We start from the raw sequence: 288,358 nt of genomic DNA, 5'->3' as shown, positions 1-288,358 counted from the left end.
TCCCTGCCCCTAAAGTCCGCCCCTTCCTGTCTTGAAGATTTTAAACAAAATCAAGAAGTGATGAAATTTTAGAGCCAAATACTCTTCTTGGCTGGACATCTCCGTGGGGCTGGTGCACACATACAAAAATTATAAGCTCTTTAGGGCAGGGACTATTTTTGTTAGGTTTGTACAGCATCTGCTATAATGGGACCCTGGTTCACTAATAGAAATAATAGCAAAATGTGGCTTTTTTCTGTATATGGGGTCACAGCTGACTCTCTTTGTGATACTGAGACACTCATCTTTGCTTTTTGATTCTCATACTTAGACAACTCATGAAATTGCTTCTGCCTGCTAAAATGCCTCTATTTAGAGCTAAGCCAGTCTTCTGAATTGCACTGTACACACTTTAATGCAAAATTAGGATATTTTGACCAATGCTGAACTATTTCATACACAATGTAAAAATCAAGCAAGGGGAATTTAATCTGAATTCATACTGTTAAAAATCTGGGCAGCATTAAAGACCAGCTGATAGCTTTTCAGCTACAGCTGGCCCCAGGAAGGACTCCTGCTGCTGATTTAGTAAGAATTCCTCCTGAGGGAGCACACCACCCTTCAGTGATTTTATTTACTATTGGAAATGGTCCCATGTGCGCTCCCTACCATACCAGGCAAACTCAGCCAGGTGCTATGGCAGAAGAATGAGATCATGGCCAAACTGCTGCTCCACTTCTCTTTGCTCTTTCCTGAAAGGTTAACTTAGTACCTCCAACAGGCCCAGTCAAGAGCAGAGCCGGCATTCCCCAGGGGGATGGTTTCTAGCCACTGCCCATAGTGGGAGAAGGGCAGAAGTACACCTTGTGTCCTGTCAACCACCCAAGGAAGGCCAAACACAAACTACCCCTAAGCTAAGAACCTTGACTTGTCTTGGGGAGCATTTCTTATCCCTTTTGGAGCTCTTTTATCCCTTTTCCTGTATATCCTCTACTTCACTGTACTTTCAACTACTGAACTGCCCTCCTAGTATATGTTTGATCCATCCTTGTGTTTCAGGCTGTAAATGAAGCTCAGGCACCCTGGAGTTGAAGTAAGTACGTACTGTCTGCAAAGGTCCACCAACCAAAACTTCTTTACATCCACAAACTTGGGCTACATAAAAATTCAAACCCTGCGTTTTCTCTGAGGCATCTACTCAAGGTCATCGAGAAGCAACCGGGAGGGGGGAGGTGTAAGGGGGTGTTAAGGAGCTTTCTTATGTAATTTACCCATCCATTCCTCTTCTGCAACTAGTGGTTCCCTCTTAGTCCACAGAGGGAGAAAAAGGTCATTTTTCACTACCAATGAACTTTTTTAGATTCTGTTGCATGCTGTCTGTTCTAGAGAGCTGGATTTCTTAATTGTTTACAGACAAAAATCCAAAGTGGCATTCACTGATTTATTGTCAACTCAAAGGACTCCATTTCAGCCAGCCAAGTTTTTGCCTAGTAAAAGTAGTAATTTTAGAAAGGGACATCTGTTTAAAAAGAATTTTTATACTAATGACAAAAGCTGAAGAGCAACACTATGTATTACACCCATGAAGCTTTATTGCATGGCCCTATGCACACAATGCTGTTTCCTCTTATGAAAACAGTACCCATTTAAATATCAAGAGGACAAAAAAATCTCCAAAAGGAAAGCTCAGAGAGGGTTAATTTTATCCCTCTTTTTTCTGCTCTTTCTTTGAATAATGAAATTAGTTGTTCCATAGTCTCTTGAAGGGCCAAGCTTGGTCTTCTTACAGAACAATACATGCTGTGCTCTGTATGTGAATGCACTTATGGTGAACTTTGAACTACACATCTGCTACAGAGAAGTAACTCTTATTCCCAATTGGCCATTACTAGCAGAAGATGCAGGGTTCATCCATGCTTTAGCATATTTTTATTAGATAGACTTCAGCCTTACAGGCAAAATAGATTGGTCGTTACTATTTATACACCTCATTATAATGCACCCTCAAGTTTTATTATTTCTATTGGTTGAATGAGAGCAGCCGCTCCATTTTACAAAGGTGAACATTGGACTAATATATAGCATATTAACAACCTAATCCTCTTTTTGTTTTGTTTTTAAAACATTACACTTCTGTGGCTGTGAGATAGTAGTTAAATGAGACTGGACTAGGAATTTCCTCAGGCCACTTTTCTGTATGAATTAACATGAAGGATCTGATGAACTGATTGCTGAAAATTATTGATAACAATCCATCTTCAGGGAATAACTTTTCCCTTCTGCACTCTGATTTGTCTGGCTTCTTTCCAATGTTCTCCCTTGAAATTTGATGAAATGAAATGATGGAGAGGGAGAAAAGAGGGTTAAGTAGCAAGAGTTTAAATGAGATAGTGCCGCTTATCTGCAGCAGCGCTTCTCTCTCTCTCAAGCTGATTTACACATCCTCTGAGCTGATTATAAGTGATTTATAGAAAAACCGATTCCATGGCCTCTGCTCAAAAGATCAAAGGTTAAATTCATATTTGATGTGTTCTGTAAAACTCTGTAACTGGCAGCAAAAAGACCTCAGCTCATTATGTTGTCTTTGTAAACAAGATATTTGCCTTAGTGGACTAGCTGGCAAAATATTTTAGATAAATATTACTCCCTGCTTTTATCATATTGACCTTTGTCTCCTGGTACCATGAGTTACAATCCCAGGTGTAGATTTAACCTCATGATAAAGTTTAGGGTCGTTGCAATATTCCTCATTGGCTCTCCTGAGTCCCCACATTCCTGAAGCTGGTGTTGAATGGGATGGGAATGTGAGTATTCAGAATCTGGCCATCTACCAACTATACCATCATCCCACTGCTGAATGAAATTAACAAATAGTACCCACAACAAAACACTCTGTAGGTCTAAGAATACCTAGAGGAGTTGGTAAGCGTCACAGAGTAGACATTCCAGGTCTGATCCTTGCAACCCTTATTCCCATGAGTAGTTCTTAAGTATGCAAGCAGTCCCAGGAATTCAATGGCACTAATTTTGCCAGTAAGGGTTGCAATGAGTATACATCTAGTTGAAATGAGGTGTACTAGATAAATTAGGGTTTTTTTCAGTTTTTTCCCCTAATGCAAAATATTTGATATTTTCAGAAACATTTGGACAGGTTTATCAAAGCATAAAATCAGGAACTAATATTGTTACTTAAAACCTTTTGATGGCTCAGATAATTGAAAAGGTTATGCAATTAAATTAGCACAGTATTGCTATACAATGGTCCTAATACAATGGTTCTTTACACAACAAAAGTGTGGGCTATTGTGTCATATCCATCAATGTAAACTGCAAAGGCGCTACACCGCTGAATAATGTATGTTACTTAGACTAAAACCAGCATCTGCTATGACAATGGAGGCACAACACCTAGCACTGCAAGTAGATGAAGGATTTCTGAGAGATCCAAGAGATCGCCTTATCAGATACAGAAAATGTATCTGGGGACATGGAGGGAGAGGCTCCTTCTCTTTTTTTTTTTTAAACAGCTTTTAATACAGCAATTTATACTCTTCCCACCTCAAGTAACAGTATGATGACAGATAGTTATACAGACAGCTGTAACAAAAATCATGTGAGCAGTGTTATTATGCTGATGGTCACCTTTTAGACACTACTGAGACTTGTGGTCAAGGGATCTGTGCAGCTTCTTTCATTAAGAGCCTGATCCAAAGCCCCATAAAGTCAATGGAAAGTCTCCCATGTGGTTTGATGGTCTCTGATCAGGCCCTTACCAGCTGGTAGTTGATGTGTGCTGTGTGGGAATGACATTTTACCTTTTCCTCAGATGTCCTCTGTGTACTTGTTCACTCATATGATTGCCATGGACAGAAAGGATCAGCAGCTTGCTTGTATCTCACAACATTATATCTCTGACCCTTGGACTGACTTTCAAAGGCATCTGTGAGTAGCAGTGTTTGTGTGTCGTGAACTAGCTAAATTCTGTTAGAATTATGTGAGCATCTGCAAGAGAAACTGGGAAGTCACAGAGTCATTGCACACACCTCTGTAGCTGTGCAGCTGTTAACTTCAGAGCTGGGTGAAATTCAAAGTTGGTGGTTCACAGAATTTAACTCAGACTTTTTACCATTCCATCTGACATGATTTGTTCCTCCAACTCCCAACCCTACTCCCCAAATTTTCCTTTTTGTGAAATATTGGTAAAATGGCAGGTTTTGTATTTAAAAACATGCAACAAGAGCACATTTCTACATGTATTTTACAGTCACTTGTGCTGTGATGATCTCCTTTTCACCTTAACATGGGCCATTTTTTTTTTTTTTAAACCCACATGCCTCAGCCAATTTTCTTTTGTGAAAAGATGGTGAAGTGTTTTCATTTCATTATGAATATTTTTCACACCCCGAGTTAACCGGTTTGCAAGACTTTGAAGCTGGCTCCTTTCAGTTAATAATTGCAAACACCTCTGCTGGAAGCCAGACATTTCTGCTTCTGAATATCATGTGGCTTCATTTGGCCAAGGTAATTTTTGTCTAAGTGTACCAGGCAGAAACGAAAAAGGCTGAAGTGATTGAAGGACTGGTCTTCCTTAATCTCCTGGATGATGCATCACTATTGCCCACCATCCATTCACTTTTGTTACTCTAATCTGTAATAGAGGTTTGGCACCAGAGGCTAGATGAATATGGATGCATAGGCTCTAGGTTTGCAATTACAGCTCTATTGCTAGTTAGAAGGGGTGGGATCCACAAAGGGACTTTGGGAGGTGCAACACTGGAATCCAATCTTGAACTGAAAACATCAGGAGATGGAGAATCTACCACTGTCTTTGGTAGTTTGTTCCAATGGTTAATCACCCTCACTGTTACAAACTTACACCTTCTTTCTAAATGGAATTTGTCTGGCTTCCACTTCCAGCCATTGGTTTCTATTATGGCTTTCCCTGTTAGATGAAGCACCTCTGGGAAGGGACTTTTACACTGTACTTGAATCACCCCTCAGTCTTCTTTTTGACAAGATGAACAGATTGACAGTCCAATTCTGTTTTTCTGGGAAGACTTGAGAGACGGAAGCCAGACTCTTCTTTGCAAGAACAGAATTTTGCATTGAGATTTTTATATTCTTCTGCTTTGTACATTAGGGGCTATCTTCTGCTCTCAGTTACACTCGTGTCTATCTTCAGTGTCTCCATTAAAGTCAATGGAGGTTTTGCAGATTCACACCAGTGTAACAGAGCAGACGTTGTCCCTAAGCATCTCTGGCACCGTTCAGTTCTGCTTCTAGAGGATAAACATCAGGAACTGTTTAAAAACTTTATGGGATTAACTCAGCCCACTACACATTATAGGATCAGTACTTTGGTTCCCTGGTGCAAGGAGCCTGCCAAACCTAGAAGGGCAACAATTCCACCTGGGAAACAGATGAAACTGTTTTAGTACCTTATCCTTAGCTAGGAACAGTGAAGTTAGATATAGTGTATTTGGAAGAAGAGTAGTTTGGGCTCATTACAATGGCATTTGACTACTCTGTGGATAATCTAATGATGTCCTGTAACATATAAGGCATAGATGAGAACATCATTTTCAAGACTTACATTAGTGACTGAGAACAACAACAACATAAAGCAAGTGAAAAGAGTATAAGCCACTTATTCTCATCCTACCATATAAAAGCCACCGAGGCTTGCTACATTGGCAGAGTTTAGTCTTTGATAGCAAAAGTAGTTTGAAGCTGAGAGAAATGCAATATCATTACATACACAGATGCTTCTTTCACTCTTTATTAATATTGGGGGTTGAGGGATTGTTTTGCTTTTTGGGATTATGTTCAAACCTATCTCTAGTCTAAGAACCATACACAGCACTGATTCCCTGCTCTTCTTTATGCTGTTCTAACAGCATATTTCTCTTATACACACACATGGGGGAACTAGGTATCTGAAGGACACGCTGATAATTTTTAAATTGTTTCCACCTGCGGTAAGTCATATTTCTCTGATATGTAAAACGCATAAAGACAAGTTTACGGTAAAACGAAAGGGACGTGCTTCTAAAAATCAGGAATTCATGCTATTTGTTGGAGTCAACACCAAGACAGATCTTCATGCCACCTAAAGCCAATGCTAAACTGGGGCTCTCACTGGGAAACAAATAGAATATTGCAATTGTTCTATTAGTAGGTGTGTGTTTACAGCTGTGCCAGCCTGTGGGGGAGTGACAGAATAGCCAGCCAGTTTGCAAATACTGAAAGGTCAAAGTGGTATGGCCAGCTGCCATAATTCTGAGAATATATCAGGCATTAAAAGTTCGAATGACTTGGCCCAATGATTACTTACGTATAGTTTAGATTAGAACATTGAACTGGGATGATGCTACATCTCATTAATAGTGATTATAATAAAGTGAAAATAGCACTTCTTACTTCTCTTTGACCCCAAGGTAATTCATTATAGTTATTTGTATTGAGTAGTTGTAAAACAGTAAGATTATATCAGTCAGTTATGAATAAAGGGGCCTGTTTTTTTCACTGACTTCCACAATATGTAGTTATTTACCCCTCTGTGAGCTGAAAATGCTACCTGATGAGAATTCCTCACTTGCTTTTGCACCCACTTTGTACAAGTCTAAACCACACATGGTGCAAAGCAGTGGAGAACCAAGCACAACATTTTTTCAGGGGGGGGGGAGGTGGGAGGAGTTAGGGTTAATAGGCTTTTGGAAGAGCTGTGTTTTAAGGAGGGGCTTGAAAGAGGGCTGCATGGAAGAAATCCCACAGAAGAAAGTAATAAAATCCTTGGCAATATGAAAACAGGTTGAGATAAAATTGAAAACAATGTAAGCCTTTTCCCAAAACTCTAGTCAAACCCCAAACCTGGATTACTTAACTGTTTTTGCCTTGGCACTGTTTTTTCCATCCCTTCCTGGTGCCCCTGGAGAGGGACTGTACTTGTTGGTTTTGGTCCAGATGAAACCAGGAAGGGATGGAAATCTCACGTGAGGGCCCAGATTTCCAGACAATTGAATTTCAGATAAGGCTGGACAAGCATCCAAACTTTGTACTCATAGGAGCCAAAGGGTAATTTATTGAAAAGATTTTTCCTGCAGAATTGTAGCTGTACAGTCATAAAGGCAAGTATCTAATGTATATGTCAGACTCACCTTGAACATCAGCTATGGCTTCCACATACTCTGCCACCGTGTTTCACATGGACACTCTGTGGCTTCCAGATGCATTTAAGATGGCCATTCTAAGTATATCTGAAAATCAGAAGAGAAAGTCATGTGAACATAAAAGATAGGACCGGTCTATTAAAATCACAGCAATGTTATGAACTAAGGGCCAGATCAGGGTTCTGACTTCTCTGCACATAGTGCAACTTGGGGTGTATTTGACAGGTAGTGTAATGCTCATCTATGCACTTCCCAGTTCTTGTTGCACTGTGTTACAGCAGTTTGAGATAAACAGGCAGGGACTGATTATGGGGAGAGGTATCCTGGGTACACCCCAGCAGCCGGTGATAAACTTGAGAGCCTCTGCCACCTCAGCAACCCCGGTAGATCATCCCAGTGGAAGGATTATCTGCCCTGGGCCAGTTATGCCAGCCTGTTTACATTGGTGGTGCTCAATCTGTGTGTTTGGTAGAGACACTCAGTTATGCTCATTAGTTATAGATAAGTTCCTGGTGGATATGTCCATCAGTGGTCAGAAAACAGGATACTGGGCTAGATGGACCATTGGTCTGACCCAGTATGGCCATTCTTATGTTCTTATATTCTTATCCAAATTTAAAAATACCCCGATAATTATATTGTAGGTCTCCAAGCATGGAAGATTCCTCCCTCCTAAATGGCTCTGTAGCCCACCAAAGGACCAGTGGATCCTGGCTGTCCTTCCCTCTGCAGCAATAAAGTAGTCACTTCTCCTATTGCCTGGAACCAGTCCCCTGTAGCCAAGTCTCTCCCCCCAAATGCTGTACCTGTCCATGTTCTCTGTACATGACTAGGCAGTCCCAGCCACATGCAAGCTATCCTGGGCCTGCAGTGGGTTGCCATTCTATGTTAACCAGGTTCCTAACCTAGTAACTATTTCTCCACCCAGGCCTGGCCCCCACAGGCTCACAGCCCACAAGTTAGGCAGACATTGGTTTTCATGAGGGTTCTTCTCCTTCCGGGAGCCTCCTAATGGGCTCCCTGATAAATGCTCCCAAACAAACATGTTCCTTGGTCATTTTTTCCCAACTGCTGCCTCCAAGTTGATGCGAGTGGGAGTTGGTTCCCTTAGCAAGGGGAGGGTTGGAAAGAGCTCCCGCAAAATCTGCTGGTTTAAATTCACTCAAGTTTCTGCAACCCTTCCCTGCATATTCCATTTTCACTCATAAGGAAGTTCACTGTAAATCTGGGTATGCCCTAAACCTGGAGCATAGAAATCACCTACAGGAAATCCAATTACATGATGGTTTCATTAGGAAAACAAGTTTTGCTGCTGTCTCCTTTTAACCAGCCTCTCTCTTCAAAATGCAACCAAACAAAAAACAGGCCAGCTCCCCACTAATCTTCAGTTGTCTTCTGAAAGACATTGCATTTGTTTTCATTCTACACCTTCCATCCTCTGAAGTCTTTAAGAGTAGGTTCCTGACTCCCAAATTCCTCTACCTCTCCACCAGCTCTTCACAAAGTAGGCATTTGACTCACTTCCCTCAGCCTTTTTCCTTACATGGAGAAAGTAGGCTGCCTCTCTCCCTAAATCCTCCTGGGGAGACAGCCATGGAAACTTTTTCAGTCCTGCTACTGCCTGCTACACTGCTACCTATAACACAGTGCGACAGCAAAGCTGTCAGTAGGTTACTGGAGAAACCACACTCAGGGATTCTGGGTTTTATCATCTGCCTAGGTATTTCTACTATATGCATCACTGTGCTACCTAAAGGCCAGGGTTTTAAAGGTATTTAGCACCAAAACATGTGGATAGGCCCCTTATGGAATTTTCAGAAGTACTTATCTACCTCATTCCCAGAACCGGGTGCTTTTGAAAAAGCCACTTGGCGCTTATCTGCATTGTTTGGCACCTAAATACTTTCAAAGATCTGGCCTTAAGAGCCTTCCAGAGATTGCATACATAAACCTGCAGATCCTTGAAGCTTTTGTACAGCTCTACAGTTAATGAGACATAGTAAATACTTTAACATGATCATGCTGGTACAAAAAAGCAAAATAGAAAATAGAACTTAAAGGGTTAGGAAACAATCCTAAACCCCTACATTACTAATCACAGCACACATCCAAGGGTCTTCCAGCCTCTCTCTTTTCCATAGCAGGTTCACATCAAGAGGCACGATAAAGCAACACAAGGGTTTTACATGCAGATGATGTGCCTTTTCAAGATATCAGAATATGTCCCTGGGATAGGAAAAACCTCTTCAGCAGAATGCAAAGTCAAATGGATTAAATAAATCACGGTTTGTCTTTAGTGAGTGTGGTCTGGGTTTCAGCTGAGCCCAAAAGAATCAAACAAATCTCAAAAGTAACATGAACTTTATTTGCTCTCTGCTCAGACAGAGCTATGCCTAGCATTGGTACACCAGACTGGGCAGTTGTTCCATTATTCAATAACTAATTTAAAGGTGACCTGGAACACCTAAGTAAAAACTCAAAGTCAAAAATTTGATTGATTTAAAACACTGTCTTCCAACCAAAAAGTTCTCAAGCCAGAAAGTTTGTAACCAGATCTAACTTCCTAAAAGTTTGGAGATGTCCAAATCTGGGGAGTTTGGACTCATTCCTAACATCCTGGAATCCCTAAACCTGATTAAGAAAGTCTTTTGGGTCCCAATGACCTCTCAAAAAATATGTCTACACACTGAATCCACACTAGCTTAACTACTGATCTCTCATTTAATACCCGAGAAGATGCATCATTCTCTGAACATGCAAATCACACAGGCTCTGGCTCTGAGAAGATTGTGACTTTTCATCAATCACTGAAAGAGATCATTCTGACCATTGTCAGATCTGGAAAGCTTTCCTTGATCTATACGTACATGTATATATATTTTTCTATTATGGATTGTGTATGTTTTCTTTTAAATTAAAAATATTGTACAAAATATATTTTTTCTTGCTGTTTCTTGCGCAATTCAGATTAGGTGCAGGATATTAATATACTGAAACCAAACTTTGCTACAGTTGTTGAGACATTAAGTATATTAAACCTGGTTCAGATTGGCCCAGTATGTCTCTAAAACCGCTGTCTTCTTTACCAGAATCTGAACATACTTTTTTTTAAATTTAAGTGTCTAGAAAAAAAGCCTCCAGTTTAACAAATGAAGCAACTGCCTGAGTCTGTAACAATAAATCAGAGGTGTAAACTTCCCTATATATGCAGCTCAGTGCAGAGTTAACTTAGATGCCTCCTGTTGATAATTTAAATGTCAACATTGTTAACTATTTCATTCTTCATGTATGAAAGCAGCAGGAGGTTGTCATTTTCAGTGAGTCACGTCTCATTTTGCTGTCACTAGTCTGTGGCATTTGGTAGATAATAGAGCTGGTTGGAAATTTTTTAGACAGAAACATTTTTAACTGGAAGATGCTTATTTGTCAAAACTGAAATTGTTCACAAGAAAGTAAGTTTCCACAAAATATTTGGTTAAAAATGTTTGGAAATTATTTAAAATTGTTAAAATGTCCTGTTTTGACATTTTCTACATGTCAAATTCTGTTTTTGTGATTTGGAAATGACTGCTTTGAAATTCAGGCAAATGATAGTAAACAATAATAAGGTCAAAATCAAAAAGTGTTTCAAAACATTGAAACAACATTTTGTTTGGTCTGAACTGAAATACCTTTTTAGCCTGTCGGTTCATGAATATTTTCACTTTTTGACCCAACTCAGAATGGGAACATTTTTCAAAACCTCAAAAATGTTCCTGGAATGGGAAAACTGTTTCTTGCTACCTCTAGAAGATACTGATATTTATTTTGCTTCTATGGTCAAGAAGGACTGGCTCCCACACAGCCTAGCAGAGGCCCTGGGCATATTTGAGCCCCACCAAAGAATGCCAAGCTCCAGGAAGCAGCATTTCACTTTGGCAACTCATATGGACAGAGCTTATTTTAGGGATGGAACTTGAAAGAACATCACCTTTTTTATTCCAATTCAACCCTGTTTTGGAAGTGTGCTTTACCCTGCTTCATGATACTCCCTCTTATTTCTCTTGCTGGCTGATATCAACTGTGCAGTTTGTGAGCACTGCAGCAGCAAGCTGTACAAACCCTTCATTAAAAACACCTAGAACATGAATGTGGTTTCAGTGGGTATACATCTATTCTGTACTGTTCTACTCAGTTTCTAGACTGGACCCATTAGCGTGGTATTAGCTGAATGCCTTGTACCAGTGGGTAAAACATGAGTAATGTGTATCAGGATAAAATTTGGTCCTTATTGTCCAAACCATGATCCACGTTTAGGCTGGTTTTAGGGCTCAGTTCACCACAGATCAAGGTTTCCATGGGTAATATTGGCAGATAATCACATTCCTTCTAAAGCTCCGCTCCCACACAGCCTACTCCTGATTTCAAAGGCAGAATTGCCCATTTACTATATCATGTCTACCAAATATCATCTCTAGGCTATCGCTTCTCTTCCTTTACCACTCAGGTTGATCCTCTGCTTCCTCCAGCCCCAATAATCTCAGGAGAATAAAGCTGTGCAAACAAATGCCAATCACATAAAACTGATTGGTGGGTGGGAGGGAAGAAAGGAAAAAAAGGCACCCTTTTGCCACTTTCACTAAAGCAAAAATCCTGTCCCCAACTTCCACAAGTAACTCCACTGAATGTCAGGAAATTCTGCACCCTCCTTACAGGTGCTGGAATGGCAGCAGGCCACTCAGTGGCCATTACTCCAACCTAAGGTTAAAGTAGCTTTGAGTGCGGGAGAGACCTCTTCAGAAAAGGAGCTCCTCCTTCCCTGCCTCTCCCCAAGTCTGTCCCACCATGGGTGGCCAAACAAGAAGCTGTTGCGAGACAGGACTCCATGCACGGGAGTGCATCTCCTGCACTCATCTACCAAATCTTTATGATAATTCCTGCACTGGTTCCTTTGTATCTCAGATCTCTGCATCCGGGGAGCAGGATTTGCACACATCTATACCAAACATATTACAGTTGCACTCCCAGCTTGGATCTTATTTCACAAAAAACATTGGCTTTCAACTCCACTATACCAGAGATTCATAGACAGACAAGGTAGAATCCATAAAAAGGCTTTTCCAACTTAGTTCAGGCCTAGGTGCACAAAACCAATCAAGCCTCATCTCAGTGTAGCTTTTCCTTTTCTAGCTGATAAAAGGAATGGAGTTATGGACGGAATGACATTTTTCTCATGCAATTTTAATTATTTGTATTACCGTTGTGCCTGAGAGCCCCCGTTATGGAGCAGAACACCATTGTGCTAGACGCTGTACAAACAGAACAAAAAGTTGGTCCCCGCTTCTGAAACAATGGAAAATAGTTTCCCGACCATGTGTGAAAGTTGGTGAAAATTGCACTTTACACACTGGTGACAAATTGTGAAATGAAAAAATTAGGACTTCCACCAAACGCTGTAGCAGAGCACTTCAAAGTCTCAGCAGGATCAGGGGTACAGCTGCATCAGCATATTTTACACCCAAAGACAAAGCTTCAGAGAGTTCAACCTTCAGGGGTAAAACAAACCAGCAGAGTGTTGGTCAGGCAGAAAGTTAAAACAACACCGACTGTTACAAAAGCAAATGGCAGCCAAGTGGCATTAGAACAGAGGAAAGGAACCCCATACTTGGACAAGGCCAAGGATTTTGTTTGTTTGTAAGAAGTGTTTTGCAGTCATCTAGCCAAGGACATATGTTCAGCTGAGAGTCTTTGGTTCAGCTTCCAAAATTTCATTATGATGGAACGTAGACCCATTTCTTCTCCCCCACCTCCTGCTCATTAATTCTCCGACCCACTCATGGCTTTCCACAAATGGCACTTGCAGAAAGTGAAAGTGGTCCTAAAACTTAGAGACTAACTGGCGGCTGCTCAGCATGATGGGGAGCAGAAGCCAGGACCACAATCTTCTGTGGGTTTACGCAATGCACTAGGCAAAAGACTTTTGTGGTTAACAGAACTCAGAACTGTTATAAAATAATTGCAGTTATGAATACAGTGTTAATGACCAGATCTGTGGCTGCCTTTAATTTATGTCTACAATAAGCACTTTCTTACCTTTTAATCTCTTTGCTGTAAAACTTTCAACTACAATTTTTTCTTTTTACTTTTGGACTGAAATTATTTTTCTTTTTAAGAGTTCCACTGGAATTTTTCAACTTTGTCTATTGAAGTCATTCAGAAAATGGGTCATATTTGAGAAACATTAATAGTTTAACCTAATTCAATTCCAGTTCTCTGGAATACAAGTACAGTGGGATTCAATTTTAGTGATCATCCTTTTCCATTTCTCTATATGAACCAAATATTAGGTCCAATTTTGCATTGTGAATCACCTGATCAGATCACTGTAGCTCTATCCAGGGTTGAAATCTGACTTCCTTAAAGTCATTTGCCTTTTGGTTCTGAGCTATTTGCCCACTCGTTCACAGTGAGGATTTGGGCCTCCTCTTGCAAAGACTTACATGCAGACATAACTTTAAGCACATGAGAAATCCCATCTAATTCAACAGGACTACTCACATTCTTAAAGTACGACACATACATAAGTCTTTGCAGAACTGGGATCTTGGTTTTTCATTAGAATCATATTTGGTTTGAAAAATAAATTATATGGATGGATGCTAGTTACTGCCTATTATAATTTGACTTATTGGCCATGGCACTACAATTTCTGGATGATCTCACCTTGTCCTGGCAAGATAGACATTTTGATCCCTTTCTTAAGAAGTTTATAGCATCATAGAAATATATGACTGGAAGGGACTTCAAGAGGTCATCTAGTCCAGCTGAGGCAGGACCAAGTAAACTAACCTGTCCCTGACAGGTGTTTGTCCAACCTGTTCTTAAAAACCTCCAGTGATGGAAATTCCATAACCTTCTGTGACAGCTTCTTCCAGTGCTTAATTACCCTTATAATTAGAAAGGGTTTCATTGTTGTGTAGCTCTGCATAGAATCATCATGTGGCTAGAATGATCAAAATGGGGGTACACACTGACCAGCATATCCTGCTCTTTCCACCCTGGGGCTGGAGGGGAGAAGGTGGTTCTGCCAGAACACACAAGGGAAAATCTCTGTTGACTACTGTCAGAAGCTTTAAGGCCACCCTAAGCTACTTCGGTGATACAGAGCGGCCTTAGTGGATAGGAGAATACAGTCTTATGTATTGACATTGGCAACAATAAAAATAAAGTTAAAACTTTAAAGTACAGTGCAGAGGCTATTTGTGCTTTGTCTGTGTTGTGTATTAGACATGTGTGAACATGTTTGGATAAAATAAGATCTAGCACAAAGCTTGAACCAAACCTTAACTTTTGAGGTTTGAAAAGGTTTTTAGCTTTCATTTTCAAACATTCATAGGTCCCTGCACACTCTGGGTTCAGCCGGGACAAGCTGCAGCCATACTTAAATATCATGCAAGAGACAATCACAACTATTTCTAAAACAAATCTGTTCAGATGTTGCCTCTGACCTAGAGCTCGAACAGGCTATTTTCAGTAAGCAATTTATTCAAAAACAGAATCTTTTTCTATTGGAGAATTATCTGCCGATAGGTCATGACTTATGTATTTGTTCATTATTCAGAATTTAACACATTTTTATATGAGCAACTTTCAGCTGGTAGGTAGCTATTGTTTCAGCTGTTTGCTATTTGCACTGCTACCTCAGGTATTTCTGCTCAGTGATTGGGAAAAATATTTGTGAACATGTTATTTATTCAAGCCCTTCTCCTGTTCACAAGAGTTTCAATTACCCAGTTTTCAACTTGTCCCATGCTGAACTTCCAGTTTCATCAATGGTATTATGCTTTAAACTCTGTTTCAATAAGTAGGACTTCTATATGAGCTACAGAAGCCTAGTTTCACCATTGAACATCTTTTCTTTTTCCCCTCCATACCAACGTTTGGCTCTCTCTTTTTGAAAGTTACCTGAAAACACAGAAGCTGAAGAAGCATGTTCTTCCACTTTAGAGAGCAAAATCCTACCCTCATTGAAATCAGTGGGAGTTTTGCCATTGACTTTAAGCAGTCCAAGATTTCCCATTGGGTGTTTATTAATGGTCATGTGTTAAAATGAGTGTTTACCAGAGCCATTTGTTTGGCTACTGAACTTGAAGGAGTTAAACTATTACATAAAATAATTAGAACTTAAAATTGTAAGTTTTTGGGGAGCAGGGATTTATTTCTATTATTTCTTTGGAGAATACTTTGCAGAATGGAGCCCTGGCCTTTGTTAGCTTCTAAGTACTACCACATTACTTTAAATTTTTTTTTTTTTTTTTTGGCAAGGGAGTAGGAGGAAGAAATGGTATAAACATCTCCATAAGGAAGTATAAACATTGCAAAAGCCATATGAACCTGTATCTTTGTTCTGATTTTTGACATCCCACTGCCTGGCCTTCAACTCTTCCCCCATCTCCTGTACCTCCTACTCTTAATATTATAATCATTATCTAGTGCTTGCTCAGGGAGAGGGTACATTGACATAACAGCATGCACCCAACCCCTTGGCCAGTCCCAATAATGCACCTCTGTGATTCATTTACTAGAGTCCCAATAGAAGAGTCTTTCAGAGCAGTCAAGTTTGGGGCACAGGTGTCATTTGAAAACCTAAATGGGAGCCAGGTGCTGAGTTCTTGAGTAACTGGCCCCTGGTCCACACCACTCCCACTAGTGAATTTTCTGTCAGGCTGGAACCCCTGTGCACAGGCAGGCAGAATTGGACCCATTTCCTACACCTTATAAAGAAATAGAGCTTATGAATCAATGAGTGGTGAGTTAGGTTTTTTATTTGTAAAATCTAAGTCTTTATATGGTCTCTGGCCTATTGTCACCATCTTGGCACACACCTCATGGCATAGTGACTGTGCCATGCAGCCCCCATTCACTTTCCCTTCCTCAGGGCTCCTCAAGAATATTTCTCCAACACTGTTATGGGCTAATAAATCCATATCCCAGAGATACTTAATAGACCACTTCAAATCAGGAGAGTTCCATACTGTAACTCAGAAGGTTCTAGCTCTACTACCTTCTAGATGTGCACTCCTTCAGCAGTGTCAATCTTCCTTCAAATTGGAGGGCTCTCAAACATACCTCCACAGTCCCTGACTAGAGTTCAAAACTCAGAAGAAGCAACAACAAACAATGACCACCCACCTTAGGCTTAATGAAAATGTCTCAATTTCCTCCTTGGCTCCTTCCCACTTACTCAGGACTGTATCATAAGAGTGCTCCAGGGGTACCCCCACCTCCAGAGTTTCTACATCCTGTTAGTCAGGTTTCCCATGTACTAACCTATTACCCCCATGCTAACAAGGCACTACAAAACTGTCTACTCTACCCCCATTTTCCTCTAACCTCCCAGGGCTCTTCCTTTTAAGCCACTCCCTGGAAGCCTGCCTTCTGCTCCAGGTGTCTCAGTTTGGGCTGAGTAGCCCCTTCCTGCTTCCCAAGCTTCATTGTCTCCTGAGCCCAGGTGCAACCAATCCTTAAACAGAGTTCACCTGTTCAGTCACAGGAGCTCTGAAACCTTCTTCCTTAAAGGGGGTCAGTCAGACTGTGACAGTTCCATCAGCCTAATATCTGAGCATCTCACCAACAGCAATTAAGTTATCCTGCGAGCAGCCCCTACAGTGGGAAATATCAGTATTACCAAGCCCAATAATTCAAAAATCCTGAGTCAGGCCTCCAAAAAAAAAAAAAAAGAGATTAAAAAATCCCAATAAATTGGTGATTTTTGTGTGTGTTTGTCTTCTGGTTTCTGAGCTTGCAGGCTTGTGTTTGCTTCTCTACAACTGTGAGGGTTAGAAATTCACTTTAACCTCCCCCCCTGAGATTCTCACACACTCACTGGAGTCTAGGATCTGGGTTTTAGGGTCAAAACATCAAGAATTGTGAGACTTGTGATACACTCAGAGCTGGCTTTATAGTATAGATGAGGAATCTGCTGTCTGTCTGCCCTAATGGATCTTGCAGAGGTTTTGACCAGAATGTAATGAGCCTGGTTTAAGCCTCCAGTCACAAAAAAGTGCCTGAGTTTTGTGCTGAAGCTAGAACATTTACATCACACAATATTTGATCTATGAGTTCTCTTATTTCCTAAAGCCAGTGAAGTTAGTAGGACCGGGCACGGCCACCAGGTTCCACTCTAGAAGATCTGATGCAGGCTCGCAGCCCTATTTACTAACATGCCATACCTAAAGCATTCAGCTTGCTACCTTGGCTGCAATATTGGAAGTCAAAACAGGGCGGATGTTTTTTAAAGAATATCACATGAATTAAAAGAAGCCCTTTCTAGTTTTATTTCACCATAAAGGTTGAAACTAAGGGGCCAGGATTTTACCTTAAGTCTTTAAAGAAGGGGAACAAATTAAAACCTAAATAAGGTTCATAGTGCCCCCATTTAGTACAATAACTACGTATATTACACTCATCAACCAGTTTAGACAGCCTCCCAAAAAGGACTGATGAGACTAAAAAATTGAGGAAACATCAATTCAAAGAGCTCAGGCTCACGTTTTACAGCTTATGTTGCAATGTAGATGTGTTTTATAATCAATTATTGGACACTGCACTATTTAGTATCTATTACATTGGTTTAACAGCTTTGTTATCGTGCTTTTTGGACTTCACCTGGGAGTATACTGTAGTGCTGCAAACAGAAACTAGGTAATCATAGGGCTTTTTAATTTATTAGCAGCTCTTTATTTTCTGTCATTTTCCACTGGCAAATGTTTAATTGCAGTTGGGAAACAGTAAAGTCTTGTGTTGCATTTCAGGAAGAGTAGATTTATTGTGATCAGAATATATTTCCACCACTTCATGCTTAATCAAGGACAATTTAATTTAATTTTCCAGTGGTCCTCTTTAATTCACAGGCAAAGAAAGTCCCTTTGAAAAAAATAGGACAAGCTGTCCATTTTTTAGTAAGGGCAAAATTTATGAGATCCCAGCTTTCTCTGGTATCATGAATGGTTTGAACAAAGACCCACCTAAAATGATGAGATTTAAAAATAATCACAAAAGCCAGCATCTCTGTTGCAAGATTTATAGGTAACATGGCTTCATGGATGAGGAAAACCACAGTTCTAATCCTGGCCCTGTTATTAATTTGCTGTTTGGCTTTGTCTCTGCCTCAGTTTCCCCATCCATAAAATGTAGAAATTGAGCCCAATTCTGCCCTCAGTAACACCTATGCAGCACTTCAGTGGGGCTCTTCGGGTGTAACTGAGGGCATAATTTTGCCCAACAGTTTATACTTACTTATCTCAAAGGGCTGTTGTGAGGATTAGTTATTTAGTGTTTGGACAGCACTTCAAAATGTAAAACCACATAAGTGCCAAGAATATTCCTCCTTTACCATCAGTTGCTCTGCAGAAGATATTGTTTCTTTTTCATTTAAGACCATACCAACTGTGTTAATATTTTGGCATAAGTTAAGAAATGTTTTAAGGTTCTGTCACCCCTCACTAAAGCCAGATTTAAGGATCATTTCACACTATTCATTATCTATTCACACTGCCATAGATGAGAAAGAGCCTTGTGCATAAGCTTAGTCATAAGCTTAGCATCTCATTTGGGAAAACCAAAGCCTGAGTCTCTTAAAACCTAGCCCTCCTGGAACACTAGAACATGAAGCCAATAGCCCTTCTCTCACAAATCTCCCTGGGTGCAGAATTAGCTATTCCTTGCTATTGTTAACAGGCCAGTCCAGTACAGGGGGCTGGATGGCAGCCTTCTCACAAAGCACCTGGAATGAAATGGGCGCTGGCAGTAGCCTCCAAGCAAGGTAGGAGATTGCTGTCGAGAGAGAGATCTCTGGATGTCCTATGAAGATACAGGCCTCAATTTTCAAAAGTATCTATTAATTCTGGGGGCCTCTGTTCCTTGGTATTTTATTTAAATTGGCTAAATCCCAGAGTCCATTAGTGGAAAACACTTTATAACTAAAGGCCCAGATCCACAAAGGTATTTAGGCTCCTAACTTCCAATTGATATCAATGAATGGAATCCACCAAGGGATGTAGGTGTTGCAATACTGAGCACCCTGGCGCCTAACTTTTCGGCACCTAGAAAATCACAGGCACAAGACAGTGATCCACAAAATCTGAGTTAGGCACCTAGGATCCCTGTATCATGAATGGTGGGAGATAGGGTACATCCGCACAGCACACACACACACACACACAAAACCCCTGCAGCAGTGAGTCTCAGAGCCTGGGTCAATGACTGGGCTCAAGCTATGGGATGAAAATAGTGTGGAAGTTCCTGCACAGGTGGGAGCTTGATCTTGAAACCCAGCAAGGCTGGGGAGGGTGTACAGAAATTAAAATTGTCCCCTGCAGTAAGAAAAAGAAAATGCTCCACTCCCAAACCCAAGCTCTTGTCTCAACTGCCAAGAACAGAGGCACCGTTCTTCAGAAGAGAAGGCAGATTGGATGATGGAGACAGACCAGTAATGAGAAAAATCCAATGGGATCAATTAAAGTGCAATTACCTCATTAGCATGATCTGGATATAAATAAGGAAAGTACTAAATATACCTATTCTTTTTAAAAGTCTGAGATATTTGATTCTGTCTTTGAGGTACTATGTTTAAGATTTTCTGTAAGTCAGGGACAAATTTGTTTAAAACCAGCACTCTTTTTGGATTAGGAGCCTGCTATGTAATAATATAAGATAAATAGAACTGTTTGCATGCTGAGAAAAATAAAGAAACATATGACATTGCATGGCCATTGTATGTTCCATGGAGTTGCCCAGTTTGACTTTGTCTGAGGTAGCCAACTCTTAGATACAAAATAGCTAGCCTTGCAGCAGCTCTGAGAGGAAGAACTCCATTCTTTACAGCCCTGGATGAGTCAATGAGCAATAAACAACCCTTAACTGAGCAACACCAAGCTTGTAATGGTATTTTAACCCTTACACCAGCATTTCCCAAATTGTGGGTTGTGAACCCTAGGGTGTCATGAAAGGGTAGCGGAGTTGGGCCTGAGAAAAAGTGAGCAGAAAAACGGTCTGGTAGGAGGTAAGCCATGGTGATCCTGAGTGAGATTTGGGGCCTGGATTCACCATCCAAGCCACAGGCTGTGGTGACTGTACAGCGCTCTAACTGCCCCACAGCCCCCCTCTAAAAGGTACCTAGAGAGTGTGTCAGCAGGTTTACATAGGGCAGTTAGAGCACCCATGGCTTGGTCAGTGAATTCAGCCTCCCACACCCAGCTGTGACTGGTGCAGATGTCTTGGACCAGCAGGGGCTCCAGAAGCCAGGCAGAGTCAGAGGAGCCGCTCTTCACTGCCCACGCCTCTCCTTCAGGAGGCCTGTGGGCACAAGTAAGTACAGCATCCCCGAGACAGAACAGCTCTGTCCTGCCTGGGAGCTTCTCCTCTCTGGAGCTCCTGCAGCATAGTGGGAAATCCCTGTTGCTGGCAGGAATCTGAACCAGTCCAACCTACTTGGGCTGTCCTGACTTGACCCAGTTCCAGGTGGAGAATGAGGGGAAACCCCTTTACCCCTTGACCATCGGCAGGGAGAGATCGTGTCCAGTTATCCTCTCTCTGGTGGGAAGGGAGGGGAGGTGAGAGGTTGTAGCAAAGTGAAGGGGGGGGTGGAACCCCATATGCTTGCCTCAAAGTTCATCAGCCGCCACTGGACTTTATAATTTTTAATATAAATTTAAGCTCGTTTGGTGTAGCAGGGTGGTTTTAAAATGTTTTTTTTTTTATTATTATTATTTTAATTTTCAAACCCCCATAGTTCACATTAACAGTATGAAAAGGTTTGGGAAGCACTGCCTTACACAATTTACACATGTTGTTTGCATGATGTTTTCAGATGCAAAGCAGGGCATGGATTCACTTGTAATATATACAAGATGCTGATAATAATTATGCAGAAGTTCATTTATTAAAATAGCATGCACCAACTGGGACACAAAAGCCCTAAATGAAAGCTGTTTTGTTTATACCCCTCTACCAGAGCAAGCCTATCAAATCAAAACTTCTTCAAATCTACATCCCACTCCACAAAAGTATTTAGGAACCTAACCACTGAACTATAGGGCATTGTAATGTGGGGGCTTCCTCAATCTCTACAGCTGAAGCTGTTCCACTTTGGATAAATAACAAAAACATAATGGGAGCAGAGAAACTAGCTTCTAGGTCTCCTGCATCCCAGGTAGGCACCCTAATTACAAGACTACAAATACAGAGTCATTCTCACTCTTTTTCTCTCTGGCCCAAGGACTATTAAAGTATTTATCCACAGCAGCTCAGTCCTGGGGCCAGAGACAGAGAGAGAACAAATGAATGAATTGCTCTGTAGCCTGATGTATAGGTCCCCTGGCTCTAATCACACTTTCATTATTTATCCACAGTGGGACAGCTTCAATAAGAGCGAGAGGAAACCTGTCCCCCCCATCCCCACTCCCGACCTGCTCAGACTATCCCTTAGCTCAGTGGTTAGCGCGCACTACTATGAAATAGGATTTGAACGGGGGTCCTCTTTCTCCCCCTCAGGCAGAGACAGGGGAAGTTGGACATGGATCTTCCACCTGCCTAGTGAGTGTTCTAATCTGTGGGCTAAAAGTTATAGGGAGGGCACTGCCTCCTCTGGACATGTTGTGTGCCATGAGGCAGAAACCGAATTCAGTCCTGCAAAAAAAAAAAACTTAGGTGCCTAAGCTGCCTGATGTTAGGAGGCGGGTTCCCATTTGTGGATCACTAAGCAGAGAGAGAGGTACCTCCTTACAGCCCAGACTTCAGCATCTATGCCTGAGATGATACATCCCTCTCAGTTTAGGCAGCTCCCTACCTAGCATGCTGACTTTTGTGGATCACATTCTAAGGCGCCTGCCTCTTTCCATTCATTGTGCCTAGCCCAAGCATTGTGGATTACAGCCTTGATCCTATGATTTTCTAGCACCTAAAAGTTCAGTGCTGAGCACTGCAATGCCTAAGTCCATTTGTGGATCTAGGCCCTGGTGCTCCTCTGCCAACTAACTCCACCTGCAGCTTGGATCCAGCCCAGCAGTGACATCTGTTGCCAGCCCTTCCAAAGCTTGCCCTCCCCACAGCCAGGGCTATTTTAGCTACTGTAATTTCTATTCCCTCCTTTAACGCAAATCACGTGGGACTAGAGTCACAAAGGGAATGAGGCTCAGCCTTGCGATGCCTAACTTTAGGCACCTTGATGTCCTGTCAGATCCTCAGACCTTAGTTAAGCACCCAGGCTCCTTATACAATGCATGGTGAGAGATCAATGTCTAACAATGGGATCCCAGGTGAGCACACTAACCCCTAGACTAGAGTACCACTCACTCTCTCTTGCTGGCCCGCTGAATATTTAAGTACACAAAATTCTGAGGGGTCCCCACCTCAGAACATCACAGAGACCAGTGTTAATGGCACTTCTCTGGGAAATGGGAGACCTAGGTTGAAGAGACTGCTTTAATCAGGCAGCATAGGCACTGGAACCTTCATCTCCTGTATCCCGGGTCAGTGCGCTAACCACTACACTAAAAGAAGGCATCTCTACCCATTTTGTGCAAGGCCTGATCCAGTACACATGCTCTTAGGCAGCCTCTGAGAACACCTACTGCATCCAGCAAGACAGGAAGGGAAATGCCTAATTTGAGGGTCCTACAGGAGTTTAGATGCTGAGCAGCTTGGTGGTATCAGACTGAAGGCAGCTTTAGGCATGCACACTGGCAGAAATTTAGCTACCTTGTGAATCCTGGCAGCTGCAGGATTAGATAGTAGCTGAGTGGGGCATTTTGAGGAGCTAAATTGTTAATGTCACTTTGCCACTTTTAATGTTCTATGTCACTTTTAGAGGTAAAACACCAGAGAATATAACTAAGTTAATTCTACACATGCTATAAGTGAAATTGATTTGTATCCTTCTGTGAGACAGTTCACAGCACAGCATGCTATCATTTATCTCCACCTATGCCTAGCTAGCAGGTTCACCTGACAGATTAGCAACATGAGGAATTTGCCCAGCTGGATCTTGAAATGAACCTTCTGGAATCTGCTCTAGCAATGAGCTGCCATTTCCTTGCTCTTCAAGGAAGAGAATGAGGGAGATTTGGACCTTCCTCTCCTCAAAGCTATCTGGTAAGATCTTTGGTGTCACAATTATTTTCATTGTATTTTTGTCAGTAATAAGTGGGCTACCCCCATGGAAGCTGTGTGATGAATAATGTGTAAATACTGCTGGTGTAAAGTATTGTTCAGAGAGTCAGTATTGCTTCCCCACATGTACAAGCACCCTCCCCCCCCAAAAAACCTATAAAATTGGCAAAAAAATCATGCGATTTTTAAAACATAAGATCTTTTTATTTGGTTTCTGCATCTTGAGCTGTTAGGGGGTCAACTTTTCAAGCTTCTCTGCACAATCATGAGGGCTAAAAACTTAGTTTCATTTAAAAGTAAACAGATTCTCAAGTATTCAGATGACTCCAGTAGTTGGGACTTTTACAAAAACACCAGATATTGTGAGAGTTGGGGGCACTTGTGAGATGCTGCAAGAAGATGGTTTTATGCTTTATTCCTTTTACTACTATTTTCAGAGAACTTATCAATATACAGGAAAATATGTTACTTCTGAGATTTCCAAGGGAGGAAAGTACAAAGAGGAGTTTATTGGTCTGTCTCCTACATCTCCCTAATCTCCCACTTGCTCTTGCTAGTTGCAGTGCTGCTGCTGTGATGGGGGAAAAACAACCTGTTCCATCCTTGCTAAAGGTTTCTCACAACCTACCTGAGGCAGTACTTCTTCCATTTCAGGCCCTTGAGTCATATTCACTTATAACACCACCCAGCTCCTATATAGCTCTTTTTATTAGTCATTCACTAGCTTTAATGTATTCACTAACACAACGCTCCTGTGAAGTAGGGAAGTATTATTATCTCCATTTTACCAATGGGGAACTGAGGCATAGAGACTTATTTGAGTGAAAGCTGGCTTTAATAACTATTAAAATTGATGTATAGGAAGAATGGGTGGTAAGATAAATATTTGCAATGTGAGGGTGAAAATGCAAAATCGTTTACTAGATTTCTTACCAAGGTGACAGTTTGAGGTCACCCCTAAAAATAGAAGCTCTGGAGGACATGATTAAATCATGCAATCTTGGGATATTAGGCCTGCCAGAAAATGTTGATGGCCCGGATTTGTTTTGGGCCTGGTTCTGCTGCCCTAGCTCATATTCAGCAGTCACCCTATGAGGTCTGCCATTAAAGGGATTAGTCACTAAGGCCCCCAGGTCTGCAGAAAGCCATGGGGCTGGACCCCTGTAGCTGTGCAGAGCCCTAATGACTTTGGTGTGAGTCTGTACCGGCACAAAGGCCAGCTCTTGTGGAGACACTTAAAGGACGGGGACTATAGTGCAATGCTAATCAATTTGAGTAAGAGTGGTAGAAACTGGCCCTTTAATAATTTTTAGGAAATAACAGGTCAGAAATTTGAACCACCTTAACATATTCTATAATAGTTCAGCATTTTTTTTTCAGTTTTTTCCTCAGGCCCTTCATTTTGCCTCTTGACAGTTTCACACAACTCTTATCAGCTCTGTACAACCTTTATCATTACCTTTGCATCTCTGCTTGATAAAGATGTCATGAGAGTAACCTAGAGCTGGAATATTTATATTTTGTGATTAAAAATGCAGGTTTTCCCAGTGCTGCAAAATTTCCTTAAACAAGACCAATTATTTCCAGTTAAACTTTCAGATGATGCTGTTTTTAGTTACCCAATTGGTACCAAAAAAATAAAAATAAAAACCAAACCCCTGAATGGAGACATTGTAGAGGCTTCTTTCATATTCACATGCATCACTTTCATATTCTCTTTCTGTTTCATTAGGGTTTTTGGATATTATTTGTGGTGGTATTTAAGGTGTCAATGTTATACTTTGCAGACTGAATGAAGATAATATATATGTTTTGGATGATTCATCCTCAGATTCTATTTTTGGTCAAGTATCTTTGGATATTATGTTTGATAATGTCTTTGTTGTTCTTCTCCAAGATAATATGTACATTTCCTTGCTTTTCATATTATTGCATACCAAGATTGAATTCTTTACTCATTGTCTCAAGTCATTTGTGAGAGCCCCAACCCAGCAAGCATCTGTGACAGTTGCTTAACATTTTGTTTAAGTGCTTTACTGGATTAGGGCCTGTGTCAATAAGTTTCTTCTGAAGTAAACATTTTTGAACACATAAATTAGTCTTATACTGAAAACTCTCAGTCTTAGTTGGTGCATTTGCGCTCTCCTTATATTCCATTCCTGTGTAAACACTGTAACAAATACAAAGGATCCCATAACATATGGCATGCAGCAATGCATTTTATTAAGGTACAATGCTTGCAGATTCACCTGCATGAAGTGTTGTGGTTATCAGGTACATACTTTGTTATTTGAAATACATATAATAAAGCCAGACAACCACCTACGATGCTTTAGGTAACGATGCTTTAGGTGTTTAGGTAACACTCTGATCATTCCCTTTCTGAAATGTCTCCTCTGGCAAGTATATTATTGTGTCAATCAGAGAATATCCTTCTTTGTTAACACTTACTTGTCTTTCCATTTAGCTGCTATACCTGCAAACACTCTGGATCTAGAAAGTGTAGAGGGTAATGTACAGGGGTGCTTGGGGCTTTATCCTACTCATCTGAAAATGCATAGTCCTAAACCTGTTGCCCCGGAACTTGTTAGGGGATTAGAAGGGTATTTTACTCACTAATCTGCCTGTGAAAAAGGAAAGAGTTAGCACACTTCTTCTAAACTTTTACCTTGGGTTTACCCAGACCTCAAAGATCCTTCCACTGTTCTCCCCCCTTGTTCTAGGGAAAATGAAACTTTAACACTCATCGAAATAGTGAACAAATTTCAAAAATGTACTATTATCTGTAGGGTCCAACAAACTGCCCTATATACTTAGGAGCTCCTGTCTAAGCCCAGCTGTGCATGAGTGCAGGGGAGTAAGGCTCCCATGTGGACTACATGCATTACCAGACCCTGTGTGGTGGGGAACTCATTCGTTGGCTACTAGTCCCCATCCTGCACCAGTGGGAAGAAGGAGCAAGCAGCAGGCTCTGCCCCATCTCCCTTCTTCAGTGCCCTAGCCATTACAGCTGAGCCAGCATAGAGGAGAGAAGTGAGCTTTGCAAGGAAGAAGGATGATGCACCGCTCACATGGAGCAAGGAGGAAGTAGGGACTGAATTGTGGCTCAGAGTTACAATATAATTCCTGCCTTGATGCTGAGGCAGCACTGCCACATGCTGCCCCACACTTCGACAGAATTGCAAGGTGCCAACCCAGTGCCATGTGAGTAAAGACAGCAGCATTAACCCCTTGAGGCCATACATATGTTGCCCTGAGTCTGCATTTAGATCAAGCCTAGCTTATAGCTCACAATTCTGTATTCTGCTATTTATTTCCTGAGGAAAGTACGTGAGTATTGTAAAAAAGGGAAAATATGGAACTTTTTAGAGGATTTTGTATCTCTGGGGGAGATTTGTGAAAGAGAGACCAGATTTATTATCCATTTCGTTTTAACTGATAAAAAACAACTTTTCTAATGGAAAAGCACTTTACAACAGACAGGCTAATTTTTTCTTGTTAAATACAAATTTTGTCACTGACTTCAGAAGATCTCAAAGCACTTTGCTGCCATTTGTTTTGATTTTCACAATAAATGAAATTGCTATTTCTTGTTTAGCTACTTCAGAACTCAAAATTGTTCTAGTGTTCTAGAATTACTATATTTTGATCATATATCACTTATTAAATTTTGGAATTCTGACTTTGGTTGTGATGGCATAATTAATATTTGTAGCAATGTATGTCATTAAGATATGACCTCATTTCTAATTTATTAGAATTAACATTGGTGAGGGTGTCACACTTAGCAGATTTGAAAAGAGAATCTCAGTTATTGTAGTACAGAGAAATGTTTTGAAAGATACAGTATGAGGGCTGAATTTTATAATCAAAGGAAAAGAACGAAATTTACTGAAGATCAAACTGATTTTGGGGAAGAAAAGGTGATAAGTGATTGACACTTACCTAAGATTAAATAAGAAATCTTTCTCTAGCTTCCATGCTGCAACTTCCAAATCTTCAGGACCAAACTGAAATTTAAAAAAACCTACAGAGTTACATAAAAGACGTAGCAAAGACTTCAGAGAGTAACAGAAGCGGCAGTAGAAAATGCAATCTTCTGCTTTCAGTTACTGCACAGTACAATTATGCCCAAAGTGTAAAACAGGCTCCATGCTACAGCTGACATGTCTATAGGAGGGAATCATATAACCAGGACCAAATCCAGCCTTCCAGTGCAACACATTAAAGTGCTTAGCATGGTATTCATATACATTATTGAGGAACTAGCAGAAACTTCTTTTCTTAACTTACAACCTATCTTCCAAAAAGTGTGACCCACCTCCTCCCATCCCCAAAACTTCATCTCCTTGTAAGATGACACACCTCATTTCTTGTATCAGTGTTACTTTTGGGCAGTAGCGTACCGTGGGTCTCCAGCGCCTGGGGGCCATACTTACATTGGTGCTCCCTGCCCGTCAGCAGCACCCCACAAGCCCATGTCCCACTCTTCCCGTCAGCAGCAGCAGCGACAGCAGTGTCCCGCCAGGGAGGGGGGGTCTGCAGGCTTGTGTCTCTCTCCCCCCCCTGCTGTGGGGGCGGTGAGGGCTACCCAGCAGGGGGAGGTGTGACAAGCTCTGGTTCCCGCGGCTCCCTCTTGGCGCCAGTGCAGGAGTGGAGGGGCCAAGAGGATGCCCTAGCTGCCTGCTAGAGGGGGCGGCTCCTCCAAGGAGAGCCTGGCTGGTGCCCCTCTCCAGACCGGCGCATGGGGACATGCCCCCCCCTTGGTACTCCACTGCTTTTGGGCTGATAGATGCACTGCATGTAGACATACACCAACATTTTAAAGTGTCCACTGATTTTGAGTGCTTCTGTGCAACTCAAACACTTCAGACACTTCTGGCCTTATTTCAGAAGTGCTGAGCATCCACAACTCTAGTGGATTTCAGCAGGAGCAGCAAGAGATGAAAACATCTGAAATCCATCCCTAAGTCTCTCTCTGACAGGACTGCAGGTGTGAGGAACCAAACGAATCTCCCAAAGATTCTCATTTTATATGAGAAGTTTAACATTTTCCAGGATCTACCTTTGAGATAATAAGCCCTTGTCCTATGGTGAGCTGACATGGAAGCAGGGCAAAGATGCATGGTAGTTCTTTCTCACCACGCATGGCCTGAAGAAGGTTCCTGCCAGAGATCTGGAGAGATTTGTCATGGGTGCTCAGAGATTTGCAGGCCTGGCAATAGAATGCACCCCACATGCCTAGAGTATATGCACTGCCCCTGATCAGAAGAGGAGCAAAAAATGCTGCATAACATAGCGCTGATCTACTCTGCAGAATCTTTCCCTTCAGTGGCAGGATTCCTAGGTCATAACTTTAAACTACCTTCCTTTCTTAGCCAAAACTTAGTGTTGTCTTCTATTTGCACATGTGCGTATTGTATATACATGCATGCAGTACATATTAAATAGGGCACAACCGGGGCAAGCACAAGGGGGAAAAAGCAGGGGCCCCCACAATCAGCGGGGGCACAGAACTCCTGCAGGCCAGGGTGGGAGATGACAGCTCCTCTGGCCCTGGGTCTATGGGGAGGAGAGTGAGCTCCACCAGCCCCGGGTGGGGGAGGGGGGAAGAGGGAAAGAGAGCCAGCTCCACCAGCCTCAAGGTCACTGGGGTGGGGTATGGAGGAGGGAATAGCCAGCTCCTTCATCCATGGGGGCACAGAAAGTGTCCCTCCAAAAGTAGCCAAATTTTTATTTCTGTGCATGCTCCTGGGCACATTAACAGTTACACAAATGACAACAGTTGTACTCTTCCACTTCTGTAAAGCTTACTTTCAGGAGCTGTTTAGCAGATTCTGTACAAACATTTAATTCCAGTACACTAAGGAGTGCTTCATGCTAGTAACATAAACTGGTCTGAAATGCGTATCTTCTTATCACACCCTTGGCCTATCTAATTTCTTAAACCCATCAGACATTTCAGTTCCTTCAGTGTGTCAGTTCTATTTTTTTTCCCAACTACTATAGCTGGTATCTTCCTTGAGGACAGGTTTTATACAGTAAATACTTTTAAAGTATGAATGGTGTGTGCTTTAAAAGAGTTTTAATCAAATTTCACTGAGGTACAATGCCACCACCTCATTTTGAGGCCCAGGAAAAGTTCTTGTTTATTTAAATATGATGGCCTAGGGCTTGTAGCCACTACCATAATACTGCTAATAAATAATAATAAGTTTTCAACTCCACAGATGTTCACGTCTGCCCTCATCAAATAATAGACCAGAGAACCACTTAGCCATGACAAATCTGAGCCAATGAAGCAAGGAAGTATATAAAATATTCTGGCCCAGATGCTCACCTGCTGTAAATTGGTATAGGTCTTCAATGGAACTATGCTGATTTACCCCAGCTGATGATCTGGCCCTCCCCCTGCTTTAAAAACTCTCAGTCAATATTATGAGAATAGTAAATATGAAAAAGGCATTTCAACTCCAGTGCTTTTCAGTGTCACTAGTTGCTGTCACCCACCCATTTCATTGGGGCAGGGACAAAAAGGGTTATTTCAGAATTGCACATCTTTAATTCCATTGTTAGATTCTTCTGCCATTATGTTTTCACATTTCATCAGCTGACTTTCTTCGAAGACTTTGCAGTTAGTTTCTCATCTCCTGTGTTCTGTGTGTGATTTGCATTATGGCAATGTTAAAGATAGAGAATTGAGCAATACCTTCCAGGAGTTTTATGAGCTGTTTCCTAGAAATGCTAACCACCTCTCTGTGAGAAAATGTTTTGCTGATAAAACTGATTAACAAGGACAGGGTCTTAAAATAGCAGATATATTCTGCGAATAATTTTGTGTATTATGTAAGAGTAAGAGCAAGAGCAGGGATCCCCCAAAGAGGGACTTTACTTCCAGGGCAGTAGGTTGCAGAGGAATACCAAGTGTGCCATGAGAAATCATGCAAAAAAAGTTACATTTAGGCATGATAAATTTACAATAAATTGAAATGATAAATGAAAACACAACATAAGCCTAGTCATGGTATGTCACTTTTGTTAACCTATATGCCCTTGCTAGTGGTTGATGAGGACGATGATGTACTTTCCATTCCATTAGTAATAAAAGAGGAGGGTAAACGACATCTATTACAAATAAACATCCTTTAATCAGCAGGCTGATAAGATGATAATGTACATCAAAGGATGTATCTACACTGCAAAAAAAACTCAAACAAACATGGCAACAAGTCTCAGAGCCCAAAGCAACTGATTCAGGCTTGTAGGGCTCAAGCTAGGGAGCTTAAAATAGCAGTATAGATGTTCCCGCCTGCCCAGGCTCTGAAACCCAGGGACAGGGGAGAGTCTCAGCACTCAAATTCCAGCCAGAGATGATACATCTACACTGCTATTTTAAGCCCCAGATCATGAACCTGAGTCCGTTGAGACTCGCTCTGAGATGTGCTGCCTGCCACTGGATGTTTAAAAAAAAGCGTAGACATACCCTAAGAATCCAAAAAGAGCTGGCTGAGTAGATAGCAGATGTTACCATTTAATAAATCATGGAATGCCAAGGAAATATCCAGGAGACTGGAAAAGTGTTACTATTGTGCCAATATGCAAACAGAAAAAGCAGAATGACCCAGTTAATTATAGTCCAGAACACTAACATAATTCCTGGGCAAAACAATGGAAAACCATCCATTATTCAATCAATAAAGCATTCAAGGATGGGAATATAATTAAATGCCAGTCAACCTAGTTTTGTGGAAAATAGGTCCTTTTTAAAAAACAAAAATACTATTTTTGATGAGATTACCAATTTGACTGATAAAGGTAACCGCCTAGATGTAGTATACTTACAGCTCCGCTACCACGGATAGGAGCAAGCGGGTGGGCCTCAGGGGAAGAGGTAGAGAGGAGCAAGCGGCAGGCAGTGGGTGGCCTCAAGGGAGGAGGCAGAGAGGAGCGGGTAAGGGGCTCAAGGGAGGGTCAGAACAGGAAGAGGAAGAGGCGGAGTAAGGGTGTGGCCTCGGGGAAGAGGTGAAGTGAGGGTGCCCCCCCCCCCCACTTCTAGAAAGCTTCCAGCTCTCACGTGTAAGCGTCCCCAAATGGAAGACTCACACACCGCCTATGTTCATGGGGAGGAAATCCCAGCTACCAAAAGGTAGTTCAATCTAGCAGAGAAAGGCATAGCAAGAACCAAGGGCTAGGATTTAAAACCAGAAAAATTCAAATGAGAAATACGGCACAAATTTTTAACAATGAGGGTGATTCTCCATCTCGATGTCTTCAGGTCAAGACTGGATGCCATTCTAGAAGGTATGCTTCAGTCAAACAAATTATTGGGCTCAATGCAGGTGTAATTGGGTGAGATCCTATTGCCTTTGTTACACAAGAGGTCAGAGCAGATGATCTAATGGGACCTTGTCTTTAAAATCTATGAATCCATGAATGTAGACTAGGGAAGGGTGTGTGTGCAGCAAGTATTCTACTAGAATCTCTGCAAATAAAACAGCATTAACACACACACATCTGGATTTATCTGGTTTTATATTTAACAGTAGAAGCTCAATTAAAATACATTATTATGTACAACAGAGACCATGACAAAATAAAGTGTCATGGACCTGGGACCTTGTTATGTTGGCTGTAACTGTAAAAGCCTAATGGCACTGTGATGCGTCATATGACTATAAACATTGTTCAGTCTTTGTAGTTCAGTTCTGGTCAGGGGCGACTGGAAAGACTTCATGAAAAGGATAGCGACAAGTTGTTACGACAGCTCATAAAGGAAAAAAAGTAATGGTGGAAATAGCATGACAAATGACAGAAGGTTTTACCTTGATATGAAACCCCAATGTGGTCTGAAGTGCCAACAGTTGAGAATACTGACTCTTCAAAGTTGTTACAACATTTGGAAACCAAATATCATTTCACTGGAAAACAAACCTAAGGATTTTTTTTATTCTTTGGCAAAAACTTGAAGCTTTGAAATATTCATAAGGCTTGATTATGCAAGCTCCCCGTGTCAACATAAATGCTCGTCAACATCTTATTTGAAATCTTTACCAATCACATATGGGAATGAGGTGCATACCCTGACAGAAAACCTCCCTTTTCCCTACACAGTAAACATCATTTGAAAAGCTAGCGGGGCCAGATGCAGCTTCCAAAATGAAGACAGTGACTGTCAACTAAATGTCTCATTGCTATAATAGTGACATGGCAGAAGTTGTCTCAGAGCAACTCCACTTTCAGGGAAGCGCTAAATAAATTTTTTTTAAATCAAGAAAACTTGCCCTTGGCCTAATTTAATCAAACACAAATATACCTGAATGTGATTTACACCTTTTTCCTAATTTAAATGAAGCCAAATGTCACTGCAGTCTGACTTTGCCCTGTTATGTAGTGTTCTTTATAATGAGATAGATCAGCCAATCCATCTGAAGAGTGCTTATTGCAAAACTCAATTGTGGGGTACAGGTGGCTTTAATCCACCTTTGTGATCCTTTGATCCTGAGGCCAATGTGTGCAAGCCTAGACTCCAACACACATTAAAGTAGCTGAGGGCTGCTGTAACTTGTAACACCTGCCCCATGGGGCAATTCCAGCCAGATTCCTGGCTTCAGTTCAGCTCTTTTGCACTGCTCCATCAGTACAAAGCATCTCTAAAGCTGGTTTAACCAGCTCCTTAAGGATTCCCACTGTCTTGTAGAATCCTTGGTTGGCTTAGCTATACCCCAGTCATATCCCTTTTGTTAGAGACTAGGAAGGGAAAGCATAGGAGCTGCTAGGTGGCTCTATGCCAGCTGAGGATTCGTCAACCAAGTGGGAATCCTCAAAGCATGGGAGCAGTGCAAAGCAGCTGAAGTGATGCCAGAAACCTAGCCCAATCCTCTTTTGGATTAGCTTTGTCTCGACACTGAATTATACAGGCCGAAAAAGTTAATGTTTCTGCAGTAAAATACCATCAAAGCTTTTCTATTTACAAATCATTATAAACAGAGCCATCAGCTGCATAAATGGAACAGAGCTAATAGGACTCCTGTATGGAGGCTCTCACTTGGACAGTTTACTCTAAGTTCTAACTGTGTGTTTTCACTAAGAATACACTGTATACAAAAAATGTCTTGAGTTTATTTCAGCCAGTCCGATTCATAAAAATCATTGGATTTATTTCCATGTGATTCTTCCGTACTTTGCTGAAGGAAATGTGTTTTTCCTCAGCAATTACTCTTGTTTAATGGTCATGAAATGTCAGAGTCTCTTTTATATGTGGCGTACTCATGGACATAGAAGAGGCTTGTGGTTAGAACATCCAGAAGATACCATTTAATTCTAGAGGGGTCCTGAGTTCAGTCTATAAAAGGCAATTTCTTAATTCATCTGACATCCCTGTTGGACACATCCTGGATTGAAACTATATTTATTTTTATGGAAAACAAGATAAGATGCAGTTTCCTGAATGTCAGAACAAGTAGCGTGACAAGAAGCTTAAAGAATATCTTGGGAAAAAGCCAACAAGACCAGTCGAATGAGTGAGAAAAGTTGGTAGTCTTTGCAAGTAAAGAAAGGAGAACATTGACGTGGGAGCCCAATGAATGCATGTGCCAACAGTGAAAATAGGAGACCTTTAAACTCATGGGGCTTTGGGATGCTTTCTGACAGAGACAAACTGTTCACATTGACACTATCAGAACTTGTAAGGCATTTTTTAATCTAGGCAATACAGAAGTGCTATGATGGACAAAGGCAAAAACTGCAGGGGAAACATGTATAGATCTGCAGGACTGGAGGAAGTTGGGAATGAAAAAAAAAAGTCCTCTCAGGAAGATGTATGGTTAGGTTTGGAGTAGACAGGATGTGTTAGCTCATCAGTGCTCACTGATCTTAATTCCTGATCAACTATTGAGGAGTTGGAAACAGTGAGCTAGTCTACTCATGATAGACTTTACCCAGTGATACATACTATATTGGTCACTACTGGTCTGGCCCATGGAGAACAACTTTATATTCTAAAAGGAAGATAATCCAACCAAAATAAAAATCCATCTGTGTGCTGAACCACTGAGTGGCCTTTTTTTAATTGGTATGCACAAGAGTCAAAGGACATTTTGAAAGATGGCCAGCCTTCATAAGGCACTGTTGGGATGTCAAAGGCATTCTAGGTGAGGTCTCACCACCTTCCACTTCTGCAATGATGCAGATCTATTAAACAGCTGCCACTGAAAAAAATCCCCAGATTAGCACCAGATTCTGTAAAGACGTACCTACAAATAGTGCTGCCAGTGTGGGAGTGCGAGATTGAGCCCAAATCTCATGTTTAGAGCCTCCACAAGGAAGCGCATTATGCTGCCACTATTTGGTTTATAGAATTCTTTAAGCTCACCTTTGTTCCTCAGACAAAGCAAAGAGCATAACCTCCCTTTTAATAATTGGTAGGATCTTAGTGCTTATTTCTAATCATATGGCTGTGTATCAATGGAGCCTCTAAAGCTAATAAAAAGCTCCTATATCTCACCAAAAGCATTCTGTTTTATGAGCTATATATCTTTCTTCTACATGCAGCTGAATAGAGATGGACATCCACTGTGTTTCAGAAGACGGGGAATTCATCTTCTCTGTCGATTAACTGATGTTAATAGTATCTTTATCCACATTTTAGGCCCCAGTTTTGCAGTCCCTATGATTTCACTGGGACTTATGCCTGCAATGAGCGTCTTAAATGCATGACGCTTACAGAACTCTTCAGTCTTCATTTATACTGGAATCGCGCTGGGTGTGGGAAGGGTGATTTAACATGCACAAACTACGTCTAGCTAATATCCTGATACTTAGAATGTTTTCAGGCTGTCTCACCATTTTGTCACCAAAATTATACACTGTATCTTTCACTACGATGCCTAGAGCTAGTGCAAAAATGTCTGGTATTATGTGCACATCTTGGCATTTGCATAAGTACCTTGGCATACCCCCCTGGTGCAGTGATGTTGATAGAATTGATGCCATGTTTCAGTTGCCAGCCTCAATCTTTATTCTTCTGTCAGTTTCTGTGAGAATTGCACTAGTCCGAGTGGCAAATAGTGCCTTTTAATAATAAGTGAACTTCAGTGTTTTGCTCCTATGGAATGATGAGATTGCCTCATATGGTCAAGAAAAAGAGAATCCACATGCCCATGCTTAAATACTGCTTATAATTTCTGCTTGCTGTAACTCTGTCCAGATGCTGGTACTCTATGTGCCCATGGCAATTAGACAGTTTTCTTTCTTTTCAGTCTCTCCAAGAATCTCTGCGCTCTGACTCACACAGAAAAAAGAATGGAAGGAATGTGAGGCAACTGCATACAGTACATAGTATTTTATTATTGAAGGATCTATTGAAAGGGGAATCAGAGCCTTGACAAACAGTAAGATATTTAAGGTTGCTGAAATTTTATTGCTCAGTTAACAAAATTTAGGCTCAGCTGGCCCTCCCTTTAAGACAAATTCTGGTTCAGGCTTTATGTCTTCTGATATAGAAAACATATTGGTTAGTTTTCTCAAACTTGCTGCTATGACTTTTTGCCAAGGGGAAATTATTTTAACATCAAAGGTAACACCTCTCTACAGAGCCTACAGCAGACTCCACTTTATCTCTATACAAGGACCTGATCCTGTACTCTTTCAAAAGCCACAGGCTAGAAAAATCCTATGAAGAGTCATAAACCCTGACCTACGCTGCATGCTAACATTAAAGCCATATTCACGGATGTATATTTGCTTGATGTGGAGAGGGATGGTTCCTCATAAAAAGGGCATGAGCACTCCTGTAAGGTGGTAATGTTCAATGTACCTCTTGCAAGGCCAGATTGGGTACGATTAAGCACAGACACAGGATGATATCTAAATTGTGGTGTTGTCTGGGTTAAATTGTGTTCTCTTTCTCAAGCATTTGGTTACCAAAAAAAAAAAAAAATCCCAAATGCTGGAAAGTACACCTGTAACATTCAGCAGCTAAATCCCCAAAGCCATCGAATGTATTCAAACCTCTGTCCTGGAGGCTGCCTGAGACGAGCTGCCAAATTTGCAGCTGTAATGAATACATGAAGGCCCTGTTTTCTGTGTGCTCGCAGAGGCCACTGGCTTTAATCTAAAACTTGGATACTTTGTCAAATATCATTAGTTGAGAAGAGTAATCTTCTTGTGTGGGAGAGATCACAGATCCAAACAGGGATCATTTTGCCAAATAAAAGTAAAAATAAGGTGGGAACAGAAAACTTCTTTAAACCGCAAGCTTCCATAGATTCAGGTGAGTGACAATTGCCAGGACTGCAAACCACATGTAACATGCCGACATATTCTGAGCAGAACAGATGGGTGAATGGCCTGCTGAGATCAATAGTGGCCAGAAGAAATATACTTCAGGCAACAATGACTTTTTGTAGGCCATCCCACCTCAAGCTCCATATTCCAAGTTTATTGCTCCCCACAGGTGCACTGAAGGAGCAATAAGCAGACTAACACGCGGAGAAAGGTGCTCTCAAACATTTAGCACTCATTGAAGAAAACTCTTCACATTAAGTTCAGCCTATTGCTCAGAACTAGTTAAGAAATTTGAGAACCGACTCCCTACCTGCTGTACAAAGCTCTTAGTTCTTGTGCTTGCATGGATAATCCAGAGCTCCATTTACAGGATCTTCCTCAGAACTCAAGAATGGATTCTGAGGGCTATGAAATTAGAAATAGAGGACATACTATGTGAAGGTGAGAAAAGGTGTATTTTTTCTGAACTTCAGTCCAGTCATGAAAAAAAACAAAGGAATTTCTATCCAGGAAAGCAGGGGGTTGGATGAAGGCATGGAGGTGTTTTTATTACTCCTCACCCAATTATGGGTCTTTTACATGTGGATTTTTTTTTTTTTTTTTGGGGGGGGGGGGGAGGGAGGGTCATTAATTCAATTTATCAGATATTTTGCAGGTTAAGGTAGAAGAATAAAGCTGATAAAACCAGGGAGGAAGTTGAAGATCCAGCGCAGAGCTCAGACTAAATTGCTTCAGCTGTGCCTTGATAACTGAGCAATATTAGTGATATATTTAAATAATGGTCATCTTTCTTCATTTGAATTTATGATGATGCTTTCCTTTCTTTCATAACATAGTTTGAAAATGCTTCCAACATCTCGTGGTTTAGCAACCCATGACCATCTGCAATTGCTCTGGGATCTTTTTCTCCCCGACCCATTCTTGTCTGATAATTCACCTACTACTCTTCTGAAGAAAGCTGAGCTAATAAAGGCTCAGTTGAATCAGATAGTTAGATCACCGCTATAAATTCAAAGTCAGGAGGCTTAAACCTGATTGAATCATTGGGGGCAGGAACTTTATCAAGGCCTTTAAATACCCAAAGGCCAATAATATGAAAGAGTAAGAAGTACTAGTCACAGTATTCACTAGCCTGAAAACAAGGAGTAATAGTCTACACCTGAGGGCAAAACAAACCTCTAACATGGATATTTGATCCAAAAGCTTCCCCCAGTAAAGGTAAATCAAAATAATAGAGCTACTGTCTTATGGAGCTTGTTACAGTACAAATACAAGGCAAAATTAGATAGAATGGTTCCAAGTCTAGCATGGATTCCTTCCTATGTAAGATAGAGAATGCAGTAGATGATTGAGGAATAGTGTTATGCAGTGATTGATAAAAATGTTTACTTCATTTTTCTCCTGAGTTTTGGGTTCAAATAATCCAATAATTCAAAACAAAAGTAAATTGAAACTGTAACGTTTCACATCATAACACATTGTTGAAACTGAGAATTTGTATTTAATACAAAATCAAACAAACCCAGGTTTGTTAATCTTTATGAGCTGTTGAGGAACTACAAGTTTTCATGCTTCAATGCAAGTATTTCCTATGGTTCCATCCAATGTTATGATGATTTGCCCTTAATGGAGTAGATTTGTATCTTTTTGTTTCCAAAATGTATAGGGCTATTCATTGCACTGAAATGAGAGTTCCCAATTCAAGAAAATTGAAGCAAAGCAAAGATGGGCCTGATCCAGCCTGTGAAGATCCCATAACTTTAGCAAAATTCAAATCCAATCCTAGATCCAAACATTGTATTGGTGCCTATTCTGTAATGGGCCAAACCAAAACCAAAGATCTGAATCCCCTGAAACTGTGAAAGTTTGGATCTGAACTTCGTGGCACTGGTCCACCTCTAACCCAAATAATAGAAAGTATGGGCCTGAGCCAAACTCATTAGAGTCAATAGAAAGATTTTCAGTGACTCCAAGGGGCTTTGGATCAGACCCTATTAGAGCTGTGAGATAGCAATGGCAAGTGCAGCCGTGATTTTAAACTCCATTGACCACAACCAGCATTTAATGCTATGTTGTTTATACTACAGTGCACAGCGAACACATTAAAGGAAATTCTGATAGCCAGAATTAAGAAGGGAAGTGACAAATAGAGTCTGACAGAAATGGCTACAAGATACAGTGTCCCATACCTCTAGGTCACTGCTTTTAATCCAACCCAGGGAAGCAGTAACAAAGGCCATTACCATCCAATGGTTGATGCCTTGAATCCAGTGAACCGAATGTTGCTGAACATTTTCTAGAGAACAGGTAACCACATCACAAAACCCGTCATCATCACACTGGACTATAACTAGCAGAGAAATCAAGGCGCAAATGAACATGGAGACTGAGCTATCTTCTCCCTCTGAGAGATCATCTGTCCACAACAGCTGCAAGAGAGATCGGTGAAACAGTGCGGGGAGCCTGGGCATTCTCTGTCCTGTTGATGGGGACAGAAGGTGCATCTTCCAGGATGCACTCAGCACCATTCAGGAGAAGGAAACATGCCATTTAAAACAAATTAAAATAAAGCATACAACAATTCTTTTCAAGAAAATGATGAAATCAAAGACATTCTTTAATGAGACGTTCAATATTTGGGGGGGGGGGGGGGGGTTCTCAAACTTTTATTTCTGTGAACCCCTTTGAAAATATTTCAGGCTGTGATGACCCACCCATGCCATGCCACCCACCCCCACATCATGCCACCCCTACTTCTGCTGCTGTGGGTCTTCAGAGCACCCAGCCAAAAGCCACTGCCCTCTGGCTACCCATATCTGAAGGGCTCTGGCTGTCAGACATTCACAGGACTGACAGCCGCAACCACAGCATGTGTGGGGGCTGACAGCTCGCAACCCCACCCACCATAATAATCTCATGACTTGAGAGGTCCCGACCCCCAGTTTGAGAACTGTTTAGCATCAATGAACAGTTCAATGCAGTGAACTAGGCATTTGTTGATAAAAGTGCTGTGAATGTGAGTATCTTTTTGCTAGATATGTCCCATACTGATAACTGCCAAACAAAAATGCTCTAGGCAGGCAGCAGAAAGATTACAGAAGCAAGCAGAGTAGAAAAGATGTGCTTTTACTAAGCTCCTTTTGGACTGAGAGAAGAGGAGGGCTTTGTTTTTCTCTTAGTGCTATATTTCACATCTGCATTCTGATACAGTAATAATCTGAGTGTCTACTGTATTGCTCAGAGGCCAATGGGGGGGAGGGGGAACTAAACAGGATAGTCATGATTTATTCATGGTAAATGGAGCCCCCAGTGAAGTCTTTGGCTACTGCCTTCATATCACAGCAGGCTGACAGGCAAGTTATTATCTCTGCCCTATCTAGGACCATAGTCAAAGTGAATATTTATTAATAGAGGAATTTCACTTTTAAAAAATATCTGGCAGTGGTAACCAGTTTTGGGTTCCATATTTGATAAACCCTTAGTTATAACTATTGAAAGTCAAGCCATGTGCATCAGAAAGGAACAAACAGAGTTCCAAGAGAAATCAGCTGCCCAACAAGAAAATAAGGATCTCTCCTATTGTCTGAAGAGGCTGGGGAATAGGACAGTTGGGTTTCTGGGCAGAGATGACCTTTGCACCTTTTGAAGAGGTGCACCTTCGAGTTGTGGTTGCCAACTGTGTTGACAGAGAGAAAATGTGCATGCACTCACTGGCCAAAATCTGCTTTCAATGGCATACATGCTGCCTGTTTATGGGGAAGCACGTGGGGAGTTTATAAACTTGATGAAGAATTATAAACTTTTATCTAAAAGCAGAAAATGGCCCTACTGAAAGTGTTGTAAAACCCCACTTGTGCTAAAATGGCGTTATAGATCTGGGTTAAACCCAGCGTAGACAAGTGATCCATACTCCTGGCTGAAGCTCAGCACTCCACTCAGCTCAGTATAGATAGATACAACTGATATAGCTCTTTGTCACCTCAAAAATTAGCAGACCTACGCACTCCTAAAGTAACCACAATGACGTCAGTGGAATTACACCAAGTATCAGTTTGGCCAAATGGGTCTTTACTCCAGCAAAAAGTCAGTGGGAGGTTTTTTTTGCCTGACTGGGCTCCATGACAACTTTTATATCAAGGGTAAAAAGAGGGAGTTAGAAACAGAGTTTCATTGGTAATTTTGGTAAGTTTGTCCCCCAGGACCTTTGGAATGGTATTTAGTATTTTCTGTGCTATTACTGCTATTAACAATGGGCTCTTTGCTGGATACTTGGACATTTCCAAAGCCTTTGTTCCAATGTGGTGTTTCATTGTATGATTAGAACTATGTAAAACTTTTTGTGAACTTTCCTGCAGGCACTGACAAGTTGAAAGCCACAATTGAATTTTGTTTGTTTTACAATTATACATTTCAAAGCAAAGTAGGAGACGTGTCCTTGCTTTTTGCAAAACAGTACTATTAAATCATAAATTTGTTTTCACAGTCTTTTCCAATACCAAAACGTTTCTTCCTTTCCTTCATCCATATCCAATGTCCACTTGCATTTTCTTTTCAGTCTTCTATGCATTTGCTCTCATTTTCAGGTGTGCTTTTGTAACTATAAAAGCATAAAGAAAATGCACTTATTAGAAGTGACTTTTAAGGGTATATTATATGTGGTTGTCTAAAGAATTAGATATTCAAATCCTATAATAAATAAAAGCTGTATATCTAGGTCTTATCCACACCAAGAAAATTTGCCCTAGTGTAACTACAGTGATGTAGTTATACCCATGCAAATCTTTAATGTAAATTAAAGATGCCACATGCTGCCCCAGTGCCAAGCAGGGTGTATACTGTGCAGCTTACTTCGGTATGTAACCAGATTAACAGGTCAGTGTAATTACACAATGTTCTGCCAATTTTCTTAATGTAGACAGGACCCAAATTCTCCATAGAAAAGGCTGAAATGTACTCCAAAATTACACAGCATATTGAAGCGGTAAAGAAATGTTACAATATGATTTCATGCTGTAGTTTTTGCAGAGTTCCTGTAATGTGATCTCTTTTCTGTGGTTCTGACTAGCATGGATGTTAAGCAATTACTAACTTCTGCATGGAAGCAGAAGTGCTGAATGAAATCTAAAAGGAACTACAAAGTGCAACACATTTTGAGACAAGACAGCTGAGACTTGGGGCTACCGCCCAAGAAATGAAGCACTAACTCGGATATGACTGTAAAAATTAAAAACAAACTATACTTACCTTCTCTTTTCTAACACCGTGAATGAAATACAGTGTAATGTACAATACCAAGACTTGGATTTCTACATTGTCAGTGATTATGGCTACTGAATTCTTTACATCTGCATTAATTTGTCAAGGTCTGGCTGCTAAAAGAAACATCTGGCTTCCAACCTTCAGCCCTAATGTTCAGTTCATAAACATCCCAATATTTGATAAGATAAATTTAAAAATGCAGGATTTATGGGGTTTTTTTCTTCTTGTTTGTTTAACAATAATTTACTGGACAAATAGGCTACATGTATCCTTGAGCATCCCAGTGAATTGGGTCATGCAAGATAGCGATTGAATTACACACATTTCCCATCCAACAATGAGCTCACCATGGCTGGACCCCTAGACCCCTGTGAAACACCACTGATATAAATAGGGTATAAATACAGGGCTCTGCCAGCGAATAGCAGCTAGCAGTATTGGGGCCTATGTCTCCTAAAACAAACTTCCACAGCAGCAGTGTCTGTCCAGAGATGCTGCAACGATAGATACAAAGTGAAATCCTGGCCCCATTGAAGTCAGTGGGAGTTTTGCTATTAACTTCAATCGAGCCAGAATTTAATCCCAAAGTCTTTCCAATACTGTACTTTTCCTGCTTATTTTAAAATGCTTGGTAACGCTCTTAGTCAGATCAGAATCCCCAGTCTGGGTCAAATCACTAAGAATCAGCCTACCCTTTTTGAGATGGCACGTTTTTACTCATTCTCTGCTTCCGACTGGTCTGACATGCATGTAATGTTGTGTAGGACAGGGGCTTGTTTTACTAGCAAATCTATCATTTTCTAAAGTCAAATTAAGTGGTTCTTTTTACAGAAAAGCTTTGGAGGATTAGGATGCATTAGTAGTTTACAATTGGTTTGTGTGACTAATGGCAAAAATCAATGGTGTCCCATAAAAAAAAAAGCTCTCTTGGGTCTGGACAGAAGCTGAACAACACACTAGCTTGTGTAGCCACAGAAAAACATTTAGCAGTGTGTGTGTAAAATTAAAAAATATTTTACAACCAAAGATACATGCAATAAAGTCAACAATACTACAGAATGTACATGTGAAAACATGCCCTGGACAAAGTCTGCAAGTATATACATAGGCATAAATCCAGATGTATGCCAGAGAACATAATTTGACCCAGTAACTTTACTGTGGAAGATCCTGTTGCAATGATAGGTTAGTGCTAGGCTGGGGGTCGGGTAATATAAAAACTACTGACCCTCATGTATGAAAACTTCATCAGGACTTTAGCAACAACACAGCAGAAATCCAGATCTATAGGCTTGAAGCTGACATTGAACATATGGATACCAGCTTTACAAAGCTGCCATAACCAGCATGCACATAGTTCTTGTACTTTGACTCTACGCAGTCTCCTTTGGGATACAAAGTACTGGCCATTCATGGCAATGATGCACAAAGAATCTGCTAGACAACTTTGCCCACGAATTGAGTGAGGAGGAAAAGCAGAGTGCTCTACATCAGTGGTTGCCCTTAATATTACATTTAAATACCAGCAAATCACAAGAGGACAGCGCATCGGCCTTTTAACAAAGCTTGTAACCACCGGCCCACCTGTCTCTCCAGACATATTGCTCGAGGCAGAAATACTGTTCTCATTGTTCTGTAGCACTGTAGGTGCAGAATGTGGGTTTTCCACAAAGAACTTAATCAGAACAAGCCAATGCACGTACAGGATATGTCTACACAGCAATTAATAACCCATACTGGCCTGTGCCAGCTGATTCAGGCTCAGGCTAAGGCGCTGTTTAATTGCAGTGTAGACTTTTGGGCTGAGGCTGGAGCCAGGACTCTGGGACCCTGAGATGTGGCACAGGCCAGCCACAGGTGTCTGATTGCAGTGTAAACATATCCAAAGGTAGCAAAGGCCACTCCAGGACTTAATGCAAACACAAGTGAATGGTTTAAGTTTAGATGATTTTCACACTGTTCGGCTATTCACAACTGCCTTGAAAGGAGACCAGAAACAAAACATTCTCAGCCACAGTGATTGATTCTCACTTAAGGGGGAATGCTTACGGAGCCAGGTGTGGACCCCTGATCCTGTGGCAAATTCTATGCCAGCCCCAACCACATCCCTGATATACTTAGAGCAAAGTATAGGATAACACACACACACACACACACACACACACACACACTTTTGCCAGTTGGGAGTTTCCAGACAACAGCACACTCCAGCAGTGCCCCAACCCCAAATTGGGGAGGCTCACAACTCAGGATCTGGCGCACAGTTAAGCACTAAAGCAGACAGTGGGAGTGGAGTGCTAGACAAATCCTATTCTGTATGATCAGATTGAGATTTCAAACCAAATGGGCATTATTATCCATCGGATTATTTATTAGATTTGTATCTGAGTTTGAGGTAAATTATTATATAGTCTGAGTTCTGACTCACATTCTCAGCCGGAAAGTGGCCAGGGCATTTTACATCATTGTCCCAAACCTTTTGGCATAGTGTGAGGGTCAGGAGCTTGCCAGGGAGGGATGGGGCTTAGCAAGAGTGTACTGTGCTTAAACATTTAAGGTCCTGAAGCTACTCTAAATTACATTTGTCACCAAACTGACCCCAAGAACTGGGGGGAACACAATACAGCTCAAAGTCCCCTTTGTTCCCCTCTTAGCTATGCTGAGCAGAACTCTGCTGTAATTTAGGATCTGGCTCATTTTCTGAATAGTGCAGGTGTTGGGGTTAATGGCTATTTTAGACGGATGCCCAACTCCCATTGACAGTAGTGGGAGCTGGTGCATATCTCCCTGAGGCCCCTAGGAAAATCCCACCCCTAACTCTTTTCCTTTTAATTCTGTCCTGGAATTGCACTGCCTGTCTGCTTCTGGATAGTCTCCCTCAGTCACTAGGGCTCTCCAGACTGTGGCAGAGCAACACAAACAATAAATTCTAGTCTCATAAACAGCCCTCATTATTTGTAGCATCTCGGTGACTTCCACTAGTGCATTAAGTGACACGACTAACATCTGCCATGTGGGATTTGTACTTACATGGCAAAAGTGCTTTGTTAGGTTGGGCAAACACACACACACACACACACGTGACTGGGGCCTTTCCAAGTAAAACCAGAATGTTTAGTAATTTTGACCTACAGTACAGCTAAAATGTACCAGAGGTCAACATCACAGTGATCAATAATTAAAACAACTTAATACAGGAGCCTGAGTAAGCAGGAATTTATATGTAACTAGCAGCTCAATTAGGGAAGGATCAATTGTTCTGCAGCTGACATGGGAACATAGGACGTCTGGTGTTGCTCACTACGTGGTGTAAGAGTATTTTTTCATGCAGTTAATGAATCAGGAGGCTATTTTATACCTACAATAGGTGAGTTAGAATCTTCTTATAAGAAGTATATATAATACTAGCAAATACTTGGGGCCTGATCTTCCTCTCACTTACTAGTGCCAGTCAGGAGTAACTCCACTGCAGTGTAAGACTGGTGTGAGCAGAACCATACCCCTTCCTTCCTCTTTCTTTCTCCAACAGCCCAATTATAGCTGCCTGGATTTTATAATCCAGTCTCACTCTCATTACTAAATGTGGTGGTTTTTCTATCTTCCAATGCTGACAAGTAACAGAATTAAAAATATCTGCTGGAAGTCAAATAAATGTGTATATTGCCCTGTAACTATGGGACCTGTTCTGATTTATACTAGTGTAAATAAGTATATATATTAGAAGCAAACACTGCAGCAGCATAGCGCTGGTGACTTCAACCTAGCTATATCAATTTACAGCAGCTGAGGATCTAGCCCACAGTTTCTCAATGATCAGCAAATTAAATAAGCTAAAAGTCACATGAAATAAACAAAGAAAAGATATTCACCCAAGGATGGTTGAGGAAGAGTCCGAATGAATGATAGCAAGAGAGGATAATACTTCTTCAATAGAGATGGGAACAATACATTGTTGCTGGACCCACAATGTAACCTTTTATAAATGAATGTTTCCATTAAGGGCAAAATTTAGCTTCAACATGCACCTTGTGGATAGTTTGTTTCATCTCATTCCTCATCTGGAATTCTTGTTGATGCCAACAGAGGGTTGGCATGAGAAGTAAGTAGAGAGTATTAACAGAAAACTGCACCAATAAGAAATGCACAATGAATATCCAAGAGCAAAATTTTGCTCCGGAAAAGAGAAGGTAAAATGACAAAAGCAGCACAGTGCTCTTCTTATATTGCTTAAGGGAAAGAACGTAATAAAAAACCTGATCCTGAAAGGGTCTGAGCACTGTAACTTATCCAGAAGTGAGTGGCACCTCTCTGAAGCAGGGCTATCTAATGTGTATGAATATAAAGCAGGGGGAGATGAGTGTGTTACATGAGCTTGTGGATCCCAGTCACCTCATACATAAGCGGTGCAAGAAGATCAAAGATACCATACTGTACTAGTGCCTACAGCATCAAGCAAGATGAAAAAATGAGCATGACCATCACAGAAGAAGAAACAAATCATTTCTGTTTCTGTTTATTAAAGATTTCAAAGGAAAGATGATGGAGAAACAGCCTCCAAATTTCAGAAGTTTATCCAAACAGCAGATGAGATTTTCTATTTGTTTAATGCTGGTTTACTGGAGTGGCGTCTGCTGCACACATAGTTTGAGTCCATAAGCAGTAATAATCATAAAGAGTGTACTCAGAAAAGCCTATGAATACAGTCCAAGTATGATTTATTCCAAACTCCTTATATATGACTTGTAACCCTTCAGTATGCAATACTGCAAAAAAAAAAAAAAAAAAAAAAAAAAAAAAAAAAAAAAAGGGTGTGTGCATTTTTCTGAACCAAAAATTGAAAGAATGATAATATTTTTTTCCAAAAAATAAACTTATATGTTGCCCCTACCAATTGGCTATATGCTAGGAGATAATGCAGCTGTCTTCTGCTCTTATTTGCATTATATTATTATAGGTTCTTTTCTTTCTTGGCTGATGTACTTATTTCACTGTAGCACTTTTCATGTCAGCATAAATGTTATTCTACAGACTGCATGTAGGTTGAAATTCTAACACTGTTTTCAGTCACTCATAACTTTCTGAAATATTCACCTTTCAGACTGAAATTTCTACACCCTGGTTTCTACTCAAATGTTTGGCATTCATTTATTTAAGATTAATCAAAAAAGGGTCAGCTATTTTGGAGTATAATAAGGAAAGTGAAAAAAATATCCCCGCTTTAAAAGAGTTGGAACTTTTTTTTTTTTTTTTTTTTTTTTTTTTGGGGGGGGGGGGGAGTTCTATACTCCAATTTAAGTACTGAACGTTAAAATTTGGCATGGAAACATCCCTTTTTGATGAGAAGTGCCTTGGAGTGTTCTGGTGAAGTTTGGTGTTGACTGAAATGAGTTATAAGCCTTTGGAAATTACATACCAAACACCCGGAGTCGATTTTGTACAAGAGTTTTGATAGGGAATCATAAAGCAATCTGCGAGGAAAGGCTGCAGTGCACATCTGGCCAACTTAGCTGCATTCTAAGAAGTCTAGGGTAACTATGGGCTGTGGCATGGGCTCCAGGGGCTTTTTGTAAACATATGTGCAAGGAATACTGTTCACATTGAGGTTATTGGACAGGGAAAATGTTGTAAATATGGAGTCACATTCAAACAAGTATTTGCAACAGAAGTGCTCGCATAGACATCCTGAAACCTCCTTGTGGGTTTGAGGGACATACAATCAGGGAACAGAAATATCATGTGAACTAGCAACAGTTATGGCAAAGAGTTTCTAGGCAACACAGAGGTTTGCCTAAATACTTTCTGACAGTGAACACATTTATTTTTAAAATGTCTGTTTACAGTTACTTCATGAATGAAAATAGGGCAAAATTCATCAAATCATTTGTTCAGTGAATATAGTTCATCCAGCTCTATTCAGAACCCAGCCCATCTGTGAGATTCGTTTTTCAATTAATTCATAAACTGGGTTATTTATGACATCATAATCTCTTTCTATAGGCCACAAAGTCAGCAATCTGATTTCACTCCAGTTTCAAGCAGTGAAAAAGATTGTTTGGGAGAAAGCCATTATTTCATCAATAAATTCCATTGGTCACTGATAAAATAGGACAGCCAGACTAGGAAAAGAACATAAAACGTGAATATTTAAATTATCGTAGATGCCACCACTATGAAATGGGGGGAAAAAATTCCCCTACTTACTAAAGAAACAAAACTTGTCTGACATTAAATTTTGCTTTTGCATAATGTAAGAGGAGAGTTATTGTCTATCAAAAGGAATACATAGTTCTACCAAAAGATACAGCTTGTTCTAGATCCTCAGCTGCAGCTGAGAGGGGAGGGGGCAAAGGTAACTTTTGTGGCACTTTTGCAGCTCCCTCAACCTATAAGGCAGCCTCTACATTGTGTTCAACTGCCTATGATCCCAAGGGGCCATTCCAGCAGCTGAGATCACTAAGGTGCAGCAACGCTCTGGCCACTGCCCCTTTCCCTGGCTACACTAAGGAGGTGACAAAACTTCTGTGGAGGCTTTATGCCACCTGGGGATTCCATCTCGGGTGGGTCAGAAGTTTCTGGCTGTTTTGTGCAAAAATTGTATGGAACATTTTTAACTCAATTTCAGTTTTAAAAAGTGAACTTCATTCAAAATCCTAGTCTTTTGCTACCTGCTACTTTGAATATAAGAGAACCAGAGAAAACAGATTATCAAAAGATTAATGTTGGTATAATGAATGAATATATTTAACCTCAAAGAGCCATGACGGCTGACCTTGCTGAAACAAATACCACTGAGTTCAGTAGGGGCTGTCAGGCAAGTAAGGGCTATAGCATCAAGCCTAGAATTTGAAATAATGTTGCCAAGGTGATCTTTAGTGCAGTTTGTTGGGCCTCCATATGGTAGATTATGGAAGATGAGTAAAAACTGGAGCTAGGGACAAAATTCACATCATCCTTGACTGGCTTGCAACATGTAAATAATAGGAACTTGATTATTCAAAACAGATTGTACATTATCATCATCATTCTGTATTCAAGTTGCTTTATGGGTCCTTCATTAGTTGGAACATATTTTTAATCCTAATCTCAAAACCTGTCAGAATTAGTTTTGTTCAAGATAACAGAATGATACAGGTCAGATCAACTATTATGAAAAATGTAATTAAGACAGACCCATGTGACGTGCTATAAAAAGAATACAGCTGCACATATGGCTACAAAGAAGTGAAAGCACTTAACTGCATGAACATCCATGACATCATATTGTCCTTTAGTCCTTCATCTCTTTGCATATGGGCTACAATGAAGGGAGGAAAAATCTGACTCCACTTGTCCTCTTCAGAAAACTATAATAATTTTTCACACACTTTTCCTGAGTACACTAATTATCCCCTGACATAAAAAGCTTTCCTGGAGGGCTTAGAATTACTTTAGGAAGCTGTAACACTCTCATTGATATGCTTAGTGCTCAAACACATTCTTTTTTTTTTAAATCCAGAGAACATTTCCACTAGTTAAATCATATTTTCCAACACAGGATGCTGCAAACAAATTTTCCGCAATTTCAGCAACTTTCGTATCTCAGCAAATAGTCTTATTTTATTTGTTCATCCTACCTTTGAAAATACTAAAATTTAAAACAAGAGAAATGTATAAAGAGACAATTTTGCAATAATGAGTTATGTTCACAAACATCTTCATTAAAGGTCACAACTGGAATAAAAAAAATAATTTTAAGAATCAAGCCTTTTATAGACTTTATCATTAGATTTTCTGCTATCTTTTTTAAGATGAAAGCTCCAGCCCTGCAAATTCTTATGCATTTGCTTAACTCTCCCCACATGAGTAGTGCCAAATAGGAGTGAAGAAGTGATTTGGCGAGGTGCCATGAGACTACACACATAAATAAAGTCAAACACACACAAGTGTTTGCAGCATCAGGAACTTTAAGGGTCTTTTCAATCAGCAAGAGGGAGCAAGCCTGAGGTACTCCTACAAACATGTCTGAGCCTGCTCCTCTCTGCAAACTTCTGCCAGCCTCAGTAGCAGCTACATTGAGGCAATGCCTTCTAACCGCACATCTCCTGTCTGAGACTTGCAGAGGAATCTTATGGAGTGCAGAACTTGTACTGGGCTCCTTTTGGGTCACAGCTCTATAGGGGGATCTGAGGAGGAATCCTAAGCTTCTGTTGCTTCCTGGCTTGATGCAAGGGTGTGGGGAGCAAAGAAGGGAGCTCCCCTGGCTCACAGCCTTGCTCTGCGGGGCAAAGAAGTGGTCTGGTAGAGCAATAAACAACTCTCTCAGCTCCTGTTGCTCTCCAATTTCATGCAGAGGCAACACAAACTAAGATACTTTCTGTTCCCAAGCTCAGAAAAAGCAGCACCACTGCTGCCAGTGTTAATGGTAAAAACACACATGCCAGGCCTAAAGGAGAGCATTGGTGAGACAGGAAGTGCAATTGACAATCAACAAAACAGCAAAACCAAGGAGACATAAAATGCGTCAAAGTCACCAAGGAAACAAACTGAAAAAAGACAGAGAAAATGCTTTTTTCCCCCCACTCACTCCTTTCTGTCATGATGATTTTGGTGCAAATCATAACAAAAGGTCAGATATTTTCAGATATAACTGCCATTTACATGTTAAAGTGTCCCTTTGCCACTACTAGAAAACAGGAAGGAAACCATCGGTAGTGTAGCATGAAATATTCCAAGCAGCTCATATTAATTGAGCTAGGCAACTAGTGGAGTCCAAATATTAAGATACCTGTCTAATTTATTGTGCTTACTGGCATAGCATCTTTCAAACCTATACTTAATGCCAAAAGTATGAATCCAGTGACCACTAGGTAAATATGTGTCGAAGGGTGCATTTAAATTCTTTTAGTAGAAATATATTCTAACACTCAGAAATACCTATGCCCTATACACATGGACAATGTCAGTTTCAGAGTGGTCCCCTTTTTAACTAATTTTTTTAAGTTGGCACAAGGAGGTGCATAAGGAGGCCAAATGATTTCTCCAGAGTGAGAGCTAGTCAAAAAATGCTTCTCTCTTTCTAAATTTTCTGATAAAAAGGAAACTTTTTTTGTTACAAAAATCCCTCCCCCCAAAAAAAATTTCCTAATTTTTAACCCAGTCCACTTTAGAGAATGATTCAGCTGGAATTTAAAGTAAAATACTTATGGGTCCTAGTGCTTTCATGTACTTGCTACCTCCCATCTTCAGTATTTGCAATAAAATGGAATTGTCTTTAGGAGTTTGAAAATCATAAACCTATTTCTTATACCAATCTTCAGGGTATAAAAAAAGTAGGATCTCCCACTACCACAATTTTTTCTTAAGCTAAAAGTTTGTTAAAACGAGTAGGCACCGTTTCAGCAAGCTACTACAGATTTTTCAAGGCCTTTCCTACCATGATACCAAATGACTTCAATAAGACTATTCAAGTGCTTATAATTACACACATGCTTAAGAGTTTGGCTAGATCAGAGCACAGGACCAAGATCCTGTTACCAGCATTTTGAAAGACATGGGCATATCTACACTATGGTATCTATAGTGGCACAGCTGCAGCACTGAAGCTATACCACTGTAGCATCATAGAGTAGATGCTTCCTACATTGACAGAAGGGGTTTTTCCATTAACATAGGTAATCCACCTCCCTGGGTTGATGGAAGAATTCCTCTGTCGACTTAAGCCATCCTAATCCCCAGTGTAGATGTGGCTAATTACGGCAGTCAAGGGTGTGAGTTTTTTTACACCTCTGAGCAATGTTGCTAGCTCGATCTAAATTTTAAACATAGACCAGCATTAAGCATTCATCAGGTTGCTTTTCCTGATTTCTCCCCACATTTTGAATGATGGGCCCAGACAAGCAATTGTTACATCTCCTGCCACAGTAACTGAAACCTCTGCCAGGGCTTCTTGTAGTATTATGATGCCAGGAAGTAGGCCTCCATAAGGGCCAACTTAGAACAATTCAACAAGATGTTACTTGACAGACATTACCGTCAGCTGATTTCCAGGTGCAGAGGGAAGGGTAGCCAGACAATGCAAGTTCTGATCTCTAGCTATCAGCACTAGGGATTTTTTGGCTTGGTCTTAAGTGGAGCTGAATATCCACAGGTCCCACAGAAATCAATAGTCTAAAGACAGAAGTCCATACTCAAACTCTTCTCTTCTCTCTTCCTTTGGTGGAACTGCTTGTCCTACCTTCTTTAAAAAAAAGAAAAAAGAAGCCACTTTGTTCATAAAAGACTGGCCACTGCAGAGCTGACAAGAAAGATGTTTCCAATGTCCAAAGGGAAGAGTGTATAAAAGAATAAACTGGAGGCACTCCAACAAAAAGATGGAGTATGCTCACTAGTCCTCTAAACATAACCCGCCCCCCTCTCAAACTTTGGGGTTCATATTAAAGAACATTGATATAGTCCTGTCACATACCTCAGTTAGTAGAACAGAAGACACTAAGCTGTACCTCTAAACACTCTTATTTTTCTTTCAATACTTTTTTTCAAACTTTGCATGACCTGCAGTGGCATTTAAAACCAAAACAGACCTTCCTTTGGCTGAATTATACAACCAAATTTATTTGGCTGACCTGGGCAGCAGAATGGGTCAGCATGTTGAGTTCTCCTCCTATCTCACCCAAGTTTGATAGGCCTATGAGCAAATGCAAAGGGAATATTGCTCAAGCTCTGCTTCTCTTTACCTGCCTCAAAGGAACCCAGCAAGAAGAAATACTCACCTCGTGTGGATCTTGGCGCTGAATTGTATCATTTTAGGGCCATGAACTCAGACTGTCTCTCTCTGTCTTAGATACGAAGGAGACAGGCTTTTCTGAAAAACCTAAGTGCTAAGAACACAAGCAAATCGTACGTAGCACACCAAAAAGGGTCTGTTTGTGAAATGTTGCACTAACACCTCAGGGTAGGTCAGCCAATGAGAGTTTTCTAGATGACCCTAAACTGTCTGATTCCTTGACTGAGTACTTGCTTACATTACATTTTACTAAAAATTTGAGACAGGGCCACTGTTGCCTGCTGTAAAAGATACCAAGGTTATGCCATGAAACAATTACGTCAAATTAAGAGGTCAAGGTTTCCTCACTCGGGACAGAGTTCTAAGGATAAAATACCTGAGTAATTTACCAGTGGGCCCTTTTTTAAATGCAAGATTGATACTAGATCTTTATTGCTACATTTGGATACTATCAATTAATTATTCTAGTCTAGTATATGTAATCGTTGAAGGGAAAACATGAGCAGTATTCAGCCTGCATCACTGCAAGTGATCAACTCAAGGGCAAATAGACTACAGTTGTCTACTTTGTACAAGTGCTGATATGAAGGGCACCAACCTTTCAGTCTTGGCTGACATTGCTCCTATGGTGATTAGGTCTGAAGACAGGGCCCTGGCTGCATTATTGCATGCAGCCAGCTATCAAGATGAAATTGTGAAGTAAGTTATCTCAAAGCCACATCAGAAATTCTGGGTAAAGTCAAGATGCCCTTTTCTGAAATAGTTGTGTCTCAGAGAGTCTCTCACACACAACCTTTCCAATGCAAGAGGTGGTGCAGGACTGTATTTGTATTGATGGTGCATTTCTTGGAAGATAGACAGCTCAGATTTGCATCCCTTCATCTCTCAGGATCAGCTCTTGCGTCTCCCTCAGAACACCCGTATCAATCAAAAGATCCTTCTTTATTGCAGCAGGATACATTGTGGTCATAGATGTACATTTTACTACCCTTACTCTTGGGAGTTCTTGAGCTCCCTGTCCTGCCACTATGAGCTCAAGAACAAACAGTGTGCCAGCTGTTCATGGACTTTCCTCTCTATCATCTTGAAGGTAGAGGGATGTACTTGGCGTCTCCAGTGATGCTGCCATGACAGAGTGTCTACATCACTTACCCACTGTCTAATTGATTGTTCGCTATCGAAGCCATACACCAGAAGACTGCAGGTGTCTTGAGCCAAATGTATCCCTGCTCTGTAATTCCACAGGAGTGAGGTGTTAATTTCTCCCTTTGTTTGCAGCATTTTCATAAATATATTTGTACACATTGCTCAAGGAAAATCATGGAGCACATTTTCTCAACAAAAGGAAAGCGGTTTGAAAGTGCTTCATTAAGTTCCTTTGTCCCATGAATTAATCATCTCAGACATGGATGTAACTGTGAGCTACCTCAACTGCCCAGCTTGCTGAAGATATTCGTCATCTTTGTGCATAAAATAGTCATTCTGAGAGAAAGAAAACAGTTCCTATCACGTCAGAACTGAGAAAGCCACAACCTACATGCACAAGTTGGCCAAGTACTTATATTGCTAATAAACAGTTTCCTTCCCAAGTAACTCTCAGACAGCACATAAGGTGCTTCTAAAACACAGGGACAACCAGAAATGCACACTAGTACGCAATGGGACATACAACACGTTATAATTAGACTGGTGTCTGAACCAAAACTCTGCAGTCCCAAACTTTGGGTAAGCTTGGAGCTTGACATCATGGGTAGCTCCTTTCAATGTTAAGGGCCAAACAGAAATACTGGATACAAACATCTGAATTTCAGGAACATCTGGATCCAGACTTTGTGGGTGAGGCTCATCTTTATTCATAAGTGAGAATGGCATTGTTTTCTCAAGTGACTACTCTTGGAGGAAAAGAAGAAAGTGGGATTTTCTCCCAGCTGTGCTCCCTGCATTTAAAAGAATTTAACTCATTTTTACATGAAGGTAAATGGGTGACCCTGTGGCCAATATTCTGTTTAGTAGTTTTCTGTCAAACCCTTTGAGGCTGTTTTGAGTCCAGAATGGAAAGAGGCATGAAAAAAGCCCATACCTATCAGAAAAGTGTCAAAATGGAAGGAAACCATTCAGGATAATGCCAGGTGTGATACCTAGAAGAAGTTACATAACACTGTATAAGAGAGAATTCAGACTCTGCATTGATAAGAATGGTTCAAACAAGGAATAATTTTCCAGGGAGGTGCCACCATAAATAATTTGTGGAGTTCCATTGCTGGAAATATTTAAAAGACAAGCTGAACAAAGCATATGTGACTACTTGATAAGTACAATCCACTCATTGCAGGGAGTGTATTAAATGCCTTATTCACTTCCTATATTGTTCTACTACTTTATTTAACAAAAATAAGTCAGAAATTGCATAAATCTCATAAAACTGACTGTATCTCAGATATCAGTCCTCCTTTTGGTAGATACAAGGCATGACTCAGTGTCTATACTCTCTCTTTCTTACCTACTTAGGCCCAAATCAGTAAGGTAATTAAGCACATGTATATGGTTAGATTGTAATTCAGCACCTTGCTGAATCAGGATTTTAGTCCCTGCTATATCTTCATATACGTCTATTATTTTTAATAACATGTTTAACCCATACACTTTTCAAGCTCATCAGTGAAATAAATCCTTCCAAATAACTAAGCATGTGTGTAAATTTAATGCTATAGGGACAACATTTGTTCTTGCGCTATAATAAAATTGAGGACAGTTCAATATTACTTAAGTTTGTAGTGGAATGTTTTTCCTGCTATCTAAACTTCCACAGCTAAGAGAAGTACAGGATTCACTATAAAATATTATATAATGTAACCCTTCTGCCAGATGTTGTCAGTAGCAAAAAAAGGTCAGGTTCAAATGGTTGTGCTATTCAAACTAAAATACCACCAGCTGGAACCCAACTCCAGAATTTCTGGAATCATTAAATGCCTTCTCCCTAGGTAACTTTAATAGAAATATTTTTCCACATTCATACATAGGCTCAGTGCTCGCAACAAGGATAACTTTGTAAGGGGGAGAAGGAACGCAAAATCAACTTGGGAATATGTAGCAACAATATAGATGAGTGAGTGATAAACGCTCCCCCATGGTAACTTTGGCAGTAGTCCATTCATTTGGTTCTCTGCAACCCCACTGGTCAACATCCAATAGGCAAATGTCCTTTTACCACATCATTGCTCACTTCCCCACCAGCTAAACCCCACTCACAGGTTGGCATCAGCAAATAGCATAGTCCCAGAGTTCTGAGGTGCACTCTGGTAAGCTGTCCATTTCTGTACGAAGCACTATCTGATCCTGTCTTGAGGTTCCTCCACCTAACCCAAATTCGGTGATTTCAGCTTTTGTGTCTGGGTCGGAGAGGCCTCACCAGGGTTCACTCAGGTCTGCTGCTAGATGGCATCAAAAAAGTGTCTTATCTGCATTGCACCTCATCCAGGAGCTGCCTCTGCATCATCTGTTGTTGTGAAGTTCTCTACAACAGTTCTTACCATGAAATCTTCAGTCTGTGTTTTCTCTTACCATAGAGTCCTCTCAACAGCAAAGGATCCCCAGGGGGCGTGAACCAGTAGTTGATAGGACTCATAAGTGCAGTCTTTACCATAAGGTGGGAACCCTTTTCCCCCATGATTTTCTCTCAGTTCCACTACCAACCAATTCAGACTTTGTGCACCATTATGGTGGCTCCCAAAGTGTCACTGGAGGAATTCTGTGTAGAAAGTTTATGCAAATGAAGATCTTGCTGTAGCCATAGTTCTTCCTGTTCAGTAATATAGGGTGGAGAGGGAGGGCAGAGAGCGCCTTCCCTTCTGGAACTTCTGTACACCTGGAATTCTGAATAAATAGCTTATGCAGATGAAGCAGCTCTGTGATCATTCTTCCCCCTATTCATCAACAGAAGAGAGCAAAGAGCTTCCCTACCCTCTATAGCTTCAGACCACAGGAATTACAATAATATAAATATATTAGGTTCTCTCATTTAATAGAATTATGGAAATGTAGGGCTGGAAGGAACCCCAAAGGTCATCTAGTCCAGCTCCCTGTACAGAGGCAGGCCCAAATATACCTAGACCATCCCTGACAGGTCTTTGTCAAACTTGTTCTTAAAAACCTCCAATGAGGGGATCTCCCTTGGAAGCCTATTCCAGAGCTTAACTACACTTATAGTTAGGAAATTTTTCCTAATATCTAATCTAAATCTCCCTTGCTGCATCTTAAAAGGATTGCTTCCCATCCTACCTTAAGTCGATATAGAGAACAACTGATCACAATCTATTTTATAACTGCCCTTAACATATTTGAAGACTTATTTTATATGCAATTGAAATCAGTCTTCTGTCTTAAGATGATATGTACTCAGATAAGACTTTTGATGTGCTGTGATCTCTGTATGGGTAATACTGAGATACATTTCTCTTCCTATAAAGTACATAATATTCATGACAATTCTGTAACAAGAAGCAGTGCATCAATGACCTAGCAGTAATTATCTTAAAATCTCAATAACCTGATGTGAGGAAAATAGCCTTCATATGAAAACTTTTCTACCCACAAATAAAAGTTCCAACCAGCATAAAATCAGTGGATTATTTACATGTCTTTCAGAGTGACCCATACAATTCAGTTTGAGCTTTATAATATTAGTATTCTACACATTTACAATATTCTCCTGACACTAACATTATGGAGTCTGACCTGAAAATCTTCACTGTGTGGAGTTATAGGAGCTCTGCACACTGTGGACTTGCAGAATTAGGTCCTATCTCCCCTTAAATTACTACAACAACAGTTCTGTTTAGATGTTAATGTAGAAATGAAAAATCAGTAGCACGTATTACAAGGCATTCATTAAAACCTGAAAAGGAGAAATGGTATCAAGCTTTTACAGCATGTTATTTGTACTCTTTTGCATTCTGTTAGCTACTCCCACAACACCAGAAATCTTTCTGAACAGATATTTATTGGAGCAATGAACAGAGACTGCCTGATTGTTAGCCTAAATTGAAATAACCTGGATTGACTTAACTTTTTTTCTATTTTCAATTGTTAAACTGAAGCAGTAAATGAAGCCCCAGGCAAATTGCTGCCCAGAACTATTTTTCTATTAAGTGTTTATAGAATGCCAATCACCACTAAACAAGTACTAAAGGCACTAAACAAAGCAAGAGGACAGAAGAATCAAACAAAAGTGGACTCTGCTCTCACCTGGCTAGAATATGGTTTCTAGTCATTGTTTGGGAGGGCAAGGGGCAGTTAGTTCCCCCCCCCCACCCCTTTTTTTCTTGCTATATGCCCAGTTCAGCACAGTGTACCGTCAATTTCCATGCTGTACAGGCAATTTTTCAAGCCTTCTATGACCTATCACAGAAAAAGTGTTTTTGCTCCCTTTGTCCTGCAATTATTAGATTCCTATAACTAGAAACCTGCATACATACATTCCATTATTATACTGGAGATAATGAAATACATATTTACAAACAGCATAATGGAACCTAATGGAACCACTTAACATACACAGTTTCATAACTGCAACTTTTGTAATTTGCATTTTGTGTGTGAGAAAGAGAGAGGAGAGAGAGAGAGAGAGAGAGAAAGAGAAGCCAGCACTGCCAATTTAGTCTTTGGGAGCAAGTGCATTTGAAACTGTCTATATAAGACCAGTCATCCAGATCTCTGAACCCGTCACTGTCATCTCATTTGGTAACTTTTCCCACATGCTTACAGTGGCCCTATAACCCATAAGGTAGGAGTGCTCACTTTGCGATCCTGCAGTTTGGTGGCCATAGGAGCGGAAGAGAGAGAGACTTAGATGTTTAAAGAGGGTTTCCTCTGATCATTTTAAATGTGGAGCCTGTTATTTTATGTCCCCTTTTGCTCTTGCACTGAAAAAAACTGATTTTCAAACATATTTTCCCCCAGTGTAGAGATGGCCACTGAATTTTTGCTCCATCCTAAGCCAATTCCCAGCAGCTGCCTATTTTTATTTGTTGCATTTGTAATGTTTTCCCCAATCTTTCTTTAAAGCATATTTAAATGTAATTAATTTTATGACTTCAGCCAGCCCATTCAATTCAGCCCATGAATTCCAGCCCATTCAAGAATACCACCATAAAACACCACCTCTCAGAAGTGATGAGACTGGATACATTCATTTCACCCATGCCATTACTTGTTCCCTAAGCTGGCAGTATATAGCATGAAACAGAATAGAATGCTATAGCAATGCATTTCTAAAGTCTGCTGACACAGGACAGCAGTTGTGAGGGTTGCTTTGCATCTGTGGGCTATGGTGAAGAAAGTTCTGCCCTTCATTTTCATTCCCCATGTCCGCTCTAATTTCAGACCAAGACATTGAGACCACTAAACAGATAGAAAATTACATGCCAGAATTTGACAAGAGTAGCATTTGGTTGGCCCCTTCCCTGGCCACCAGTTCGGCTTCACAGCTGGCCATCATGGTAGCTGTAGCACTACCGATGGGGCAGCAGGATGATCCAGACACTGGATTTAATTGTCCTCTTTATTTACATTCAACATGTTATTTACATGTCAATTTTGTGGAGCATTTTTCTCTTTCCTTTCAAAATAGACTCACTTGCCAACATGACTATAATCTTAGTTTGAAAGTAGGAACAAATTGCTGATTTGAATACATTTGAACCAAAGTTCCCACCAGCAAATGTTCTGTGTTTCATTTGCAAATAGTGAAGCTGAATGCAGGTTAAGCTGAACAAATGGAACTTTATTAAACCCTGAGAACAGCTCAGTCCACGTGGCTGGATTGCTTTCAACCTAGCTCCAGGCATCCCCCACTTTTCTGTTGTCCCGTCAATAATAGACCCTCTAGGGAACATGGGCCCTCTGACTCCACTGATTTGATAGTCTAGAAGACTTGCAAATGTTGTGTGACATTGGGCTAACAGGTTAGATGAACACTATCACTTAAACAGAATGTTTCTTTTGTCATGGGACAGGGGCCAGTAGCTCACAGTACTGGGAGAATTCATAAACATTAAAAGCACAACAGATGTCTCCATAGCAATGCAGAAATGTGGGAAGCACAGGTATCCAGTATCTACTCTAGAGTACTAAAGACTTGTTGCAAAAAGCAGGTGAGGAAGATCCTCACCCTTTGAATGTTTGACTAACTGTAGAGAATGGCTTTTTGCCAATCCGCACACTTCAGAGACTAGGCGAGATAGTGTGATCTAGCAGACTGGGCAAGGAATGAGGAGCTCCCGAATTCTAACCCCCGTTTTATCTCCTAACTCACCATGTGGCCTTAGGCAAGTCATTTAAAGTTACTGCATCCTATCCTGTACAAAAAATAGGGAGGGGTAATACCTCCTTACCTAACTACACAGTGTTTTACAAATTAGGTAATAATTGCACAGTGCTGTGGGAATGTAAAGTACTTCAGAAATCTCAGCCCAAAACCAGAAAGTGAAAAAACACAAATAATTAGTGTCACAATTTCAGGGTAGCTGCACCTGTATTCCCTCTCTGTTATCCCTTTAGGGTGTCTGCTATAAGCATCCAGCTCCAAGCCGTCACCTCTCTTGGGTGAAGACCCACATGACTGCCTAACGAGGCCAGTACCTGTGCTTTGCTTTCTCTCCAAGGACTATGACCAGTGTATTGCCAGCAGTTACATATTACCACACAGCTCTTTCTAAGCAAGCACATTTATTCTTATGGTAAAAGCATTACTGAGAAAACAATAAAAACAACAAACAGATTTAAACACACACTAAATGTACTAAGTCACCCATCAGTCTTATAGAGCCCTACTAAGCCAAAGGTTTTTCAACACTCCCCCAAGGGTTGTGGAATATTGGACAGAAGGTCTGTCCATTGGCTGGATTAGAAAGAAGGCCCTGAGTCAATTCATGCTCATCTTTTTATACCAAATGCACTTTCTTTCTCTCCTAAGTCTTTGGAAAACCGATCTTAAACCAGTACACGCAAACTACTCCAGGGGGTGGTACCTCCCTAGCATGGATTAGTCTCAGGGAGTTGCCTTCATCACTCCCTCCACCTTCCCCGCTCCCCCCATTTTTAGTGCTTCTAGGAGCTGCAGTAACCCTCCCACATGGAGATGCATACAAGTCCTCCCCCACACTGGCCTGGAATATTTAATAAACTTAATAGAATCCCCAAATATATTGCATATGGTTACAATAGCTGTCACAAAGTTATTACTTTAAACCTCAAAAAAAAAAAAGGTTTGAGGTAAATTTGTGTTTTGGGCTAAAGTTCAAGCAATGTGGCTATACCCCAACCCTCATTCTAACTAACGGCACCGTTCAAAATGGGCATATGGTTCTCCGTCTTGTGAAGTGTGGAAATCACTTTTTGCAGCCTTGTGGACGGTAGCTGTTCTGATGTTCAGAGACAGGCCTCATTTCATAACGTTTTAATTTAATCTGAACCAGTTAAATCCATCCCACTTCATGACTATTTACCTAAATTAGAAGAAGGGCTTGTTCTTCCCCTTCCTCACACCTTGTGGCATTTACTCAACTCTGAACTGGTAGCATTTCACACACACAGGTCCCCACTGTAAATAGCCAATGCTGCCAGCCTACAGAAAATCAGGCCCTATTTTTTTTTTTTTTTGTTTCCACTCTTCTCTTCTTGATAGAGGGTTAGCCGATGTTAAACTCTCTCTTTCGCTGAGGTGCCAGTTTGGCGGTTGTGCACAGATGCAGGTTGTGCATCACATGAGCTGTTTTATTCACTGTTTGCTCACTAAGAAAAGTGCAGTGCGGGTAACCGATGTAGCTTGTCCAGAGTACCATGGGAAGGGGAGAAAGATGAACATTCGAGGGACCTTTGCAAGAGGCTTCAGCAATAAAGCTGGCACTTGGGGGCTTCTACTAAACTATGGAAAGGGGAAGAATCTCTTAAATCCCAACTACGGGGGGAACTGGTAGCAGAACTGAAACTGAACGAGTAAGCTCATTCTAGTACACAGCAGCCTTAGTTAATTGCTCCATTGTGCCTGTTTATTTTGGGGCTGTAATGTTAAACTGTGTTTGATTCACAATATGTAAAGAACAAAGGTAGGTAGTCTGGAAGTTTGTCCAATGTTTTCTTCCCAACTTTTTTTTTTTTTTTTTAATTTCACCTGGAAGCAAGAAATGAGGTTCTACATTTTTAGGTTTCTCAACTGCTCTATAGCACATTGGGCTATTTCTGGGAAAGTCTGCAGGAGCAGGGTTTTATTTTATTAATTCTTACAGTGCCCCAAGACATGGCACAGATACCCCAGATGGGAAAGTCAAACACATTGGATATAATTCACACCCTGCTACTTCTGCATACAAGTAACAATAGAATGACTTAGAGGGACACAGAACTGAGTTTTTGCTGAAAATACATAACAAAAATCTTACATCAGAAGTATATTTCAATTCTCTAACACCAACATTGGAATGGAATGGATTTTAATAGCCACCCCTGGAGAGTAGGTAATAATTTCAGAAATTGTAAGACAGATATGATTTTCCATGTCAGCAGCAATAAAGGATGTTTCCTAAGGAATTTATAACGTAATACAGAATACAGAGACAAACCGCTTCAGCCAATCAGCACCTTGCTATAAGAACTGGTCATTTCAATTACCTTCCTATTATTTTCACACACCTAGCACAGTGTTAATAGCTGAAAGAACCAGGGTCACATCTGCAACAGTCTGGTCTGTAATAGGATAATTTGATTCTTTTAAGAAAAGTATATGAAGAATGCTTGTAATTTTTCATTCCCCTAAATAAACCATCTGTTCTCTCTGGGAATGGTACCTGTAGAGAGTGGGCTAGAGAGATGCTGTGTTGCCTTATAAAAGGTCAGCAGTGCCAAAGGATAAAAATTCTATTACTGCATCTTCCAACCTGATAGGGCTTACCTACCTGTTTGCAAAATTCAATTAACGCCATAAACTATGATGATGCTAGGACAGTGTTAAGTTGTGTATCATTTGCAGTATTAAAAAGAACTTCTTTCCATTACTTTCTATGAGCTAATTATGAGTTCCTCAAAAGACATTATTCATTGTGCAAAAGCCCCATAAAGGCAACAATAACTGCCAAGTGACTCATTTTGGTTCTATATAACTGTTTAAGTTTAGTAAGAAAGAAGAGTAAAAATGTAAAAGGCATGTGTCACTCAAGGCATAATTAGTACTGGATTTATAATAAAGAGGCTTAAATCTTACATTCATGTGGTTGGATAGCCTCACAAGTGTTTTATGTGAACTTCAGACATGACTAAAACAATTGGTGAAATGATTTTCACCAGAGAAACAAGGTCATTATATGACTACACATGCGCACACGATAGAAATTCCAAGATGACCAGTAGACTACAATCCAATGGCATTCAGTGAACTTACAGATATGGGAAGGAAATTGCTGTTAATCAATTGCCGTAAGCTCGCAGGCTCGAAGCCAGTAAAAGGAAAATCGCTTTAATGGGCAAAGCAGATGTTGCTAAACTCATTGCAAAAGTGAGATGGGCTGATGGCCAAGGTGTGCGTGAGTGATGTTGATCTGGCCTCCTGAATGGAGAAAACAGAGAAGCTGATAAAATGGAATTGTATGTAATAAGTACTGGTACTGAAGCTGGATTTCGTTAGAATGACTGGAAAAATATAATGCTCACTCTCTCCAATGCTCATGTCGTCCATCTCATTAAAGTACTTATTTCTAAGGACAAACATCTAGTGCATTAGCTAAACAAAGGTAGTCAGACTGCTCTGTCTCCCAAAAATTATACATGCACTTCCCCGGTAGCATCTCTCCAGTAGTATTTATGGGAAAATTCTACAAACCTGATCTGCTGCTGCCCCAACTTATATGGGGCCATGCTGATTTACACTAGCTGAGGTTCTGTCCCAAAGTCTTCATGAATTACGGACCTTCCAGTATTGGATATTTTTCTAACACAAACGTGCAATATTGAAGCAAATAAGAAGCAAAAGCCAGAGGACTGATACAGTATATTGTTAAGTGCAACATTTGCCTAGAAGTTAAGAAAGCCCAAATACTTCCACAACATTTCCCCCATTCCATAGTTAAGCTACAGTCATGACTTCCTATCCAAAAGCATTCAGCTGCATACAAAATGGAACTGTCTTTTGACAATCTGGCCTCAGCTGACTGCCAACTTGAATATTTATCATATAACAAAGCTGAAGGTTTGGAAAATGGTGTATAGCTTACAAGTGTATAAGAAATACTTAGCACTACTTTAAGTTCAATATGTGGAACACTGAAAAGAAGAAAAATGTTTGCCTGCAGTAGGCTTATTCTTGATCTTGAAAGAAGCAGTGTAAATCTAATAAATCAGTAACATTTTTATATAATTATGGCCAAAATCTTCACCTGGCTGCCTCAAATTAGGCTCTCTAGTCAATATTTAGGCACCTATTAACTTACACTGAATATAATCATACAGAGACTATGTTAGGACACTATTTAGGCTGATAATGTTTTAAACTCAAGTTAGAAAATTCAGAGTTAAGATTCCCAAAGCAACATATATCTAGTACTACAAAACACTACTTATAAGCAGCCACGGTTCTAGGAAAAGGTGCAGTCCCTTTCCATTATGTTCTGACAAAAACTGTCACATTGCCCAGTATTGTGCAACTAGAATGAAAGGCTTTATTGTAATGCACAAGGATAGACTTTTTGTGCAACTGAAATCTCAACCTTAATGTTGTGTTCACATGGGTTCATTTAATTAAAACAGTACACAAGTAAGAGTAGGCAAGCAGAACAACAAGAAAAGGTTCCATAGGAAGTTGGCTGCAATATTTTGCACCAAAATATCAGTCTCCCACTGAAATACTGATCAGGATTAACCTTGCAAGATGCCCGTGGTTGAAGAAGAGTGAAGTTGCATTAACAAAGCAGAGCTTCACACCTGCACAGTTTGATTATATATTTATTTAAAACAGTACATTATTCAATAAAAACAAAAATATAAAATTAGCTTGGTTTTCTCAAAATCTGTTTAACAGCATTAATCAGGCAAAAATAAAAGTGGATAAAAGTTTTGGTAATCAAATGAGAGAGATTTATCTGAGCTTGCCACTTGGTTGGAAAGATGTACTTCTTTCCATGGTACAGAGAATTTCTATAGTACTGGATTGTGTTAAAAAATCTTCACACAGATGGACTTACTGTGATTATCAGGAACCTGAGCAACAACTGAAAGCAATGTAAGTCTGAAGTTTTAATTTTTAATATATATTCTCCAAGTGGAAAAAATATGAATAATTTTCTAACTGAAGAACTAAAAACTAAAATTAAAGGTACAATTAAAAGCTATCTGGCTTTCATTCACTTTTTTTCAAGAAAGTGACACTTCTGTGCTGTCACCAAACATGGTAGTTTTAGCCCACAAAGTATTTGAAAGTCAGTGACTGAAAATAGGACTTCAGAATGGAGCTAACTATAGCATTGCAACTGCAATGCTAAATGTTAAAAGGTTTCATTCAGGCACAGGATACACTAGTCAATGTCGTATTCACATTTGGCAACCTTCCTTTTTAAAAGTTCCTGTTAAGTTTGAAAACAAGCTAGTTTGAATTCTTTTTAAAGTTAAAACAAACTGCTGTTGCTCCAACCTGCATAGACATTTCAGTGTGAATAACGCAGACTTTCACAAGCATGTCCCAAACCACATTAGTTCTTATTGTTTAAACTGGCTCTTAAGCAGCTGTTAAAACATGCTGTAAGATATCAAAGCCTCTTTAATTAACTTCCTGCTTTACTAATACTTCAAAGTATTTCTGAAAGATTTTAAACAGGATTTTTGTAGTAAATTTGAAAAAAATAGTTGCAGAGTTGTTTATCCAAAACTTTTAATATAGTTATATGTATTTAGAATCCTTAAATTAGCATTTTTATTTAAAAACAAGGTAAATAGTATTTTCCTAATGAATTTCTTGGCTCTTTGGCACTGTCTATATTAGAAAAGTGCACCAGTAAAAACTAGGATTAAAGAACGATCTATTTAAACTGGTGCAAACCATAATGTAGACAAACTTAAGCCACCTTAAATCCTGGCTTACATTGATTTAGTTCATGTCTAAGTTATCAGCAACCAGTTTGAGTGAGTCTACGTTTAGAAAGAAGGCACCAGTTCAACGGGATCAATGTTTTTTAAATTGATTGAGTTAAAGTGGTGGAGTTTGCTAGAAAAAACGACCTTATTGGGTATGACTACACTGCAAAGAAGAACCCTCATCACCAAGTATCAGAGCCCAGAGCAATTGACTCAGGGCTGTGGGATTAAAAATAGCAGCATAGAACAGGCTGGAGCCTGGGCTCTGAAACCTGACTTAAGGAAACGGTCTCAGAGTCCAAGACCTGCACTGCTACTTTTAGCCCAAGTCAATTGCCCCAGGCTCTGGGACTCAACACTGTGGATTTTTTTTTCCAGTGTAGACATACCTTTTGACAGCATACAAGCCTTCACTATTCAGTTGTGGGTAAGAGAGACCAAACAGCAAGGCCATTGCCTTGTAGGAGGCAATTTTTATTCCCACTTTTTGATTAAAAAAAGAAATAAAATTAGTGGAATGATCCTGGTGGCCTTTCTGCAGCCAGCCAGAGTCTGAGTCTTGACTCCAAATTTTGATCTTTATCTGCTCATGCTGCTAGGGCTATGAATATTGCAATGCTGGACACTCATGGTGTAATCTGCTCCTATCAAACCCAATGGGAGTTTTCCCATTGACTTCAACAGAGCCAGAATTTCACCCTCAGCTTCTAGGATTTAGAAGGTGTAATCCTAATTCCACTGAAGTCAACGGAAGCTTTGACATTGACTTAAGTGGAGCTAGGATTTGACCTACAGAGCCTCATAACTGTGATTATGAACAGCTGTAATAGCTCTGAGGAGCAGCACTGAAGGGATATGAATGTCCCACACTCCCAACCCAGTCCCTGTCTATTTCATTGTTGACTGGGACGGTGGTCTCCTGATGGGAGACAGGGAAGAATTAAAGTGAGTTTAGGCACAGGAGGGAGGAGCAGATAAGTGTTCCCAACACTTCACTGTCTAGTGAAATTATCAACTTGGAGCCGTTTTAAGGACCAGAAATCCACCACCACCAGCAGCCCCCAAAAAATCATTAGCTTAAGGGAAGGGTAGTTGTTCCAGTTTTCCTAACCATAGTTTTAACTCTTCCTTCTTGGTGTCCAATTTAATGTCAAGACAATCTCTTTACAGGTAAATATTACAGACCAGTCTCCAAGACTACATGTCAAGGTCTAGCAATGTGTCTCCAAGGAAGATATACATTTAGTAGAATATCTGAGCAAAACTGTAGTGAAAGGTCACTGAGTTAATTGTACCCTTAGCTGTTGTCCTAATTTTCCATGTTGCAGCAAAAGGCAGATATGGTATTTATTTAAGCAGTGTATATTATACACTGTCTCCTAAAAACAAATCATTTCCATGGTGAAGTTGTTTTGGCCCTTATTCTGGGAGTTCGTTAAAAAATGAGTTTAGTCGGACACAACTGAAGATTACCACATTGCACTACAAACACCAAGAGCCAGATTCCAGGCTGAAAACTGGGTAGTTAACAGATACTTTGCCAGCTTGAAATCACTCCCACAGCTTGTCTTTTTGTTGGTTCGTTACTTCTTTGCTCACTAGGGGCTTCCTTGTTTTCCTGAATGATGCTCTCTTTTGATCTATAGCACATTTTTTGGGTCGTGAGACATATACTGATGCATTTATTCATTTGTTTTAACTTTTTCTGGTCAAAAAGGAATTTTCCCACACCCCCAAATCTGCTGCCACTATAAACTTTCATGCCAGTGTCCCCTTGATCATCCCACTTGATTAATGCATTTATTTTCTCAGCCTTAACTCTGAAGTAGAACTTTAATAACTCATGTATGTTTGAACCGGTTACATTTGTTAGGCCTTTCTCAATCCCCCAAATACACTATTAAAGTCCACACACACGAACTCTTGCCACACTCATTTTTTTCCAAAAAACGGTAAGGCCAAAAATAGAACATTTTCCATTCTGAGAAACAAGCAACATCCATGGGAATTCAAGCAATGATGTTGGCCTGTCCAGAAAATTTCTGACAAACACTCCTACAAAAGCCTACAAAATCATGTTCGCTCTCGTGTCATTGCAGTGGTGAATGTCCCTATTTTAATTTGCAGCCAAACAAAATTATAAGAGAGACTAATCGCTGCGTGGAATTGATAGGAACAATATTACGTGCCACTCCCATGTCCTTCTCGACACTGGGGAAAGTGCTATTTGCTCACCAGAGGGATAACGGTAAAGACATTTCCTCTAAAAATCAGAGGCTGCGAACAGTGTAGATCACAAGCCTTGTATTCTGCTGTCACTGTATGTAATAATGAGCACTGATATCTTCTATGGCTATATAAAAATGCAGGCCTCACTGAGCATCCTGCCACCAACCAGGGAAATTCTTCACATTGCAATATATAGTATTGTGGTGATAATGGATTCTCAGATGAGACAGAGGAAAGGTTCCTTTTGTGCACGGTGGGGTTTTGTGTGTGTGTGTGTGTGTGTGTGTGTGTGTTTTTGTTCTTGTTTTGTTTTAAGTTACCTAAACAATTTTAGATATCCCCATAATTGCTAGAGTACTTAATAATGTAGTCTGCAGTAATTTGCCAGGTTAAGCAGAATCAATATGACTGGTGTAAGCCAGTTAAGAAATACCCACTAAGGGCAGCAGCTCAATTAAAATCAGCTTAAAACAGATTTTAGTTAAATCTGTGCAAGTTGTGTGCATAGAAAATTTTACTCCTTTTCTGACATACCAAAAAGTTATTTTGAAGTCTGATTTACATTTTCAAAGGTGACAGACACCAAGAAGTTTAAGTACCACTGACTTTCAGTGATATTTAGACTATTAATTGCATAAATTACTCTAGAAAATGAGACTTCGGTGCTTTTGAAAATTTTAATGAAGGCCTCAAATTACTAAACACACAAGTGAATGCAATCCATGAAAGAAATGGACTATATGTAACAGATTCTAATCTTTGGACAAGCCAAGCTGGTGGCAAATATTCAACTTCCTCATATCACGCTCTCAGCAGCACAGACAACATAGAAGTATGTGCTGATTTTTACAAAGATTTGTATTTGGAGCAAGGGACTCAGAGGGACTGAGGAAGGGGGAAAAAAATTTTAAACAAAAGTTAATGAAAAAGAATTATGGAGAACATGGCTGTGCAAACCTTCTAGCTTAAAAAAACTCAAGGGGCTAAAGTAGTTCGCAGACAAACACTAACAGCTGGTAGATAGAAAAATGAATTTTATAGGGAAGGAAACATTGGATATGGGTGTAGCTCTTATTTAAGTATCATGCCAGCACTGGCCCACTATTTTCTTGCTCAGGAGTTATTCAAAGTTTGCTTGCCAGCTGCACAGACACATGGACAAAGCTGCTCTCCATAGTAAATAAACATGGCATATTCAAGAACTCACCCAGGTGTCCAGCCATTAGACCCTCTAGAGAACAAAATGAAAGCTAATGCAGGGCAAAGAGGTCAGAAGAACTAGCACACCATATTTACATCATTTAAGCCCCAAAGGGAGCAAAGTCAAGCAGCTGCTTAACTTTGAATACATGCGTAAGTCCCATTGTGTCCACTGACTTCAATCCATGGCAGCTGCCTCCTGGATTCCAGGCTCGTGTTAACTCCAGTAGCTAGGGCCCCAGAAGTGCTTTTACCCGCACTATCCACCAGCAGCAAGTTTGGGCAATAGCAATCTAAGTTTACACTCTCCCGCCCTTCCCCTTTTTATATTTCAATACTATTCCTTCCCCAAAATGTTATTCTTCCTTTTTATCCTAATCAGCCAGGCCACCAGGATGGTCTTGAGGAAGGTGAAAATATCCAGCAGACTTCCTGCCAATCTTGCCTGGAGAGAAAGATCCCTTCTCCTTACCCCATAAAAGGTGATCTTGGCCAAATTCTACACAAAGCCTGGAAACAGCACTAGTGACGACAATAATCTAAAGAGCCGTGGGGGTGAGGCATCGAATATGGAAGCTGCAAGCTCAGGAGGGCATTGAGCAGGGCAGTACAGGCAGAAGAAGCCAACCTTCCACCAACATCCAACGAGTGGCCAAAGGAAACTGAGGTGCATCATGTCTGACCCATCCCAAGCCCCCATAAGCCCACAAGGTGAAAGGCACAGAATGTTAGCAGAGGACTCCACCTTCCTTCCCCACAAAGACAGATCCCCAAAGGAAGGCCATCCTCCTGCCAGTCTGATCATTTTCCCTGCACAGCTTGGGGGAAAGGCTTTTCAATTACACTTAGGAAGCAGAGAAACTGAGGTACCTTTGCATTTACTTTTAAACGGTCTGCAGGCCCCATTATAAAGATAGGCAAAACAAATATCAAGCACAGAAAATCTGTGAATAAAAACATTATAGAATTCCAGCACAGATCTGTTGGTTCTTGCATACTCGCTCTCCACCTGCTCTTGCGGTGAACATCTGGAAACACTGGCAAAAGTACTTGGCCGCCGGATGAAATTCCAGGTTCAGTACAGGCCCTTTAGACTTGGTCTCTTGCATGAGTTGTTTCCCCCAGAGATTGCATGGCTGTGTTCTCTTACAAGTGTCAGATTTAGCCAAACATCTATACAATCTGGTGCATCTCCTTTCCATTTATATTATGAACTTCCATATTATAAGTAACTACTGCATAAAAATTTGACAATGTAGCCCAAGATAAAGAACATGTGTCGTATTAATAAAACAATACTAAACCAAATGTATTAGGTGGGAATCTGGGAACTCACTGAGAATGGGGCAATAGTGAGAAAGCAAGGACTGAAAATGTATATAGCATAAATTTCGGCTTTGTAACAGGAATATAGCTGAAAAAAAGATTCATGTAGGGGGAAAATCAACATTAAAGTAACAAAACATCAGGGATGTACACCGTGCAGATTGGCTACAGCTCCCAGTCACTGTGGAGTCAATGTCTCTTGATAACTTATTTTTAGTTTTATTTATAAGGGGCTTTTTGCAGTGCCTCCCTCTGCTTCTGCATTTAAATTTAAGACAGCTTACTCTTGAACATCAAAAAGAGTCCTTTGAGACATTCAGAGTGTTTACATTTTACATTATAGGGCCAATGTGCAACCACTATATTCATGGCACTGCACTACGAAGTGAGAAGTTGAGGCCTGCACTACTTTACCGCAGCACACAACCATGGAAGTTTTAGAATAGACTTTGCTGTAATTATGCTATGTTGAAAAAGTGTCAGTGAACTTCAGACTGCCACTTCCCCCAGTATGACATTATGGATGGGTTGGTCCAATGTTAGCATACATAAGGTTGCAATTGCTTTAAAAGATTTGCTGGAGCTAAACCACAGGTAATGAACCTGATCGAGGACTCTCAATGAAATTTTATGGCCATGCAGGTCAGACTAGATGATTGCAATGTTCTCTTCTGGACTTAAAAATGTAAGGAGCTATTTGGCAATATAAACATGGAAAAAAAGAAGATTACAATTAAAAAAAAGAAAAAAGCTTTTTGCAATGCTTGAGTAAACTTGTCTATTTCTGCGCTCATAAGAAAAGTTAATATGCTGCATTTATACACAACTTTTCATCACAAAGAAGCCCAAAAGATTTTACAATTTAAGCTGTAGTATAAGCAGGGATCATTTCATCTAGTGGTGAAATGCAGCAGTCAGTGGGTATATAAAAAACAGTTACCTACCTTTTGTAACTGTTCTTTGGATGCATTGGTCATGTCCATTCCAAGTAGGCGGGCATGTACCATGTGCACAGTTGTTCGAAGGTTTTCCTCCCAGTGGTATTCATCGGGTCGGTGCAGATGACCCCTGGAGTGGCGCCCTCATGGCATTGTAAATAGGACCCTGCTGACCCACCGCCTCCTCAGTTCCTTCTTGCCACTCAGCTCCAACAAGAGGGGTAGGCAGGTGGGTCTTGGAATGGACATGAGCAACACATCTCGAAGAACATCGAGGCAGGGGTTTACCACAAGGTTTTTGTTGTGGTCTGAATCATCTTGATCAGAAGCAAGGCTACCCTTCAGGGTCCTTCAGGCGTCAGGATATCCACCATTGGATATCTGCTTGCAACCCCAAGTTCTGGGCCACTCATCTCAGGAGCTCTTGGTGAGCTTTATTGTCCATAGGGGTGTGGGTAGCTGTTGATCCTGCAACCATTTCATCTGGGGAGGAAGAGTACAAGGCCCTTGGTATGATGTCAGCCTCCTGAATGTCCTCGTCAGGTGGCCCCTGGTCTGCTTCAGGCACTCTCTGGAGCCAGGGTCTTCCTTCGTACCATGCCTCACACTGGCCCCTGGTGGCAACTCTGTCCATCTGTGATCCCTGACCTCAGTGCTGCATTGAGGAGCTCTGTTCTCCGGGTGCAGGTCATCTGGGTCTCCGAGACGACTGAGTAGGAGCCTTTAAGCTGCGACCCTTTGGCCTGATGGTATGCCCATGGGGTCCAGAAGCACCATTGCTTGGGCATCTGCCACTGCATAGGCCATGACCCCTGCCCCTCCTCCTCTGCAGGGTGGCGCCTTCCTGACCTGCGCCTATTTCGCTTGGAGGAGTATGATTCTGCCTCAGAGTCCGATGACCGAGATTCCGCTCATGGAGACCACGGGGGAGCTGTAGAACGGTGCTGAGACACAGGTGATCAGTGATCGGGAGACTGGTGCCGATGTGCAGGGCGAAGCTGAACGGTGCCGGTGCACGACTGAACAGCACCCAGGCGAAGAAGATTGGCGCTGAGGTGCAGGTGACCAGTGCCACATCATTGTTGGCTTGCCTCTAGACGGTACCACAATGGGCGGTGCCAGAGGTATTAGTTCAGGCACCTTTTCTACTGACTGGGGGACTGTTGGGCCATCACAGCAATCAAGTCCTTTGACACCTCCATATCCGGTGCGAAAGGAAGGTCCAGCTCTTCCACCTCACTTTCCTTTGCCGGAGAGTCCATGTGTGCAGGACTCACAGGTGTCCTCTGCAGGGCTGACATGGACAGCCCTGAAGGTTCCTGCACCTCTGCGACTTGGGATGCGAGATGATAGCATCCTTTCCTGAAGTTCACACCATAGGCAAGCGGCTTATATCAGCCCTCTGCTTCTTTCAGGGCACTGGTGAATGGGAATGGTGCCGCGCTAGTCTTTGGGCTGGCGAGTGGTGCCAAGATTCCCTTGGAGCAGAGCTCTTCAGTGCCAGGACTCAAATGGACGCTGGAGCATTGGCACCGACGTGCCAGATCTGGAGGTTGTGGCTCCGTGAGGATCTGCTTGAGATGAGCACTTTTTTTTTTCTGCTCCTGGGGTGGAAACTCTTGAAGATCCTGCAGTGATCAGTTTGGTGCAACTCCCTTAAGTACTTCAAAAAGGAGTCGTGCGGCTCGCCTTTGGGCATAGGCTTGCAGCAGGATCTGCAGGGCTTAAAGCCTTGGGACTGAAGGCATGCCCCGGCACGGGGAGTACAACTAATGGGGAAGAACCCACTTTTATTAGGTTTTTTGTTTGTTTGGTTGGGTTTTTTTTTAGTAAAAGTTAACTAACTATTACAGTAACCGCTAGTCAATACAGGGAGAATGCTTGCAGATGCAAGGCAAAGAAGCTCCAACGACCATCACGAGCGGTAAGAAGGAACTGAGGAGGCGGCGGATCGGCAGGGCCCTATATACAATGCCATGAGGGCGCCACTCCAGGGGGTACTTGCACCAACCTGATGTGTACCACTGAGGGAAAAACCTTCTGACAATTGTGCATGTGGTGCATGCACACCTCCTTGGAATCGACATGAGCAAGTCCTCGAAGAAGAACAGTGTATAGCAACAGAAGAGGATCCAAACATACTTTAAGCAGTTGAAACTACAAGGGGATTTAGGTCATCTGAAAGTTGTAATTTGGCTATATTGCCAAGTTTAATTCTCCCTATACTTGCAAAAACATTGTGAAACCTTTCAATTACCTCCAGCAATTACCTGTTTTTGAAACATGGCCTTGTTCTTTAGAAGGGGGCACTCTCACGCCATACTTGGGGCTTAGACTGAGTAGACTGAGTGATTCAAACCTAACTGAAAGCATCACTGATGTGTGATTAAGAGTGATTTATTGACGTGCTCCCTCCAAATGCAGCTTTAGCAGAACTGCTTAGCTTGCCAGAATAGATGGCATCGCAGCTTGAAGGTGGTGTGGCAAGACAAGCTTCTGAACCTTCGACTGACCCACTAGTTAGTGTAAGTGTAATACAGGTATATACGCAACACAAGAAGTGACAAAAATGACATTGATAACTGCTCTGAAATAACTCCTTCAGCACAAATGCATTAGTTACATAAAGAGTCTGAAATAAGGCAAGTATCTAAACTAAATGAGAGAAATACAAGTTAAGAATAAGGGTCACCAACACCACATATATATTAATACAAAGTACATATCTAAAAGCAAGTTCTTACGTAAACTGCATAATAGGCTGGTGAATGCTAGTAACAAGAAAAATTAAGATACGCAGGGGTAGAAAATGATTATGTTCTCGCATTTTTAAATTCAGTACTATAAGTGCAAATTTCAAACGCATCTCATTAATAAAATGCCAAAGATTCTGCTGGATGACAAGCAGACAATTTCTCAATCTATAGAATGGCGGAGATGCAGACACTCACTCACATGCTTAGGTTCTGCCATAACAGCCCCATGTGGACAGACATCTGTTAAACTATGTCTGTTCTGCCATGATGAGGGTAACCATAGAATTTTATCTGTAGAGAAGGTCTTCATAGCTCTTACCATAAACAAAAGTTTTACTGAGACTACGGAAACTTCCGCATCCTCCCCCCTCAATCTTAGTGTGCAAATCATACCCAGCCCCTATTTTCGTAGCAGGGGAAAACACAACTTTAGGAGCCAGCCTGGACTTTTTCTCTCTCCTATCCCACCTCCCCCCCCCGCCCCCCACCCAGTGTCTTCCAGGACTGGAAGACATTTCCATGCAGAAGAGACCCTTATATCATCAGGTGGCACTGTAGATCCATGTCATTCCTCATCTAGCACCTTCCACACTTAGGCTCCCCTCTCTCCTGTATCCCTTCATTACACCATCTTCAGTTTATTTCACATCAATCCATAAATAGTAAATTGACTATTGCCTGCTTGAACTCTAATATAATTCCCTGTAAACAATATTTACTTGATCTTTTCACCCCTATTGACAAACTTTGGATCAAACTGAAACTTTTCCACCTGTTTGGTCCTATCAAGGGACATTTCTTTGATTAGATGTTGTCCTATCTGCTCTCTATACATTTGTATCTGAAGTGCTTACCCTCACCCGTTCCCCCCAAAAGAGAGAGAAACTTTTAGCCATTTGTATTTTAAAGATCTAGATTAAGACCATAATCAAACAATGGGGGATGAAGGAAAAGAAAGAAGAGGAAGGCAAATACACTCTAAGACTCAGCATTTTTCAAACCACAGACATGCCAACTTCCTGCAATTTACTGATTTTTTTCCTGACTGCTATCAGAGGGTCAGATGAATCAGGACAATCCTAGTGCAACGCGTTTAAAAGAAGATGCAGAGTTTTGCTTCTGCAAACACATTTGACCATCTTCTCCAGCTGCAAATAGGATACCAGGAAAAAGTATGTTTTAGTACAAAAGATGAGCTGAAAACTTTTAGAAGACTAGACCTGCGAAGAATACCCAGACAATGATGGTGCAAGCAGAGCAGTATCAAGTCTTAGTTTTGTGCGGATCAATTCAATATACCAGGATGATGATTTTCTGTCAATGCAGTCTTCCATAATGGATTACAAAAAGCCCCTCCTGTTGAAAGCAAACAGCATTTGAGGTCATTCGCCAGTATCAGTTGTAGAAAGCTTCCCCCCCACCCCCATTGCTTCTTTCCACAAGTGCTGAGACAGACTGGACTTGCATTCAGCCAAGATCTGAAGTAGTCTGTTCCTTCCAAATAAAATCTCCATCTATCTTGGACAAGCCATCTGTCCAAAGGATCAGCTACAGTGACGATCCCTGCAAATTCTCTCACTTTGGTATTGCACTTGTGGATAATTTGCTAATATTTTCCATTATAAAATAGGTCCTTCCCCTTTAGAGCTTGTACAAGAATCTGTGATAAGAAGTTGGTGTGCTCTCAGCTCATTCACAGAAATGGAACATGTGTTTTGGTTTACCTGGTTTTCGTATTTTAAGCTTTCATTCAACACTTCTAAAGAATATTTGGTGATAGCTGCTTCCTTTTCAACCTCATCTGTAGCTACCCCCATCTCATTTTCCCCACACACCACTTTTGTTTCCATTCCACCATCCCCTCTCCTCAGCCAAAAGAAGTTAATTTTGCCAGGAGTGCTTCAAATTTTTCTACAAAGAGGTCACAAGTAGTTTATTAAATTTGTTATGGATAAGTATTTCCATCACTATGTTATATCTCATCCAGAAGGGCTTTTAAGTCCTCTACATAATAATAATTTGCATGGAGAAGACATGGGAGAAGACAGATGGTAGCTTGGAAGCTTCGCTGTGGCCAAGGGTGCATGATTTAAAGCAATCATTGCAGTTTGATTATATATATGCAAACAAAACGTAAACAGGCACACATCCCCAACACAATGTGCTGTTGGGCAACTCAAGAGCCACATGGCCATCCATTAGGTTCTGCCCTCACCTTCTCCCCCATGGGTCACTTTTACTAGCAAGTGTCACAGATTGGGAAATTGTTGAAAGTTGCAGATATAAGGGGGAGTCATGAAGAACTACATTCATAAATGTGTGTTGTGCAAGATAAAAAGTACAAATGTATTAGTTGATTTCCAACTATCTCCCCCTCTGCAATTGCGTAACACCTGACGAGCATGTTTAAGTGTTATGGGAAGCAGATCAAATTATTAGGCTACCTAACCAGTGTTTTAGTAACAAACACAAAAGTGAAACACTGGAATTCCCATCTCAAGTGCTTTCCTATATAACCAACCTGCTTAGATCATTTTTATACAGTTCAATTTATAATATACAAAATCAAATGATTTGGGCAGGTTATCACTAAAATCTGAGTCAAACTAATCTTCGTTTGTAATTTTCAAATGGTAGCAAGTAGTTTATATTTTTCAACAGTAATATTTGTATAAAATAGTTAAATCAGTTCATTACAATATATTGGTTTTCTAAAAACATCAGAAAATAGGTAATTTTAAAAAGTTGATAAATTATATTTATTCTGGAAGCCGCCGAGACTGAAAATTAATAACTCCATTTCATAAATGTAATCCTTTATTAGGAAAACTAGCTCAAACTTCTGAGGTATTTCTTCTAACAGCCCTGTTAAAGAAATCAAAGCTTCTAGAAATATTACAAATATGAACTAGATCTCCACAAGCATTTAGCTCCCAAGGTGCAAATGTAAATATGCAAAGTTAACAAAAGCATTGCTGCAGCTTATTTATAGTTTATATATCCTGTATTATTTTCAAACACTTAAGTTCTATTGAGCATTGGAAAACACAATTTATTGAATAACTTAATATAGGGAGTAACAAGTTCGGCACTACCCCCATGATTTTGCTTCAGACATCACTATTTGAAGTGAGACATATATTATCTTGTAATACTTCATAACAATTTGTATAATTTTCTCTTGGCTCCTGTGACTCTACTTGGCTGGTTCTCCCCTCTTACTAACCACTTCAGCATTTCATTTAATGGCTCCTCATCCTCCCTCTCTGGCATCTCTCCAGGTTCTGTCCTCAGTCCCCTTGTCTCCTATTACAACTTTTCTAACATCTACTCCCCTCGTTTCAACCACCACCCTTATGCGAATAATTCCCAAGTTTATCCCTGTAGCCATCACTACGTTCCCTTCGTCTGCTTCTCTCCAGCTGCCTCCCAAACAACTCTACTTGGATGTTTTCCACCATCTCAACCAGTCAGTCTCGCCAAAACTGAACTTCTAAACCCTCTGTGACAGTGGTCCACCATCTTTCATGCATCAAGACTCAATTGTCATTACCCCAACATAGTTTCATACTACATCCGTAGCTTCATGCTGTCATCAAACCCATCCTTTCCCCACTTCCCGCATTGCAAAAAATGCTTTTCTACACTTTGATCATATTGTTTCCATCTTTCCGCCCTGACCTACTTTTCTCTCAAAATCATCCCCCTTCTCCTATCTTATCTAATCTACAATGGGTATGGAAGCAACAGCCTTTTTGACACTGATCAAGTTTGTTTTCTTGAATCTCTTCATTGACGTTCCTTACTTGTGCACCTTCCAAGCTTTCATGAGCTTGATTTCAGCTAGTTTAAGCAAAATCCCTGACTGCAGCTCAAATCACTTCGCGAGGCACTAAATAGACCACTTGAGCAAAGCCTGCATTAACTTACTAGATATTTTTTTTTTTTTTTTTTAAAGGATCAAATTTTGGCCTGTAACGTGCCAGAAGCTGGGACTGGATGATAGGAGTTGGATCAGTCAGTAAACTGCCCTGTTCTGCTGATCCCATCTGAAGCATCTGGCACTGGCTGCTTTCAAAGACAGGATACAGAACTAGAGGGACCATTGTTCTGACCCAGTATAGCTGTTCTTATGATTGGCTTCCACTGGATTTAATGAGAATCACATGCAACATGACCAAGTGCAGATTTTGGTTTATAGGAGGACTTTCACAGAAAGAGGAGAAGGGAAGCCACTGCATTTTCACCTGTGGAAGTTTGCGCCAGGGTTGTCAGGAACAAAGAATCAGTCAGAAATAGAAAAATCTTTCCTTTGTGCCATAACACTAGCTTAATCCACAAAGAAAAAGTGTGCTGAAAAACATGATATAGGTTAAGTGATAGTGTGTGTGTTAAGAACAAACATTCAAGTTAGTGTTCAGCTCACTGTAAACAAATTCAGAGCACATGTACACTATTTACTATTACATTGTCTGCACACTAGCTTGTTTATAGTCCACCAGAAATTAACTCAGGCATGTATAACTTACAGCTTGGATTTGTTTAACCCTACACAATCCTGACATTCTCCTCAAGTCATTCCTTAAGGGAAAAGCTGCCAGAATGTGAAGGAGCAGAAAGGTTTTTTTTCTTAAGGTATTATCTACAAAATAGATCACTTAAAATCCAAAATAGAAAGTTACTACTTTTTTAATAACTGCAAAGGGTAAGTGACCAACTTTTTTTTGGCGGGGGCTGGGGGAGAGAAGTATTAGAACAAGTAGAATAAAGAATGCCCCCAAAAGCAGAACATCTACAGAGGGAAAGATTCCAAAAAGTTGAAGGGAACATTGACCATCATTCCAATAGATTTTCAGATTTATAATAAGTGATTTGCTACTTTTGCTTGACATTTTCAATTACAGTAAATAAGGGTTCTAGATGAAGGACAGCGCAGGAAGAATGGGGTATGTCTGAGAGGAAAATGAAGGGGAATAACGGCAAGACAGTTTTAAGAAAATTAAAACCAAATTTTCAAGAATCTCACATTATTTCTAATTTTGCAGATACTCAAGTACAAAATTAAAAGCCAGTGTTGACCATTTGACTTCCACTATATTTATATCAATTAACATACTCCTGAGCTATTTTTAAACACTTGTTGCATTATTTTTGTAAATGAAGACTTTTGTCATTCATTGTAAAGCTTTATAATACAATGCTATCTTCAAAATTTAAATCCATGCAGATCAGGACATCACTCCAATGTTATCTTGGCATGCTCTCTGGTCTTCCTCACTCTTTCTTCAATGCACATATCTATGCATTATACATGCATGATTGTAGGAAAAACGGCAAGGAAATAGTTTTGGGAAAAGGCTTATTTTACATAAGGCTTGTTCAAAATAGAGGTATAGTAATTAGCTACAATTTGTGTGTAATATAAATAGGAAGTTCCCCTGGACTGGAAACTTCTCTCCTCTTTTTGGCTGTGAAGTACCTAGAACACTTAGGTGACATGAACAATTTCTCACCCGATCTTTAGGTTTGTGTGTGTGTTATTCCAGTCCAGACAGTGGTAATTTATCCAGGTGTTTCAAGTTCTCTCTCAGCAGTTCTACAAATTTTATTTCAGTACCGATTTGGCAGTCTGGGCTGGCGTAGACCAATGATATTTTACTTGGTAATTAGATTTATACATTCTTCTATGAAAGCACAGAATTCCCTTCCTTAAAAATTGGTTCAACTGTTGCATTTTTCCCCCTACTTTCCAGTAGGGTGATTAAGACTTATGAGATATTTCAGGTAGGATTCTTTTAGTAATGCAAGTCTGACAGTTCAGCAATCTTTTTATATAGAGGCATTTAAAACACTGAAAGTTTTTTTCTGTCTGCTGCTAAAAATGAAGGATACATTTATCCACTGTCTTGGCTGGCACAAAAGGTTGAGAGAAAAATAGATTATATAGGTGAATGGATGAGAGGTCCCCAAGCAGGTTGTCCTAGCATAATGCACATACAATAATGAGACAATGAGGGAATTAGGCCAACGGTGAAGAACAAAAGCAAAAATACATTCTTCCACCTGACTGTGATTCAATCCCAGCTTTATTCCCCAGGCTTTTGGACTTTTTTTTTTAATTTTGCTTGTTCTTCTCTACAAATGCCTTCCTTACAAAGATCCTTTCATATCTCTGTTGGCTCCCACTGGAACCCTGACCAAATCTCTTCTCTACTGTTGGCTCCCACACAATACGAAACACTATCACGAGATCTAACATGCAACTCTCTCAGCACGCTTTTTTAAACAGTTTATTGTCATCAAGACTATTTTCACAACTCTTATTTTAAAACGGCCTGTTCCACCATTTGAGCAAGACATATTGTATATTAGCAAGTCAGTTTTATGGCCACACTTTTTAAAAATGCTTTTTTTAAAACTGCCACTTTATGGCTTGAAGTGGCCTACATAAATTGAGTTGGTATTCAGGAAAAAGTTTTGCATGGAAAAAGTGTTCACATACAACCACCAAGATAAAAATTTCACAGGACAGCAGCCAAGTAGAGACCCCAGGCAGAATGGACATGGAGACGCAGAATTAAAGTATACTGAGCAGAAAGTTTGCATTGTTGTTGCCCATACTCCACCATGCACAAACATATGATGAATTATAAACAAGGTGATCAGATGAGACCAGGACTGAACAAGTAGAAAAATCTAACTGCTGCATGTCCGACTGAAGAAACGGGTATTTTAGTAAGCATTGGTGTACACCTGAAAAAAAAATGAAAGTCATGAAAAGCAGCAAAGCATTTGGCTTCAGTATGCAAAAGCTTGAAGAAAAGATTGGAGATTAAAAGACCGTAAGCAGAGAAATGGCAATTCATTCAAAAAATTTCATCTAAGAAAAAGTAATGGCAGAAATTACAAAGAAATGGATATAAAGTAAAGCAGTATTAGAGGAATACTCTAAATAATACTCAAAAGCAAGCAGCATACAAATTTGAAGACAGATGAAACCCAGGAAGGATTCCAAATATCTAACAGAAGGCCTCAAAGTACAAGTTGGAAACATTACACTGTAGCTCTATTGGAAATAAAAAATAAGCAACTGAAACAGCCCATTATTAGACTACCACAACTGCAGAGGGAATCACAAGGATTCTACTCTGTACTTCAGTAACCTACACACCACTAGTTCCTACAACAAATACGAAAACATAATTGCAACTGTCATAACACCAGAACCTCTTCATGTAGATTCTTTTCCAATATTCTTTTAAAAGCCACTCATTGAACTGAGTGCTGAATGGATTTTTTCTAAGTTTCTATAGTCTACACTTACCAAGCGATTCAGCGGCAGTCATCAGGAATTACACAAGCTACACAGAGTAGCTTGCATAACTCCCGTCGACTGCTGTGCTTCCCTTCTGCGCAGTGTATTCACTGCACTGTGCCACTTGAGGGGGTGTGGTTTTACTGCATCAGCTTCTGGATCGACTGAGTGGTCTTCACTGACCACTTAGTCGATCCAGATAGGTCGATCTGATGGTGGCGACTGCCACCGTCAGTGTAGACATACTCCTCTTATTCTCATATGCTTCACACCAAACAGGCCTCCTCCCTCCCCAAGACAATTATGCTTTTTTAAAACTTTTGCTTTCAGAATGTAAAGAACTATTACCATAAAAATAAAGAATACGTGTAGAAAGATGTTCAGGATTAACTCTTAACAGGCAATATTTGTCTGTTTACTGAAATGCAACAGTTATTAAATTCAGTTTGGCTGTGTCAAACATCAACCAGGAGGAAGATTCCATGCAAGTTAGAGAAATCATGCAATATTAAAGCAGCAAAATGTTTTTCATTTTCATTACACTATGAAAATGGTGATGGCTATAGCACTGAGTATACATATTGTGAATTGATTCTCAAAGCAATATGGGGCATCAGTTTTGAAGACATTTTTCTCAGCCAAACAATCTAATATGTTAAGCCATTTTTAAACGAAAAAGGTGAAGGAGGCAGGAATAGCGCATACAGAAATGAAGTTGTCTAATGTGTAATTTTCATAATTCAAAATCCTGGTAAATCATCGTCACATGCAAAATAGCAAAACATTCTCTTTCCATCTTTACAGAGCCACTGGATCTTGAACTTAGAATCTACTTGATTTGTGCTTTTCTTCCTTAAGGCTCAAATGCTAAGAAAAGCTGAAAAAAGTAACAGAAGATACAGTATTTCTACAAGACGACATGTACAAAACCTATTTTGAAATCAATTTGAGAAAACAGTAGGCATGAAAAAAATTCAAACCTATTTTATCATGTATACATATATTATACTTTGGAAAGCATTGGAAAAAGCATCCTGCTGACAACTTTAGACTATTGGCAGTTTAAGATTAGAAAAATTCAATTGTATCTCAGTGACCTGTATTATATTTTCCTGAAAAGAATGAGCTTCCCATACAAACAAGTTAATGTTATTTCAAAGAAAAAAGTGTATTGTGGTAATAAAACGTGCTGACTTGAAAGCCAGTAAATTGGGCTAGTTCAAGAAACCAGAGTGTTGTATTATATTTCATAGGTTGAAGATTGTGAAACTGAAAAGCCCACCTACTTTTATTTCTTCTATGATTTTTGAAAAGCAGTGCAAGCAAAACTCACGTTTCTCATTCCAACCCTGATTTGTTAATATTCAAACTCAAAGGATTTTAACATGCAGTTTTCCTGAAATTTGTTTTGATACACAAGGACCTGCTTTTAAAGGAATGTTCCTTATTCCCACAATCATACTTGATTCTTCATTACATAATAGCAAAATATAATCTGAGCAGTTTAAAGCCAAAATACTTTAATAAAACACCCACACAGTGACAAGAATGAGACTTTAATCAGTTTTAAGTGGAGTTTTAACACTAAGAGATAAAGGGTTGTAAAACACAATAACAAACGGACATCTGATTTGTAGGAGGCATTATCCTGTACATGTCTTTTTTTTGTTTTTGTGTATCCTCAGTGCATAGCATTACACACAGAGCCACTGTTGCACAGCACAATAGTATCTGAAGAGGCTGAATCAGAGTAAGGCTGCTTGACAGACTTTTTTTTTATAATATATATATATACTCTATATGAAAAACAGACTGAAAATTTGAACTGGCAGAGTAAAAGGCAGCTCTGCCAAATTGCAGTTAAAGCCCCCTTTTAGCACACAGTTCCACCCCTTCCATCTGCATGCATGATACATTTTTAACAGTATTTAAAGGTAAACGAGGCACTTTGTGGCAACCACAGGCATCGTTAACATATTGCACAAATTTGCTATAACTAAACATGGAACTTGCACACTGGCACCCTATTTTTATATTTTAAAGCTGAAACGTTTGATGCTGTATGTAAACTCCACTTTAGTTTACAATTTGTGCCACAGCAAAGAATCTTGATGCTATTTATACAACTGCCCTTTAATAACTGTGGCAAAACATTTCAAGTGGGGCTACAGATGACTAGGGATGGTACAGGGTCTAACAGCAAGCTCTTATGAAAGTGATGCCTTCAAGTAATTTCAGACATGTAAGCTGCTGCACATCCAAGAGTTTAAGCATACAGTCCAGAAACTCAAAGAGAGATTACCTACTGAATGCATTTCAAGCTAATTATGAATACTGTCATAAATAAAGTTTTAATAAGGACTCAAAAACCTTTCAGTCATAGTAATTCTTGTCAAGTTCTATGGGGATGGTAACTGAAATAAAGTATAGGAGAGTATGTATAATATATATTTATATATATATAATATATATATATAATGCCATTTTTCCATTTCCAATGACTACACCATAAAATGTAAGCAAGGCTTCTCAAAAACATTGAAACATTCATAATCAAAACCCTCATTCAGATCTTCACATTCCAAAGGAAAAACAACAGTGCAAAAGCCCATTATAATGTCATTATTTCCATTCTGGCCATCAGTGTTACATACTGGAACCACACAAATTAAATTTTGATATCATGAACCCAAGTGTGGGACATAGAACAGTGTCAATATCCAAATATTTTAAAGAATTAATATTTTTACTAGCCAACATGACTTTCAAGTGCTAAAAGCAGACATAAGGTGAAAAGTATCAAAGGATAAAAGTTCAGTGTCTGGTTTTAAGGTAGCCATCTACTTCTGGTCAATTTAATCAAAGGGAATTATGAGTGCAGGACCAGCATTTTTGATCTGTTAAGACCTTAAAATCTAATTAAACTTATAAACCAGAAGATCCTGTTAGCTTTGTTAGAAGTTTAGATCATGAATTTGATGAGCAAAATTGACCAATAAATATTGGAAAAGCATCTTGCACCTTTGTTTACCAATATTTAGGTGAAGTCTTACCTTGTCTTTTTATAATTCATATTCTTGGTTAATGCTGTTGTACTGGGCCCCTTGGATTCCAGATTCAGTTGTTAACTAGATAAGACCACAGCTCATAAACAATGTTGACACCAGGAAGTCAATTAAAATGGGACTTTACACCATAAAGTGTACATTTTGGGGGCGCTATTCCAAAAATTTGAAGGTCATGGTGTATTTTATAATGAACAGAATTTTTTTTTTTTTTAAACTTCTTCATATCTGTATACAACAGTAGTTGTATTCTGTTTAATTAGCTGCAGTCTGGGCACATCAATCGTAATATTCAAAAGTGAAGCTCAATCCCTTGCTCTGGCTATATCCCTATACACGAATGATACAACACTGCCAGTGTGGATATCTAATTCTTTTAATAACAATCAACAGATAGAATATTTGGGACAAGTTCTACTTTCAAAAAGGACACATCTTTATATCTGTGCAGTGTTGAGAATTTATTGCAAGACTGGTTTCCTTTATACCATGTGTAATGTCTCTTTTTAAACATTGTAGGTACTAAGTATTCAAGTAAAATTCCCTAACAGTTAATGACATTTTTTAAAAAGTGTGCAAAACTGCAAAACTCATTGTGATAGAATGTGTAAGGTCAAAGGGGTGGAACATCTGACAGCTGTTTGATTGAATAAATGCATCATAAATCTTCAAAATAAACACTAAACTGTTGAATCGCAAATTGAAGTTTCCTGTGCACCATCATAAAATATTTTATATTTAATGAGGAAAAAAGCTTGCAATGCAGCACATGAAGCATTCACAGCAGGTACGTGATGGACAAACTAATAAAATAAGTGTAAGATGTTGACTGATGTATGTACTAATAGCATCTGACTTTCAACACTGGCCTTGATTACACAGGAGATGGAGCAGCCATTACAACTGAGAAAAACATTTAATAAATCATTGTCTTTTTTTGTAACAATTGTTTCAAGCCCATTTTAGGTTGATAGCCTCCACATTTGTATGGTTAAGTCATTGTTGCTGTGTTTCTTATCTGTGACCCCATTATTTTCAAATCCCTTCATTTGTGGGTCTTTAAGATGTTGTGGAAGGTTCACTCCTGTACCCCTATACAGAATCACTCCCTCTAGCTGCCTTTTCTAGCACCATTATGCTTAAAAAAATAAAAAGCACAAACAACAAGCAGTGACAGCAGCCAATTCCTCAAATGTCCAGGATTAATTACTGCAGCATGCTAAAGAAAGGTGCATGTAAGTAGCCGGATACGGTACATAGTCCAGGGTCCAGCATAGTATATTCCTTTCAGAGCATCTCTTTCCATTCCCCTATCCAGAATACATGCATTAGAATGTAGTAAAACCCTTTTGAAACGTCTCTTAGCCAACTGCAGACTATCTGTTGCCACTTAAGTGCAAAGAAAGGGGCAGGATGTGAACCTGTATATCAGAAAGCTTTCCCCCCACCCTCCCAACTGCGGTTGGTGACAGAACACAAAAGGAAAAATTCCTACGCATACACATCAGATCTGTCTCCACTTTTATAAAACTGGAATAAAATGGGAAAGTGCCATCTTTATATTTTCCTAATTGAAATTTTAATGTCCTTTTGACACAAAAAGGTATATACATAACAGCTACGTAACCTTTTTCAATTGGACAACAAGTGTCAAACCCTGTGGATTTATAGGGCAAAATAAGATTGGTCAGGAAAGAATTGTTCCTATAATTGGTAATCTGACACAATGTCCTATTGCCATTTGAAAAGGTCCTTTTTCAGTTTATTCAAGTTTGTATCTTTGTGGTTTTTTTTCCCAGATTAAAAAAATATTCAGACTTTTGTAATCTGCGTATGCTGATCTTCATCAAAAGGTTCGTTCTCTGGATCAGAGTCAGTGGTGTCAGAATATCTATAATGATCAGGTTCATTGTCACTAACGTCCGGTGTTACTGAAGCAGAACTGCTAGCCTCTGGATTTGATGGCTCTTCTACTGTTTTTGTGAAAAATAGCTTCACCTAGGAAAGGAAGAAAACAAGAAGTTAATTAAATAGATTCTAAACTTCTCTCTCAAAGAAATGGAAACAGCATAGGCCAAGCCTACATTCGCAAGGCTTTGCTTGTACAGCTCTACTAGTAAAGTGTTCCTAGTATGGACGCAAGCTTACCACCAGAGAAACTGCATTAATTGCTTATTCCAGCCCAGCCCAGTGAAATAAGCTAAACCAGCAAAAGCACAGCACTGCTGGTAAAACTGCATCTACATAGGGGTTTTTTGCCAGCACAGCCATGTCAGTCAAAACACACACCCTAATCAACCTTGATATAATGGCCAAGGTTTGTAGCGTAAACTTGACGACAGGATTGGCTTTAGAGATAGAATGATTGTAAAAGCATCTGTGTGATTTGGCTACCACGTACACATTTTTAAAACCCTATTAATTACATATAACCTTCAACATCAAACTTTTGGCATACAAAATTCCAAGTCCCAAATCTAAAACACCTACACATTTTTCAATAGCATAAATGGCAAGAGTCACGAACAAATAAACAAGTGCCTTAGAAATGGACCATCAGGCGCTCCCACTATCATCATAAGCATTAAGAAACCCCAATTGCAATCTCTATTGTGTCCTTAGTGGCATTATTAGTTACTCACTACCAATTATCCTTTTTCCCTTTACCCATCTTTATACAATTCATGTATCAGTGGGTATTAAATACTGGTTAAAACAGATGGATGTTGTAGTGACGCTTCCAAACAGCAGCCAGCATCCTCGGCTTAAAGTAGTGTTACAGTTAGAAAGATAGTATATAGAAATGGCACCTTCTTGTTCAACAAATAAACTCCCCGCGTGGATTCAGTCATGTCTTTTCACTTAAAATAAAGTGGTTTTTAGTGTTTTGGTGAAGACTCTGAAGTAATCAGTTTTTATTAATAAAACTATTTATTTTTACACTTGGGAATGAAAATCAACTAATTTACTAGACTTGGCTTAAGCACAAGTGGTTCTGTACATGCATTAACCATTTGTATTCTGAATCACTTCAGTCAACCATATCACCACCACTCTTCAGCATTCCTCTAAAATTTTCCCATTGGAATACCTCTTGGGTTTCAAACAGATCTCAGAACAGTAGATTCCATAAGACTTTGTGAAAAGCAAGTTAATCCAATATTTGGTACACATTATTCTGTGACCCCCATTATTTTCACATTCCTTCACTTGTGGGTCATTTGCAGAATGTGTGTAGGAGAACAAAAGGTGTTTTATAAGCAAGATTAGAGTACCAAAAGGTTCTTTGAACCATAACTTTCTCTAGGGGAGACAAGGACTCAAACACAAGCTTCAGAGTTTATATCCCACTGACATTAACAGAATCAGATTATGGAACAAATGCTGACACAGGACTGGAGAATCCCATTCACAGTGTTAGGCAATCCTGCACACCAAGGAATTCAACTTATCAGGTATTTGGAGTAGAGCTGGTGGACCACTTGTCAGCCCCATGAAGGGGGGATAGAGGGAACACAGATTATTATATCACTAAGGTTTCCTACTTATTACTAGAGAGGATCTGTCAAGTTTGAGTGTTTTAATTTTTCAGGCCACAACCACATTTATTATTTATACTGTACAAGTTTATCAAAAAAACAACTCTTCAGAATTAAAGACAAAAGTTACAATTAAAAAAATGATGTTTTATCTCCTGCAAATCTACCATTTCTTTTATAATAATTCAAGTATCAGTTACTGAGTTCTTAAAAGCAGATAAACTTAAGCAACAACATATCCAGATATAAGTTACTCAGGGCTCAACCTAGAAAGTTATTAACAAATGGTGTCTAGATAAACATGTTTTGATAATGCAGTATATATTAATTAAATAACTACATGCATCTCTTCAAGTTCTGTTTATTCTATGTTCTTTAAAATATACTGACCTTGAAGTTTGGAGAGAAATATCTGTTGGCTTTGTCTTTATTTGCTTTGTCTAGATCATTTTTTGTTAACGTAAGGATTAAATATTCCTTGTCATTATCAGAGCGTTCTGTGCTGAAAATACCATCAAGTTCCTGATCTCCAACTAGACTTCCATTTTCTACTTTGTCTGAATTTTCATCCAGTCCTATGAAGAATGTGTTTACCCAAAAGTGAAACATTTTTTCCTGTGGGGGAAAAGCAAGCTTGCTTTAATACTTACAGATGGTATGTTCTCTTATTTAAATATAAACATCTGGTTTTAAAAAAATTGATAAATTTAACAATATCAAACCAACCAAAGCATAAAAGTCTAGACAATATTATATCATCAAATGTCAGGAAGTATGTTTTCACTGGTGTTCCTATATAAATACACAGATCTATGTTAATCACCGCATGGCTTTTCCTCAGGTAATAAAATAATTTTTTTAAAAGGTCTTTTTTTAAACCAAAAAGGCTTTAATAAATTAAGTGAACAAATCTACAAAGCAGGAGATTAAAAAATTAGTACAAGTAGCAGAAAGTGCCAAGAAAATAGTTACCAGGCATATAAAACAAACTTATATTACACACACATTCATATAGTAGCTGCTTCTTGACAGCCAATTTTTATGCACCAGACTTCCTGGATCAATAGCACCGATAGGAAGTAAAGGATATCTATTAATATTTGTAATTTAATTAGTTTTCCATTCAACAGAATGTTTTGTTTTTCTTTATTTTTATATGAAAAAAGCTGTGGTAAGAAAGAACACTCTTCAATACTGACAGTAGGTGAAACAAAGATTAATTTTATTCCCTCATGCAGACTACCTCAACAGCAAGTGATTGCTAAAATGGGAGAGGAGGGGAAGAGAACAGGAAGTCAGCCCCTGGAAAAAGTATTTGCAGACCTTCTGAAAAGAAGGTAATAATATAAATGTTTATTGAGATGCTAAGTTATATTTGCTGGCATTTCTAATGACCAAATCAAGGTTGAAACATTCCAAATGTCCCACCTTTGACAGTAAGCAGGAAATAGTTATTACCTGAAAAAAAAGTATAAACCAGCTTATCTGGTGCTGCAGTGTTCCAGTGTGCAAACAGATGTAAAAATAAAAACCAAGTCTCAGATAGATTTATACGGTTACTGATGTAACATACAAGTGCCAATAATTTACACTCTTGATTTTAACAAGAGTTGTCTTGGGATACTATTGCAAAATGCTTCACATGCACTCCTGGGCAAGCAGCAATAAAGGTGTTTTGTCCTTTACTGGGTTAAATCTCAGATGAAAATTAAGATACGATTAAACTTAACCTTTATAACCCCTCAATACATATAGGTTTCATATCTGGTTTTTCCCTCCCTACTAGCCAACCAACACCAAATCTTCCAAGAACTTAACTGCCATTAATAGCTGGGCCCTGACTATCTCTGAGACTGCGTCTCTCCCTGAAACCCTCCATGACTAATTTATTTTCTCTTTAAATCTCCTTCTGACATAAAACTTAAAATTACAACCTTCAAAGCAAAATATAGAGCAATTTTTAACATCGCTACTGCTTTTTAACATTGCTATAGCCCTTCCTACAGTAGTTACCCTGAAGAATGACTTGGCAACACCGATTAGGGGAGAGAAAGAAGAGAAATCCTACAAAAAAGCAATGGTCCTTTAACAAACAAACACGTACACACAAAAAACCACACCAAACATTCAAGGGTGTTATACATGAGTAGAATGGGAATTGAACTCCTTCTGAACAAATGTAACCATGTATTTTTATTAGTGCCCATATAACATGATGGAATTACATATATTTCTAGCCAAAAAAATATGCCTAACCGTTTCAGACCACACCATCTTGCTGATGATTTGGAAGGGTTGGGGCTGGCACAGAAGCTGCAGTGGCTCTACACCCACTCAGCATTCCCTCTGCTGGAGGAATCTTTCACTAGCTGGCAATGTTGCCTTTGGGGTAGCTTTGTGCCAGTGAAGCAACACAAAATTGCCTCAGTGCACTGGACAAAAATAAAAAAAAAAAAATCTATCTTCTATTCCTGTTTTGCTGGTAAAAATGTAGTTTACTATATTACAGTTTATGTTACAGACCATAATAAAACAGACTCTTGCTTAAACCTTAGCTTCTCCATTCCCTGGATTTATATTTCATGTCTGCAACTGTTTCATTACTATTTTACATATACGTACACTCAAATACTACCTCCTCTGCATGTGCATATATTTCTATCATTATGGAGAGGAAATACCCTGCCACCTTCAAGGAAATTTGAGAACAAGGGTGGACTTTCAGATCCCTAACTAGGAGACAGGTAGCACTGATGGTCCAAATTGTCTTTATGTACAATTAGCTAGAGAATAGCCATATGTACCTCACTGACATCATCCATGCCTTGGTGGCTCCCCCAACTGGATTATTGGAATGCACTGTAAATGGAGTTAGCAGAATGGAGATCCCCACTCAGTATACAATATCAAACAAGTATACATCACTTGTTATCCAAAGACTGCATTAATTTTCTATAGCTTCAGGCGAAATTACACATGGAAATCCACAACTTGAAAGTCATGTGTTGTCTGGGTCCTGGACACTGGCAAGAAACTTCTACATGGTCAACATTTTAGATCAGCTGAGATGCTTGTTAACTGTCAGTATGTGAAGATGTTTCAACAGGAGGCACACCACTCTTGGAACTTGAGAACTAGGTCCACTCCCCTGATTGTCACTCTGAGCTCAAATCTGTTGGATCAGGCTTTGTGTTATGCCCTGATGGCCAACTCCAATTGATCCCACCTTAATCCTTTGCCTGTGTGGGTAGTAGAGCTATTCAAGGAAGGTGTCCATTTGACTTGTTAATTTTCAGTGATTTTAAAGCATGTACTTGGAGCTTTTAAGATAGGCACGCATTAAAAAAATACAGAGAAAAATGAATGGTCTTCTTTCCAGAATTGCATATGTGAAAACATTTTAATTTTGACATTCAGTGTCTGCACGGTACTCTCACTATTTGGTACATTCCCACCACTTTCAAAACTTAGGTCACTTAGCAATCCCTATTTTTTTAAGGGTCTATTTAACAGTCAACTTAACTTGATAGGAAAACGTACAAAGTATCATTTCATATTAAAATATTGTTGTCATTGATGTAGACAATATTCAGCAGTTCTGGAGCTAAACTATTTACATCGTTTTGTTTTTGAGTGTAGTTATGTAACAAAAATCTACATTTTTAAGTTGCACTTTCATGATAAAGAGATTGCACTACAGTATTTGTATAGGATGAATTGAAAAATACTATTTGTCTCTTTTACAGTGCAAATATCTGTAATAAAATATAACAAACTGAGCACTGTACACACACACTTTGTATTGTGTTGTAACTGAAATCAATATTTGAAAATGTAGACAAACATCCAAGATATTTATAATAAATTTAAATTGGTATTCTAACAGTGTGATTAATCGCAATTAATTTTTTTACTCAAGTTAACACAAAACAAATGAATCACTTGAGCCCTCTGATTAATTGACAGCCCTATTAGCTTTACAGGGTCTTGTGTTTACATATGCATAAGTGTGTTCATAAATATTAAATGTGGGCGCAAAGAAACTGAGGAAAGCCTAAAATGACCAATGTTGCATTTCTCTCAAAGCTGTCAGTTTTATAGCCATTGTTACCACTTCTGGGAGTTCCATAGTCTAAGTGCAAGCTCCTATTAAAGGTCAGTTTCCTGCGCTCACCAACTGAATGATAGTTTCATGGGAGATCATGGCCATGAAGAGAGGTAATCTGTAAAGTAGTAAGGTTCAAACTCCATGTATATTAGCAACAGAGGATTTGAACTGCATTTTGTTTTTTAATGGAAAACCAGTCCCAAGAGCAGAGTGCCAATGAAGAGTTAACAGCAACCTGCACTGAACAGATAGGCTGCTGACTTTTGTACCTTTTGGAGTCTTTTCAGGTGTTTTCTTTTATTTCTATATAATAATTATTTGCAACAATCAAGACTGGAGGTCACAGATGTGTTCATTACTGTGGCCAGCTCTGGTTCAAATAGCATGGACAACAATGAAGGATGAAAGTGGGCATTTACATCATGCTATTTAGGCATCCAGTAGCACAGAAGAGATAAAAAGCTGTGCACTGATTTAATATTCAGAGCGGATATTCTTGATAATGGAGAATAGGAGAGAGGCTACAACTCATTCAAAGCCTTTCCCTCCTACCATCTCCTTTACCTTGCCCGAAGGTAAAGTTGCTGAATTTGGCTAAGTACTGAGAAAACTTGGAGTTTGCCGTTTACATCCGACATACAAGTGCACTCCTGGGTGTCTGCATACTGCTGGCACTTCAGCTTGTGTTGTTTCACCAGCTCTCAGTGGACTACTGAGATCTGAATAATAAGTGGAAGACTACTGAGTCATATGGGACTCAGTGTCATGGAGAGTTACAGAACTCTGGAGATGAAGGAAGTGTTGCCATGACAGAGTTTGGTTTGTTAGGAAGGATATGAGCCATTTCAGGGGTCTCTTTCTCATACAGCAGCTTCTTGGAGCTGGGACAAGAATATTTGGTAATCAGTAGTATAAAATGCCAGAAAGATCCAGAAGGAGCACAGGCATACTTCCCTTGGCCATGAAAAGGGGGTTGTCAAAAGCCAAAGCAACAAATGCTATCTCAATACCCTTCCCTGGCCTGAAGCCTCAGAGGGGATCCAGGATACTAGCAGTTAACAAAGGGTGTTAAGTGTGTTAACTTCTTGATTGGCAAATTCAGGAAAGAGATTAAAAAACTGAGTAGTTTAGGTTAGTGAAAAGGAGATTCTGACAGTCTTATTAGGAATCTCAGGTGTTCTCTAATCTCTTTCTAATACCTAAGGAGGGCAGGTGTCAAGAGATGGCAGCCCCAATTCCCCTTAATGGTTCCATGACTACTTGTGTGAATAAGGCAGAATCTTGAAGGAAAGTGTTTATTTTTAAGTTCTGCTCTTGGTTTATTTCAATTTAGAGAATTCACCTATGACATCATCCTGAATACAAGTAAATTTTCTCTAAAGGGAGAGAAATCCTTTAAGTGGGTGGTGCTATAGTCTGAGGCTGAGTAAATACAGTCTGGATACAAAGCAATTCAAAGTCTAGAAAAGATCTACAGCGCCTCACTTTGCTGCCTCCATGGCAGAGAAGAAAACTCTCCGTCTCCTTCACAGCAGTGGAATACAACTGCAGAAATTGCAACCAAGACTATCTGTATGTTTTTTTGCCACTAACATTCAGGTTTTCTTTTCCCCTTACTGTTGCAAGTGTGCAAAAAAGAAGCACAGCAGTCTATGGGTGGTGGTGTGGGAGAAGAAGGTACTGTGGTATTAATATCTATGGCAATCGTCTGGGAGAAGTTGTAGTACTTCACTCGTTCTTCTGCTCCTTGACCTCTTAGATGGGTAGGCTATAAGCAAGTTGGTAATTTGGCTGGGTTTAAGGTCCTGAGTCTGTACTGCTCTACACCTTGGTGTCATTTACACCAGTGCCACACGGGTGTAAAGTGCTACCAAAAATAAGAATGGTAGTGTTTCACATCCACTTTGCACTGGTGTCAATGGCTACTCAAGGTGTAGAGCAATCAAGAAGCAGGCCCAAGTGTTTCTCGGAGCAGACCATGGTGGTGGTTTCTCTTTGCAGTGCAATGGGGAGAAGTTTTCCACCTGATGCAGGAAGCAGTCTGATCAGGGAGGTGAGTCTTATTTCTTGGCACAGAGTTTTGTCCTCGCTGGTTCTCTTGGACTTTAAGGTCAGGGGGGACCATCGTGATCATCTAGACCAGTGGTTCTTAACCTTTCCAAACTACTGTACCCCTGAAGCCTGAGTCCCACCCCCACGGGGCTGAGGCATGTAACTTAGTTTCATGGCGCCCCTGTGGCTCCAGGCAATTGCCTTTCTTGCCACCCCCAATACCAGATCTGCACTTGCGACCCCTCTAAACCCCCAGGTTAAGAAACACTGATCTAGACTGACCTTCTACACTTTGCAGGCCATGGAACTTCACCCACCCACTCCTGTAATAGTTACTGAAGTTACTAAACCACGATTTAAATATTTCAAGTTACAGAATTCACCATCTACATTAGTTTAAACCTACAAGTGACCAGTGCCCCGTGCTGCAGAGAAAGACAAAAAAGGTTCTGAGTCTGTGATGAAGAGTACTGAGAAAACAAACACCTAAGCACTGATAAGTGTGTCACAGAACTTACAAATGTAGTACTATAGTTGAATGTGCAGGAAGGAAGCACAAAAAATTATCAAGAATCACCAGGATCCTGAAGCAATACAAACATTCACATCAGTTATACCAGGGATGAGCTGGCATGAAATTACTAGGGGAGCCTGGTTTACAATTGAACCTGCACCTATTGCTCTCAAAAGAAAAGAACAAGGAAGAGTTCCAAGGTTATGCAAAAGAGCTAACATTCAGGCATGAGAACTGTGTACATATAATACTTAAATGTTTTTTTTTTTAAGTTTACATTTAAAATACACTTTCTTATACTTTAAGACTAAGAGGAAATCCCTGACATTTTTATGTCCAGAAAAGCAATTTAAAAAAAAAATTCTAGAAATGTTGATAGCTCTGAATCCTGTATAGTGGTTCTCCTGACTTAAGGTATCTGGGGTTAACAGGTAAGGAATAAGAAATAGTCTCAATTAAATAAAGAAGTTTAAAAGTCACAAATACTATTTGTAAAACAGTAACAGTGAACACAGGATGAATGGTGAAGTAGTACACAGGTTAACAACGTTTGTTTGGAATGACCTGCATACTTTACTGACCATTGTCAAAACTATGAACAATCTAGTCATCCACAAATTTAGCCAATAAAACCTATACATCCCTCCTCAATGTATTGCACACACTTTATACATAGAAATCAGATTTATGCATTTGGGTATAAAATGATGGCATTGCCTCGTTTTATAATCTCTCGTCTTCCTCTCTCCTAAACCACTCCAGTATCTTCTTGCCTTATGTTTTGTCTCAACTCAGAACCTAAGTTCCTCTGGGCATGGAAACCTGCCTGTGTGTTGTGACATTTTAATAATGGCTGTCAATTAAATATAGAATTGGTTATAAAAGTGGAAAGCACGTGTTCCAAGATGATCTAAACATTACCTTTTGCACTCAACTTCTCGCTCCCCTCTACAGGTCAAAAAACCTTATTTTACCTCTGACTCTTAAGAGCATAAATTAAGCTCTCAGGTGCCTGCTTTAAATGCTTCTCTTTTTGTGGCAGGAGTCAGGATTTTGAAAACAAGATATCAGAGGCTTCAATTCTGCAGCTACCCTAAGCACTGAAAATAATTCCTAAAGATCCAAAACCCTACAAAAGAAGCATCTAGTTCCCACTTGCATTGCATCTGGTTTACAATATTTCCCTTAAGGGAAAGAACAAACCTTTTTCAACATCTTGTTCTGTTTGTGAAAGAACTCCACTTTGATATCACCGCACACTGGCAATGGTTGAGGGAATTCAAAGTACATATATTTGTCTTCTCGTCTTGGGGGTCCTGAAGGGGAGGTGAATATCTTTACCTTTAGTTGGTACACCACAAAATGAGGATCTGCATGGCAGAAAATAAAAGTATTTCTTGTGAAATGATACTGTTCTGTCAAAACCTGGGTTAACAGACTCATTTACAATATGTACAACAGATTTTAAAAGTAAGTATTTGGGTAGTTCTCATGTGATAAACCACCACTTTTCCGAAAGATCTTTCAAAGATTAAAGCATAGAAACATTGCCTAGTAGAATTCTGTAACTCTCATAATAAATCAAGATTTTCAACCTATGATACTATAGTAAGATGCTTATAAATTTAATCCACATTCTAATTTATAATACAGTTATGGTAAAGCGTGATTATGTAAAAATGGCAACAGTGTCATCCCTTTGTATGTTCAAAATACATATATTCATATCTGCTTATTTTAATGAGCAAAGTAAGTTTTCTACTTTTTATTCCTGTTTGCACTGCAGGGTCAAGACAGTTATGTCAAAAAAAACAAAACTGGATTCTCTTCTGACTTGCATGTAAAACAGACTTGTTAATTAAATTCCAATTACTGTGCCAAATTTTAACCTTAACGAATGTACCAGCACATTGACAATGACAACAGGGCTATACAGAGGCAGTTGATGAACCTGAATGAATCCAGCCCACAGAAATTTTACTGACAGCAATGATTCATAAGCCATCAGCAATTCAACTTTCAGCTCAAAGTAAGTCTGCAGAGATAGGAGTTGGAAAAATGTTTTTTACTTGCAAACTAAGCATATTTGATCCAGAAATTATTGAAAGAAAGCATGAAATCCAGCAACTTTCACAATCACTTTTGAGACTAGAAACACACTTTAGGTCAAATCTTATCCCAGTTAATATTTAATCCAGGCTGTTTAGTGGGCATCTAAGGAACCGGGGAACTAATCTTGCCCCTGACTGTAGAGCCACTTTGAATCTATTATTGCAACCTCAGAATTGTAGCATCTACAGCCACAGCACTATCTGAATAGCACTACACTTACACTGCATCTCCTCCCTCAAGCCCTCCTATACAGTGTCTTCAAATCCTGCCACCACCACTCTTTCTGCAGAACAGTCACATTGCTCCTGCTGAGTTAGGGGCCTCCAAACTCATGGGAGGGGTGATAAGATTTAGCCCTGTATGCCTGTTGAAGTTAATGCCATCACAACAGGTAAAAATTCAACATAGAGATTCAAGAAGTAGTCAACTACAGGTTTTACTACCTGAAATGGCATTTAAAATCTCATAGAAACCACACTTTTGTGAGGAAAAACATTGTGGTATTTTAATTTATCTGTCTAATAATTCATTAACTCATCATGAGCAGAAGTAATACAGAAACTTATCAAAAAGTGTAGGTTTAAATTAATATGTAGATTGCTAATGTAGAAAACCATGCTAAGGATAATTTAAAAACTTAGCATGAACTTTTTATATCATGAGGCCTGAATTTTGCTGAACAGATTATCTGCAAATGTATCTGTGCAATCTTCAACGTTACCATTTTGGTGGTTTTTCTTTTTTGTTTGCAGAGTCTCCGCCTTTCCTGTTCCTGCAAACCAAGCTAGTTTTTATGTATCTGTATAAAAACCTGCACATGACTACTTTTTAAGTCTATGTATGTTCAGGTTGTGTGTTGCAACGACATGAGTTTCAGTATCTCCTGTGGCCGTACTGAAGCTTAAAATTTCGCTGCATATCGCCCATTACAGTAATCCTAATACTGAAACGATGGAAAGCAATCTTTTTTGCATATGAATAGAAAATGAATGCATGCTACTATGCAGTTATTGCTTTGAAATGCAGTCTCACAAAGACAAAGGTAAAACAGGTTTTCATTAAAGAACTTAAGTTAGCTGACTATTTCCTTGCCAATACATAACATACTCCCAAACCAAACAGAATTACTTCTGGTTAGATATGTTACTTTATGAGCTTCTTTGAAATAAGCCCTTCCATCAGAAAGAGGCAAATAGACATGACATATCCAGTAGAATCACGCATTTTTAGAGTCCACAGAAGAAAAATGCCATGAGTTTGTTCAACAGTCATGGGGATTGTTGCATTTGAAAGTCAACGTACAGAATCAAAACTTCATTTTTCAGCAGTATTATTTCAGAAATGTTGCTGTGTTTAACTGACTTTGAAAAAACTAAAAAAAATTTCAGTATTTAAAGATTATGTAGGGTGGCATATTTTGTCTCAATGCACTTTTAACTTCTCAACCACTTTAAATGTTTCCCAATTTAAAGTTTAATGAAACAGTACCTGTTTGTAAGGTTGTGTAAGAGAAATCCCACACAGACTTCATGGAATTCATGTAAGGATGAAAGAATGAATAGCCCTGGCCAGGATTTGAACCCAACAGATTCCAAAAATCTAAACATGGTTCTTTACACCACTAAGACATCCTATTGCTTAAAAAGATAAGGTGGCCCTGCTCTGTAATGGCATTAGTATGTTGCCTCAACCGCAAGGAGCTACATAAGTAACATACACAAATTCAAATACCTATACATTTTAGCAGATAAGATCCATGGAATAAAGGGTACTTACTGCAAGTTCCGCCGCTGAACATTGGAATTGTTTCAAACATCATCTTGTGAAACAGCAGTGCCACTGGTCTATAATCCAGGTGATTCTTTAACAAGTAACTATAGTAATATACATAGCGTCTCTGACTGGGAATAGTTACTCCCTAAATAAAGAGAAACCAAACTTCAAAAACAATTCCAACCATTAATTAGTAGTTTCCCATTAATTGGCTCCTTGTCTGTTAATAACTAAGTCAAGCTACTGAAGTCAATTCTAATAATAAAGTCATAGTGGACACAGATCAAATAGCTCGGCATTTATGCATTTTAGTGGTAATACCATCTTCACTGCTGGCAATCAGGGGCTGGAAAAAGTTACCCCAACCTGTTAGTCCAGAGACTAAGCCCCATAGCTAAGCTGAAAAACTGCCTCCAAACCACTTTCCTGGTGTGGGGGGAGGAGAGGTGAAGCAGTTCTCTAAACAATTTTTCTCTTTCCATACACAACCCCACACCTTCTTTACCTCTCCTGCATAAATTTTAAATGCAGGCAGACCACATGGGATTAGAGACAGTGAAATGGTATAATAGCACAGGGTCCACCTTATCTACACTCACTCAAATTTGCTCTTGCATTGTGGTAGAGGGTTTCTCAAGTCCTGCTTACTAAACTCATCTACATATTTCCCAAAATAAGACCTACAGGTGGCATGAGCATTACGGAATGCTACCCTCAGTTTTATATTAATTTAGTATATAAAGACTCAAAAGGCTTTAAGGGCCACATAGCAGCCTACAGCATGAAGTTACTTTTTAGAAAAAAAAATTCAGTTTGTTGCAGCATATATTTAGTGGGAAGGCCATATGAACCACCTGTATTTTTAACGTTCCAAAGGATTTATGGCTCCACCGACAAGAAATCTTGTATGTTCTAGCTATGCTTGCTACCACCACCTATAAAATTATAGTGCCACTACTATTTCATTATGAAATCCCATTTGAGAGAGGTTTCACATAAATTAGAAGTTGAAAGATCCATTAGATTAGGTCAGCTAGCCCAAATCCCTGTCTGTGTAGGACTGTGCAATTACACTACATTTTAAAACTCTGCATTAAATGTTTGTTTGGAGAAACTATAGTTGAGGTTGAACTGGTTTCTAAACTGATTTTGAGCTATTTTAAAATTTGAATGCAGCAATAAGCTAGTCAAAAATCCTGTCATTCATTTTTGGTATTTTCAGAACAAAATTAGTGACAAACATGGACAGTCAATATTTTCACTAGAGAATGATACTGTTCAAAACAATCTACAATATAGTGCGTAACTTACAGCATACAGATTCAGACAACTAGTACACATTCACATGACAATAAGAGAAAACTAGCTTTAACTGTTTTCTGAGAAACATCTTGTGTGTGTGGCTATGTGTCCACAAACATTTTGGTTTCAGTAACTGGTACAAAGCTAAATGTGTTAATTTAGCAAACATCTTAACTCTGAAGAAGCATGGAGCATGTGCCAGTAAGTATTCTTTTCATTAATAAAAATGCTGCAAAAACAAGGCCTTTTACGACTCCAAATGTTTCTATATTATATACAATAGTTTTTTTTCCTATGGTACCTGTACAATGAATTTCTGAAAGTATCTGTCAGTCAAGTCAGTCTGATGACAAGGTTTTGACTTCAGGCATCACCTCAACAGCTGCTCTATGAGATCCATTTCTTAAAGATGCTTTCAAACATTTTCCTAGTTCAAGTCTGGACTTCGTTTAAATTCAGAAACATAACCCTGACCCTAAAAATGACCAGCATGCAGCTTGGCAGCACTTCAAAGCTACATAGAAAAAACAGATACACATAGGAAAAAGTCTTCTCTTCTGCTTATATCATCTTGACCCTGGAACAAATGCTATGTACAGAAATCTCTCCAATCCTTACCAAACAGCTAATGTTGAGACCAGAACAAGGAGAAAATAGTTATATGGTGACAACGGATACTCAATGCTGTATCAATTTAGGCACAAATATCTTTGTTGAATTAGATGGTGAACCACCAATCTTGCCAAGTGGCGGCATGGCACATCTCAGAAACAAAAAACAATTTTCTTTGAGCCCAGATAGCAACTATACCTCAAATCAAATAGTGTCTTTTGGGAATAAGAGCCTGTCTTTATGCCACATCTCCTAACACACCTATCAGTACACTAAGGCCTGGTCTACACTGCTGCCCCACCACAGCATCTTCACTGTGCTGTATCAACCGGAGATGCCCTCCGGTCAATTCAGCCTTACTCCTTTCAGGGAGGTGAATTAATCGTGTCGACTAGACAGCACTTCCAGGATTGATTGAGCATGTCTCCACAACCCACTCAATTGATCCCGCTGCATCAATCCCCAAGTCGCCGGCAGTGTAGCCATACCCTAAGCTAAAGGGGGACTATCAAGATTTTTTTGCCTTTCTGAGGACTTTAAAGCAAAAGGAATAAAAACCACAGATTTGCTTAAGTGGTATTGTTTTATGAAAGTAATACTTGACAGTTGTAACCAATTCCACAGTATGTCTGTTTATCTTTAATCAAGAAAGAGTTAGGACAAAAATGAAAAGAAATATATTTGGGTGGATTGATTTTAATTAGTAAACAAGGAAACCTTGATTTAAATCTATTTGAATTTTGTTTTGCATTTGTATTTGAAAGAAAGACTGATAACTATTACAACATGTTGATTTGCAACCAAAGAGCCTTTACACTAAATACTTCTGTTTGCTAACCATGAGGACATACTATATCATGCATATTTAAGCAATTATATAGATTAACTCCCATTTATTCAGATTCTTAATTTTTACTTTATTTTGTTAGAAAATGATAAATGAAGCATTTCTTATTTACTAGATTTTTTTTATTTGTGTTTTGTGCCAAGCTCTATTTGGTTATAAATTAAAATACAATTCAAAGTGGACAAAAAAGTGTGTTTTAATTTTATTAGTTAAATTAAATTCTGACATGCTGGATACACAAGAAAAAATGTTTATCAAAAATGTTTTTTGCATTTAAAACTAACAATTTATTAAACAAAAAGAGGTGAATCAAACTGATTGTTTCTGGTCACTGTGCCGTTCTAACATTTTAGAACTAGTAGATCTTATTCTCTCAGACCTAGTTTTTATTCAGAGACTGGAAGAGAAAAACAAGCTTTCCTGCCTTTTCAACTCCCAAACGGTTTCTTAACTTTGAATGAATTAGTGAGCTGAACTAGTTGAACAAACAAAATAAAGAAAATTTTCTCTGCACCTGCAGACGAGGCTACTAATACCAGAAAGCTGGTTTAGCACTCCAACAATACCTGCTACCAGGTGCTTAGTGACTTCCACCAGTGCTGTGGTTTGACTTTCTTTAAAAGGTTGGCAGCAGTAAATATGTACTAAATTTTTTTTAATTAATTAATTCAAATGATTAACAGATTATAGTAAATTCAGGCCTTAACATAGGTTGTCTTTATTACAAATATAATAGATTAGTTTTAAAAAATTGACATTTGAATGTGAAGACCCAACACTGCAAAACATTGATATGGAGATCTCTGCCTGGATCTCTGCCTGAGATGACTCCAAGTGCACTGATGCTTTTTACCCCTTTACTTTTACACCCCAACATGGACAGTACATCATGAAAAGCAGAACCTGAAAGTTTTTCTCAACACTGTCCCTCTTAGCAGATTCTCCACTGGGTTATCACTACCAAAAATCAGAAGCTGGGACTACTGCCAGATTCAGGACACTAGATTTAATATAGGACATCATCCAAAGATTGAGTACAGTATGTTAAAATCAGCCTCTTGGGTCAGACAATCAGTTAGATATGACACATTGGACATGGTTTGAACCAAGTCAGATATCCAATTATAGCCATTCTGAAACACCATTCAGAATGTAATTCATACCCATTGATCTATTCAGACAGAACTATGTTTAACATAATCTCAATGCCAACTCTGCAGCCGAAAAGAGCTGTTCTTCCAAAGACCGTAACATCAAGATGTGGATGGATGATAAAAAGGGCCCTTGAATGAAACATCACAAACTAAAAAGTCATTAGGCATGTTTGCTTTCACCAAGCCTGCACCTACTAGTAGTAGTGCCATAGCTTAAACAGCAAATATTTGCCTTTTTTAGGCCAAACTACCATTAGAATCACCTTTGAAAAAAGCACTGGTTTGGATGCCAGTGCCTCTTTTTATGGGAGCATCCAGGAAAGTTGTCTGGCTACACTGTCACAATGATGGTTTAATGTCCAGCTTAAAATTGCTGTGTGCAATAAAACCAGCCATTCCAGATCAACCACTGATTGAAGTATTCCAGATCTCTTCAGAACTGCAAAAAGGAGGAAGTAGATCTCCTCAAATAATTACTGACTCTGAAAAGTATTGTTTGTATGAATACATTTTTATTTTGAAATTCAAAGCATTTTATTCTTCTTCCCTAGGTCCAAGAATAGAAGATACATGATAAGCCCCCTCTCCAGGGAAACAGAAATAATGTGGTACCTTCTATCCACTACTTTGAACACCCACTTTTAATCTCGTCTGTCCATATTTTTCTGGGACGTCAAACTGACTTCAAGGTGGAAAGGGCTGAGGGCCTGTGCTTCTGGCATCAGGTTTTCTTCAGTGGGCTTAGACACATTCTGCTGTCTCTGGAGCCAAATTATCTAATAAATCAAAGTTCTGCTCCAGATAACTGACAATCTGGAATGGCTCCTACCAGAGAGGGTACCTGTCTTGTTTTCCATTATTGTGGTCAGGAGTAGAACAGGTAAGGTGACAAATAAGGTTCCTTTGTCTAGGAAATTGAAGAGTAGCCTTGGCTTCTCTTATTTGTCTGGTTTTTGCAAAGGCCTTTGAGAAACTTCTTCCATACAGATACAATGGAAAAGTAAACCATAGAAATACTGGCGATTGTATTCTTTAATTTGTCGTACTTCCTCTGGCAATTTGACTCATACTTCCTGTCTACATTGTCTTTTAAGTGCCGTAAGACCTTCAGAGAATTAATTTGCCTTGCTTGTTAACTGCAAAAAACTCTCCCTAGTTACTGTCCTCTGGGATTTGTACTACTCTAAGCAGGCTATATGCACCCTGTGGGTTGCTTTGGGGAGAAAATTTAGCATTAAATTAAAGCCAATTTTCATTTATTTATTTCTTGGTCTTTGCCCCAACAGAAAAAGGGAGTTGGTTGTCATGGTTCAGAGGTTGTTCTTTCAAGCCCTATTCTACTTCCAACTCAACAAGTCAATTAAGATTTTAATTTATCAGTAACTATAAATCTCCAAAAAGCAGCACTTGAAACACAGCATTAAGATAAAATATACAATGGGTATACAGAGAAGAGTAAAACCTCCCAGAAACATTTTTAAATACCTGTCTATAAACAGTATTCCTAAAATGAATTACCTATTGCATGTTATCCTTCTGTCAAATAATCAGGTCCAAGTGGAGGCAGAGACAGCAAATCTTACAGAACAGAGACAGTCTATCATCATCACCATGGTTCTCAGGTATTTACAATGTACTTTAAATAGGGCTCTCACCATTTGTTTAAAGATCTCATAGGATTTTCAAAAGAAAACCTAAGTACATATGGCTCAAATCACGTTTCTGCACACTTCACTAACTGTATTCATCCTACAAACCACCTCTGAGATGAATAAATATTACCTTTGTACAAGGGAAGGGAGGGGACTGAGACACAGGGATCTTAAAGAATGACTGAAGATCACACAGGCAGTCTAATAAGAATATTTAGTTAACAGATCAGAACAAAATACCATCGTCTTCAGTACATATTATCTAGCAAGTGTCTTCCTCCCCCCCCCCCAACTAGAACCTCCATAAGGATTTCATCATTACTCTACTTCAAAACAAAACACTCAACATTAGCTTGTTCCCAGAATATGTAGATATAACCTTACTACTGCACAGTGTTTAATCATACATACTGTTAAATGACAGCTTCAACATGCACCATCTACCCATTTGACTAGTAATGAAGATAAATTAAATCTACTAAAGAATCACATTTTTTCACATTGTTTGCAGATGTTCTCTTTGTCAGAGATCTTTTATTCTACAGATATTTATTCCAGAGTTACCTTTGCCAGTTTTTGCTGCAACAGTTAGTACACTGTTTGGATATCTGATCTCATTCAATTGTGATCATTACAAAGCATCATTTCAGAATATAAACCATTCCTATCTTCCCATTCATAAGGACCTATATTATATCTATTAATTCTTCTCTCCAAATGACTATGGTTAAATTATTGTTTGCCTGTTTGCTAAGTCAGGCTAGTGTGTGTGGGGGAAGGCGGGAATCAGTTATTCATTGATTTGTTAAAATCTTCATTACAGTTGTGAATGGAAGTCTAAGATGGAGTCACAGTAACTGATGTTGAGGTTTGCTGAAAAAGGACTAGATTTGTTCATAGTCATTATAACATTGTCCACAAAGAGAACGGAATAAAGTTTTAAAGGCATCTAAAAGTTCAAGAATTGCTCTGTTCTTGGGTACTCTAGAGAAACACAACTATCTTGTTCAAGAATCAAGTGCATCCTCATCTCAGTTCATTTCATAATTTTTTTCCTTATAAAAAAGTATTTTTTTCCAAGATGGGTTTTTAGCTCAGAACACTGATGTAATTATAGTAATTGACAGTTTTCTTTCTGTACAGTACTACATCAGCATGGAGACAGATGGACTAATGGTCTTGTATCTCTTATGATTGGTTGAGACAGTTTATCTGCATGAGACAGTTTAATTTGTTCCCTCTAGGAATCAGCAGGCAACCTCTTCAGTTGCTCAGCTGATGTTTCCACAACCAAGAGCCTTTGAACACATGAACCTGCTTAGAAATCCATATGCTAAGAAATGTATAAATACCTAAATGCAGTCCAACACACTCATATTATATACATAACTGTTGTGCAATGTTACAGCAATTTAGAGAGACCTACTCTGGAATGGACTGGAGCTGTCATAGGTACACGCGTCAACTCCAATCGTTTTCAGGGTAGGTGTCAGAATTGCTGCAACACTGCAGACAAAATTGGGGAGGAGAGGCGGGGAGGAAAGGAAGGAGACTGCTCATCTGAATTTGAAAGAGAAACCTCAATGTAGCTGAAAAATATTTTGACTAGGATGCAGAAGTGAAAAAAAATATTCTGAGGCCCTGAACCACTAGAGAGATTGCCATCAATAAACTGCAGCCACAGCACTTGAAGAAAAACCTGCCTGTGACAGACAGCCTTATGCAGGGCCACTAAGTCTACTAGCAAGGTGTTAGAAGCCATAAGAGCCTTCTGCCATTGTCACTCCCTGAACTGAAAAAAATCCTCTCATCGAAAGGCTGGTATAGAACTGAAATAGTGATTTTCTCCATGAGGCAGGCTATGAAGGAATGCTGACAGCAACTTCTGCCTACTGCCTGGAATATTTCATCCCTACAGGACAGCCAGGTAAAGCAGAAACAGAAATTTCCGCTGAAGAGTTAAGGCAAACCAGATACCTTACAGTGGCTCGTCGTATTTCTGTCATAACAAGCACCTGCAGTAAATGAGTAGCAGAATGCCTCAAAGATACAGAAGAATTAAAGAAACAGAGGAGCTGGACAGCTCATCCACTAAAGGGAGCAAACTAGAATAGACCTATCTTCCAGTTGGTTGAAGCTGCTGGCTGTATGATGTAATATGATGCAGAACATTCTATGAAAAGGTGGTCTGATATTCCTATGACTAGCAAACATTCAGAATCTTCTTGGACAGAAGAGAAACAAGGAAGAAACAACTTCAGCATTTTGGTTTCAATAGCATCTTATCAAGAACACTGATGGTGTTATTTCTTTATACCAAAAGTTAAACTAGTAAGTCAAACACAATCAAACTTTCTATTGGAAGACTAGCCCATCTGAATTTAAATTAATTAGAAAAAGCACCAAGGAATGGGTGTTAGTGTGGAAAGTGGCAGAGTACAGTAACTCACCTTCTTGTCTCTGGTCCTTACTTCCCCATAGAAATCTAGGGCTTCTTGAGCCTTTAGAAACTTGCCTCGATGTAACAAATATGCACAAATCATTACACCAGTTCGTCCCTTTCCAGCTTTACAGTGGATTGCTGCAACATGATTGTCATCTTCACTTAGCCATTGGTCAAGATCTTCACAAAAAGGTTTGATAAGCTCTAGCTGTGGTGGGTTATGGTCTTCAAAAGGATACTGTGCAACTGTAATAGGAAGATAAGATTTAAAATGAAGTCTTTACAATGAAGTCTTAAATTTAAATTTATTTTAACTAGTTTAACCAGACTTTACAAAACACATATCATGCAATTAACAGTCTAAAGAGGTAACCAAATAAGTTAAGTGGTCTGACAAGTACTGTAATGATTGATTCCAGAAAGGGGGTGGGCAAGATATGGAGCACTTGCCAATAGCTTGGCCCATCGAATTCTAGCAAATTCCCAATTATATAGCCACTCTTACTATCTTACTCAATAGGGCAATTTTACTCGTATCTGACAATTTGTCTCATAACAATCCATCATTCCAGAAATGGTCTTATACCAGAACCTATCTGTTCAAAAAATAGAGGGGTAAAGCCATGCCCACTGATTATATGAGGCAATTCTGCTCATGAGTTCTAAGATTATGGTTTGCTCTATTCCAGGGACTGAACCAGTCATGTCTGCATAATTAGTTCCAAAAAGCTCAAATACTTGTGTAACAGTAAGTAACCGTAACTGCTAATTGTATAAAAAAACCTAAAAAGCCACATAAGCCAATGCGACACCTTTGAAATGTCTGGGTTTTACTGTTTTTAAAAACCCCACCACTTTCCTCATACACAAGAATCCATCAAACAAGAAGTGGCAACTACCTGGAATTAGGAAGCAGGAAAAAAATGAGAATCAGAACAGAGAAATAAGTGATAAAAAGTAAGTGATGATAAGGAGACTGCAGCACCCAAAAAACAATCTCACACCTATCTTGCAGTGGAAACAAAATTAGATAATACCCATATTACTACTCTGTATATTTAGTCATACAAAGCCGCATTTTCTCTGTCCAACAGGCTCCCCCCTCTGACTTTGTGGACATACAGGCTCTCACACAGATCGTCACTCAGATCTAGTCAGAAGCTGTCACCTTGGAACTTCTCTCTCTATTTTTGAGCAACAAAGAATGAATAAAGAATCCAATTTTGGGGAAGTCTTTGTATTAGTTTCATAAATAAATAGTATTTTACTAGCTTGTCATACATTCAGGTTAGGTAAATTCCTTTGGAGGAGACAGTTTCCTAAGAGCAGAAGAGAGATGATGATGATTATGATCAAGCCATGAGATTATTTTAGCAGAAAATTCTGGTACGGTGCAGAGTACCATTTTCTCTGGAAAAAAACCTAAAATGACAGCTTATACACTGACAGCACAGGCTATCCACTTGGTCTTCTGGAAGAGCAAAGAAACCAAATAAAACTGACAAAAATGAACACATTTTGACATGGGTTTAAAAGGAGAGTCCACAACACTTCAGAACTCGATTCAGATTCCATCAAGGCTTCAGAAATAAGTGCTAGTTTTGCAAACCACTCCAATGTAAAAATGCACCACTATGCTGTCTTTCATGAGTATTCCTAAACTAACTACCTCCATGTGAAGATAACAGACTTAGGTCCTTTAGACAACTGTATAAAAGGAAACTGAAGCAGTCCCTTCAGACACTACCAACACAGCATTGATAAAGGAGACAATATTCTGAGATATATCTCAGAATATCACCAAAATTTGGAGGTAGATTCCATTTTAGATTAGAACTAGCCAAGGTTCCCTCCAGAGAGGGAGCCACAGAGGAAGTCCTGGAAGAAAGTTCCAAGAGGAGAGCAGCTTGTTGTGGAAGCTCTCAGGGACTAGATCTGAGTCAAGGCTGGCATAGTTCCTTGCAGAGAAGGATCTATGGGCCTAGGAAGGGCTCAGCTGAAGATTCCAGAGAAGGCCTAAGTGGAGTCAGGCAAACGTATGAAGTGGCTCTGGGAAAAGTGAAGCAAGACAGTCTGAAGTTTGGGGTGGACAGGTGATTCCAAGTTCAGGGACCCAGGGCAAGGGCAATATCCTGAAGTAGCAGGGAGGCCCCCAGGCTTCCTTATACCACCCACCTAAAGATTGTGGGAAAACCCTTCACACAGGAACAAACTGAGGGAAGCTGAGGTATAAGACGGGAGGACAGCTTGATCCCTGACATAAGGAGAGAAACTCTTGAGAGGAAAGGACTTAAAGGTTACCCAAATCCTAAGCAATGGGCTATGGTCCACAGAGGGTGAAGGTCTCATTCTGGACAGCTTTTCGTTTTGGACTTTGTTTGCCCACAAGGAAGATACTTGATTTGATTGACAACCCACCCTCTGAATATCAGACCCTCTCAAGATGCTTCACGATGGGCATCCAAAATCACTACTCATTTCTGAGTATCTTAATTATTAAAGCTTCCTCTTCTCCTAAGGGTAGGCAAGGTGCATGGAAGAAGAGGAGTCTAAGAGTCACTAACCCTGTTATCAAAAGGTGGATTATTGTTTTTGTGATGAAAGGTAAAAGACAAAAGTACAAAAAAATAACAGACCTCTGTAACTGAGCAACCTCAGCTAAGGCACAGTAGAGCAACTGGGATGAGGCATAAACATTTAACTGTGTTAAGGACTCTTTGTAATACTTTAAAGTAAAAGGATTTCAGTAAATCTGTTTTCCGAAAGGTAAGTTCCCACTTCATAACGCAAACTAAAAGTGAAAGCAATCATGGCATGTGGTCATGTGTTGTTAAAGGCCCACCCATCTTCATTTATGTACATCTCCTTCCCACTCTTGGAAGTCCTGGAATCGATCGTAATAGGATGCTTCCTCTCCTTACTTAACTATTTCACTGGTTGTCAAAGCATGTAAGAATGATGACACAAAGTATCATAGCTGACATCTGAGTTAGCACCCATTGAAATGAATGGGGCAGTTTAAACTTCTACTATTGTTTTCTGCCTCTCTGTAAACCCAGACAGACATTGCCGAGTCAGTTAAACTCTGATTAGGTTTTGAAGGTTTCCTTTGCAAACGTAACAGCTAGAGCAATAGCTTGTATTAAAAAATTTTAAAGATACTCAGGAAAATGATGAGAGTTCTGTCCACACTTCCCAGTCCCCAGCTAATCCTTCATGCCCTCCCCCCAGAGGTACACACTCCCCACTTTGGAAAATATTGGAACAAACACAGAAGGAGATTACTACACCACTGACTAGATAAGGAAAAGGATACTGGAGATCCTAGTGAGTCTACCCCGTAGTCCTAAGGCTTACAGTTGCAGTAGCCTGTTTCAACTAAAATCTACTCTTATCTAACAAGCTGGTGGTGCTTCCCTTTAGGGCTCCATCTGAAGCAAAGTAAACTGCTAAGTTCATCTCCCTCAAAAACTCTTAGGCCATCCATACTGAAGAACCTCTATTTATCTATCCACCATTCTGAAGCATGGAAAATAAACTACTAATGTTCGGTGTCCGGAGAGATTCCTCTGCCAGTGCTACCATGCAGGAATCCAGAGCCACCATTGAAGAAAAGTTCTGACATGAAGCATCAATATTAGTTCACTTTCACCAGGTGTCCTGCCAAAAGACTTTGCTTAACCTAAGGTCAAGAAGAGAGAAGAGAGATACGGATTCACAGTAGAACCCAAAATGTCCCCTCAATAGCTGGAAAAGCTCCAAGTCTGTCAGAGTAATACTGAACTGCCTCATTTAAATAGAGGCAGAATACCGAAGCTGCAATGTAGTTTCAATTCCTTATATTGGGGAAGCCTTGCTTCCAGAACTTTCTGGCAGAGCTGCCTTTGGGTTCATCTACACTGCAATAATAGACTGATGGTATGGCTGTAGATGGCCCAGGTCAGCTGACTCAGGCTCATGGGGTTTGGATTTCAAGGCTAAGAACTGCAGCATAGATGTTCGGGTTCAGGCTGGAGACCAGACTAAAATCCCATAAGCAAGGAGGGTCTCAAAACTCAGAGTCCAGTCCAAGCAGGGACATCTATGCTGAGTCTGAGTCAGCTGACCTGGGCTCTGAGACTTGGTGCCACAGATTTTTTACTGCAGTGTAGAGGTACCCTCTGATCAATAAGCATGGCTTAACCTAGTATTCTCCATTTTCATTTTATGGATTCTTGTCTATAAGAAAGGACCTTTGTCCCAATTTCAGCAAAAATCCCCATTTTTTTTATAAACTAGATGTTCAAATTAAAATCAATTTTAAATCATAACCCCCGACTACACATTGAAATTTTGATTTGTCCAGGAGTAGTCCAGGATAGTTAATTGCTAAGAATATACTTTCCACAAAGTGTCAAGCACCACAGTAAACTTCTCATGAAGGAATCTTAAGTTATGTCGATACCATTCCCCTCCCTCCCCAAACCATTACATTAATATTTGACAATTTTACTTGATTCCTTAATTCAGAAAAATAAAAAGGAGAAATTGGAAGGGGAAAAAAGCTAATAGCCTAGACCCTAGACAGCACATCCAACATACCTCTGCAGTTAAATTTAGCGGTGTCATAATGTCTTTCAGCACATCTAAAAAGAAAAGATTAAAGTTCAACATAAGTACTTTAGGTATGTCTTTTTATGTAAGGATCAGCATACGAAAGCCAAGGAAAAACCTTTAGTTCACATCACCTTTATAGCTCAACACCACAGCTAGATTAGGTCCATGAAATTCAAAATATTTTGTTTTAAAACATATTGGTTAAATTGCTATGGCAAACTTCACAGATTTTGCTGAAAAATAACTGTTACCCTACAGTAACTGTGGTTCTCCGAGATGTTGTAGTCAGTATGAATCTCCCTGTTAAGCGTTCATATGCTTCATGAGCAAGATCAGATTTTTTGGCATAGTTGTGTCCACCAGGGTTGTGCATGCACCCTATGCTCTCTTGTGCTCCCGTACAAGGTCATAAAGGGCTGTGATTCTCCCTCAGTTTCCTCACAATTTGAAACTTGTGTTAGCTGAAGAAACTGAAAACAGGGAAGGAGGATGGATTATAGGATCCACACTGAAATCATCATCTTTAAGAACCACAGTTACTGCAGGGTAAGTAAAACTGTTCTTTCAAATATGTCAGTGTGGATCCCACTGCAGGTGATTGGCAAGCAGTGCCCCTTCTGGAGGGTGGGATAAGGAGTACCAGCTGCATCAGTCAAAAAGTGATTGTAGTATTGCTGTCTTGAACTTGGCACCTGCCCTTGAGGCGAAGTCCAATGCACACATGTTTGGCAAAGATCAGTGGTTACTTCATGTCACTGCCTTGCACATTTCAGAAACTGGCATACTTCTGAAGCAGGTGGAAGATGTCACTTGAGCTTTGGTGGACTGAGCCTTGACACCATGTGAGATATACCAGCCAACTTGAAACAATGTAAGATACACTGCGTTATCCACATAAATATTCTCTGAGCGGAGATGGCCTGACCTTTGGAACAGCCAATTATTGCCAGAAATAAGTGGGTAGATAGTCTGAACTGTTTGGTTCAATTGATGTAGTAAAGCAACGCTCTGGAAACATCCAGTGCATAACAACTTCTCTTTCCAAAGCTCAACTCTACACTGGGAAAGAAGTTAACTGTGTATCATCTGAATCAGAGACCACCATGGGGATGAACTTTGGGTAAGGTTTCAACACCATCTTGTCTCTATGAAAGGTTGTGTAAGAAGGATCAGCCATAAGCGCTCAGAGATCACTTTCCTACCCAAAGGAATAGCAACTAGGAATGTGGTCTTCAGAGTGAGATGAAGGAAAGAGCATTATGACAGACATTCAAAGAAAGGGCCCATGACTCAAGAGGATGATGATCTCATTTCAGGCAGGGGCAGACTCTCTGACTGGAGAATAAGTATGTAATAGGCCCTTGAGGTGCTTCAATATTGCCAGGGGAGAGAAGACCAAGAAAGACTGTACCAGTGGATGGGAAGCAGAAATCGCTGCAAGAGGGACCTTAACAGAACTGAACAAAAACCCAGAGCATTTTAAAAGTCGTCAAGGATCTTTGATGGTATAGCCTCCAGAATGCAAGCTATGTTGGGCTACACATAAAGAACCAATTCCATTAACACAAATAAGTGTTTCTGGTAGATGTCATCCTGCTTTATATCAGAAGCACCTTGGAGGACCAGGAGAATCAAAGGAAAGGCACATCTCAATTCCATTGCAGAATGAAGGTGTCTGGTAAAAGACCCCTGAGCTCATTGCCCCTCTAGACCAAAAGTTCTGACACTTGGTATTGTCGTTGGTGGCAAAACAGGTCTCTTCCCCAATGATGGAATATCTGCTCTATGATGGACCTCTTCAGTGTCAACTTATGATTGTTACCTGACTGTCTGTTAATGAAGTTCACCAGACTGCTGTGGGCACCTTGGATGCGGAGAGCCATCAGGTGATCCTGTACTGATGCCTCCATATACAGAGTTTGATGGCATACAGACAAAGTGGTGATGAGTTGGAAATTTGTGGCTTGTTTACACAGTGTGTCAAGTTCTCCAACTTATCTGATTGCATCCTCCTTTTGTGTCTGTAGTCATTTACGCTCCTCCCTGCCCCGCCACACAAGTATATATACCATATAACATCGCCCAGCTCCAAAGGCAGACTGGAGAGTGGCTAGGCACCCAGCTCTGACGGCACCACCACCACCAGCAGCAACGCAGAAGTGGCACGGTATGGCACTGCCACCCTCTGTTGCTGCTAGCAGCAGTGCTGGCTTCAGAGCTGTGTGTCTGGCCAGCAGCTCCCACTCACAAACCCTCAGAAACATTCCATGCCCTCCTGCCCCCACATATGAGGACCTCTGATACAGTGCATTGCCGAGGCATGCTCCATCAGAAGCTGCACTGGAATTTGGAGGATAGTAGGAATGCCATACAAGCTAGCCTGATGGCTGAGTTCCAGGACGTCTGAGCGAAGTCTCAGGTCTTCTGGGGACCAACTCCACTGCATCTGCAGGTGCTCCAGGTGAGCTCTGCAATCTGTCCCTGAAATACCCATGATTAGAGTCCTTATAAGGGAAGGAGCTGGAGAACAGTACTATGCTCTACATGTTCTTGGGTTCTAACCCACATCCCAGTTCCGCAAGAACATGGAGGTGGTACTTAGAGCTTCTAGTGTCTTGCCGGAGAAGAAACTGACCTGAGTCAGAATTATAGGTGCCACAGGTGAAGCAGTGTCATGTACGTGCATGCCAATATGTGGTCTAATACCTGAAGGCAAGCCTGTACATCAGTCTGGTTTGATTTTATCTCAAGTAGCAGCCCTCACAACAAAACAGGTACCTGTGTCTTTGTACAGATATGCTCTCTCTGACTTGGAACGGATCATAGCTCCCAAAAACTATTGCCTGTGATGGGATGAGAAACTTTTTCACAACTCACCAGGAGACCTAGCCAGTCAAAAAGAGAGAGAAAGAACATGTGCATGCATGGATAATCTAGGCTTGTTGCTGTCTCCTGCTGGGATCTGCCTCTGATCAGCCAAGTGTAAGGATAAATATGGATCCCGTCTTCTGAGGTGAGCTGCCACCACCACTAGGCATTTTGTGGAGATTCTCAATACTGTGCAGAGTCTGAATGGTCATACCTTGTACGGTAGTGATTTGGCCCCAATGTGAACCTCAAATACTTCCTATGGGCCAGATGGGCAGCTATGTGGAAGTACATGTCTGATAAGATGATAGTCAGATCCAGTCTTGATCCTGAAAAGATGAGATGATGGAAGCAAGAGTTACCATCCTGAATCTGAGGCAGTATAAATCTGTTCAGTCTCCTCAGGTCTAGGATAGGAACCCTTTCCTCTTCAGGATATGAAAGTATCAGGAGCGAGTCCCTTCCTTTGTACTTCTGAGGTAACTCCCTCCTTTGCTATTAGAAGAAAAAGAGTTGGCCTTACTGCTAACAGGCTCTCATGCAAAGGGTCTCAGAGGGACAAGGCAGGGAACAGGTAGGGAGTAAGAGGAAATTAACAGAGTAGCTCTGGGTGATTAACACCTGTTGTGATATTGGAACTAAACCTAATGACTATACTGGGCAGCTCCTCTCGTATAATGGTCTTTTCCTTGGAAGATACTTAGGTTGTCTGCTCTGGGAGCAGGAAGGTGCCTCTTGCTGAGCTTGCTATTTGGATTGTCTCCGATAGACGCTACCTACGGATCATAATAGGGCCCATAAGTCCTTCAGTAAATGGGAGCGCTTGGGCTGTTCTGTGAACTAAAGAACTCCATCCATTCAAAGGGCAGGTCCCTCTCTGGTGGCTTCCACCTGTTTTGGGAAGTCTAAATGCTAGCAGTCATTTTGGGATGACTGATACTAGCAGTCATAAGGCACTCTTCATGGTGATAACCACTGCCACTCACCTCATAACCATATTTGGATGCATCCATGGTCATTTGCAATGCTGCTGTGGCGACCACTTTGATCATAAAAAGTCTGTTTCAGTTTCTCCCCCTTCTCCTGTAGAATTTCAGACAGAAGAAACTTACTCTTTCCCAGGTGAGGAATTTATATTTTGCGAATAGGGCCTGGTAGTTCACAATGCAGATCTACAATGAAGTGGAAGAATGTGTGGTCCAGGTTTGTTCATTTGTTTTTGGGGTTTTTTGTTTAAGTCCTTTCCCTTTGACGTGCATTCTGTGGGCCTAGACTTCTCTTGTACTAATGAGACCAGCAGAGTTGAGTGTGTTTAGAAGTGTTCAAAGCCCTCTGAAGTCACCTGGTACCTCCTTTCCACTCATATACAGGTGAAGGGCAACGATGCCAGGGTCTGCCATAGTCTTTCGATGGCTCGAATATACCCTCATTGACCAGGAGGGTGATCCTGGCCATGGTTGTAGAGCTTAGTATTCTGAAGAGCTCATGTGACTTTTACTGGATTACTGTGATTTCAGTATCCAGAGGCTCTGTAATCCAGGACAGGAGGCACTGGAAAGCCTTGAAGTCATCATCTCCCTGTACCATTGGCCCAACCGGTGGTGATGAGGAATCCTTAGGTGGGGATTAAGGTGGCTGCTGTACCTCCACTGTCATGTGCTCCTGGAGATCAAGTCTGACACTGGAGTGAGTGGCCTGGTTAATAATACCACTGTATAGTGAAATCTTCTCTTCGTGAATGTATGGGAGGGGAATCTGCTCTAGTACACGTGCAATGATGGTCTTCAACATGTTCAGGGCAGCACTCTATAAGGGTACTAGCCAAGTTGAAGTTGGCCAACTTAGTGCCAACCGCATCTCACCCGAGGGGGATATACAGAGGAATTGCCAAAGTGGTAATATTTTGTGGTGGGGTGGTGGTTTTTTTTGTTTTGTTTTTTTTAAAAAGGAAACATCCAATTCGAAGACATGGAAATGACAAAGTTCTTCAAAACTTGTGTTTTTAATAATAAATTGTGAAGGTCTCAAAAGAGTGGTGGGTTGGACAGTCACTGGATTCCATCTCGCTGTCATATTTGACAAGATGAAAGGGGGAAGGGCGCTGCAGCTGCTCCATCTTTTATGCCCTTGAACGGGAGCATAAAAAGGGACAAGGCACATGTGCAGCCCCAACAGACACGGCTTTTCAAGACTTCAATCTCACATTAGGCACACTGACACTGAAAGTAGTAAAACTTACCTATTCATTTAGATTTTTACAGGTTTCTATTTAAAAGTTCAATTAGAACTGTAATAAAATGTAAGACAGTAATTGAGCCGCTGAGACTTCAGATTTTTTTATTTCATACAAGCTACAGCTGTGTTTTTGTAACCAACCCCGTCAGGAATCCCTAGCAGCTTCAGTGGCTTCAAAATTTTAAAAGCCACTTAAGCTTTAAAAATGGCCGTAATTTAACCTGCAACCAATTTGGCACCTTCCTGGCTGTCATATGAGCATGAGATATTATCCATCAACTTGGCTGATGGTCTCAAGGCCAAAGAGAAAGCAGCAACCTGTATTCACATGTGGCTTCATGCCAGAGGCAACTAATCCCCCTGTGAGGAACTTTCACAGAAGTTAAGAGGACACAAAGGAATAGAGGCACAACTAATTACTCAAAGGAGAGGGCTGGAAGAAGTTGTGTACAAGCACAAAAGAGGTATAATAAAGAAGATGAGGAACAAAGGAGAGATTGGGAATAAAAGGGGTAATTACAATTTTTGGGTGTATGAAAATAGATGATGAAACCTAAAGAACATGGAGTAAATAAGAATACTGAAAACAAATGGTTTAAGATGTACAATGGAAGAAAGTAAGAGTGAAGAACAGGAAAGAAAATAAAAATAAGGGAAACAGATATATTTACAAATATTTTCTAGGAAGTAAAATGCCAAATTGTTACAATAGGCTTTATCTGCACAGTTTGAACACCAATGTAACTAAAATGCTTTAAGAAACCACAAGTTAAATTGATGCAACTGTGTGGTGTAGATACTATTTGAAATTTCATACAACAAACTACATTAAAACAACTTCTCAGTACTTGACTTTGCAACCTCCAAGTTCAGATGTATTATGCCAGTATTATGATAAACAAATTACATGATCAAATGTTTTCCCCAAGACTCCAGCTCATTTTTTCAATACTCATGTAAGAAAATTAGTACTGTCAACAACTGTGCTTATTTTTAAATTAAAAAGTTAGTAACTACAAAGGAGGAGAGGAATGTCTTGGGGACTGATATCATTACATAGATGCCATATCTAATGTGGCCCTTAATGGAGCCCGAAAGCTAGCATTTGATCCCTTTCCTATCTTGAGACCAAATGCTGTACTGATTTACCCCCTGTATAATCTCACTTAAATTTATGTTTACCCAGGGTAAGAGTCTGGACAGATTTTGTCTATGTAATAAGAATTAAGAAATGTCCTGGATTCTTTACACAAATGAGTGGCATTTACAAACTATGTTTGCCATCGCTATAGAGTCATTCTATTCTGAATCTGTTCTCAATCAATCCCCTTCTTGAACAAAAAAATCTCTTTAGGCACATTTGTCATATGAAAGCCTCATCCAAAGGGTACATTTGGTGATTCTGGTAAATTATTAAGTCACCTGCACTAGCCTTGAGTTAACCAAGAGGGGAAAAAAATTAACTATATGTCTTGTAAGGACAGAAAACCACGATTTTTTTTGTACTTATATAACTGAAAAAGATTTACATTTAAACGTCAAAAGCTTGCCATGAAGTTAGGACATGAAGAGAAAAGTCTCTGACATTTTAAAACTTGGTTAAAAATACAGTAAACATTAGAAAATCTGAAATGGGTTACTGGCAACATCCATATATCAGAGACTCTTGTGTTCTTAATAGAGAGAGAAAACAATGGCTCTTATTATACCCTTCTCATTTTAAATTCCAAACTTGTTAAAGAGTACTCAAGTTTCCTCCTCTTTACCAAACTACTAGTTCTCTGTCCCCAACTTTATTTTAAACTACCTACATATTTTTAAAAAGTTTTCCCCATCTCTTCCTTACAAATTCTTATATGCTGATCTGATTTAGAAGTTAACACAGTGTTTTTACCTGTCACTATTTGTGTCAGTTTCAAATGACAGTTTCAAATGACAGTACTGAGCAGTTCAACACTCCCTGATCTTGTGAATGATATCAGAACCACACTTCACTGAAACGGGCAGCCCTAAGAAGCAGGAGAAAGTGAAGTTATAGTTACCCTATTTCAATATTTTCCAGAAATCAAACTGGCTCCTACAAATAGGGTTTTTGAGGAGGAAGGGGAGAGGCTGGAAGGATAAAAAAAATCCTTGACTCAATCTTGAAGATTCTGGGGTTCAAGACCTTTTCAACAAATAAGAATTTAAAAATAAATGAACTAAAAAAGCTTGAAATTCAACCTGACGACTATGACAAGCCCTCCACATGATCATTACTACATTTTAAAAATATCAGAATGCACACTACAAGCCTCTATCTTCGCGTGACCAGGTTGAACTGCAAAAGGAGTGTAATGATGACAGATACCCAATAAATACCTATTGAGCTCTTTAAAGAGGGAAAAGTATATTCAAATGAATTATCAATTGCTTTTAGAAATACTGTCACTTATCTGTGAATAGTGTTGGCACATCTTTCAGTGGGAGGTTATATTCCAATTAGGCTGCTTTCTGGACAATTTATAGGCACAAGAAAAGAATCTCATCACTGGAACGTATGAGAAATCGCTTTCAACACTGTCAAAATTGTATTATTTTAATATATATTTTGGTTAACTGCAATAATTTCCCTCTAATCTTTTTTGGACAACCTTATAGCTATTTTTTTAAAAGCATGCCATTTCTCATTGTTATGTAGTTCTATGTATCTTGACAGATGCCTGTTGGATTGTTATTTATTATATCTAAGGCACATTTATACTACAGTAGAACCTCAGGAATGGAGGTTGCTCGTAACTCCGAAATGTTCGTAACTCTGAACAAAATGCTGTGGCTGTTCTTTCAAAAGTTCACAACTGAACATTAACTTAATACAGCTTTGAAACGCTACTATGCAAAAGAAAAATGCTGCTCCCCCCCCCCTTTTTTTTTAAGAAGTTAAATATAAACACGGTATTATACTGTATTTGCTTTTCTCTCTCTCTGCAGCTGCCTGATTGTGTACTTCTGGTTCCAAATGAGGTGTGTGGTTGACTGGTCAGTTCGTATCTCTGAGGATCTACTGTATTGTTTTTAATGAATTACCATTTACAGTATGATGTAGTTATTGGACTGATTTTTCTATTAACAAAAATAAAAAATATATAGGATTAAGCAAAATAAAGCTTTGAGAAGTTCAAAACAGATCAATCACCAGGGTAACTATTAAATTTTACTTTTTCCTACACCTCGTTTTTGAAATATATATGTATTTTTTTTTATTCTCCAACTTCAGCTGAAGTCACCATAATACTACTATATGTTTTACAATGCAGAAAGAAGATCAGAATCAGATTTACAACAAAAAGAAAATGAAGACAAAAAGGAGGTAAGCATCAAAATCCTATCAAATGTTTTGATATAATAGATACACTTACACAACTAAGGCAAGCTCAACTCCACTAACTGTTGCAATAACTTATTCAAAATTGAACAAGGGGACAGTGAAGAGTTCAAGCAGATGCAAAATAGAACTATTTAAAGTTTATAGTACTGATACAGTGCTATATAAATAGAGATGCAAAACAGAAAATATTTTGCAGTTATTCACTGAAGAATGCATTAAACAGAAACCTGATGTAAATTACTTTTGAATTTACACATGGTTACAAGCTCTAAAATGGACTGTATCCCATGCAATTTAAAGTAGATCAAGTAAAAAGAGACTATACCAGCATTCCATTTAACTTCATCATTACACTTTACTAAATTAAACAGTGCTTTCAGTCTTCTTGAAATAACTGTTTTAAGAAATCTGCAACGCATTCAGCTCTGCTTCAGTATGAAAAACAACTACTTTCACTTATGAAGTATGTTGATAAAAGTATTTTTGAAAAGTATAGATATAAAAGCATACTTACAGATTGTATATCTTATAATGGTTTTTATGCTTTGAATCCAAAAACCTGAAAAGAGAAAAGGAAATTTATGTACATGTATTCTGGCTATTACTGTTTCAAAGATATTTTAATACATGTACCATACAACAAAATGCTTTCATATGAATTTCAAACTAAGCAGTTTTGAGTCTGAAATTTAGGCTATCCCCCCACATCAGGGGTAGACAATTATTTTTTATCAAGGCCCAAATTTCTTGATCAAGGTATAGTCAAGGTCCAGGCTCCAGAGAAAAATCAAAAAACCAACAATAAGTAAATAAAAAATGTTTGCGGTCCGTTCAAATGTATCTGATGGTCCGGATTAGGCCTGCGGTCTGCCTATTGACTATCTCTACCCACAGTATCTCTTGACAGACAGTCATGGGGAACAATCCTGCACATCTTGCTCATATATGTGGCCTCACTAGCATCAACAGCACTACTGCATAAGTGAAGGCAGCAGGTTTAGGTCTACGTAGTTAACTACAGTTTGTATTTTAATATTCATGCTCCATTTGTCATCAGTATAGAAATTTTTAAACTCGTAAAACTAAAACACAGTAATACATTTTTACCAAAAAGATGTCTGGTTAATTCAATAAAAATAATGGCTAGAATAGTTACTTCCAATGGAATCATATACACAGAATATTTTGGGTATGGAGAGAAGGCAGGTAGTTATTTTTTAATTACTTGAACCAGCATCACTTAACAGCCATCTATCTCTCAAACTAGATTAATCGTTTTTCCAGTATTAAAACTCTAGTGACCATTTTGCAATATAATTCTCTGCAATGTTACAAGTTCCAGACAGCAACATAAGAATACTTTGGACTAAATTTGATACTTACACTGATTTAAATGAGTGACAATCTTAGACCTTCATGTTTTTATAATGTGGTACAATCAAAATTCCCAAAGCCCTTCAAATCTGTTTCATCACATCCCTTTTAGATGGAGAGTACACTCATTTTAAAGATAAATGAGACACAGAAGTTAGAGGTGCACTGTCAGGACAAGAATAGGGTTGTATTTGTTTATTTTGGAGGAGGAGGTTAAAGTGCTCTTACCTCTTTTACAGATACCACCATAAATTAATGAAACAAAATTTTAAAAGTTCTACTTTTCATAAGCCACAGTTTAGGCAGACTAGTCAATTTCACTTTATTTTCCATTTCATTTTGTTCTTCTCCTGCACTAGCACAAGTTTGGAATGCTTGAGTTGCAAAACCGAAAGGGAAATTTTGATCTGTTTTTAAACTGTTTCAATTGATATTTTTTCCTATTCATCTTAGATTTTGTAAAAAAGTTTATTTAAACAAAAATGTCTAAATTTGAGGTCAAATTTAATCCGATAGTTTCCCTAAAGCGTCCCTCCCTTACCCCAGATACAAAGTCAGTCCACGGCAAAACCAGGAACAGAAGCCACAAAATTGTAAGTAATAAATTTATGAACTAATAGGAAAAAGGTCAAATTTTCCCTGCTTTGTTCAGGTCAGCTAAAGTATTGTCCAAACATCATTCCCCACTTAACGGTGGCAAAGAGGAAAGGGTCTCTTTTCTACAGTGACATATCACACTTCATGCAGAAGCTCTAAGAGTTGAACTATAACCATGATAGACCAAGAATGCCATGATTATATATGATGTGTCACCTGGCAATGTTCAATAAGAAACAACATACAAGTGTTTACACTTATCAACAAAGTGTGTTTGCACATCAGCCAGAAGGAATTAAATTAGCCATGGCAGAACATGCTGTTCAAATTGAAAAGAAACATGAGCTGCTAAAATCCTGGAAAGCTCAAGCAAAAACAAGCTCTAGTTATCAGTCATAATACTCCAGAAGAACCTCTGTGGTTAAACTGATGTGTTAAAATAAGAACAGATGTGAGTACTCATCGTATAGCACTGAATCCTAGACTGCAATTTCATCTACAGAAAAATATTTTATAACACAGCTACAACTGGCACCCTTGTGCAGTTTCAGAGAGGTCAAAGGACTTAATGAACATTCATCCCTAGAGATGGCCCCATGAGGTAAGAGTTGGAATACTTGGGAGGAGAGGGGAGCAGGGAAAGAGAAGCTGGCACTGTTTCTGCTAGTAGTTTACTGGCTTTGTAGCTGAGTTTCAGTTTCCAGGGTTATCAAATAAGGCATTTTTCCACGCACTAAATTCACAAAATGTTAAAAAGCCTTAATGCAGCACTACAACATAACTTAAAAGTAACTGCCTGCATTTTTGAAGATGAACAGTAATGATATATTGCAAATATTCTGTTTTTAGAAAGCTACCAATGTCATCATTAATTTTTCATCACTTTGACACTGACTATTCAGGGGGGATAAAGGTCCTTAGAACCAGATACTAGTATCTCCTGGACATGGATTGTGAGGAAAGTACATGGATTGTGAGGAAAGCACTGGTGAACTCAAATTTTTTCATAAAATGAAAAAATTATTAAATGTTATGAAAAAATGTTTCATGTCACTGAAATATTGCATGCTCATACTTTTGTATAGTCATGCCTCACATTTGAAACCAAGGAACTCAAAAGAATATAATCCAGGTTACATCCAGTTCCGCTGGAGCCATTTAATTTGCTTTTTTTATATATATAAAAAAAAATCAATCATTGATTATGCTTCTATGATACTGTTTGCACCTAACTTTAATGGAAATACTATTTTCCTCATTTAACTTTATCTGCAAATCAAACTTTTATCTAATGTACAATATTTATTCTCAGAAACAAATACATCTTTTCTACATTCTAAAGCAATTAGAACTAATATTTGGAACTGTGGAGGGCAGATGGCCAAAGCTACACTAGCAGTATTAATTTGGGTTGCACTACCACGTTGGCCAACATTTCCCATCCTTTAGGGCATTTAATATGTAGAACCTATACTCAAAGGATGTAAGTGGGACTTAGGGAAAACACAGGTAGGCTGACTGGCTTCACTGGAAGCCACAAATCACTTAGGATAGTAATTTGGGGGTGCGGGCAAAACACCAGAACAGTCCTATGGAGCACAATGTAAAATGGGTCAGCCAGTAGCATTTGTAGCTCAATCACCGTAAGCTGATGCAATAGAAATGAAGAAAGTAAACTAAGGAGAGATGTACAAAAACCCTGAACACCACATTGATAACTCAAGATGAAAGTGACTCAAAGGAAACTCATCTGGAACAATCATTTTAGTAATAATGAAGAGTTAGGGTGAGAAAACCATTTAGCACTAGGGAGTTGAAATCAAACTATGGCAAGGTGAACTCACTGAGCAGAGGAAAGACTTTGCCACTTGAAATACAAAAGAAAGACTATAGTGAAAAGGATGGATTTAAAGAGATCACATGTTTTGTTGTGGACATACAGAAAACTGCTTCATAGCAAAATATTTTCTGCTTTCAACCGGAATCTCTGTTTTGCTAGCCAACAGTCAGGCTGTCAAATACAGAGACTTAGGATGGAGACTCCAGCTTCAATTCCATGACATCAGGTCTGGAATTCTTGGCAGTGGGACTCAGATCCAGGACAAATCCAGGTATGATCATCAAAGTGCTCTGTCCTGGCTGATGTTACTTAACTCTGTGACCCTCTGCCTGAACTTATCAGTCTGAGTATTAAAGGGATTGGAAGAAATACGTAAGGTGTTCACAAGATGGACAACTGTCAGTCATGATTTTGTGGACCTCCCAAGTGACACCAGTTCTCAACTTTCAGACCAGAGAACAATATGCCTCCTACTGCTGCAGTGCTGCAGGCTGCAACTCTGCTGCTCCTTGCAGTCCTCCTGGAGAACAGACGCAGCGGGGAGATGGGCCACCTGTTCATTTCTCTTTTCAGCTTAACAGAAAATACATAAAGAGATTGTCTCCTGCTACCAGGAAGGCAAGAGATGTGGTGAAGCCTTTCACTGTGTAAATCTCAGCAATGAGGCCTCTCACTCACTTCCAGCAATGTTGACTGCTCGAAATTAGAGAAAGGATACATGGGAGCTCAGCAGGGTGGCTTCCTCATTCCACCAGAAGTCCCACGACCCTTTTAAAGTTTCTTGAATATAGTGGTCAAAGATCTCAAGGTGCTTGAGTCCTTTAGGGCATGGAAGGAGGAAGTCATCCATAATGAAACAAAACCGGTCCCTCAAAAAGAAGATCCTCAATTATATTCACCTGAGGAGTCCTGAAGGCTGAAGTTAAGACACCCTTAAGCACAAAATGGGATAAGGGAGCCCAGGAAATAGAAGGCAACAAGGAAGCCGCTGAAAAAGGATGAATATGGGAATCCTGGAACCAAGGGACCCCAAAATGAACCTTTAACCCTAGTAGCAGGTTGACTGGCATTCCCTAGAACCAAGTAACTGCTGCACATGCTTGAGGAAAGAGAATGTGGTAAGAGATGTTGTTTCTCTGCTCAGCAACAATGAAAAACACTCAATCTTAAGAGGAAGCAGTCTCCCTGGTGAAGAACTGTACTAATGCTATTGCAGATGGCACCATTCCAAGCTGGGTTGCAGCTACCTACGATACTGACTGACCCAGAACCATGATCTCAGCACAGACTTCATGGAACCTTTAATTCCTCAGGCTTGGTCTACACTGCTGGCGAAGTTTGGCGGCAGTCAACAGTAGATACATAAGTAGAGTAGCTTGTGTATCTCCTGTCGACTTCCTAACTTCTACCTACCACGGCGTCCCCACTACACTGCACTGAAGGGAAATGCCCTCCCGTTGACACAGAATTACTCTTTTTGCGGGGGTGGATTAACGGCGTCGACTTCTGGATCAATTGAGCAGGTCTCCACTGCCGCTCAATCAATCCCGCAGAACTCAATATAGACATACCCTCAGATTCAGATTTTAAGGCCATTTGAAACTATTAGATCACTCAGTCTGATCTCCTATATACCACAGAATTTCATCCAGTTATTTCTGCACTGAGCCCAATGACTTGTTTAAATAAAGCATGTCTTCCAGAAACACATCCAGTCTTGGTTTGAAGACTTAGATTAAGACTCTGCCAGTTCTCTTGGTGGTTTGAAGTTCAAGGTAGTTACTGCTCTGTACCAAGGAAAGGGTCTTGTCCCCAGTGTCATCAGTGGTCTCTAGATGGCCTATTTTGAAGACTCAATACCACAGTTGTGGTGCTACTGAAGAAATAAGCCAACTCCTTACCAATGGCAGTCCCAAATTTCAGTGGGTACTGGTTTCCAAATAGTGTTTTGGGAGCATCTCCTGGAACATGTGCCAATGAAACAGGAATGTGGAACTGGAATTCCTGATCACCAAGGGAATTTCAGGCATAAAGTCTGAAAAGTCCTTCCAGTAACAGAGATTCAAGAAAATTACACTAGAATCTTGAGACAAGCTTTTGGTAGCTTGGTCTTTGAGAGGGATGTCTCTGCTAGCTAATTCTAATGAGTGTCACCCAACTATCCAGGCTCAATGCTCACACTGAACATGAAGTATTTCCAATGTTAAATCAAAAGCAGACTATTTCTGCATGAGAGTAAGTGTTTAGTTGTCCAGTAATAAAATGGTTACTAAAATGGGAGTTCTAAAAAGAAATGATGGTCCGGTTAAGGCACAGGACTGGGCATCAGAAAATATGCCTTCTATTCTCAACTCTGCAACAGACCTGTGGTATGACCTTGGACAACTTACCACCTCAACACCTCAGATTTCCTCACCTATAAAAATACAGACCTACATTACAAGAGTATGGAATGAAATCTTGGTCCTACTGAAGTGAATGGGAGTTTTTCACCTATGGAGTCTAAATTCATGAATGTTTCTAAAAACACTTTAAGACCCTCAAATGGAAGACAGCATAAGGATACAAGATTCATTTCCTATTATGATGTTTATTAAATATAAGTGACCATGCCTGAAATTTACACTACTCTATGACAATTCAATATACTACTCCTTTAATGCCATACCATTAACATACCATCAGTTACCCCTGGGTTGTTTATGTATATTATGGTTTGATCATCTGAGGTACTGGGCACCCTGAGAATTGTGAATAAAATCTCTCCTGAGGTGCAGAGCGTAAGTACAATACTTTGTTTTAAAACAGTAAACAAAAGCTGTTTGGTAAAAAAAAAAAAAAAATTATGACAAAGAGCAGTTGAGGACCACGTGGGAGTTCCCAGATTTGCCAACTGAGACTGTATTAACAGGCCACAAGATGGGGAGGGAGGCGGAGTGGAAGCTGGTAGGATTGCTTTGGGAAGACTTACATCTGCGGTTCCCTCATCCATGCTGGAATTGCGCAGATATGTGATGAACTGGTTCGTAAGAGTTATTACCTGTAAGACCAATTTCCCAAAAGTTTTGGAAAAATAAACCAATACTGCACCTCTCCCACTCATCCCTTACTGTGTGTTGTTAAAGGCCTCCCAAACAAAATTTCCACACACACACCCACCCCACCAGACAGTCCTTCACACACCATTTACCCATCCCCAAGGAGGCTGTGGCCCTGCACTTTGAGAATTGTTACTCTAAGAAGTGCATTCAGATATGTTAGCGTTGCTCATGTAATATGTGGAGCACTAATGCATGCGGACACAAAGGCCTACTTGCAATACAAAATTAAGCCATTATGCGCACAGTTGTAATAATTTGGTTTAGCTAACTTGATATGGAACATGGTTAAGCTTCAAGTGTAGACAGAGATGAGGTCTAGTTTAGCATTATCTCAGCTAATTGTGCAGGGTTTAACCATGATTGTTTCAGTTAATTCTTTAACTACACAGGGTTGGTTATCTAAATATTGTTAAACATAATTTGTCCCCATTTACTTTTGAAGCTCAATCACACTCAGAACAAGTTCAGTCGTCCCCATGTTGTTGTGCATAACTCTTTGGCCATGTCTGCAAGTATTGAGTACAATGCTTTTTACGGAGAAGTGCCTTAATAGTCTTAAACAGTACTGCAAAATCCCCTTTTATTTAAAAATCAATGAGGATCTTTTTAAATTTGATTTGTGACTTGTGGCATATGTCTGATGGACAATGTCAGCCTGAAAGTGTGTCTCCTCCGCACCCCCCATGCCTCCTCTCCATGATACTTGGGCTTTTAGGTTGTTTTCTTTAATGCCTTTTACATCTTGGAAATAACAGGAATATTAAATCTGGTCTTCCATGGTTTTGTTGAAATTTTCCCACCTCAGACAAAGAGGAAAGGATATTGAAACTTTAATGAAGACATTTTTCAAAGTGTTTTTCAGACACTGTAGTTAAACAGGCAAACAAAAAATACTCTAAGTAACTAAACATGCTTCCCTCTCAATTCCTTAGCTTGAACTCTTGTAAGATCATAATTTCACTTGTTCTCCAGTTACGACAGAGGATGGAATTTTCAAAAGCACCTAAAAAGTGACTTATGAACAAGAGTTCCATCAACTTTTAAATGGGAATTGTACTCTTAACTCACTTATGTTTCTGGCAAGTTTTTCTGCTTGGTATTTTACATTAGAAATTTAAAGTTAACTGCTCTGAAAGACTCTGGGTGGAATTTTTGAAAGTACCTGTGTGAGTTAGGAGTCATGCTCTTAAATCATTTAAGCACTTTTGAAAATCCCACCCAGTCTCTTCCAAGGCAGCTAATCTTAAATTTCTAATGTAAAAATACCAAGCAGAAATTTTTCACAAAACTGATCATGAAGTATTGATAAAAAGCGTGAAGCCCAGTTTTTCTTCTCTGTTCATGTTTTACATAACAAGATGTAAATAGTTCATCCACAAACTTTACAGTTCACTACCTGAAAACAGCACACTTATCTTTACACTTAGGTACTCATCTGAATAAGAACAACTATGTGAAAACATCTATTCTGAAATGTTCAGCTATCTGATGATAATCTTGACACTGTGGGTAACAAAGCCACTGTTTCACACATTATTAATACCTCAAGAACATCTTTTATTCCAACACAATTAGCTCAGATCAATGTTTTATCTGAAAAGCTGATTTATGAGTCTGATGTTTACGAAGAACATAGCCTGTAATACAATCCCTAGAAATACACTTTATTTTAAAGAAGCAGAACCAAAGGCCACTTTTACACCAAATGTTCCCTTCCCCTAAGCATCTCTGCCTCTTCTAAGTAGAAGATCATATGTACTCTATCCGGCATACTTATAACAGGCATTAAAGGTTCAACTACTGCGTGAATGATGAGTATTGCAAAAAACTAGATAAGGAAATAATCCAGAGTATCAGCAAAAATATAAATCTTACCTTACTACATCATCAATGTTGTTTCGGTATACTCCTTCAAGTCTATCCGCAGGAAAACCCATAGCAATTATGTTTGGATAAATATCTGAATATTCAAGTTAAGGAAACATTTAGAAAATAAATTTGTCAAGTACACAAAATTGCAACAAAAATACTATTAAATAGGTTGGGCCATTACTCTCTATTTTTATTAAAACCACTGTTACCAAAGAAAATTAAGTTCAACAATTCAAAATTATTTTAATAAGGAAATACAATTATTAAGGAACAAACAAATTAAGCAATAAATGCATGAAAAAGATTATTCTTTCCAGAATATTTTTTCAGGGTGGCAGAGGGGGGAATCTTGCAAAGCAGATTAATACCAGAGCATAGTGAATGTCTCTCTCTCTCTCTCACACACACACACACACACACACGCGCACACACGCACACGCGCCAGTTGGACAAAACATTAACATTCACTAGGAAAACAAATCTACTAGCGAACCAAGACAACAAAAACGTTGAGAAAAAGTGCTATTGTAAATTTAACGCACCTGCTCACTCACATTTGTATTCCACAATATCTACACATTCTAAATACTTGTCCACACCAACAGATTCTTTGGCCATAAAAGTCTATTTTAAATATAAAATGTTATGCAGTTTTAAGTTACAAAATGTTCCAAATTAAAAGCTACCTTAAGCCATCAGCAAGATCCTAAAGTAGAAAGCTCAGTACTAAACAGCAACATTCCACTTTAAGAAACTGAACTTCATGTTTCAGGTACGCAGGGACCAGCAATCCTACACAAATAATGTAATATATTAATTAGAGCTAATGGTTGAGGTGGCATTATATCCCCAATATGCCTACAGTCCTAAATATGCAGCATTCACCAGATGAGAATTTACAATATCTCAGAAAAATTATGAAGGTCTCTCTTTATGATATAGATTGGACTTTCTATTTCCCCAATTTTGGCCCCAGCATTTACTTATTCTGTCTGAACTGCTCCTGTGTCACACATTTATCTCAATGCCATACAGTCGGAAGAAAGAATAGAACAAGCATCGTCTTTCAAAAAAAGAGGACTGCTTCTTGGAGCAACTACTCCTGGAATCCACAAGGGGAGAGGCAATTCTTGATTTAGTCCTAAATGGAGCACAGGATCTGGTCCAAGAGGTGAATATAGCTGAACTGCTTGGTAATAACAACCATAATATAATTTAATTTAACATCAGGAGGGTAAGGGGGACACCAAAGAAGCCCACCACAGTAGTATTTAATTTAAAACAGGGGAACTACACAAAAAATGAATCAGCTAGTTAAAAACGGTAGAGTTACAAAACTGAAATACCTGCAAGCTGCATGGAAACTTTTTAAAAACACTATAATAGAGGTTCAAATTAAATGTATATCACAAACTAAAAAACACAGTAAGAGGACCAAAAAATTTCCACCATGGCTAAACAAGTGAAAGAAGAATTAGAGGCAAAACTTTAAAAACTCAAAGTTAAATCCTACTGAGCAAAACAGAAAGAAGCATAAATTTTGGCAAGTCAACTGTAAAAGTATAAGGCAGGCCAAAAAGCAATTGGAAGAGCAACTAGCCAAAAGACTCAAAAGCTAACAGCAGACCATTTTTTAAGTACATCAGAAGGAGGAAGCCTGCAAAAACTTGTGGAGCACTGGACACTAAAGGGGCACTCAAGGAAGATAAGGTTAATCCAGAGAAACTCAATTAATTTTTGCATGGGTCTTTCACTGCAGAAGATGTGAGGGAGATTCCCATACTAAGCCATTCTTTTTAGATGAAAACTATAAGAAACTGTTCCAGGTTGAAGCATCACTAGAGGCGGCTTTGGAACAATTTGATGAATTAAACCATAATAAGTCACCAGGACCAGATGGTATTCACTCAAGAGTTCTGAAGGAACTCAAATATGAAAATGCAGAACTACTAACTGTGGTATGTTACCTATCATTTAAATCAGCTTCTGCACCAGATGCCTGGAGGATAGCTAATGTGACACCAGTTTTTAAACAAAGGCTCCAGAGGTGATCCTGGCAAGTTGGTAAGCCTAACTTCAGTACCAGGCAAACTGGTTGAAACTATAGTAAAGAACAGAATTATCAGACAAACAGATGAACATGATTTGTTAAGGAAGAATTAACACGGGTTTTTGAAAAGGGAAATCATGCCTCAGCAATCTATTAGAATTCTTGGGGGTGGGGGGGGAGGAGAGGGAGGGGAAAGAATCAACAAACATGTGGACCACGGGTGATCCAGTGGATATAGCGTACTTGGACTTTCAGAAAACCTTTGACAAGGCACCTCACCAAAGGCTCTAAATCGAAGTAAGCAGTCTTAGGATAAGGAGGAAGATCCTCTTGCGGATCAGTAACTGGTTAAAAGATAGGAAACAGAAGGTAGGAATAAATGGGTCAGTTTTCAGAATAGAGAAGTAAACAGTGGTGCCCCCCAGGTATCTGTACTTGACCAGGGCTATCCAACATATTCATAAATATCCAGAAAAAAGGGGTTAACAGTGAGGTGGCAAAATTTGGAGATGATACAAAATTACTCAAGATAGTTAAATCCAAAGGTGACTGCAAAGAGTTACAAAGGGATCTCACAAAACTGGGTGCTTGGGCAACAAAATGGCAGATGAAATTCAGTGCTGATATACGCAAAGTAATGCACATTGGAAAACATAATCCCAACTATACATACAGAATGATGGAATCTAAACTAGCCGTTATCTCTCAGGATAGATCTTAGAGTCATCCTGGATAGTCCTCTGAAAACATTCTCTCAATGTGCAGTGGCAGTGCAAAAAGTAAACAGAATATTAGGAAAGGGATAGATAAAAAAACAGAAAATATGTCACTATATAAATCCAAGGTACACCCACACCTTAAATATTGCAAGCAGTTCTGGTAACCCCATCTCAATAAAAATAGATTACAATTGGATAAAGCACAGAGAAAGGCAACAAAAATCATTAAGGGTATGGAACACCTTCCATATGATGAGAAATTAAAAAGACTGGGACTGTTCAGATGGTAAAAGAGACAGCTAAGGAGGATATGAGAGGTCTGTAAAATCATGAATGGTGTGCAAAAAGTGAATAAGGAAGTGTTATTTACTCCTTCACATAACACAGGAACCAGGGGTTACCCAATGAAATTAATAGGCAGCAGGTTTAAAAACAAACACAGAAATACTACTTCACTCAATCCATAGTCAACCTGTGGAATCTGTTGCCAGGGGATGTTGTGAAGACCAAAACAGTAACAGAGTTCAAAAAAGAATTAGGTAAGTTCATGGAGAATAGGTCCTTCAATGGCTATTAGCAAAGCTGGTTAGGGATGCAACCCCATGCTCTGGGTGTCCCCAGCCTCAGATGCCAGAAGCTGAGAAATGGGTGACGGGATAGATCACTCAATTACTGCCTGTTCTGTTCACTCCTTCTGAAATTCCTGGCACTGTCTACTGTCAGAAGACAGGTTACTGGACTAGATGGACCACTAGTCTGACCTGTATGGCCATTCTTATGTGGAAATAAACATCATGAACAAACAGCACACTTATCAGCAAGTTAAAGAAGTATGGGTTGGACTAATGGACTACAAGATGGATAGAAAGCTAGCTAGCTCATCGGGCTCAATGGGTAGTGATCAACGGCTTGATGTCTAGTTGGCAGCCAGTAACAAGTGGAGTGCCCCAGGGATAGTGATAGGGCTGGTTTTGTTCAGCATCTTCATTAATGATCTGGAGGATGGAGTGGATTGCACCCTCAACAAGTTTGCAGATGACACTAAGCTAGGTGGAATGGTAGAGGGAAGGATAGGATACAGAGTGACCTGACAAATTGGAAGATTGGACCCAAAAAAAAAAAAAAATCTGATGAGGTTCAACAAGGACAAGTGCAGAGTCCTGCACTTAGGATGGACGAATCCCATGCACTGCTACAGATTGGGGATTGACTGGCTAGACAGCAGCTCTGCAGGACTTGGGGGTTACAGTGGACAAGAACTTGGATATGAGTCAACAGTTTGCTCTTATTGCCAAGAAGGCTAATGGCATATTGGGCTGCATTAGTAGGAGCATTGCCAGCAAATCAAGAGAAGTGATTAATCCCCTCTATTCAGCACTGGTGAGGCCACATTTAGAGTATTGTGTCCAGTTCTAGACCCACCTTCCCCCCACAGGAAGAATGTGGACAAATTAGAGAGAGTACAGAGTAGGGCAATGATTAGGTGGCTGGAGCACAAGACTCATGAGGAGAGGCTGAGGGAACTAGGCTTGTTTAGTCTGCAGAAGTGAAGAATGAGGGGGGATTTGATAGCAGCCTTCAACTACCTGAAAGGGGGTTCAAGGGAGGATGGAGTCAGGCTGTTCTCATTGGTGGTAGATGACAGAACAAGGAGCAATGGTCTCAAGTTGCAGTGGGGGAGGTCTAGGTTGGATATTAGGAAAAGGTTTTTCCTTAGGAGGGTGATGAAGCACTGGAATGGGTTACCTAGAGAGGTGGTAGAATCTCCATCCTCATAGGTTTTTAAGGCCCAGCTTAACAAAGCCCTGGCTGGGATGATTTAGTTGGGGTTGGTCCTGCTTTGAAGCAGGGGGTTGGACTAGATGACCTCCTGAGGTCCCTGGCAACCCTAATCTATGATTTAATTTTTCTTACAAATTTTTTAAGCATGAGCAGAAACATTCATAATGCTCAGGCATCTGCACTAAAGTCCTATATATCGGTTAATATTTCCACTCACTATCTTAGTATAGTTGGGATAGTCTAAGAAAAAAATTATTTAAGTTCTAAAATAAATAAAGATGAGAAAATAGACACATGGAACCAAAAAAAGCTTAGAAAATGAATCATCAATTTTAGTACAGAAAGCCTGACTGAACAGCACAAAACAAAATTTAAGATGGGCTATTAGAAGATGAACCCTCACTGGATATTGGTTAGGATTAAACAGTAATACATTAATGAAACTTTAAATTTCTGTAATTTAAACCACATACTTCAGAGATTTAAGTCTTTACATTTTCTTCACTTCTGAATATTACTGTAGTCCTTCTATTAGACAAAATACAGAAAGATAGGAGAATATATGATAAAGCTAAATAAACTATAAATATAATAAATTAATTATTTTAAAGCTAAGAAATACTACCCTCATTATGCAAAGAAAAGTGAACAAAGCTTAAGCAATCAATAAGATGGTAGTAATTTGCCACATCTTCTGAAGATATGAATATATGCAAGTTATCCAGTATTACTCAAAGATCAAAGATTGTCTGAGATACAAGTAACACAATGGTTAAGTAATTTTAGTTAACCGTTCCAAACTTCCCACAAATCTGTTCGCAGTCTCTGTTGCTTGGACTGAAGTAAATTTGAGACCTCTGTATTTACAAATGGTGCTAACCAAAATACTTAACAAGTTGCGGAAAGTACAATAAAGTCTTGAGAGTTTATAAGAATGTAATGTATTAAACGTTCAACAAAAACACTAACATTTAATACATAGTAATCCTAATATTACAGAGCAGTATCTATTTTAATTACTCAAAACAAGACTATTCCCCAGGTATTAATAAAAATGTACTATAGTCAAGACATCTATATACGTATTTGTTAAATGAAATATATACACTGAATAGGTTTTTAAATGCTTTCTAATTTTTTCTGGAATTTATTAGCTACATTTCTATTTCATTAAACCTCAAGTTTTAGCCAAAGTTAAAAAATAAGATTTACAATTTTAATACTTTAATCATTAAGCTGTTTTTCTTTCAGAGCAATGATAGACTTGCATGCTCTGATATCATATGAAACTCCAAAATACATGCTTGCATGCAGAGAATGTTCAAGCCGTCTACAGCTCTCTGTTAAAAGTAGTAATAAGTTGTGTTCAATTAATGTAGTTACAAAAAACTAGCTACTGCTTTGTATTTACTCCTATTTTAGTAATTACTACATTTTTACTCTACAGTAAGTAGAGGCTAATAATTATGTAATAAAGTAACTGCTCAAATTATGTCCATGAACCACTTAAGTTCTCAACTTACTGGTTTTTAATGAGCACACTCAATTACCTTCTTCCTGGGTTTCAGAAGATATGGGCCGACCCTAATACTGTTTCAGAACTATGCTTTTGTTCACAGAAATGCTTATCATCTGCATCCAGCACTAAAAAATTCACCTATGACAAACCACTGTTCCAAAACAAGCCAATACATAGAAGTGTAACACATCTGCCTTTATAAAAAGACTTTAGGCATATGCACTAGCAACATATGCAAAGTCAAATTAGTATTTGTCATTTTGCTACATCATAACTAAGCACAAAGCTTTCCATTAAAGAATTATTTCTCCATCTCATAAAAAGTATATACACAAATATTTCATAAAGATTATAAAAATATTTAGTCAATCAAATGCTGCAGTATATTCCATGAAACAACCTTAAATACAGCAATTCCTCTGCTTCTACAACTTGAAATAAAACGCTGTACTTGAACCATAATTTCTCCATAAATCAAACATTTCAGATTGTTTGCAGATTAATTCACTTTTACTGCTCTGGAACATATTTGAAAATATTCATCCACACAAGGATTATACCATTAGATCTATATGTCTTGAGTAGGAAAAATATCCCAAACATTGAAAGCTACTGTTCTCTAAATCTATGCAAATACATTAACAAAGCAAATACTCTCCAGGATTTCTATATGGAGTAATCAGCAGATGAAACAGTAGATTATAGGCCATAAAGAGGATAGACAAAACAAAAACAAACAATGATACAGTAGAACCTCAAATATAGGAACACCAGAGTTACAAACTGACTGGTCAACCGAACACCATGTGAAACCAGAAGTAAGCAATCAGGCAGCAGCGGAGGAAGAAAAAGAAAAAAGCAAATACCTGTACTATACTGTGCCTGTATTGCAATTTTAGCCATGCAGAACAGAAGCAGCCTGGGGTCTGCACTGTTTCCTGTAAACCAAGAGTGCTGTTTAACTCCCACTGCCACCTCACCCCACCGGGAGTAAGAAGCTGTTTTCACCACCACACCCTGTCAGGAAGGTCAGTGTGAGCCAAGAAAAAGCTGCCACAGGGAGCTACTGATCTGTTCTGTTGCAGCCAAAATCTGACCTGGAGCTAGAGTGGAGGAGCTGCGCTCTGGAGGAGTTTTAAAGGGCCAAAGCCTGTGCACTGATGCTGCCCAAGCTTTGCCCGTGGCTGCACTCCTGGATCCTATCAGCACCACTGGGAGTGCAAGGGGCAGGGGAGGGAGGGATGCTGGCAGTGGGCCGGCACAAACCCACTGCCATGTGCTGCCTCTGGAACCTGGTGAGCGTGCACAAAGCAAAGCAAGCCCTGAAGAGAGATGGCTGAGGCTTGTAGTGCCAAGGGTGCGAGGCAAGGTCCCCCAGTTCAGCCCAAAGGCAAGAAATAGGAATAGGGGAGGGAGCTGCTTGCAAACCAAGCAGTGCTGGCAGCTGCCACTTTTGCAGAGATTTCTCCCAGCCTCAGCTGGAAGACACTGATTGCAGGGTACTGTACCATAATGTTTGCTTCAGAATTACGAACACTGCAGAGATTACGAACAACCTCCATTCCCGAGGTGTTCGTATCTCTGAGGTTCTACTGTATTTACAATGTGCAAGCTAATGGATATATTGTTTCAAACAATATATGGTCCTAAACGCACAAGTACAGGTGGGAAGGGAAAGAGATGTAAACTGGACTAGTTCATTTACAGATTTCCTACTTACAAACTCTGCACCTTACTGTTTTACACCATTACTTAAAAAATCCTGCCATGTGATGTCAGCCTGCCAGTTTCCAAGCAGTACAAGCTTCTCCAGTAACCGAGATAATTGTAGATGTGTACAGTATTAACTATGATCAAATCTAACACGGCTTTCTTATTTTAAAAATATGGACTGTACTGCCACAAACCAATTTTTAAGCAGCAAAAATGGCTGACTGCTATTTAATAAATTACATCAGAGTTTGTCATCTCTAGGCTGAATTCTACCATCGTTACTCAAGTAGAATATACTTCACTGTGCAAGTAGCCCCATGGAAGCGAAGGGGGTTACTTGAGGAGTAACGTATTTGAATCTTGCCCAGGAGCACAGGATTACTGATCACAGATTTTACTAAAACTTCAGTTATACTCAACTGCTCAGACACATTTCCAACCACAGCACTATAGGAAATACATACCAGATTTCCATGCCAAACTGATTTAATAACAAATCTAAAAATTTTGAAATTAGTGAAACTCATTGCAATCCAAGTACCATTTGAATTCTGAACCTCTCAAGAAACTGAGAAGAGAAACTATTAATATAAAGATGTAGAGACAGCTTTCACATTGTACTGATTATTATTTCTGGAAATGCCTCAATAAGAAAAAAATCATTGTACTAAAAAACCCAATTATTTAACATGAAAAGTAGAACCACATAAATCTGGACAGTTATGGTCAAATAATTTGGACAACTGCATCTGCAGATTACAAGAGACTATTTTGAAGTAATAAATATGGCAATAGTGCAGACACAAAATTTCATGCACTTGCTTAATGGTAAATGAAACCACTTATGCTTTTGAAAAGGAGTTTCATAAAATGAAGCATAACAGTTAAATTGTATACACTAATATAAGAGTATCCAATTTGTTTTAAGGTTTTCAAAATCTCTCCTGAACCCATCACATTCATTCCTCACTCCTACCCTCTAAAACATTGTTGACTGCAGAGATATTCTAAATTCAAGGCCTAAACTGAGTTTCACTGAGCACTTTCATTAACAGTAACTGTGGGCTAGATTCTGTTTTTCAGATGGCATTGAAAGAAGATAATTGGGAACTTTATTTAGCTACAAATATGAAGGCAAATAATATACATTAAACCATCAGCTGAAGTTATTCTGAAGCCAGCTTTTAGGGAAATTCTGGTTTTGGCCCATTTGCCACTCTTCCCTCACCCTCACCTAACTCGCTCCAAAGAACATACACACATGCAATAAGGGGGCACTGTCATTTGCACAGTTAAAAACCCTGGTTCCAGGACTGATTAATTTTTCCAACTGCTGTAGTCTTTTCCAACAAATGTGCATGAACAGTGAGTTAACCTTGGGGGCCAGACACATAGTACATACAATCAGTGTAGATCTTTCAGTGATGAGACAGATTCCAAACTGACTACAGCAATACTGGAATATTCTTATTTTTATCTTGAGCTACTTCTCCGATATCTGGAGAAGCTGTTCAAGCCACCTACATTATTAATGAACTGGTAACCCAAATTGGATTTAAAGCAGATACGGAGCCTACTAGATTACCACAGTCAAACTTCCTATTTAAAGCAATTTTTCCCCTTTACACCACATATGGTTTTGCTCATGTTGGTTTTAACATTCATTTTTTGTGCCAACCAAGGCCCCCATGCACAGTTTCATGTTTAAATGGGACTCAGCATGGGCACAGAAAATGCATTCTGGTGCAGCTGTTTTAGAATCAGGACTTAAATCAGTAAGCTATGAATTTCTATCAATATTTATTTATTAAACACTAGAATTTTCGTAGCTTCCTCTTCTCATTGCCAGTTCAACACTGGCTACTTAACATCAGGATACCTGGGAAGGAAAACAAGACTGTTTCAGAAAAAAAAACTTGAGTGTTAAATTAGTAGTGTAGGTTTTCAAGACATCAATAAAAACTTCTCTACATTACCAAGCATTATGATTCTCCTAATCTGTTACCTGATGCAGATTTTAAGAGTAAAGTATTTCCCCAATGTCAGAGCTGACAAACTTACAAAAGCAAGGAATTCAGCTCTGACAATCACATTTACCTATTTCTTTGGATAAAAGAAACTCTGAAATATACTGCAAATTCAAAATGACCACCAAAGTATCACCTGAATGAACAAGAGAGCAGTCGAAACATGTAAACTGAAATGACAGTATAATTTAATAGAATTACACTGGCAATAATAGGAATATTACAATGAAAATGTGATGCTTCCTAAATAGCAAAGTAAGATAAATAGAAGATAAAATGTGGAAAAAAAAACCATACAAGTGAATTATCTGTATATCACAGTGTGTTCTTCTGTAATGGTATTTCTGGATTTGACAGTAAATAGTTTTCTTTATTCTATAACCCTGAAATAATTCCCAAAATCTAAACACAATTCTTACATTTTTAAAAAATTGAGATTTGTGCTATTTCTAAAAGAACAAACTAAGTTATTTGACAATTAGGAGCAGTTATAATTAATTTTAAAAAGTGATCTTGTTTTCCTTTGTAGTTACATTTGAGTGTAAGTCAGTAATTAAAGGGCATGCTTTTATTTTTGGTTTTCAAGTATTTTAATATATTTGTTTAAGCCGTTCCATTTAGTGTGTGTTTGTGTTTTACTATAACTGAATACAAAAAACAAGGATGAAGTTACTGAACAGAATTCTTATATTATAAAACAGTAAATAATGGAAGTAGGCCTAATAAGTTACCCTGAAATATTTTCCAATAATTAAGTTGCTCTTAAATCCACTCCCAAGGGGGTTGCAAACACATACACAACTAAAGCTTTACTTGTCAAATGGAGAACATTCTCTTTTAATCAATAAAACTAGAGCTTTAAATCATTAGTTTAAAGAATTATATGGTGTGTTATTTTTATACAAAAATGAACTATTAGGCATTTTCTTTCACAGGTAATAGCAATTTCCTATGCAACAAGTGGCAACCAAATGACAAGTTGTGCATGGTATTATAAACCACACTAGAGAACACATAAAAAGTTTACTATCTAAACTGACTTTAAAAAAAAAGTCATTGTCAGTTTACAAAGTCCATATACAAAAAAAATTTTGAACGTCTCGACAGAATATAGAATATAGAATGCCTTTCTAGTTTCTCTCTCTCTCGGCAATATATTCTTTAGAGCTAACTAAAAGGTGTATCTACTCAGAAGCTGAGAAGTGTAATTCCCAGTGTGGAAAGTCACAAACACGCTAGTCCCACTCGAGCTAGCACCTAAAAATACTGGCATGGCCATAGTGGCACAGACAGCAGCTTGGGCTAGCTGCCCAAGCACGTACCCCAGAGAGGTGCCTGAGTTGCCACCCATGCTGCCGCTGACACACTGCTATTTTTAGGCAGAAGCTTGAGAAGAGCTAACATGGGTATGTCTACCCATACTGGGAATTACATCTCCCACCTGCAGTGCAGACATACCCTAAACCAAACACAAGTCTTGACAAATCCACTTGCCAACTCACCAGTGGAAAGTAGGCAACTTCCTGGCAAGTGAAAGCCTCCCTTCACCAAGTTCTGTAGAACCTGAATCCCTACTTTCAAAAATCACGATTTCAAACTTTCCAAATGTGAAACTGGTGTATAATCAATGCTGTGCTGTCTTCCTGAGTCTGCGCACAGTCTGAAACAAGAGCTGTAACCTGTCAAAGACCCAAATCTTAGCTAGAATGTACATCCTAAGCAAATGAAGTGTGCACTGGGGTCAATCCCCATGCCAGCTCTTTGCAGCAGCAGAGTCACCATTCCTCATTTGCTGGAATAGTCTCAGAGTCTCTTCTGCTCCACTGTGAGAAGGAAGTGGACACTGGATTCTCCAACTACCACCAAATCCTAGCTGTATGCGGTGCAGAGGGTTACAGAGCTGGACCTTAACGGCATATAGAATGTGCTAATCCTCCATCTGAGCTACCCAAATTTTGCCTCAATCTCAGCACCTCTAAATCCTACTGATTCAAGAGCAGTGGCAAGTGGAGGGCAGGATTCACCCCTAAAGTAATATCATAAAGCATTCTCTGAAGCAGATTTAAAGTTTGGCCAGACCTCAAGGGCCAACCAACTTTCGTGGTTTTCTTGGCTCTCTTCCTAATGAAAAATGCACTGAGCTGTACTGGGAAAGCATGCACAGAAGCCTGTTGTCACACATGACATTTGCCAGTTCGCAGTACTATCCTGAACACACACTCCTTATTTAGACTGTGTTCCCATTAGTTGGTCTGGGGCACAAAACCAGCTTGCTATTTTTCTGTGTCTCTGGATGGTCAGGAAGTAGAAAGGAAATGAACAGGAAGAAAGTTCTTCAGAAAGTAAAAGATTATTCCTTGTAGCCAGCCAGCTGCACTTTGCCAGCTCTACCATCTGTACCTTAAAGGACAAGAAGAGAGAATCTCAGATGTGGTTTACTGATAGCACAATTTTGTGATTTAGTAGCAACACATTTTAACCTTTTGATGTTTTCACTTCAAATCCTTTTTATATTTTATACTGAAACTTGTAATGTGTAATTTAAGCATGGTAAGCAATTCTATTTATCTATACTATGAGCATGAAGAAAAATCCTCTATTTGCAAAACTTAAAAAATCTCTAATTGGAGTACAAAAAGCTGTAAGCAACTTCTATTTGTTATATAGTAATATAGTATATTAGTATATATATATAGCATATATTAGTATAGTATAGTAATAGTACTATAGTAATGTTTTATTGTAATGTGGGAAACCATAATTTCAGTAACAATTTCTTCACTCTAAGTACTACATGCAAAGGGGTCAGATTTACTCCAGGAAGAGTTGCTTGAGAAAGAGTTTGAGGAAAAAGATGTGCTGGATTTCTAATTGCAACATGATTTGCAGATTCATGGACAAAAAAATTGGGTAATGAAAAAGATGTCAGCTCTCCAAAGGAATTCATGCCAAATTTCCTAAGAAGTGGTAGCTGATGTTACAGAATGTGAATGAGGTGTTTTCATCACCAAGAGAAATAAGCAATATGAAATTAAAACAAAAAGGGTCTAATAAACCAAGCAACAGCATGACTACAGTATTCAAACTATATAAGATATAATTTGAACAAGGAAAACCAGCTAACATAAAAGCAACTTGTAGGATTCTTACTAGATACTGCAGCATCTGGAAAGAAATGAAGGGCATGGCTTCAATGTCTTATGTAACATCAGATCCACGTGTTCAGTTCCACAAGGAAGCATGCCTGTGGCCCCAACAACCAAGTCTTTCTAGATGTTTCTGACAAAGAACGTGCATGTGTACAGTCAAGAATGTGAATCTCTTCAGGTCATATTCAACATGTTCTACTACTTTTTACTCATTTTAGCCTGCAAAACCAAATACAGCTAAGAGTGAGCTAGATTCTATTGCTTCTTAACCAAAAAGAATTTCTAGGCTAGAGAGTTGCATCTTTCTGATAGCTGCTTTCAAAATAACTTATCCACACTTTGCATCACTTGGCAAGGATTGGAATATAGATAACAATTTTATAGAAGTCTCAAGGGAAGTCCATAAAGGAAATATACAAGAGCATATCAGCCTAAAAGACAGACATTTTGTACTAAAGCGTTTTGTGAAATCTAATTTAGTGAAATTGGGGTATTACATGAATTTTCTACTATTAACATGCTCAACTGTAACTACCTCTGGGAGATCATTAATACAGAGACAAAAGCCGGAATGCAAAACATACAAAGCAATCTTCAATACCAGATTTGGAGTGGAATATACTTTTTTTATTCTAATGAAGTCTAGTGATTTCTATTAATTTTGGATATAACATTTGTAATACTAGATGGAAAACACTGGAGTATGTAAGTTGCTAAATCAAGCACTCAAGTTAGGAAATGCAAGATTTACAATTCTCTGCAACTTTAATTTTGTCACTTTGTGCATCCAGCCTGTGTACTAAATGATGCAAGGATCTTGCAGGGGGGAAAAAGTATGCAATCCTGTAAATAAAAACTGTGTATATACTGCTTATGTTTAGGACAGCAGAACTAAGATTACATGGGAAAACCATAAAACTCTGGTATTTAACTTTTCTGCACTTTATTTTGAAACACAAAACATTCTTTTAATAGTTTTTGCATGCGATATCCTAGGGTTTTGTTTTTTTAAAAAAGGAAAGATGAAAAAATTACACTATCATACATTAGTAGGGTTTGAACACTGAATTTAAGCACACACCTCCGCCAGAGGACTAGTGAAATTAGAAAAACTACCTGATCAACCTTTATTCAAATTCACTGCACATACGCATTCTGACAGTGTTTAATTGCATGATCATGTACTTTTTTTTCTACTGAACCTCATCCGCTGACTTTATAGGATGGGCAGACTGTTGCAGGAACAGAAAGGGTGTTAACTCACATTAGACAATCAACTAAGGACTTAACTTCCAAGTGTAGATAATACAGATTAAGGTAGTGTGTGAATTTAAAGCACAGAAGCTATTCCTGAATCCACTACCAAAGCAGATTAAGCTAAACCAGAACAAGGCACTCTTATTGCCAAGTAAAAGAAGTCTCCCATCAACCTAGCACTGTCTCCACTGGGGGTTAGGTTGTTTTATCTACGTTGCTCAGGGTTGTGGATTTTTCACACCCCTGAGTGACGTAGTTATACTGACCTAATTTCCTAAAGTAGACCATGCCATACACAAGCCCTAAAACCCAGGAGAAATGGGTTCTATTCCTGGCTCTACCGCAGAACTTAATATATGATGTTAGACAGACTAGGATAATGCATACACACATGGGGACTGAATTAAGAATGCACAGGGAATACAATCTTAATTCTGGCATTTACGTTTTATAATGCAATATATATTAATGTTGATACCTAACTAATGAATATCCATACTGATATACAGAGATTAAAAATCGTGGCAAATTCTCCACACAGAAAAAAGTAATGAGTCCCGTCCCATCCACCCTACTCCCGACACTGCATACCCCAACACACACCATGAAAAGTAAGGAATTAAGTCATTCAATATCCCAGCTACACTCTACTCATGAGTTCCTCTTCTTGATTTCAACTATCACCCTTCCAGTCTACATATCTCCACCCTCACACATTAATGTATAAACTTAATCCTATTTGCATGCACGTGCAGATTTTAATTTTGCAATTTCTACAAATACCAAATTAGGTAGCAGACCACCCCGTTCACATCACTTCCTAAACATTACAGAAAAACATTTTACAGCCATTATTTGCAATTCATTACTGTATCATTTACATACACTGATAAAAACCATGTACGGAATTACAATGTAATTATGAAAGCCACACCAACCATATATCAACTCAAATCTATATAAACACAAACGAACATGGTTAGAGTTCTGAACAACCAACACACACTAGACTGAGGATGAAAGGGTGGGCTATGAAACAGAACTCATGAGATGAGTGTATGTAAGGTGTTGAAAAGACTTCTGTTATCCCCTTGATTTTTATGGCTTGCATTGGTCGAGGATGCAGTCTATCAATGCTAAAGTTTCTTGTCTAGTAACTTTACATAGTGCAAAGGGAAAGCACAACTCAAAAATACTAGCTTCAGACTTATTGGCCAGGGTTTAATTTGACATTTTTGTGCTGCATTAACATGATGCCTGACATTATTGATTCAGGCAAATTCCATCATTCCATTATAAAGACTAAATTCAGCACTTTGTACCAAAACAAAAACTCCATTCTAAACAAAAACTTTATACAAAAGTTCTGCCTCAGAATAATCTTAATTTGTCATGTTTTGAAGACAAATATATTCTCTATGGTTTTAGCCCATCTGTGGAAAATTTTCCTCTTTAAAATACTTTTTTGCTCCTGAAAATACTACATTAAATCAGATGGGACTCTACTAATCTGGAAATGGCCTATCAACATAAGAGAAATTTCTTACCCAAATTGCCACAGATCAAGATAATACATAAACACACATGTAACTGTGCCTCCTTTTGGCATAAATCAAAGTTAGCTGCTTTTGAAAGTTGTTTAAGCACACAATAAAAGACTACCAAGTTTTTCTAATTAAAGTAACTACTAACCACACAGCAAATACTTTACTTAGGAAACTTTCAAATACAGTTACTATATCATTACTAAGTGTATTGAGATTAACCAACTATGCAATGACCAAAAAAATACTATCTTTACAAAGAGAGCTATTAGACCAACCGATATGAAGAGACCTACACTTATATTTTGATATGAGCCATGCTGCAGCAATGCTAACCATCTCAAGTGTTTCACAAAGTCATACATCGGGCTATATTATTTCCCCAGACACATAGGTAACATACTCTCACTGAAGTCAACAAGAGTAGTTGCAGGTGATGATCTGAGGACAGAACTAAGGCCTTAATGTTCAGACATCAGTGTGATAGGCACAAATTCCTAGACAGCTTCACGTCCATAAAGTTTAACCCACTACCTGACATTTTACAATATCATCACATATTTACATTGAGATCTACCTTAAAACAAAGGCTTAAAGGGTGAGATTTTCAAAAGTGCTCAGCACTAGCTTGACTCCACTCCCACTGAAGTCAGTGACCAAACACCAACACTCAGCATTTCTGAAAATTCCACTCTGAAGTAACATGGTTTTAAAAAACCTTTCAAAAGCAAGTAAAGTCAGAATTAAGACATCTAGTTGCACAGTGCAAACAGTATTACAGACATCTCCCAGGAGTTCATAATTTTGTACAGTGCACTATAATATACAGTCAATGTTTAGTTAACATAGTTGCAGCCTTTACCTTGTTTCCTTACTTGGTCTATTTAAACCAAATCTCAATTTTAGTATAAATTTTCTCTACTAAACTCCACAACATTTTACACATTACAGACCAGTACCCCTTTTAATACATGAATCAGACAAATCCATTACATATTCCAGAACTAGTTGTCCAACTAATCTTCTGTTTTAACTGTTTGAGAGCATACAATTTCACTGAAGACTACTAATTTGACTTGCTATTTCTTTTTAAAAATCATTAATAATTTTTGAGAGACATTTACAAGTTATTCACTGTTTTTCACTACTCATTTCTCTCTCTTACTTGAAAAGAGGAAGTCAAACAGAAGATCTAGCCATCACTTGAATAGTAGCTACAAGTGAACACACGGAATGAGCTGCCAGCTTCTGTCCATTTAAAAGTGTATACAGGTAATTTGTTAATTTTTAACTTTATGTTTAGCTTGTGCAAACAAGCTGCACACATTGACTAAAATGGTTAGACAATACAGAGATCAAATAGTTACTTGTGAAGTCGGTACTATCACAAGCCATTTAAACAATAGGAAAATAATAATAGCCAAGCTATAATTTGAGTGAAAATATACTGTCTCCCATCTGACTAACAGCACAAAAATGATGAGCTCAAAAGTGCATATTTTGCAAAAGCGAACAATTACCAATATACATATTTTGTGTAGGTTTTAGTTACCAAAACAGTGAAATATATAAACACATAATACAAAAGTGTCAAAGTTAAATAATCTTCCTTGCAGCCTAAAAAATAAGGGCTCACTTAATCAGTGAGGTTTGGTTTATTTAGCACAAATTTCTACATCTAACAGCACTTTGTTTTCTATTTTAGGTACTTATATGGCCTCTAATTGCCATAGTACTTTGGCATGTCAAAATCTTTTTGTCCACAAGCACCCCTGTGAAGTAGGGAAACATTATTAACCCATTTTACAGACAGAGAAAATGAAAAAGTGATTTGCCTACAGTCACACAAGAAGTCTGTGATGGAGGAGGAAATTGAAGCTGGATTTTCTGAGCCCCGGGGCTAGTGATCTAATGCTGTGTTCTGGTGCACATTTTTTAAAATTAAAAAAAAATGTATTAGGTACAATACTACAAGAGGATAGAGGAGTAATTCGCAGTGATACTGACGCTTACCTTCCATAATCAAAACGCAACTTCCAAGACAATTCTCCAAGAGCAAGTCCAACCTGTCAGGCTTTTAATATTGCTAAGCAATATAATGCATACCTAAACATAGGAATATTTTTTCACCAGTAGTTTAGTAAATACAATGATTTATTAATACACGTAAAGTCCTCAATAATTTGGGAGATTTGCCCTTCTGTCAATGAAAAACTTCCTTTAAGAAACATTTCATAAGAATCACTATATTATGCCTCAGTTATAAAGAGTGAGTGCAATGTCAAATATTGGTTCTATTTTTAATGCAATATTAGATTTTAAAATATGCAATAATTAAAACATATCACCATTACTTCAGATTTATTTTCCTGAAACTGAGAAGCAACAATTTATGGTGAAGTTATATGATCATTTTAAGATTTCATTCAAAAATACACAACGTTCTGGCAGTACTATTAACAGGAAACATTTGGATTACTACACGCTTTGTGAAATTTCTTTTCAAAATTTTGATTTAAATAACAGATATAATTACATTTAAAAGTTGTGCATATAAGACAACTTTTATAGGAGTTCACTAACATTAATATGGATAAAAGTCACTATCCATGCAACTGGGATCCTAGTCCTGCTTCCGGACCACCACAGGTGTCCTTGCTAGCTGATCTCAATGCAGGGTGGAACTCTAGCATGAAATGAACGTTTTAAAATGCAATGATCATAATTTGCCTGACTAAAGCTGTGAACTGGCATATAAGATAGGTGTCAACCATTATTTTTAGACTTCTTAACTGACAAAGCTCCACAAAAGATTTAATTAACTTTCTATAGACTACATCTAAGGTATGAATTCAATGCAAGTTGCATGGGACAGTTGTATGCATTTGCTACCACTTAAATTTAATCAACCAGAGCACAAAAAAACCTTCCAAAAATAAGTATATAGTTTTAGAAATACAAGATAATCAAGGATTGTAAAATTATTAAAAAATACGGTTGTCACTGTATCTTAGAGGGACACCAGTATTCTCAAAAAGAAGTTACCTTTGCCTCACCCCCCTACTATTTTCAGCAAGCACACTTAACACTGATGAAACTGAAGTAGACACAAATATGGTAGAAGGAATCAGAGGCAGGGGCAAATATTTGAAATTACATTAAACTTTTTTTAAAATGACTAGATACAATGTTGAAGGTATCCCCCTTTCTACCGCTATTCCAAGGATGTACAAAAACTTTTACAAATGGTGCCTGTTGAAGTGTGACATGCAAGAAATTTGTTTAGCAGTTCAAACTGTGTAATGTATAAAAAATCAATGTATTAAATGTTAGATTCTTCTTTCTGCATGAATTCAAACTGATTTTATTATATGACATTTGCTAAATGATTGGCTTATGATGTTTTGATCATATAACATAAGACCAACATATAAAAACATCTCAGGTATTAACCGTGAGAGGTGACCATTTCCCATGCACAATTCCAACACACCCTTAAAAGAAAATTTCAGTACATTGTAGTTGAAAAGTACTTTTTATAGTCTGTATGATGTGTTTAGGAATGTGTAACCTACGTAAACCTACGTTAGTTTTAAAAGAACTAGACACATCCTGACATTTGACATTAGAAATACAACTAAAGAGTCAAAACCCAAAAAGCTGACATTTACTCCTTAGATCATATTATCATACACAGCCTTTCTGTGCTACATTTAAAATCTAGTCTCTCCTTCTCAAAGTTATGAACAGTCTCTACTCACAAAAAAAGTTAACTCAACTAAGAGTTTGCAGACTACACATATAAAGAATGGATAAGTTAAAAAGAGAATAACTTAATATAAAAACTTTTGAGGTACCGGATAGGACTATTAACTACCCCATTAACAACTTTGTCAAAGGCCTTCCTTGTGCAGCCCTCACAAAAGTGATAAAAACAATCAAATGCCATTCAGTACATGGAGCCTTCTTCCTTCATTATCTGTTCAGAATCTCCTACAATGAATACAGAACCTTATGGAAAATGGCATTTCATATTATGTAGATACTAACTCCTCCATGGAAGTATTATTAAAAAACAATCTTTCCATCAAGTTAAATAAATTAAAACTAGAAGTTGGCTACGTCCAAATTAGTTTGTCTTGTCACAATTCAATGACAATTCTACTTCTAATGTAAACCTAAAAAGAATTAGGTCTATGAATTTTTTTTCTAAGTCAGCAAAGTACAAAGACAAAATTTGTAACAATACTGCATCATTCAAAACTCTGAGCTGGATAAGTGAGAAAATCATTAACTAAAATTCACGAATCTTCTCGTCAAGAAGCCAAAAATAAGTATATACAGATTAATAGTTAAAAGCAAGTTCTATTATGTTATAGTATGTCCTTATGATATACTCATTTTAGAAAAAAGTTAAGGACAAACTCTAAAACTGTATGAAATTAGGTTTCTTGCTACTGATTTTCCATTTTTAACAGCTTTATAGAAGTCATCAGTAAGTACAAATTTAATGTAGCATTAAAACTGAAGCGTGTAAGCTACATTTTAGAGGAAGAAGTTTCGCAGGTTTTAAAATACTAATCTATATTTTGAAAATGCAGCTTTGTATTATTATCCACACATCACGTCAAAGAGAAACAAAGTCTGAAATGATAGCAACCCATTAAGTGATTAGTATTTCCCAAAACAGAATGAAAAATATTTACTAAAAATTTTAGGCTGTGACTCAAATCCATACAGAAGAAATCTAGTAACCGTGATAGAATTCTGCTCACATTCTGAAGAGCAATAAGCTTATCTTGACTTTACTGTAAACTAATTCTAAACTAGAACCTCCTTCTGAAAATGAATACCATTTTCAAAGCTTAAGATATAGTTTTAGTGCTTAACTGAAAGTACTTCATAAACTGCAAATTGTACTTTTAGTTAGTAATATTGTCTGTGATAAACAGAACTTAATTCTGAGTTTAATATGTTACAGTACAACCCTTACATACGATCAACTGTGCAACACATATTCAAAGCCAAACATCTGTCCGCTGCTGCTGCTATATTACATCTGTTCAAAGAACGATGCAGTTCTAATGCTTCATGGTTTGACTTGTTAGTCCTAATGGAATTAGATTACATATCCCAGAACAGAACACTTCTCAGCATTCTATATATTCAAAACATATCAGTCAGCTGACAAAAAGAACCTCATCTATTTTCGTTTGTGAAATGTTCTCTGACACAGGCATAGGTACATTAATGCATACCAGATCTACCAGTACAAAATATTGTTGAATGGACAAATTAGTGTTCTTTGAAGTGAGATCAATTTTTAAGAGTAAAACTGGATAATTATTTTCTTATATTCTTTTCATTTTCTTACATTCAAACATAACTTCCATTATTTTTAGTCAAAAACTGGAAATATAAGCTTTGTTCACTGTTAATACACATTCTGTATCTATGTACACAAAGACCAAGGTAACAGCAAACCAAAGCAACACTAAAATCCACTAAAATTATGTTTCCAATTCAAGAAGCTGAGTTACTAACTGAAAAAGGCATCACTACCATGCAGCACAGTAAGACAATTACATTTGATACTGGAACTAAAATCAAGTATCAAGATAAAAGGCAGAATTTTTAAATGGCATTATTCTGAACATGAGCAATGAAATAACTGTTAGTGGGTCATGACACCTAAATAAGGGAAGTATCAGTACAGGCCGTACAAGAATGCTTTAATTTCAAATGAGCACCAGTGTTAATCTTTATAATCACCATTTGTGACATATAATACCCATTAATCTCCAGGACATCATCTTTAAGGACCAAAGAACTATTCAATCTCTATTTTGAACTAGATATATAACAGAGTCTAAAACACAACAACTATAGAGCAGGTAATGTTCATACCTAATCCCACATCAATTGGGAGAAGGACAACAGTCAACCCAGGATATGCTTTTTTCTATAACATACTGCCTCAATTTTTCAGAAAAGAAAGAAATAAGGTTACTAAAAACTGACCAACTTGCAATCACAGTAACTGCACAAACCTAGCCACACATCTGACTAGGTAAGTGATCCTATTCAAAGTAGTTATGCCGAGCATAGCTCTACAAGTAATAGGCACACTAGGTAATGGCTGTAAGGGTCTGATGCAATAGCTGTACGTACTGCACTAATTTTCGTTTTAATCTCAACTCTATCCTGGGTGTAGGGCCTAGGCCGAGTGCTCAGCCTGCCCGACTCGGCTCTGGTAGCACTGGGGAGCACAGCAGACTCAGTCAGGAACATGGCAGCACTGAGGGGGGAGGGAGGGAAGGAGAACAGACACGCATCCCGCTCAGCATTAACACGACAGGTCGCTGGGGAGATGATCACGGCTCCCAGCGAGCCAAGAGCGAGAGCGGGGATACAGGTCAGGTCTAAGTCGAAGCCATCCTCCTGGTATCTCCTTTTGTTCCTGCTGACGATCTCTTTGATGATGGCGGTCATGTCTGGGAGCCGGGGGCTGCTCAGGAACAGCGAGGACAGGCACGGCAGCGGCGACGGCTTCTGCGGCTGCAGGATGCAGATGGCCCTGTGCTTGGCTGAAGCTGCTCCCCCTCTCCCCGCTGCTGCAGCGGCGGCCCCTGGGCTCTGGACGGCGGCCGGGTAATGGCTGCTGCTGCTGCTGGATGGCACCGTGGACAGGGCCTGCCTCTGCGGCTCAGCCCAAGGCCCGCAGGCGGCGGCTGGGGACTGGGAAAGCGGCGAGCTCTCCTCCCCCTGCGGCGGCGGCGGCGGCTCTCGGCGGCGGCGGCGGCCCCCTCCTCCCCCTGCTGCCCCGAGCGGCGCTAGAGCCGCGGAGGAGGAGGAAGGGTTTAGAGTCGGCCCAGGTCCCTGAATGTGCCGCCGCCGCCGCCGCCGTCTTTGAGGCGATGGAGGCGGAGAGGGGAGCTCTCCAGCGCGCCGGGCCCCAGAAATGGTGACAGCGGCTCGGGCCCCCCCGTCCCGCTCCGCTCCGCTCCCCGCCCGGGGCGGCGGCGGCGGCGGAGCCCGCGCGATGGGGCCGCGCGGGCGGGCGGGTGCTCCCTGCCTCGCCGGAGGAGACGGCGGCGCGCCCGGACGCGGCTCGCACGGAGAAACGAGCCTGCGCGGGCTCAGGCGCTGCAGGGCTGCAGGCCGCCCGCTCTCCTCGGCCCCGGCCTCCTCCGCAGCGCAGCACCAGCCACCACTGAGCCGAGCGCCTTAAACTTCCATCATGGCTGCAGCCTGCAGCTTCCGAGAGGAGACGGACCTGGCCCCGCCCCCCGCCTCCTCCGCCGCCGCCGCCGCGATGGAAAATAGTCCCGCCACATCAGCGCCCCGCTGCCGCCATTACCCCCGCTCCGCCCTCCCGCTGCGCTGCCCGCTCCTTGGCTCCCTCCTGCCCTGCGGCGAAGCGCTGCAGCCGGGGGCTGGGAGATGCCTGCCGCAGAACACACGGAGAACAGGCCCCAGGACAGCGGAAGGATATGCCCACGCTAACGCGATGGAGCTACTTCCCTGTGGAGTCACGTGAGGATCGCCGGGGCCCTTCTCTCCCCTCCCCTCCCCTCCCTGCAGCTCCCCCCAGTCCCCACCCCACTTCCTGGCGGAGTGCTGCGCGGCGCGCGCTGCTTGGCCCCATTCTTACCTGGCGCTGCCGCTCGCGCCGCGCAGGTCCCGGAGGCTGGAGCAGCCTGGGGCTGGTTCTGCGGCTGCAGCCGGGCTTCTCCGAGGCCGTGCAGCTCTGCGGCTGGGGGATCCCAGGGTAGAGCCTGGCCTTGGACCCCTGTGGCCTGGCTGTCCCGTGGAGGGATGAGGGTGGCAGCACTTGGGTACCTGGCCGCCTCACCGCCGGAGGGGAACATGGGCAGGTGTCGTGCGTTGCGGTCAGTGTGGAGCTGGCGATAGAGCCTGGTCCTATCGTTCCTGGTGTTATCCTAGTACTAGGGAGCAGTCAGGAAAGGGGGTCCCATTGTGCTCGGCTCTGTACCCACAGAGCAGACGGTCCTGCCCCAAACTTCCCCCAGGGACTAAATCTTATGATTTAACCTGATGGGCCAGAGGAAATGTTGGGAAAAGGATATGGGACCCAAGCCGAGTGAACAATAGCACACGGATTCCTTTTGGTGGGGGGGATAGAGGTGTTTAGAGGGTTAAATTGAGTGGGACTAAGATAAAGGTAAAGACCAGGGAAGTGGGAGAGGGTGGCTGAGTAAGTGTGGAGCGAGGCCAAGCTGAAGAGACTGGAGCAAGCAGTCAATTTGTAGGGGGGAGAGAATGACTCTTCAGAATTGTAGAAAATACTGATGATGTCACCAGCCCATTATTCCTGCTTAAGATGCTGCTGCTTCTGCTCCTGGATGCTAGGAACACTGCAGAGGCTGGAAATATGAGGACTGTGAAAGTGGGCAACATCTTGCCACATACTGGCTACAGTGAAGAGTTGCTTCCAGGGAAGGACAAGTGCAATACAAGAAACACTGCAGAGTGGCTGAGTGCAAGGAGTAGAGCAATCCCCAGAATGTAATGGTCATGGGGGCTGCATCAGGTGTGTGAGAAGCAGGAACCAGGCATGGCAAGCAGATAGTTTGTATTAAACCCTCTAATATTAGGAATTGCTGCAGTGAGTACACCTGGTCAGACTGTTTTGGTAAAATATGCTGTTTTGGCAAAGATGAAGCATTTCACAAAAATGTATCAGTTTCCATGAAACTTTCTTCTGTAAAGTTTTTTGCATCCTGGGCAGAGACTATATAACTGGGCAATAGCTAGTGGGCTGGGACATGGTGGAGACCCAGCTTCAGGTGTTGCTCTGAATCAAGCAGAGCATGGATTTGAATTTGGGTCTCATATAGTCCAGGCCAGTACTCTAAGCACCAGGCTGGAGAAAGACACAAACACCTCTTTTCCTGACTCAGTTCTGTTTCCATGAAAATGCAAAAAGAAAACAATTTTTTTTAAAGTTATTTTGAAACAGTTGTTCTTTTCCAGTCAGGGTGAGTGAGTGATCAGTCTGCAGCATGGGTTATGGCTCAACTTATTACCTATGAGCAGAGAACAGCCACTACTCCTCCCCACAAAATTTCAGGGTCCCATGCACCCATTTCTTCTCACGCAAGGTCTGCAACTAACCGAATGATGCTAAAAACATTAGACCAATCCCTAAAAGCATGATTTGAGAGTCATTGGAAAAAAGAGTAAAAATAACCACAAGCAGAATGGCCACATAACCATAACGGCTACCTCACTACCCAGATGCATGCAAAGGTAAGTCGTGCTGTCCCCACATATACAATGATCACCAATGAGAAGTGGAAACATACAAAGTCAATGGAATGATTGTGTAATTAGCATAACAAGAGATTGAAGTAAAGAGAGATTTTTATTCCATTGTCTGAAATAGGAGGGAAGGAGATATTTTCTCAATTATCAGAAATGATCAAAACTTTATCAAACAATAATCAGGAAAAACCTGTGCATGAGGGTAATGGTGGATATAACATAAAATCTATATAACAACCTGATACATGATATTTAATGAGAAATGTACATGAGATTAAACCACCAAAACAATGTGTTGTAGCTACCTCTGAGAAAGAGCTGAGGTCTCTTTTTTTTCTTTACATGTTGGCAACACTTGTATAATTTATGCCAATTAATTAGTTTGAATTTTCTAAAGAATCATCTCTAGGTAGTATGTGGACACCTACTGCCCCCTGCAGCCTCATAGATCTCCAGAGAGTCAGTCTACCTGACAGTAGGAACAGAGAGTGGGATTGAGAACCTGCTATGAAGAGTACAGTAGCAGTATACTAATGATTGTAATTCACTAGCTATCTGTTTCTCCTCTTCCATACTCAACACAGTTTTGCAATTCTCATTTTTGCATCATTCCCACCTTAAATTTAGCTAAGGAGCATTAGAGACTGAACATAGTATGTGGATTATAAAAAGCTCTCATATCTGCCAGAGGTATTCAGGATGGAGGAAGGAATTACTTGTTCTGATAAATGAGGCTGTTACTTTAAATACTTGCACCCCACTTCTGCTAGTTCTGAAGAATTGCTTCTTAGAACCCAACTGTGCTTCACCTGAATGGGAAAAATTACTTGCCTTGTGTGATGATGTCCATAGCACTTCTGAATTGTGGGTGATTTTATGAAACTGAATCATGAAATTACTGTGTCATGGAGAGCCTATATGTATGTGGATCCACCATTAGATAGCAGAGTTGTGTTACTCTATTCCGGGTCAGAGACAACGGTGAGTGATCAGTACTAAACAATCATCTTTTCAAAGTAAAACACTTTTGGACAATGGGTTTGCTGTAGCTGGGAGAAAACACTTCCTTCTCATGTCTGATGGGAGCAGTGGAAAGTTACCAAAAGGCGGAACAAAAGAAGCAGGTGCCACAGAGTTTATAAAGAGTCTGGGTGGAGTGGAGGAGGATCTGAGGGAGAGAGTAATTTTACATCAGATTAAAATGAAAAAGGCTGTGTCAGGGGCAGGGGACCCTGACTGACTGACTACACAGTCCCAAAGGACTCCCAAGGAAAAGTGAGATAGTGAGGGGCATTATGTTTGGGATGTTTTTAGTCTTCATGATTTGTACTCTCTGTGCTTTATCTGTTAAGCAAAGAGCAATGGCGTTAGCTTCAGTGCAAAGCCTGGCTACCAGTATATACTAAGTTAACACAACTACCATGTTGCCCCTGAGAGAGTTAAACTGTAAACCAGAAGCTTCACACCTTTGGGATGGAGTTCTCAGAGAGGGGTATGTGCAAGCACTGAGGAGTCTGTCAGGTCAGCACTGCATCCAGAGGGGCTGGACAGTGGGTCCAGCATTCCACTGATAGGTATGCTCTCAGGGCAAAGACCTAAGGACCCCAAAAGTAGGGCAGTGGCTAGACTCCATTGGGATTCCAGGACCTTGAAATACCCCAGGGATCCAGAGCAGCAGAAGCTTGAATTTCCCAACACCTGTCCTAGGGGGTAGCTGGAAGGGACACTTGCTGGGATCTGTGACACCTTGTAATCCTACTTTTTTTGAAAATATCTCACAGGTTTCTTCTCACTCCAGGTGTGACGTTTCCATCATGCAGTTAGCTAGAATTCCCAAAGCTGACAAGTTATAGAGAGGTACTTCTCTCACAGCCACACACACACGCCAGCACATGGAACTTTATTGATGCCATCAATTATTAGTTTAATTTTTGGAGCAGAAAGGTGAAGCATTGTCTAATACTAAAATATATTTCCTAACACTAGATGGTATACATATAACAAACTTTTGAGGATATTCTAACATACCTCATCTCAATGCTGAGGCCCAAGAATGGAAACACTATCTGAAAATAGCAACCTCCAAACTCAGGAGCTAGGTGAGAGAATGAGAATGCCAGGAGATAATATCTTCAAAGAAGCAGAATTATAAGGGAAGTAATTTTCTCTTCTTTAAAGACACTGTCTTCACAGGGTTCCTCCACTTAGAGAGTAAGTACAATGGGATAGTGCAAATAAAATGAAAATAATCTACACAACAGGCCTCTCTTAACAAAGACCTATTGAAAAACAACATAGCTACATTCTTTTGTTTTTCTTAAATAAAAGGCTTCAGTAGATACCTACCAACAACCATGAAGCAGAAGGACAAGAGGCCTTGAGAAGTTCATCGGGACCTGAAAAAGAAAATATATCCAAGTTAGCCAGAGTAGGGACTTCTTGAAAGAACCAAAATCAAAGGAAATAAGAGAGCTTGGCCTTGGGCATCCCCCAGTCTGAAAAATAGATAACATAGGCCTGAAAGATGTATTTCCCCCTAGGGGCTGAATCCAAGATCTAGTGCATGTATCTATGTAGTGTTCCTGAGGCTGGCAATGAAAATCTGAGAGACCACAGACCTAGACAGGACCTTCGAACTGCAAGCAAGCCAGGGCACAAAACTTCAGCCATGGTCCACTTATTGATTTCATTGGTGAAGAAATTGGTATCATACAGCTGAAGGTGAGCTGGCTCTCGGAGGCCTCCAGTACACTCCAAGTAAAGCCTTAAGGACCCTTGCACCTGAACATTGGACTTCCTTTTCCCATCCATTTTCGTTTTCCTAAAGGAACAATTAGGAAAAGGATTGTGGACAATTCCTAGCTCTGCTTATTTTTGTAAAATTTGGTATGATATGTATCCATCAGAGCTTCAAGCTCTGTTATCCTATCAGGTGAAATCACTTTTATCTAGAAATGGTCCGTCATCAGGAAACTTGAATTCAGAGATAGTGAATGGCTCACAAGCATCTTTGTCAGGACTACATTTCTCTCCCATGACAGCAATGGCTTAATAATAGAGGGGAGGGGACAAAATCATTAAGCCCCACATAATCTGATGCAAACAGTTGCACAAACACTTCTATCTTCATTTAGCCACCAAATGAACACGGAATCAGATTTTAAGTTAGATATCAAATGGAAAGGAGATTGGAACATTGTTGGTGTAAAGGCACATAAGGCCTGCGTACACCACACCATAAACCTTTCCCATTAAAATGGTATGTCCTTCTGATAAACTCCTTCTTGAAAGCCAGGAGGACTCAGGGCTCTTGTCTGTCAACAACTTTCCTATGGATTCTTTCTTGAAAGGGCAATTTATAGCTGAGAGAATTCCCAAGATAAGAGAGAATGAGTTGTCTTGGTTCAGAGTGAATATCCTTGGTCATCTGTCTGTAAAAGACCTGAATACCAATGCCCGTGTCTGCTTGGGCCAAAATGGTGCTATTAGGATCAAGAATTGTTCTCTCTCCTGAGTCTTAGAAGGAGTGTAGGCACCTAAATTAGTAACAAATACACACAAGCTTCCTTTTCCAGTGAATTGTAAAAGCATCTTTCACAAAACTGATTTTCCCCAGTATCACTAAGTAAGAATCCTCTTTTTCTCTTCCTTTTTCCTTTCTCCCCACCCCCACCAAAGAAAGATCTGATCCCCTACTGCCTGAGCCACTTATGTAAACAGGGAAATAGTGATTGACTGAGACTGCCTGAAATTATTATTTTCTTTCCTTTCTGAGGAATAGAAATCTATATGTTTTTAGATACTCCAAGGGACATTTTAAATTCTCCATCATTTAGAGTATTTACATAAAGACTGGATGACTTTCGTGCTTCTAGTTCAACCCCATCCTGCTTTAAATGCAGGATTCTCTGGGTTAAATGCTACAGCCTGTGTTATGCAGCAGATCAGACTAAATGATTATAATGGTTCCTTCTGACCTTAAAAATCTATAAATCTGTGAACATTTTTCATGACACAGTCCACATGCAGATGCACAGGGCTTTTGACTCAGAAATCATGAATCTGGGCCTGCCTCTTTGTGGATGTAACCATAGTAAACAAATCAAGACCATAGTTCAGAGGGAGGTTTCTACAGTTCCTTTAAGTTTTCAGGACCATGTATGTTTCTACAACAAGTACTGTTCCAGGAAAGACCATATGCCTTAGTGCAAAATCCCTGTCCTGGGCTCCTGATCCCAGGTCATATGGATATTGAAATCCAGTCTAAATTAAAGAATTTATATAGATGGCTATCATCTCAGCAAGACCAGCAATCACCTTTTACCCAGAATTGTGGTGATGATCTTCATGATGACCACCAACCTTAAGAAATCAAGATCCATCAACACTTTTGTGTGAATGCAGACATGCTACCAGCTTGGTAACAGCTATTTGACTGACCGTACTTAGCTAGCACATTCTACACAGCAACCTGTTGATCCAGGAACATCTTATTACCATGCTCATAGTAACTGGGACATCAGATGAGTTTTTCAATTCTTTCTTTGATACTTCCACGGCTCTTTTCACTTCTGCCAGTTTTCTTTTGAGCTGCTCATTTGTCTGTCTTCAGCTCCCTCTCCCCTTCTCACATACTTTGTCTCACTTTCTATTAGTCTTCCTTCTCTATCTCTTCCCTCCCTCTGGGTCCTACTGATCTAACTGACACTAACCAATTTCCCATTTCCAACTATCATGAAACCACCTTTCACCTTCCCTTCCACCCCCTTCTACTGCTGGATCCAATCCCCATCTCCTGTAGAAATCACTGGAAAAACCCCAGTTGTCTTCAGTGGTTGCAAAATCAAGCTCATCAATGAGACATCACCCATAACAATATACTAGTAGTAGAGGGGGAAACAGTATCATGCCATGTGTATTCTACTTTATCTTGTTTAATCAGAGGTCAGGTCACTTATATTTCTTCTAGTAGGACTTTTGAATCCAAACAACTGAGCAGTTGTGAAGAATGTCCTCCTCATGTTCAATACAAGTGCTCAAAATCAGCATACTTACTTTTATTGCACAGTCTTTAGCCCAAGTCTCCTGCCAGGGGCAGACAGAAATTAGCATCTCTGGCCCCCTGGGCAGAGCAGAGGAGCAAGGACCATTCTCTAGCTCAAAGCCTGCTGGCTAGGGCAGACAGGAATTCAGTCTATAGCAGGCGTGGCCAAACTTACTGGCCCTCTGAGCCACATATAACAATCTTCAGTTCAAGAGCTGGGGCGTGCCTGCCGGGCTATGGGCTTCAGCTCTGTGGCAGGATGGTGGGGGACGGGAGGCTTCTGCCTCGCAGGGTACAACTGCTGAAGTCCCGGGCCCCAGGAAGCACCTCCCACAGGGCAGAAGCCTCGAGAACCCCCTCCTGCAGGGTTGAAGCCCTGGCAGGCACTCCCCATAGGGCAGAAGCCCTGAGCTCCGGCAAGTGCCTCCCATGGGACAGAAGCCCCTAGCCCCACCACCCTGCTGCAGGGCTGAAGCCCCGAACTCCCCACCCCAGTCTGGTAGGCAGAGAATTGGGGGGCATAAAGGGCCACATGAGCTGCCCTTTAACTGTAAAAGAGCCACATGCGGCTTCTGAGCGGCAGTTTGGCCACCACCGGTCTATAGCTCTGACCCTCTTGGTGGGACAGAGCAGCCCACAGTCTTTAGCTTCAGCCTTCGGGCTGGAGCAGACAGCAATCTCAGTTAAATGGCCCGCAGCCTCTTGGCTGGTCAGGCCACAAATCAAGCACAGGTCTTCCAGCTGAAGAGGAGTAGGTCACCACCCCAGTGGGAAGGTTGGCAGCAGGGGATAGGGGGACCCAGCCCAGGGCCTTAACAGTAGCAGGTGGTCCCACCACTGGGTCAGCAGGGATCCCACCAAAACACGTTTCTCGCTTCCCAGCAGCACAACCAGACTGCCTGGTTCCCATGGGCTACTACCTACCGCAGTCCATTGGCACAGCTGCGTTGGCCACACGTCCTTAGTGACTCCTGGGTAGATGACAGATGGTAGTCCCAGTTTCCTCTCTGTCCCTTCTGCTGGCAGGGCATGGAGTGGCTCAGGGCCTGGTCTAGAGTCCTGCAGAGGGCTTGAGACATCTGCCGCTATCCCACCTCAGCTGTGGGGCCTCTCTTTATATTTCCCATCCCGCCCCTGAACTTCTGGCAGAAGCGGGGCTTGTTTGGCTCCACCCACCACAGCTATTGTAGTGGCCCCTCACTGTCAGGCTTGGAGGGAGGGCACTCTGCCTCACTACAGCTATTATGTAATACTTATTTTCCTGGTTAAATACATTTTTATTGTGCAGTACTATAAAAGTATGCAACAAAATATGAAGTGATAAACTGTAATAGCTCTGAGGGAATCAGTCTGCAGCTATTACAGGGGTCATGTATGTAGCATTTATCAGACAGGTGGAGCAAAATCAGCAACCAAGTTCATATTTTCATACTTGCACTAATTCTGAGAACTTGAATAATTATTAGAGCATGAATTTAGTGGCAGAATTCATTAATCACAATCTGTTTTATTAAACTAGGTGACTCATGTCCATTAAATCCAAAATCCATTAAGGTCAGTGGAATGGATTCCATTTATTTCAGAGTTAGGTCAGGAAAATACCGAATCAAACTCTGGACCTGAATAGTGAAGGTGGAAGCTGGGTAGAGTCAATGGAGAGGAATACTCCCCTACAGACCATGGAGCAGTAACAGACTTGCTCTTCAGAGTTTACTGTAATACAATATAACCAAAGTAGCCTCTGCATGTCTTATCTTTAGGGTATGTTTATACTGCAAATGAAGGTCTGACTGTAGCACAGGTAGTCATATATGTACTAGCTTTAATCTAGCTCGCGCCGGTAACAATAGCAGTGTCAATGTGGTGGCCTGGGCTTCAGCATAGACAAGGAACCTGAGTACACGCCCTACACTGCAAAATAAACTCAGGTCTATGTTGCCTCCTGCCTACAGACCCATTCTTTCCAAGCACACACTTGGATGTCCACATGAATCTTTTATCTGTGCTGCTGCATCCATATTGCAATATGCACACACGATTCTGATGCCCTGGCTCCTTGGGACATATCTCAGGGTTCTTCACACTCTTGCTAGCTATAGCTGCTCTAGGGCTTCGTTCATGGTATATTGAGGGAGAACTTGCCTGTCCTCCCATGGCACATGACCAGAAGTGCTCATAGGCCATCAACACAATCAGCCAAGACATTTTTTTTTAGGTGTGCATGCTCCCTGCAACTGGAGCCAGCACCAGTGAAGAACTTCTTTGGCTTGCACTTTCACTCCTGTTTTAGGAACCAGGCAGAACATCTGTGAGGTGCTGGTGGACATTTTGGCAGCAGTATTTGTCCTATCTCTGATGAGGGCACAGACATAGCATCCATGACCCAGCTGATGTTACTCATTCCTATTGGCATGAGCGCTGATTCTCCATATGTAGACTTGTGTTTCTAGTGCAGTGACATGAGCACAGACTGTTGGGATCAGATCATCACAGAGACTTGGGATAACCAACAGTAGCTCCAGAACTTTTGCATGAAGACAACAATGTTCTTGAAACTGTGTGAACAGCTTGTCCTGATCCTCCAGTGTCAGGACACATGCATGAGGGAGGCTATGCCAGTCCAGAAGTAGTCTATATTGCCATCTGGAAGCAGATGTTCCCAGACTGCTACAGGACCATGGCTAGCCAGTTTGGTGTTTGCAAGGCAGTTGTAGGGATTGTGGCGGTGGAGGTTTGTGAGGCAATCAGGATTGTGGTTTTTCCAAAAGTTGGGTACATAAACAATATCCCTGAAATAATTGCTGGTTTTGAGGTAATGGGCTTCCCAAGCTGCACTGGGGCTATCAATGGGACTCATGCTCATAGCTTGCCCTCTGCAGAGCATGAGAACATAAACCACAAAGAGTACTATTCCATTGTTATTCAGGCCCTGATCACCCCCAGGGCAGGTTCATGGGCACTAGTGTGGAATGTACTGGCAAGGTGCATGATGCCAGGGTTTCCTGGAGATCATGACTTTACCTTCATAGACAAGCTTGGGACATTCACTCCAAAGAACACTGTTAAAAACGAAGTCACTGTACCCACTGTTATTCTAGGAGACACCATGTACTTCCTTCTGCCATGGCTTATGACACTGCATCCTGATCTCAGAGGGCCTGGCAAAAGAAAGCTTAGTAGCTGTAGGATGGTGGTGGAACGTGCATTTGACAGATTGCAGTCTACATGGCAGTGCCTTCAGAACCATTTGGATACCAATGCTGTCAATGTCATCTGCATTACTGTGGCCTGCAGTATACTTCACAACATCTGCAAGGCCAAAGATGAGCCATTTCACCAGGAGTAGGTTCAAGACACTGCTGGATTGCTGTAATGGTGCATGCAATCAGAAAGTGCACCTGTCATTACTGGGGTAGGATCCACTCACCTAAAGGAAATCAGGGATGCTTTATGTGCCCGTATAATAGGTTTGCAGGGTGACATGGGTGAACGTGAATGACAGCATAATTATCCCACACTTAAATTATGCCACATTCACCCCAGAATTTCTGAGGCTGGGGCAGCTCAGGAAGATTTTTTATTAATTTTATTATGCATTTTATAAAAGCTGTTCATGTACCTCAGCACACAGCTTATGCATCACTTTGATTAAATTTAATTTTAATGAATTTACTAAAACCCACTTATATAGCCTTGTTTGTAAATTTGACACTTTAATTTAAACATGAGCGTACATAACAAATTACAGTTTAAAAACTTTTATAGTCAGAACAGCTGCCATCAACATGTAAAAGAACATAAACAAAACAGTGCATAATAAGAAACCAAACAAAAGTGCAAAACAGTCCAGCTATATACATTACCACAACAGCAGTTGCACTGTTGCTGGAACTATGTCCTCCCTGTGTTCCTGTTCTTCTTGGCCCTTCTGGTGTGTTTTGCATGTGTGGGCTGTGGCTGAAAAGGCATGGAGGAATGTACAAGGTACACTTGACTGTTTCATGTAGTGTTCATTGCTTGGGCAATCAACCAGCCAATCCCAGGATTGTCCAAATGCTGTATAGGCTGCAAGATTTGGTAGTGTTGAGGGGACTCAGTGTGAGGGACTGGAGCTAGAGTTTGCAGCCTACTGGCCATGAGAGCAAGCAATCTCTTGAAAACCTTCTTCTGCTGTGCTCTGTCTTCCTCTGATCATGCTCCAAGAATTCTGCTGCCAATTTCTCCTCATGCTGGGCAACCTCTTTTTCTCTTTCTACTCTTCTATCTTTCTTCTTTCTCAGATAAACAAGCTGTTCATTGTTCTTGGCCAATACATCCAGCATAATTTCATCCCTCACTCTCATTCTTCTTGCATGTTGGTTGAGAGTCCATTCCCCCAGGCTCTTGATTCCTTGTCTCTGCCCAGCAGAGGTGGAAGGACCTGCTATGGAAAAGGAAAGAGCACATTATTTTCTGACCATGAGGGGGAAAGAAAGAAATTTCTACTCTTTTGCAGGAGTTGCGTCACTTCAGGGTCAAAGGATGATGCTTTTTATCATTCAGTTTACTTTTATTCATCCAGAAATCACTGCCCTATTCAGAAGCTTTTGCAAGCTATGCTTCAAGCTAGCACTCATCATGGTAAGATGGACATTGTTGTCCTGGAAGTACCTGAATGGAAGCAGGAACTAATCCAGACCAACACAGGAGAGCCATCCCTCTTTGCTAAAGCATCTGGTGACTGACCAGTAGATCTATGAATGGAGTGGATTTGTGAATTACAGAGGTGACCCTAATAAGTATGCCCTGACCTTGAATTTAACCAACCATTTTCCTACTCCGGGAAAAGTTTGCATGCATTACTAGCCTGGAATGGGTGAAAATTTGTGGCAAAAATGAGTAAAATGGTGATTTAGGATGGAGATGCATTACAGACTCCTTACAAGCTCCCTGCATTCCTGCACAGACCAGAGTGGCAGCCTGGGACCACATATATCCTCGGCTACCATTTGAACTCATAACACAGGCAGTCATGGACTAAATACTGGAATACTTCAGCTGGACCAGGAGATGGTTGGGTGTGGATGATTTATAAGCTGATTTATTAGCTGTGTTGTATTTGCAGGAAAAGGAAGGCAAGGCCCATAAGTCTAATACCCCAAGCTATCTTTCTACCAATAAGAATGGATCTAGTAAAAAGTTAAAGCTAACTGCTTTTTTACCCCCAACCCCTCATTTCCTGGAATTTACTTTGAAAGCCCGCATGGTGTCTGGGGGTGGGGGGGGGGGGGAGGTTAGGGAAATATCATGGCTTCCACAGTCAGTGGAAGCACACTACAATCCCCTGCTTGTAATAATAAAGTAATTGGAAATTCCTCCCATTCTTACTATTAATAACAAAAAACATGGCAGCCGTGTGCTGTCACCCCAGGCATCCCTGTGTTCACACGCTACACACTACTGCAATGTTATGTACACAAAATATGCCTGGCAATACATCATTTGAAAACTAACACCACACTAGTCAATAGTATCACTGTGAAATGTATGTGACTGCTGTGCATGGAATTATGGATATTCATTGATATTATGCTTTAAAGTCTGTAACTAAAAGGTGTTTAAACCAGGCATGTCAGGAGGAGCTGATAAGCAGGTTCTCAGGACAAACGAAAGAGGCCAACACCTCAAAACAAGTGTGACCAAATTCAATTGGCTATTCATTTGAAGGTTGCAGGAAAAGAATATTTACATGGTAAAATTGCAGCTGGAAGCATCACATGGGAGCACACCAGGGGACACTTCAGTCAAGATGGAGTTGGCCTCCCAGGGGAGACTGAACCCCAGAGAATCAACTCAGTGCTATGTTTGAAGGGAAGGGTGTATTTACCCCCATTAAGTTAATAAGCTGTAATGTACTGACTCTTTAAAAAAGCAGCAAACATAGTATCTTCTGCAAATGTAGAGTGATAAGTGTTGTACATTGCAGAGAGATGTCTCTGAGGAGCTTGATGTCTGCAGATCATTGATTGTTACCTGCTACGCAAGGTTAAGACTGATAGAGTCTCAAGGAGTTTGAGGGTGAGGAAGAGAGACTGGGGTGGAAGGGAGCTGACGCAGTCTAATCTCCAGCAAAGCTCACTCTTGCTGAGGCAGAGAGGTAACAGTGGTTCACAGCTCTGGGTATTCCCAGCAGCTTGTTACTGGTGTCAGCGCTTCTTGTGCTGTGGGCTGTTCCTCAGGACCATCCCCAAAGAAGTCCTCTGAATATGGTCCCAGGATGTGTTGAAGCTCCAACGGTCCTGTACCAGCATCAGCAACAGGGCTATTTTGGAGGGTCATTCAGAGGCTGCAGGCTCTCCTGTAGTGGTGCCTCTGATTCTGGAGTTATAAACCTGCCATCTCTGTTCAGAGATTGTCATGCAGCACTGTGGTCTCTGCGTATGGTGCAGTTGCCACCACCTGATCAAACTCCTCAGAGAAGAGGTAGGTAGATGGGGAGTTCCCTGGGGTGTGGTTATCACCCATGGTTTGGTGGTAGGCAGTCTTGAGGTGCTTGATCTGTTCCTGGCATTGACTGGCAGTTTGGTAGATACCCAATGCCACCAGCCTCCCCAAGATTCTTGTGTACAGGTGGTCATTTATATGCTCTTGCTGAAGTCATGGCTCTTATTCTCTTCACATCACAGATTTACCAGAATCTGGCTGTGTTCCTCTGGCTAGCTAGCAGCATGCTTAGCTTAAGGCTTCTTCTTCATGCTGGCTATAGCTAACACACAATAAGGCTAACTGTGTTTATAGTTGAGCAGTCCATAGAGAAAAGAATGGTTAAAACATGTAGCAGCTGTATTTGAATCAGGAGGTTGTTTCCACTTCCTGGGAATAGAGTGGGAAATCTGGGCATAGAAAGGCCAGGAAACACATGCCTAAGAAATCATGGGGCAGTATTGGTGGGCTCTCTAAATATGACCTTGGTGATCTCGGCTCCCGCCACATCCACACTGCAAAATGAGTGGGCTTGGATCTGCGCCACAACAGGCTTGGACCCATAGCCTGGGCAAATCTGCAGGCCTGAGTCCTGAGAGGTTTCTGGTGCATTTCAGAAGGCTTCATGGTGTGGACAGTAGGCAGGTTTGGGCTTAAACCTGAGTCTAAGCCTAGGTTTCTTTATAGTGTATACTTTACTCCGCAGGCACCCCTCAGAACTCTGGTTGGTAGCCTATGCTAAAGCTCACGCCACCATATCTATACTGACATTGTTGCCATGCTAGCCAGCCACAATCACACCTTCACTTGCAGTGTAGATATGCCCTTAGTAAAAGGGAGAGGTTAGAGGGATCCCCCAGCATCGGATACTGCTGTGCAGTGGGTGATTTTTAATATTGTCCAATAATGAAATCATCCTACCTGTCTTTTCATAGCCATTGTGTAATAGAATCCCAAGTCAGTCAGTGGCTGTTTTGACTGTTAGGTTCCCCCTATTCCAGAATATGAAGAATTATAGGTAGGGACAAAATGGAGCCACACAGCATTGTCTCAAAGAGAGGCTAGTTTTAAAACACTGAAGAGAACAAAAGTAAACTGATGCGAGGACAGAACTATTGAAGACAACAACAGATAAGTGCTCAAAACCTCAGAGTTTGTATTAATTACAAAGATCTCCCTTTTAACCTCTTCTATTTTGTGTTATAATGGTTGAAATTATAGAAGTAAAGAAAAGAAGGAGATTTGAAGAAAATTACCTCAATGTCTCAGAGGGAGCAAATTCTTAAATATATATGATATATGATATATGATATATGATATCTCACTGGGATTTGCAAACTTCTCTATTTTCAGAAATTGCATTACTGACCTCTGAATTGCATTGCTGACCACTTTTGAGATGAATCGGGCCAATTGTTTATCAGCATATAGCAACGCTATATAATAGTTTAGGACAAGAAGTGAAAAATATCATGGCAGTTCTCAAACTGTGGTCCACAGAGCATTTCCTGGTTGTCCATAAAGAGCTGGGTAGTCAATGATTTTGGTTCTCCTGCTTGTTTCCAGCTGCTAAATTACATGAAGACACCACTAAAGTTACATTAAATATTTTCTTAATATTACATTTCCATGTAAGCAATTGCTGTAATTGCCATAGGGATGTAATGTTATCTGGAAATGGAGGGGAAGTGGTCTATATGATCATGAAGGGTGGGGGTTCATACAGTTGCGAGTAGCGAGAAAGTGATCCATGAGACAGTCTATGAAAATGTTATCCACGCTATGAGAAAGTTTGAGAAGGTGAGTAAAGTGTATGATTTTCCTTTAAAACAAGATTCTGAGCTGGATGGCTGGGGTTCCTGGCAGCATTCCACTAGGGTGCACCATGGCAACTGGGCATGAGTTGGGAAAAGTCTTTTGGAAAACAACAGTTTGATTTTTGGGAGGGAGAGAAGGAGCTGGAGAAGATCCATCTGGGTAGAGTGTGAAAATGAGAGATCCAGTGAGGATCAGAGGATATGAAAAGGACACAAAGGAAAAGGTAAAGTAAAAGAATTAAGAGCAAAGTGCAGAGTCAAGTCACATGAAGAAAAAATAGAAATAAGAAAGAAAATGTAATAATTAATTTGGAGTAACTAGGAAAATAATATGCAAAAAGAAGATACAAGGATAGGATGAACTACATAAGGCATTGAAAGTAGAAGAAAAGCATGACAATAAATCAGAGAAGTCCTCAGGGTTTTCTGAGAGACATGAAGACCTTAGGGGGTGGGGGTGAGAGTAATAGTTAAAAATGGTTATTTAATTTTTTTTTAAATGAACTCCTAAAGGAAAAAGTTTCTCCCAGCGTAGCTAATAAATATACTATGCACTTATTTATATACCACTTTTCATCAGAAGATTTCAAAGCATTTTACAAACATTAATGAGTTAAGCATCACAAGACCCCTAAGTTAGATCTCCTCATAATCACTTTACAGATGAGGAAGCTAAAGCTGAAAGATGGTTACTGACTTGCCTGAGGTCACAAAGACATCAGGACAGAATCAGGAAAAGAGCCAAAATCTCCTGGCTCACTGTTATGTGCTTTTACTGCAAAACCATCATTTCTTTTATTTAAATTACACTGAAAGCGTTCCAGTCCACCTTCCAACAGAGTACTTGTGAAATGGAAGAGTGGAGAGATTGTGCAGCTTGTAATGACAATTTTCATTTAATGAGGTATCTTCCAAAAGTGATTTTTCCATAAGTGTTTGCTCTCATCGTTTAGTCAAGTTCCTTGCTTATTGGGGTTAAAAACCCAGATTTTTTTTCAGATTTTTAGAAATTAAGTTAAGCATCAACCCACCATTTTCCAAAGACTTTCAAGGACATTATTCCTTTTTCAGGTAAATCTGAGAATGCAGGTGGCCTATTTACAGTCAAATTGCTCCAGGTTATAGAGAGAAAAAAGTGAGCACAGATGAATAGTTTGGAAACTATAGCATCTGGAACCATTTTATGCCTCATCTATCAATCTGCTTTTATGGGAATTGAGAATTAACATTTCAAACCACACTTCCTTACTTCATGACTGATGAATCCCAGATCTGAGGTCATTATTCCACCCAAAGCAATATGGACAGATATCTGTGAAGGTCACTCTAAAGGATCTTTGGAAACTCACTTATGTTGTCTTTTCAATTAAAAGGTAATAATGAAATATACATTGTTACTTAAGGTTGTAAAAAACATTCCATTGCAAACCCGTTTCCACCTCTCAACTTCTGTTAAAAATGCTTTTGAGCTGATAGTTCTCATAGTGTGAGTCTGAACAAAGGTGAGTATTTTTTCATTATGATCTTAAATATTATTTGTCCTCTGCTAATAAAAATAGCTTCGTATTACCAAATTAGAATTGTTTACCTATGTAGTAATGAGTGTCCCATTTAAGACTTGGAAATGTTTTTAGACTAGTAAGATAAGATGTCTGAAGGGTCAAACTGTTTTTTATATGCATTCTGGTCACACAATTATTATTATTATTATGTGTGTGCTAGTCAGACACATATTGTTTAATCTGTGCACTTTGTGATTATATGCCTATTGTATTATATGGTTGTTTGCTGGGCATACAATATATTGCAACTGTACAAAATTAAAGATTTGGACCAGAAGAGAAGGCTGGGGTGGGGTATGGGTGTGACGGAGAAAGAAGGAAGACAAATGATTTTCACTAGTTCAACTTTCAGGCTTCACAAAGCATTACACTCTAACTGTATCTAAAAAGCATGGACAGTTTTTACTCAAGGCAAGACGTACTCAGCCCTTTCTTTTTTAGGTTTATTTACCATATATTACTAACACAGAAGGTAATGTAGTAAAATCTTAACTTTTTATCCTCACTTGTTTAATTTAGTGGATAGTCTGCAGTAGTCAAACAGCTGAGGCAGTAAACTAAAAAACAAATAATAAATATTTCTTAAGTATTTTCCTTAAATGTTATATCAATAGCTATATAAAATCTTTGGGAAATTTAATGCTGTAACCTCAAAGCCACTCACATCCACCAAGTTAAACCCTTTCTATAAAAACTATGTTCTTTTTTATTGTCAGAAAACTTTAGAAATATTTTGCAAGTCTCTTCCCTTTATCAAAACCAGAGAAATGAGGATAGTATTAACAACAAATGTTCCCAGCCTGGAATTATGTTGTCAAATAGGAGATGTGACTTTGGGTTCTGAGCCATCAGGAGATAGAAATACTTTGGGAGCAGATGCTTCTCCCCTAGGGATAACCTTGCCCTTGATAACCCACCCCATCCCACCATGTCTACTACTATGAATGCCACTGATGGACTACAGAGTGAACCATATGGACACATTCCTTTTTGGATGGAGGGAGATGGGAGAATCAAAATAGTGTGATGTCTTTGAAAGATGGAAGAGTAATGTTAGAAGTATCTGACAGATGACTGTCAAATTCTGAGAAGTAAAGTTGGTGACAACCTAAAATAATTTCCTGTACTTGGAAGAAAATTGTTTAACTTTATTTATTGGGTTATTATATATTTGTAATCATATCATTATTGTACTTTTAGTATGATGCTTTACTCGGAATAACATTTCAATCAATTTTAAATTAGAAGTTATATACAGGAAGATCCTCAGCTGGTATAAATAGTCATAACGCTACTGAAGTCAATGGAGCAAAGACAAGTTATGTGAGCTAGGGATCTATCCCATATTATTGGGGAAGCCAGTTAGCTAAAGCATGCTTAAGTAATCCACGTTTCTCAATGTGATGAGAGCTCAAATATAATAGGTCCCAGTCTTAAAAAGATTTATGTACATGCTTAACGTTATGTGCATGAGGAACACCTATGAAGTCAATGAGAGTATTTATGCATGAAGTTAAGCATGTGTATAAATGTTGTAGGATCGGAGACATAATCATTAATAATTTATATATCTCCTAACTGCTTGTTCTCAGTAGATTAATTGATCAAATAACTTGCTTTTGGCTGTATGAAAACATCTGCATTCCATTAGGTAAGTAGTATGTTGGTATAGGTGCTAGAAGTGAGGACTAGGAAAGAACTGTTGGGAAACAATATTCCCAGCCCTGTCACTTACTTCCTTTGTGACCTTGAACAACTAGTTTTACCTCTCTGTACCTACATTTTAAAATCTGTACAATGTGGCTAGTAATCAAGGCCTGGTGTGCTCTGCAGCAAATTACAGCTAAATTCTGCCCCAGTTCCACAATACCATTTAAAATGCAGGTCTGACCTGAATTACCTATGCAAATGAATGATTCAATTATTACAGTAGCACTTGTACTATTTAAATGTGATCATAAGTTTTAGATTTACATGATTTGTTTATACTGAAAAATGCATCACTCTTTGTAGCAGGGATCGGGAAGCAGGAGGCTTTGGGCACCTCAGAAGGCAGGGCAGGGAGCATGGATCTGGGGGCTGTCGGTGCGTCATAGTGATCCGCAGCGAGACAGCTGTGGCTATTAACTGGACCCTGTAACAATCAGAGCGCAGCACCAGACTGCCATGGCGGGGACGCTTCACCCACAGCGGCGCGGCGGCCCTGGGCTGGCTGCAGTGACTTGGCGGGGACGGAGGTGCCTCCCCAACCACTAGGGGGCCAAGCAGGCCAGGCGCTAGGTATCGGGCCACGTGCAGTGCGGACTAGGGGCGCAGCGCGGGGCCGAGCGACCGGCGGCCGGGTGTACCGCAGCCTGCAAGGGGCCCACCCAGTCGTATGGGTCTCGCGGGGCTGCTCTCAGCTGCCGGCCGGGATCCCTGGGGCCGGCAGCTCCCCATGGGCAGTAGCCAGTTCTGCGCAGGCGCCCCGCACAGAACTTAGCTGCAGCCCCGCGCTTCCCTCTGCGGCTGGGCGGGCGCCGGCCACTGCCGCCAGGCGGAACCTTCGTGCGGGGCCGTCTGCTGCAGGGGCAGGGGCGCCGGGGGAGGGAGATCACAGTGACTCGCCGCCGGCTGCTTCCTTCCGGGGGGGGAGGTGCGCGCGCGCCGGGCGGGAAGCGGAACCGGGACGGGAGGGATCTACCGCCTCACGCCGCCGCGGGGCTCGGGGTGAGTGTCCGCGAGAGCCGGCTGGGCGCCCCCTCGGGCGGCTCTGCCTGGGGAGCAGCCAGTGGGGGGAGGGAAAACGGTGCTTCCTTCCTGCCCACCACTCCGCCCGGGTTCGGGGCTCCGGTCTCCCCTGCCGCCGCCCGGGCCCGCTGCTCTCGTCCCTGCTGCCCCATGTCTCGCCCGCCGTTGATCCCTCCCCCGGCCGGGATCGAGGGCTCCCTGCCTTCCCGGCCCACAAATAGCCCGCTGCTGACCCCTAGGCCCTCTCCTGCCACCGCGCCAGGCCCTGCTGTCCAGGCCGTGCTGCCTTCATCGCTGAGCAGCCCCCGCTCCGGGCAGGTCCCCGCGCGGCGCCCTTCAGTGACCGGCAATGACGCTGTGCCCCTAGAGGCGCCTCCATCGTCCGTTTTTAAAGCACGTGGTCCTCATTAAGCTATTTATCATCCCACCACCTCTCTGTCGGCCCGGTTTTGCAGAGGGGAAACCGAGGCCTGTAGAGATTAAATCACTTGCAGGGAGTCACAGAGGAGGCCTGCCGCTGCGTTAGGCATAGACCTGATGTCTGACTGCCATTTCTGGGTTTTCCTGGCTTGTGCCTTTTGGTGAGATTGGACAGCGGAAGGTCACAGTGGTTATCAGCGTATGATGTCCAGTCTTGAGGGGAGCGGGCTACGTGTGGCTTGTGAGTACGCTTTAGCTGTGGGAGCCCCCTCCATACTAAATAAAAGGGGTTGGTATGACCTCTAACTTTAGGGTTTTCCTCTGAGCTTCTGGCAACTTTACATAATGGGCTTTGGATTCACCTACAATAAACCATAGAGACTAAGCTGTACTCTGCTGTCAGCTAGAAATGAAGTCCAGTACCGCCCTATGGTGTGGTGTAGTGTAGCTCACGTTTTTGCACTCTTATTAGTGCATGTTATGTTTTCTTGTTATAAACCCCCCCCCCCCTTTAACACTGGCAAACTCTCTCATTAGGCCAAAATATTCTGGGTTTAGACTTTGGTTGAAGGTAAACTGGTGATCTTGTACATGTGTAAAGTAAGAGCAAAAAGTGGCTTGATGGTTTCCAACCGGGGGAGGAGGGGGGGGAAGCTCACCAATTATAAAAACAAATGCATAGCTTTTGGGGGTGTTTTTAAACAAGCATGCACTAACAGCTGGAGCTAGAAAGCTGAAATTGGCAGGAAAATAGGCCTCAGGAAATGGCTGTAAGGGTTCAGATTAAAAAAGTTTTGATTTGACTTCGTTATTAGGGCTTAATTCAAAATTGTTTTATGTACTGTAATTTTTATTGTGTACAATTTTTTAGCACTTTTACAGACGTTCTAAGCAAAGTAGAGTTGGTATAGCAAACTGTTTAATGCACCTGCATGCTTCTAAAGGGGCATGTTGAATGAAGCAGTGCTCTTGTGGAGCACGTTTTTAACATGTATTGGCTAAGTTTTCTATGACATTAAACCTTTTCCTCATGAGTAATGTGCACATTCAAAAAGCAGTGGTTCTTTGTATGGCATAGGTAGTATGGGTTACTGTATCTGCACTCTAGTTTGTGGCCTATAGTATTTACATGCATCAGGGAAATTATGGAGGGAGTCCTCTGAGGCATACTGGATGTTATAAAAGCAGAGAAGACATCTGTAACCTCTCCCATCTTGTGACCTTCTGATGTCATTGGTGTGGCTTCTGACTTTTCAGACAATATTGCCACAATAAAAATAGTGGTATTTATAGTGAATGAAGCAACAAGTGGAAGGAGACACTAAGAAAATGGGTCATTTATCTTTATATAAAGTTAGAGGTAATGTGTGTAACTTAATAAAGACCTCCATTATAAGTGAGTCTTGCAGTCCTCTTTTGTGATAGCTAGAGGCTGCATTCAAGTGATTTGCATTACTGTGATTCTGAAGACAGGATTACCAATGATTTTGGTATTCATAGCTGCTGGTTAGAGAGGGGATGATGAAATTCCAAGAGAAGGTTGAAGATATTTGAACTCCCCTCATTTAGTCCACGGTGTGCAATGGAGCTATCTTAAGAGTAGGATGTGCATAGAAGGGGTTGATGTGAGGTGGTTGCCAGCATGCTTTGTGTTGTGGTAGTAGCTGAGGGGCCGCAGTTGTGGCGCAGGGTCCTATTGCATTAGAAACTGTGCAAATACAACAAAGATGTTTCCCTGATCTAAATAGCTTACACTTTAACAGGAAAATATAGCAAATGGAGGGAAGGTCCCTAGGAAGGGGAAAAAAAAGCACTTATCTATGCTTATATACTGAAGAAAGGAGCATTTGCTCTTGCTCAGATGTCTAAGAAGAATCAAGAATATTTTATGACCAGATAAGCAACTTGTGTTGGAAGAGGAAGAGAAACCAGAGCAGCTGCCTGTTTTGTATGCTTGTGAAGGGCTGTTATATGTTCAGGCAGAACTTGAAGAAAACGTCTATTTAAAATAAATAAATTAAAATGCAACCATTGGTCAGAAACAATCAAAGGCTCAACCCTAAGTTAACTACCCTTGCTCAGTGAATTGATAGAAAAATCCATTAAAATACATTGGCCAAAAAGATCTTATAAATAGTTTAGGAAGATAAGCTTAAACTAGCACTTTTGTTAAACAGCTTCTCTTATAGTGTAGTATTTCTCTGCAAGTGAATAAGCATTTTATTGGAGATTCTTTACTGTTCTTTACTGACTATTTTTATTCCCTTTGCTTCAACAGACCAGGTTTAACAAAATCAGCAAACTGTCTACATAGTTCTAATTAATTAATTGAGTCTCTAAAAGGGCAGCTTCTCTCAAATGCAAATATATACACTTTGAGATTTGAGTAAAATATATCCCTAGAAATAAGGAATTATGACTTGAAAAGAAAAATAATTTTACTGATTAGTATTGGAACATGTTAGCCAGTTCTAGCAGTCCTCCATTAGTCATTGAACTGTAGTGCTCTTTTACTCCAGTCTGCTCAGTCCAAGTGTGGCAGTCAGGCAGAACAGAATGGCAGTGTTTAACATGAGTGCAGGATCTTTGCATGCATGACTGAATAGCAGCTAGCCAAGAGAGGAAAAAAATTAAGGGTATGTTGATTCTAAATCATCCAGCTTGGCCATGGCTGACAGCTCCTTTTGGAAGTCAGCCATGGAGAAGGAGAAATGGTTCATGTTACCTAAGGATCTCTTACTCAGTCACCCTAGACCTAAAAAGCAAGGCAGCCAGTGGTTGAATGAGTTTTCAGACTGAGACCCTTCTAGTTCAGTACCATGTAGTCCTGGTCTACGTTTAAAAATTAGATTGACCAAACTATATTGCTCAGAACTGAGACATTTTACAACCTTTGTGATGCAGTTAGGTTGAGCTATTCCCTACTGCAGACGCAGCTAAGTCAATGTTCTTCCATGGACCTAGCTACCACCACTCACAGTGGTGGATTATCTCCTTTGATGAAAAAACCTCTTGTCAATGTAGGATGTGTTCATGCTACAGCACTTCAGCAGCATAGCTGTGCTGCTGTGGTGTAGACATACTTACAGACTTGGGGCAGGGAAGAACAGACTTCTAATCGGATTTCTTACGTTTTAGGACCAGAAGCAATCTATTGTCACTGTATGATATCACATCTAGGGAGGTTACAGGGCGTAAAGGAAGTTTATCAAGGGATAAGGGTTGGCCTCCAGAAAAGCCAAAGATAGAAAATAGTTACGTTTGCTTAAAGGCTAGCATTTGCAGCCTTCTGGGGAAGGGAACTGTACAAATCAAGACTACAGATATCTTGTAATGAATCCAGACTATAATGCTCTAATACCCAAATGTGGAATACATGCCTTAAAAACGTGACAATGAGCCATAATGAGACACATACAAAAGTAGTTGAGGAAGCTTGAAATGTGTTATCTTTCTTTACCAGATAGAAAAAAAAAGAACTTTTTTTTTTAAAGTCAGCATTTTTGATACTGGTAAATCATAGCAATAAACCAGTAGGCCTGAATCGGAATGGGGTAAACTTGGAACTAAAATGTGGCATGTCCCTATTAGTAAGGTATTGTATGGTTGAAAGGATTGCAAATTTTTTAGTGAACTGTTCTGAAATGAAGATCTTCTTGAATACATTAAAATGTAGAAGCAAGGGTTCAAATTACTGTGGTTGCCTTTTGTACTCAGAGGTGACAAGCCAGATTTTGATTACATCAAGCATTTAACCCTTTACACTAATTTTTGGGCTTCTGTTTCCAGTTTGAGGATGATCAGAACTCAGAAGTTTACATATTGTCAATTAGAAGTGTGTCCTTTAGTTCCAGATGCAACTAGTTAAGTTTAGTGTAGCAAGAAGTTACATGAGCTTTTGCCACTATTGTAAAAATAGAAAATAGTTGGAACTGTTGCATAAGATGATAAATTTGACTTTTTAGACTTGAAAAATATGCATTATTTTCCTTTAAAGCTTTTCTCCTCTGACTTCTGTTTAGTGTTAAATCAAAATGGTACATGCTGAAGCCTTTTCTCGCCCCCTGAGTCGGAATGAAGTTGTTGGTTTAATTTTCCGTTTGACAATATTTGGTGCGGTAACTTATTTTACTATTAAATGGATGGTAGATGCAATTGATCCAACCAGGAAGCAAAAAGTAGAAGCCCAGAAACAGGTAAGATCAAATATTTCTTCTAAATATTTGTTACTTTCTAAGAACACTCTTATGCATACCACTCTGTATATGCACAGAAACCAGTTCAACTACTGAAGCACATCTAGGACAGGGATTGAAAGTACCCACTCAGTAGAAGTGTACTGGAAAAAAGAAAAGAAAAGAAAAGAAACAGAAGCAGAAGTATTGAGTGGGAAGATTTCTGTGGCAGATGTTAGGGCCTAAGCTACCAGTCTCTGCAAAATTTAAACTTTAGTTTAAAATCAACTTTCTAGCTCATGGTTGTGAAAATAACCTTCCAAATGTAAAGTGATGCAATGTTGTCCTCCTCAGTCTGCAGGCAGATAGTACCAGTACTTCTGCTGCTAATAGCTTTGACTAGCAGCAGCAGGGGGAAATAAATACTCAGTCTCACTGCCGCCATTTAAAACTTTGTGGGCAGCTATAAAACTAAAGAAACAGTTTAATTCTATGCTACTGCTGCAGCTTTTTGGGAGTTTGAGTTAATAGAGGTAGTCACTGTAGCTGTTCATGGCAAAGGAGAAACCAAAACATGAGAACTGAAGGAGATGTAGGATAGCTAGAGCCATACTGGCCTCTTACTGTTCTTGCTATCAGGAGTTCTTTAATGACCTGAACATCAAAAAGGAATCCTACAAAAAGCGGAACCATGGATGAATTGCTAAGGAGTACAAAAGAATAGCACAAGCATGTAGGAATAAAATCAGAAGGCTAAGGCACAAAATGAATTGCACCTATTAAGGGACATAAGGCAATAAGAGGAGGTTCTTTAAATACACTTTCCCTCTTTCTCTTGCTCCTAATGTAAGTCCACCACTGAGCAAGAAGGAAGGGCTAACAGAGGAGATCAAGAAAGCGGAGGTGTTTAATGTTTATTTTGCTTCATTCTTCACTAAAAAGGTTAATGGTGAACAGATACTCAAGCAAATGTTAATGACAAGGGGGACCGGATGCAAGACTAAAGAAGGGAAAACATAATACCTCTCTTTAAAAAGGGGAACAAAGACGGCCCAGGGAATGACAGACCAGCCTTACTTAGATACCTGGAAAGATACTGGAACAAACTAACAATCAATCAATCAGTTTGTAAGCACCCAGAGGATTGGTTAAGGAATAATTCACATGGATTTGGCAAGAACAAATCATGCCATATCAACCTATTTTTATTCTTTGACAGGTTTATTGATCTGGTGGATAGGGAGGAAGGAGTCTGATGTATCTTGATTTTTAGTAAGGCTTTTGGCACAGTCCCCTATGACATTCTTATAAGAAAGCTAGATGAAGTTATTTTAAGGTGGGTGCACAACTAGTTGAAAGACCGTACTTAAAAAGAGGAGTTATCAGTAGTTTGCTGTCAGACTGAGAGGGGGTAGCTAGTGGTATCCCACAGGAGTCAGTTCTGGGTCTGTCACTAGTCAATATTTCAGTTAACTTGGATGATGGAGTGGAGAGTATGCTTATAAAATTTGCAGATGACACCATGCTGGGAGGGGTTGCAGTCACTTGGGAGGACATTATTTGAATTCAAAATGACTGACAAATTGGAGAATTGTTCTGAAATAAAGATGAAATTCACTAGAGACAAGTGCAAAGTAGTTCAATTAGGAAGGAAAAAAATTCAAATGCACAACTCCAAAATAGGGAATAACTGGCAAAGTGGATTGCTTAAAAGGAGCTTGGGGTTATAGTGGATCACAGATTGAGTCAGTGTGATGCAGTTATGAACATGGATAATCTAATTTGGTGGTGTATTAACAGGAGTGTCATGAGACATAGGAGATAATAGTCCTACTCTATTCAGCACTGGTGAGATCTCACCTGAAGCATTATATCCAATCCTGAGCACCACACTTAAGGGGAGGGAGGGAGTTAAGAAGAGAGCAACAAAAATAAAAAGTTTAGGAAACCTGTGAGGAAAAACTAAAAACCTGGGCATCTTTAGTCTTGAGAAAAGACTACTTGGGGGAGCTGATAATTCTTCAAATATGTTAAAGGCTGTTATAAAGAGGACAGTGATCAATTGTTCACCTCGTCTACTTGAAGTTTGGAGGAGTGGTACTTATTATGTGGGGCTTATTCTGCAGCAAGGTTAGCTATTAGGAAAAACTTGCTAACCAAAAAGGTATTTAAGGTCTAGAATATGCTTCCAAAGCAGCTTGTGGAGTCTCCATCTCCAGGACAAACACCTGTCAAGGATGGTCTAGGTTTACTTTGTTGCGCCACAGCTCAGGGGGCTGGAATTGAAGACTTCTTGAGGTTCCTTCCAGCCCTACATTTCTATCACTTTCTACAGCAGCCAAGATACTCTGGACAGGAGGGAAGAGACAGCAGATTGGTCTTCCAGTGGCTAGGATTGTTGCAGTTTTAATGTTCAGTCACCTATTAACCAGAAGCTGATAGTCTTCAAGCAGGATATGTGGATAGCACCCTAGTAGCAGTCCCACACCCTCCCTATTCCCAGTACTTCTGGAAAGCAATGGGTTTGGGTTTCTCACGAGGGTGTTTTCCCTGGACCTGGCTATTTCATTCCCTCCCTCCTAGGTCTCTTGCATCTATATAAAGTTTAGTCTTTTGACTGGTAGATGGGATAACTTTTTCAAGCCCTGGTTTAAGACAGGAAATGAACACTAGCATATCTAATTGAAACTACGCTTTATGTAGTGCCTTTGGTGCAAAGGACATCTAGGTAAATAGAGTATACTTACTCCAGCATCTTGGTCAAACTAGAGTTAACTCCCTTCAGGTGTTCTTTGTTTGATAAGTGGTCAGGACCAGCATCATTTAAGAGACTGCATCTTTAATACAAAGTTCTTTATATTACTATGCTGGGGCAGTGCTTTTATACAGACAGTGGGAGTAGTGCCCCCTACTCTGAGATACCACTTTCTGCAGCACTCTAGGCTTCCTCTGAGATTTGTCATCTAACAGCTGGCCAAATCTGATCCTACTCAGCTTGTGAAATTTAATGAAATCACTTTCTGTGGTAGTATAACTGCAGGCCAAATTTGTACTTTATCACCTCAACTATTTTTCCAGCCTTAATGCTTAAATTCACCTTCCATGCCCTGTGATCTGTCTTCTTGATGTCCATTTTATAACATGGTGGCATTAACTAGATAAAGAAGTAATTCATCATAGAGGGAAAGGGAAGAGGAGTCTGTTTTAATTTCTGTATCCACATCACTTCATTAATATGAATAGAAGTGATATGTGGAATAATGGACAAATCTTCTAAGGCTATATCTTCACTAGGGAATTGTAGAGGAAAATTATTTTGGTTCAGCTGATTATGCAAGTGTTAACAAAACAAATGGGTTTAAAAAATAGCAAACTGAACGCAGAAAAATGCTGTCCAAGTTGTGTGGGTTGTTTTGATAGAAGTATTTGCTCTCTAACTGTATAGCTATCCCCTTATACAGGATTTCTAGAGTAACTCCAGTTACATTTCTATTAAAGTGTGTAGTTACTCCCTAAATATTGTACACGCTGTATATGGCACTGCATATCCCTCTCTATCGATCAGTACTGGAAAGTAAAGTATTCGGCCCCTGCCACAGGTAGTGGTAGACATTGTGTGCTGCTCTACGCCACCCATCAATGTGCCTCAGCCTAAGGGGTAGACGGAGCAGGATGGCCAGTCTTTGCTGTTTCAGTCCTTGATGGGTCTGCTGTGACCAGCACTCAGTATTGTTTGATATGCAATTTTTTGATGTGACATTTGTCAAACTGAGACCATGAATTAGCTCCACGTAGCCTACTGAATAGATAGTAATGCCTTTTTATTGCAAAGGACTCAAGCCACGTTCAAACGGATGACTTTCTATCAATTTTCTAGCTCCTAACTTCCAAACCTCAAGATAGTTCAAAATTGTTGTTTTAAAAGTTGCTATTTAACCTTTTTTTTCCTTTAATGTTCCTGGCTGCTCTTCTCTCTTTTTCTAGGCAGAAAAACTAATGAAGCAGATTGGGGTGAAAAATGTCAAGCTTACTGAATATGAAATGAGCATTGCTGCACATCTGGTAGACCCTCTTAGTATGCATGTAAGAAACTATGTTCACTGCTCATTTTCCCCTATTATTTCCTATAATAAAAATGGTACTTTGTATATGTGTAAAACAAAGTGAAACACTTGATATATAGAAGATCTTAATAGTGTCGTCAGAAGACAAAAAGTTATCCTACAATTAGGAATTATATTTTCATAATTGTAGAACTTTAAAACTTGAAAAGCTCATCATTGTCAGCATGTATCCAAGTGGAAAATAACTTTTTACCAGGAAATCATTAACTGCATCATAGAGAGTTTCTTTTTCTCTGCATCTTTTAATTTTTTTTTTTTTGGATAATGTTACATTTACGGTCTTCAATCTTTGAGATTTCAGACTTAGATTCCTTGGAGGCCCTGTAAGAATCAGGGTAATGTTTGCTAACCATTGGTATAATACAGTCTAACTTTATTCTCAATACTGTGTTTGTACATCAGGTAACCTGGAGTGATATTGCAGGTTTAGATGATGTCATTACAGATCTGAAGGACACAGTCATTTTACCTATCAAGAAGAAACATTTGTTTGAGAATTCCAGACTCTTGCAGCCACCAAAAGGTAAGGAGAAAGCATCCATCCTTCTCTGGTGTTTAGACAGGCAGTGTTGAGTTGGCAGTAAACTTGAGAGAGAGTCAAAAATCTTTTATTTATATTGTTATAAAGTTGAAGTATCTCCATTTAAGTCCTTAGTCACAATTGTTTTGTACTCATGTACATAAGAGCAAAATTTGGACCTAAGTAGTAGATAGGACAAGAATATAAAGACAGGCAGTGTTGAGTTGGCAGTAAACTTGAGAGAGAGTCTCTTTTATTTATTTTCTATTGAGAAGTTTTGTACTCATGTACATTTTGGACCTAAGTAGTAGATAGGACAAGAATATCTTTTTTTCTTTGTATTACGTGAAAGCCTTCTTTGTATAATTGATTGTGTTATCTTCATCAATTATCCCCTCAAAATGCTCAGTTCTGTTTTGTTTGGAAATAAGTATTTTATAAACAAAATTGTTAGCTTGTTAGGAATTTAGCTTGACTTGAAAATTTGTATTTGGTCATGTGCTTTAATAAAGATGAAAAAAAGAGCTATTTGTATAGACCTTCCAAACAGACCAAGCCCCACAATTTTATCAGTCATTTAAATCATGAACATGGGAGATGCATCTCAAGTAATTATGCCTCTGTAGATGTAGAAAGCCACAAAAACAATTAAGAAAAAACTCAGTTTCTGCAGCTGTGTTTATAGAGAACATCCATTTAAATGTAACTAAATAAGAAAAGAAAACCTATTCACTACAGGAAACTGTAAAATTGTTTGAATGACTCATTTTAGAAAATGAGATTATGTACTTCAAATAATAAGCACTGCATTTTAAAAAAATGCTTTTAAAAAAGTTTATATGGATTTCCCTACTTGATTACTGATTTTTTTCATAAGCCTTTTCAGGAAGGTAGTGACTACAGACAAAGCCCTAGTAAATGCCCCGAGTAAGCAAACTGAAATTCCCACCTCACCCCCATCAGTTTCTTTGAGTCATAGTAATCTTGACTGTTTCTTGTAACTGTAATAGGCACAAAACAAAGCTTCAGACTAATATTTTTTAAAGTGTAAAGAGCTGTTATGTATTAGCTCTTAGCTAACAGGTAAAGCTGTCTTGAATAATGAAGTTATTGGATTTTTTTATTAAGGCAACAAAATAATTGCAGTACAGTTGAGTACATGGAGTTCAGTGGATTGGTGGCAGTAACTGAAAGGTTACTTGGATGCCAGCCTTAAGGAAATCTAGCTATACTGTGACTTTATACACTGCTGTGTTAGTCACACTAAAATGGGTCTTCCTTCCTTTGGTGACACTAAAACTTTAACGCTTACTTTTCAGGAGTACTTCTCTATGGCCCTCCAGGTTGTGGTAAAACTCTGATTGCCAAAGCTACAGCAAAGGAAGCAGGTTGTCGATTTATTAATCTCCAGCCTTCAACATTGACTGATAAATGGTATGGGGAGTCTCAGAAACTGGCTGCTGCTGTCTTCTCCCTTGCTGTAAAGCTACAACCTTCCATCATTTTTATCGATGAAATAGGTAAAATACATGTTTTCTTATAGTAATAGAAAGAAGATTAAACTTTAAGTGCAAGTTGATGTATGATACTACTAATTCTCAGAAAACTTACAGAACAAAATGGTAATGAAACAAGATTTAATCAGCATAAATAGTATTGAAGAGCATAGGTGGCAAAGTGGCATGTTTCATATTACAGAAGTCCTAAGTTAAATTTTAAGTAAAGTTATTTCTATACATTCTTTAAAAGCTTTACCAGCACTAATAGTTAGTTTATGAATTTACATCTGGGATTAGTTATTGGAGAAATAACAATGAACTCAGGTTCTCAGTTTGTGTCCCCATTCTGGAAATATGTCAGTGGTAAATCACTACTGTTCTTTATCCATGGGGCTAAGTTGGTCCTTTAGAAAGCTCATAGTTAGAAAGGAAAAAGGCTTTCCTGAAATACATAGTTATCACTGAAAGGCCTGGGTAGATAAAACTAACTCTTGGGCTGATAGAATATTGAGGAAGAGAAGGGCATGGAATTAGAAGACAGCAAAGAAATGGGTGGTTAGAATTAACAGAACAGTCACATGGTAGACGTGAAGAAGATGGCTGCCTAGTCCCAGATCTCATCACACATCAGTTCATCTCTAATAATTACTTTCCTAGCAAATTGCCAATAAGTTGGTCATAAAAATGTAAATTAATTCCCTGGATAAACTTCAAGCTGTTGAATATGGCTTCCAATGAAAAAATGAGGCAACAAAAGATCTAAACCTGAATCACCTAAGCAGCTGAAGGGGGAAACCACAGCAAAATCTAGCTCAGCACTGAAAGAAGCTCTTGAAGACAGACTGGATTCAATTTCAATAAATATTTGTGGCATCTCTAAAGAGGTAGATGATGTAAAATCCCAAATGGTTCTCTCAGAAAATGATCTACAAAAGACAGCCATTGAAACTACTGAAATTCCAGAAGAAATCGCCTCCTTAAAGCTTAAGCTAGACAAACTGGAAGAAAAATGGGAAGATACAAAACAGATTTCAAAGAAACAACCATCACCTCTTGTGTGTTGCTGAGGGTCTAGCAGAGAAGGATAGTATCAGCTTTCTTTAGAAGCTACTCCATGCCATATTTAAATTGATCCTGTAACAGGGTTCACTTACCATTAGGGCACCTCTTCCTGGCTGCTCTGGGGATTACCTCTGTCCACATCTGATGCCCCCCTCTCAATGGTTGCTTTCACTGTGTCCCTCCTTGCTCTCTCTTTCTAGGACACAGGTGATCCCGCTTCATGACTCAGCTCTCTGGCCAGGTTACTATGGTGCTCCTCCCCTTCCAGGAGATCAATCCCACTGGATCAGCTGTTGTCATCTGTTCCAGGTGGTCTTACAATCCACAGCTAGGTTCTGTGCTATTTTCCCAGTGGCTGGTAGAGGAACCTAGGCCTGCACACTACTCCAGCTCTAGTCCAAAGACCCTGTGTCCAGTAACTATGGTCTTAGTGCTATTTCCATGTTGCTTTTTTCTTGGACTCCTTCCTACTTCTTTGCTCTGTCCTCTGGCTCCAATGCTCTCTGGGTTTACCAGCTCAAACTCCCACCTCCCGGGAAGTAGCTGCAGACTACCTAGCTCTAAGCACACCTTACTTCCCCTGGGGTCCATTTCTGCTGCCAATTTCCTGGCTTTATACCAGCACCACCTGTTCCTTTTCAGCTGGGCTCCATCATCAATCAGCCTTTCAAGCCCTGGCTCTCTCCCAGGTGCAGCCTATCAGGCTAATTGATCTCACTTAACCTGCTCTGCTTTGTGGGGGATGGACATCCTCATCTGCCACTGTTAGATATTGAAAGGGCCCATCAGATGGCTGGTATTAGAAGGTGGAAGTCTGACAAGCCCAGACCTACCATTTTCAAGCTGCTGAAGTTCAAGGATAAAGTAATGTTAATCAGTGCTACCAGAAAAGCTGAAACCTTATGTCAGTGTTTCTTAACCTGGGGGTTTAGAGGGGTCGCAAGTGCAGATCTGGTATTGGGGGTGGCAAGAAAGGCAATTGCCTGGAGCCACAGGGGCGCCATGAAACTAAGTTACATGCCTCAGCCCCGTGGGGGTGGGACTCAGGCGTCAGGGGTACAGTAGTTTGGAAAGGTTAAGAACCACTGCCTTATGTATAAGGGCCACAAAATTACTCTTTTCTGACTTCTCAGCTGATCTTAACAAAAGGAGGGTTGCATTCAATGGCATAAAGTGAATCCTGAGGGGGATCACTGTCAGATCCAGCATCAAGTACCCATTATCTACCTTCACTATGGATTTAGCAGGTTCCACAAGATTTTGCAAAGCCACTCTGAAGCTTGGCAGACACTTCAAATATTGAGATCAGATTTGACCAAAAATAGCAGAATAGTAGAACCATCATGAAAAGTATATCTCAAGTTTAAAAATCAGTTTTTCTTATGTATCCTTGTAAGTATGATAATATTCACTTATATAATCTTCCAGCTCCAAGCAGATAACCAGTTAGGCTGAACTCTTTGCTGATCCCCTTTGGAACTCAGCAATAACAATTGTATAGCACTGTAGAGAAAAATAGTGCTATGTCCCCCAGTTTAGTGTATATTTATCTACTGTCTGTAGTATTATCCGCACTGATCATCACATCTTGCTCAGCTAGACAAAATCTCTTCTCCGCTTTGCCTCTGATGGATCATGTTATGGTGACCATAAATCCCTTGGAACAGTCCATACTCCTGATATGTAAAGTAGACTGTAACATAAACCTTAAATAGCACTAGTTATTCAATTTGTGCTGAGATACTATTAATATGAAACTTTTTATATTGTATTTTTCATATTTAGATATTGTACTAATTTTATATTTGATTTACCAAATGACAATATTCTAAACACAAAAATATTTATTAGATAATATAGGAAGGGGAGGAGCAGAGGGAATCTTCAGGGTTCTGAAGATGCCCACACTTTTTTCTTCTGTTACATATATATACTTCAGACGACTCATGATATTTAACTACAGATCTTTTTGTATACCAGATATCCTTAGGCTCAATTGAAGGCATAAATTCATTCAAAACTAACCAGTATCTATTATGTATAAACACAGATGATAGCCTAGAGATGTGGTTTTACGATATAAGTGGGGAAATATGTATCTTTAGAATAAGGTTATAGATCTTAAAATATCTTTTAAAACTTTGCCATGAATTTTCTGAGTGTGTGCTCCTGGAATGTGTGGGGACTTAACTGACCTTCTAAAAAGAATTAAAATCCTGAGATCAAAAAAGGTTCCAAGTGGCTTTATTGCAGGAAACTCATGTAGCAGGATTAGACGCCAATAAAATCAAGAAAATGTGGGTAGGTGTTGAGTATCTTTCATCATTGAATTCTAAGAGCAGAGGCACATGCATCTTAATTCATAAAAGTGTATCTTTTCAATGTATACAGTCTTAGTCTGATCCTGAAGGAAGATACTTTCTTCTTGAAAGCTGTGCCAGCTCAAAAATGTTAATTCTAAGGAAGCATTTACAATCCAAGTGTAGGTAATTCTTAATTTTTCAAAGACGTTGCAGACATTCTGGCAAATAAAAAGACATGGCTATAATACTGAGAAATGATTAGAATACTATGCTAGACTGGTATCTAGACAAATCCAATACATGTGATTTAATACCACAAGGAGCATGACTATTTCTCTGCTGTTCATCTTATTCCAGAATTGACTTTTTTCTAGTGTCTTCAGAACTGATTCCAGCATGCCTTGAAGCAACTATTGATAATATATTGATTTCAGATCATGTTCCAGTAATACTTACCATAGAAGCTGGTTACACCTCACTGAAGTCTTGTAGGTGGAAGCTGAACACTCTGCTACTAAAAGGATGCAAAATTTTGTTCCACAGTTGATGCAGTCATCTCTAACATCATACAAGAAAATAAGCACTTAGTTACTTCAGATATCCTCTTTTGGGAAGCTTAGAAAGCTACTGTAAGAGGTGAATGCATAAAGTATGCCTCCTAAAAGGAAAAAGGAACTCAAGTGACTAGACTCTCTGACTAAGGAAATAGATGAGTTGCAGAGAACGCACAATACTGACACAAGTAATGAAAACCTCTTACATTCTCTAATCAACACCAAATATAAATATAATGAATGCTTATCTAGCCAAGTAGCATTTACATTCAGCAGGGTCAAACAAAGATATTCTGAATGGGGAGCTAAAGCAGGTAAACTACTGGTCTGAATTTATGATGGAACTAGCCAACCACACTATTTCTTCCTTATTACAAGAAGACAGGAGTGCTATCCTTGAACCTTAATTTTAATTAAATTTATATCAAGCTTTATATAAATCAGGCAACAAACGTGACTAATACATTTGATCATTTCATTGAAGGCCTACCTTTTAATACCATGACTTCAGAACACGTGTTATTCATGGACAAAACTTTCACAGCACATGAAATCGAACAAGCTATACGAAATATGAATTCCAGCAAGGCCCCTGGGATAGATGGCTTTGCAGCAGATTTCTACAAAATATTTTTTAATCAGCTATCTTCTATTCTTTCAAAGATCTTCACTGAAACATTCCAAAAAGGAATCATGTCTCGTGACATGAGAACTGCTTTAATTACCTTAATAGTAAAGAAGAACAAAGATGGTAGCAACTGTGGTGACGTCCTCATTATCTCCACTGAACATAAATGCAAAAATTTTACTGACACAACTGAGCACCATTATCCTGTCAATTATAGGTGCAGCTCAGGTTGGTTTCATTAAAGAAAGATTGCCTAGAGATAATACAAGAAAGTTGCTCACTTGATCCAGTATACTCAGATGTTCCCTTCATAGCCTTATTGTTAGATGCAGAGAAGGCCTGTGATAGGGTTGGATGGCTTTATATAATGTCCGTCCTAAAAAAATTCATATTGACCCAGTGTTCTCTAATTGGGTCAGTGTATTGTACAGCTCTCCCCTCGCTTCACTATCAACTAATAGAATTATTTCTCTCACATTTCAGCTAGAAAGAGAGACGCAACTGGACTGTCCCCTCTCACCTCTCTTTTTTTTAATCTCTCTCGAACCACTGGCAATATGCATTCATCAGCACTCAGCCATGGAAGGTGTGACTATAAGCAGGAAGAATATAAAATCCAATTTATATGCTGATGACATTTTTGAACTATTGAAGAATCCATTCTCATCAATCCCATCATTATTGAATGTAGTTGACATTTTTGGTGATATCTTTGGTTTTCGCATTAATTAGAATAAATCACAAGCAATGGATGTATTGAAAAGATCAGATCCTTCTGAGTTTCAGCATTTTCCATTTAAAATGTGCAAGGAAGTAACAAGAAATTTCCAAGGATGTAGAGAGGTGGTATCTCTTCTCTTTGTCCTAACTGGGGAAAACAGAAATAGTCAAAATGAATATCTGCCCAAGATTGACTTATTAGCATTAGCCTATTGCTTTTCAAGGTCTCTCTCTCACTCTTTGCTTGAATAAATAGGTTTATCATGCAATTTGTGTGGGATGAAAATAGCCTCTGGTTGCACAAGATCCTTTTAAAAAAAAAAAAAAAAAAAAAAAAAAAAAAAAAAAAAATCCTGGACAACTGGGGTTGCCAGATTTGTATCTTTATTATCCAGCATGCCAAATGCATCCTGTTGTAAGGTAGTTCCCCACCAGTGGCGTTGTATATACACCAGCCTGGTTTGAGATCAAAGAAAGTGTAGCTATGCCATTTGGTTCCCTCTCCTCTTCTATAGACCTTAAGAGGCTACTTACGCCCTTAAGTAAAAATCAAATATTTGCATATACATGGGGCATCCTGCAACGCATTAAGATGATTACAGCATCCAATGTTACTAATTTTCTTCTTATGCTGTTATAGGATAACCCATGCTTCAAGATCAAGGACAACTCCACACTTATCTGGCTTAATGTGAATGATACTTCAAGTTCTTTATCCTTGTGATTCTTGCAGAATAAGATATTGAATGGGTACTACTGAACTCCAGAATGTTTGTCTAAGGCTAAATTGGCAACACATGGCAAATGTTGGAGATGTAAACAGCCACATGTGAACCTTTCACACATCCTCTACACCAGTCAAAAATGCATGTGTTCTGGGACACCATATTCAGTGCTCTCTCAAACACTGTGTGTCACTATCTTTCCTCCTCTCAGCTTGTGTATTTTAGGGGTGGAGGATAAATTGGTATTACCAATTAACATTAAGAAATATATTGCAATAACTATTTTAGTGGCCAAAAGAGTTATTTTGAGAAAATGGAAATCTGCGATTTCTCCCTCATATCCAGACTGGTTTAGTGAGCTCTCTCTCACTGCATTAATGGAAAAAATGACTCTTAGAAACGTTTGGAAAGAATACAAGGATTTCTGGTCACACATGAAACTATTGCATACTTTTGCAGTTTAATATGTATTAGTCCCAAATACTCCTAGGTTCTCATTTATCTGTTCAATCACTTGATGCTCTGCATGACCTCTACAGGTTCAGTTTTTGTTTATTGTGGTTTGGTTTGTTCCAGGTTTTGTAAATATGTTGAATTTTGAATGTTAAATTTTGTTACTTATATGCTATTTTCATCTTGTGCACGTATTTTTATTTGGTTTGTTTGTTTGTTTTATATAAAACAATACAACTAAAGTTAAAAAATTTAACAGAACAAAGGAGAATGGGGAGGGAAATAGAAAATATAAAACAAAACAAAAAAATCTACCTAAGGATTAGGAAGAAAGCAGAATCGCTATTTGTTAGGATCTTGAGGATTTATCTTTTTAACTTCGAAGCCATGAATCCATACCAAAGTGAAACAAGAATACTTAAAATTGCTCATTCTCTCTTACGTCAAGGACTTCTTAAGATGACACAGGGGACATGGAGAAACAAGATTTACTGTGAAACATAGTGAAACTTCCACTTTTATTTATGGTGGAGTCTTTTTCCAAAAACACTCTAGTTTTCTTCGGGAAGCGCTCTTACTAACTCTTAACAACCGTGTATACTTCTGGAGCTGATTAGCAGAGCTAGAGATCTTCATGAATGGGCCACTTTGCGTTAAACATGCATCTATGCTATAACCGTTTCCTTTGATAGCTTCCAAGCTTGTCATTCTCAGAGCAGCACTGTGGTAGTCTGCATGAGGAACAAGAATGAAAATTCATTTTTACATATCTAGGAATGGAAAATTAAGAGTTGCCTAAGATACTAACTAGCACTTCCTATAGATTGGCAAATGCAGATTTTTCTCTTCTAGGTTTTCTGCAATAGATTTTGCGAAACAAAACCAATCTCAAAATCTGAAACAATTTCATGTGATTTGTATTTGATGTACCTACATAGTGCTTAGATAATGTAACAGACGATCTAACTAAAATTTCAGTGATATTCATCATCTCTCTCCTGGGTCCCCAAATTTATTTTTCTTTTGTGATTAGTCTTTTATAAATTTGCCTTTGAGAAATATAATAGCATGCAGCTGCTGTCATTGAATCTCTTTTATTTAGATTCCTTCCTACGAAGCCGTTCAAGTTCTGATCATGAAGCTACGGCTATGATGAAAGCTCAGTTTATGAGTTTGTGGGATGGTCTGGACACTGACTATAGTTGCCAAGTAAGTTAAAAGAATAAGATGAAAACAACCATAATTCTTACAGAGAAATTTAATATATATTTTCTCCATTTAGGAGATGGTCAAAAGTAACCTATTGGACATAGTAGCTGCCAGAGGAATTTCTGTTTTGTTGCTGGACAGCAGAATATGTGAGAACAAGAACCCTATTTTAATAGTTCATGCATTCATGTTACTGTTGACAATAGTAAATTATAGACACTTTAAAAAAAAAAAAAAAAAAGTGTCTGTTTTCAGAAGTTTTTCAATAATACAACCACAGATTTGAGATGACTAAATTTGCAACTTTTATTACTTGAAACACATGAACAGTTGTTTCAGGCTAAATGTAATGGCTAAGACAAATACAGACTCCCCATTGCTGTCTGACTGGTGAGGAAATAACTCCACACTGTTCCTTCTGAAATTCACTTGCATGGCTGCTAAATCTTAGAGACTTATTGAAAGATTTGAATATTAATCCCAGTAATATATTATTATAGAAAAGCCTAGACATCCTCCCTGTACCAGCTCAGCTGCTTCTTCACACAGAAACATAATCCTTATGCTTACCGAGTTAAGCTTGAAAGTACAGGAAGCTGATTTTACCAGAGCGTGAATTTACCTCATTTATCCAACACTTCCTTTCTTATCTGATTTTAGTAGCAATACCAAATTAGAAAAAATAATTGCTGCTGCTTGTAAAAAATATTTGTGAGAGACTGAAATTCTCTAGTCTAGAACAGTTGGAGAGTGTCAGGGCAGCCTGCCTCCACACCATCTTATCAGCGTTTCTCAAATTTCACCTAGAGGAACCTCTGTGTAAGGCTCAGAGGGCAGTTCTTTCTCCATATCTATTAAATGTGTGGCCTCTTTTCTCAGTGTGTCAAGATTCCATTTGAGGTGATAGTTTTACATGTGGAAATTAATCCACCAGGAACTGGACAGATGACTGTACTTATTTCACATAGACCACCAAGCAGTCATTGGATGGTACCACAATCACGTCAGACTGGATTTATTTTGGCATTCTAGGATTGAAAGGATTTGTATCCCATTAAAGATGTCCCCAAACCAACCAATGTCTGAGTTCTCTTTCCCTGTAAAACAAACTTCCTCTGTTTCACTACTGGTTTTAACTATCTCTTTTTATAGTTTTATAACTTTAAAATCAGTCAGAATGGTAGTCAAATTAAAATCCAGCCTTTCACATTATCTTGAATACAACTAGTAACTTTATAGCAGACATTTCACCCTATGATTCAAAGACGTACAGTCTTAAGTACAAGTATCAAGCTGTGGACCATCTGCTTTTGAAGAAACAGCACTAGACAGTGCTAATAATTACGCCACACAAAACTTGACGTTAAGGCTGAGTAACCTGATATTCCCTTAGGTACAGACTCCTTCCCATTGTTTTAACATGATGCCTCTTTAAACATTTCGGAAGTTTCTTGGAAACAGTCAAATGAAGCATTCCTTTCCTTCAGTAAAACATATATATGGCTTTCTCCTTACACAACTGAATCCAGTGTACTGGATCTGAAGAAATCATTGTGGTCCCTTATTCATTCTTCTTGGCACAGTGGAAGACCCATTAGAGTAAAATATAGCACAAAAACCTGGGCTGGAGAACTTAAGGAATCTGTTACAAAAATATATCTAAAATATTTGAGAGTTATTGGACATGTCCTTTTAGTATCATGTTCAAGTCGGTTCCATGTTGAACTTCATTACTGTTTAGAAAAATTAAATGGACCTTTCATTCAGAATATTTTGTTGAATATAAAATATTTTTTAAAAGTCTGCTTACCATCTTACTGTCTAGTAACTGTGACACAATTGTGTACCTCAAGGTGGCAGCATCACTCTAACCCATGAAAGCAATGTAGTTCTGGTGCATAGCTCTCAACTTGCCACGGTCACTTCTGGGGGCAAAGATCCAAAAAGAGAGACCCAAGAACAATAGATTTTTAAGAGTCTAAAATGATATGGGATTAATTTCTTTGACATTCATGTTTTTCGTGACCAAGCATTTGCAATGTTCATAACTTAGAGTAACAAGTGAGAAAATGAGATGTGTATGCTATAGGTAAATTTGCTCTTAAAATGACAGTTGAGGTATTGTCCAGTGGTGGAAATATTGTTACTGTATTAAATATGGATTATAAAAATAAGATGCATTCATATTACGTTATGTAAAACCTTTGTAAAGCCTAGCTTCAGATCTAGTTGTTAATACCGAAGCAGTTAGTATATTTTGGCTTTTCAGCTGTTCGGTTTTGTTTTGTTTTTTTTAAATCAAACATTCTTTTTAGTGAACTTTGTGCTTGTGAAAAATGCCATATTGTTAGTCCTGAAATCGTCTGCTTTTTATTTACATAGAAAAAAGATAGTGCTTCCTCATGCTACCCTACCAAAATGCCTCCGCATTGCAAGTTCTAGAGAAAACTTATCCACAGAGACTATTGAATGTTAGTGATCAAACATTGTTATCCTCATGTTGATTTGGACTGAATTTGAATTTCCAAACTAGAGATGAAAGGCTCCAAATAATCAAAATTAACTTGTCCCCTTCCAGCTGTTTAAAATATCCTCATCTGTCTGGTCCAGCAGGATTTAAACAGCATCAGAAAGCTTGACACAACTTCTGTGTAGTCTGATTTGCTTGATGGACTGTAGAACAGCTACCCGATTTGGTTTGTGTTTTGTGAATCCCCATTATGATGATTCTTGCAATAATAATTTCCCTCTGTTGCTTACTCATTCTGTTTGTCTGTATTAAGGTGATTGTGATGGGAGCTACCAATCGTCCTCAGGATCTTGACTCTGCCATTATGAGAAGAATGCCTACAAGGTTTCATATTAACCAACCGGTAAGTCATAGCAAATTATCTTAAATAATGTTGGGTTTTTTTGCCTAGTAGATTAGCAATAGGTAGGTACCCTACCAAAAAAGAGACCTGTCTCTTCACTAGCCAGGCAAACAGAACCAGAGTGATTTGTTAAGGTTTGTTTTCAGTTCCTTAGAAGTACAGATAATTTTGCTTTTTAGGCTGGAATTTCCCATGAGAAACTCGAGATGTACATATTTCAGCTGGAACCAATTCATTGTGCCACCAGTGGCTTCCAAACCCATTTCCTGCACTCATCCTGTCCAACGGTACCCTGTATGCAAATTTATATAGACTTCTGTTCAATTTTTTTTAAGTTGTTGGCAGTTATCTTTGACCATAAAATCAGGCGTCAGCATGTTTTCGCTCAAGAGCTGTCAAAATGGATCAGACTATGCATACATCATGGTTAGACTTGGAAACTGTTCAGCCACCTGAAGATCAGAGCACACTCAAATTCCACAGTATGCCTACTCACTGTTCCTGTTACTGACATAAATAAGGCGCTTGTGTTCTCTGCGCTCACATAGTTTGATTCCTTCAACTTGGTTGCTTCACTTGATGCCCAGTTCAAGAGAACAGCTATGTACTCATATCCTCAACTTATCTACTGGAGAGTTACTATTTATCCATTAATCTCAGAGAGGGGATCTCTAGGGGTGATTCTTGAAACAGGAAGAAGTTATTTACCATGGTAACTGTGGCTCTCTGAAGTGGGAAAGGTGAATAGGGAGCGTGGATCTATGTGGGCAATAATCTGTCTTTTGTAAAAGGATTCCTTGAATTAGTGGAAAAAAAACAAAGGATGTTTGGGGCCATTTCCTCCTTTCATTCCTTCAGAATACTCTTTGGGATGATAAATGAGCCACAATGGACAGTCCTCTGGAAATTCCAAGCTCTTTCACCAGAGTACACTTATCTCAAGAGTGGGGTTCAGTCTGGACAGCTCTCTCTGATCACCACAGTTACTATGGCAAGTAATTATTTTTCCCCAGGGTAGTTTAATCCAAAATAAACAAGTGGAATTGGAAGCTGTGAATACCCAAAGCCACCCTCTAGGTAAGAAAGAAGTGTTTGCATAGCTTGGGGAAAATGACAGCAAGAAACTCCTACGTAGGCATTGAAGCAGATAATAAACTATTCAGCAATTTTGTATGTAATAAATTGATTTTTATAAATGGAAGTGGATTTAAATGGCATAAACTTGTTCAATGGCAGATATGGAACAGTTTTTTCAATACTTAGATTTTACAATTTTGGTCTCAGTAAAGCAATGCTCAGTGGTTACTCATCTTCTGTCAGTGACCACACTGCAATGCATGACTAATATTACTTAAGAAAGTTTCCCAAGGAGGATATTTAGAATCAATGTGATATTTTTTAAAACAGCATTTGCAGCAGTAGTGGTTGTCCTGTTGCTTATGTGATTAACAAAGTATGTTTAATATATAATATCTGTTTTTGATCCAGAGGGACCGGTCCTTCCCTCTGTAATGGATGATGGGTACAGAAAACCCTAAGATAGTTACATGGGTCCAAGTCCGGTTCAGGGAAGAGTGAGATCTAAAGTATTTGTCAACTAGTTTTCTCTCCTTCCTTATAATTAATGTAAATATATGAAAACGAATACATTGTTTCTGGTCTCAAGGGATAAAACATAGATTTGATCTTTTGGTGCTGAATAGCACCATTTCCACCAGAAGCGTACATGCCAGGAAACTGATCTCCCATTTCTAGGAATCAACCTGTGTATGTACCAGTTGAGTGCTTTTAATAGGTAAAGAAATGTCACACTGTATCACTCGCTGTTCCCTAATGACTGAAATCTCATTTTTATTTAAAGGCTCTGAAGCAGAGAGAGGCGATTTTGAAACTGATTTTGAAAAATGAAAATGTAAGTAATTTATTTGTTTTTAAAAAAATTATTTCTGTGCTTTATCATGGCCCTGGGTGGAAACCTTCAGAGTAATTGAAAAACATGCTTTAGAACCAACTGTCTTTGGCTGTGGTTTGGATTATAATCAGAAACATGTTAGTAGACAGACTTTGAGTGCAGTGTATTTATGATTGAGACAGTTCTGCATTTGGGTGTGTCATCAGATTTCAGAGGTAGAGTTGCCTAATAGATTAAGGATGAAACTGTCCCTAGAGAAATTAGAGTTCTAATCTCAGTTTTCACAGTGATTCACTGTATGGTTTGGGGCAAATTACATAATCTCTCTGTCTCCAATGGAACATTATCTCTAATAGATCTGGGAAGTAACAATGTCTGACGGTGTTGCTTTTACCCCCTGCCTTGTTGATCAAGGAGACAAGGTGTTGCCTCATATTTATCTTCAATGTGTTAGATGGGGTTCATGTCACAGACTAGGCTAAGAAGAGAAGGAACAAGGAGAATGTCTTGGAATGAACTTGGAATGTCTATGTATTTTTACACAATTTTCCTGCTGTTGGTGTTGATACATATAAGGCCTAGTACTGCTGGCCTTCTCTGTGGAACTCCCCTTTCAGATAATGGGAGTTTTGAGCATGGAAGATTTGCAGGGTTTAGGGCCACCATATTAGTAACGCCCATAGTTATGTTTACAAAACATCATAGCTTAAGGTTTGTGCAATAAAACCAATACATTTCAGAAGTAAAACTAATTTTAAATCTCATTAATTTTAGTGGTATAATATGGGAGTTGATCCCTATGAATGGCTAAGTATTAAGAAGGAAAACATTTAATAAACTGTCAGTATTGCTTGTGGTAGTTGGAATGTAAGTTCCTTCTGGCAAAATAAGTGAACACTAGAGATATGAAAACAGAACTGAAATTTAAAAGAAAAGTTTCAAAATAAGAGTCCTAGAGGAAGCTTTGGCTCAAACTTATTGTTGATGATTTGAAGTTTGATGGATTTAGTATTGGGAGATCCATAAAATTATAGATGTTTAGGGCTGGAAGGAACATAAGTCATATCCAGGTCTTATGTTGTGAATATATACTTTGCTAATATTTCCTTTTAGTTCCTCAAAGACAAAACCTGATAAAATCTAAAGATAAGAAGTCTCTAATAGTAAGATATTCTACTAAATATAGAAAAGAAAGTCACTGACCTTTTTCTCAAGTTTTCATGCCTCTTTCTTTATATTCTGATAGGTGCACAGGCATGTGGACCTCCTGCAAATTGCTAAAGAAACAGATGGATTTTCAGGAAGTGATTTGAAAGAAATGTGTCGTGATGCAGCACTACTGTGTGTCAGGGAGTATGTTAATTCTACACATGAAGAAAGGTGCTTGTTTTTTGTTTGTATTATGGTTGCCAAACTGAAACTGAGCCCCTTTTATGTTAGTCACTGTACAAATAATTACGTCTTCAATTTTAGTGTTCATAAGGAGCTTTAAAAACCAAAGTAATGATAGAAACAAGTGGTGGCTTTTCTCCAGACCAGTCCCCGCTACACACACAACAAAATGAATTTCAGTGAATAAATCACTTCATTTTGGTTATGGATATAATCAGGATTTTGTTGAAAATTGCTCCAGTACTATTGGGAAATATTCTGGTAAAAGAGAAGTGCACAAGATGGTGCATAAGTTTATTGATTTTAATGGGACGGTTCATGTGCATAAAGTTAAACTGTGCATAATTGCAGGATTGGTCCCTGTGTGTAATCGTAACAGGATATAGATGTCACTACTTGAATTATACAGTATGTCTTCTCTAGGTTCCAGTCTTGCACTCCCTGCCTCTACCGAAGCACTAAACCATAATTTCTAATGTAAAGGCTCCATAGGCTCTGTTATAGGATCACTGCCCTCAAACTCACCTTTGTGTGTTCTTAAATCCAAATCCAAGGGGAGTTTCAGTGCTTCATTTCACTGTTTAATATTGAAAAGCAACAAAAAATATTTGGTGTGTTCAGTTGGAGAATGAATTCTCCATAAATATCAAAACCAGAAATTAGTGAATATTAAGTAGTCCAGAGTTTGAGCCAAATTAGATTGTCGACTTCAGGTTTCTTTCCTGTTGAACAAGTTCTTTATTTTAGTGTTCACAAATTCAGAACTTCTTTTCTAACAATACAGTAAGGTACCTAAAGAGGAATCCACAAATGCTTGTGTTTGCATAGACTTAGATCCTGTGTTACATAATCTGATTCCTGAATGTTGCAGCAATAGCTCTTGTGAGTACTTCACTTTTATCCCTGGTTAGGTCAGATACATCCATTGATATAATCATACATTATCTATTTAATGTTCTGTAGCTTCTGGTGTTGTATAGTTGAGAATTATTTTACAGCATGTAAATACAATTAATTATGTAACATTTGAATCAATGTTTTTTTTTAGCCATGATGAAGATGAAATTCGGCCAGTGCAACAGCAGGATCTGTACAAGGCAATTGAGAAGATGAGGAAGTCAAAAGATGCAACACTTCAGAATGTTTTGATGCATGTTAGCTTAGACTAAGACTAAACAATGTGTTTGCAGTTTGTGGCCTAGTTTGATGACTTATGCTGTAATCGGTTAGTTAAAAATGGAGTGTACGGGGAGGGAAATCTTTCAATAAGGGAGTTAAATGTTTCATTTTCTTGAGGTTTTTATAAACTGAATTCTAAATTATTGAAATCTGCTAATCTTGCAGAATTATATGTGGCCTACAGATCATGAAGTGGAACAATATAGCCCAGTCAAAGAGTGAATGCTCGTGTTTTGTCCCATTACCAATACATTGTAGTGGCCTTAAAGCAGGTTCTAATGTGGTGCATGTTTTCTGGAGGGAGGGGAAAATGATTGAATACCAGTTCATGTATATAAGTATGAATGTGTGTGTTTATATTAAATGTATATATCCACACATTTTTTATATATATAGACATAATCTGTAGATAACTTGAATATTGAATATGGAATTTGAATATGGAAAATGTTTTTTACTTAATTACTGAATGAAACTAAATCAGAAGATGTATGGATTAAAGACTCTGCTGTATTCAATGCACATTTAACTTTTTTTAGCACTTATACAAAGGCAGAAATTCGGCTTCTCAAATTGAGATTTTTTTTTTATTTTACAAAGTTGAAGTATTGGTGACTTTCACATTAATGTTTGAAGTCTACTGATGCCATTCAGTAGAAATAGCAAACTAATGCATAAATATTTGAATATTTCTTTCATTTTATATGAAATCCTGCTCTTAAGCTTTTTTGTTTTTAATGCTGTTTTTACATTTTTCCTCTCTAAGTTGAGTAAATAACTACAGTGGAACCTTTAGCCGGTCTTTCATTAAACCCTCCATGTTATGATGCCCTAAAAATGTGGCTCTGATTTATTATACATTAGTTGGGGGTTATGTTATTATGACTTCATTGTCTTTAGAGTATATATTGCAACATATTTACATGATACTATGAATTATCACAAGTTTCATTTTAATTTGGAGAGGAAAATGTATTTTATGGTGTTTTACTTTATTCCATCATACACTAATTTGCAAAGCTGAGAAATTCCATATGGATCTCCCAGTCACTGTGAATTAGCAATGTTCTACTGTACTTGTACAAATTTATATAATAGTTAAGATAAGAGATTGGTAATGTAAGATGTAAAACTTTTTTCCAAGTTAAATATTATTTTTGTAACTTTTATTTTCTTATAGCAGCACTCTGAATTGTGCACCAATCAAGTGCAAATATATTTCCTAAATGCCAGGAATGTTCAGATCTAAGTATCTTATGTATAGCCAACAAATGCTAATGTTAAAAGGAAAGTTAAATAAGCATTGAAAAGCAAGCTAAAAATAAGATGAAGAAATTTGAACTAGGGTTATAGAAGGTTAACCGTTTAAATGGTAATCTGCTGTTTAAACATTTTAAATAGCTGGTTACTGTTTAAACTGGGTGGTGGAGGGGAGCAGCAGCTGTGCAGCACAGAGCCCAGCATGGGCGGGGGTGGGGGGAGGAGGAGGAAGCCTCAGCTGGGCTCGGCTTCTGGTGAGCAGCGGGGAGCCTGGGCGGGGAACAGGGGGTGAGCAGCAACTGGGTTCAGCTTGCAGCGGTGGCGAGCAGCAACTGGGCTCAGCTCACAATTCAGCCCCGAACGAGTGAGAACTGCCCAGCATGTTCGCCTCCCAGTGTTTAACATTTAAATGTTCTATTTTTAGAACGTTTAAACGGATTTTATTTTAGCTCATTTTTACATCCCCAATTTGAACCAGCCATCCTAGGGTATAAAGTGCTAAAACTGGAAATTCCATCAAGTTTATAACCACTACATTTTATAATATACAAAAAGTCCCTTTGCTCTGTGAACTCCTTCAGTTATCTCTCTCATATAGCAGCTGTTCAAAAGATGTTGCCTTGACTCAGCAACTCCTCTCTTCCCTCCTCCCCCATCCCTCAAAAATTGCCTTTCTCCTAGCTAATGTTGGTTTCCTTTTTAACACAGGAAAGCTCTAGGGTAAATACACATCAGAGTGGAAAAGGGAAATGATTATGCTACAGTAAAGAACACTAATTGGAGGTATTCGGCATTCTAATCTCAAGCATTTCAACTATAGAAAAGTCTTTAAACATAAGCAGTAGTTGAGAGACTCAATAATATACAGAATTGTATCCTTTTTAAAAAAGAGAGTCCTGTAGCATTTTAAAGTCTTAACAAATTTAAGTTCTGCAGGCATAAGCTTTCGTGGACTGCAACCCACTTCGTCAGATGCAAGCTTGCAAGATGCAGCCCACAAAAGCTTATGCCTGCAGAACTTAAATTTGTTAGTCTTTAAAGTGCTCTAAAACTAGTCTGAATACAGAGTAACATGGCTACCCCTCTGGAACTTTTCATCCTTTTTAAAATAATTCCTCCCCCAAGAAGGAGAACTCTTCAGTCCTAGGAAAATAACAGAACCAGTCCTGAGAGAACTTGTAAACATCTAGAGGAAAAGAAACAGCAAATGTTAGGTAAACATAGTTATTCTTTAATTTTGATTAAATCTGTGGATGAGGAAAAGACAGCAGAAGTAATATAATTTTAGTAAAGTACTGGCGACTGTGCTTCCCCCTCCCCGTATTGCCTTACACACAGTAGCATTCACGATATTAAAATTAATTTCTGTAGTTTTAGAATCAGTTTAAATTGCATGTACTATGACCACCTATTACTAAATGTAAAATTCAAATAAACTTACATTAGCAATCCATTTTAACAAAGCAATTAAGCACATACATACTTATCCTTAAACCTCTATGTAGTCCATTTGAAATCAGGGGGACTGCTCATCTGTTTAAAGTTAAGCACATTTATATATTTTTCCTGATTCAGGGCCTTCCTGAGCCACTAGTTGCCCCTGTTGAACACGACACTACCCTTTCTGTGTGATGTGTGTTTGATTTTATTTAGGTCTCGTCCTACTCCACCCAGGCCTGGCCGACACTGCTGTGTTGAGCCAATGCAAGATCTGCTCATTATGTGATGTAACTGACATATCTCACATCTATGTACTTTTGTCTATGCAATGCAGCATCTTCATGATGCTACATCAACAGGAAAGTGTCTCCTGTCGATGCTGTCTTCCAGGGGGGTGGACTAATTCATTGGACGGGAGAGTGCTCTCCCATGTGGGTATGCACAGACCTGCTCAATCGATGTCACTGCATAGATGCCTGCTGCCATGGCAGTGTAGACATGCCATGAGTAACCATCATCATTGCAGTAATCTGTGGCTAATCACCTAATCCAATCTTGGAGGAAATCCTGCTGTCTTTCTTCCACAAGGTCCTTGCTATTCAGTGAAGGATTCACATGGATCAGTGACTTCAACCTTTTTACACTTGCAGACCTCTAAAAATTTTTGAATGGGAGTGCAGACCCCTTTGGAAATCTTATATAGTGTGGGGACTGCAGGTTGAAAACTACTGATTATCGATCTCTAAAGAACACCACTTGAATTGCCCTTCTGCTGATTAAGATTCTCTTTCCATCTTTGAACTTCAGTTTTTTCCACCAGTGCATGGGAGCAAGACTAGGGACAACAATTCAGCCACATTTGATACATAAATAAGCACAGGGCCATGGTGCCTGAAGTGTATCAGCTTGTCCTCTGAGCAGCAAGAAGCTTGTCTTTATTAACCATTCACATACCAGGACTGTTGTGCTTTGTGTCTTCCCTCTGAGTGCACACAAAACTTTGAGTGCTAATTATTGTACATCTCTTAGTGCCCATCACACTAATATCAAAGCACTGAAGACAGAGCAGCTCTCAGTGCTTGAAGGGTCATAATTTAGCAATCCTTGAGAGGGATTCCCAAAGTACTTCCCCAAAACAGTCAAACTCAAGATGAGGCTGTAGCTACTGTATCTTGAATCTGATTCTGACTCCCCTTAATGTAACCCACACATTGCTGAAGTGGCTCTGAAAAGTTCCTCACACTTGAGCCCATTGTTTTTGTGTGTAGCTGCTTAGCCAGGAGTGTTAAGGAAATAAGTTATATCTGGCAAGGATCCTGCTAGTGAAGTCCAGCTTCTCACAAGTATTGAGGCCCAACTGGATAAGCTTCATTTTCCATCAGTGCTGGCCAAGTTACTATGCTGTCCTGGCTCTTTAAGACTTGAAAGGAAATACTTCATTCAGGTGTGGAGTTGGTAGGCCTATCTCAAACAGCTGGTAGATGTTTGAGAATCTAATTAGAGCTAATCTCTGGAACCCAAAGCTTCCAGCATGCACTTTTGCAAATACACAGTATCAGGTTAGGGAAAGCTGTGTGCATAGCCACTCAAATCATTGTTACTTCCACTACAATTTGAATGCTTTTAAGTTCTTATTTTTAAGGAACCTCCTTCCCACTGCAATATCATCTTTTGGAGTATGCAGAGTGAAACACCAGTTTGTAATAGTTCACCAGCATTAAGCTTGAAGCTTAACACTGGCAATTTAGGATGTGGTTTTTCAAAGAAGCCTGTGGGAATCAGATCCCACACCCTATTGAAACTGAATGGTTTTTAGGTATCTAATGCACTTAAGATTCCTTTGAAAATACCAGCCCTAAATTTAAACCTTAATTGCTGATAATTTTATCAGTCATTGAGCTACTGTGTTTGCATGTTCCAGCTGGATGTTCAGGTGCAGTTGGCAGGGCTCTTTCTGTCTGGGTGAGATGCATACACAGCTAGATTTTTCAGTTCAGCATCTAGGGTGGCTCAGGGGTGATTGTGCAGAAATGCCATTGTGCGCTATCAAGTGCGGCATTCTTGAAAATTTGGTGCCTTGGTTTGGTACTGAGTCCTTCATCAGCTGGCCTTGAGCAACTTTCCCACAACTTGCACTTTGCAGTTATTTAGAGGGGGAGCCGGTGGGATTTTTCTTCACCAAAAATCTGAAGACAAATGCCCCTTGGAGCGCTGACTGCAGCAAGTCTATGTCTCTCCATGCCTGTTTGAGAAGAAAGTGGAGTTCTGAAATAAGAGCTTCCTCGTGTGTGGCCATGGATGATGATGCCCCTGCAGCCCCCACTCAGTCTTTCTTAGGTGAAGGTACAACTGGCCAGTTTCACTCCTTAGGGGAGGGATACTTTGGGATTCCTCAGCCTCTCTCAACTCTCACCAGTGTGTGCACATAATGCTTTCTACCAGCCCTGGAGACTCAATTTTTTTCCTGGCAGATGAGCTAGCTTCAGTTACATGCACCCTCATCACTTCCTGTCTGGGTTACAGCAATACACTACAGCTGGGCATGAAGCCTTTAGGAACACACAATTCTGCAGTACATCTCCTTGTTAATACTGGCCACGCTGAGCCCCTTATACCTGGCCTCCACTCTAGCTGGGCTGCCCATAAAATATTAAGTTTAAAGTTTCTCTCCTTATCTTCTCCACAGTGAGTGGAGTGGGGCTATCTAAAAGTGCCTAAAGATCCAGGAGAAGGACTGTAATGTACAGCTGTTCCTTGGTCATAATGGCACTGTTCACCATAAGGGTAAAGCTCATGAGTGCAGGAGACAGCTTCCTCCGGGGCCAGCCCAAGAGTGGAATGACCTTTCACAAATGCTGAAAGCCCATCAGAAACCTCACCACCTTCCACTCTTAAGTGCAAGGTGCACTATTTCAAGCTCCCTTCCTTCACCTGCCAACTCTTGCACAGCAGCATGTACATATATAAAAAAATAAGTTAAAATAAACTACCAACGCCCCACTGCACACACAATTTTGCCAAGCTGCTTGGTAAAGGAGGAGCATGAGAACAAACCGCATGTGCCAGATCTTAGTTCCATTATTTGATGTATTAAACAGGAAGGTGCTTGGAACAGTGTGGGTGGTATAAGAGCCTGAAGCAAATCCTAGTTACTTAATTCCTTTACCTTGGTCAGAGCAGTGAATTTTTTTCCACCACTATGACTAAAGATTTTCCACTGCTCCATTTTATTTCGGGCTTCCAGAGAAGAGGATCCTAGCAGTATGTAGGTGCTCAGGAGTTAGAGGCTGAGAACTGGCCAATCCAAATATCCCCAAATTGCTTTTTATATCTGATGTGGGGTTATGTAGTTACTAAGAAGTTGGATATAGAGTGACCTACGTATGAGTAATTTTTTAAGTACAATACCTGTGTTGATCCTCCTGTTAGAACTATGCTATAAGACAGTAATGAGAAGGACTGGATGGTTCAGGAAACTGGCTGTAGCAGGTTTTGCTGGCATGGACCCAGTAAGATTTTAGCATTGTTTCAGTGGCTACTCCATGCATGCCAAACACCCTAAAAATTAAGAGGACAGGAGTAGCAATGCAGTGGGAGAACCCATGTAAATTTAATGCTGACAAACTGCATTATCTTACAGTTAAGTTTGGGGGTGAACACATTTCAGAAAGCTATTGGGTCCTTGCCCCTCTGATCTGACTAGTTTAAAAAAAATGGAAAAAAATCCACGTGACAAGCAGAGTTACACGTAGAAATATATATTTTTTCTAAAAGTAAATGTTTAATAACAGAGTATCAAGTACAGAATATATTATGAATCATGAGATGCATCAGTTAAAGCACAAATTCCAGGTTCTTGTCTTTAATAAATATACTATAAAAATACCAATGAATGGACTCTAATCAGAAGTAATCAATATACTACACTACTTTAAAAGAATAATACATTTATGTTTTGCTGTAACCATTTGGGTTTACTGCTTTTTCATGGACCATTCCATTGTTTTAAGATTTAAAAAATGCAATGCTGCTATTTAAAATATCAAATATTAATTGTAAGTCACAGTTCTAGTTGTTTCTTTCAGATCCCTGCCAGAGGGCCTGAATATAAAAGGCACTAGTGTTTAATATATTTTTAGCTTCGGTATAATACAACTTTTGGTTCCTTCCTCTAGATTTTTAAAAGCAATAAGAAGCCAGAAACATGTGAAAAGCAAAATGCTTAAAAATAACATTTCATGTTGCTTCTGTAATTTTGTGCATTGCACAATGGCCACAGCAAAACAATTTCACTTAATATATATTTTACTAAACTAAATTACAAGTAGAAGCATGATTGTTTTACTATGAGTAATCTTTTTATAATTAAAACTGTAAAATGAAAAAAATCCTATTTATTTCATTTTCAACACCTTTTTGACCAGTTTTTGGACACCCAAGTATTCAGACAAATATATATAAATCTGCAAGATTCGAGACCAAAATCAGTTATATTAGTTCCTAAAATAACTGTATAGATCCCCTAGAAAATGAATAATACAATATCATGTTTATGGAGGTAATAAGCTCCTACAAGTCTCCAGTGAATACCAACCATTACTTCAGCAGCTCTCATATGCTTTTTTCTTCCTAGAAGCCCATGAAAGTAGATAGGCTTTGGAGCATGTTCTATCTAAATCAACACATTTGAGCCACTGCAGAAGTAGTGAGTTACAAAGCCTAGGGCATCTCACTGGACAGCCTGTTAACAGTTCCTTCTCTTCTAGACTGAGAGGTCTCCAGTGTAAACATTGTGCTTCTGTTGACTACAAATATGGCAATAAGGTGCAGGGAAGAGAGGTGACTTCTCAGATAAAATCCTTCTGCCCATTGCTTACATAAGTAGATTCCAAGCCAATCAGGCTTTCTAGATCAACGCCAACAACACCCAGAAATACGATGGCAGCTAATGCACTTTGGATGACTAGTATAGCATGTGCATGAGAGTCTACTTAACCGATAATCAGCCACATCCTGCACCAGCTTATGTTTCCAGATGAATTTATGGTGCATTTCTCGGTAGAGTTCCCTTTAGTAATCACAAGGTGGCAAACAATAATTGAACACTGTAGCAAGACCCATTGCAAGAAACTTGCAACCTCCTGGTCAGATACAGATGGAAAAAACTAACATCCCAGTCTAATAGCACCTGGAGATCCTAATCCCTATCTCAGATTACCACTCCCAAGTAACAACAGGCAACACATGCACACGCTTCATGAAAGAGGCACATATTTTCCCATCTCATCGTTACTTCTGCTTTTTCTAGATAGAGCTTCAGCCAGCTGTCCCTCACCCATGCCCCACCCAATCTCTGGCACACACTGATGAAACGAATTGGATTTTTTTTTTTCCTCTTTAGAGTAGCAGTAAGCTGCAACAGGATGGGCATTAATAGGCTGTTGGTCCATGACTTGTGTGCATTATGGGCATGAAACTGGTTAATGCACATCCTGGAGTGGCTTACCGCAGTTACAGTAGATATGCTTAATTTGAAAAACAAATGTTTAAAGCTAACCAGTCTGAAGAGTGGAGGTAGGGGGGAGGCTGTAACTTATCCTTCCCGCATGGAAAGCACTTCATGATGAAAGGATGAGAAAGCAAGGGAAAGTGTCAAACACTATCTCTACAATTTTTACTGTACAGCAAGGTAATTTTTCCGGCTTTCTCAGTGACACTTTTCCCCAAACCTCTGGAGCCAAAATGGCCTTTCAGGAACAGGCTATGGCCAGTTTTTTCTATTGGAAACTGGAAGCATTATATTTGCCCAAATTAGTTTTTGTAATAGAAAAGCGAGTAAGGAGTGGCCAGAAAGAGGGGCTGAGTTCACATTCTAGGATGTGAAAAGTCTAAACTGTCCCCACCTGAACCTGGCCTTGATAGTCAATAAGCTGAATTGGGATCCTGATTCTTAAATCACATACAGCACTATAAATCAGAAATAACACCACTCGGGTCAGTCGAATTACACTGGTGTAAAACAGATGAAGTGAGAGGAGTCTAAGGGCCTTCATGCACCTCCTAGTACAGCTTCCTACGGACAAAGCAGGCCAGCCCCTCCTTCAGTTCTGGGTGAGGAGGGAAAATGCCACACGGAACCCTCAATAAAGGACTCAAAAAGTAAAGCACCATTTCTCCCAGCCGCACCATGGCACTCAAAATGGGCTGCTTTAAATTGTGTCCTTTATGTAGAAAGCTGAACTTGGAGCTGCAGTAAAGCTTAGTTCAGTTTCTTAACCGAAAAGTCCAAGTTTTAGTAGGAGTAAGTAAAAAGTATTAGAAAGAGATGGGTGCGTGGTGGACAACAGAAACCCATATAGTGAGCTAAAGAAACTCCTTCTGCCCATTGCTGGACATGGGCTTCTTAAGGAATAAGGAAAATCATTTCTTCCCTATTTCCTGTTTATAACTCACTTAAAGAGCATAAGGGTTACATATCTGCATGATGACAATAAGGTCAAACTGCACCTTTGGGGGTTGGTGTACCACTATGACATCACCGAATATGTGTTTGGACAATCGTCATGTAGAGCCATATTCTACTATAAATAGCAGGCCTGCTGCTGCTCCCTTTGAGGGTGAAGGAAAATTCCCAATAATTTAGTGGGAGAAGGACCAGGCCCAAAATACGTACGTTCAAAACCAGTTTGACCCTGTTAGAAAATGTTCTATCCTACCATTAGGATATTGAAAATGCAAAAGTAAGTGATCTGTAATACAGTAAATCAATCAGTCAGAGCTCACTCTTAATACCAGTATTTGTGAGGGAAAGTAGGATTAATATTTTTTTTCCAGTGATTTGTAGTATTCAGTTAAGACTTTCCAAGCTTTTGGGGCCATGAACCCATCAGGTGGATTTTCGCCTTCCCGAGCAAGCTTCCTCATGCGTGTTCCAGAGATGAAGTCAAATTCATCGTGCCTACCACAGAACAGACATATGGATGAAATCAGTACATTTAATCTGCCTAAAGTGCATCAAAGCCAAATCTTCAAATTTATTTTTCTGCTATCCCCAGAATTTAATCTGAAAATTGCTGGCACTAACTCTGTGAGCCCTGCTGGCACAAATCTTTAGCTTCATGTGTGACTATACTAGCAGCAAAAAGAAGCCATGGGACCTCTATTAAAAGGACCTCTATTTTCAATACTACATTGTACTATTAAATATAAAATACTTTCTAAAAATACAGAGGAGTATTTCTACTGTTGTTTGTTTTCCAAATGTTGTTGCTTAACGTTTTTGGCGAAGATCAAGCTTCGCGTTAGTTTCACATGTGCTAAATTCTTGATCTGGGTCCTGTGTTCTGTGCTGTGAGGTGTACAGGCTCCTCAGCTAAGTCTTTTCATACCTTTCGTCTTTTATTTCATTTACAACCAAGTAATCTAAAATACTGCAAAACTTTGCCTTTCTTCTGCTAAACTGCAAACCTTAAGAAATCATTTAAAGTATTAAATATATGGGCTACTTTAAAGCAGATTATCATTCATAGTGTTACCTTTCTGGATCGTAGAAAATCATGGCCTTTTTAACTGTATTGTATGCTGCAACTTTGAAGGGAATGATTTCCACAGAGGCCAGGCCTGGTGCCATGCTAAGGACCTTCCCTCCTTGTGTGGGTTCATACAAGTCTTTCTTGGTCTCTGGATGGGGCATGCCTGCAGGGTCTCGACCCACGATATAGAAATTGGCTCCGGCAATCATTCGAGCCCTACAGTGCCACTGAACCTGTGGAGGTGCAGACAAACACTGTTATTTAACTGCAGGCTGACATCTGACACAGCATGTCAATGTGTTTGCCTACCTTTTAAACATTTCTTATTAAAGCAAGACAATCTCTTTAGTTGGACAAGCACGAAAAGAATGACACTCTTTAGCAGGCTATTTGTTGTTTCTGATTATTTATTTAGCCACTACACTTTCATCTACCATTGCTTTCACAGCCTCGGCTTAAAATGAAACTGGCATAAAATTAAATTTCTGCACAGGAGATAGCTAAGAGACATTGTAGAGAGGGAAACTGTGATTTTGTTCTGTTTCTATGGCTGTAAGAGTACATGAGATCATTTGCTCTCTCTGTGTCTAATCATAAAACTGCTTAAGTGGAATGTCTGAAAACTGAGAGGTCTTAACTGAAGAAAGGCTGAAGAATGAACACTTTACAAGTCTCTTTATTTACTAATAGTTGAATACATGCATAACTTAAGTGCAGCTGGCTGGATAATTAGGGGCCTCTGGTGAAATGGGAAAGAATCCTTCATTAATTTAATCTTAATTCCTCTCTTTATTAGGGCCACCAAGAGCTGACTGCCATAATCTTGGGTACATATTGGAATTGCCCCAGCCTCTCCAGGAGGCCAGACAGACCACCCCAGCCAGGCCTGCAATCCCAGAGGTGCAAAGGTAAAGTAAACCTACTTTGCACCTCAGTCCTCTCTTGCTGTAAAGGGCAGCACAGAATTTGGCTGGATGTATATATATACTCACTGTGCTTCACAACCTGCACACTGTCTCTGCTCAGCTCCCTTTTGTCATCCACTCAATATTTGAACACAAATTGAGACGGCCTATCTTCAGTAAAAAGTTAATAAAGACCAAACGTCCTGCACCCCTGTGATGCTGTGTAAATAACGCTAGTATAACTGAAATTACTAGTTAAAAAGGCTAATTCCCTCTGGACATCTATTTATGACCTGCATTCCTTTCTCAGGATTAATAGATTATAGTGTAGTTATATTTACTAGTTATTTAATAACCATGATGAGGGAGGGACAAAGGTTTGTAAAAGCTCATGTGAAGGGAACAGGCTGAGGGTTCCCCCACAAGTTACTGCCCAGCAGTCACAGGTATAGGCTGCATGAGTAGATGAAGCTGTGAGGAAAGTTCTCATTCCTTAATGATTTTATTCTAAACGCCACACTTACCTGCCTAGGGATATTTATTCCTTAGCTTTAGGATAAGAATTACTGGGGAAAATTGAAGAAATGAGTGTCCATGACCAGAAACCCACAAAGGAGTGGAAATTAATAAGGAGTCAAAAGCCCAGTTACCAATCACATCTCTCCCATGCCCCATGTAGCATTCACTCTCAGAAGGACAGGCCAGTTCTGTAAACAGTCACTGCTAACATGGACCTCTCAGAAAATAGTGGCACTGTTTTATCTATAGCAGCTCCACTGCCTCCAAATAGTGTCCAGCACAAAATGAGTAGAGGAGAAAAACAGTAGGGGAAGGCCGATAGACTGAGTGATGGGCACTACAGTGTAAGGCGTTTACACCCTGCAAGCAGGCAGGGATGAGAAGAGAGCTAATGGGGGAGTTCAGATGGCTCAGGGTGGGAGGAGGGAAAACTCAAGGGAAACTTAACAAGTTGGGAGGCCCAGATGGCAGACCTTGGTATTTCTATGAAGTCTATCCTTTTTAAAATTTGACCCTTGGTTAATGTGATGATACAACAAAGGTATGTTCATGCAATGAACCTTGATGGAAATATGTAAACACATTGTATGACTACTAAAAAGTCCCTCATTCACTGATGCCATTTTGATTGGGGAATATGGGATGTTTTTTGTCATTTAGGAAGTCTGCTTTTAGACTATTCTGGTAAAGAGTTGCATTTTTATTTGCGTCAAATGCAGATACAAAATAGACAGGCACAAGTCGGGTAAAACGTAAGTAACTAAATAAAAATAATTGCCTGAAACGTAGCTCAATAAAAATGGTTCTTATGTACTCCCTGTTTTTCAGTCATGTGTGTTTAGGTTATGTCCAGAACCAAGATTACCAGGTTGGAGATCCAGTACAGCAAAATCTAATCTGATGATGTATGAAGCAAAATATACAACTAGACTTTTTCAGATATTGGTCTGAGCTTTTAATGAGCACATCTTATCTGACTTGTACTGCAAGCAGAGTTGATATGAAAGCTATTGATGGAGAATGAATATGGAGCCTCAGATTTCACTTATGTCATTTCTCTGAATAAAGCCATATTATGAATTTAAAATTCTGTGAATACTTCAAGGTGTTGGTTGTTACTTAGGAAATACTTTACCTCTGTTGGACCAGCATACAACATGGGAGAGGGGAAGATTGCAACAATAGTTGACTTTGGGTCTAGGACATGTTCCTCAAGGACAGCTGCATGCTGCTTCATTCGCCATTCTAGTGGCACATCGTCGTCTTTGGTCCACCCTCCTAGAGGGTGCAGCAAAAGCACAGGATTTTTGTAACCTCTTTCCAGCAGATGGCTTTTGGTATCCTGCATGAGCAGAGCATGACCATTGTGGACAGGGTTGCGCAGTTGAAATGCAAATACAGCATCTAAAAAAGAAAAATTCAGAACAGTGTCATAAGCCTGATAAGGTAATTAACAAATGCTTTAACCTAAACACCTAATAACAAGTACATTTACCCACTATGTAAGTCATGAGCGCCAAATTCTGACAACCTCTATTATTTGTTTCCTAGCATTATTATTTGTATGAATTATCTGTATTTCCATAGCATCTATAAGCCCTATTTATGGACCAGACCACCACTGTGCTAGTGCTGCACACACACAGAACATGAAATGTCTGTCATAATCACCCTTATAAACCTTATCTTCACATGAAATGGTCCCTACAATATTCATATTATTCTCTAACATGTGCATTGTGCCTCTTAAGTGCTCTATGAAATCTGTTTTCACTGCGCACATTTTCAATTAGGTTGATTTTGGTTATATCATCCCACTGTGGCCAATGTATTTTTCACGTTTCATTAGAGAGGGTATTTCCAATCGACACCACATTTTCTAAACTTCACTTCTGAAATTATTTGTTCATTTTCCAAGTTCAAAAAATGCTTAAGGAGTCTGGAAAAATCTACAATAAAAGCACCTTCTGCTTTCTAAAACAAAGTCAAATTTCTTGTGCAGAGCTGTAGCTGACTTGTGGAGCTTCTGTCCCCAGTATGGTCATGTTTTGGTGATTGCAATGTTGTAGCCATGCTGATCCCAGGATAAAAGTCAAATTATTATTCAGTACGACTAAGAATATTTTCTATCTACACTATGATGAGAAAACTGGCAAGCTCTAGAAGTTCTTTAATATTAGGTGCAGAAATTTAGAAGAGAAGACTATCCCAAATCTTACATTTAGATCTACAGTATGAATCCGCTTTTGGGCTGATAATACAGAGAACTGTTAACTATTCACATACTTTTAGATCAACCAATAAAATGAAATAATTCAATGCAAGAAGTGTGTGAAATTCTCAATTTTCACTTCACACATGTGCAACAGGAACAGATCTATTAGAATTTTTAAGGTAGTTTGAATGCTGAAAATTAGCTAGCAGGAAATTATCCAGCTTTAGCTCCATTGTATCATAAGTAGTCTTCTGACAGTTGTCTCAAGTGAGGATTTTCTAATAGGGAGACAAAAGATAATTAAGCCCTAGCCCAGCTGAGATTGTGAAGAGGGCGTAATATCACAAAGTCATATGCTCACCAGCATTCATTTCTTCAAACTTCTGTCTGAGCTCCAGTGGTGTCAAGCGGTACTGGTCCAGTCCATCATGCCACTTTATTCTCTCTAGCACAAGAAGATCACCACCAGCCAACCAATCCCCACTTTCCATCACCATCTACAAATCACATATGTATATATACACACATATATATATTAGTCATGGGATATCCACTAAATACTAAAACATTTGTATTCATTTTATATTTAATTTCCTCCCATGCCTCTACAGTGCAACTACTAGTGGCTTACTGAATAGCTACATCTAACATGTTTCTCTCCTTGAAATGTAGGGTTAGAAAGGACCTTGCCAGTCATCTAGGCAAGTTCCCTGTGCTGAGGCAGGACTAAATATACTTAGACCATCCCTGACAAGTGTTTGTCGAACCCAGTGGTTCCCAACCTGTGGCCCGGGTTGAAAGTGGGGGCTTTCAAAGTGGGCCACAGCTCCCCTCCTGCTGGCTGCAGAAGGGAGTCACTGCCTAAGGACCCAGGTGGAGTTCTTTGAGTTCCATGAGCTTGATGAAATAAATTGCTGTCTTATTAAGCAATAAACATGATGTTCAGAGACTGTTTACAAGTCAAGAAACCAATTCTCCCTTGCAATCCTAACCAGATGGTTTCCAGTGAATGGTTCCTTGCATTTGGCTTTGGGAGAGTACAGGAAACACACTGTATATTCCTAACAGGAATTGTACTATTCCCAGCTCTGTACACATGGACCTTATAGGTTGCCTTAGTTTTTATTTCCTCAAGACTTCTTATTGCAAACAAGGACATGACTAACACACTTACTTTGATATGTGGGTGTTTCTCACAAGTTGTTCCCCACACACGCGCACAGTGCTCCTCCTTTCTATGTTCATAGAACTCTGGGTTTTTGAGGATTGCTACCTTTTGGCCATTATACTCAAGTGCAAATGCAGTGCAGCCATCCAGCCGTTTCTTATCCTCCGTAGAAACAGGGAGCACAATGGGAATGCTCAGGTTAATAACGCCATCTGTTACGAGAGCACCGCCATATTTTAATATACATGAAAGGGCTAAAGCATCACACACACACACACATAAATAAATGGTTCTTCTGAAAATGTCCTGAAAGAGGAAGCCCTACCCAGGGCTGTACGAATGATCATAGACCCTGAATCAATTGGTATAATGACCTCATTCAATTAACCACATGACCATATTGATTTTACTCTAGGATTAGGGTTTTTCCCCCCTTGTTTTTGCTTGGAAATATACCAATTGTTTCCCTATAAGAAATAAAATTAATTAGAAAGAATCATTAAACCAGGGGTGTCAAACTCATTTGCTATGGCAGGCCAGATTTGAATTAAATGTACTTCAAGTGGGCCGTACATACCATAAATCGAAATACTAGGCACTTTAGGAGCACTGTGTCTCGTGCACACAGCGCTTCACGTGCTGCCGCCAGAGTACACAGATATCGGGGCAGCGCGCGCTGCCGCGAGATCTCATGGCGTCGTACTCTCTGGCAGCAGCACACGACGCTGCCAGAGAGTACAACGCCACGAGATGTCGCTGCAGCGCACGCTGCCACCAGGGGCCGAACCAAAAAGGTTGGCGGGCCGTATCCGGTCCATGGGCCGGATGTTTGACACCCCTGCATTAAACAATTTAGCAGTTGTAACTGTGACAGTGATTGCTGGCCATCAAAGACAAATGATTTTGTTCTGGTTTGACATATAGGTAATACTAATGCAATACAGGATCTCAGAGATCTTTTCAATATTCTGCTCATTCAGCATCTTGAAGATTTTTCATGTGATGATTTTAATACTATGTAGATTTTGTCATCCTTTACTTTATTTTTATATATGTTATCATTAATCTATGTGTAGCAGTTTTAAATTAATTTCATGCACAATCAGGTACTTAAAATATAGTCATGTCTGATCCAACCAGGTAAAATTTCCCTTTGTTTAAATCTTCCTGACTGGGAGATGCTTTCACAAATTATTCAGAAGTATGTTTAAAAAGTTGGAACCCCGTATCAGGTCTATTTATTTAAATAATACCAACCAATACTCAAAGATCAGTTAGTAAAGCCAATGTGGCAATAAAAATTGAATAATTGCTTAAACAAATAAATTTGGGGCTATGATTTTCCAGCTTTAATTACAATACACAGAACAACAATCACTTTGATATATGCAAATACAACTTGCAAAGTTATGACTAGGATTCTCATGCACCCAGTTAATAGCGTATTGGGGGTCTCGTATGTTGTATAGCTGGTTGGATCATAAATAACCTGGTCTAGTTCCAGTCCCCCAATTTAGATTTCATTTTTCTATGGCATTTTATATAATTTATGTTAAAATCTCTAATTGTAATTATTTCTATTCTATCTGGAAAACAATTAAATACATACCAACTAGAGCTATACCAAATCTACCCTCTCCTAGGGGAATAAAAACACAATTAACATGTATGTTTTTAACTCCCCCCAAAACAACCTTTACAGTAACCGATTCAGGAACTAAATCATTAATCTGAAACTTCAAAAAAGATATTGCACAATTTTAGTGTGGATATTTCCTTGCACTATCAAGACTAAATGTTTTCCTCTTTTCCTATCAACATAAATGTAACACTGTACAATTCAGTGCTATATATTTAATTTGCTACCCGTTTTCATAACACACTGTATTCCATACAAAAAATGTCCGATGTGTATAGTTTCCCCATAATTAAATCTTCAAAAAATATATACATAATAGGCAAGACATTTGCTGTGTGCTGACTGTATGCATTCAAAAGCATTCATTAATAGAGCTGGTTGAAAAGTGGAGGGAGTTACTTCTGCATAAAAACAATAAACCCCTCAGTTTTCCACAGAAAGCAAACCCTTGTCACAAAACAATTAGTTTAATCGAAAACGCAATTTTCTGTCAAAGAACTTTTGACAGAACGTTTCCAACAGCCCTATTAGTCATGTTATTTTCTGACTCTGTCTTAATCATTTTGGAATACACCTTGTCTCATCTCTAAAGGGGAGAACAGCATCACACAATACATCTGTGTGGTAGTGATTTTAACTAATATATCTTATTTAAAGGTAAATAAGATGAAATTACATATTTATACATGTCTGGAATGCATATCTTATGCTACCATACATGTTGCTTGTAGTTTCACAAGCGAGGTTATATACTTTCAAGGCACCTCAGTACATTCTGCAGATACAGTGAAACACATTTAAGACAGGGGTTTTTGTACATAGCCAAATTACTAAAATATAAGTATGTTCTTATTACTAAGAGGTTATGGGACTGAAAATGTTCTGTTATTAGTAAAAACTGGTAACACGCATTTGGATAGGTAAGTGCAATGCTTTTATTGCTCAGTTTATTCTGATTGCATCCTTTCAAGACATAACTATTTTTTGGTCAGTACTAGGCTCAGTGTTCCAACGCATGCTAATCAGGTAGAATGACTCACCTGCCTTTTTTTGAAAGTCTATCCCAAACTTTTATTAAGGAACAAAGAATGGTGCCCACATTCTTTGTGGGCCTCTGCTCTCAATCACTTTACATCACTAACTACAACCATTAGCCTCTGCGCTCAATCACTTTACATCACTAACTACAACCATTAGTAAAGAAATAAGGGCCTTGCAATCAACACATCAGAGAACCTCACTTCCATCCATTGAAATGTTTGTCAAAAGCCAGCCCAAAGAGATACAGTGACAGGAAGATCACCAAACTCAGACCACCAGGGACAGAAGATGCCAGTGGCATGAGACTGCTACTGAAAATACCCTTGGCTGCCTCCTTGGAGAGGTTAACACACATAATGAGAAAAGCAAGTGCTCCGATAAGTGGGTCCCAGGCCAGTTAGGGCTTTACATAGTAACCAGAAACAAACAAAAATAAATAGACATTCAGTACACAGAGCACTGGTGCTGTGAATTTAGTCTGGGGCATCCCATTCAAAAGATGAGCCACGGTAATCTGATACACTTGAAAACCACCATGAAGCATCATTTGGAACAGTAAACAGTAATTTAACCTAGAAGGTACAAAGGTGTTCATTATTGTGGCAAGATCTGCATCAGAGGGAAAGAGTTACAGCCACCAGGCGAGCAGTTGTCAAAAGTCACTTGGGGCCACCACAGCCACCTGGAAATCCAAAAGCAGGGATTATGGCAATGTGATCTTTAGACTGCAAACTGTATTGACAAAGCTACACTTGCCCTGTTCCCAGCTTCTTCATTTTTCTTTTATCAGGTTGAACCTAAGCTAATTTGTTCTCATCAATATTTATCAGGCACTGGGATCGGCAGAAAAACCACAGCTGTGGGGTTGATGAACAGGAGATGTAGTTTGGAGTGTCACCTGCATATTAGGGATACTGCAAGTCAAAATACTGGTGGCACATACTCATTTAACAAGAGTGGTGACAATGCAGAATTCCACACAGGGAAGCTTTTGCAGTAAAAGAGTCACTATTAATTAGCACTCTTTCTAGTCTGTCAGGGTCTGATTTTTCATTCCTTATTTACGTTGAGCAGTACCTTACACTGTGAGTAATCTCAATCAGTGAAAGTGAGTTGTTACTCAATGTGAGGGTGTTAGATTTGGGGCTTTAGAGAGGAAAAAGCAAATTCACTATTTCCAGCCATTCTCTCAAGCTTCCAAAAGCAGGTCAACAAAACCTTATGGTCAATTATGTCAACAGCTGCTAAAAGATCTAACAAAACCAACATCTTAAGCATGTGAATGGTTGGGAAAGGACTGATCTAAACCAGGGACAGGAACATCTACTTCTTCCCAGCCAAGATGTAACTCTAGTTCCTTCACTTTGATTACCTGCTCCAAAAATAAGGAAGTCTAATCTTTCAGTATATTGCTAATGAGAGATGAAATTTCAGATCCACAGTTATGCTTTTAAGACTTAAGCAAGAAGACATAAAAATATTGTCTGAAAACATATACAGGCTTCAGTTTCCCAGGTATACATCTTTCCTACAGGGACTACAAATTCAATCTGCCAATCTCCTTAGACACTGGCCTTTGTATTGTATTTGTATTTAATTCAGTACAATTGAGCAGGAAAAATTGACATACTGGTTTTCAAATATTTGAACTGACAGTTAGTGGATGTCTATATGTGGCATTGGGGGCCCTTCCATAATAAAATAGACTGTCAGTTTTCATACTCTTCCACGTAGATAAATATACCAACTTGCCCATTCTCAAGGTTCTTTACAAAGCTATTTGCTCAACGATCAAGAGAGAGAGGAATTAAACAATCATTAAGTTTTGTGTACAATTTACAACTACCATATTTCATTTAAATTTTTCAAACAATCTTCAAAGCTGTTTGGAAGTTTTAAAACTAAATCTGTAGGAAGCAGGAAATCATACCATCCATCAGGGTGTCAAAATGGATAACTTGCAAATATTCTGTCTCACGCATAAAACCTTTCAGTGGTGTGGCCCAGCCTTCACTCAGGACTTGGACCCACTGTAGATCCAACTGAAAAAAAGAATAAGATATTACTTGTATTACTAGATAATACTTCAAAGATAGATTTCTTTAGCTTTCAGATCGAAGAACAATCTTGTGTTAAAGTGCTACCATTTTCTTCAATATAGTACATTTATAAACACATTTTTCAGTCCCAAAGTGTTTTTTTCTTTTTAAGACTGTTAAGCAGAGATCAGGGGCATGCCCAAGGGGGGGCAAGCAGGGACATGGGCCACTCCATGTGTCCCTGCAGCCTCTGGAGGGAGCAAGGAGCAGGGTGGCTGTCTGCTGGATGAGCTCCTTCTTTCCCCACCCTTATAGCTGCAGCCTGCTGCATCTCCTCTTCCCTGCTGCTGGAGTCCCACTCATTGCCTCTGCCTCCACTCCTTGACTCACCTCAGTAGGCAGTCTGCAAAGCAGTCAGCAGTGCTGGGACTCCTGCAGCAGGGAAGGAGATGCAGCAGGATACAGCTGTAGGGGGAGGAGGAGGAGGAGCTCAGCTGGCCAGAGACCCTGTTGCTTCTTCCCTCCCCCGCTGCAAGAATACAGAGTGCTGCTGCCAGGGGAAGCCACTGCCTCCTTGCTGATGGGCATCCCCACCACAGGCATCCAAAGAAATCCAGGGTGAGTGTATGTATGTGTGTGTCATGCGAACCTTTTATTTGTGTGTGTTTAACATGCCCCACCAAAAGTATTCAAATTTACATTCCTGTGCATGAGCTCCTCCCTCACTTACATCCCTGCAACAGAGGGCAGGTCTACACTACCACTTAAGTTGATCTAACTTACATCACTCAGGGGTGTGAAAAAGACACCCCCTGAGTGACGCAAGTTACAGCGACCTAAGCGCTGCCCACACCAGCACTATGTTGGTGGGAGACGCTTTCCCGCTGACAGAGCTTCTGCCTCTCTCGGAGGTGGAGTAATTATGCCGACATCACTATGCAGTGTCTTTACCAGATGCAATGCAGCTGCACTGATGTAGTGTTTCTACTGTAGACCTGCCCTTAATTTGCTTCAATGAGGTTGCTAATGTTTGCACCTGTAATTCACTTGAAATCGCAAGAGGAATGGGTACAATTTTGCAGGGACAAAATACATCCAATATAAGACACCGGGCTGAGCCCAAAGGAAAATTTTGACCACAGTGTTTACTGAAGTTTCATGATATACGAAGGCCATAGCACAAGCACAATAAGTTGTATGGTACAATAACGGCTGTACACAAATATTTGTCCACTGGGGAGATTCTTTAAGATAATCTCTCAGGTATGTTTCAGTATAAAAAAAGAAGTCTTAATAGAGTGGGCTATTACAGACAACTAATTTTTCAATTTTATTTGAAAGACCATAAGAATATGGCTACAAATAATATTAACAGAGTAATTTTTAAACTTTCAGGTGCTGAAAGATATGTTGTTCTTTGAAAGTCTTATTTTGTACGTTTCATTAATTTTATTTTACTGCAATTATGTGACACTATAAAATTATATGTCTACATATAGTACATGCCTCTCAGGACATTTTACAATCTTTAGAAGATAAAATTAGGATTGGACCACAGTTACCATAAGAATCACTTTTATAACGCTCACCGGAATAATCAGACTGTCTGGATTTCAGAGTCCTCAATTTCATCTGACAAGGAGTCTTAAAGTCAGGAACAAGGCATCTAAACACTAATGATGCGACTTTAGTGGTACAGCATTTATTAATGTCAAAAAGAAAACATAACACATGGAAAATGTTTTTTAGCTAGCACTGCAAAATGTATGTATTGCTTTTTTTTTTTTTTTTTAAACTCATAGTAGGCTTTGAACCATTCACATCTGTGTAGTATTAGGGCTTGCACTAATCATAGGGCTTACAGTAATCAGAAAGCAACAGGGTTCCATGCACTTTGGAGATGTGTCTGTATTGTAACTTATACAGTACCTTGATAAACCCTTTTATCAAGGTACTACACAATGCCATTTTCTTTACTCTCCCACCTTGGTAATCTCCAGAGTAGGCAGCAGGTTAGCATCAGCGCGGGCCTGGCCAATCTCATTTTCAGGTACAAACAGTTCATGAACATCCTTAATCACAGCTTTGGGGACTATGTTCTAAAACGAAAAGAAATAGATCCTAGTTAACACACTAATTTTTAAACACAAAATATACCAAAAAGGCCAACATTTGAAAATATACTTTACAAACTGCAGGAGTTTTTTTTGGAACAAAACTACCTACTTGTGCTTGTAGCAGCTCCACAACCTGCTGGATACACTCATTCACTGTAGAAACGTTTGTTTTCAACACTAGTTCAGGATTTTCTGGTTTCTCATACTCTGAGTCAATCCCAGTGAATCCTACAGACAAATAAACCCAAGCTAAATTTAGTAAATGTAATAGTGAGCAGCCTAGGGACCAATACATTAGTTAGCTACTGTACAAATGGCAAGAAAACATTCTTTCATTCAAGGAACCCAAGCTGAGAAATGGCATTGAGACGTTTTGTTTGGTCTATCAACAATGCACTTGCCAATAGGGTTATAGCAATATGACGCTCCATGCTACAGAAACAACCTTTATTTGCCCACCTATGGCGATGTTGATGGCAACACTGCAAATACTAGTCATACTGCCCTTAATGCCAGAAGGGAAAAAAAGGGATGTGTTTGCTTGGAACTGGAACTGAGTCATACAAGTAGGTGGATCATATTAGTTCAAACCAAGAAAGAAGAGAGGTTGGAGTATCCTTCTCTGGTTAGAAAGTTCCTGGAGGGAAAACTGTAGGAGAAAGCTAAGGCTGAGGCTTACATTTGGTTGTTATTTGAGAGAGCAATAAAATCAAACCCCACAAAGAGGTTAAGTTTGAACTATGTGCAAAGTCCCTTCAAAACAAGGTGGAAACTGCACCTGTTTTCAGTACTGGTCTCTTTTCTAATGTGGATATTCCACGTTTCACCCACTGTGCACCCTTCTCACACCTATGATTCTATTCCTCAGCATGTTATTGTTGGGCAATTAAACAACAGTCTCTTTGCCACAAAAAAACTTAACCTAGTTCTAAGCACAGAGATTCTGTATGGTGTGACATTATGTATTATGTGATTTCTTATCCTGCTATGGAAAAACCACACTTTAAGAGAATGTCTGCATTTGTGTAGAGGTTTATTGTCATTTCCCCCTTTATACTCCAATCTGGAGCTTCTCTCTTACCCTGCACAGAAAGATTGAGTTCAAAAAGAAAGTTAGAACTGTGAGACATTAAAAATGTTCCAGATTAGTTTATCAGAATATTTTAGGTTCTCAACCACATGAGCTAGAACGTATCTTGTGTAACTTCACCCAGAATGAAAAGAACTTAGGAATAAGCACATCGGTAAATAAAGAATTTTAACATTGACGAGATGAATTAAGGTGAAAGGAACTCCCTGAAATATATATATATATGTCACCTGTCCAGATTTCAGGACAGTCCCTATTTTTTCAGTGAAATATTTACCAGTTTCTTCATTAAAAATTTAAAAAAATCTCTTCCAGCTCAAAAGATTTCAATAGTTAAAGGATGTGTCCATATTTTTCTTCCCAAGTGTCATTATCAAATCTAGCAGGCATGCTTGAATGGGTTTAAATCATCCGATTTTAAAATTTACAACAGCACCTAAGTGACTCAGGAACTAAAGTCCCATTTTTAAAAGAGACTTGAGCATTTAGAAGTCTAAATCCCATTCATTTTAAAGAGACATAAGCGCCTAAGTTACTGGGTAACTTTTGAAAATGGGACTTAGGTTCCTAAAGACTAGATCCACAAAGAGATTTACTTGCCTAATTGCCGCTTTAAGTGCCAAAGTCCAAAATCTACATCCCCTTAACCCCCATTCTACTGCTGCCAACCCTGTAAGCATTTATGTTTCCACTAGTAAAGTCCCCATGGTGCCTAAACATCTGCAATTGGGCATGCACACAGCCACCTACAATCTGACACTCGGGCAGCTGGCTCCCATTTAAACCGCAAAGACATCCTCAGACTAGGTGTTGCCCCATCTATGTCACCTGACCTGATGGATCAGTTCTCACACAAGATGGCTGTGGTGGTGGTAATATTGCTCGGATGTACTATAGCCCAGTGGTTAATGTACTCAGCTGGGATGTGGGAAGTTCAAGTCCCTCTTCCAATAACTATTTATTTTTTTTAAACAAAGCAGAATAGCTTCAACAGGGGACATGCTCCACATCAAGCAGAAGGGGGATTTGAATCCAGGTTTCCCACACTGTGGGTAAGTGCCCTAACCACCGGGCTACTTGGTATAACAAGGCCCATGGCTAGCAACACCACCAATACCATTGACTCCAAAGCTGCTAAGAGGTGTTCCTTGCAGCCAGGACTTAGATGCCTGTGGCCATGTCTACACTACATGTGCTACAGTGGCACAGCAATGATGCTGTAGCTATGCTGCTGTAGCACCATAATGTAGATGCTTCCTAGAGTGATAAAAGGGTATTTTTCTATTGCTATAAACAATCCACCTCCCAGCGTGGTAGTACCTGGGTTAACAGAAGCATTCTTCCATTAACCTAGCTGCATCTATACTGGGGGATCAGGTCAGCATAGCTACGGTGCTCAGGGGTGTGCATTCCTCTCACTTCTGAGTGACATAGATATGTTGATCTAAATTTTAAGTGTAGTCCAGGCCTAAGTCCTTTTCAGGGACAGGGCTTAGGCCTCACCCCTTTCCTTGGCATTTCCTCCAGGCTAACTTCGGCAGCTCATTGTGCTGACTTTTGTGAATCCCATTCTTAGGCATCTAACTCTCCCATGCATTGTATAGGGAGCCTGGGTGGCTAATTCAGGACTCTGAGTGCACCTAGGCAGCAGCATGGCTAAACCTTTGGCATTGCAATGCTCAGTCTAAGACCCTTTGTGGATCTAGCCTCTAAGTCACTTCAACACTTTTGAAATTGTTACTCATAACAAGAAGTCTCTGTGTAAGTAAATACTGCCAGCATTAACTGTGTAAAAGTACAAAAGGGCTTTGCATCACTTTGCATCACTTAGAGTGTAGAAATTAGTCTATGCCCCTCCTTTCCGCCACCTTCCAACAGGTGGCTGGGTTTTTTTCCCTTTATTTAAATAGGTAGCAACCCTGGCTCTCATAACACGGTTCACTGTTGATGAGAAGAGAAAAAGGAGGCAGATAAAAAGAAGATACTGAGATTATATTAAATATAAACTGTTTACCGCACCTTTGATTTCTCCAGCCCTGGCTTTTTTGTAAAGGCCTTTCACATCTCTACTTTCACAAATATTCAGAGGAGCATCTATAAAGATTTCAAAGAAAGGAAGACCAGCCATTTCATGACTTTTCCTTGCATTTTGACGATCCTGTAAGAAGCAAAGGGAGAAATCATAAGCAATTCCACAATTAAGTTCTTAGTAGGATGTTGCTAACTGTTTATTTGATAACCAGCACCTGCCTAGAACTGGATTTTTCCAACAGAAGACTATAGGCCGTATTCATTCACTGTAAAATGTTATATATTTTAAATATATTCTTACTAAGAAAAAGATGTTCCTTTTCACATGATGTTTATTAAAAATTAGTAGTTTGATCTAGATTCAGCTTTATAACAGCAGTTTAGAACAAGTATCTTCACTTAGAAGGATGATAGAATCTTATAATTTGAAAAAAATCATTTGTAACCAATTGTATTGACCTGACATCAGCAGATTTCTGTCATTATTATGAAGCAAAATAAATCCAAATGCAACAACATATCAAAACTTCTTAGAACAGTGTATATCAGCGTGATTATACTGCTATAAAACCCTGTACGCCTTTCTCCAGTTTTCTATTTTTCTGGGAACTAGTGCTGATGAGTGAAATTTTTATTTTTTAACTTTTTATACAAAACCACTTTTTCTGCACATTTTTGCACATCAATGTGCCAGTCCAACTTGCATCCTAGCAATAGGGACCAAGGGAATTTACTTTGATATATACTCATGATTAAAAAAAAATAGGGAAAAAAATTAAGGGAGTGTGTGATGGGGTGAAACCCATTACAGGCTGGAAAGAGGTTAATAATTAATTATGGCAGAGATATAATAGTTCTACCTAATTAGCTGCTTCTCAGCCACAGGGGTCAGGATTGGGAGGCATCAGGTGATAACTTAATGGACACCCAGGCCCCATGAAAAGGAGAAGAGTTTAATTTGAAGGAGGAAGCTAGAGGGAGCAAATAGGAAAGCAGGCTCCTGTGAAGGGCTGAAGTGCCAGAGACTGCTGGGGGCTGGAAGCCTCAGCATGACTTTGGTGGGACCAAGGGCTTGTCTACACTTACCTCCGTGATTCGGTGGCAGTCGACAGGAGTTATATAAGCTACGCAAAAAACTTGCGTAACTCCCATCGACTTCTCTGCTCCTCTTCTGCGTGCCATCTTCACTGCACTGTGCCGACGGGAACCGCGTTCCTGTCGATGCAGCGCTACGCCATTTGAGAAGATGGTCTTAATACGTCAATTTCTGGATCGACTGAGCGGGTCTTCACTGACCGCTCAGTCGATCCAGAGAAATCAATCTGATGGCAGCGAATTTGCCGCCGTCAGTGAAGACGTAGCCCAAGAGTGCTTGATATCAGAGCTGAGGAGAGCAGTGGAACCCCAGGGAAAGGGGTGAAGCACTAGACCCAGAAGAGAGGTTGATTCTTTGGGACTTTAGGCCCTGAAATATGGGGAGTACTGAGTTTACTACATAACCATACATTTGAAATACAATATATGAATTACTCTCTTTAAAAGCTCCTCTTTCCTAAAAATTCTAGTAATGAATTTTAGTAGTGAGAGAGACAATGGACTCTCTGCAGAGACCCCGTTTTGTCTAGTAAACATCAGAATAATCTTAAATAGGTTTACCTTCGCAAAAGGGGAAATGAAACTAGTTATACAAACAAGACCAGCATCGGCAAACAATTTGGCAACCTCAGCAACACGGCGGATGTTTTCTTCTCGGTCATCAGTTGAGAAACCTAGGTTTTTGTTCAGACCATGCCGAACATTATCCCCATCCAGAGAGTAGCAAGGTATGCCACGAGACACCAGGTATTCTTCCAGAGCAAAGCCAATGGTTGTTTTACCAGCACCAGAAAGACCTGTTAGAGAGGACAAGCAAGCCATACTGAGGTTCATTCGGGATTCTGAAAAGACAGAAAACTAAACAGTAAACTAATTAATTACTGGTTACAAGTAATTACACATAGATTCCTAGATACTATAGCATGAATGAAAACAGACCGGAGAAAACAGATTAGATACTTGAGGTAGATTAAAGGCATAAAACAGACTTTAGCCAGAGTAGAGCAGCTGCATACCGAGGCCCTCATTATCTAGTCTAATACTGAAGCTGAAGAATAGGATTTTGCAAGCACACTAACTCCATGAGGAAATCCTCATGGAGATTCTCTCACATCCTTCTATCAGGGGAGAACACAGGATTTGGTTCCCTCCTTTCTCCTGTGAAATAGATGCAATCAAATCTGGCAAATCCCAAGGGATCTGCAGGCTGCTAAGCCATCATGTAGAAACCCCTGTATCCTCACTGGGCTGTGATAGTTGCTGGGATACAGGGCCTGGGAGTAGGTGAGCCGGTTGCGCTCCGGATCTTTTTCCGGGTCTCAGGCAATTGGAGTCAGCAAAGGGGCTGGAGCGTGCTGGTGCAAGGCCACCGATGGCAGGTACAGGCAGTGATAAGGGTCTCACATGGGCCAGTGATGTCACAAGGCCAAGTCCTGATAGTACTGCAGGCCCCATGCATACCACTCAGGCGGGCCCAAAGCATAGTGGTCTGGAATAGGTGGGTGTGCCTAGGAGTCCACACTACGCTGAGAGACCAGGGAGAAGGATGGCTCTTCCACTAAGAAGCCCTCCAAGTATGAAGAAGCCTCTGGAAGTGGCGGAGCCATTGGTGCGGGCAGTACCACGACTTGTGGAGGCGGGTCATGGCTGAGGAGAAGTGGCTCATCCGCCAGTGTAGGTGGCCAGGAGCCAGAAAAAAGCAGCAAGGCTGGGTACAAAAGCTTGAGGTGGGACGTGGGGATCAGTGGATTTGTTTGGCCCGGTGTCCAGAACATATCCTGCTATCTGCCACTCTGAGGAGGAGTATGTGGAGTAGAGCCCGGAGAATCCTGCCACGGCTGAGGAGCATGCATCGGTGGGCTGTCGGGACCCTCGGTCATCACAGGAAGCGGGTCTCGCTTCCATTTCGCCTTGCCTCCTGCCTTATGGCGTGGCCCTGCGAGGTCATTACGTGGCGTTTCACCCAATCAAGCCTGGCTTGGGGAGTAAATGTGGTGCACCACAGTGGTCCACAACAGGGACCTGCTGTGATGTTCATGAAAGCACTTGCAACTGTCCTTGTGTGCCTTCTCACGTCTCAGCAATGCCGATGGATCTGGTCGTGAAGCTGAGGGCAGAGCACTCACCGCCGGTACTGAGGATCCGGGATCGGACTTCGCACTAGGCTGGAGCACCTCCACCATGAAGAACTGGCGGAGGTGCAGAAGTCAAGTGTTGCAGGTCCTTGATGAAAAGGACTTGCAGATATCGCAGTGGGCTACAAGGTGTAGAGACAATGTGTGTGCTTGTTGCTCACGGAGAATGAGCGTGGGCATGAGGTGCACCTTCTTGAACCCTGGAACGTGGGGCATAATCCCCCCCAAGGGGTTGGGAGAGGCCCCATACAGGGCTATATACTCTAACTAACTAACCAATGTATTTACAGAAGTAAAAAGAAACAAGGAAACAGAACTAACTATCTACAGTGGACCGTTGTTCTCGTAGAGTGCATGAGCGCAAACAGAGGATTCCGACTCTGACCATGTGATAAGAGAGAACTGTGGGTATGTCGGCCCGCACGGCCTCTTATAACCTCACATGGAGTACATGGTGATGTATGGCGGCTATGCGGGTCGACGGACATTGCTGCTGTAAAACTTCCAGTGCATGGTGCACCCACATTTGGAATACGTATAGGGACCATCACTCTAAGAAGAACCCCTTTTCTTTGCAGGAGAGTTAAGAACCGTGTACTGGAGACTGCTCTGGGGAACAGTAAGGACAGGAGGGCTAGCTAGGGACCAGAGCACTTCAATTTACATAAGATAACAGTCAGTCACTAAAAAATGGTTACTAACCTTCCGTAACTGTTGTTCTTTGAGATGCATTGCTCATGTCCATACCAATGTAGGTGTGTGCTTGCCCCAAGCACCACTGCTGGAAAGCTTTTTCTCAGTGGTATCCGTTGGGTTGGCTTCAGTGCCCCCTGCAGTTGCGCGTTCATAGCACCAATATAAAGGGCTCTGCCAACCCCTCAGTTCCTTTTTGCCATCTAACACCAAAGACAGACAGGTGGGGGTAGGGACATGAGCAACACATCTCAAAGAACAACAGTTACAGAAGGTCAGTAACCGTTTTTTCTTCTTCAGGTGCTTGCTCATGTCCATTCCAATGTAATTGACTCCCAAGCAGTTGTGCAGGTGGAAGATCCAGCATTCATTACCTGGGGGTATAACCACTCCATGCCCTTGAAAAAACAACTACAAATACAGTTTGAGAACACAGACCGGCCACTCACCCATGGGTGAAAAGCCAATGCTACTGATAGGCCTTGGTGTTTCAAATGGAGCAAGTAATCTAGAATGAAAGGTAGTGTTGACTGTGTAGGTGAAATCCCTTTCTGTGTGCACCAGACTGAGAAGCCTATACGAACAAGGGGCACTGTTCCTTGCCCTCAGCACCGGATGGGTCTTGCAGTGCTGGGTCTTGCAATTTGGCATCAAGGTTGGTACCGGTGTGGGAGATTCACACATCCATTTGCAGTCTCAATAACTGCAAATAACTCCCGGTGGGGGAGACTTCTCCGAAGGGGGATGAAATGCCACCTCCTTAAGGAGGAACTTAAGCCTGGTGTCCGTGTCTTTCTTAGTACAGGGCCTGAATCCCTTACAGATTCTGCAGCTCTCCCGCATGTGTGCGTGAGGCAGCTGGAATTGGAGCCACTAACAGGCATTGGCTTATGGCACAATGCATACGGCTTGAACCCCCAGAGGTAGGCATGCCCCGGTGCTGGGGAAGGGCTAACCCCACTAAGCAGCGTCTGTTAATCTAACTAATTTACTAACTACATAACTGAAACGTAACCACTATGAATAACTATGTACAAGTAATAGAAACAGAGTCTACTAAGAGAGGGACTTACAGGAAAGGCAAGGACGAACTGAAGTTCCAGTGACCATCACAGGCGATAAGAAGGAACTGAGGGGATGGCAGGATGGCAGGAACCTTTATACCAGCACTATGAACGCGCAACTCCAGGGGGCACCAGCGCCAACCCAATGGATACCATTGAGGGAAAAACTTTCTGCCAGCAGTGCTTGGGGGAAGCACACACTTACATTAGAATGGACATGAGCAAGCACTCGAAGAAGAACTGGTGATCTAGGAAAGGTATCTAGAAACCCTCAAATGGACTTTCATTGTTGAGCCTTTAAAAGTTAAAGTAATAAAAATGTATGGTAAGATCTCTGTATACTTCAAAGAAAAAACATCACTAAATGAAATTCAAACGCTTCACATACAGTACTATAAATGATACATGAAAGGGAATACACAGCACTGGATGAGTTTCAACTTCAGGAATAGTCTTAAACTGGTTTAGTCTGTCACCTAAATGATGGGTCTTCAGTAACCTTTTTAAAACTAAACTGTATTTTAATGGAATGGTCAGTACACGAGCTGATATGAACTTAAGATAAAGTGGTGCTCCAAACATTATGGAATGTGTGTTTTCCCATGTTCTAGTTGCCAAAGACAACATATCAATAGTTATCAAGCAAACAGAAATCACGATAAACAATAAAAAGTAGTCTAAGAATTGTATAAACAGAACTGGAACAATGTGCAGAGTACAGTTGTGACTTTCTCTAAGGTTTTCTCTTGGAAAGAAAAATCTGGAAGAGGGTGGAAAAAGTAACCCCTCCCTCAAAGTTTTATGAAATGAAATGCATACAATGTGACTCATGTTGTAAGCATTATCTTTTCTCTATAAATACTAAGCCCACCCTGCTATACCATATTGCAGGATATTTTAAATCCCAGGAAACTTTTTATTTAATTTGTGAATCCAGGTCACAAGAGTTTCCTTAGTCTCATTAGTATCAGTTTATGCAGTTCAAGTTTACACCTTGCACTAAACTCTACTTGGGTAATTGATGTATATAAATGAATTTCAAGTTATACTCATCTAACACCAATGAGCAACAGATTTCACACATCCATTTGCAGTCTCAATAAGGCTTAAATACCTGTTAGCCACACTGTGCAGCCTCGAAATCCACCTCTTGTACCCACAACTTGTCCTCTTTTACGCCTGCTGACATGATGAGCTTGATATACAACGTTGGTGGCTCTTTGGATATTCTATCAACAAACAAAAACAAAAGTTTATTGTTTCATACTGCAGAATAGAAAAATCCAAGGGGAAATAACACAAAAGGGGAATATTCAAATTCAACAACAAAAAAAAGGAAGTTATTTACACTAAAGCACAAATGAAATATGTTTGCAGTGCTACCAGTTTCTGAATAAATAGTGGATAGTTTTACATGGAACTCAGGCAATTGTTCAAAAAGGGGGACAAACAACCAAATAAGACAATTGTCTGTGGTTCCAGATGGATTTAATTCAATAATATTGTTTTTCTAAGATCTGTAATTCAATTCTTCTTTAAATTGCTTCTTATCTTTGATCCCCTCATTTAGAGCCTCTCATGCCAGTGTATTTTTTACATTTTATCACTGACTATGAGTACAGCAGGAATTTCCTGTTAAAGCTGATATGAAATGTAATCTGTATATTGTTGTAGATAGGGTGCTCTGAAGCGGCTGACTTGACCTTACACTGCATAAAAAAAAGGAAACTACATACTCACCATGTTACATACTCACCATGTTTTATGTCTCATTTCTCTTAAATTCTGTGCAGGTGTAAAGCACAATTTTAATTAAATTTACATAATGTAAATCATTTCAAGCTGTCAATTTACTTGATAATCTTAAGCGGACATCTTAAATTGTTAACACTTACATCAAATAAACGGTTTACATTATGTAAACAATTAAAACAATACTTTATTATGCTAAGGTCAAAGGATAGAATCCTCCTCTTTCCCCCCTAGAGCATTAGTGGAGTCGTTTCTTTGGCAAGTGTCTCTGCATAATCCTGGAACCACTGGCCATGCTTTCACCCCCGTTCTCCACTGTCAAAAGTCAGAGTTCTCCTTGCTCAGCCTCTCAGTTTACCCTCTTTACCATGGAATGTCAGTGGCTGTGTTGCATTTAGGATCTTCTGTGCTCAGAGGGTAGGACCGGGTGGATTTTACTTTGAGCAGCAATCTTCATTTTTATGTAAATCACATTTATATTTTAATTGTGGTTTGGAAATATTCATATATTCAAGATGTGGTTAAATTGCAAAAGTATTTCACTTCACACCACCACCCATTCTCTCTCTCTCTCTCTCTCTCACGCACACATCCACTCACACCCACGCACTCACACACAAACTGCATTTTGCTGAGAGTGATTATAGGCGGGGCTTGTAGTACTGATTATTATTAAAGATGCCTGGTCTTCAGTTGCTTATAACTTTGTCAAACCATAATCATTTAGGTTGACATTTTCATGCCTAGGAACCAGTGGAGGGAGGGTGGGGGAGAAGAATGTGGAGAAGGAGGGTAGCCAGATCTGATGAGGAACAGAGTATGGGGGAAGAGCCTGAACCAGGTGGTAAAGAGACTAGGACAAGAAGCTGGGGAGGATGGGTGAAGATTAGACAAAGAGCCTGGGGAGGGAGCCTGGGATTGCAAGCAAGTGGAGATGGGGAACATGGGTGGTGGCACATGTGTGTGTGTGTGTGTGTGTGAATGGAGACCAGAAGGCGGTCAGTGTCAGACTGGAGAAGAGCTGGAAGGAGGGGGGGATATTGGAACTAGAACTAGAACTAGCTGGTAACAGGACTGGGGACAAAGAGGCAGTGGGAGAGGGAGGGCAGATTGGTAATGGCTGGGGCAAAGAAGTGGGAACTGGGACTAAGTGAGGGAGATAGAGATTTGGATTGGAAATCCAGAGGGGGAAAGATTAGGACTTGCTGGGCACGCAGACTGGGATTATCATGAGAAGCCTAAGGAGAAAAAAATAGTCTGTGATCATGTAATTATAGACTGTCTCACAATGCATAGGTACAAGGGGGCGGGGAGAGGAAGGAAGGAGGCAAACAAAGTTGCACAGGCAACCTTCATTCTGGCCTTTTCTAACATGTGAGTGCTTGACTTTGTGACCTTAATAATAGTCTTTTAACATAATTTTTGTGGGTGTAATACTGGATGTATTTATGTCTCTCCCATTGACTAAGGCTCTGGATTCCAGACCACGTCTCTCCCAATTTAACAGTGCAGTACTCTTTTTCCACATACTATCTTTGAACCCAAAAGTCAGAGGCTATGTTGTAGCCATTATAGAAGAAACTTGACCATTGTTTATCCTCCATATAAACATGCATTACTGCTTTTCTATTAATTGGCTCACAGTAAACTAATAGATTTGAGACAACTATCTAGATATCACTGCGCTTTAACGTTGCACAAGGGTTGGTTTCCCATTGATCCAGCTGAAGAAATGGCTTCAAGAGTCTGATAGGAAAAAAGTACAAATATTTTCTCCCCAAATTCTGCATGATAGTTGGGTTTACATGATATACACATATGATATATGAACTTCATGGGTTCTTAAACTTTGCCATGACATTCCACCCCATGCTATAAAAATATTTACTCTTCTCCTGGTGTTAGAGAAGGGAAGTGTTAACATTTCACTTGCCCCTGAAAAGTTGTAGGAAAAGATAAAAGAACAAGGAATGGGAGAGAGAATAAAATGGGAAGAGCATTTTAAACACGTTGGCAAGGCAGCCTGCATATTGTTCCTGCTTGTTGGGTCATTAACACTCTTAGGACTCAGCAAACAAATAAGCATCTATTGCAAAAAAATCTAACCAACAGATGTTTTGGTTTCTGTAGAATTTTACATGAAAAATGATTCACTTTATCTTGTTCTTGCTATTTACTTCCACCAGAGAGGTCAGCCTCTCCAGAGAAATCCCCTTCACAATTCCAAGAAACACTTATTTATTGTATTCCAAGTTTCATGCTCATTTTAAAAGCACTGATCTAAAGTTTCAAAAATGGGGCTCCATTTTTGTGCCTAAAAATTGTGGCTGCAATTTGCACTTCTGTTTGCTTACAGAAACCTAGATCTCCTGGTACCTGATTTTCATGTACTATTAGGTACTTAAATATCCAACTGACAATAATTTGAGTGTATATACAGTTGCAAATGTAAAATTGCCCCCAAGTTTATTTGCAGCTGGACCCAGGGAGACCCAATGTAAGCAAAGCTGAAAGTCCAGAATTACAAGTAGTAATAAATTCCCATTCTTGCATCCATGTCACCCTGTCATGTCTTGATGGGAAATCCCAAAGCTAAAAAGTTTTGAAGGCTCCTGTCTCCACCACAGCTGGTGGTGCATTCTGTCCCTTTTGGGAATCTACGGCCCCTGCTGCCTCAGCTCCCACTTTCGATTTTAACAGCAGCTGCTGATGGCAGAGTGGCTCTTGGGGACTGACTCCACCCCTTCAACAATCACTTCATTGGTTAGCATGGGTTATCTTTTAGCTCTTTTTCTCTGTTGCTGCTACCCAGGCTAAGTACATTTGCCATTTTTAAGGCAGTTCTTTGCTGTTACTATGTCCTCACAGTAGGGAGGAATGAGCAAGCGCCACCATCCGACAAGAACCAACTTCTGGCCAATTAAATGCAATACAGCATTGGTCCCCCATACAGTGACACACATTAGTTGCTCAATAATAAGGCCCTCACCTGGCATTATCTCCTGGAACTCAGGTATCAATACAGCACAGCTTTTTTTGGGTGCAGAGACACCAGTGAAGAAAACCAATCAGTTATGGATGAATTGATTCTGAGCTCATTAGCTGGGCAGGTGAAACAGCATTTAAAACACAGACCCCAGGAGTGTTGCCAACTCTTGCAATTTTATCACGAGTCTTCTAATATTCGCTGTTTTTCTTAAAGCCCAAACTCATATTATCATGTGATTTTGTGAGAATCTCAGCTTTCATTTACAAAGAAAGTAAATTTCTATCCCTCACCATTGAGGAGGAAAGCATGAAGATGTCTGATCTGAATGTAGCTGAAAAGCCCAGAAACCAGACATCAAATCAAAATGATTATTTTTAAAGATCATGTGATTTTCAAGCCAACCTCATGATTTTTGGAGCCCTGACTCACGATTTTTAACCACATGGGGTTGGCAATACTTAAAGTAAGCAGTGTCACCAACTCCCATGATTTTAGCACAAGTCTCATAAAAATTAGTTTTTTCTTTAAAGCCCCAGCTACTGGAGTCATGTGAATGCATGAGAATCTCAGCTTTCATTTTTAAAGCACATTCTTAGCCCTCATGGTTGCAGAGAAAAGCTTGAAAATGTGACCTGAGTGTAACTAAAATCAACAACCAGCAAATATAAGAACCGAAAATGTATTCTTTTTTAAAAAATCCTGTTTTTTAATCCAATCTCCTGACTTTTTGGGGCCTTACTTGTGATTTTATTTCTATAGCTATATATTTTGTAACATTTGGCATTACAATGAATGTACCGTATCAGCACAACTTGATTCACATCTTAGCTTCAGGCTGCAGCATTTGAGTGAGTGCTAAATGGATGTGGTATCAGGGTATCGAAGAGAGAAGCCTGTCAGAATTATTAACTATTACCAAAGATAAAAAACAGTATTTATTCTGCACTACTATTATTAAGCATAATTTAAAAATACAGAATACAATGATTAATGACTATCCCTACAGAGCACAAAGACCCTCAGTCAGTGTCAAAAGTCACCCCACCCCCCAAGTTTGGCGTTACTGGTAATCAAAAAAAAACCCTAAAACCCCTCAAATCCTGAACACCACTACAATATAAACCTCAGCGAATGCTTCCTTCTCAAGACAGGCTGTTAGGATGGTTTTCTTTAAGGACCACCTCTGTCCTAGAACCCTAATTTTCTCTTACCCAAAAAGAAATATTCCCACAACCTGCATATCCTTGCTGCAGTTAACTGTACTTGGCAACAGAGCCGAGGGTGATACAACAGAGAAGCCCTGCGTGTCTATATGGTGTCATATAAGCTATGTCTACACGGGAGCTGGGCGCGATTCCCAGCTCACATAGACACACGTATGCTAGCTCTGATCTGAACTAGCACTCTAAAAATGGTGGTATAGGCATGGCGCCTGGGCAGTGGCACAGGTTAACCACCCCAAGTACAACCCCCGCACAAACACTGTGGCAGCTAGGCCCTAGCGCCACTGCCCATGCTCCTACAGCTACACAACCCCTTTTAGCACGCTAGCTCAGATAAGAGCTAGCACAAGCCTGTGCATGAGCTGGGAATCACACCCAGTGCTGCAGTTATAGCCCTCGTCTGCCAACTTGTTACCTACACCTAGACTGCAAACACTCCTACTCTAAAACAAGACTAAATTATTGTGAGGGACTGTTTGCAGACTGAAGGACGTGACAGATTGTTTGCACAGCAAAGTCAAGTGACGGAAAAAAATACGTTGAATATCTTTGCAAAATGGAATAGTATGTTCTTCAGATTTTTGTACCACTCTCTTTAGCTGCAGCTTGTCTCTTACACACAATTTTATAAAATAGTTTTTCAACATGTTAATCTGCTGGAACTATCCTGCACGATACAAACCTTGCTGGTGACTAGTTCTTGAGCCTCTGTGAAGTATAAAGTAGATTCCTGGATATCTTATAGAACTAACAACAAAAAATGTGGAAAATTTGCTTGTCGGTGATCTATTAATCTCCACTGCCTACCCATGATACTGCAGTTCCCCCCTCCCCTCCAAGGTTCCCTAAAGCAAGTGTACCCAGAGCACCACAAAACGTATTTGGAAAATCCTGCAGCCCATTTACAGTTCTCATGCTTGCAGGAAATTCCAGCCTGAAACTAAACTCTTTTTGACTTTTTCTTGTATATTTTTTGTTCATGTTTAACTGACTCATTCTTAAAGAGAAAAGACTTTTAGAAACTGTATTGTGTGTTGAGAGAATTCAAAACACCATGGCCCTACTCAGAGTAATCCTTCCCTCTGGAGTTTCAACACACACAGGTTAAAATTCTTGCTGTCAATCACTCAGAAGATAAATATAGCAGAAGTACAGTAAAGCAATACAAAACTTTTCCTGGTTGGGTAGTTTGACAGGACATGGAAAGACAGACTGTTCGCAGGAAATACTGATTTAATTCAGAATCTTAAAACTGTCATGGGATGTCAGATCTGAAACATTATCAACCAGAGTGACACCAAGAATGTCATCACCAGAAGTCAAACACTGGCATCTTGTGAATACATCTTTGAAATGATTCCAAACCCAAATTCTTAGTCACAAAGACTGGACTCTCTGATGAAAGAATGTTCCTTGACACTTACGTTTCAGTCAGTGTTGCAGCTTGGGGCACTGGGGGCAGAGCGGCTGCCGTTGGGATAGTTACCCTCCCACCAATTTAATGAGAATCTAAGCTATTGTAAAAAGACTTTAATTTCTAACTCCTAAAATGGTCAAATAAACCTTTTAAATGAATCTCCGATGCAGTGCAGGCTGAATCTGAGACAGAGTGCCCAGAACAATAGCTGTAGGAGAGGCATGAACTTCCAAATTATCTCAAATCAGTGTTAAAGCTAAACTCTTAACTATTGCAGGAGGACAATTTAATGTCAGTGCTGTTAAACATTTATTTCACAGGCTATATAGTAGAGGCAGGGACCTGAGCCTCTCACTTCAAATCCCAGGTGGCCTGAGCGCAGGGAGACAACCTTGGGATCTGTGGACATACACAACCTATTTAGGCCTGGTCTGTATTAAACAATTTTACCAAGTTTGAATAATGTTGCAAACAACTGAGTTAGCTAACACAATGTTGCCTATGAGTGAGCCGTCAGTGTAGACCTGGACAAATTGCGGTAAGCACTGGGTCAAGCTACCTCTGATTCACTCTGTTCCAGAGTTATGTCCAAACATGTCAAAACATTCTTGTGTAGACAAGGCCTAACTTGGATAAATTGAGGAAGGTAATCAAAAAGTTGCCTAAGTGCCACCTCCAATTTCATATGTCGCTGGATAACATCCTTGTAGGCAGGACATGGAATGGAAACAACACTGCTCATTCTGATGGATGAGCTCCTCTTGGCCATGGATGTCTATTCTCATACAACTAGATCTGACCATGATGCTATGGATCATAGTCTATGACTATCCTATCAAAGATGCAGCAGGGATTAATGTAAAAGAACAGATGGATTCAGTCCTTGCAAGAGAGACAAGGTGGGAGAGGCAATTCCTTTTATTAGACCAACTTCCATTGATGAGAGAGACAAGCTTTTTTGCCTACACAGAGCTCTTCTTCAGGTCTGGGAAATTTTCTCAGGGTGTCACAGCTAAATACAAGGTGGAACAGACATTTTAGGGTAATTAGTTAACACATGTTTCAAGTGACCATTCAAGGTTTAGTGGCCTGTTAATCCCCCTCCAGTTATAGGCAGGAAAGGAAGGGGGGGAGGGAAGCAGCTGGAGAGGGTTGTTAGGGGGTTATAAATTGTTGTAATTAGCCATAAATCCAGTGTCTCTATTCAGTCCATGATTTTTAGTGTCTAGCAAAGTTATGAATTTAAGCTCCCAGGCTCATCTTTTGAAAGAGTTGTGCAGGTGTCTTTGAGGATGAGGACTGAGAAATAAGAGTGATCATTTTGTGCAAAGTGTTCACCCACAAGTGATGTGGTGTTTTTGTCTTTTATCATTTTCCTGTGTGAGTTCATGCACGAGTGTAGCGATTGTCTGGCTTCATTCACATAGTTGCTATTGGGGCATTTGACACACTGAATAGGTACACCACATGTGATAGGCATGTGTAGAACCCATGAATCTTGAAAGATGTGTCGTGGGGGGTGTTGATCATTGTAGCCGTGGAGATATGTCTGCAGGTTTTGTATCTGTTATTCTGTCAGTGTCAAGCACTGATTTGAGTTGGTGTGTCCTGGTCATGCTTCTGATGATGAGTTTGGAGAGGTAGGGAGTGTTTGAAGGCTAGAAGACAGGCGTTCAAAAACGATTTCTTTGAGGATGGGGTCCCAATCAGGTATGGGTTGTAGTTGTTCGATGATACTCCGTAGAGGTTCCAGTGTGGGGTGGTAGGTGACAACTAAGGGTGTGCAGTCAGAAGGGGTTTTATTTCTGTATTAAAGCAGATTCTCTCAGGGTATTTGGGTAACTCGTTCCAAAATGCGATCTACTTCTCTGATGCAGTGTCCTTGTTTGGTGAAGGCAGTTGTGAGTGTGTAACATGTATATCCTGGACTTCCTCCTCAGAGCATATTCTGTGGTATCCGCGTGCCTATCTCTAGATAACAGATTTCTTGGTGTGTTTGGGGTGGTTACCGGATCTATGAAGGTAGGTGTGATGATCCGTGGATTTCTTGAATATAGTTGTCTGTAGGGTTCCACTGATGAAGCTGATCATGGTGTCCAGGAAGTTGTTGCTGGAGTGGGAGTGGTCTAGAGAGAGTTTAATGGATGGGTGGTGGTTGTTGAAGTTATGGTGGAAATCTATGAGGAAGTTGTTTGTCCAGACAACGAAAATATCATCAATATATGTCAGGCATATAGTTGGTTTTGTGGTGCGTTTGTTAGGCTGCAGACACAGTGCCAATAAACAATTCTCTTTGGTCACCAAACTGCTTATTAGGAGAGACCAGGTCTTAAATTCAGCCGGAGCTGTCTTTTCAACCCCCTGGAGTTTTCATAGCATGTTGGGGTGGGGGGTTCTGGGAAATACTCTGAGAATTTAAGTGCTGAGGAAGCCCCATAAGGCTCCATTTCCCCTCCTCCCCCCATCCTAATTAACATGTACATGAAGCCACTGGCAGAAATTCTAGGATATCGTTTCAAATGTCTGTGGGTTTAGATTTTAAATATGAGCTTGCTAGTTTGCCTTTTGAGAACTGGCTGGTTTCCAGCTGTTTATTTTGAGTCTTTTTTCTTAACTCATGTTTCCAACAACAAACTGTCATCTCTCCTTAACAAAATGGTTAAAGGAGGAAACATTCATGTTCTTTTGCAATATCCATATACTGCTAAGGATAATTGCTACTTAGCATATGAGTAGAGAAAACAAGGAATATTTTTCTACTCTTAACTGACAAACAATTGATACACCTACAATATCTGCGGACCTTTGAACAAGTCATCTTTGACATTTATTAAGAGTTGACCCAACGCAGGAACAACTAAGAAAATGTACTGGCTGCTTCGCAAGGCAGCCTGAATCTGGAAACTTATTATCACTGCTCTGAAGTATTAGATACACAGTTCATCATCTTTCATAAACTAATCTGCATAGGGTCCTCTTCTGCCACCCTTAATCACACTGAATTATATCTTACTACATGAGTAGTCTCATCTCAAAGATACTACTCAATGTAAATAAGAATGCCAGGAATAACTGGGCTCACTTCACCCCGCCTGCCATCCCCATTGCAAAATCCTAGATCCAATATTGGTTTAGTTACCTAAAGGGCACGAGTGCTTCCATGGAAAAGATACTTTTCATTTTGGGAGGAAATAATTTGTAATTGGAAAACAGTTTTTTCATTTGTTTAGAGAGGTAGAGTTTTTTTTAATGTATTAAGAGTTCTCATAATTTCCTTCATCCCTGCACCCTCCACTCATAACCATCATATCTCAGCATATAATATCTGGCTCATGAGCAGGATCTGAAAAGAAGTCAGACAGTAAGTGCCACAATAGTGGCAATTTAAGAAAATCTGTTCCAAATAAGATCTCTCTCATGAAGCTATATTACACAGCTGTCCCAGAACTAGGCCAGCAGAGATATATTCTTTGCAGCATAATATTAAGAACACATTAGTTGTGCATCTATCTCCTGAAAGAAAAGAATCAACCTTGTAAGAACACATTTAATGCATGATTGGTAACTGGTAATGCACATAATTGTGAGCAAACTGAAAGGCAATTTTCCAGTGCAAACATTGACTGTGGTCTTTTTATTAGACAAGCAAAACTACATTTTAAGGTCCCAGTCCTGCAGAGACCTGTACTCATACTTATCTGTGTGGACAGTGTGTAGCCCCATTGATTCAATGGGTCTATTCACAGTGTGCACAGTCAAGTATGGGTGAAAGCTACTGAGAATGTATAAAGTTATGCATGTTTATTAGTCTTTGCAGGATCTGGGCCTAACTTTGCAATTTATTCAAGAACTAACTAATAAAGCACAATGGATAGGTTATTGCAGACAGAGCCTGATCCAACTCTCACTGGAGATAAAGACAATATTTCCACTGACTTCAATGGGAGTAAGCCCATGATGATTCCTTTCCTTTAATTTTTGGATATTTAAAACTGGCATTGTCTTTAACAGGAATACAGAAAGCCTACAGAATCAGGCTCAAAGTGGATTCCCGATATTGGAGAAAGATGCATTTTTATTCATAAACAATCAGGCAAAAAAGCATCTTTCCTTTAAGGGTTATTTAATAAGATGACATCGTTTTCTAATTATGCACTTCACATTTGCCTTATTTCCACATTTCTGTCTTAAACTTTCCACACTCCCCCCGCAAAAAAAGTTTTAAAACATTTTGAGCAGATCAGTATTATTAGACAAATAATAAAAACAGCCCATCTAATTAGATAAGGCCCTGATTTCAACAAAAGTAATGGATGGAGTTCCAGCTGTGATGATTTAGGCCCAAATCTTGCAAAGATTTAAACTCACACTTACCTTTAAGTATGAGAATTGCCTCACTAAAGCCAATGAGACAGTTCTTATGCTTAAAGTTAAGCATGTACTTAAGTCTTTGCAGGAGTGGGGACTAAATTTGCAGATACAGGTACATATTTTGTTGTATTTTTTCCAAGGTTTCCATTATGAATATTCTTTTCAAAACAATGCCGAATTTCACATTTTATCTCACAACCAATTTTTTAATGTTACCTTTGAAAGATCTTTTTAATGTAGATCTTGGCCTCAATTCTGCTCCCACTGAAGTCAGTGGGAGTTTTAGTTCTCAGATTTGAATGAAATGCTGAAATACATTAAACAATTGTTTTCTAAACTGCAAAACAAGTTAATTCTGCCACCAATTCTCGATTTTATGCTCATACGAACAATCCTTAGTCACGAGACTAGTTTCAGTGATGTCAATTGGACTACTATGTGAGTGTGTGCCGATTTCAGCCCTTACTTTATTGAAAACTCTCTTTAAAACACTATTATATTTTTGAATCTCTTATTATTTCAATCAGAATCTGAAATTTTGCATTATTTCTCAACAACTATATATTAAACATATAATTTTCCTTTTGAGACAAAGCACTACTGAACTCAATACCCTCATAGGTATTTTTATAAGTATAACATCATAAGGAAAATATTATAACAACATCAGAAACAATTTTAAACATTCATAGCTAACAAGAAACATTCAATATATATCGAGAAATTCTATTTAAATTCATTTTTAATCAAAAATTATTTGCAGCCTTGAGTGTTCATAATGTTGCACAAATATCCAACAACAAAAAAGTAAACAATTAAATTAATAAAACATTTTTATTAGCAAATAATTTTCTTATAAGAACATTAAAACAAGGCCACTCTTTCAGCCCTTGTCTTGTAAGTGGTCCCACTGACTTCATTGAAAAGAGAATACTCAGCACCTCTCAGGAGCCACTCTATCTCAGGTCCTCAGACCCACAGTAATAAGGGTTTTAAGACTGAGTCCATAGTTTCTTGTTCAGTACCAAGTTAGCTTTCTACTCTTCTCCAATTGGCTCAACGCTTTATAACTCCATCCAATAAATACTTTCCAAAAATGAGCTGTGACAGAAGTTTTTTTCAGAAAATGAAACTTGTCCTGACTTTTTGAAAAATGTATACAATGGCTTCCCCCCCCCCCCCTTTTTTTTTTTTTTTGGCCATCTGCACAAGCATTTTGTGCAATTTTTTGCCTGAAAGCAAAACTGATTCAAAATTACTCTGTGCTACAAAATAAACCCTATTACAGAAAAGAGGGCAACAAGGGCTAAAGTTCAAAGGTTAATTCTGCTTTTTGCTGCCTGTTTCCATACAGGCTGAATCTGACTCTAGTAATCAGTCATTATGCCAAATCTCAGACTCTGGAGACTCAGTATGGGTCTGACATCCCAAAAGTTTGTTTTTCCAAAATACTAGCATCAGTGGGACTACTTGAGTATGTAGGGACTACACAAGTGAGTAAGAGTTTCAAAATTAAATTTATTCTCTACCATGGAAACCACCTACAGATGAAATTACACTGGAAATTTTGCAAATTTCAGTTCACAGAGCTCCATCATTACCAGTGGAACTGGATTTCCCATTGTCCACTACTGTTCCTATCTTTGCAGGAAATCCCACTTACCTCAGGGCATTCACAAAGGAGGAGGAAGTCCTGAAGAGCACATGCTCTTCCTGGTTCCTATCAGGGCCTTCTCCTTCCCTCGTAGCAGCTCAGATTCTTCTAACCTCTTCTCCCCTTACACATTTACAGATCATTTTTGGCTAGTATACATGCACCTTTCATTCCCTCCACTCCTAAATGAGGAGGGGATAATTTGGACATATTACTTGTCAGTGCTTCTGTGCTAAAAGGCTGCCTTTACGGTTAGCTGAGCCACACAGTGCTGTGCCACAGAAAGCGCTGCATAAGGATGAATTGATTCCCAATGCCCAGTTAGCATTACTCATCAACAGCAGACCTAACTGCTACACTGGGATTCCATTTTTGTATTCAGTGCTCTGACCAAACTGAGTGGAGCCACACTTGTTCTTTGGCACAATCTAACTTTTTATGCTTGTTAATTTTGGCACGACTACACCAATCTCTTTCCTCTACCAAGAACATAACACAAATTATTTTAAAGAGATCAACATAGACATTCTGGTTACCTGAAATAAGAAGTCTTTCAGCTTAGAGACAGACAGTTTGAAGTGCCAAGATTACTGTACCAACACATGGGTTTTTCATATCAATGTTAAACAATATTTTAGTCTTAAAGAATTTCTGATCTTGTAGCGTGGCACTAATTTTGAATGTAACACAAGTATTCTTATATCTTGTTTGTGCCTTCACAAACAATTTCTCCAGAAAGAAAGAAAAAATACCTGCTCATGTTCCATTCACCTCGTAAATGAAAAGCATACTGTGGAGTTTTCTTGAAATCAGTTTAATAAAGGAGATTAAAATCAGCCTTGCTAAATCTCACTTACCCAGGTCATGTAACTTTTATGTATGAGACAGTAATAACACTACTTTTTTCATTAGTGTAGTAAAACTGGGATAACTTTTGTGCTTGGACTCTCATTTCCAGGATGATTTTGCAAGGCTGGGTTTAAATGGACAGATGTTATTTAATAAAAATACTGTTCTCTCTCCAAAAATATGACAGGCGGCTATGTGAAGGAAGATTATAGAAAGATTTGTCCAGTGAATATGTTGCCAAACACAGAATCCTGTAAGCAGCTGACAAATTCCACAGTAAATTTTGATGGGGTCAATTTTTTTTTCTTATTCCTTAAAAACAGTACTTTGAAATTAGCTCTGCAAATGACCCTACTTTGACAGTCACCCTATGTCCTTCATACAAATAATAGGTTTTTTCCTCAAGAATTGAAAGCTACTGTTATCTAAGAACCTGTTACATGCTGGATCAATTTCAATAAGTCCCTGCTAATCCAAAGGAACAAGTGAATGTTAAAATTACCTCATAATAAGAGGGGACATGTTAGTCAAGTTGCTTAATGCACTAGTGAAAAAGTATTCAGATTATGTGATGATGAGTTTGATATAAGAACTTATAAAGAATAGAATAGAGAACATAAGTCAAGCACTTCTATTTAACATTTCACATAGTAATGGAGTAAGGGGCCATCCAATAAAAATGAATGAATACATGAATCCATGTATGAATGAATGAATAAATGAATCCAATACATTTAAAAGTGATCAAACTAACTGTCACTGAGCTGTTAGTTTCTCTAAAAGAAATACATCAAAGTGGCAAATGGGGCATCAATCTCTCAAAATTTAGTAGGAAAAAGAAATAAGATGGAGACACAAATTTTAACTTTAACTTGAGCTATTGAGATTTTTTTTATAACCAAAAATTAACAAAGTGAGAACTTAATAAAATAAAATAAAATAAAATAAAATAAAATAAAATAAAAAATTAGGTGTCCCCTGCACTTGGAAGATCTTCATTTCAGTTCTAATAGGGGCAGTCTTGCACCAGGAATCAGACAGAAAAAAATTCAGCGATTTTTGTACCTTAAAGATTTTACGACAATGAGGTTGATTAATGTGAATAGACCTTCCCCTTAATATAAAGTTAAAACACTTGACTTACAACCATCCATTGTAAACAAACCACTGTTATCTCTTATCACAGCCAGGCACGCACTGCTTTGTTTAGAAAGGCAGAACAGAATTTGGTCCTGCATAAAATGTCATTTAAAGATAATTTAATTTATGATACATTGTCAGATGAAGTTAAATGACTTGCTGCTAAACAAATTACACCTTGTTTAATTACAAGATGAAGTGATGAAAGATGTGAGCTTTACTGTTTATTATTCTCCTTCCTAAACTTTAACTTTAGAATTATCTTACGTGTCAATTGGAGGAAAGGGGAAGTTGAATTTACATACATAGTTAAACCGGACTTTCAAATTTGAACCTTTTAACGCATCCAAAGATTTGAATTACAGTCCCTAGATTTTTTTGTGGTTTCACATTATTTTCTATTCCTAATACCTATATTCTTCACTTTAAGGCTTGCCCACCCAAATCCAAAGGAAGTTTGAAGTCTTCAAAAGCCTGACCCGTGAAGAAATACACTAACGGATATTGATTACTTTGACATGGCAGTATGCTATGTTAGGATTGTTCACTTGTTCTTACCACAAAACCTGTCGATCCTGTTGTGGTAGGGTGAGCTCTATATTATCTTTAGAGGGACCTGTTCTGGAACTCAGGGTAGTTATACTGGCTCATATATAAACTGACCTGTCTGCCCTAGCATTAGTCTACCTATGTAAGGGAGTGAGAAAATAGGCACTCCATAATAACCTGGTCAATTACCTTCTTTTATTTATTTATTTACAAAAATGGTTTTTGAGGGACAATTACAAATAAACCCTATGAAGAACAACCAGACCAGAAGCATAAAAAATAGTCAAGTATCAAGAAATACAGAAAGCAACAGGAGCAGGCACAGCTGAATATGCCACATTTTAAATTGCTCAATAGTGCCATTTAATTTATTAAAAAAAAAATTGCCTTGACAATATTGCCAATGCAAAAAACAAAGGGGACAAATTCAGCTTCAGTGTGACTCTAGACCATTAACCCTAGTGGTTTTTCAGCAAAGCAAGCTGCCCCCTAGTTTAAAAATCTGATTTAGGTGTGCAGGTGAGGTTCCAACTCCACATGGTGCTAAATGGCGGATCTGAATTTTTTTCAAAGGCTGAATTCAGACTCTCCTGGAAGCAGATGTACTGCCTTGTTATTCAATACGTAAAGTAGCCTTGTCATTGGTTCTGGATGGCAGCCATTCATCCACTCTGACTGGCAGTTAAATTCTGCACTAGTCAAGGATGGTTGGAGTGGGGATGGAGACAAAAACAGAAAAAAGGCTAAAAAAAATGTAGAAAAGGGGAGGAATCTAATTACAGGGGGAGTCGATAGCTCTTCTTGCATATAGGTTGCCTAACACTTTCCATTATAAAAAGATTCCTGCAACCTTTCTTCAAGAAGTTCTACCACTTTCACTGTTTGCAGCAGGTCTTTGAAATTGGCAGAGAAAAAGCTATGGGGCTAGAGATGTTCCTCTCACTTGTCCCAAGAACACGTGTCCGGTTTTGTCCTGTTTTGGCCAAGATAAAAACTTTCAAAAATAACAATTTGCCTTCTCTCACCTGCATTCTGCAGTTAAATGTTGACAGCCTGCCAAAACAACTGAATGTGAACATTCTAATGAGCCAAGCTCACGCTCACTGCAAAGCAGCAGCAGACACTGCCTTGGGAATCCTGGAAACCCAGAGAGCAGCTGCAGCAGCAGGAGAGCTGGTAGAGCAGGGCTAGACTTTTTCCCCATACCCAACACTTTCCACACATCCAGGATGACACGTGGCCATCTCCTGCCTCTGGGAGCACAACATGGGGGCAGGATCCCTGAAAAGAACCCACTAAACCCAGCACATGTTAAAAAAAAAAAAAAACTTATGAAATTAGATACAAAAAGTTAGAAGAATGTTATTTAGGTGAGCAAGTCAAGGACTCAGAAATTAGGAGGTGCCAGCTTTATGGTTGCCTGTTCAAACTTAAGTAAATTCCCTGGTGCACATGCATCATGACAGTGTAACTACATAATCACATTCTGGTTTTTTCCCCAGAATTCCTGCCTCATTCAGTGCTCAGGATGGATGCATAATGGGACAGAATTAAGTTGCACGTGCAATCTTAAATGTATTATTTCCTAAATTCCAAGTGCTTGACTTTGCAATAGTAATGTTCTGGGTGTGGTTTCTTTTTGTTTTTATTTTAAATGTAGTTTCTGGTTAGAATGTTTGGGATTTATATAGTTGTTCTTCGGTATTCTAGGTTTATGGACAAGAGGCAGATTCATTTTTGACTTTCATATCATCTCTGGGAATAGAGTTGAGAGATGAATAATCTGAATAGATCAACTATTGCAGTTATGATTTTTAGTTTTAGTTTTATTATTTGCAACAGTTGTATCAAGCTGTTATTCAAGGCTCTTTTTTAACTCTACAAAAATAAAAACGGGAAAAAAAAACAAAACCCAGAAGCAGGTAAATAAACCCTATGTACTTCAATGGAAAGAAAAATGGCCTGATCCGGCTAACAGCCCTCTGTTTCTGTTGATTTCGGTGCTGGGTGAGGGAGGCTCAGCATACCAAATAATTAACAGTGCTGATTAAACAAACTATTATTCCAGGGCTATATCAGTTTGGCAACATATTTGTGGTTAAATAATTAACTTTTTTATGATAACACCCAGGTAAGAAATCAAATTGAAATCACTAGAGATATCAGAAGAAAATGCAATATAATGGTTAACCAAACTATTAGTGTGGGATTTTGCTAGGCAGAGTGACAGAGCAGATTTGTAGAGAAACAAGGTGGAATAAAATATATTACCTCACCCACTTTGTCTCTCTAATATCTGGGAGTGACTCAGGTACAACTACACTGCATAGAGCAGATTTTTCTCAATCTACCATTTGTTTCCCCAATCGTAATTCAGTTTGAAATACAGAAATATTTGAATTCTGTTGTGAGGTGTGAAATTGCACTAATCTGCATTTTACACACAGATGCCCCATCTTTTCATTTCCAGGAGGAATAACAAAGGTGCACTCTGTGTCTCCTGGAGCCCTTGAATTGATGTCTAACCTTTCTATTAACTTGTAAATGTTGCTATTTTCATACAAAGGAAGACAACATATCTTTTAAATTACTTTTAAATTACTTTTAAATTAATTTAATTTTAATTACTAATTAATTTTAAATTACTTTTAAAAGTACAACCTAAGATTGTTGCATTGCTGAGATTACTACATTTGTTACCATGGTTTTTTTATGTCTCTGATTTTACAATACAATAATATATTGTAAATAACCATTACATCATTGGTACCATGAAAGTTTGGATTCTACTCAGAAGGGGCCAGATTGTACAACCATTGCTTACATTAACAACCATGGATTTAAATGGGGCTATTTATGGAATAAGATACCAATTTAGCGTGAGTCAGGTCACAGAATCTGCCCTATACAGGGATATTCTCCTCTATCTAGTTTTAGGATTGAATTTTGCTCTCTAGAATAGGAACAATAATTAAAAGAAAGTAATTTAATTCAATGGAATTAACCTCAGTTGGACTACATTGTCATAAGTGAGAAAAGAATTAGACCTTTTGTTTAAAAAACAGAATTGTGCACCAAGCGTAGCTGAAACTCCAACTCTGTGCCATATCTTACCCTTATTTCACAGGCAGAATTTCCAATGAAGTCAACGGGAATTTTGCCCAAAACTCAAGTGCAGACAAGAGGCAAATATGTGTTCAAAAGGAGTCAAATCCTCCTACTGAAATGGATGACAGTTTTGCTGTTGACTTCAATGAAACCAGCATCTGACCCAATATCATCATTGCATGAAGTTACTTTGTACTACAAAATAGTAGATTAACTGTCAGTTAATAAATTAGCGAGGAAAAATCTTATTGCAAATCACTAAGATGCTTCAGACTGAGAAGGACAAGCAAAAACAGACTCCTACCTTTGGATTTATTTCAGATACACAGACCATGAATAAAAGTATTTCTCTCCCGCGTCACTCATCTTGATTTACTTGGGGGCACATGTGATTCTTTTAAGTCTAACTAGAGTGGGTCAGTGCAGGAAAACTGGGTCTATCTGTGCACTTCCTGAGTCCTACCCGTAATTCAGATAGAAGCTAAAAGTTTAGAAGCTAGAAGTTAAAAAGAAACTTGATCAAAGGGGATTCTTATTGTGATGGAGTTTCTGTAGACAAATTTAAAGATCTATGTTAACTTTTTGCATCTTTTCGGATAATTCTTGAGTTAATACTTTTTTGTGAGGAATGTTATCTTGGAATTTTGTAAATGTTTTTTTTTTATAGTTTGACTGCTTAATCCATTAATACAGGAACAGCCTTACAACCATGTTTGAAATTTTAAAAGCTTTCTTTCTGACTGCATCATTGTTACATAAAGACTCTTTTTCAGCCAATTTCAAGTTCACTCTTTCAAATATGCATCTGAAAAACATCCTAGATAATATATTTGCTGTTCCAATTGCTAGCTTAGAGCAGGGGTTCTTCAAACTTTTTTTTGCTGGGCCCCCTTGGAAAATATTTCAGACTGTGATGACCCTCCCCTAAAAAAGTGATAGCAAATTACTGTACATACCCATAAGAACATACTCATGGCATTATAACCTTCATTCTGTGCTGCTTCAGAGCTGGGCGGCTGCTGTACCCTCAGCCCCAGCAATATTTTTTGTTATCTCGCACCCCCTACTACAGCTTTGTGATCCCCTTTTGGGTCCAGCTTAGAAGATGAAAATGAGCAAGACAGTAATGAATATGATTAAATAACTGCCTTGACACAACAGTCCCCAAATAGCGCTGATGCTTACTGGAGGGACTGCATGGGGAAGGAGTACATTATTAAACATCTAACGGAAGTAAGAAAAAGTAAGCAAATCTTGGTTGCAAGCTTTAGATTTAGGCAGTAGGGTGCTTAACTCCCTTTAGGCTCCTTGAAAATCCCATCCTTAATCAACAGGATTTCTTGTATCTCTTTACCCTTCATGGGGTATCACTGGGTACCCTTCACTGAGAAGTCTATTGGTTACAAAATAACACAATCCCTAGAACTGGTCAAAAACTAGGATATCTTTCTGGTGAAAATTCTTGCAAAAATGTGTCCTGCTTTTCACCAGAAAAATTCACAATTTATCTTTTCTTAACTATCTCCACTAATTTCACGCCTATAAATTGCAGCAAGGTGCTTGCTAGCAGAATACAAGGGCAAAAATGTCACTCCAGAAACAGTTTCCTTGTTCAGAAGGATGTAAGACAAAGCAAATAGGAGAGGGGAGGGAGGGAACAACTTACTGATTTTAAAAGAAAACAAGAAACAAAAGCAGGCCAGGCCATTTCTCTACAACATGATTACCACTCTTAGAATTGGAATAACATGATTTTAAAGGGGGAAAAAAAAAACTATCCAGAAAGTTGGATCATTTTTATAAGCACAAAAACTGTTAAAACACCATTACGGTTGCCAAGTAAAACACTCAGAAGTTAGGAAATCCCAGAATGTACTCCTTGTGTATCTATGATACAGTCTTTAATGACATGATTCATAGCTTCTAAGGCCAGAAAGAACCATGGTGATTATCTAGTCTGTCCTCCTGTATAAAATAGGCCGTAGAACTTCCCTCAAATAATTCCCAGAGTATTATTTTAGTAAAACATCCAATCTTGATTTAAAAATTGTCAATGATAGAAAATCCATCATGATTTTTTGGTAAATAATTCCAATGGTTAATTACTCTCACTGTTAAAAATGTACACCTTATTTCCAGTCTGAATTTGTCCAGCTTCAACTTCCAGCCAATGTCTAATGTTAGTAAAGTCTGTTAACATCCGAGAGTAGTGGAATGGAAAGAATGTTATCAATATATGATGAGACTATATAATCTGTTTTTTACCCAAATACAGAACAGAAATATTTGCTGAACATTTCTGCCTTTTCTGCATCATTATTTATAATTCTAACATTTCCATCTAGTATAGAACCAATATCATTATCAGAATTCTTTTTGTCCCTAATATAGTAAAAAAACTCCTTATGATTGTCCTTAACTCTTCTGGCCATAGATGGTGAGTTGTGCCCTTTGGCTTCCCTTATCACTTTTCTACATGCCTATCTTCTGATTTATATTCACTAATATCAACTTCCCCTTTTTTCTTTTCGTTATATATTACTTTTTTATTTTTTACATCTGTCTTCATTTCATTTCCTCTCTAAACCAGGTGGATTTTTTTAACCAGCACAGCCCTCTTCCTCAACTGTGTCTTTTTGGGCATCTGGTAAGGTATTCTTAAATAAGTCCTATATATCATTCACATTTTTCTGATTACATTTCTTCCCCTAACTGATTTGGCTCATAATTGTTTTGAACGTTGTGAAATTGGCTCAATTAAAGCACCAAGTATCTAAATTACTAGTTTGGACTTTATTCTACTTCATTTTATAAATGTCATCAAGTCATGATCACTTGTACCTAAACTAGCATTAACTTTTAGTGCTGTGAGCAGTTCCTTTTTATCAGTTAGGACAAGGCCTAATATTCCCCTATGTTGGGTGCAACACTTTTTCAGATAGGAAACTGTCATAAGAACACAAGAATGGCCTTACTGGGTCAGACGAATGGTTCATCTAGCTCAGTAGCCTGTCTTCTGACTGTGGTCACTGCCAGATGCTCCAGAAGGAGTGAACAGAACAGAACATTGACAGAGTGATCCCTTGTCATCCAGTCCCAGCTTCTAGCACTTAGAGGGTTAGGGACACCCAGAGCATAGGGATGCTTCCCTGAACATCTTGGCTAATAGCCACTGATGGACCTATCCTCTATGAACTCATCTAATTCTTTTTTGAACCCAGTTATATTTTTGGCCTTCACAACATCCCCTGGCAACTGTGCATTGTATAAAGTACTCCCTTATCTTTGTTTTAAAGCCACTTCCTATTAATTTCAGTGGGTGACCCGTGATACTCGGGGTAAGTAAAGGGTAAATAACACTCCCCTATTCACTTTCTCCACATCATTCATGATTTAATAGACTTCTGTCAGATCCCCCCCTTAGTCATCTCTTTTCAAACTGAATAGTTTCAGTCTTTTTAATATCTCCTGATATAGCAGCTGTTCCATACTCCTAATTATTTTTGTTGTCCTCTTCTGTATCCTTCCAATTCTAATGTATCTTTTTAAAAAAATATAAATAAATACGGCAACCAGAACTGCATGCGGTATTCAAGGTATGGCTGTGCCGTGGATTTATATAGTGGTATTATGACAATTTCTGTCATATCTCTCTCTTTGCTAATGGTTCCTAATATTGTTAGCTTTTTTGATTGCTGCTGCACATTAAGCAGATGTTTTCAGAGAACTATCCATGACAACTCCAAGATGTCTTTCTTGAGTGGTAACAGCTAATTAGGTCCCTTCACTTTTATGTAAAGTTGGGATAAGTGTTTTTCAACATGCATTACTTTGCACTTATCAACATTGAACTTCATCTGCCATTTTGTTGCCCAGTCACCCAGTTTAGTGACATCCCTTTTTTAAACTCTTTGCAGTCTGCTTTGGACTTAAACTATCTTGAGTAATTCTGCCACCTCATTGTTATTAACAGTCTCAAGTCACAGTACATATTCTTGTGGGACCCTGCTATTTACCTCTCTCCATAGTGAAAACTGACCATTTATTCTTATCCTTTGTTTCCTATCTTTTAACCAGTTACTCATCCATGAGATGATTTTTCCTCTTATCCCAGGACTGCTTACTATGATATAAGAGACATTGGTCTAGAACCTCGTCAAAGGCTTTCTGAAAGTCCAAGTACACTATGTCCATTGGATCACCCTTGTCCACATGATTGTTTACTTCCCCCAAGATTTCCAATAGATTGGTGAGGCATAATTTCCCCAACATATCATGTTCACCTATGTGTCTGATATTTATTATAGTTTCAACCAATTTGTCTGGTACAGAAGTTAGTCTTACTGGCCTGTAATTAGAAGGATTGCTTCTGGAGACTTCTTTAAAAATCATCATCACATTAGCTATCTGGTACGTAAGATAATTTAAATGATAGGTTACATATCACAGTTAATAGTTCTGCAATTTCATATCTGACTTCCTTCAGAACTCTTGGGTGAATACCATCTGGTCCTGCCTTGTCAGAATTTATGCTCCTTTCTATTTTCCTCTGTAGGATTTGACTTGCAATATTTAAAGGACGGCTTTTTGTCTCTAACCACTTCTTTTACTCTGTTGTGGCTTTTTTCAGTTCTCTTACTTTTTTTTTAATTTGGTGGTATACATTTAGTTTGAGACTTTATTATGGTGTTTTTAAATAGTTTCCATGCAACTTGCAGGCATTTCACTCATGACTATTCCTTTTAATTCCGTTTAACTAGTTTCTTCATTTTAGCATTGTTTCCTTTTTGAAATTAAATGCTACTATGTTGGGTTTCTTTGGTATTTTTTCTCCTGCAAGAATGTGAAATTTAATTATATTATTGTTACTATTACCATGCAGTTCAGCTATATTCACCTCCTGGACCAGATCCTGTATGCCATGTAGGACTAAATCAAGAATTGCATCTCTCCTTGTGGGTTCCAGTGCTAGCTGCTTCACGAATCAGTCATTAATAGTGTCTAGAAATTTTATCCTGAGGTAACATGTACCCAGTCGATATAAGGATTGTTGAAATCCCCCATTATTACTGGGTTTTCTGTTTTTGTATCCTGCGCAACCTCAGACTACAGCACCTCCATTGACAGGATTTCTCTCCCTTTAAAGAAAATTATGACATCATAGGTTTCCAGAAATAAACCAAGAGCAGAATCTAAAAATAAACACTTCCCTTCCAAGATTCTGGTTTATCACAAAAGTAGTCATGGAATCATTGAGGAAAATGGGGGCTGCCATCTCTGACACCTGCCCTTCCTGGGTATTAAAAAGAGATTAGCAAACACCTGAGATTCCTAATAAAAGACTCTGAAAACCTCCTTTTCACCAACCTAAAATAGTCTACACTAGAGACCTACAGTTAGGAACCTAAATCTCCCTTTCTGCAATTTAAGCCCATTACTTCTTGTCCTGTCCTCAGTAGTTAAGGAGAAAAATTTATCACCTTCCTCATTATAACACCCCTTTTTTGTACTTATAGACTGTTATATTGTCCTCCTCAGTCATCTGATCTCAAGACTAAACAAACTCAATTCTGTATATCTTTCCTTATAGGTCTTGTTTTCTAGAACTAACCATTTTTATGTGCTCCTCAGGACTTTCTCCAATTTGTCCACATCTTTCCTATAGTGTGGTCCCCAGAACTGGACACAATACTCCAGCTGAGGCCTTATCATTGCTGAGTAGAGTGGAAGAATTACTTCTTGTGTCTTGCTTACAACACTCCTGCTAATACAACCCAGAATGATGTTTGCTTTTTTTGCAACAATATTATATTATAGACTCATATTTAGTTTGTGCTCCAGTATAACCTAAGTCCTTTTCTGCAATACTCCTTTCTAGGCAGTCATTTCCAATTTTATATTTGTGCAATAGATTATTCCTTCCTAAGTGTAGAACTTTGCATTTGTCCTTATTGAATTTCATCCTGTTTATTTCAGACCATTTCTCCAGTTTAAGATCATTTTGAATTCTAATCCTGTCCTCCAAAGCACTTGCAACCCCTCCCTGTTTGATATCATCTGCAAACTTTTCTACTTTTCTGTTATCATGCCTAACAATGCACTTTACCACTGAACTTTGAACATCTATACCTCTCCTTTTGTTAATACTATACTCTGAGAAAGTTTTAAAAGAAAAAAAATATTAAACTACAAGGGCTGTAGTGTACTGCTCTTTCATCTTCTGTGACTATGACTTGGAGTTATGCCAGGGATAAATTTGGCCCATTATATACTTGGGCGTAATACATTAACAGATAATATCCTGCAGTGAACCCAGGGTCAATGCACACGGCCTTTGTCAATGGACTTTCAGTACTCTTGACTGTTCTCAAAGTACTAGTTCAAAGTAAACAACGACACCCTATCCAATAACATGCTCATGACACAGACATTAAGTGACATTATCTTCTAAGCAGATGTACGGATTCAAACTTATCAAAACATTATATTTTAGATATAAACATCGTTTCCACTTAAACAGATATTTCAACAGTCAAAATCAGCTGCATGATAAAAGCAAATATGCCTACACTCCAATTTCTCAAACACACACAGAGAGAGGAGAAACAAAGAATCACTGGGGGCTAGGTTGTGAAATCACAACACTTGTCCATTGCTGCTGTGAGCATGTCAGCATGGTTAAGAGAGAGGGGTAGTCTTCAAACCATACCATGACCCATCTCTACACATTGCCTGCCTACACAGTGGCTAGTCATACTTCTGAGAATTAGCACAATTTAGGAATTTGCCCCCTATACTTCCAATCCATTGCAGAACAGTCATATAAACTGCCTGGAGTGATTGTGGCATGGCTTCACCACTGCCATTCTATATGGACCATGCTATCAGTCACTGTCACCATGCCATCTGATACTGGCTGACAACATTACTGCTATCAACAGTGCTGGATGCTGTGTGGCCTGGTAGGCACAGAGCAAGACACAGCAAACCAAAGATTGGTGCCAGGCCCACATTATTCTGCACCCATGAAACCAGAAATCACTGGTGAGCAGCACACATGTGCCATGCTCCCTTTGTGCTACAATATGCAACATTAGATCTTACAATTATACCCAACCGATTACCATCACGCCTACCCTGACACCTGACTTCAGGGGCTGCCATCTCAAGAACAACTAGAGGCAGAAACCTATGCCTGAATTAAGGTGTTGGTATAGATTTCTAATAGACTGACAATGAAACGTTCTTAAAAATGCCAACAAACTTGAAGAATCTTTCTTCTGTGTGAATCTAGCCGTGCTTGTGAAAGGTGCAAGATTGACAGTATAGAAACCGAGGCCAGATCTACATTAAAAACTTTTGCAGGTATAGTAATGTCACTTAGGATGTGATTTTTTTATGACATTTCCATACTGGCAAAAATGCTAGTATAGATGTTGTTACACTACTAAAAGTTCTTTTGCTGGTATAGCTTATTTCATTTGGGGAATTACTTTAAGTTATATTGGCCAAAACACTCTTTTGCCAGTATAAGGTGTGTCTCCACCAGACAAATTTGCAAGTATAGCTATGCCATCAAAGCTTTTCCAATGTAGTCTAGCCCTGAGGCCCTCACAGATCTAGTACAGCACAGGAAACAGCAACTGCTTCCCCACCTCAATATACTTCAACTCTGACCTGAGTCAACCCCTGTGGCTGAGAGGGTAATTCAGTCTACAAGCCCGTTCAGTCCTAGCCTACTCTGCCAAGAATGTTAAAAAGGGTGTTCATTATCACCAATTGTAGTGGTTTGTGTGCACCAGTGAGGTGAACATTAGTCCACTGGGAAATGAAATGAGGCCATCCAGCTCAGGTCACCAAACAGCAACTAGACAATAACTTCTAGTAAACAAACACCTAGGTTTTGTCTGTACTGATGACACAGAGGTAAAAGACTAACTGGTTACCAGTCCCCTGAACCTCCAATCTCACAGAGCACCACAAAAAACCCCAAACAATTTTTATTTCATGTTAGCTTCTGCTGTGGTCCATCTTCCAATAAAGTCTATGAAGTTGAATCTCATGCTTATACATTGAAAGAGAGAATGTTTAAGAAAATGGAACCAACATGAAAACAACTTTTATTTAAACTCTGGGAACAGATAAAAATATTTACCAGATCTTCATGTAAAAATGCATATTTATGTGCATATATACTTCCTTTCAGATGGCATGAACATATCCTCCAATAACTTACATTTAAGAACATCAAATACAATCAATAAGCTATGTCACGCTAACATCCCTTTAAAACAGATAGGGTTAATAAATGGGAAAACAAAACAACACTAAAAGTAAGATTTTAATAGCAAGGGGGGGTACATGGAAAATAATCAAACTGAACAGCTACCTAGTTGACAGACACCAGGTGTAATTTCAAATTGAAGTACATCTTTACGAGAATTATTCTTGATAAACTAACTGCTTTTCAAAATAAATAGTTAAAAAGTAATCTGATACTGCTCTATAAGATCCTTCCAGCAAAAATGCCGGCCGTGTTCCAACATCCATATTTGGACATATTTACTAGGGGAAGAGCTGTAATAATATTATTGTCTGTGGAATTATGAAGATGTAAATACATATTCATTTATTTATCTGAAAGAGCAAAAGTCAAACTCTCAGACAGCAAAACAGTCATATTTCACCATTATGAGGCAATAAGAGTACCACCTTATTTCACAATTGTGACGCAACCATAGCTGTAAACTATGACTATTTCAAAAGTGTGATAAAACATCCAAAAAATGTTTGAGCAATTTGGTTAACAGGACTGCAATGCGTCAATGTACTAAAACCAGTTTACTCCTAATGTCAAAATTCCACTGCAGTGAGCTATCAATAGTTGTCTTGAAACAATACACCTATAAATCTTTGTTTTTCTTTCTGTAATACAAGATTATCAAAAACAAACATGCAAAACATTTAATGGTATGCACTGTATAGAATTTTTATAAACTTTTTGACCTTATGCTGTCCTTCAGTTAAAAGAAAACCTTAAGGCTATTGATACACCCTGCAAGGTACTGAGTGATGCCACTATCTATGTGAGCTTGGTTCTTACAGTTGGATGGCTAGTCTAACATCAGAACAAGCTGCAGTTGTATAGGCTAATTATATCTGAGTTAACCATATAATGTTCTTTCATGTATCAGTGTAATTTAAACAAGGAAACTGAACCTCAGATGTTAGTCAACTAATTTGATGTGTTCTTTTAATAAATTATATACATGCAGAGATTTTTTTTTAAATCTATCAGTAAATATTGTCACATTAATTTGCTCTTTAAAAAAAGAAAAAAGAATGCAATATCTTCAATGTAATTGAAAGAGACTAAGATATTGTTAAGGAAGTCATTTAGTTTCATTGAGATGCCATTTCAATTTCTGTGGATGTGAGTGACACCCCCGCAGTCTCCAAAGATCATTATAAATCAGCCATGTCAATGAGAAGTCAATCTGAAGAAGTCAAATATTTGTATATTTATGTATTACCAAAAGCTCTCTTTCAATAACATACTATATGTATTCTTATGCAAGTTATGAAAAGACCACTTGATTATGAAAGATAACTTTTGTACTGAGTTAAGGAAATGCCAAGGAAGCCTCAGGTGCATAGAGAACAAGTCCAAAGCTTGTGGGTGTTGTGAGGTCTAGTTAGTCATGAATGCTCCACTGTGCAAAAACTCACATAATAAACAAGGTTAGGTCTACAGCTGCACATTAAAATAACTGCAGTGAGTAAAGTATATTTATTCTCAAGCGTATGAGTTCACTCATAAGGACACAAGTTTTATGTAAATAAGGTTAAATGTTAAGCTCATTACTAAACACCTCTGTTCTTAAAGGTAGTTTAGCACCTCAAAGTTAATATTTATTGCTTTTAGAAAAAAAAACTCTCGAAATCAATGATGTCTTTTCAAATTCCGTAAAACAGAACATGTGCTGAATGAGACATTTCTCTGCATAATTACCTTTAGCTTTAACATTAATCTTTAGCAAGTACCATGCACAGAACTAGAGAAAATAATTTTCATGCTAACTAGCAAAAGTCAAATTGCTGTATGTAAAATATTTTGTTCTTAATCTGAGTTAAAACAGATAATTAATTAATAAGAAGGCTATATTGCATACACAGTCTAGAAGTCAAAGTGATGTTCTTCTAAGTGCCTGGCTGTTGCCTACACAGCTAAATGGCTATAAAGTGAAAATACTACTGAACTAGAATTTTACTAACACAAAAGATACATCTTGGTTTTCTTAAATATTTCAATTATACCTGCCTATCCAGTTATCATAAACAGGATCACATAACCAAATAATTTGTTTCACTGATGAAAACCTAGTTAATACTCACTGCCTTTAAAGATTTACAATTCTTAACTAATAAAGAACACATATACATTCCTTTTTCTGACACACTCTCAAACAGTTAATATTCATGGTAACATCTATTCTGTTACATGAGTATGCCTTCATAGAGACCCACAGGATGTAGTTTTGTTAGAGAAGGCTCAATGTATCATCTTTGTCAATAAGGAGCTTCTTTTTATGGAATAACGAAGAAATCAGGATTTCATTAATGTCCAAAAAGCAGACAAATTTGGATTCACACTCCTGGAAAAGTAGAGAAAGAGAGGAAGTGAGGAGTAAAAGAAGGGGAAACAGTCTCAACTGCCATACTAAAAGGGACCTTGTTGGGATATGTCATTTTCTGCATCCCTTCTACCTACCTTTGCAACCTTGATTTCAAGCTGCCATGAAAAATTCATTGTAATGTCAACATTTTCCCCCTTCAATTTCCCCTAAATTGCAACAAATTGGTCATTATCTACTTGACTGTGTTTAGCCCCTTTTCTGGTTTTCACTAGGCAGGGTCTCTTTTATAAGCTACAGGAATCTCAATTCTTCTCAGTTGCAACTGTAATTTAATTAAAACTAAGTCCAATTTGGGTAATATAGCCAAGAAAATCAGTAATAGGGTATGGAGATGTTTTCATCCACACCATTGGTTCGAATATGGACCAGGCGGGTAGTGACTGAAAACTGTTGCTAACTGATGGCCTTTCAGTAGCATATGTGAAGTGGGTTGGTCTTCTCAGTCCAGTCCCTTTAGACAGGTATCCATATAAAAACTGCTACCTACAATTGTCACTGGATGGCACTCATTCTGGCAGTTTCAGTACAAAGGCCAACTATCTCCTCACTCGTAAAGGTGGTCTCTCTAGGCCAAGGTTGAAGCACAGTGCCAGGACAATTTTGAAAAATTAATACTGCCCCTCGCTGTAATACCAGTGCCTAGAAGGCAAAAAAGTTCCAAGAATATCAATCTAGCATGTTTCACATGTAACAAATATTCTACAATAATCTATTATTTTTATTTTTTTTTGGGGGGGGGGGGGAGGGGGGAGAGGTAGAGGGCCTCTTTTCACGGAAGTTTGTCCTGATTAATTATTTCATACTTCTAAAAAATGTAGTTGAGAATTTGTATAAACAAAATCTATGGTTATCATAGGGGAATCATTTTGAGAAGTCAGTTGCTGTGTTTGCTGAATTCATCAAATCCTGCAATCCTTGTAATGTTAGGTTTCTTTAATACCCATCTCAACACTGTGAAATAAACAATTGTATACACACTGCATAAACTAACCAGATTTTATGGCTTCTAGAATTACACTATTCCCATTGGTACCCCTCTCCAAAGATTTATTTCCACTCAAAGGAGTTCCCATGTGACTTGCTGTTTGCAAGCAGATAAGCAATGGATTACCTCATGGAACAGTTTTAAAACAAAGCAGCACAGTTTATTACAATATGCACAGAATGCTAATATTGCCATATAGTTGCACTTGATATGTATGGGTTTGATTTAATCAATGTCTGAATGTATTTGCATCACATTTAAATATGGTGAATTTATTTATAAAATGATGAATAATGAGAAGATACTTGGAAATCATCCAGTGAAATAAATAAGTGTTTAGTTTAAAGACTTTTACAGTTCTAATTTTAACTAGGAAAAATACAAAAATTCAGTTTGGAATTAATTCTCAAATTCCAAGAAGTAATGGAAAACAGTTGGCAATTGGAAGGTGATTTTCATTTATGCATAAGTATTGACACTAATTTTTTACTGTGAATTTGATCCATTATTTATTTAGTTCACAGCTTTTAAAAAAAAAAATATATATATATATATATGGCTTTTACTACCATGCTGAAAAGTACCAGATGTTATTGAATGCTTCACCAATTTACAATTGTCAATATGGCTCAATCTTATTCTGAAAAGGCTACCTCAAGTGTGAGAAAGCAGTTCAGTCTCCTTGTTAATTCAATCCTTACCCTCTCCTGAGAGGTTGCTAACAAGGCTGTCAATTAGTGCTAATTATGATGATTGGTCTTGTAATGTTGACTGTTATCCACTGTAGACTGAGACTACCAGAAAATTTCACATAGTCAAAACACACCTCAGCTTATTTATTTATATTTTGCCATTTGTGCTCTTGGCATTCTACATATGAATGAAATGGCGAGGTCCCTGCTCCTGAAACATAAATCTGAGGGCCTGGCCCTGCTTCAGTGATTCCAAGGCCAGAAGGAACCATTATGATCATCCAGTTTGACCTCCTGTATAGCATAGGCAATAAAATTTCCCCAGAATAATTAATGGACCATATCTTTTACAAAAACATTTAATCTTGATTTAAAAATTGTAAGTGATGGAGAACCCACCACAATCTTTGGTAAATTGTTCCACTGGTTAATTACCCTTAACATAAAAAATGTACCCCTTACTTTGCATCTGAATTTGTTTAGTTTCAATTTCCAGCCTATGGATTGTGTTAAACCTTTCTCTGCTACACTGACTAGCCCATTATAAAATATTTGTTCCCCCTATGAATATTTATAGACTGTGATCAAGTCAGCTGAAAAAGCTGACAAACCTCCAACTGAGACACGTGTGGCAAATTCTGAACATCAAGTGGCAAGACTGAGTTCCTAACACTGAAATATTAGCAAGCGCTGAAATGCCCAGGGTAGAAGCAATAGTTATTTCCTCACAGTTGAGGTGGTTAGGATATGTCACAGGTATGCCAGAACACCGGCTTCTGAAAATCCTCCTTTATGGTCAACTGAAGGAAGGTAAACAAGCTAGGGGTGGTCAGAAGCTACGTTACAAAGTCGTCCTTGAGAGACATCTAAAGACAGTGGACATCGATGTGGACGCATGGGAGATATTATCAGAAAACCGTGTACAATGGAGAAATGTTGTATTTGAGGCCGTTGAAATGATAGAAGAAAAAATGTTTAGTAACTTATCAGCATCATCATGAGATAAGACACAACATGGTTCAAAACCAAGAGAGAGACATCTCCTGTCCTCGATGTGGCCGATGTTTCCGTTCAAGAGCTGGGCTTGCATCTCATCAGCGTGCAGGAAAGTGCTAGTGCTCTCTATAGTCATCATTGTTCACGATGGAGAGCCGAAGAAAAAGAAGAAGTGATCACGTTAACCCTTAATCTTTTTTTTATAGATTGAGCTCCTAGAGTCTATCACTATAAGGCATATTTTCTAATCCTTTCATCATTCTTATGGCTCTTCTCTGAATCCTCTCCAATTCATCAACATCCTTCCTGAATTGTAGATGCAAGAATTGGACACAATATTCCAGCAGCGGTCACACCAGTTCCAAATACAGAGGTAAAATAACCTCCCTACTTCTGTTTGAGATTCTACTGTTTATGCACTTCAGGACTGCATTAGCTCTTCTGGCCTCAGTGTCACACTGGGAGCACATGTTCAGCTCATCATAAACCCCCAAATCTTTTTCAGAGATATTGCTTCCCAACATAGAGTCCCCCATCCTGTAAGTATGTCCTGCATTCTCTATACCTAAATTTATACGTTTACATGTAATGAGTTCTGGACATGGAGTGCTTACACAATAGAGCCAGAAATGATGCTATCATCATTCCTTATCACTGATAAGGAATTACTGATAGAGCATTTATTTGACAGTATACATCTAGTTTTTGTATGTGAACTAATTGGGATTATTTAATCATTATAAACTCATTTTGCTATATCACTGCTGCCTTTTCAGTGTGTGTTCAGAATACCTGACTAAATTACAGATAAGTGCAGATTCTTTCCAATCAAGACCCTGTCCCTTCCATCCACTACTGTGACGTGGCCAAGGGAGATGCAACTCCCAAGTGATTTTAGTGAGAGCTGTGGCTGCCCAATACTTCTCAAAATCAGGTTCAGAATCATTTAAAGAGCCCATAGATTAAAAGCAACAAACTTCTTTTTTATTCCTTTCTATTTTTAATCTGCTGGCCTTGCTCATTGCTTTCACTAGTAAACCATCCTCAGTTTTCCTTACTGTTATGTATTCAGTGCTGGCACACAAAACATTACAATTTATTGGATGGACAAAGCCACATCCTATGCTAGTATAGATCGGTGTAGCTTTATTGGCTCCAAGAGTTGTCAGACTTACCCTTTCCTAGTAAGGCTGTGATCGTCATTGATGTGACAATGGAAGTCAATGAGATAAAAGTTTTCTTCATTGATCAATTTTAAGACAGATCATTTCTTTCAAATTCTTATCCTCTTGGCTGCATTGTAACAAGGGTATCAACAGCAGAACTGCAACTGGACACTCATCTCACAGAACTGGCCTCTGCCCACGTCAGATGCTGTACTGTACCATAATTTATCATTTTATAATATGTTTATATTTGTTTTTCCTTTCTACAATTCTGGAGGAATGTAGACAGGGAGAAGCTTTTGTGTTGGTGATCTTGTAGAAGCCCCGAAGATTTGCAAAAAGGCAGTATAATAGCAGACTAATGCAGTCCTAGAGTCCTAGGGTCTAATAGCATCTCTGCTATTGACTCACTGTGTAATGCTGGGCACGTCATTTAACTTTGCTCCATTTTCTCTAATCTATAAAATGTGGATAATATTTGATTACCTACCACACACGTTGTGAAGATTGGTTAATGTTCATATGGAGCTCTGGATGTTAAAAATGCTTTTATTATCCCTTCCGTTTTTCCATACATCCTCACAGCTTCAAAGACCTGTGATGCAGCTACTATTTATTAAGATAAGGACTGAAAGTGATAACTTTTGTTGCATATCAAAGGACATTTTTAAGGCACCTCAACTCTTCAAGAGTAAAGTTTGCTACACCAAATATACTCCCTTTAGCCTGGGGAATAACAGCCATGCTGCAGGTCATCTGGATTGTTCTACTCTTTCTGCAGAATATAAAGGTCTTTTGAGAATTAATTAGTGAATGTATTATCCAGATAATTGTGCTTTGAAATGGGCTACAGAACTTCAGGGTTTTCACTAAATGAGAAGTATGTATTATAAGCTAGGTAGAACTTGCCCAAAACAACATACATGTAGAATAATTAAGGAAGGTTAAGGTATATATATTATGGAATTACTCATAATTACAATGATACAGTTTTAAAAACAATATAGACTCTGCAGGGGTTGCCAAACTTACTGACCTCCCTTCCTGGCTGGGCAGAATCCTCTAGCCCCACCATCCTGCCACAGAGCAGAAGCTCTGAGTTCCCCACCCCAGTCTGGTAGGAGAATGGGGGATGGCACAGGGGGTTCTGCAAGCGCATTTTAACTGTAAAAGAGCCACATGCAACTCACAAGCCACAGTTTGGCAACCCCTGACAGGAGGAACCTGTACTAATCATCATCTTCTAACAATAGCCACATTTCCTAGTGGCCAATAAACTGGCACTTGACACAGGGATTGCTTCCTATTAATTGCAAATCCAACTGTTACAGTAAAAAATAGCAGTTCTTTTACTGGCATTAACAGATTCCACTGTAACTTTAATAACTTCATGAATGGATCCTTGGATACTGCCAAATATCAAGAGAGGCTACATTTTAAAATGATGCTGGTAAATATCTGAGGCATATAAGACGATAAAGCTTGGTTATTGGTTTCTCCTCTAACCATCTCCTATGTGTAAAAAAAACCTGAGGCTCAAATGCTAAAATTAAAAGTAGAAAGTTTGCAGCCCTTCTTCTCTAGGAGGCATGGTTCAAATGTAAAAGAAAATCATGTGGCGAGCTACTGAAAATAAAACAGGAAACGTACTATCTGTTCCGATGGGCTTTAATAATGGCCTCAAAATCTGTGGCCTGAAGCATCACAAGCGTGCTTGGCCAGCGGAGGCACAGCACACCTGGTCAGTCCGGCCATGGCGCACCGCTCACCAGGACAGGACAACCCTCTGGGCTCAGCTGGGGGTACATCGCCTAGCGCCAGTTAGCGGGACGGCTCGGCTCGGCTGCCACGAGCTTAAGGGCCCGCACGTTAAGCGCATAGCCCAGGCAGAGGGGAACCTTGCTGCCCGTTCCTCGCCCTCCTAACTCCTCCTCGCTGCTCCCGTCCAACGCGCCAGCGGGGGCGAGTGTGGACGCTCAGCCCGCCCCGCCCCTCCTCCCCGGGGACGGGAGCTGAGTGGAGGTTGTGACTCGTCCTCGCTCCATCTCCGCCGCACGCGGCAGGAATTTCACAACCCCGCAGCGTATCACAAGCCCCCTCCCAGCAGCCTCCCCGGCCCAACCAGGTCGGTCACCCGGCTGCTGCCCGGTGACTCGGCGCCAGGCTCCCCTCCGGCGGCCGGCAGGTCTCTGCAGCCAGCCGCACTTTCACCGGGGTCGGGCTCCGGGGGCGCGCAGCCCGGCGCCTGGCAGCGGCGCAGGGAGAGGGCGGGAGCCGGGGGAGGCTGCGAGTGAGCGACCGGGCGGGCGGCAGCAAAGGCTCAGCCGGCGCCCCGGCGGGAGGAGGCGCAGAGCGCTCCAGCGGCGCTGCCGGCGAGAGCTGCCTGCGAGAGCTGGCAGCGGGCAGGCTGGAGGGGGCGGGCGCTAAGCGAGCGTCCTACCGTCTTCTCCTTCTTCTGGCTGCCGGACATGCTGCTGGCGCCGGGCGCTGCTGGCTGGCTGGCTGGCTGCGAGGGACGAGGCAGGCTGGCCCGGCGCTGGGGGCACGGCCGTATAAAGGCTTGGGAGACACGTAGCACTTCCCGGGACCGGCCCCTCAAGAGTCACCCCTCCTCCGTCTCCACCTCCCGCTCCTCCGCCCCCAGCAGCAGCAGCAGGCGACCGGAGCTCCGGGCAGGGACCCGGCGGCTCTGTCCCGGCCGCCCCGCCCGCTGCTGGCCCCCCGCGAGGGAGCGGCCCCAGCTGCGCGGCAGCGCCGGGAACAAGCCGGCCCCCAAGAAGGCGCACGGCTGGGGGAGGGAGGGGAGCGAGACGGCGGCCAGGAGGCAGGACTGCGGAGAGCTGCTCAGTGGCTCTTTGAAACACGCTGAAAAGTCCCTCCCTCCAAAAGCAAACACATCCCGGGGCCAGTGTCCTCAGCCCACCGTGCGAACCAGCCCCGGCTGCCCAATGCTTTCCCCGCCCTTCACCCCAACTCAAGAAGGGCCCGAGTCTCCTTACTCGCCCCAGCACAGGCTGCAGAATCAGGCCCGTTGCCTCCCCGCATCTCCCTGAAGTGGCCAGACGAGCAAGACACAGGACCACACAATCAATGGCAAGCTAGACATAGCCCCCAGCTTCTTGGTGCCCAGGCCCAGCTTTAGTTCCTTGACCACACAGCCTAATCTCTCCCTCTCCTGAAAGCTGGCAGGTTTGTAAAAACACTGTGCCTGTAACCTAGCTTGTTCTGTTTCTGCACTTGTACAGCCAGCTACTTCTTTGGAGAACTCAGGGGGGGGAGGCCTCTTTTCACACAGATTCCTTACACTCCCTTTTTGCCCTTGCCCTTTGCCTAAGCTAGAGAAGAAAAGCTGCATAAGCAGACCCACAACTGTTTGCATTGAGACTCAGGAATGAAAGACACCGGCAAAGTCATTACAAGAGGAGACAGGCTCAAGCCACCTCCTCAGGGTTGCAATACCTATTGGAAGGCTGCAAATTTAAATAAAGCACATTGCTAACCTCATTTGATTTGTTCAGGCACATTTCTCTCCCTCTAATTTATCAAAAGTTGGAAGGTAATCAGTTTGTATGTTTTGGAAGTGCCTATTTCTGTCATAATTTTGACATATGATTGTGGATCATGTGAATAAGGTGTTCAGAATACTTCCATTTGAGCCTAAGGCCTCCCTTCTACTTTCAATGGGAGAAAGCTGAAAAAATCCAAAGTAAAATACATGCATGGCCCTTGGTTCTAGATGAATAATTACTGTACAGTGGAAAGCTAGTGTATCAACCATGATGCATTGCTATCAAGATATTGGAAGCATACTATTTCTGTAGAAACTCAGTTTATTCAGCATGCCTGTACTTATGCAGACTATACAGACTACACTGATGTAGCTATGGCAGTATATTCCCATAGCGCAGATGCAACCTACACCTACAACAGGTGGTTTTTTGTCAATGAGAGAACTAGCTACCGTTATCTAGGGAGGTATGGCAAGGGAAACATTCTTCCATTGACATAGATGCATCTACACTGGAGGTTAGGTTGGCATAGCAACCTTGGTCAGGGGTGTGTTTTTCAATCAATGGACCTATGCCAGCCTAACTTTTAAGTATAGGCCAAACCTCAGGCTAAGCAATAATTTAAGTCTATTCCTTGTTTGTCAATAGAGAAAGACCTGATCGACACTAAAAATTTAGACTGATATATTTATGTCATTCAGGGATGTGAAAATGGTATCCTGTGAGCAGTATAGCTATGCTGACCTAACTCCTGCTGTAGACTTGGCTAGGTCAACAGAATAATGCTTCGATTGGCCTAGCAACCTGGGGAGGTGGAGTTCCCACCCCAAATGGAAAAACCCTGTCTGGTGCTGTAGGAGGCCTCTGAGCTACAGGTTACAGCATAGCTGAACCCAATAGCATAGACAATCCCTGAGTTAGTGTAGAAAGAAAACATTTCATACTCCTTAAGTAACCTTTGATATACATCATAATAAAAACCGAAGATTCAAATTTAAACCAAAAGTTCAGGTATTCACAAATTTGTATCTTCTGTGTGAGTTTGGGCCCATCTCTAGTTATAAAGGTCTGACTATACTGTTCCGTCTTTTTTGTTTCTAAATCCATTGTTTAAAAGGATGGAGTTGACAGCTGCATAGATTCTAGTCAGTACATTGCATGTAGACTAAAGGCCTCATTCATTGTCCACTGAAAGACTCCTGTTGACTGCAATCGATACTGGGACAGACCCCAAATGTCCTTGTGCTATATTAGGCCTGGTCTATACTGACGACGAAATTCAGCAGCAGTCGATGGGAGTTGCACAAGCTACACAGAATAGTTTGCGTAACTCCTGTCGACTTTCCGTTTAGCGTGCTGTCTCCACTGTGCTGCGCCAACGGGAAATGTGTACCCATTGATGCAGCGCTGAGCTTTTTTTGGAGATGGTTTTAATAGCTCGATCTGATGTGGTGGCGAATTTGCCACTGTCAGCGTAGACATACCCTTAGTCTCATCTTCCACAGGCAGTACAGCTCCTGTAGGCTCTATGCTCTGTGCCCATATCTGGAGACAGCAATGTTCATTTCATTTCCATCCCCTTGATCACAAGTATTGTCCTCCAAAGGGCACAAATCATAGCAGTGGAATCTGTGTAAAGTAAGGTAATAATGACAATTCCAGAATTGTCTTTCACAGGAAAATTCCTACTGATTTGAAAGGGGATGATGCTATAGAGAGCAGCAGTCTCCTTGCCTGGCTCCATGCCCACTCATCCAAAACCACAGAGGCCCAGCTGCACAGACATCATGTCTAGAGGCGTCAGTGGTATTTGGCATGTTTGTGGTGCTGTGCTGGCTGAAACCCTTCCTTCTAACAAAGTGTTAGGAGCAGGTTTTCTGCTCTTTCCTGCTTCCACTCTCCCTTTTCACCTGGGATTGAAAATGGGTAATTCACTCATTGATCATAAATCAAATGAACTGATAACATATGGTTATGACATACCAACAAAGTCGAAATCAGACAGCCGTATGTACTGGCTACCAACTCAGGACATTGACCTGATTAGTACAAAGGAATATGGTTCCTCAATTCAATGCTCAATTCACACCCGATGAGCTCTTACTTTTCCACAATGCACAGTTAGCCTGTGTGATTCTCTTTCATTAGAAAACACTGAGGCCAATAGCCTACCTGTATTCAAAAATGGATTGCATGTTTGAATGGATAAGGAGAACATTTAAAGTTACGCTTTAGGATAAAAGCCAACCTCTGACTGATTAGAAAGAAATTTTCCCTATGGGCAGGAAATTCTGTGTATGCCTGGTCAAGACATCTTCCCCTCATGTGTCTAGTACTGGCCACTGTCAGAGACAAGACACTGTACTAAACTGATTACTGCTTGATCCAGTATAAATTTCTAAGTTATGTTTGTATTGTTACTATTCCCACCCATTTTCTGACCTATTCACCACCTTCTTCAAAGCCATCATTTCATCTGGCCTGTTGTTGGCTGAGCAAACCAAGAACATTATCTCAACTTGATGACATTTCTCTGACTGGTTGGATGTAATGCAATAGCTTTTGAATGCCACATCTATTCAATATCAAAATGTCAGGGAATGTTCTAGGAATCAATGAGTAGAATCCTATTGATTTTGGTGAAAGTCAGAAAACTGGAAGGGGAAATGGGGAAAATTCAGAGCCCCTAGCATCTAGTTGTAGACCAATAGCAGCTTCAAACAGGTCTGTAATTGTCTATTGATCAAAGAACCAGTTGATGGCACCAGCATAACACTATTCAGCATATCTCCACCCCCATCTCAGCTCTGCTCATCCTCCCAATAGAGTTTAAAGGGTGAATGACTTCTCTCCCAAGTAGAAATGGAAGAAATAAGAATGATGGGAAGAGGGGAGTAGGAGAAATGTGACGGTGGGGTAGGGGGTACACAGAAGGGGGGTACCCTGGCATGAAGAAAGAATGGAGGACTCTGACATAGGGGGAAGGTGAGCACACAGCGCAGAGTACCAGGCAGAGGGTAGAATGGGGGACCCTGGTATGGGAGGGAAGGAGAAAGGGGGATATAGGGGCTCGGTGTCTCCCTCTCCCACAGTATGATGGGGAAAGTAGAGGGGAACCTGGAATGGAGAGAAGAGGACATGGGGGATACAGCCTCATGGCATGGGGGATTGAGAACAGCGGGGTTGCAGGGAGTCTCTGAAACAGAGGGAAATGGGAGGGTGGCGCACAGGGAGCTTGTGAAAAAAAAGGAGAAATACAACAAGCCCTGCTGTGTGTAATGTGCTCAGCCTATAGAAGCAATAAAGTATGCAAACTTTTAGTGTGTATTATTCACTATGGGTCAAGTTCATCCCTGATAGAAGTCTGGTGAAGTCCATGCTGTTACATTCAGGATGAATTTGACCATAAGTTTTTCAGGAATCAGCACACACTAATATTTCATGCATTTTCCATGGATTAGTTTTCATATTAATTGTCTGAGTGTAAATTCTGTTCCTGAAGTAAAAACATAATAGAAAAAAAAATCTCTATGGAAAAAGCTCATCATGATGTAATGATGATTTTAAAGAACTCTTTTTTTGGGCCAACCATTGTCAAGAAGAAGTTTGAGTTTGGGCTGTCTCTCCCTGTGCTAGAAGTCTGCAGAAGGCCATTGTTAATGATTTTACAATGTATCTGGTAGCGCTTAACAAAATTCTGAGCATTACAAACATTTTCCTCAGAAGCATCACAGAATCCAAATATTAATCTTTGTTGTGTCACTATGGCTGACGCAATCACAAATTAATTTGTGCACTGGTGTTAATTGGAAAGCTGACACAGAGACTGCAAGCAGACAGTGTCTGGTTCTGTGCAGTTAGAACCACAGAATGCTTTTACTGACATATGGATTGTATCTAGTGAATTTGCTAGCCTGATACACTTGCGGTTGAACAAATCAAAACTGACCTCCCAGTAGCAAAACCATGTAAAATTTACAGTTTGAAAATATAAAAGATTACTACAGATTAACTGTATGGTATTCCATATTGGCTCCTTTGGGCAGTAGCACAAAAGAGCCTTTGTTATGGTCTCAGAAGAGTTATTTATCCATAGTGACTTCAGTGGGGACTGCTTTCTGAATTAGTGTTCATCCCCCAATTTGTGTAAAAGTCTCTTTGAAGGAAAACAAATACATTTTATGTAGCAATATTTACTTCCAATTTCCAAACCCTGCATGTTAGACACAAAACAGAATGAAAATCCAATTATTATTACCTTCTTTTACGTTTGCTTCCCTACACTAGTGAAAAAGGCTCGAAGTCCCCTTCAGTGTCCAAAACCAGCATGGGAATCTTTTTTCAATCAGAGAAGGAAAGCAATGATAGACATTGTAAGTGATAATGATGGTCAGAATCAGGGAGCTTTGGAAAAAAGGATGGCTTCCGTGGCAGTGAAGTACACATAAGTTATTGTGGTGGTATTAAATTTAAAGGAAAGGGAATCACCTATAAAAATAGGGCTAGAACATAGTTCAGAATGACATAGTCCAATAAACCACACTGGAAGAGTTTTATCTCATGGTCTTCCAGAGTTAAATCATCTTAGTTTTCAAGAGTGGTTTTGCAATTATCAAAATATCATGTACATATTTTTTAGCCTGGTACCCAAATATTTTGATCAGGTTCTTTAATGCAAAAAAGATTTACATTTGATTATTAGTTTTTATCTGATGGCAGAGAAAATCATGGGTAGTACAGGACATTGGCCGGCCCTTAGAAGGGAGAAGTAAAGAACAGGATTATCAGACACACAGATGAACACAATATGTTGGGGAAGAGTCAATACAGTTTTTGTAAAGTAAAATCAAGCATCACCAATCTATAAGAATTATTTGAGGGGTGCAACAAGAATGTAGACAAGGGTAATCCAGTTGATATAACATACTTGGACTTTCAGAAAGTCTTTGACAATCTCCCACACCAGAGGCTCTTAAGAAAAATAATGAGGTGGCAAAGTTTGACGAGGATAAAAAAATTACTCAAGATAGTTAAGTCTAAAACTGACTATGAAGAGTTACAAAGGAATCTCACAAAATTGGGTGAGCAACAAAATAGCCAATGAAATTCAATGTAAATAAGTGCAAAGTAATGCAAATTGGAAAACATAATCCCAACTATGCATACAAAGTGAGTAGATCTAAGTTAGCTGTCACCACGCAAGAAAGTAGTTGGAGTCATCGTGGATAGTTCTCTGAAAACATCTGCTCAATGGGCAGCAGTCAAAAAAGCTAACAGAATGTTAGGAACCGTTAGGAAAGGGATAGATAATGCCATAGTGCCACTATATAAAATCCATGGTATGCCCACACTCTGAATAGCGTGTGCAGTTTTGGTCTCCCAGTCTCAAAAAATATATTAGAATTGGAAAAAGTACAGAAAAAGGTAACACAAATGATTAGGAATATGGAACAGCTTCTGTATGATGAGAGATTAAGAAGTGTGACTTTTCAGGTTGGAAAAGAGACCACTAAGAGGGGTTATGATAGAGGTCTATAAAACCATGAATGGTATGGAGAAAGTGAATAGAGAAGTGTTGTAGAAGGGGGCTTAAGGGCTAGATGAATAGGAATATCTGTGGGGGATGGCAAGTTGCTGAGTGAGGGAGTTTGTGGCCAGTAGAGGTCATTCCCTATCTTCTGTTCCTGCCACCTGCGGTGCTGATCTTTTCCAGCTCAGATCTAATGAAGTAGTGAGAAAGAGGCCATTTGACTATAGCTCAGGAGGCTGTGGGGATTGCAAGCCATTGCTGCCTCACAGCCAAATGCATGACATGCATGGACAGCAGACGGGCATGCATGGTTCTCGTGCCATGTGTGAGACACGTGACAATTCTGATTTTATCATGTAACCATATGGAATGATGCTGTAATAATTTCTACATCACTGAAAAGTGTGTTAAGCTGTCGCTTGAGTTATTATCTACAGGCCCAGTTTTGCAAGCATGAGATTTCTACTGATGCCTGTGGGATTCTGCTACTAGGACTGGGTGCCCTAAGAGGTGGCTTGATTGTACATAGAGGTGTTGTTGATATCTTACTGGGTTCACACCTGTGTAATGCTTGTTTGACAGAGTCACTCATACCCTAAGCAAAAAATACGGGCATTGCTGTTAGAAAAAATATCTTCTATTGGTCTTTCCTCAGTTGGCTTACTAAGGACCTCTTTATGAAACACTGATGGCTTATTTGTTCCTCCACACATAGAGCTACTCTATATTACCCCCAGATCCCTCAGAGATGCAGCAGGAGGGAGGGATTGCCTATGAAGCCAACATTGTTTGGATTCATTGCAACATTCTGCACTTCGATTGATTCAAGTATTTCACCCAGGATACTTTGAATTCCTCCTTAAATTACCCCTTCAGTGGTATTAGGCCAGGAATTAGACTATCTATTAGAGTTTGTGTGAGGACATAAGTGTTATCTTGCTTAAAGAAGTATTGTCCTCCATTTCCCTAAACACTACACAGGAAATGCCAGGAAGTTCTTTGACATAATTAATAATTCAGACTTTTGCACACACACACACAAAAAAGTGTGCATGAAAAATACATTGTTAGAGATATTGCATAAAGATTTAAATTTTGTACAATTAAGAAAATAAGATGATTTTATAACTAATGCATTAGAATAAATAATTCCTAAAAAAAATAAACAAACTAGTTACATATATCAGAGACTCAAGGGAGGGGGGAAAAGATCATGCAGGAGCAGTGACGGCCCAAGCTACAGTCTGACTGGGCAACAGCCCGGGGCGCCTGATTGTATGGGGCGCCAAAATGACTGATTAATATATCTATAAACAATAAGTTTTTACCTTCCTCTATGGTGAGTCGCAGCTGGAGAAGGAGAAGGATCCAGACGGGTGCCATGATGCCCCGGGGGCTCTATCTCCACAGCCCGAGGCGGAAGAGACCGAAATACACCTGGCCGCAGCTGTCTCCGAGTGACTCGGGGCTCGGTGGCCAGCTTATCAGGGATGTGCAGCAGCAGCAGCTGAGCCAGAGGAAGGGGGTGAGAGAGACAGAGAACAGGAGGGGGATGATCCACCTGAGGTGACCGCATCTCAGCGCCGGGCGAAGGATCCCCATATAAACAGCTGCCCCATCCCAGAGGCGGCCACACGGTAGGGCGGCAAAACGGCTCCCACGATCCCTCTCCGAAATGGGCGCGACTTCGATCCTGCGGCACCAAAATGGCCACCATGTCCTGAACCCAACGCAATTATAAAGTCTGCCTCGGGCGCAAGAATGGCATAGGCCGGCCCTGTGCAGGAGACAAACAATATATAAAGGGCTATTAGGTGTGAGGTGGGTAAAGTTGATGTTCTCCCAGCTTTCCTAGCTCCTGATGCCAGAAAGAACCTAGAGGGCGTCCCAAGGCATGCGGGTTATGGTAGCTCCTGGTTCCTCCAGTCATTGAAATGATGGCAGTCTCTATAGTTCAAATACTGTACATAAGAAATGTGGTTCTTTAGTAATTATTATGCCACAATTGAATGCATGTAATAACTTTGACAGCAGCCTCATATCTTGTCATGCCAATAAAGATTCTAGCTCTGATAATGACCTGCTCCAGCTTGCATTTCTTGCTTACCAACCCTACTTTCCATCCACTGTTTTAAAAATATATACACTGTACAAGCCATGTCTGAAATTATGTGTGAAAACCCAATTCACACTCCTGCAGAAATACAAGATTTCCAGTATTACACTCTCAGAAGAGATTTTTTTTAAATTAACTAAGTAAGCATATATATATATCTTATCAGAAACTCTGACTATATCAAACTCCAAGTTTCTGCTGGTTATGCTCTAGCCCCTTTTAAAAACAGTGCAATTAGAATTTTTGAATGACAACAGGGAAATTTTTATTTTCTCCCTGATATCCTGTAACTAAAAAATGCCTGTTAAGGATTTTGAACAAATTTCAAAAACAAGCAATAAACCTCAACATTTTTGAGGTACAAACCACCCATAGAAATTTTGATCCCAAAAGGTCAGTTCTTTGTAAAGTTAAATGGTCATGAAAAAGTAATCATGAAAGGGGTTTTGCAACCCTACCAATACTTGTTGCTACTGGTGATTGCTATGAAAAGAACAAACACACACTTTAGATACTCAAAAATAGTTTTCCAAGGCTCCATAGTACAGATTAATAGATACGACAGAGCCATGAAAAAATAATTAATAATAATAATTAGCACTTATATAGTTCTTTGCATTTTCAAAGTATTGAATAATCATCTAATCAATGTGTTTATGAGGTACTTTGTATGAAAATCTTAGTCTCATTTTACAAATGGGGAAACAAATACCATGTAATTAATGTCTTTCCCAGGGTCACACAGCAAAGATATGTCCAAGACAAGATTAGAATTCATTAGCTTTTAAATTTTTGCTTACTCCATTAGACCACAGTGCCATGCACATGCAATAAAACAAGGTACCCTTTAAAAGCAAATGTCTCCTGTCTGTTTGTGGAAGAAAGGTCTATGCCACTCATTTACGCATTGCTCTAATTGTAATGTTTTCAGGCCTTTTTTATTCTTTGCAGTTTAAATGGACTGGCACAGTGTCACCTCTTCCTGCTTCTAATAGTGATTCAGAAGCACATTTAAAAAAAACAAAAACAAAAAACAATGCCTCCCCACACGCCAAAATCACTGCAGTCATGATTTGCTGCTCTCACATGATAGAACAACTAACCCTAATTAGTACTTATTCAGTTATTGCCCACCACCGGCAGGATCCTGCTTCCTACTCCTCCCTCCCCCCAAGAGTTAAGAAAGTGCAATGATAATGATTCACATAGAATCCCATCACTACCTCCACACCTCCCCCTCTTTTTTTTTTCAAAGGAATCAAATTTAAGCATTGTGCCTTGGTTTCAAGGCCCAACAGCAAAGCTCAGCTCTCTGATGCTGTTCTTGGCAGAGTCCTTTCTCCCCTCTTTTGCTTTCCCCCTCACAAACCCCTTTATTCCTTTTTCTCAAGCCCATCTTTTTGCCTTTTCCATCATGCTTCCTATGCAGGGAACAACCTCTCAAGTCTCAGTGTGCAAGACCTTTGCTTTCCCCTCAATCACATCCCTCTGCAAGACTCACTTAAAGAGGCTGCAGACACACTTTTCCAAAGAAGAAAGAGAAGACTTACAGAACTGAATTTATCTCCCAGCTCATGCTGTCTTGTCTTTCTGCCTTTGGGCCAGGTATTGCCTCTGTTTTTCAGTATCAAGCCCATTCTCAGCCCCTAACTGAAAATAAATAAGAACAGATCCTTGACATTCTGTAGCATCTTTTTTTCCACAGTTTTCACAATCTCCTAACCATCTCTATCCTATGTGTTTCTACCTTCAATGCTGGCAATACATCACTTATTTCCATTTTCATCATTTTATATTCTCCTTTTCCCTGAACTGTCTTCCAGTGTGCTTTGTCATACAGGTTACCAGTCACTCTGTATTGTGTCTGTATTGGATGTTCTCTCAGAGGCTAAAACAAGCATTTTAACTTTTATAACTTGCAATCAATGTCAGTGATTTGCTACCACAAGTAAACATCCCGGGTAAGTTTTAAATAATTGTATCTTAATGTTTTTCATAATACCATAGATCTTTGCACAGAAGCAGCTCTATCTTTTAAGTTTGCAATTTTTCAAGCTATTTGTTTAAGGCGTGCTCTTCAAGAAACATGGTACAAATAAGTTATTCATTGGGAGCGGGGAGAATACCCTTTCAGTTTCAAGAAATTGGGGCTTCCATCTCATACCAGCTGTGAAAATGACCTCATCACACATTAAGTAGGTAGGGCCCTTTGTCTGGCTTGTTGGAAAAGGTGTGCTGCTCCTCCAAGAGCCAGAGAGTTACCTGCTATGTGTAGGCAGCTCCACACCAGGTCAGCGCAGGAATGCAGACCTATCCCCTGCCCTCATGTGACTGGAAGAGAAGGGAACTATTTATGCCTATGTCTATGCAGGGGAGGCCCTCTTTTCACCTGGGTCAGGCTAAGCAGCACCCATGCTCCTCCCCATGGAAATAGTTGAAATACCAGGTTTTGTGACCTGCTGTGGGCATTAGACGAGTTGTTCCTTTCTCAGAGGGCAGGAAGGAATTTTTACCTCACCACCGGATTGGCCAAGGCCAGGTGGGATTTTTCGCTTTCCTCACAGTGGGTTAAGGGCTTAGTTGGGGGTAAAAAATGAAAGGGAGAGTTAGGCTATGATGTTGCAACTCGTTAAAGTTGGGGCAGATGTTGAATGCAGGTGGACCATAGGGAATGGATACAGTGATCAAATAAAATGGTTTGGTAAAGAATTTAAAGGAGGCATTCTGTAAAGGAGTAGAAACAGAGGGCAGTTCTGGGCTCATTTTATTGGTACAGCAGGAAATCAAACCATCCTCCTTTATAGCCTCCCTTCACCTTCATTTGAGGACGGGGGTGGCGAGGTCGAAGTAGCTGGCTGGCTGGGGACCAGGATGGAAAATGGGGAGGGGGCTGCCAGTATGTAAATGATTATGGAATTACCTGCACTGTTCAATTTTAACTGCCAGTTACTCCCAGACATTTAGAAAAAGAGTTATGGCCTACTTAACCCACATCCAGCATTGGCTGTCCTTTTTCTGGCATAGCCAGACACACATTGGGTGCTTTATTGAAAACTGTGATTTTTATTTTTAAATTTGAAAAGCCAAAACACATTGTGTTCTTTTAACCCTTGAACAATTGTATCTAGCCACTTGTTAGGAAAACTGTTGATTATCAGTTGTACAGTAGATAGAATAGTGAGGTTTCTGAAAATGCATTTTTCTAATCTTTTTTTATATACAGCAGTAGATTCTTTTCTGTTTTATCTGAGTTTGTTCTGTTCGTGCCTTTCTTCTATAAGCTGCATTTGATTACACAGAATTCAGTGCAGACGTAGAATACATTGTATTATTCATACATTATTTGACCATTGGTCTGACCAGTTTGGCCATTCTTATGTTCTTATTATGAATTGAGGACATTAAGTATCTGTCATTTAGTTTGACCTTTGTATGCCTGCTTTGTATATGTCTTTTAGCTGTATTTTTATGGCATAGATATGGTGTTCATGGCTTGTGCGTGAGGGATCACTGATGTTTAAGCACCCAGAATGAAACAATCCATAGAATGAATTAGGGATTACCTGTAGTAACTGCATCCAGAGTCATTAGGGATATTGCATAGGCTAAAGGATCCTGTTGAGGGCTCTTAGACATTTCTCAGCTTCTGTGGTATTGCATAGCAGCTGTGCAAAAGGAAGACTAATAGCCTGGTCACCTTTTCCAGAGCAGGCAGGCCAAGGGGAGCCTTAGACAGACTTTCCCAGATGAAAAGTCAGGGGCAGAAAGAGGAATAAGTGCACAAAGCGTTTAAGCAGACGGTTGTGTTTGAGATTTGTAAGACTCCTAGAGAGAAAGAGAGGCCCAAGGCAGCGGTGCCTGATCTGAGGCTTCTAGAAAACAGAGCAGTTTGGAGCGGTTTGTTCAAGGAAATAGGACTTATGTACAGCTATAAAAAAATTACAACAAGAAACTGCCTGACTTCACATCACCACTTTCAGCTGCAAATGAGAAAACGAACTTCAAGGTGCCAAATTCTGCTTCCACTCAGCAGAAGGGCAAAAGTATGTAGTCCATTTAATTTAAAATTAAAACATCAAATGAATAAAGAACTGAAGAGGAGGGAAAAGAATGTGCACCTCCAAAGAAAGACTGCTTCTGTGGCACCTATGACTGAATGCAGTTGACTAGGTTTTCACTTTTTTTTTTTTTTTTAAGCAGTGCAGTGAAATATAAAGGACTGTGTCAGAGTTCCTGTGCATGAGGAGACACGATACTTCTTTGTACTTGCTACTCCCCTTAATCCAACATTACATGAAGAAAGTTCACAGCCAGATCAAGGTACAGCCTAGGCAGGCAATTATTGATTTGCTCACCCATGTACTGCTAGGACGCTGATCAAAATAGCACAGGCAGCTAATTTGGTTACCTTTCACTTGAATTAAATCCACTGAGCTGAAGGTATTTTTCAAAAGTACTAGAATGGTAGGATGTTGCTTTGTTTAGAAGTCTTGTTTAAAGGTGGCTGTTTGTGAGATACTCCAAATAAAGATAGCATTTTGCCCTACAAAGATCTGTCTTAGTTCTCTCTTGCTATAATGTATTTTCAGTCTACTTGTAAGAAGGTTTCCTAGTAAAAATGAAAATGAATTGAAATTCAAACAACAAATGTGATGCCCATGTTGTCCACTGGAAAGCATCCAAAAAGGCTACACATTATTAAATAATAGTAGTTTTATTATTTTTTAACAAATGTTTATTTAACATTAAGTGGAAAGTCTTGGTGCTGTCAGGAGGAGTGTATTATTAAAGTAATTATTTGGCTCATATAGCCAGAAAAAACAGGTGGGGAAAAATGAAAGAATTATAGGGTTTTTTTTAAAAAGGCAGCGCTGTTAAGTTTCACTCAATCTTTTTGTTGTTATATTTAGTTAATCTTAAATACTGTCTAAAATATTTAATTAGATTTGTTCTTCTTGGTTTCTGGTAAGATACTGAAGTTATTTGTTTGGGATGATAATCTTGAACTCCTTATTTAGGCAAAGCTCCCATCAAAGTCAACAGCAGCATCACAAGTTCTCCTTACTGGCAACCAGAATGGCCCTCTTTCCTCTCCTCCCTCCTACTTACAAAATTAAATATACATAGGTTTCCTTCTCTTCCTAGTTTATGAAAAGGGCCCAGATAAAAGTCCCCAGTTTTCCACAGTACACACTAGGCTCAAATTAAATCATTCCCCTTTGCTGGCTACAACAGAAAGTCTATTTCTGGCTTGAGTTCAGATAACATACAGGCCTACCACTATTTCTGCTTTTTTTGGATGTTTCCTGAGCCCTATAGTCCTTCTGTATCTGCTCCCAAATAAGTGTTTTTATACCTCCACATACCTGTCAAGGAAAACTAATTGGGAGTCTTGTTGGCTACCGGAAGCTAGACAGGTAATTTAGGCTGTCATGAGAGATTTTCTTAAGGACTGACTGCCGGATTTAGTCATTTTCAGTAAAACTCCTTTTTAAACAGAGGCCTCTAAGCCTCAGCTATATCATTGCTATACAGAGCATTCTCTAACCCTGCTTTTACAATATTTACATTCATGCTGCAGCAAACTTTACTGGCCCTAATATACTATAAAACAGTTAAAGAAAACAATCTGAAACTACTTGTTCTAAAGGGAAGGGAACAATTACTCACCTGCACCATTTCAGAGCCTGGAAACAGGAAAGCACTCTTTTCATTATGGAAAGGTTCATATTTAGCATTCTAACCCAAAAGCTACGTGAAACAGTTTGAGGAATAGGTCTGTGTCAACTTGCACACAAAACAAAATTAAATTTGTACCATTTGATTGTAAACCTACACTACGGATTAGAACCTCTAATCTGTGTATGATGCTAGGTTGTGTCCTGTGCCGAACTGGTATGGCATAGTCTGATGTGATAGACGAACATAGCTAGAGAAGGAGTTGTTGTTTCTGACCTTCTGGACAATCGATCCAGGAAGAGTCAACTGGCTGGCTGCCAAGGATTGTTGACCTGACAATGATTTGTAACTGCTTTTGCACCTCTATTCAACAAGGGTTTTTGGGCATGTTAACTCAGCATGGCTGGTGCATGAAGTCTCACACCAGGCCTCTTGACCAAGACTGGCTTTATAAGAGAGATTGTGTAGGATTGCAAAAGGAGCCAAAAGCAGCAAGTGGGATTGCTGCATGGAGAAAAGGGAGTCTCCACATAGCCAGAGTAAGAACAGAGCTTGGCCCAAACCAGAGGGGTGAGATCAATCTGAGGGAGGAAGGTGTTCAGGTGTTTGTTTTTCCATATATCTCTCTCTCTTGTGCTTTTAAAAAGTATGTTCGGGAAGTTCCTTTGCCAAGCCTGTGTATTCTTAGGCTACACTGTCCCTGAAGAGTTGAACTGTAAAGTGGCATGCCCATAAGGGTGGAGCTCTGGGGAGGGCATGCATAAATTAGTGGAGAGCTTGTGGGGAGGGTTCAACACTAGTCTTGGGACCTGGGGCAGCTGGGACCTGGGGCCAAACCTACTAAAGAGGGGCATGTTAAAGAGGGCAGAGAGGGAGTCTGCACCCCACTGTGTGCCTGAGATGTCAGAACCAGACAGTGTCTGGACGCTGCTCAGACCCAGCCCGCTTGAAAGCACGTGGGATCCAAATGTTGAGTCTAATAAGGCAGATTAGTGATTTTGGGTCTAATAAAGCGATCATCCCTTAGGGGAACTCATCCAGGGCTATGAGACTGTGTAGCCCAACTCATAGCTATAGGGTGCAAATATTCAAGCATCTATTTAGAAAATGTGGTGATGTTGCAGTTATACAAGAGCAGAGATACAGAAGCAACCTCCCCACCCAATTATCAATAGCTCAAGGTTTAGCAGGTACTTTACCATAAATTAACTGCTGTCTTTGATTAACAAGCTGGAGCCAGGAGCCAAAATACAAAAAGTGCATACAGTACCACAAAAGACAGGCCTTCATCAATAATTTTTCTCACCTGCATAGTGTAAGGTGAGCTTGGATCTGTACACTGTCCCTCTGAATGGGTGACAGCATATAACCAGCTTCAGTGTAATAGAAACAATGTGGCTTCTTATGCAGACTATTTAAAAGGCACTGCACCCATTTCGAGCATTAAAGAAACACTGAAAACTGGTTGAGTCATTCTCTTGTTCTTTCTTCAAGGTGTCTATAATATATGTTTGTGAGAATGCAATCAAATTTGCTGAGAAAATGTAGCTAGTTGTTTAAAGTTTGCTCCCTTCAACCCTGAAAAGGGTCCAGTCCAGCTGCCACAATGGGTCACATTTGTAATAATGACCGATTCTGACCAGGATAAGTAATTATGATCACTTAAACAATGATAATAAAAGCTACTCCCACTTTCTAAATAATTGAACTACTTGAAGAAAAGGTTTTCATTCATTTTAAAAATAGCATTGGGAGAAAAATTGCTGCCTTGGACTCAACACTAATGTATATCTCCTTATGCTGTAATGATTCTCTCTTCAGGAAGAAAAAAAAAAAAAACACATGCGCGTTGGGGGTGGGAGAGAAGGAGGCGGGGACAAGGGCACCAGCCTGGCCAGTTTGGAGGAGATGACTAAATACTTTATTAGTTCAGCAATCTCTCTCAATCTCAATATATTCTTGTACAGCTACTATCCTTCCTCAGAACGGACCATTTTGCACACTGGATTCCTCCTACCGCTCTGCTGGATTCTCCAGTACCCCTGGCAACTTCCACCAGTCATGAAGAAGCTATCAACCCTTCCCCACAACTGAAATGCTCTCGATGCCACCAAAGATAGGCCCCCCTTCAAAACCACATTGTACGTATCAAAAACACTCTAAATCTTCACCACTCCCCTATACACTCAGCCTCCTTCCTTAAGTTGTTGTTCTGCTTCCAGCATTTCCATTCTTGTTGCCATCTTCTCCCTGTTGTTTTAATTGCTAGCATCCTTTGGCATGTTGGTGTGAGGAAGTAGACTTCTTCAATAGGAAAGTCATATCAAATTAGGCTGTGACAATCAGGTCCAACCACCCCAAGGGAAGAACTGGGGCTCTGAGCCCCAAACACTAAGCAATTGAATCAACTGGTTGTATATGGTGTTATTGTGTATAATAGTATGTTGAATAAGGTCTTTCATGAAAGCTAGTAATATTCTGAACTTGATGGTCATTATGGGATATATTACAGACTGTGGTTATGAATTTATGTATATAAAGAACGGGATTCATAAAGCTTTACATCTACCTCCTCAACCAGACGAGAACAGTTCCCAGCACCGACGATTATACAACCCAGGAAAAGACAAATGATAGGCCACAAAAGTTAAAAGGAAAACACAGATCTCCTGGCTAGAATTTCCCCACCCTACAGAACCACGAGCCAGAAGAGAAAAGACAAAAGCCCTTTTTTAAAAGGAGAAACTGAAGTCTTCATCCAGAACTTGAGGGCCAATTTCGAAGGCAGAAGGCTGTCTGTGAACAGTGGATCCTTTCTAGAGCTAGGGGGCACTCTGAGAAACTGTTAAAAAATGATAGATAAATTCCCTTTACTAATGCAAGTTACCTAATGTAGAAGTGCAAAGCCTGAAGTTACACAGAAAATAAATATAAAGGTGCAACTTGTATGTGTTTGCTCTTCCTTTCTATTTCATCCTTCCTGAATTGTGGACACCAAAACGGGACACAGTATTCTAGTAGCAGTTATACCAGTGATGCCAAAGAGAGGCAATATAACCTCCCTATTCCTATTCAAGATTCTGCTGTTTATACACCAAAGGCACTCCTAAGCCCTTTTGGCTACAACTTCACACTAGGAGTACATATTAAGATAATAATCTGCCATGAACGCCAAAATCTTTGTCATGCCTCCAGTAAGCATGGCCTACGCTCTTTGTCCCTAGATCATATTGTGAAAGAACAGTCCTAGAAGAAGGAGAAAATTGAGACTTTAAATAAAAGTAATAATAATCTGTTACATGGGCAAATAACTTCCGTTTGCAATATAAACAAACATCCGGTACAGCCTGTACATTTCTTTAACAAGACTTGGGGCAAATTAATTGTTTAAATGGATTACACACACAGTTTTAATGAGAATGGTTATGACAAGACTAGAGTGAGATATTTTCAATTTCAGATTTGTTAATTCAACTTTTTTCTTTTCCGCTGTCCATGTTAGAGTGGTTTGTCTATTAAAAGCAGATCTGAAGTCCCCCTCACCTCAAAAAAATCAAGTGACATTCATGAGGCAATATGAAAAGTAAATGTTTCAAAATTATATCCAAAACAAAGTTTTGGTGCCTTCCTCATTTCTAAGACAACATAAGGAGACAGAGTTTTACAAGTATACAGGGAGTGTGTCTAGTAAGTTAAAAATTCATCTTATTTTTGCGTAACTGGACATCAAAAGTTATTCTTGTCAATTTTCAGGAAATTGTTTAAGATCCTTTTCAGCCACCAAGAAACCCAAATATGTGTGTCTCAAAAGATAATAGATTCCCTTAAACTAAAAAGGCCAAGAGAGATGTGAAGAACTTCCCAACCCAGCACTACCACTGAAATGGACATCCCTTTCAAACAAAAAGAATAAGTTTCGCTTGTGCCTCTACAATAAATTTTGTCAGTAGGGGGAAAGAAAAGATCAGCTGTGAGTAAGATAACTGAAGGCAGGGATGATACAGATGACTTCAGAGATTCTATGCAGAGTTCTCTGCTGTGCATAACCTCCACAGGACATAGCAGGTATACAGAGAAATTAGTTACAACTCCCGGATTCTGGTACAGTTCAACACCAGGACTGGTTGGAGTAGCAATCTTGAGGCTGCTCTATTCTACACCTTTTGGATTTGGCCACTAAGGGGCCATTTGGAAATAACAAGAGTAAACACTGTCCTCAGCCCTGCATACCAGAAGCTGTAGGAGCTGCCTATGATAGCTCTACGCAAGCTAGGAAGTCCTGTGGGCCAGGAGTTTTTCCAGCTGGAGCAAACCGGCAGCTTTCCAGTCTCTCTACACCACAACAGCAGTGAAAAATGATATTCGAGCAGGGCAGAGTCTTGGCCCTGTCTCTACATTAAAGTTTTAAACAAAACACATCAAGAAAACCACTGCCACGTCAAATATGACTTCTAATAAAGTATTAAAATATTAAGTACATACGCTATTGGTAATGCCCTTTTCTTCTGACAGCAGCTTCAAAGAGAAAGAACAGAACAGGGCAATTTATCAAGTGATCTATCAATCCCCTGTCATCCAGCCCCAGCTTCTAGCAGTCAAGAGGTCTAGGGACACCCAGAGCATGGGGTTCAATCCCTCATCATTTTGACTGTACCTATCCTCCACGAACTTATCTAATTTTTTTTGAACCTGGTTACACTTTTGACCTTCACAACATCCCATAGCAATGAGTTCACAGGTTGACTGTGCATTGCGTAAAAGAAGGATACCTATTCATTTTATTGGGTGACCCCTGGTTTGTGTGTTACGCAGAGGGGCAAACCACGCTTCCTTATCCACTTTCTTCACAGCATTCATGGTTTTATATACCTCTATCATATCCCTCTTCCCTCCCCCGCTCATCTCTTTTCCATACTGAACAGTTCCTGTCTTTTTCCATCTGTCCTCAGAATGGCTCAGGAGTGGAAATCTCCCTCACATCTTCTGCAGTGAAGACCAATGTAAGGAATTCATTTAGCTTCTACCAAACAGCCTTGTCTTGCTTCAGTGCTCTATTAGCACCCGGGTCCTCCAGTGGGCACACTGATTGTTTGGCACGCTTCCTGTTTCTAAATGTACTAAAAAAAAATTGCTGTTAGTTTTTGTGTCCTTAGCTATTCTTTTTTGGCCTGCCTAATTATACTGGATTGACCACAGTTTATGCTCCTTTCTATTTTCCTCATTCGGATTTGACTTCCAGTCTTTAAAGGATGTCTTTTTGTCTCTAACCAGCTCTTTTACTCTGTTGTTTAGCCATCGGTGCACATGAGTTTGTCTAGAGGTCTGCAACCTTCGCACCCGGCAGGCAATTCACCATGGGGTTCTTCTGGTCATAACTGTAAACTGGCTCTCATACTCCCTTCTCTAAACTCCCTCACAAAAGTTCCATGTGATGCTCCTGGTTGCTAGCTCCTCTGGTTAATTAGAGGCTGGCTTTTTAAAACCCCCTGTTCTCCCTGAGTTAGACCCACCCCCTTGCCAAAGGGGGCTAAAGGGATTAGGGATAAAATTATGGCAGGCTAGAGCCTCATTGGGAAGCTCTCAGCCTTCTAGGCTCAATGCACAGCCCACTGAACAGACCGCACTATGAACTTTAATCAAGCAAGCACATAATTAATAAACAGACAACAAACTTACCCCAAGGGTCATGTAGTCACTCTTCTTACACCTGGAGAACTCTCTTGTAAAATGCCTCTGGTTGCTAACGCCTCTGGTCACTTAAGAGCTGGCTTTTTGAACCCCCTGTTCTCCCTGTACTGACTAAACAGGATTGATTAACGCACTGCTTCTCACCTTAAGGATCACACCCAGGTTTCGGGGGTGCAGTGGGGTGACAAGTCACTCTACCCTTCTTTATGGAGAGTTTGGAAGTAGAGACCCTGAAACTATTTTCTCTTCATAATATGCAGTGTAAGTATGAAAAAGGTTGTGAAGCACTGAATTGCCTTTTTAATCGGTAAATGTTTCTCTCATTATTACAAGTTCACAGCTACATAAAGTCAACTTATATAAGACCAGAGACCTGAGATTTCTCTTCACAGGGAATTTTTCTTGTAATAACCCTAGAAAAATGGTCAGTTTCCTACTAAAATATATTAACATTTTTGTATCATAATTTTAGTTTTTATAAAAAAATAATCACAGGATAACATTTCATTAATCCTTTAAATTTACATTAATAGAGTAATTGAATGTAGATAAACACACTGTAGTGCAAATTCAACCCAAAGAACTACGTACTATATTAGAGTTAATAATAAAAGGACAGTACAGCAGCTAGTTAGCTCATTGTTCTCTCTCTCCTGATCAAATAAATGTTAACACTCTAGCATGTATGAAGTGATGAAACAAAGGAAGTTTACAAAAGGAGTTCTCGTTTTAGCACAATGTTTATCAAATAAGAACTTTATGAAAGACCCAAGCAGAAATAATCTGGAGCTATAAACTTGTGCATTGTTAGAAGACAGCTTTGTGTGGGGAACTCCCACACTAACAGCTAATACATAGCTCACTTTGAAAAAAAGTGGTTTGTCAAATGCCAAACCTACAGAAAACACAACAGCAAAGGCTATTCTCAAAGCTTCCAGCAAATCTTGAACATCAGTCTCAAATCCATAAAGCAAAAAAATAAACAGAGCTTAACTCCAAGTGCAAGGGCCACTAGACACTTGGAAATTTACCTACTATTTCACAATTGGAAAGGTAGCATGGGATAGTGGACTGAGCAACAGTCTAGAGTCCAGAATTCCTCAGTTCTAATCCAGTTGTCAATTCATTGTAAACTCATTGTCAATGACAAATGTAGGACTAAAGCATATTTTGCTTTGGGCAAGTCACTAAGCTTATATCTTAATTTCCCCATCTTTAAAATTTACCTTACAGGAATATAGAAGTGAGTATTTGTAGGGTGTTTTGAACATATAAGTTATATTCAAAAATATTATTCCTGGAATTTGGTATTGAACTTACTGTTAAAATTCAGTGTTCAGCTCTCAACAAATAACTGGTAGCAAGATGTTCTAATTGTTGCAGAATAGTTTTGCATAAATAAATTTTTGAAGTACCATAGAAAAATAAGATTGACTGGTAATTCTAAAACAATGTACACATCCTTTATGCTGCAAAATTATCTTTTTTTTAGAGTAAGGCAGAGATATGCCCTCATGATCAGACTTGCAAGTTTCATAGGTATTTCCCAGAAGATTGATGGAGATTAGTGTAGAATATCATACAGTTTCAGCAAATTCTTGCCAGGCTATCGTCGGGTCTTGGAGTAAATCACAGGATCCAGAAACTGAAAGTTTATGCCATTTCTCTTTTATGTTGGTGTTGGCTATTCCCATTATGACAACTCCCTCTGCCAGCCCATAACAAGTGCTCCAGTCCCCTCCACAATAATGAAACCCTCACAGATCCCAGGTAAGTGGGAGACACGGATAACTTTCTGAAATGTCCAGGCCCTTTAAAATAACTTTTCAGCATGAAGAATGCTGAGATCGGTGTACAACTGTGAGGTGGTATTCTCTCTCTATGGTACTTTTCATGATAAAACTTTTCTGTAAAAGCATCTCAAGTTGGGCTAAAATCCACAGTCAGTTTCCAAAGTTTAATTTGCAGATTCTCATCTGTATTCATGATGAAATACAGGAATATGTATTTTAATCAGTGGCTGGAGGATTAGTTTTTAATTTACACCTCAATTTTGTTATTTTTTCATCATTTTCAACACGTGTTTATGGATAAAAGTTGCAACTTTTTACAGTATTGAGTTAGTCTAAGACATAAATGGAGATTAATTAGGATTTTATTTGAATTAACTGTTGGTTTCCCATAAATATACTACAGAATTTCAAGCCTCGAACAATGGCTAAAGCTGCATTAGGAGAGAGCTTTAAGGGGGAGGAAAGGATGCAGTGGTGGGTGCATCAATAGGATGGTTCAGCAATCATAGAAAAACCAATGACCATCTCCACAACTACCTTTTGGCCTGGTACAGTAAAAAGAAGTGCTCTGTGATGTTCAACTACACAGAACAGCCAACACAAGGGAAAATAATCTTCTACATAATAAAACTACACAAGGTGAAGTTAGAGATACCCAAGAATCAAATGTGGCTTCATTAACTGACTATATTTAACAACGAGAGCTATTCTAGAAAAATGAAATATCCTGGTTGAAACCTGTATGTCACAAACTGGGACTCAAAAAGGAAACAACAGTTCTTGTATTATGGTTTAAAAGGTTCATTTCATTTTCAAAGTTTCCCAAACTCTACATTAGGCCCCTACAGTGTATGGGCTCTTCTACATTGGATAAGTATTTTATTTAACATTATTAATCTGTCCTGCCCAGTGGGCTGACATATAGAACACACTAAAGGGTCAGTGATCAGAGAACAAGTTATAAAATGGAGCAGAAAGCTGGTTAACTACAAATAATTGCAATAGAAAGACACAAAAGGACTGCATAATTACATTTTTAAAACCCCTATCTGCTACCAGATATTCTAACAATGAGAACAGGAAGGATCTCCATGCACCTAGCACCACTGAAAACAGTTATTGCCCTCTAAAAATCATTTTGATTGTTTTTGGTAAATGAAGTGGGAGAGAAATATCTCAATACTAGTAACAAAGCTATGCACAAACTTTTCCACGGGGCTTTGAAAGTTTTGTATGAAGTATTAAGTTAATACATGTGACAGGAGTATAGGTATCTATGTTGTTCATCTCTACTGAAAATTAAAAAGATGAACAAAATTGACAATAACTGTCTCAGTCACCTATTTTTCCCCTTGATGGAGTCATCCAGTAATTAAAGTAAAAAATATTTCTTAGTTTGATAAATACTGGATTGGACTGAAAGAGCTTTAGATGTGGTTTAAGCTGAACACAGAATCAGCACTTTCCATCTGGGGATTTGTAAGTTATAGTGCTTTATGCAGATGGATGTTGGTGAAATCCTTCCCTCCCCCTGCTTTGGGAGCCATATTTTTCCTTTCATAGCTGCACAACCAATAAGGTTCCAATAAGCTGTTCATCGCACAAGAAATGCAAAATGGAAAATCATCACACGAAGACAAAATAGCACTCTACACAGAAAATAAAAATATGAACTTATTGAATGTTGCTCTGTAGTCATGGTTAAGTTGATGCATAAGAGTTGCTACACTGCTAAAAACACACTAGGAAATTAAACTTTAATGGAATGCAAACAGCATGTTTATTTAAAGTGAGAAGATACACATGTTCAGTGCTTAAGTTCTCTGAAGAAAAATATTTCTCACAATATTATTTATTATTTGTACTTCCATACTGCCTAGGAGTCTTAGTTATGGAACAGGACTCCATCGTGCTAGGTGCTATACAAACAGATCTTTAAGTGCCAAGTTTCTGGGGATACAAAAGTCAAAGAAAAATATGTAGTTTTCTTGCTTTTAAGACATTACTGTAATTATTTTAAGAGACTGGTTTAAATCATGATAGTTATTTATTCTAAATTGCACTTCACTCCTTTAAGTTGTGTATCAGAAGTATTAATATAGTCTATTAGAAGTTTAATTTGAAATACTATTACCCTTTCAAATAAGACTTCCATAAAGATCAGTAAATACAGTACAATACACTCCAAAATACAAAATGAAAAATAAATAATTGGTTAGTATGTAGGTAATGTATGTCAACCACCACTTCTAAGCTTACTTTAACCAGAGAAAGAAAATGTCAATGTGATTATGCTAATATGAAATTTCAAATAAAGCAGTTACTACAAGTTACTAACTGTATTTGCAGGAGAATGCAGTACTGTTGCCAGAGACCCTCACGTCGTTGTTTGTTTCATAAGTAGGTAGGTAGATTTACCAAATATGGTGAGACTTTTCATATTTCATAGTACTAAAAAAATTGGTCAAAGCCAATTATTTTCATCCAAGCTCCTACAGTACCCCTGCAAATACATGCCATATACAGCAAAAAAATATTGGACAACTTGATGCTAGCCAGAAATACAATACTGAGATTCACTCTTTAGCAAGAAATTAGAGGTGGTCAGCTAAGAGATGCCAGAAAGAGTGCTCTAATTTCAAACAATTCTTAGTAAAAAGACTAAGATACAGTAGTAGCATTAAATATAACAGACCCAATGTTGTAGTCAATCAGAGATTCTGATTGCAGAACGATGGAAAATTGAGGCCTCATCTGATAAATAAAACAACATACGTACAGTGTTACTTTGCCAAGATTTTACTATTAAAAAAGAGTGACAAATGGTTACCTGTGCATTGCTGATTACAGGCCTGGTGCCCAACTCTGTAATGGAGCCCACTTACCCATCTTTCTTAGTTTCCTTTTTCATTTAATATACAGAAAGTTTATTTTAATTTACCAGGTTAACTAAAAGTTAAAATTTTAAGGAGCTATTACAATGTTGATGTAGTACATTTTCAAAATATGCATTTGCATTCTGGAACCTTTTATTAGAATTGTGCAAAATTAAATCCACAATCTGAAATAATCAGTTCCAGAAACATACATTTGATTATGCCAAATGAGTAAATCAAGCTTCAGTTTTCCAAAACATCTTACACGTAATACATCAGTGCTTAAATAGCACAATTTCAATTACTCGTAAATCGGTTTTCCACCATTGACTGGGAGACACTACTGAGGTGTCCCCCACAGAAGAATACAGAAGCCATCTCTGCTTCCCCTTTCCTATGAACCCCCCCGCCCCGCCCCGCCCCACCCCCCGGCAAAAAAAAAAAAAAAAGCAGCTGCCTCCATGCATTATAGTGCATGAGACTACTCAGTAGCACCTCCATCTTGGAGCAAATTTAAATGAATGAGAAAGGAAGGTCTCCTATAACTAAAGGCGCTAGGTACAATGGGTTTATCTATAGATTCCAGTTTTATCATGTTATCCATTTTAATGAACTTCATGCGTGAAATCTGGGCTCCTAGAAGTGGAAAAACTTCCATTGACTTTAGTGGGGTCCACCATTTC

General features: G+C 39.7%; 3 protein-coding genes across 5 annotated transcripts; 1 reads left to right on the top strand and 2 right to left on the bottom strand.

Annotated features, from left to right (window-relative positions):
• Positions 1–83,019: 83,019 nt before the first annotated feature.
• Positions 83,020–151,489, bottom strand: PTEN (phosphatase and tensin homolog; the record flags this gene model as incomplete). The annotated part of the gene is made up of 9 exons (XM_067552780.1): positions 83,020–86,542; positions 88,474–88,698; positions 95,961–96,127; positions 98,646–98,787; positions 106,660–106,898; positions 111,234–111,277; positions 120,233–120,277; positions 128,506–128,590; positions 150,676–151,489. Coding segments are annotated over 9 exons (1,947 nt in total), but the record flags the coding sequence as incomplete, so codon positions are not given.
• A 16,651-nt stretch (positions 151,490–168,140) lies between these two features.
• Positions 168,141–198,149, top strand: ATAD1 (ATPase family AAA domain containing 1). Of its 3 annotated transcripts, none has more exons than XM_067552783.1 (10): positions 168,141–168,246; positions 175,608–175,781; positions 179,745–179,843; positions 180,287–180,407; positions 181,724–181,924; positions 189,451–189,557; positions 192,341–192,430; positions 194,292–194,342; positions 195,589–195,722; positions 196,783–198,149. In XM_067552783.1, the coding sequence occupies exons 2-10, from the start codon at positions 175,620–175,622 to the stop codon at positions 196,901–196,903; spliced, it is 1,086 nt and encodes a 361-aa protein (XP_067408884.1). In that variant the 5' UTR covers positions 168,141–168,246; positions 175,608–175,619; the 3' UTR covers positions 196,904–198,149. The 3 variants fall into 3 exon arrangements, with proteins under 3 accessions (XP_067408884.1, XP_067408882.1, XP_067408883.1); XM_067552781.1 differs by lacking the exon at positions 168,141–168,246 and adding an exon at positions 171,019–171,144; XM_067552782.1 differs by lacking the exon at positions 168,141–168,246 and adding an exon at positions 171,690–171,826.
• Positions 198,150–203,372: 5,223 nt separating this feature from the next.
• Positions 203,373–263,386, bottom strand: PAPSS2 (3'-phosphoadenosine 5'-phosphosulfate synthase 2). Its single transcript, XM_067552779.1, is given in 13 exon segments — positions 203,373–206,440; positions 206,442–206,571; positions 207,149–207,378; positions 209,705–209,973; positions 211,146–211,281; positions 211,959–212,164; positions 216,563–216,674; positions 218,657–218,770; positions 218,898–219,016; positions 221,898–222,036; positions 223,566–223,801; positions 228,011–228,125; positions 262,925–263,386. Coding segments are annotated over 13 exon segments (1,878 nt in total). The 5' UTR covers positions 262,955–263,386; the 3' UTR covers positions 203,373–206,398.
• Between the last annotated feature and the right edge of the window lie 24,972 nt (positions 263,387–288,358).

This window comes from Emydura macquarii, unplaced genomic scaffold, assembly GCF_026122565.2.
Source record: "Emydura macquarii macquarii isolate MOO-44397 ecotype Brisbane River unplaced genomic scaffold, CSIRO-AGI_Emac_v2 contig_1390, whole genome shotgun sequence".
Taxonomy (NCBI): Eukaryota; Metazoa; Chordata; order Testudines; family Chelidae; genus Emydura; species Emydura macquarii.
Note: the sequence above shows the minus strand (reverse complement) of the source record. Positions and strands in the feature narration are given on the sequence as shown.

Coding starts and splice junctions, on each gene's coding strand:
- ATAD1 (XM_067552783.1), top strand. CDS start 175,620: ATGGTACATGCTGAAGCCTTTTCTCGCCCCCTGAGTCGGAATGAAGTT. Junction 175,782..179,744: donor AAGTAGAAGCCCAGAAACAG/GTAAGATCAAAT, acceptor CTCTTTTTCTAG/GCAGAAAAACTAATGAAGCA. Junction 180,408..181,723: donor ACTCTTGCAGCCACCAAAAG/GTAAGGAGAAAG, acceptor CTTACTTTTCAG/GAGTACTTCTCTATGGCCCT.